A 288,358-nucleotide genomic window follows, 5' to 3' on the forward strand; every position below is an offset into this window, starting at 1 on the left:
GTACTGCATATTTCTTTGTTGTTTTGGCAGTAGCGGAATATACAAGATGCCGGTAGAAATGCACATTGCTTGTACAGGTGTTTCTGTTGTCGTTCTGAAAGGGCATACCTTCAGGTAACAAGCAGCACCCGGACAGAAAGTTGAGGAATTGGAACATAACAAGGATCAGGCAGACGTACTGTGTGGCGGGAAGCAAGCAGACGCACCTTCATAGCCAACACAGAGGCAAGAGAAGGAAAAGGAGGCTTGGTGGATATAAAACGTGAATGGGCTAATGCAGCAATAGTGCAAGCTGTCATTGTGATGGGCAGAAATTACAGCTCAAACGTGTTCGTCTAAGAATAGACAAGGCGAACAGATATCAGAAATCGAAACTTGTGCAAGTTCCTCCAAGGACTCGCGTTGTGGAAATAATGGTGGTGAGCAATGTAGAAGTGTCAATATCTTGCGAAAATGTGGAGTCTTAAGTATATGAAATGCCGAACGAAGTAAATGTGTACTGTACGGAAGTAAATCAGTGTCTCAGTAACAACATGAGTGATGTTGATTTAGATGGAGTAGTATCTACGCCATTAAATAATGATATTTGTTGAGGTCGTGTAGCCTGGTCAAGGAGTTCCCGGAAGTACATGTGCAAGTGATCTTCGGCTCGTGAAGAGTGGAACTGCAGAAGTTGGAATAGAATTTTTATAATACCATGGTGAATGTACAGCAAGCTACTGACGATGTTTGTTGTTTTCTGGATGTTGTGGATGATAGAAGTACACATACACTTATTTCCGAAGGACGCGGATCCGTCGACACTTGGCACCATCTTCAACAGGGAAAGGTAGGAGAGAGAAAGAAGGAGAAATGCTTGTAAGGTGAAAGATCGAGCCGTCGAGACTGAATCCTTTCCGAAATGTGTGCCTGAAGATGAGGGTTCCACCGACAATACTTGCAAAGTTACACGTAATGAGAGTAAGAAGAAACGTCGTGTATTTTCCCTTGAAAGCACCGTCAGACCTAGGGAGGCTTTGTTTCAGTTGAAGGAAACAGTTGTAATTGTTACCTAATTACAAAGGTCTTTAGCCATGAAAGTGGACCATCTAAATTGCGTACGGCGTCACTAAGACTCAATATACGTGGTGAAGTGTCGGAAACGACATAGGTTGCAAAAGGGAAAGGTATAAGAAAACAACTCATTCAAAGGTGTAGTCACACTGCAAACAACTGCAGGATAAGAGACGGCAGTAAAGCTACCGACCAAGTATATTTTATGTCTTAGTATTGCGAGTAGTTGTTGTGTATGCATAATTTTAGGGATATGTGTTTCTAGAAAAGGTAGGTGAAACTTTTGTTTCGAAGGTAAAGTTCGGATAGTACACAAAAAGCAGTGGGTTAAAAACCACTTGATAGAGTGAGAAAAATTGTACGTTTGTGATAACATCTCAGGAAAGAAATGTAGGCAGCATAGCCCTGTTATTAAAGCAACCTGGGTACTCTGGAAGTATAAAGCTGTCAATCGTATGGACCTAAATATGTAACAGGTCCCCGTAGAATGGCTTGACGTCATAACTAAGAAGCAGGAACTGAAAACAATTATACCAAGTCATGTAATTAATTTATAGGAAGTAGAACAAGAACGATCTCGACTGTGTTAGAGAGTACATTAGATTAAAGTGGGAACACTTTCCTGAAATATTAAACGGGACTGTAAATGTTATCTGTAAAAAATGACACTGTTCTAGGATGACAGGACAAATTGCTTAAAGAAGGGAGGAATTTGGCACAGTAGATTCAGCTCATAACTTTTTAAAGTTATTACTTTGTGTGGGCGACAGAGAACAAGATCTGGCTCATACCATGTGGTAAAGTCAGTATTTGGGGCACGCAAGGAACGTCAGTGTTGCAGAAGGCAGCCGACGCGCATTATAAATTTCCAAACCTAGTCTAGGACAGAAAATGGGGCAACAAGGCAGCACACAATATGTCATCCAGCAAGGCTTGCAAAACAGAGTATAACATTTAACCTCCGTGCTCAGTTACCCCATGACGTTCCCGCACAGGTGGAAAGTGCAATGGTAAGGTTAAATTACAGTCACTGAGGTACCAAGGTGGGGACAGGTCCACTGACACCTCCGGATAATGAGGGCAAATGACACCATCGCATGCTGCGATGACTCGATGACGAACCTAAGTGCGATAGTTTCGCAAGCCTCAGTCTAATTGCCTGGTCATCCCACCTGCATCTCATATTCTGCCAGAATGGCAGTCTCGCCAGTTACAAGATAACTTGGTTTGTGAATCGTGATGTGTTGTTGCAGCCGAGAGATGCCAGCAGCCAGGCATCTGTAATGGATCTAAACCTCTGCCGTCAGAAGCTACTGTACGCTATGTTGCTGATTTGAGTCCTAGGCTTCCACCATCACGACACCTGCTGTCCGAGATATGCTGCTGGCAACCCCACAAGCGAAGTCAGTCTTCAGTGAGGCAGGCCACCAGGAATTATTGGTGAGTCCCAGAACCTGCATGGCATCGCCGCTGGCTCCTGACGTACAGGACGGCCACAGACGACAATGTTCTGTGACATTCCTTGTCTCACTCGAATCTACGAATCAGCATGTCTTTCGCCGTGCTGGGAAAGACTATCCATCTTGTAAAAATCACAGTTGACCGTCGTCCACTATTTCACCTTACCTACTCAGCCGGCACGCCTATTACAAATCCGTGGATGGATGCTACACTCGTCTTAATGGCAGACGATTTGATAGCTAATTTGTCCAAACCGTTTACTCTCATTTGAAAATTGTCATTTTACTACCATGAGCTGCTGGTGAAATTATTTATGCGACCTGCTCCAGTCGTCTGACCATCATAAAAGTATTCACAGCATCATGTTAGGTGAAATATAAAATCATTATCGTCAGGCGATAAAACAATGAATAATACACTGTTACCATAACGAAATATAAATTACGTTGTCAGTCTATAAAAACTGTGCTAAAGAGTGTACACACACATGTCAAAAAATGGTTCAAATGGCTCTGAGCACTATGGGACTTAACATCTGTGGTCATCAGTCCCCTAGAACTTAGAACTACTTAAACCTATCTAACCTAAGGACATCACACACATCCATGCCCGAGGCAGGATTCGAACCTGCGACGTAGCAGTCGCGCGGTTCCGGACTGAGCACCTAGAACCGCTAGACCACCGCGGCCGGCCACATGTCAAAACTGTGAACACATTCATACCACACACTCACTCTTAGCCACCTGCAGAATCCATCAATTCTGAATCCATCCTTCTCCCGCCGACTATGTCCTCATTAACTATATAAATCCATAGGTAATCGAAGTCCTGGGTAGAAGTTTGTGTATACCTGTTATCGAAAATAAATGGTAAGAGTACTGGATCTTGCAAATGAATTCTTTCTTGGTCTTACGGGACCCATCCGTTTCTCTTGAAGCTTAGAAATAAGAGTGTGTCCTCGCACAGTGTGGTGCGTGGAGGTTAGCTATTAAAGCTCCAAGTTCCAGGTGCATTCATAAAAAAGCTATATTTTACCATCCCATTAATCGTTTATGTGGCACACGATAAAGACCTCGCAGACCTGAATAGAGGTGTTTTTTCAAGTTTTATTTTTGGTATAGCATTTGCTTATTTCCTTTTGAAGCGTACTAAGTGACTGGGAGGTACGTGTAATATTTCCCTTCAAAGCACATTACACTTTTATTTCAAAAAACTACAATGAAAACAAAACAATATCCAAAATTGTCATTCAGTGAATTTAAGGTAACAATTTTAAATAGTAAACTGGATTTACCTCCAGAGTTTCCTCAGCAGGTACAAAATTCAACTGCAATAATTTATGAAAAGGCACCATAATAAAATAGATTAAGTGAAAATAACTGATAAATCCACGTTTCGATGCATGGAAAATACTGCTATGATATGAATGGCATTAAGCCTAAATAAAGTAAAAAAATACTTTTTAAATACACAACAACTGCCAAAACTTGCCTTAGCCATGCTCATCAACGGTTTTCTGAATAAAGATCATGGCCTTTCTGGACAAAAATTGACGCCGCCCAGCATTTCTGCAAATACAAAGAGGTACACCAGCGTTCACTACCCCAAACAAGTGACCATTTGAGCACTGGGTCACTCGATGGTACATGCCACTGTTGACAAAAAAAAGGCAGAAAATCAAACTGCTGTGAACTCATAGTTTGTTGGGGGGCGATCACTCTGTTGTAGAAATAATTCAAAAGCCAAGATAGCTTAAATATTCGTACTTAAGAGATCTTGGCTTTTGAATTATTTCTAGAAAATCATACGTCCAGTGGTCTATCAGGGTGCAGCCCGTTGGTGATCACTATAGGTTCAAAGATAGTGGGGGAAGAGAACTGCAGGCAGTTTTGTTTAGGGGGCGCCACAGTGCCACCGATAGTGGTGCCCGACACTGTGTGTGGGATTCCTACTGCGTCACAACACTAACGACTTTCGAGTCTTAATGGTTAAAGATACCATGGACGATCGACGGATAATTTACAATGTTATGCTGATACCGCTTTGAATATTTTATCATATAGACACAATCGTGTATGTGAAGGTTTCATGAATATCGGCTGCAGTATGAAATCTGGAATCCTACGAATTCTTAACCAAAAGTAGGAAGAAGGTGAAGATAATAGTGATTCATACTGTTTTGTGCTTTAGAAAATGTAAAATTACTACTAAGTTGGTTGAGAAAATAATTTTGCATGTATTACTGTTACTATTTTTCATGTTTATCGGCTGTACCTAGACTCCTACAGATGCGTAACCAGAAGTAGGAAGAAGATGAAGAAAAAGTGATAGATTTTTTTGTGGGATGGCATGTCACCGTGTTCGTATAGTGTGTTCATTGGTAGGATTCTGGGAAAATGCAGTCAATCCAAAAGTTAAATTGCTTCCAGAATACTCATATACGGAAACTTGTAATGCGGGCAGCGACAGCAGTTGAACTTCATAATGAATGGAATTAAAATGAACCGTAGGACAGCGGGTCATCTACCCGTGTTATTACACACCTGACCGCCTCTGGTGCTGTACCCACCACAGGTGCGCAAACTCATTAGTAGCCCCAGTGTCCAACTTATTTTTTGACGAATCCCCTTCTTCAGGGGATCGTTGAGGGCGTCTTCATGCGCTAATGTGACGCTGTCGAAATTCACCCAAGGACACTGTTTTAATGCAGCGAAACCGGTTCAGACAGTATATAAATCTCATTTTCAGCTGTTTTGCGTTCATTTTACTTTCATTCGCTGGTGTATGGGAGCTATCAGCAGGTATTGTACTTATTGATATACGAGCAGCACCAGAAGTCAAATGTTTGTCTCATTCACAGGTGAGAGTCACAGAAATACAGAAACAACTGAGCTGGGATATACTTGAGGCAGGCACAAACTATCTATCGACTTGTTTCATAGCCTCAAGTGTCAGTATTAAAGCGAGACCCCTATATATGCCTTTTACATTGACTGCGAAGGCGTGACGAAGCCAATTACAACCAAGCAAGAATTATTACTGCTTTTTTCTATACGCAAGCGCAATGGAAGTCCTCTTAACATCGGCGTTGCTAGAGTGACCTGAAGCAGCCTCTCACAGCTCTCATTTCAGCTGGTCACCAAACACAAGCCAGCTTGCTATCCTTGCGAGGTTACACCACAAACGCACCGTAACTCTAAGGAGGGCAAATTTACGTGTGTTATGCAAGTGGCTAGTAACATTGTTACCACAATACATGATAATTTATGCTTATGTTTCTAGCCTCAATGGAAACTGTTGTGTTAGTGTTAGTCCAAATCGTATGTACATTACTTTCTAGCGGTGCTGTTACTTGTCGAACATGGTATTTTACGGACTATAAGAAGGACTTTTTTTCTAAAGATTGCCTACAAAATTCAAGCGGATCTTATCCTCGACATTAATATGAAAATGTTCTGTGTTTGATTTAAAATTCCCGCCAGTCTCAGAAATGGCCATGTATTCGATGCCGTGGGAAACCCTTTTCCATCTGGCAACGTCGGACTCAACTGACAGCAGCAGTGCAGCCATGTGACGAACATGAGTTGTGGGGATTCCCAAGCTTGCTAACACCGTCTGCCTCCCACCTCGCCATCACAAAACCAGAACACTTCCTACCCTACGATGCGTCATTGCGGTCTACGGTGCTAGTGATGTTGAACTGCAAGTGATTTGTGCTATCGCTAAGAATACAATATTTTGGTTAGTAGCCAGTTTCGGATAAAAGGGTATTCATATGATATGGGCTATCAATTCAAAGTAACAGCACACGCAGAAGAACGTGTAAACAGAGGAGCTGAGCGCCGTTTCGGCCCTTCATCCACAGAAGAAGCCATTCGCGGTGAGGGAGGCTAAATGTCGAAATGGTCTAAAGAAGAAGATGATGTATTGAAATGGAATCAAGGACACCGTCAAAATAGCATTGGAATTTATACAAAAATGATTCAGATACACGCTTGTAAGCTAGCGGCTACAGTGGAACTTAACAGACTATAAGGATGTAGTTGGTTAGTGCCACAGGTTTATGAAGTGTCGTGTACTTAGCACGCGGTCCAAAAACAAAATTCCTCAGAAAATGCCACAAGAGTGTGAGAAGAAAATATTATCTTTCCATCGCTTTATTGTTCGACAGCGAAAGAAAACCAGTGTAGAAATACGCCAAATAGCGAATAAGACGAAACTCCTCTGACATTTGACGTGACTAGCAACAGAACTATTGCCATTCAAGGTGGTAAAACTGTAACAATAAAAACAAGTGTCCTTTCACGTTGTGCTGACGGTACTGAACTTAATTAATGGCCCTTTTCAAACGCAAAATAATGCAAAAATCTTGTGAAGTATCACCGTGTCGGATGGACAGGGCTGGTGAGAAATTATGAATTAACAGAGTATGGAAGAAAAGGAAACGTGCTTTATTGAAGAAGAGTTTTCTTCTTGTGCTAGATCAGTTTAGTAGTCATTGAAAAATTCTGTCAAAGGGAAACTGAGACAGGGAAATACAGTTAGCTGTTATTTCGAGAGGACTTTTCAACTGCAGCTCTTGATTTCTCGATAAATAAATCTTCTAAGGTGTGTATGAAGAGGAATGGAACAAATGGATGAGGAATGAAATCCAACATGAACTGACGCCGAGGAGAGCTTTGAAACAATCTACAATCAAGTATGACAGCGGATAAAACAGTCGAGGTCTCTAGTGAGAGAAGATATTATTGTTAATCTCTCAAGGAGTGCGGCATAAGTAACGCTATCGATGGCAGTGAGACGATCTTATACATGAACAGCTCAACTATGGCGACGAAGAGAAGGAGAAAGAAAGGAGAAGAAAGTTGACATACGAATTTCAGGGATTTTAAAGGTCAGTCCTGTTTTATGAACTACGACATTTTTTCCCGAATTCCCTTGTTTTTGTGCTTAAACTGTTACCCGCACTCCAGGCTATTGGAATTTTTCGTTTGGTCAACAGATATGTGAATGACTTCACTTGGTGTCAGACAAACTCAGTCTTTATTATATTTTCGAATGTCCTCCACATAAGGAAACGCGCAAACAGACGTAATCCACACATTGCAATAGCATAACTTCATTGTACTATACCTTCCCTTATCTTCTGTAGAGCCTGCAATAATAAACAAACTTCAAAAAATTGCTCTTGTGGTATATCTGGAGGGACAATTACGTTCTGAAGCGTCTCTATATAATTTCAGATGCCAGGGACGATTTAAGTTGATGAATTAGGCCCGCAGAGCATTCCGGAAAGATCTTCAGTTCGAAGTAATCATGGTGATTGGAGATTGTTAAATCCTAGGAAATATCAAGGTATTATGTTGGTAGTACATTGCCCCTACGAAAAATGACTTTAAGTATTCATTCTTCTTTTCCTGCTGGAAGGCCAAACTGTGTGTGAGGAAGACGTTACTTCGTGCTCATGAGCAGCTCTTCGTTCTGGTGGAATACGATCTTCGTTTCGTTTTCCCTTCCTTTTTATGTATCCTCGCAAGTGTATTTTCCGAGATTTGAAAAGCTCTACCTCTCATCTGCCTAAATTCCTACAATTAACAATTGTACAGTAATTTAATACCCAACCTGTGCCACACGCACAATTTCGAAGATGTCGAAAGAAACAAAATTAAAGTTCCACATTACTTTGTTATGGATTCTGAAAGTTGGTGACAAAAACTATGGTTACTTAGGTTTTCTCACATAAGCAAACAATATATTACGGAAATTTTTAGAAGCACAGATCTTTTTCTTTGTAAACAAATAATTTTTGTGGAAGTGTAAAACGGGTTCAATGTGTAAAATTACGTTCCACGCATTGCATAAACTTGGAATGTTTATAAAAGCGTGTTGGTTTATGTAATTAGTACAGCCTATGTATCCGCAGTAGAAACAAATATATCCCCTGAAAACTGAAATAAAAGATATAAACACACAGGACGTACAGAAAAATCCCTCGGAGGAGCAAAGAAAATATGAAGTATTTAAAAATGAGGTGATTACGCTAGGTACAAAGAAAACAAAAGCAATCAACTGGCGGTAGCAGAGCAGTCGCCTCCTTTCGTCTCAGTGCAGTTCCATCCGAAACGTGAAGACCTCCCTTCTCAGAGCTGTCTCTATCTCTTCTGAAAAGCTTCTTTCTGAGAACGTCATATGTTCGGTGTCTACCGCAAATACACAGAACGTAACTTGAACCAAAAACGTATCACTAACGGAAACGCGTATTATGGTAACGAAAGTTGTTACCTCGTCACTACAACCGAAAAGACCAAACCGCAAATCATTCTTTGCGAAATACTTTTCACTTGGCCTCCTCTCTTTGCTTACCGCTGATTTCTGAAAGAAAAATCAATTTCTTTTCACGCCCTGCCTAAGATCGCGTGATACGGCAGAGCTTCGTTTCTCTGCATTAAGTAGCTTAAATTTTAATATGAACTTCGATCAGCAGAATATTTTTTACTTGAATGCCAGAATTTTATATTACATTGTAGAACGAAGCCTGTCTTCGAACAAGTAGTCAGATGCGTCATAAATATTAATTAGGCGTACATCCTTTGATGTGCTGTGCATTTTATTCTCTCAATGTAAGTACTCAACTGCGGATGAACCGCTTTCACATGTTGCAAATTTTTTAAAAATCATGTCGTTTAATGAAGGGAATGTTATTTGCTCGTTGTTAACTTGCGAGTATATTGTCTATCAGAAGGTTTCCATCTGACGCTTGTTCTAAGTACAATTTTATCGAAAGTAATAGAGTTTTATGGCTTAACTTGCATAATAAAAGGAGACACAATGATAGGATCCATTTTGAAGCATAAAGCTTTAATTAATCGCCGGCCGTGGCGGACGAGCTGTCCTAGGCGCTTCAGTCCGGAACCGCGTGACTGCTACGGTCGCAGGTTGGAATCCTACAACAAAAGTTGTAGTATCTGTACCAAGTTTAGATGAAACTGATCAATGAGCTTAGGACACGTTGAGCATATTCCCACGTGACTTGTGTAGCACACTTGTATGTCAGGCTCTCTACTTTTTTACATCGTTGGCGGCATCGGTCGAATATGACGGTCCATTACGTATGTCGTGATACAGATACGAACGTACTGCATTATTGGCAGTACTTGCAGGATGAGCATACAAAACAGCTACGCAAATACAAGGATTGATATGCAAATTTCCTAGGAATGATTTTTGCGGGCACGCCAGATTGTTGGGGAATTCAGGGTGCGCAGAGATGAGCAGCTAGATGACGTCGAAGCGACTACGTAAAGCGAACAGTTAAGGAAACAAGAGGGCGTAAAAGAGCCGAGAACACAGAACAGATATGAGGCTCACAATAGAACTTTTTATTTTTACTTTACTTTTTACTTTATTGAGTTATGTTTGCGAATTGTTGAAGTGTGCGAGAGGTGTTTGTTGTAAAAGAAAGTCGGTAGAGTAATTGTCCCCGAGAGGCAAAGGTTCTAGTACACAGTTTTAATCTGCCAGGAAGCTACACGTTTTCGTCTACCCTTCTCATTAACAACCCCCACATCTAGTGCACTGGGAATTCTTACTGCTACAGTATTTTTATTCAGATAATGTGTCAGTTACCTAAGCAATTTGATTTCAGTTTCTCCTGATGTTCCCGAGTTATGCTCTTGACTCCCACCACTATGGGATGTAGGTGATTCTTCGCACAGCTGCTTCTTTCCATGTAGTACGTAAGCAGGAAACACCCGATTCTTTAAAGAATGGAACACCCCCATGTAAAATAGCTTCAGATTTCTGTCTGTGAGTTAATGAGATAAATATTTGAGATTACGCATGTAGGCGAGAAAAAGGTAGAAATAGGTTTGAAAATTATGTTCAGTGTTTGTTGAGGTCGCCAACTGCTCTCATTATCATATTTGAGTACCTCAGGGTAATTTGAACTCTCTCAAATAAATTTAAAAGGAAAAAAATAAAGAAGAAATAAAAAAAAATTCTAGTGTTTCACGCACATTAGTGTTTACGACATTATATCTCCCGATCTGTGTTTCACACTGCTATAATTTTGCAGGTACATTCCGTGGTAGGTGTGAATAATGTTTGCGAAGTGTGATGGGAATAGATTATTTCCATTGGTTTCCAGGCCTCGTAAATCTTCTCATAGAGTGAACATTGCGCAGAATATAATTTCATGCAACAGTACGTAGTGACACAATAAACTGAAGGAGCTGACACGGAAATTTTCTCTCTCCTCTTTATCAGTCTATTACATAATTGAATTTCGAACACCTCGCTATGTGATATGATGTGCTATAAAAGCAACAAGTGCCACCTCTATGGCGTGACGCATGGAAATACTTCAGTTTTTGTATTATCTGTGCGAAATTATATATTTTTCTCTAATATACTTCCGATTTAGGCGAAATGCAAATAACTGAATGCGTAGCATGAAAAACAATATTCCTTGTGAACATCTTGGTAACACTGTAGAAAGAGCTGAACGGCGCTAGATAAAGACATTATTTGCTTTACAGCAAGGCGACAAATAGTATCAGTGGCTGGCAGGGTTTGTTATCAGCAGTGCTATGTGATGGCGGAGTTCTGCGGAAGAAATGTGAATCGCCGTAAGTAATGAAGTAATTTCTTGAGTCAGTTCAGGAGACTTTTTTTTTTTACTCTTTCCCTTCTCCACTATAAGTTATTGAAGGGTCTGTCTGAGATCCGGTCTGTCTGAGATGCGGTTGTATTCAGGCACTTATCTCACTACCAAGTGAGGCATGTAGGGGATCTCAAACAGGAATAAATGGCAAAGTAGGTATGGATTGGTATTTGCCTCTGTCTGTCTCTCTCATATACATACATGTCGCAGTGGCTGAAGTGTAATGTGACTAAAACTCATTCCACGTCATTAAACATTGATTAGGAAGCCAATTAATGTCATGGACTGAGTTTTCGTCCCTACATTATACTACAGCCACGACGAGAGAGAGGGCATTACGTCTGCCCCAGGCATTACGATACGTCCTTCGACAACGCGCACGTTCAGCATCACAGATAAATGGTATATACTTTGTAAAGAGCAGTCCACGACATTTCTTGTACGATTTTAATTTTCATCATGAGCTGTTGTGAGTGATAAAAGCATAAATCAGAGTTTCAGTGATATTTTACCCGTGACAATGAAATTTGATCTGTGGTGAAATCGTTTATATTATCAATTCTACTTGATAGTAAAAATTCATTTTTAGAGGAATGGGCTATATTTGCCCTTCACGATACGATTTGGTAGTATTATGGTTTTAAAAGTCAACTCATTTATTTCACGGTATTGTATCTGCTGCTCAATTTCAATATTATGCTGCTTTCAGTATCTGCGTTCGTAAGAATAACGAAGAGTGCACGATCGTGTGTGTGTGTGTGTGTGTGTGTGTGTGTGTGTGTGTGTTTGCTATTTTTAGGGACTCCGTTCCTCAGTCGCTCAGTCAGTAAACACAGAATCATTACTGGATCATCTTGTTGTCGGTCTGTTTGTCTGTTCGACTGTTAAGGAACCGTTTTCCTCAGATATGGGTATACGTATCAAGTTAAAATTTATGACACGTTCATGGTCTCTCGGCGATGTGAAACACTTAAGGTTGTCAGCTAACGCTATCAAAACATACGGCCACTTATGTCGCTTACTTTGATGTCTTGCAAGTTCCTGAGACGGGTGAACTGTCCATGTAAGATAACTAAGTTCGTACGCCACTCTCGGCGCCTGAGTCATACTCACACTTATTCGGATTTCTTTACGTATACGCAGTGCTCAATCGACTTATTACGAATCACCAATCACTCCTCCGTCAACCAAGCACAAATCATACCATTTCATTTCACTTATCTCAGTTCAAAAATATACAAGTTACAGTTCTTGTACTGCTTTTACCTTACAAGGATAAGTGTTTACACAGCCGAGTGCGTTACAAACATAAAGTGCACATACAGATGATAGGCAAAAAATGTGAACACCTGTACATACTTGGGAATGGTTTATTAATAAGGGTTTGAGCACAGCTGGGATTCTTCTTGGAATACTGGGGTAAAATGACTGTATAGTCTCCAGTGGAATGTTACGCCACTCTTCGATCAGAACCTCTTCTACCTGATGTAGTGACGAGGGAGGCGGAATTCTGCTCCGGAGTTTGCTCTCTAATACCGTCTACAAGGGTTCGATAATATTAAAGTCCGTGGACTGTGCTGGCCAGGGAAGACGCTGCAGTACAGTTGCTTGCTCCTCATACCACGACTCTTCTGTCCTGGCTGTGCTGATGGCTTCATTATCGCCCTGAAATATGACATCATTGTTGGGGAACAACATTTGAACCATATGGTACGCCTGATCACCTAAGATGTTCACGCAATCGTTGGCTGTAACACGGCCCTCGTAATAATGGGACCGGCAGAATACCATGATACGGCTGCCCACAACACCACACTTCCATCCCCATGCTTAAACGTTCGAATCAAGTAATCAGGAGTGTAGGCTTCTTTTGGCGTTCTCCAACTGGAAATAACGAAAACGTTGACTCGTTGGACCATATGACCTATTTCCAATGATCAACCATCCAGGAGTTGTTCTCCTGACACCATATTGCACGCTTCTTCGCGTTGGTTGTCGTCACTAATAGTTTCGGTATAGTAGTTCGTTCATGAATACTCGCTTTATGTAGTTCTAGGTTGACTTTGTCGATAGATACGGGATTCAAAGATGGCTATTGAGCTCTGCAGTCACATTAGTCACCGTAGCTTTGTATTGTTTTGACACAATTCGTGCTAGCGTACGACAGTCTCTGTCATTTACTTTTGATTTGCGCCCACTATTAGGTTTACACGAAGATGTCTTTCCATGTTTTGTGTAGGCTGTCGTGACTGTTGAAACAGTTGGTCTTGAAATATTCAATTAGTTGGCTGTCTTGGTTACTGATGCTCCAGTTAATCGGGACCACACAATCTGCCCTCTTTGGAAATCTGTTATTTTTATTGGATATCGACCTCGGCCTCTGAACACAAATACGAAGTGTGCGCTACTAGTAAACAACCTACACTGATGCCTAGTCCGTACTGAATACGCACAGTCCAGTGCGACACGTGTCATACCTGCGTTGTTGTCCGTCAAACGCAACAATCCCATTACCACCATTGTTCACACTATTTTGCCTGTCCTCTGTAAAAGTCTGCGAAATAGGGTGTGGGTGGGGGTGGCGTGGGATTTGACTGGAACTTACAGCAAATGACTACTTCATATCCCCTCACTTTAAAAACGTCTCTCGGGGGATGATGAATATGATGAATGTTTGTTACTATGGTTTAGAAATTTGTGAGGTTCTTAACAAAGGAATTTTGATAGTCAGCGACATTACAGGTTTCATGTCAAAGGATTTTTGGTTGCTTATTGAAAATAAGCATCGCGTTCCAATACAGGCGACTGAGTGGAGACTGATTCATTTGGATAGTAGGATTTTTGTTTGAGTTCTGTAAAAGAACTTTGAAGTGACTTGGATATGAGTGCATTGATTTTAGATGTGGAGTGCGTGGGTCATGAAACCTTAACGTGGATGGGAAGATCGTACACAGTAGAATCGGTAGGTGATTAAGAGAGGGTGAGAGGTGTATGGTCGTGAGGATAAGGAGCAACCGAGATTGATGACTATGGTATCGATGAGATTTGGCAGATTAACTTTACGAGATGTAGAAAATATCCGGCGGTATTCTAGGAATTGATACGGATTTTAGAAATTACTTCTCTGTGTGTAGGGGCGAGCGTAAATGGAATTCAAGACAGAGCGGATCAATTTTAGAACCATTGGAAAGGGATAGAGCAAAGTTCTTGCTTAGGTGACACTGTCCGCATTTCTTGGACCTGTCCTTTTCAGGAAATTCTCCATTTCCTTATCTGACGTCAACGGGGCATCTGATGCAAGTCATGTGACTTGTTCCAGAAATATCAACTATGGCTTCATCTAAGCAATATGAATGCCAGCTGATGCATAATAGTTGTTATCAGCATCAAGAATACATATCCACAGTTTATTTATTTAGTTTTTGGGTATTCAGAGGCTCGCAAGGTTTTGGATAAAACTCTTGTGGCTACCACTAGTGGACAAACGTCATTGGTTAGAAAGGCAATATTCCGAAATGATGCTGGAGAGAAGTTACTGGTTAAAATTCCTCCTGCTGCTGTTGGTGGGCCATGCCTTTCTAACTAATGACGTTGGCCCGCTAATGGTAACCGGAAGAGATTTAGCCAATAACCCCCTTCTTCAGTATTAGCGCGGGAATACTTCACTTATTATCTAATGACGATGACTCACAAACGCTAGCCCCAAGAATTTTACCCAGTAACCCCACTTCCCCAGCACAAGCCCTAGAAAATGCCCTTTGTAAGAAAACATAATAGTGGTCTCTGACAGTCAGCTCCGCAACTACGATATTTCCAAACCTAAGTATAAACTTGATATTGGCGCCCCAACCCTCTCCCCATCCCTGACTCGAGCGTTTGACGACGTAAAAAAATCGATTTTTCAAAAACACAAATCATTTTGTAGCGCACATCATTCTGAAGAGTTTGATGTATAAAACATATATGTTCGAGGAAATGTGAGACCTATTATTTGCTCTTGAGTGTGCTAAAGAGCAGTGCCACGCCTCTTCACACAGCAGTCTTTTATTGGACGTCACTGTATTGCGCTCTGCGGAATTCAAATGCGTATATTTTGTAATGAAAGCCATCAAACCTATATTCAGGAGACTGGAGATTAAAATGTCCTGTGTTGCTCATTCTGTTTCCAGTGGGATAGTCTGACATCCCATCCTTCTTAACGAAACTCACAATTAATACTGGGTGGGATTATTTATGGCTGGGAGAATAAAAGCTCTTCAGAAAATTTGCGCTTTTTATTGCCTATAACTTATTAACTTTTTATTTCGTGGGACATGAAATTAAATGTAGGGAAAATCTGTTGATACGAATAGTATTAAAGACTGGTGTGCTTTCTCGATTTGATTATATCTATTTTGTCATTGTCTGTAGATAAAATGGAACAGACCTTTCTAATGTTTCAGCAGTAGTAACACACTCCAAAAAATAAGCGAGACAAATGGGCAAAAAAAAAAAAAAAAAAAGAAAAAAAAGAATGGTTCAAGTGGTTCTGATCACTATGGGACTTAATATCTGAGGTCATCAATCCCCTAGAACTTACAACTACTTAAACCTAACAAGCCTAAGGGAATCGCACAAATCCATGCTCGGGGCAGGATTCGAACCTGCAACCGTAGCGGTCGCGTGATTCCAGACTGAAGCGCCTAGAACCGCTCAGCCACACCGGCCAGCTAAATGGGCACAAATGGATCTTTCTTATCTACCTGATTTATGTAAATAACACGACAGAACGTAACTGACGAAGTACAAATATCAAATGGCTATTAGGCCTACTACAGGGAAAAAGTTTTATATTAGGAAATGGTTTCAAATTTCATTCATCTGCTCCAGTTTCTCAAGCACGAGATCGAAAAATAGTACGGTAGTACGAAATTTTTATTAAATTTGGAATCATCATATTCTCCATATAATTTTTGGGATGTTCCTTTTCTTCTCCTTCCTCGTTCTAACAAACAATGTTGTGATCACTAATTCTGTAAATGTTCCTGTTATTGTCAAAACTTATTGTCCGCTTGACTTCGCCAAGTCAGCCAGAATTATCGTTTCAGTTATCCTGCGTTTATCTCCTGTTGGGCGTTATTACGTGCTCGCACAACGAGATTTCTCCGCTATTCCGAGAACAGAAATTAAGCGGAGGCTAACCGGGGCAGTAAAGCTGGGCCTTAGTAATATAGCGACCTGGCAAAAATGTTGTATCAAAATTTCATTTTCTTGGATACACTGAGAAGATAATACGTAAATTTTCTTACCTGTTACTCTTGTTAGTCGTTTATTTCCACTCTTGTAGTCGGACTCTATGGATTTCGCTAGTAATTATGACAACGCATTTCATTCGGACACCGAATTAGTCACATAAACAAACAGCGTTTGGGATTTACCCATTCGGGTTTATACGGCTGAGCTCGTATAGTCCCTCCCCTTTTGTTTTCGGGAAGGTTTATATATATATATATATATATATATATATATATATACCTCCCCTTTTGTTTTCGGGAAGGTTTATATATATATATACCTCCCCTTTTGTTTTTGGGAAGGTATATATATATATATATATATATATATATATATATATATATATATATATATATATATATATATATATATAGGGGTGACAGGGATTCCCCTGGCACAGACATCTCATACATTATGTATGCATTTGAAAATCAACTTATAATTTGTTCCGAAATAGAATGTATTCAAAAATGTCCAAAAAACAACAGTGATGCGTTTCAAAATCGTATAAGGAATCGATAGATCAACGTGCACTGGATGCTAGGCGCTTTGTGAAACAAGGTTTTATTCTTCAAAAATATGCTTCTGTCGCCCCCTGAAATTGCCACCCAGGCAGATATCCCGGTTTGTCCCCTCCCCCCTTCCCCCTCTCCTCACATCCCTAGATTCAGGCCTCATCACATCCTCAACACAGTCAAGAAGTGCTCTAATCTCTGACAGACGGAGCACATACTTGATTTCATTTTTGTTCGAAGCCCTGCCTATCTTGACAAATACGTTCCCGGCATAGGAGAGGGAACCCACAGAACTAAGTGTCTTCAGCCGGTTTAGACAATGGTCCAAACTCAAAGGCACGTCGACACTGTCTGTTCGTATAGTCGTTATTATTAAACAAGTCCTTAAGATGTTGCAGGTCTTGTAGTAAATTCTCAGCATCAAAGATAACTAATGCTCTTTCAGCCGAGGTCCGTAAGACTCCTATACTTTGAAACGGTGTATGACAACTGGTAGCATGTAAATACCTATCAGCATGTGTCGGGTTCCTATAAACGGTGTGTCCAAGAGCTCCGTCATCCTTCTTATAAATAAGTATATCCATAAACCAGTACAGGAGGTTCCTCACCTTTTGCATCGAACTCGGCCTCCAAAGAGTAACATTTCCTCGGCCTAACGGACAGCTACTCGGTCCTTTAGAGAGGACTCTGAAACATTAATTTCACCAGCAGACTAAGGCAACGCTACCGTTTCAATTTCCAAGGCCGGTTACGTGAAAAAGTTGTATGATTTACTCAGAGGTCGGAAGAATTACAAATCAGAAGAATTCCACCGATCGCATATTAACGGACGACGACTTCACTCCTGAAGAAGATTTCGTTACCTGAGGACATTATTAAAAGACTTCGTTCTGGTGCGGCCGTTCCACCTGGATTATACGGGTTGGCAAAAGTACATAAAACTGGTGCCCCCCCCCCCCCCGCCCCCTTATTTAGTAATTTGGATGTGCCGACTTACAACTTGGCAAAATAATTAGCGTCGCTCCTCAGCCCTTATGAGGGTAAATATGAACACCATATTTCCAATTCCATGGATTTCCTTCAGCGTTAAAAGTTGCTTCGTCTTGGTCCGTCCGATTACATGTCAGTATCGATGTAGTGTCTCTTTTTACTCGGGTCCATCATGAAGAGTCATTGACTTTAATTAATGAAAAGCTAGGTATGGAAACGACGAAGCTCTTCCGTCATGTACTGACGTCCACCTATTTTTTATTCAGTGACAAATATTTTGAACAGACTGACGGTGTGGCTTTGGGGTATCCATTATCCCCCAGAGTCGCTAATCTAGTTATGGAAGACTTTGCGGATATGGCCCTGAAAAGATCTATTTTGAAGCCTACTTCTTTTTTGAGATATGTTGACGATATGTTTCTTGTTTGACAACATGGAATATATTATTTGTACCGGTTATTGGACCATTTTAATTGTTTTCATCCCCCATCAATTTCACGCTGGAGATTGAAAAGGAGGGGAAGATGTACAGGTTTATGAAAAATATAACGGAACTCTAGGATCCAGACTTTATAAGAAACCGACAGAGGGCGATAGGTATTTACATGCTACCAGCTGTCATGCAACATTTGAAACTACAGATGTCTTACGGACCTTGATCAAAGGTCATATGCTATCTCTGATGCTGGGAATTTACCATAAGAGCTGTAACATCTTAAGGGCGTGTTTAATCATAACGGATAAACAAATTCGACTTGCATTTGAGTTTGGACCATTACCTAAATCAGCTGAAGACACTATTAGTTCTGTGGCTTTCCTTCCATATACTGAGGACGTGTCTGTCAAGATAGGCAGGCTTTTGAAGATACATGAAATCAGATGTGTACTCCGTCTGTCAGCTATCAGAGCACTTTTTGGCTATGTCAAGAATGATTTTGGTTTGAGAAAGCCAGGCGTTTATAAAATATCGTTGAGTGCAATAAAATATGTATTGGCCAAATTATTCGTGTCATCAATGACAAAAGTGTTGAACATAATCGCCATACGCGATTATTACGGCTTGAAAAATCTGCAATGCCTGAGCACTGTCTTACAGAGGGACTTAGGATGCTATACAATGAGACACAATTGCTTGCGAACGCCTCGCGTCACCAGCATTGTGTTTTAAAAGAATCTGTTGAAATCAGACTAACAGATAATATCGTTAATCGTGATAATGCATACCCGCTAAGTAAAACTTGGAATCCGGTTTCATCAGAGCTGAAGAATTAATGGCATTTGATTCGGCCTGCTATGAGTATTAGTTTTTAACGATATTTCGTTTTTCGACAGTATTGAGCACTAGAGGCGCTGCAACTCTTATTGCGTCAGGCAGCAGCAGCAACGTTTGAGCGCATGGCATTGTCTCAGTGCAGGCGCTTTCGTATTTTCATTGCATATAGAGATTAAATCGTTCAAGGTTTTAATCAGTTATCGGCGAGAGCGGCTTAAGTTTCCTCACCTGAGGATAGCGGCCAGATGGACCGCGGAAATATAGTGTACAGATGACAGTGTGATCCGGCTTTAGATCCGTCAAGAATCTGATTATCAGGAAGTCCTTCCCCCACCGGTTCGATAGCAGTAGACTTCCCTTCACCAGGAACGGCTTCTTGGACTGTGCCAGTTAGCTTTTCATATCTTGCTTGCATCGCCTGTCACGCGTAATATAACTTCCAAGGTATCAAGGTAGCAGAATTCCTTAACTTCATCTACTTCGTAATCACCAATTTTGATGTTAAGCTTCTTGCTATTCTGATTTCTGCTAAATCACATTCCGTTTGCATTTTTCCGGTCCGTCACCAATCAATATTCTGTACTCATTAGAATGTTCACTAGATTCAAAAATTCCTGTAATTCTTCTTCACTCTCACTAAGGAGAAAAGTGTCATCAGCGAATTTTACCATTGGTATCCCTACGCCCTGGGTTCTAATCTCGTCTTTGAATTTTTCTTTTCTTTCTGTTATGCTTCTTCGATTCTAGACTGAACAGCAGCAGCGAAAGCCGGCATACTGTCTTACACCCTGTTTAATCCAAGCACTTCCTTCTCTGTCTTCCAGTCTTATTGATCCCTCTTGTTCATATTGTACCTTAACCATCTTTCTCTATAGCTTACACCTATTCCTCTCAGAACTTCGAACATGAACGTTTCTTGGATTTTATTCAAGTGCAATGCGACAACTTCCTCTCTGTTGCCTTTACCTTTCCTAAAACCAAACTGATCGTCAAGAAAATGATGTTCACCTTGATAACAAGCCTTTGAAGGAAGCACTTAGCATGCTGATTAGAATTCTCGGCATCAAGGAACATATGGGCCAGCAGGCCAGTACCGTTTATTTTTTCGATTGCTACACCAAGAAGAAATGCAGATGATAAACGGGTATTCATTGGACAAATATATTATACTAGAACTGACATGTGATTACATTTTCACGCAATTGGGTGCATAGATCCCGAGAAATCAGTACCGAGAACAACCACCTCTGGCCGTAATAACGGCCTTGATGCGCCTGGACATTGAGTCAAACAGAGCTTGGATGGCGTGCACAGGTACAGCTGCCTATGCAGCTTCAACACGATACCACAGTTCATCAAGAATACTGACTGGCGTATTGTGACGAGCCAGTTGCTCGGCCACCATTGACCAGACGTTTTCATTTGGTGAGAGATCTGGTGAATATGCCGGCCAGGGCAGCAGTCGAACGTTTTCTGTATCCAGAAAGGCCCGCACAGGACTTGCAACATGCCGTCGTGCATTATCCTGCTGAAATCCAGGGTAGCGCAGGAATCGAATGAAGTGTAGAGCCACGGGTCGTAACACATCTGAAATGTATTGTCCATTGTTCAAAGTGCCGTCACTGCGAACAAGAGGTGACCGAGACGCTTAACCAATGGCACCGCATACCATCACGCCGGGTGATACGCCAGTATGACGCTGACGAATACACGCTTCCAATGTGCGTTCACCGCGATGTCGCCAAACATTGATGCGACCATCATGATGCTGTAAACAGAACCTGGATTCATCTGAAAAAAATGACGTTTTGCCATTCGTGCACCCAGATTCGTCGCTGAGTACACCATCGCAGGCACTCCTGTCTGTGATGCAGCGACTAGGGTAACCGCAGCCATGGTCTCCGAGCTCATAGTCCATGCTGTTCGAACTGTTCGTGCAGATGGTTGCTGTCTTGCAAACGTCCCCATCTGTTGACTCAGGGATCGAGACGTGGCTCCACGATCCGTTACAGCCATGCGGATAACATGCCTCTCATCTCGACTGCTAGTGATACGAGGCCGTTGGGATCCAGCATGGCGTTCCGTATTACCCTCCTGGACCCACCGATTCCATATTCTGCTAACAGTCATTCGATCTCGACCAACGCTAGCAGCATGTCGCGACACGATAAACCGCAATCGCGATAGGCTACAATTCCACTTTTATCAACGTCGGAAACGTGATGGTACGCATTTCTCCTCCTTATACGAGGCATCTCAACAACGTTTCACAAGGCAACGCCGGTCATCTGATGTTTGTGTATGAGAAATCGGTTGGAAACTTTCCTCATGCCACCACGTTGTAGGTGTCGCCACCGACGCCAACATTGTGTGAATGCTCTGAAAAGCTAATCATTTGCTTATCGCTGCATCTTCTTCCTGTCGGTTAAATTTCGCGTCTGTAGCACGTCATCTTCATGGTGCAGCAATTTTAATGGCCAGTAGTGTAAAGGAAATAATTTCAAGTTCACATCTGTTGACGAGTTTCATTGTTAAATATTTGACCAGCCGGTGTCCCATGTCCACAATGCACCGAAGAGTAAATGGTTGCGGAAACATACGTGACCTCTTAGCAACAAATAATCCTGGCCAAATAAGGAGCATCGTGTCAGATGCAGGGATTAGTGACCACAAGATCCTTCCAATATGAATATGCAGGCTTAGACTATATATCTTTTAAATTCAAAGAAGCTGTATCGAGGGCATTTGAGAGATAAATATCTAATAAACTGATAAGAGATAGTACTGATCCCCATGGTATAGAAAGCCGACCAGAAAACTATTGCAGAAGCAACGAATAAGGCATGCCAAATTTAAAAGAAAGCAACATTCCCTAGATTGGCTAACTCACGCCGAAGGTCAATATTTAGCGCAAACTTCAATGCGAGATAGTTTCCACAACGAAAATTGTCTCGTAATCTGGCTAAGAACAAATATATATAAATACACTCCTGGAAATTGAAATAAGAACACCGTGAATTCATTGTCCCAGGAAGGGGAAACTTTATTGACGCATTCCTGGGGTCAGATACATCACATGATCACACTGACAGAACCACAGGAACATAGACACAGGCAACAGAGCATGCACAATGTCGGCACTAGTACAGTGTATATCCACCTTTCGCAGCAATGCAGGCTGCTATTCTCCCATGGAGACGATCGTAGAGATGCTGGATGTAGTCCTGTGGAACGGCTTGCCATGCCATTTCCAACTGGCGCCTCAGTTGGACCAGCGTTCGTGCTGGACGTGCAGACCGCGTGAGACGACGCTTCATCCAGTCCCAAACATGCTCAATGGGGGACAGATCCGGAGATCTTGCTGGCCAGGGTAGTTGACTTACACCTTCTAGAGCACGTTGGGTGGCACGGGATACATGCGGACGTGCATTGTCCTGTTGGAACAGCAAGTTCCCTTGCCGGTCTAGGAATGGTAGAACGATGGGTTCGATGACGGTTTGGATGTACCGTGCACTATTCAGTGTCCCCTCGACGATCACCAGTAGTGTACGGCCAGTGTAGGAGATCGCTCCCCACACCATGATGCCGGGTGTTGGCCCTGTGTGCCTCGGTCGTATGCAGTCCTGATTGTGGCGCTCACCTGCACGGCGCCAAACACGCATACGACCATCATTGGCACCAAGGCAGAAGCGACTCTCATCGCTGAAGACGACACGTCTCCATTCGTCCCTCCATTCACGCCTGTCGCGACACCACTGGAGGCGGGCTGCACAATGTTGGGGCGTGAGCGGAAGACGGCCTAACGGTGTGCGGGGCCGTAGCCCAGCTTCATGGAGACGGTTGCGAATGGTCCTCGCCGATACCCCAGGAGCAACAGTGTCCCTAATTTGCTGGGATGTGGCGGTGCGGTCCCCTACGGCACTGCGTAGGATCCTACGGTCTTGGCGTGCATCCGTGCGTCGCTGCGGTCCGGTCCCAGGTCGACGGGCACGTGCACCTTCCGCTGACCACTGGCGACAACATCGATGTACTGTGGAGACCTCACGCCCCACGTGTTGAGCAATTCGGCGGTACGTCCACCCGGCCTCCCGCATGCCCACTATACGCCCTCGCTCAAAGTACGTCAACTGCACGTACGGTTCACGTCCACGCTGTCGCGGCATGCTACCAGTGTTAAAGACTGCGATGGAGCTCCGTATGCCACGGCAAACTGGCTGACACTGACGGCGGCGGTGCACAAATGCTGCGCAGCTAGCGCCATTCGACGGCCAACACCGCGGTTCCTGGTGTGTCCGCTGTGCTGTGCGTGTGATCATTGCTTGTACAGCCCTCTCGCAGTGTCCGGAGCAAGTATGGTGGGTCTGACACACCAGTGTCAATGTGTTCTTTTTTCCATTTCCAGGAGTGTATATATATATCAAGACAGCCAAGCCACTGCGAGGTAGCCGAAAGGCACGCTTTTAAGCTCACGCAGGATGGTATAAGGTCTGGAACAGTTAAAGGAGTTGAGTCTAGTAGAAAAAGTACGTAGCTTCTGGAATACTTAACTTTAATCCATAATTGGTAAACATCGGTCTGACGGTACATGCATCACAAGATAAATAGCAAATGATAATGGCGCCTTGCTAGGTCGTAGCAAATGACGTAGCTGAAGGCTACGCTAACTATCGTCTCGGCAAATGAGAGCGTAATTTGTCAGTGAACTATCGCTAGCAAAGTCGGCTGTACAACTGGGGCGAGTGCTAGGAAGTCTCTCTAGACCAGCCGTGTGGCGGCGCTCGGTCTGCAATCACTGATAGTGGCGACACGCGGGTCCGACGTTTACTAACGGACGGCGGCCGATTTACCGATTTAAAGGCTACCACCTAGCAAGTGTGGTGTCTGGCGGTGACACCACATTTTATATATATATATATATATATATATATATATATATATATATATATATATATAGATTATTCTGGTCATATATGACAAACACCAGTGGCAAAACGCAATCCATACCTCCACTGCGCGATAATAATGATGACAGAGCCACTTAAGTTGAGTTACTAACCATGGCTTTCCTAAATTCCTTCACAAAAGAAGGCGAAGTAAATATTCCAGAGCTCCAGTCAAGAACAGGTATCAATATGATTAACTTACAAGTAGGTATCCTCGGTGTACCGAATCAACTTAAAATATTTAAGAAAGACAAGGCTTGTATTGTATATTAGTCAGTTTCCTTCCAGGGTGTGCTAATACAATAGCTCCTTATCAACCACATAAAATCGCTCGCTCGTCGAAAAATCTGTTCCCAGAGAGTGGAAAGTTTCTCAAGTCAAAGGAAGTAGGGGTAATCTGCTGAATTACAGACCTCTATCATTAAAGTCGAATTGTGGTATGATTTTTGAACATATACCGTGCTGGAACATTATGAATCACCTACAAGAAAACGTTTTATTGACAAATAGCCAGCACGGATTCAGAAAATGTCGGTCTTTTGAAACACAACTAGTTCTGTATTCTCTCGAAATAATGAGTCCTATCGACAAGGAATGTCAAATTGGTTCCATATATTTAGATTTCCAGAAGGCTTTTGATACAGTTCCTCACAAGCTATTTCTAATCAAATAATTTTGTACGGAATGTCGTCTCAGTTACGAGACTGTAATCATGACTGCCGGTCAGAAAGGTCACCGTAATAATAGACGGAAAGTCGTCGAGTAAACCAGAAGTAATATCAGGCGCTCTGTTGTTCCTCATCTACAATCTGAGCAGTCCTCTTAGACTGGTAGCAGATGATGGTGTCTTTTATCGTCATGTATTGTCGTCAGATGATAAAAACGAATTTCAAAATAATTTAGGAAGACATCTGTAAGGTGGAAAATTTGGCAATTAACTTAAAGTTATGAAAAGTGTGAAGTCTTTCATATGAACACTAAAAGGTATCTGCTAAATTTCATTTACACGATAAGTCACACAAATCTAAAGGCTGTAAACTGAACTAAATGTTTAGTGAATAATTTAAATTGGAGCGATCTCACAGATAAAAGTGCGGAGAAAGCAAACCAAAGACTGCGATTTATTGACAGAACATTTACAGAATGTAACAGGTCTACTAAAGAGACTGCTTACACTATGTTTGGCGGCCCTTCTCTGGAGTAATGCTGTGCTGCGTTGGATCCGCATCAGAAAGGATCGACGGAGGACACTGAAAAAGTTCAGAGAAGGTTAGCTCGCTTTGTATTATCGCGAAACAAGGGGGAGTGCACCACGGATATGTTACACGAATTGGGATTCCAGTCATGAAAACAAAAGCGTTTTTCGCTGCGGCAGCACATTCTCGTGAAATTTCAATCACCAAATTTCTCCACAAAGTGTGGAAATATTTTCGAACCTCCAGCATGCTGGAATAAATGTGGGTCAGCAACTTCTGTTAATCAGTACAACGAGAAACCTGTTCCAAGTTGCCAATTTCACCTTTTTTTTTATATACGCTCGATGTCTAGTTTCGGGCACGGACCCATTTTCAGATCATCGTAACATAGTCAAAAAAAGGTATTTCCGAAAATCCAAATACATGTCACAAATGTGCAAACAAACATTTCCAGCGAATACAGATTAATTATCTGCATGTACTCGCGGCCCGAAACTAACCATCGATTGCATAAAAAAAAGTGAAATTTGCAGCTTTGGACTGGTTTCTCGTTGTATTGAAAGTATTACAATAAAGTGAGAGAAATCGAAGCTCGCACAGACAGATTTAAGTTTTCGTTTTTTTTGCATGCTCTTCAAGAGCGGAGCGGTATAAAAGTAACTTAAAGATGGTTCGATGAACCCTCTTCCACGCACTTAATTGTGAATTGCAGTGTAATCATGTAGATGTATAGATGTACAAATTATATCCACTGTACGTGAATTTTTACATTTTAGCAGTGTTCTTAAATTTTTAGCAACGAGAAAAAAACACGGAAAATATTTGTGAATGTAATTAATGATTTTGGTCACTGAACCAGATGGCAACATCATGCAACAACGTATGAGTTTTGTACTAATGAAGTGAAGGTTTTAAGGAACTTCAACGTGTATTAATCAATGTGCAAGTTCTTGCAGTATCTGCATCAACATCTGCATGGATACTGTGCCAATCACATTTAAGTGCCTGGCTTAGGGTTCACGGAACCAACTTCACAATTCTCTATTATTCCAATCTCGTATAGAGCGCGGATAGAACGAACACCTACGTCTTTCCCTAATTTTATCGTGGTGATCGTTTCTCCCTCCCGTGTGGAGCTGCTAGTCTCCCCTTGGGCACCTCCCCAGGTGGCGGATTGACGAATGTTCACCAGATATGGTGGACACCGTAGAAATAAAATACCCGTGGCGTACAAAAAACTAGCAAAACCGCAATTGCTGCCTAGCAGCTGGGAGTTGGCTCTCCAAAGGCTAAAGAAGAAAATCCTGATTAAAAATCATCCGTCCCCCGGTAGGGGTTGGACGCAGAGTTGCCAGCCCGCTCTATAAGAAACAATTGTTGCGAAACTTCTACAAAGTAAAGTCTGATGGATGAAGGAAGACAAACCTGGCAGGGAAAAGGTCATAGAGGATGGAATACAAGTAAATGAAGGAGGGAAAGTAAGAAAGAACAGAAATATAAGGCGTAGATCACATCTATATATTGGTACTTGGAATGTGAGATCCCTATATCGACCAGGAGCACCGAAAATAATGCTGGATCAAATAATGAATCTGAAGCAAAGTATAAAAGCACTATAAGAAATTAGATGGACAGGGAGTGGAGTTTTAGAAAAGAAAGAGGCAAATATATTTTATACCTGCAGTGAAAGAAATCGTGAGCTGGGGACAGGATTTGCTGTACACCACCAATTAAAGCATTTGGTAACGGGGTTTACACCCATTAGTCCAAGATTATCAACACTCAGGATAAAGGGAAAATTCTTTAACTACTTCATAATTAATGCCCATGCACCAACAGAAGAATCCGAGGAAGAAGAGAAAGAAGTGTTTTAAACATAGCTGCACAACAGCAACGATTCCACGCAATAAAATTATAACCAGTCGACCAGTTGCAGTGGATAAAGAAATTCTTTACCTAGGTTTCGACAAATATAAATTTGTCTTCTTCAGAAGATAGCCTAAGGACAATGATCATCATAGCTTACATTAGAAAAGTATGAAACTTAAGCCAAGAATAAATTTTAACACAAATAAGAAGACTCTTGCATTACAGAAATATGATAACAACGACTGGTACTTTCAATTTTGCATTAATAAGGACTAATGTACCATCTCCGTTTTTACAATTGTCGGCATAGATCCATTTGTCAAAAATGAAATATACTGAACGACCAGTTGAACTTCGCTTGTAGACAATTTTTCGAAGGTTTTAAACCTGTACTGTTTATGGGATAACATTAATGCTGGTAACCTTAATGGTTTATTTCCTTAGGAAGCTATGATGCACTTTCAGTACTTCAAGCTCATTACCCCTTATGTAATGGTGGTTTTCTCACGTTGTATGTTTGCTACTACATCGGCCCTTATGTGATTTTGCCTGGCTCTAGAAAGTTTTTGTTTTCTCTGTGAATGTGTATTAACAGGATCGTGTACCAGTGTTTTTAATTCTTTCTTGATAAGAGCCATTATTGTCAATTTTAAAGTTCTGGCATATAGACCGTTTGTGGGCTTACCTAATTTAGTAATGTAATTATTTTATTTTGGCTGTATATGCCACTGGGCGTAAGTTTCTCGGCGTAAGCGCCACCTGCTTTTTTGATGTGTAACTACATTATTTGTATCGAAGCTCCCATACTGTTATAATGGGAGTGTTAATTTCCTTCCTTTTTATCGTTACTTTACCTAAGGACGTTATTAATACTGATAATTTACACGTTCTCTTTGTACGCCAATTGGCACGTGTTTCTCGGCACGAGCGCCACCTGCCCTTGTTTCAGAGTAACTACGCTCGCCGATTACACTCGGTCGGTTGTGAGCTCTGCAAGACCCATGAACTATTTTATATTTACGTGACAAACCCTAATTCTAGGGCTATATCTCATTTTTGACAAACAGATCTATGCCGACAATTGTAAAAACGGCGATGGTACATTAGTCCTTATTAATGTAAAATTGTAAGTACCAGTCGTCGTTATCATATTTCTGTAATGCAAGAGTCTTCTTATTTGTGTTAAAATTTATTCTTGGCTTAAATTTCATACTCTTCTAATGTAAGCTATGATGTTCATTGTCCATAGACTACCTTCTGAAGAAGACAAATTTATATTTGTCGAAAGCTAGGTAAAGAATTTATTTATCCATTGCAAGTGGTTGTCTGGTTATAATTTTATTATTAGAAAGAAGTATTCTAGGAATCTTTGGAAACAGTATATGATGAGTGCCCAGGGCATGATATTAAAACAAAAGCCAGAGTCCTAAACGCTCAGGTGGGGAAAGAACAGATTTATAGACCATTAATTGGCTCCCACAGCAAACACGCATCAAGTAATGAGAACAGAACAAGGCTTATGCTGTTCGCAGCATCTAGAAATATGGTAATAAGATGAACACTGTTCCCACATAAAGAAATACATAAGGGAACATGGAACTCACCGGATGGAAACACAGTAAACCAGATCAACTACGTGTTGATAGATTTGAGACACAAACTGGACCTATTGGACGTGAGGAGTCGCAGAGGCCCAAACATATATACCGATCACTTTCTGGTATGAGCACGGGTGTGGGCAAGGATATCTAACGCAGCGAAAGGAAACCGAGCCAGGGCACAGAAATATAATATTACAACTTAAGATTCAGTGGAACTTAGAGCAATATTAGGAGAAGATAACTCGGATTCTGGAAAACGCTGAAGAATATAACAATATCGAAAATCAGTGGGAAGAGATAAAAAAGACGGTGGAAACGTCGGCAAGAGAGATACTTTGAATTAGGACAAGACCAGTAAGACCATCATGGTTTGATACTGAATGCGGAATAGTAACTGAAGAAAAGAACAAGCATATACAGGGTGGTCCATTGGTCGTGACCGGGCCAAATATCTCACTAAAAAACTACAAAGAACGAAACTTGTCTAGCTTGAAGGGGGAAACCAGATGGCGATATGGTTGGCCTACTAGATGGCGATGCCATAGGTCAAACGGATATCAACTGCGTTTTTTTAAAACAGAAACCCCCATTTTTTTGTTACATATTCGTGTAGTACGTAAAGAAATATGAATGCTTTAGTTGTATCACTTTTTTCGCTTTGTGATAGATGGCGCTGTAATATTCACAAACGTATAAGTACGTGGTATCACGTAACATTCCGTGAGTGCGGACGGTATTTGCTTCGTGATATATTACCCGTGTTAAAATTTACCGTTTACCAATTGCGGAAAAGGTAGATATCCTCTTGATGTATGGCTGTTGTGATTAAAATGCCCAATGGGCGTGTGCTATGTAGGCTGCTCGGTATCCTGGACGATATCATCCAAGTGTCCGGACCGTTCGCCGGATTGTTACGTTATTTAAGGAAACAGTAAGTGTTCAGCCACAAGTGAAACGTCAACCACGACCTGAAACAAATGATGCCCAAGTAGGTGTTTTAACTGCTGTCGCGGCTAATCCGCACATCAGTAGCAGACAAACAGCACGAGAATCGGGAATCTCAAAAACGTCGGTGTTGAGAATGCTGCATCAACATAGATTGCACCCGTACCGTATTTCTATGCACCAGGAATTGCATGGCGACGACTTTGAACGTCGTGTACAGTTCTGCCACTGGGCACAAGAGAAATTAAGGGACGATGACAGATTTTTTTGCACGCGTTCTATTTAGCGACGAAGCGTCATTCACCAACAGCGGTAACGTAAACTGGCATAATATGCGCTATTGGGCAACGGAAAATCCACGAAGGCTGCGACTAGTGGAACATCAGCGACCTTGGAGGGTTAATGTATGGTGCGGCATTATGGGAGGAAGGGTAATTGGCCCCCATTTTTTCGATGGCAATCTAAATGGTGCAGTGTATGCTAATATCCTACGTAATGTCCTACCGATGTTACTACAAGATGTTTCACAGCATGACAGAATGGCGATGTACTTCCAACATGATGGATGTCCGGCACATAGCTCGCGTGCGGTTGAAGCAGTATTGAATAGCATATTTCATGACAGGTGGATTGGTCGTCGAAGCACCGTACCATGGCCCACACGTTCACCGGATCTGACATCCCCAGACTTCTTTCTGTGGGGAAAGTTGAAGGATATTTGCTATCGTGATCCACCGACAACGCCTGACAACATGTGTCAGCGCATTGTCAATGCATGTGCGAACATTACGGAAGGCAAACTACTCGCTGTTGAGAGGAATGTCGTTACACGTATTGCCTAATGCATTGAGGTTGACGGACATCATTTTGAGCATTTATTGCATTAATGTGGTATTTACAGGTAATCACGCTGTGGCCGGCCGGGGTGGCCAAACGGTTCTAGGCGCTACAGTCTAGACCCGCGCGACCGATACGGTCGCAGGTTCGAATCCTGCCTCAGGCATGGATGTGTGTGATGTCCTTAGGTTTAAGAAGTTCTAAGTTCTAGGGGACTGATGACCTCAGAAGTTAAGTCCCATAGTGCTCAGAGCCATTTGAACCATTAATCATGCTGTAACAGCATGCGTTATCAGAAATGATAAGTTCACAGAGGTACGTTTGTCACATTCGAACAACCGAAATAAAATGTTGAAACGTACCTACGTTTTGTATTTTAATCTAAAAAACCTACCTGTTACCAACTGTTCGTCTAAAATTGTGAGCCATATGTTTGTGCCTATTACAGCGGCATCTATCACAAAGCGAAAAATGTGGTCCAACCAAAACATTCATATTTCTTTACGTACTAAACGAATATGCACTAAAAATGGAGATTCCTATTAAAAAAAACGCAATTGATATCCGTTTGACCTATGGAAGCGCCATCTAGCGGGCCAACCACAGCGCCATCTGGTTTCCCCCTTCAAGGTTAACAAGTTTTGTTCTTTGTAGTTTTTTCGTTTGATGCTTATTTCGTGAGATATTTGGCCCGGTCACGATCAATGGACGACCCTGTAGAAGGACACTGCGATCGCACTGTACGAGGAGGATAGAAGAAGAATACAAAGAAAAACGGAGGATTGAAAAGAGGACTCACCAAAGAAAAAGGAGAAATGGATGAAGGCAAGTGTCAAAAAAATGGAGTTCATGAGAAGCAAAAATGAAATAAGAAAATTCTATAGATAGGTGAATGCGGCACGGAATCCTTTTGGTAGTAAAACAAGCTTTACAAAAGATAAGACAGGGAATATAATAAGAGTAGAGAAGGGAATATGAGAAAGATGGCGCAGGTATTTTGATAGTCTCCTCAAACCTAGAATATCTATACTAGAGCTTCCAACAGACATGAATGGGGAAGAGGACCCAGACAAACACACTACCCCACCAGATATAGAAGAAGTGGAAACTGCCATGACGAAACTGAAAAACAACAAGGCGGCAGGGACAGATGGTATTCCAGCAGAACTGTTTAAGCAAGGAGGCAGAGAACTGGAACGAAGCCTTCTGAAAATGGTCACCAGAATATGAGAAGAGAAGAAAATGGAAAGACGGTATCATATGTCCCACATATAAGAAAGGAGATAAGATAGAGTGCGGCAATTACAGAGGGATAGCAGTACTTAATTTGGGATATAATATATTCTCTAATATACTGTTCGACAGAATACTCCCGATCATACAGAGGGAGACGGGGCCGTACCAATGCGGATTCCTTCCCGGGAAGTCAGCTGTATATTAAATATTCACCTTAAGACAAATCCTGGAATAAACAAACGAATACGCGGTTGGCACGTATCACCTCTTTATAGATTTGAGAGCAGCTTATGACAACATAAAAAGAGAGCAGTTATATCAAGTTCTAGATGAACTGGGAATTTCGAGAAAGTTGGTAAGGCTGGTGAGAATGACAATGAGCGAAACAGAAGGTAGTGTAAGAATAGGAGGAATGATGTCCAATACAATGAGTATTAAAAACGGAGTGCGACAAGGGGATGCATTGGCATGTCTTCTCTTTAATGCCGGCCAGGAGAAGGTGATGAGAAACGCAAACCTTCTGATTAGGGGAACTACCTTCTATGAATCAGTGCAGATACTGACCTACGCAGATGACATAGATATAACAGCAAGAACCCAAAAAGCAATGGAATAGCCATTTACAGCTCTTGAACAGGATTGAACAAAGAACAAAATATATGGCAGTTGGAAAAGCACATAGAGAAAATATGCCAAATGCAATAGCAATGGGCATTTATACGTTTGAGAGAGTTGAACGTTTCAAGTACATGGATTCGACAGTTATGCTTCTAAATGATACCTTCTACGAAATTAAGCAGAGATTAATACTAGCCAATAGAGCCTATTTTTGCCCTAGCAAGACTTCTACCCTCAAGGCACCTGGCTCGTACCACGAAATTAACTATGTATAAATCACTTATACGACCAATGCTTACATATGCCCCTGAAGCCTGCACAATAACAACTAAAGATATTGAAATACGCGATGTATTTGAAAGAAAAGTACTTAGACGAATCATCAGCCCAATCTGTGAAAGAGGAAGATGGAGGAGAAGATACAACCATAAGTTGTGTATCATATAGAAAGACCAACCCATCAGAAGGATAGTGAAATCATCCAGACGGAGGTGGGTGGGAAATGTGGCTCGCATGAATGATGCAGAAGTACCAAAAAGAATATTACAACGAAAGCAAGGAGGGCAGAGAGGACATGCTCGACCAAGAGTCAGATGGGAAGATGGAGTAGTCACAGATCTTAGGGAGATGGCCTGTAGAAACTGGAGAGTATAGGCAAAGGACCGAGAGAAATGGAAGGAAATTGTAGAACAGGCAAAGGCTCATCATGAGCTGTAGAACCAAGACAGAAGGAGAAGATCGTTTCTCCCTATGTAGGTCGGTGTCAATAAAATATATTCGCATTCGAAGGAGAAACTTGGTAATTGGAATTTCGTGAGAAGATTACGTCGCAACGAAAAACGCCTTTCCTTTAATGATGTCCAGCCCAAATCCTGTATCATTTCTGTGACACTCTCTCCCATATTTCGCGATAATACAAAACGTGCTGTCCTTCTTTTCGATGCACTCCGTCAGTCCTATCTGGTAAGGATCCCACACGGCGCAGCAGTATGCTAAAAGAGGACAGACAAGCGTAGTGCAGGCAGTCTCCTTAGAAGATCAATTTATTTGTGGAAATACATTTTACAATCTCCTACAAATTTAACACATTCACAGGTACCTTTTCCTTTAATCCATATAAATACAGTTTCATTAACAGATATCTTACGTCTACTACGTGTATACAAGGAGAAAGGTGAGGGTGACATGTATGTTGACTTGCCGAAGTCTTTATTTGCATTTTCTGTAACATGATATGTGCGATAGGCTATGATATCACGATCGACGAAGCTTTCCAGTCCAGATACATTAGGTACGCCTGTACCACCACGTACACTTGCAACTGTTAACCATCCGTTCCCATGGGTAAAGGAATCATTGATGTCGATGCTGAAGTTGAGTCTGCAACCACAGAAGACAGCGGGTCCATCCAATAGCGAATGTGCAGCGACAGATTTGATGACATTCCTTTTCTTGTCGGCAGCTGATGTAGTCATTTTGACGTCCTCAATTGTTTTATATATTGTCTGTCTTGATCTGTTACGTTTTCCAAGTGTTGTACCAATAACATGCAAACTTTGGTTAGGCTTGCCCCCAACATTTTGTATGTGTTCCTTCCAATATATAGTTTGTTAATAAATAATCTTATTCATGTTTTACTGAAAGAACGAATACATCACGTCTCACTCACACTTAAAAAATTCTTTGGAGGTTGGTACTTTATTCTGTCTCACAAGAGGAGTGCGTAAACACTAATACTTTTCTTTTTGCTTCGGTAGAACGACAGACAATGACGGGAAAAGGGAAGGCGGAGTGCGGAATCACTGTTTCGGTGATCTTATGTTTGTTATATAGTTTTTTGTCTTCTGAAGTTGTTGTTCCGTCAGAGCTACGATGTTTGTAGGCTTTTGTTTTTTGCCTGAGTTGTGAGAAAGTGCTGTATTGATGTAGAAATGATATGTAATCCGGTATACATGGATTATATGAACTTAAGAGTTAATTTCATATTTCGGTAACTTTTCCGAGAGAGTAACTTACGTTGGCTAAGCCTTTTTTGCGTGAATGCGTGTACATTCAACATCCAGTTTAATGCCAAGAATTCATTGCATATTCTCAGGTCATATCGGTGGCAGTAAACTTGAAGCTTTGTTTAGTGCCACATCTATCTTAGGTCCTCTTGCCCACCTCCCTCCCATCGATCAAAGGCGCAATATCACAGGGAGGGGAACGGAGCAGACGGATCCAATCTGAGAAATGCCCCGTGGGGACAACACAGGACTTCCCCCTGGTGCGATTTCCCCCTAGGCGGGACTTCCCCCATTGCGGTACTTCCCCCATAGTAAGATTTCTCGGCTCACGGCTCTCTGCTCGTTATTTCCGCTGTTCCGCCTGTCTGGCTCCCGCTGACCACTCCGGACAGATTCTCTGCACGGCACCGCATAGCTGCCAGTTTGTTGCCCTGTTGGCCGCAGAAGCCTGGCTTAATTAGAAGACGTCGCAGTGTCGTACCAGAAAAGAATCCCCTTGGCAGTACAGATGTTTAGGTCACCCGCAAACAGATAAGCTTACTCCTGCAGTGTTACTTTGTCTGTAACAACAACGAAAATTGTACTTGCTTTTCTGTACAATCAAGTTAGAATAACGGCACAATCTTTATATTTAACTCATTTTACGTGTTCCGTGCTATATCTCCCTTTATTCTGCACATTTCGTTCCCTATCCCACATTCAGTGGGCATCTGGTTTTGCAATGAAACGTTTTCGCCAAACTTGCATTGTAAAAAATGTGGTAGCGTGGTAGTAGCCACTGCTGAATAATGTGTTTCATCCAGTTGCATCTATGCCTTATTGAAAGAAAAAATAGGGACCAAACTGCTGAGGTCATCGATCCCTAGACCTAAACTCTCTTTAATCTAACCTATTCTAAGAACAATACACACACCCATGCCCGGGGGAGGACTCGAACTTTCGGCGGGAGAGCCAGTGAGAAAGGCATGCGGCATAATTACATTAGCCGGTGGTAGGGGAAGTTGCCAACACTTACACACTACTTAAACTAACTTATGCTAAGAACAACACACACCCCCATGCACGAGCGAGGACTCGAACCTCCGGCAGGAGGGGCCGCGCAATCCGTGACATGGTGCTTCAAATAGCACGGCCACTACGCGCGGCTATACATAATTGCGTATGTCAAAACACAAGGCAATTTGAAATTTTATTTCTTGAGTAATTTCTACGTTCATAAACGATTGTGTGTCAAGGTTACATATGCAAATGTTAGATGCTCACTCGCAGGCATATAGCATATGTTTACGTTACATTTTCTTAATTTGTACGTTCTACATCAATCACATCGGCCGCCGATAGTGCAATTTCTAGCTTCTAAGTTACAGTGATAGGATACGTTAGGTTACTTGTAACAGTTTTTTTTTCCTGAAACCACCTAATTTTGTATTATCGTATTATCAAGAACATATCTGATAAGACAGTTTGGTGAGTAAGTGCTGACACTGTCGTCTCCAGCGCCTTCACCATCATCGTTCCTTTTCTGTTATCTCCATGTCGTCATCAGAGACGGATTTCCAACCTCCTCAATATCAATCAAAATGGTTCAAATGGCTCTGAGCACTATAGGACTTAACTTCTGAGGTCATCAGTCCCTTAGAACTTAGAACTACATATACGTAACTAACCTAAGGACATCACACACACCCATGCCCGAGGCAGGATTCGAACCTGCGACCGTAGCGTCAATATCAATCATCAGCTACATTCACTATTATCTGGTGATCAGTGAATGCTTTTAAACGAACCGTACGGGGTTTCTGTATGGTTTTCATGCGCAAAGCTATTAATTGTGTGACGTTAAGTGACGATCAAACGTGTGTTGATGTGATGGAGAAAAAAGTCATGATTAATTAGTTTTTCGAAACGTTTTTGTTCTGGTAGACTTCAGTTGGAAGATTGGTTTGATGCAGCTCTCCACACTAGGCATTTTCTCCTCGATCCAACGACCCCCCTCAACCCCCCCCCCCCCCCCCACGCCCCCAATACAAACACAATCATACTTCATTCCATCACCAAACTCACGATTTCTGGATGCTGTAGGGCATACCTTATCAAGTGATCTATTCTTTTACTTAAGGTCTGCTACAAATTTCTTTTTTCAGCAGTTTCGTTCAGAACCATTAATTTTTCCATTCGCTCTACTTAACTGTCCTTCTGAAATCTTCTGTACCACCACGTTTCAAAATCCACTATGCTGTTGTCTGTACAAGATGTACGCAAGTGCTCCACCAACTGACCCACCCGTAAAAACTCAAGATTCGTCCTCATAGGTATACGTCTGCCAGTACTTCACTCCTGTGAAGTTTGGAAAGTGGGAGATGAGCTAGTGGCAGTAAAGTTCTCAGGAAATGTCGTGAGTCGTGCTCAGGTAGCTCAGTTTGTAGAGCATGCATGAACAGAAAAGGTTCGGGTCAGACGCCCGGTCCAGGACACAATTTGTAAATCGACCACTATATATACAGGGTGGAGAAAAATTACGTCACGAAATTTAAGCCCTCGATAGCTGATGCCAGTAGCAACCAAATTGGCTAATGTTATGTAGGTCGACAAAACACAATTTTTAAACTACGGAAACTTGACGCCACTCGCTCCGATTGGCTGCGGGATTTCCCTGTTGCTAGATGCTCTGGACAACGCATGGCTGCGATGCTTTGCCTGCCGGAGATCGCGATGTATCCAAGCTGGCCCGCAAGCTCGGTGGTAGCGCGCCAGCCTTCCACTCTGGGGGCGGATCCGCCAGGGTCCCGACACATCCATTGTAGTTTCATGATAAGACGTGCCAGGAACAAACCCGTCAACAACTGTTAGTTCGCGTACAGAAACTCTATTACAAACTGTGTCGGCACTGAAAAGGGCAATTTTTTGCAGCTAGGACATTGTTTACTGAAAGCAGGTGTTCGAACTCGCGACCCTCTGACGCGACACAAGCTTGGTAATGTCGAACGGTGTTTTGCCGAACTCTTTCAAGGATTCTTGTCATTGATCTGAGGTGATTGGCGGCATGTTCAAAGCGATCCATTAATTTCTCTTCGTTTCTAGGTGGTTTCCGTCCGAGTGGGTGAACTAGAAACTTGAAGCATCCTCACAGGAAAAAGTCCGATGGCGTGAGGTCTGGTGACGATGGGGGCCATGTCCTAGGAGCACCTCTGCCAATTACCCAGCCATCCAAGTTTCATTTAAATATCCGTGCACACCACGACTGTTATGTGCGGGAGCCCCATCATGTTGCAACCTCATGCGCAGCTGGGTGTACAGCGGAACATCTTCCAGCAGGCCGGGTAGAGTTTCTTGCAAAAATTGAAGGTAATTTGCGCAGTAAGTCGAGGAGGTAGATGGACCATCACAATCAGATGGTCAACCCCCAAAGCTTGCCTAAATGTTGAGGGAAAATCGTTCCTGCTGTCCGTGGACGTACGTGACGTGAGAATTTCCCCCTTCCCGTTAATGGCTCTGAGCACTGTGCGACTTAACTTCTGAGGTCATCAGTCGCCTAGAACTTAGAACTAATTAAACCTAACTAACCTAAGGACATCACACACATCCATGCCCGAGGCAGGATTCGAACCTGCGACCGTAGCGGTCGCTCGGCTTCAGACTGTAGCGTGTAGAACCGCACGGCCATTCCGGCCGGCTTCCCGTTAATGAACGTTTCGAGTGTTGCAAAGGCCACCCAGAATGGAACGTCCACTCGTTGGTAAACAACAAAATGGGGGGAAAATCGGGATCTCGTGCAACAGAACGCAGAAGCCACCGGCAAAACCATAGCCTGTATTCATAGTCCGTCACAGAATTTAGGTCCTGGACAGGGTGCACACTAAACGGATGCTGGCCTTCACCCTCAAAACCACTCAGACTAACTGATGAATCAGCCCCATGCCGTGTCCAACCACTCTAGTACTTGTCGTAAGTGCTTCCTCGAAGCGCTAAAGAACGGTCTCTTCAAATGCACCATCCTGTCGTGTTCGAGATCTTCCAACATCACTGTCATATTCCGCTAACGAGCCTGTTTCACCAAGTCGCCGCTAAATTGCTGTAAACGTTTTCGGGTGTGGGTGGCGTCTTGCTGGGTACCGTTCCTCATACAACCGTTGAGCTTCATGCGCTAGTCCATAAACAAAAACCATATCTCGTTGTTCTTCAAACGAACATTGTGCCTCCATGCTTACTGTATGACTAAATCTCAGGTGACGGTTGTATGCCCCAAAGGGAAGCTTACGTGTGAATGCCTCTGACGTGAGGTGGAGACAAACAGCAAGACCAATTCGACATGTGTGCGTATCACGTTAGGGCAGTTACGGGGCGACGGTATGTGTGAACCGACAACCATATCACTGCCCGTCAACCGATAAACGACAACAGGGCAATCCCACGGCCAGTGGGAGCCCGTAGAGCCCAGTTTCCGTAGTTTAAAAATGGTGCGGTGCCGACCTACACAATATTAGTAATTTTGGTTCCTACTGGCATCCACTATCCGAGGTTAAAATTTCGTGACACAATTTTTCTCCGCCCTATATACATATATACTTTTTTTTCCTTGTCTTAAATTTAGCCCAACTTCACCTCCCACTCTATATAAGTATGTACTACCAAAACTATGTATTCACTAACTGTTATCCAACTTACTCTCGTATGTTAACCTTTGGCTAGTTTGAATTGAAGCGTAACTAATCTGAATGCAGCTTGTCTTTGTATCTGGTCCTAATCAAAATTTTGACTTACCTCGCTTCTTGACAACATTGTTGCAGATTTCTTGAAAGCACAACAGCAAGCAGCCATTGGGTAAACTAGCTTTTTTTTATATACAAACTGTTGCACGTGGTAAAGCGTAATGTTGAACAGTGGGGAGGAGAGAGTAACTATTCCTATGAAATGATGTACCAAGACAACGATATTTGAATGAAGTACATTTTCCAAAGACAGAGGGTAACTTCGTTTGATCTTCACATATAACATTGGTCTGAACAATACCGTACTTAACAAAGCGAACAATGATTTAAAACGGGTACAATGTTGACAGAGAATTTCTATAAAAATAATGCAGTTTAATCAGTTAATATGTTAATCCATCATTCAAGCTAGTAGGGTGGTCTTTTTCTCATATATGAGCAAATTAACTAGCTGACGATAATGATTCCGACAAATTAAGTGGGCAGTGCGGCAGTCTTACCTCAAACTTCTTCTCTTCAGAAACAGTTACTTCATTTAAAATTTATACTCCTTTCACCATTCATTGTGCACATAATACTCATGCTTGCTGTCCCTTCTCCTTCTAATAGTTACCATCACAAGTCAACACAGCACTACTAAATACGTACGTCACCTAACACTATTCAACTGAGAATATACCAGACTACGCAGAGGTAAATACTGCGCCACGACAAGACCAAAGATTGCTTAACAGTAACGTAACTTGCGATCTGTCGGACATGCATATCGATGACATACAAAAATCAAAATTACATGATCTACTTACAAGTTCTAATCCGCCAGGAACTCACATATCTGCATAGAGTCCGCTGCAGAGTGAAAAATTAATTTCTTAATATATATGTGTTAGTAACGGTTATAAATTATACTCTGTGTATAATTTTGCCATGAAGCTTCCCCTTTAAATACATTCTCCAGTGCATGTTCAACTATTTTGTGTTCTCTTCCATTTCGTACTTCCAGTCGTCCACCAAGTTAAATTTTCGCCTCCTATACACAGTTTATATTTGTGTGTAAGAGATAATTTCTATTGATGCTTTAAATATACATACGTATGTATATGCATTGAAAGCATCAATACAAATAAACTCTTATAGACAAATACAGTCAAATTTGACCAAAGCGGTACGTGTATAAAGCGGAAATTTGCCCAAGCCGTACGCATTCCATACACCTACAAATGCTAAATTTTGTCTAAACAGAACGCACCTAACGCGGAAATAGAATGCACATTTTAAGACTAATTTAATAGTTCATTGTATAATGCAGAAACGACCTTATACATTCCTACCATAGTCTAACATAGCAGTCATGACACTCAGCCTCCTTTTTGTTGTCCCACTGCGACAGCAGCACGACAAGTGGCCAGAAAGTTAAACTGTTAAGTTCGGCATGATCTTCTGAAAGTAAAGGAGAATCTTAATTGTTTATATTTGTATGGATGATGGTTTTTACAAACGGGAGCGTCTGAGGCGCAATAAATTGCAGCAGCAACAAGAAGAAGAAGAGTTTTGTGACTTTTTTAGCTTTCCTCAGGACACTGAGAGTTCTAAACTGCTACGTTACAGGACAGTTTTCTTGTAATCTACACGTATTTACTGAACGGTATGGTGTTCCTTTAAGCACAAAGAAAAAAAACTCCTAGTAAACTGCGGAAAACATGACTTTTTACAGAAACACGTCGTATTGTATTCCTGCTCAGTAACTTGAAGCTTTTTTACACTCTTCTTGTCAAATCACTCTTCTTGTCAAATCAATGAATTTGGAACATAGCTGAAGGAAAAACCACACAGACATGATAACAAAATAGCATAAGCACTAACACAGTTTCTCAACACATAAGAAACCTGTTCCACAACTGTTGCTATACGTAAGCCACAAACAGCAAGAATCTTCAACACATTCGAAACTAAAGTAAAAATATTAACATTTTCAAAAATACTCCAGTCATTTGAAAGTTGAGCGAAGTGTAAGAATGTGCCAGTCACTGGACTCTATACAAAATTTTTGCATCATAAAAACAGGCTAGAAAATAAATATTTTTTCCATGCATGAAATACGTGCTTATATTCTCTAGCTTTCAGGTTATTAAGTTGTAATTATGCACATATTAGAAAGTATTTATTTCACGATCATTCATGTCTATTGATAGTTTACAAACGCTTGGAACGGAAAAATGTAATAACTATTTCGTCAATTAAGCAGAAAAATAATAACAACCATTCATTTTACGGCTGCTTTCTCGCCTCTTGGGGCGCTAGCGTCGTACAGACTGTCGGAAAATAAGAGTTTTCACAGCAGTGATTGTCGTAGCTGTATATGTTACACTGTGGTACTACTGTATTACAGTATACTTAGTTTTTTCACGAATCTGCAATGACGCTAATTTTAACACAAAGGCCGTACATCCCTGACACAACTAAGAGAAGAGGTTCGGTGCAGCCCGGCGCGTCGAGTGTGGGTATCAGACCGTGCCGCTCTGTGCAACAAGGGACAGTTTAAGCAGAGTGTTGGTACACCAAAGGAAATTATTCATTGTGAGCGCCCTCTTTCTCTGCTATTTTTCCCCATTATTACTGGCTCGAAGACTTCTTAAGTAAGAGAACCCAGCACGTTGTCCACGATGGTGAGTGTTCATCGAAGGTGAGGGTATCATCTGGAGTGCCCCAGGGAAGTGTGGTAGGTCCGCTGTTGTTTTCTATCTACATAAATGATCTTTTGGATAGGGTGGATAGCAATGTGTGGCTGCATGCTGATGATGCTGTGGTGTACGGGAAGGTGTCGTCGTTGAGTGACTGTAGGAGGATACAAGATGACTTGGACAGGATTTGTGATCGGTGTAAAGAATGGCAGCTAACTCTAAATATATGTAAATGTAAATTAATGCAGATGAATAGGAAAAAGAATCCTGTAATGTTTGAATACTCCATTAGTAGTGTAGCGCTTGACACAGTCACGTCGATTAAATATTTGGGCGTACCATTGCAGAGCGATATGAAGTGGGACAAGCATGTAATGGCAGTTGTGGGGAAGGCGGATAGTCGTCTTCGGTTCATTGGTAGAATTTTGGGAAGATGTGGTTCATCTGTAAAGGTGACCGCTTATAAAGCACTAATACGACCTATTCTTGAGTACTGCTCGAGCGTTTGGGATCCCTATCAGGTCGGATTGAGGGAGGACATAGAAGTAATTCAGAGGCGGGCTGCTAGATTTGTTACTGGTAGGTTTGATCATCACGTGAGTGTTACGGAAATGCTTCAGAAACTCGGGTGGGAGTCTCTAGAGAAAAGGAGGCGTTCTTTTCGTGAATCGCTACTGAGGAAATTTAGAGAACCAGCATTTGAGGCTGACTGCAGTACAATTTTACTGCCGCCAACTTACATTTCGCGGAAAGACCACAAAGATAAGATAAGAGAGATTAGGGCTCGTACAGAGGCATATAGGCAGTTATTTTTCCCTCGTTCTGTTTGTGGGTGGAACAGAGAGAGAAGATACTAGTTGTGGTACGAGGTACCCTTCGCCTCGCACCTTATGGTGGATTGCGGAGTACGTATGTAGACGTAGATGTAGACTCGCGCCGAAGCACACAGGAACATTGTTGCACATCTACGAACACTCTGCTTTGAAAAAGTCAGGTGTTGTTCCTCCAAGAAATTGTTGTATCTGGCGAGGTCAAGCATGTCAAACAAATGCATTACCTGCGTTATTTCCTGTCGGTTACTGTCGACTAGTACCACTTCAAGTAGTAACATTATATCGAAGAAAAGTGTATGATTATGGAAATACGGAGTTTAAAGTATCCACAAGATGGCTGGACAGTTTGAAAGCTGGGCACAACGCCGTGTAGGATGAAATGCGTGGGAAGGTTTTGGATGTGCAGGAAAGTGTAGAAACAGGTTGGAAAACAACACTGCACAACACAGTTGCGATTTATGACCCGAAAAGGTTTTAATTACCGATGTCACTGGACTGTTTTATCGTGCACTGCCTTCAAAGTGACTAGCAATTGGATGTTAACAGTGCACCAGCGGCAAAATGTCCACGGAAAGACTCACTGTACTGCTGTGTGGTCTAAGGCGCTGCAGTCATGGACTGTGTGACTGATCCCGGTGGAGGTTCGAGTCCTCCATCGGGCATGGGTGTGTGTGTTTGTCCTTAGGATAATTTAGGTTAAGTAGTGTGTAAGCGTCGGAACTGTTGACCTTAGTAGTTAAGTCTCGTAAGATTTCACACACATTTTTATATTTTTTGAACTGTTGTGTGGAAACATGTTAGATCAAATGGAGAAGCTGCAGGTGACTGGACATTGGGTGAAACTGCGGTGTTTCAAAAACACAGCCGTCACTAACCTTTCCAACCACATGACGAAGCAATAAAAAGGCGTAGATGGTGAATGGGCTTACGGAGGCATGGTTCGGTTCTTCCAGTGCCAAAATAATAAGCGGAAATTGCCAAGTTCCCCACTGCCTAGACAACGCAATCTGCTACCCGTCAGGTTATCAAACGTGAAGTAGGCTTGGTTCCCGCCAGGTTCAACCAGCATCACGGGTGTTATTTAAACATCCAAATCCCATTACATGCGGTTAGTGATGTAGTCTCTTATTTATAGTGTTGAAGCAGCGGATAATGTATTTGCACTTGCACGGACATTTTCTGTCCAGTACGCAGTAATTTGGTTTGATTTGACAGTAAGGAAAATAAAGCCCGAAACTATTACAAATGCTTGAACAAACTGGGATTTCGTGTCAGGAACAAGACTCTTCCATAGCCATCGAATCGGAAGGAAATCCAGCAGCATCATACAAAAATTCCATCCGGGCCCTAGTGGTTCTCAGATTTCTTTCTTACATGCCAAAGTTGTGACTTACATTTTATTTTCATTTTCTGTAATAAGTTTTTTTCTCCCGATCACCGTTTCAGTTCCACAGGATACTGTATTCCAAACATAAGCATTACATGTGTACTGGTGATAAAATGTACATTATGTTGTTATCAAACTGTGAAACAGATGAAAATAGTTTATGAAATTTAACGATATAACAGACACAACTAAAACATGTAACTTCCACTAAATTGCTCTTGAAGAAATCACAGTCGTGGAAATTCCGCAGTCGTCGAAATGCGTTGTGCATAAAAAGTATACTATACTGAAGGAAAGTTTCCTAACTGAAATATTCTTGCCAGCAAGTCACGGCAGAAGCGCCGAAAATGTTCAAATTGAAAACTTGCCAGTTCTACAGTTCCGTGTCGTCAACGCATAAATCACTAAGTACGTCATAAAAACTCCAAAATCACTTCGTCAACTGCATTTCAGCAAGAAAAATGCTTCCGAGTTGGGTAGGCTATCTACTGTACCTTGAAAAGCTACACTGCTCTCTATGAGTAAGAAACGTAGGCTTCAGCATGTCTAACACTCGTGTGTAATAAATACGTTCTGTGGCCAAGAAATTACATTTTCATCGTGATAAGCAGCGCCACGTCGCAGTCACGACAAGTGCTCTACGCGCCAACTTGTTACCATACTTCAGATGAAAAGTTTTCCATTGCTTTCTTTCCCTTCCTTTCTCTTCTCCCATTTCCTTCACGCTCGATTTATTAGCGCGGAAAAGTCAATAGCGTGTCCGCGCTCAACTTTTCGACCCCTCCCCCCCTCCCCCCCGTAATTATGGCCGCCGTAAGACACGACTTGGCTTATTGCGAGGGAACTTCTCGAGGGCCCTTAATGAAACTCGTCGTGGCCGCTGTCTGATGGCGGACAATACGGCGACGCTGGAGAGGTAAGAAGCGTGTAAGTTGGATAATTAGCACGCCCTTCACCGAAAACTGCTAATTAATCTACAGCTTCGACCCGGTCGACGACGGTGTATCGGTTTCATTGGCTCACTTTACAGCGAACAGTATGTCACGTGTTTTTCGTCAACCCGCGTACTCCAACTGCCGGAAGTGTACTGGTCGTCCTCCTAACGTTACGGGCACACCACAGGAAAACATCCTGTGTAAACCACTACCGTCGATGAGTGAAAATGAAATTAGGAGAGTATTTGAGTGAAGTGAAAATATCGGAAATTCAAAATTCGTTGGCTTCGCGGTTTTAATCTTCCATGTTTACAGTTCAGCGAATTGTAGTTAACGCATGGGTGATTTCGTATTAGCTCCGTCAAATTCAGTTAAACCATATTTCAGTGAGCAGATTTTTATTTTGTGTTTCTTTATGAAAACAAACTCTGTTTTTGTTGTGCAGTATACTTTTTAACTATAATGCGTTCTGATATTTGTTGTAAAGAGATGAACGTGGTCAGATGTTGCATTTTTTTCATATATTTGTATCAGCTTCTCTCGTTGTTTTTATATGAACAGATATTTACTTTTTTCTGTTTTTTAAGTTGCTATGCAGTTTGAAATGTTTCAACAGAGAAGATAATATACAAAATTAATTTTGAGAGATTCATGAAACGTTACGGAACAGTCTTATACGTCACCAGCCAGACAACCAAAGATTCGTGGATGGCCGGTTCTTCATTAGGCGACCGCATCACAGAAGAAAATAACCTTGCATCACGCAAGAAAATAGACTTAGGGTAATGTCGCCCAGTCATCTCACATCCAGTCCACAATATAAGTGTGGAAAAACTAGAACGTGTGTAAAATATGCGCGTGATCCAGTGGGAATTTACCACTCCTGACCTTGATGAATCATGATGTTTTACAGTAACATTTCTATACTATCATTCAACATGCTTGTTAGGTGCCATTTGCATCAACATGAATGAACTATAAAGCAGCATGAATAGATACTAAATACACTTTAATGTTAAAGAACTCTTCTGGATTTTGCAGGTAAAGTTACTTCAGTATAATCTATGTCAAATATTCAATTTATGGTACATGACATGAGTTATTGTTACTAGATGAAGGCAGTACAGCACCCTACATTGAACTCAGGATCTTTTTGGCTGAGTAGGTTAATTTTGTTCGAACTACGCAGTTAACATAGTTTTAGTCATTTTTATAGCTTATCGGTAGTGTATAACAATATATATTCACTAAAGTAGTATCCCTTGTACCCTTGACCTAAGATACATAATGGAAAAGTAGGAAAAGTAAAAAAGTAAAAATCAAGTGTTTTATGTATATCATGCATAATTAATAATCCAAACGTCCTGGGTCCTGGGTCAAACCCAGCTCCAGTCATCAATGGCGGCAGAAGACTCCCACTATAAATAGTCACCATTGTTGTGCTAACAGAGTTGTCACAGATGGCTGAGGGGTGGCCGGTTTCAGTGCAATTTCCTGCCTTCGGGTCGGAAACTGCTACTAAAAATATTATACGAAGTAAGTAATATTAACGGAACACAAAGTGCAAATCTAACCCCAATCCCAAAGAAGTAGCATCCATCATAAACTCCTTAAAATCTAAGTATTACAGAGGGTATGATAACATATCAACGAAATTAATCAAAGAGTGTTCATGCGAGTTGAGTTCTATCTTAAGTTATTTGTGTAACCAATCTCTTATCAGTGGAACATTTCCAGATTGGCTAAAATATGCTGAAGCTGAGTCTCTTTACAAGAGATACCATCAAGAAAAAGAGATACCATCAAACTATCGACCAATTTCGCTTTTGCTGGCTTTCTCAAAAATATTTGGAAAGGTTGTGTTCAAGCGTCTCCTTAAGCAACTGACTGCAAATAATATACTGTCCAAGTCACAGTCTTAATTTCTAAAGGGTTCTGATGTAGAGAAAGCTATTTACGCTTAACAGTGAGAATGTACTTAATTCATTATATAATAAATTAGAGGCTACTGGCATTTTCTGTAATGTGTCAAAAGCCTTTGACTGTGTGAACCACAGCATTCTCTTAACTGAATTAAAATATTATGGTGTCACCGGGAATGCTGCGAAATGGTTTGAGTCTTTTCCATCTAACAGGAAAAAAAGCTGTGTAATTGCAAAATACCTGTTCAGTAAGCAGTCAGTCTTCATCTGACTGGGAATTAATTACACGTGGTGTTCCATAAGGTTCAACCTTGGGTCCATTGCATTTTCTTGTGTACATTAATGACGTCTGAACTGTTATATTGCCAGATGCTAAGTTTGTTTTGTTTGCAGATGATACAAACTTTGCAATAAGTACCAAACCAACTACAGGTTTATAAATGGCTGCTAATCAAATTATCACTGACATTAATAAGAGGTTTAAAGCTAATTCACTGTCATGAAACATTGAGAGTACCCACTATATGCAGTTCAGAATCTGCAAGAGATTTTCTTCCAGCAAGTGTATATCACATGAAGACATGCAGATCGAAGAGGTTGACAGTGTTAAATATCTGTAATTACAACTGGATAATAAATTCAGTTGGGAATGGTATACCACAGAACTGCTTATGCTCCTAAACAAGCCTGTATTTGCCTTGAGAATAATGTCAGATGTAGGAGATATAAATATAGAAAACTTGCATACTTTGCTTACGTTCATTCTATAGTGTCATATGGGATCACATTCTGTGGCAACTCATTAAACTGAGCAAAAGTTTTTAGGTTGCAAAAGCGTGTGATAAGAATCATTTGTGGTGTAAATTCAAGAACATCATATAGAAATCTGTTCAAGGAAATTTGTATTGTATCCACTACGCCTCAGTATATTTACTCCTTAATAAAATTTGTTCCATGTAATACATCTCTATTTCCAGTAATAGCTCAATACATAGTATCATTACTAGTAATAAGAACAATCTACATTAAGATCGAAAATCACTTACCTTGGTCCAAAAAGGGGTCCAATATTTAGGAACACGCATTTTTCAATAAATTGCATCAACCACTGAAAACTTGGTTTCAGATGAAGCACATTTTAAACAGAGTTTGAAAGACATTTTGACAGGCAACTCTTTCTACTCCATAGATGAATGCCTTAACAGATACTGTTGAGCCAGCTTATGTAAAAATATCTATTAGATTTCAGTTTTGACAGTACTTGGTCACAACAGTCAAGGTTATGTATTTTGTGTATAATAAATTTATTAGTAATACATAACAATGTTTCATTCTGACTGTGTGTTAATTCTGTAAATCTTTTTGGTTCCAGTTTAACGCATTGTATTCACCTATCTCGACAATCTCCTGACAAATGATCAGGCAAGTAAGTATTAAAATCAAATGTTTTATGTTTTTATGTTATACTTTCTGAAATTTTCCACGCCCCAGAGAATCGTCTCATTTCTAGGGTCTGTGGAACGAAAACTGAATCTAATGTAATCTAATCTAATCAAATCTGATCCACGAGTTTTCTGTGTGTCTCTTCGTTATGATTTTTACTTCAGACGGCAAGTTTCTTGTCATACTCCAGTTTGAAATTACATAAAAAGTAATTTTATAGATCTATAATACCTTCTAGGATGATAATTTTTCTTCAGTCGTTGTTCTTGTGACTTGTTTGAAGCGGCCCGCCACGAATTCCTCCTTTTTCCAAGTCCTTTCAGTGCGGCCTAGCTCTTTTACGCTACGTCCTCAATTATATTTTGGATGTATTCCAATTTATGTTTTTCCCTACAGATTTTACCCTTCACAGCTCCGTCGAGTACCATGGAAGTTACACCCAAGATGTCTTATCACATGCCCCATCGTATTGCCACCCCTTCAACTCGTTATTTTCTATATATTCTTTTCTTCCCCTATTATACGGAGATATTCCTCATTTTCTACATTATTAGCCGTATGGTTATCACTTCCCTCCATATTTCAAAAATTCGGTTATAAACTGATTTATCCCTTCTCTCTTATTAGATGGTAAGTCTTCTAAATCTCTTAATCTAACACTGGGTTCACTATGTCTTCTAAAGTGACTCCCATTTATGCCTCAATGTCCTTCTCCTCAGAGGGGCCTCCAGTGCACTCTTTCCACCTATCCGTTCTCTCCTGTGCGCTTAACAGTAGGATTCTCATTACATTCTTAATTACGAGCTTTTGCTTTTAATTTCATCGATGTTTATTTTGACTTTCCCATACGCGCAATGAGTCCTTTCGACGATCATTTATTTCTCGATTCACGTTTTTTCTGCAGCCATTTCACCTTAACTTCCCTTCACATCCTACTTATTTCAATCCTAAGTGGCTAATACTTCTATAATCTTGTATGTCGCTGAAGATTTTGTATTTCCCTCTTTCGTCGATTAATTGAAGTATTATTTAGTTATATAGCTTTCTTGGAAGTTACCTTCGTTGTAACCATGTGTGTCTTTCCAACTTCTGTGATTTCGTTTTTTAGGGACGTACGTTCCTCTTCAGCCGAACTGCATACTCTCATATTCATTATCGCTGTGTAAATGACCTTAGATAATTTCAAACGCACCATTTATAAGTACCATGGCATTGTATTTCTCTGCGGAATGATTTTTCCGGATGAGTATCTTAAATTTAAACCTTTTTTTTCATCAGTACGAAATTGTGAACCGGGTCTGAATGTGCTCCAGTATATGCTTTAGAATGCGACTTCTGACTCTCTGTCTGACCATGATACAACACAGCTAAAGTTTTCCCTTATCTCTAGATGTGTTGCTAGTATACCTTCTCCTCGGGCGATTCGAAAAATGTGTATTCGCTGTTACCATCTGAAATTTTTTGCTGAATTCCGTGTCTTCCTCCTCTGCCATTTGTGGTCTTGTGACTCTTTCTGCTACGATTTTCCCTGCCTGCCATCGCCTTCCAACAACTCATGATTACTATGATCTCCTTTTATACACTGGATTACCATTCTAGTATCTTTATATACTTACTCTGTCTTTTCATCACTGCTTATGATGTCGGCATGTATACCTGAATTATCGTTGTTCGCGTCGGTTCGCTGTCGATTCTGATGAGAACTGCTCTATCATTGAACTCTTCCCAGTAGCGCAGTCTCTACCCTACTTTCCTATTCATGACGAATCATACTCCCGTTGTACCATTTTCCGCTGCTGTATATTTTAGCCTAAACTCGTTGTGCAGAAGTCCTTTTCTTCTTTCATTTTCACTTCACTGATCCCCGTCATAGACTAAACCTTTGCATTTCCCTTTTCAGATTTTCTAGCTTCGTCTCGACGTTCAAACTTCTGACATTCTGTTCATCGTCTATAACTATGTTACCCTTCCGTTTGTTACACAGACATTTTGTCATGGTTACCTCCCGCACCGCATTCCCGTCCCAAAGGTTGGAAAGAGCGTCTAGTCGGGAATCTTTTCGCCAATAGAGATATCATCATGACACTTTTTTCACTTACAGGCCACATTTCTTGTTGATACATAATGCATGTCTTTAATGTAGTGGTTTTTCATGCCGTTGGTCAATGGTGATCTCTCCAACCTTCAGGGGCAGTTTCCGACCGAAGGGCAAAAAGTTCCACTGAGTCCGACCACTCCTCAGCCCTCGGTGACAACGCCGTTGGCACAATAATAGCGACTATCGATACTGGGGAGGGTTCGAGACAAGGCCCCAGGACGTTTAGATTATTAATCATACACGCTACCCCTAGAAGAGTTATTTTTTACTTTTTTTATTTTTTTCTGCTTTTTCTTTATATATTATAGGTCAAGAATCCATGGGCTACTAATTTAGTGAATGTATATTGTTATACACTAGAGATAATCAATATGAAAATGATTAAGACTATCCCTCCTAGAGTTAACTATTTCTAAAAAAATTAATCTATTTATCTAGTAAAAATGGAAATGCCGTGCGGCTAGGACCTCTCGTCTGGTAGACCATTCGCCTGGTGCAAGTCTTTCGAGTTCACGCCACTTCGGCAACTTGGGTGTCGATGGGGATGAAATGATGATAAGGACAGCACAACACCCAGTCCCTGAGCGGAGAAAATCTCCGACCCAGCCGGGAATCGAACCCGGGCCGTTAGGTCACGCTGACCACTCAGCTACCAAGAGCGGACATTTAGCTAGTGACTCACGTCGAATACTTCGGCTATGAACATGTACATACTGAATACACGTACATACCAGGCCACCTGTGGAACGATCTAGGACAATGATAAAAGAAACAAGAGAAAATTTTTATAAAATGAAGGCTTTGTCAGCTTTGCAGAAGTGTACTGAACAACGGGGTAGATTACAGTGATAATAAGTGGGAGTCCTGTGACCCATGAAAAGCTGCACGAGTCTGGTCCGATGTAAAAGTGACATTGTAGAGAAGAAACCGAATATTTTTAAAACGAAAATGTTCAAATGTGTGTGAATTCCTACGGGACGAAACTGTTTAGGTCATCGGTCGCTAGACTTAGACACTACTTGAGCTAACTTTAACCTATACTAAAAACAACACACACACCCATGCCCGAGGGAGGACTCGAACCTCCGTCGGGAGGGGCCGCGCAATCCGCGACATGACGCCTCAAACCGCTCGGCCACTCCGCGCGGCTTTAAAACGAAAAGAATCAACGAAAATAAAGAAAGATTTATCTCAAATCGACGCAGAACCAAAGAAGGGATAATACTAAAGGGAGTTCTGTCATGCGGAAGGAATGGTTAAGAAGGCATTCCAAGTCCAAAGAAAGGTTAGCAACAATTTCCTCTGCGACGTGCTAATAGCCCCCTTCTTGAAAGGAGAAGAGGAAGATCAATGACATGACATGTTAAAAAATGTAACCAAGAAAACTAGGTTAAAAAAGTGATGGGCTTCAAATACACTGACTTGAAATGAAATGACTTCCAACTGCTTACCCTACTGCGAATAACATACTGCTCTGTAAAAACAGATAGGTAAATGACGTATAATATTAAGAACTCGATGGAAATGAAGGAAATTGCGGGAACATTTTTCCAGATTTTTACCAGTCTTCCACAAGAAGTAGGACAGCACATGGCGTGGGGTCAGCGTGACTATAGCACCAAATAAGACTGGCCCCGCAGCACGAGGTAGTTGAGGGAAAGGGGAAAAGCAAAGTACGTCAATCAGCGAGCAGTTGCGGTGCACTGTGGTGGTGTTCTTCATTACAACATGGCTCGGAGACGACATATGGATGGCTTCAAACGGGGAACAACAATTGGGAAACTGGACATAGGACAAAGTATGGTGAGTGTAGCCCAAGAGTTTGATGTTTCTCGCATCATTCTTTGACGTGCATAGGGAGCGCTACGAGCCAGAATTGCTTCGAAAAAAAAAACTGGAGACAGTAATATTAGTTGTTTTCTTGGATTACGTGTCGTCTGGAATGGATAATGTTTGCAAGAATCTGAACTGTACTTAATTATTGGTAGTCAAGAGTTGCGATTATTGATTCCGCTATTTAGCCGTGTTAGGGAAATTATTCATGAGTACTGAAATCAAGCCAGCAGCTTAAGTACAACATTTGTATCAAAAATATAGAGACGAAAGGAAACGAAAAATAAGATTACCTGATGGAAAAAATGGAGAAGAGCTGAGTGGGGGTAATAAATTTCGTGTGGCACTTATTGCAGTTGTTGGTAAACTACAACAGGAACTAAAAAAGCGAGAAGAAAGTATTGCGAAGTAGTCGATCTTTCGCTACCTTAAACAAGCAGTATAATAAAGCAAGAAGCTAATGAACTCTTAGCAGAAATGTCAAAGCCCTGTGAAAAATTCCTAGGTGATTTCGATGAAGAAAGTTTTCGTTGTTGAATTATTCATTTTATCGTGTATTTGAAGTATTCTCTCAGAGAAAGTCTGCTAAACATTTCACCAGTCGAATTATATGAATTAATGGTTGAAAATAGTCTTGATGTTTTTCCAAGTGTGATGATTGCCTTCCGAATTTTCCCTTCAACACTAATTGCGAATTGTAAAGCTGACAGGGGATTCTGCAAACAAGTCCTTATCAAGAATAAATAATACGTGTTACAATGCAAGAAGAACGAATTTCCCCTCTCGTTTTGTTATCAACAGAAGTTTAGTTGATTAATTTTCTTGATTTTCAGGATGCAATATAGGATTTCTCTAGGACGAAAGTGAAGAAAGGGAATTTTTGAGGTACTCTTTTTTGTTTGTTGCCTTAACGTAACAGGATAAGTTTACTGACGTCGTAGAAGTACGTATATTCCATTACCTTGTGTACTGTACTTTCATATAAATGGACTAGGCTTGGGTGAAGTAAGCAGGTGCCACACATTCTTTCTAGCCTCGGGCCTCCTCGAGGGTTAACCTTGACCTGGCCCTAGCACAAGAACTCCTTACTAAGTCATGGAGGTCTGCCGAAGGCACGCGCTGTCGTTCGTGGTGATCATAGTCCCAAGAACCATGTCTCGCATTTTGCAATCTCCAGGGAACCATCATAAATTCCGATGACTACATTCTAATTATTGTTCGCGAAAGGTAGTGTCACTTCCACTCGTCCCAATGCATATTGCTTTCAGTTACCTACTGTACTAAACTGTAGCAATTCTTTGTGTGTATGGTTCAAGTAACTTCGAGTTATGTTTTTTTGATAGTGAGACGGACGTCATGTGCAAGTTATTTTCGTCCTTAAGTATGCACATCAGCGTATGTACTTCGTTTCGCGTGCCACTTCACCTGAAAGCTGATCCTGTCCCTGTGTAATCCCGATATTAATTATACACTCCTGGAAATGGAAAAAAGAACACATTGACACCGGTGTGTCAGACCCACCATACTTGCTCCGGACACTGCGAGAGGGCTGTACAAGCAATGATCACACGCACGGCACAGCCGACACACCAGGAACCGCGGTGTTGGCCGTCGAATGGCGCTAGCTGCGCAGCATTTGTGCACCGCCGCCGTCAGTGTCAGCCAGTTTGCCGTGGCATACGGAGCTCAATCGCAGTCTTTAACACTGGTAGCATGCCGCGACAGCGTGGACGTGAACCGTATGTGCAGTTGACGGACTTTGAGCGAGGGCGTATAGTGGGCATGCGGGAGGCCGGGTGGACGTACCGCCGAATTGCTCAACACGTGGGGCGTGAGGTCTCCACAGTACATCGATGTTGTCGCCAGTGGTCGGCGGAACGTGCACGTGCCCGTCGACCTGGGACCGGACCGCAGCGACGCACGGATGCACGCCAAGACCGTAGAATCCTACGCAGTGCCGTAGGGGACCCCACCGCCACTTCCCAGCAAATTAGGGACACTGTTGCTCCTGGGGTATCGGCGAGGACCATTCGCAACCGTCTCCATGAAGCTGGGCTACGGTCCCGCACACCGTTAGGCCGTCTTCCGCTCACGCACCAACATCGTGCAGCCCGCCTCCAGTGGTGTCGCGACAGGCGTGAATGGAGGGACGAATGGAGACGTGTCGTCTTCAGCGATGAGAGTCGCTTCTGCCTTGGTGCCAATGATGGTCGTATGCGTGTTTGGCGCCGTGCAGGTGAGCGCCACAATCAGGACTGCATACGACCAAGGCACACAGGGCCAACACCCGGCATCATGGTGTGGGGAGCGATCTCCTACACTGGCCGTACACCACTGGTGATCGTCGAGGGGACACTGAATAGTGCACGGTACATCCAAACCGTCATCGAACCCATCGTTCTACCATTCCTAGACCGGCAAGGGAACTTGCTGTTCCAACAGGACAATGCACGTCCACATGTATCCCGTGCCACCCAACGTGCTCTAGAAGGTGTAAGTCAACTACCCTGGCCAGCAAGATCTCTGGATCTGTCCCCCATTGAGCATGTTTGGGACTGGATGAAGCGTCGTCTCACGCGGTCTGCACGTCCAGCACGAACGCTGGTCCAACTGAGGCGCCAGGTGGAAATGGCATGGAAAGCCGTTCCACAGGACTACATCCAGCATCTCTACGATCGTCTCCATGGGAGAATAGCAGCCTGCATTGCTGCGAAAGGTGGATATACACTGTACTAGTGCCGACATTCTGCATGCTCTGTCGCCTGTGTCTATTTGCCTGTGGTTCTGTCAGTGTGATCATGTGATGTATCTGACCCCAGGAATGTGTCAATAAAGTTTCCCCTTCCTGGGACAATGAATTCACGGTGTTCTTATTTCAATTTCCAGGAGTGTATGTCTTCTTGGGCCAAACACGATATGAAACGTTTAGTTCATTTTCTGAATTCGGCAGATACGATTCGTCACACTACGCGTCGCTATTTACTGCGGATTGAAAGTAGTGACTGAATCTTCTTTTTCCTGGCGTTCTCCCACATCTGTGTCCATTCCATTGTTAAGTCGGCTATATACTGCTTTGATTACTGCATGGGCAGTTTGTATGCATGAGCTAATGGGCTATCGCCTGTATTTGCCACGCAGAACGGATGGTTTGCAATTGGACACAGGTGTTGGAAACTAATCAGTATCAAGAAATAAATGATAGACACTTCGCAGTGCAAGTTATGACGCAGCCACAATCAGGTATTTCAGTTGTAAGACAATCTGCGGATCTATTTTTACTTGCAGAATGCTGCAAGTTCGTAAATATTAATATTGATTTGACAAAGTTACTGGCAGAGGATGGCCGCATTCCCTCCCTGTTGCCACCCCCTTCCCCCCCCCCCCCACCCCCACAATCCCCGCCACCCCTCGTCTGTCTACGTCTAGTGACTAGTATGGAAGGTGTTAGCAAACCAACCTAGTTGGAAGTGGGTAACTGCCTAAAAGCCACATCTATGCTCCTCTTCGCATCGGCCAAGTCGATAATCCACCGGGCCGATCCGAACCGGCTCTGGCACGTCTCCCCTAGTCCTGGAAGTGGCGTTGCAATTCGGGACGCCTATTGAACAGAAGAGATTAGGTATTAACGGTCACCTTTCGTATCATGATACCATCATACTAATGGCTTTACTGAGCAAGGTGGTGCAGTGTTTAGCGCACTGCACTAGCATTCGTAAGGACGACGATTCAAATCCGCTTCCAGCCATCCTGATTGAGGTTTTTCGTGATTTCCCTAAATTGGTTCAAGCATATTCCGGGATAGTTCCTCCGAAAGGGCACAGCCGACTTCTTTCCCCATCCTTCCCTACTCCGACGGGACTGATGAGCTCTCTGCTTTCCGGCCGCTGTGGCCGAGCAGTTCTAGGCCCTTCATTCCGGAACGGCGCTGTTGCAGGTTCGTATCCTGCCTCGGGCATGGTTGTGTGTGATGTCCTTAGGTTAGCTAGGTTTACGTAACTCTAAGACTAGTGGACTGATGACCTCAGTTGTTAAGTCCCATAGTGCTTAGAGCCATTTTTGAACCTCTCTGTTTGGTCCCCTACCCACAAATCAACCAACCAGCCAGCCACCTAATAGCTTTAGTAATAAAGAGTGAGTGTTAAATTAGATATGTGTCCATACTGACATGGTAATAAAGATTTGTGTTTACGACCGTTGGTGAGTTTGCGGGGAAAAATTCGTTGTAGTTATAATTCACCAGCAGGAAGATGTAGAAGTAGGTGGCTGGCGAAAGCGATAGATCTTAACCATAGAATAGCCAAACTATTTTATCAGGATTGACACCTGACGTATTTCTTCATAAAGTTATTGTTTCATTAATACAACAATGGAAATATGAATAAATACTATTTCAGCAAGGTGTTATTAATATCAATATCAATACTTAATATGGATACTGTTAAGTAACAACACTTTTATTCATTTTTCTAAAATTCACTGTACCATAAATCCTGAAAAGAAGAGTCCCATAATAAAATAAATTTTAATATTATGTAGATATAATATAAAAATGCTGATCCGAAATTAGCTCATCGCACAACTAAATAAACATCGCATTACGGCTTACTAAGGACCATGTTTACGTTTATATTGTAAAAAAATGGTTCAAATGGCTCTGAGCACTATGGGACTTAACTTCTGTGGTCATCAGTCCACTAGAACTTAGAACTACTTAAACCTAACTAACCTAAGAACAGCACACACATCCATGCCCGAGGCAGGATTCGAACCTGCGATCGTAGCGGTCACGCGGTTCCAGACTGAAGCGCCTTTAACCACACGGCCACACCGGCTGGCGTTTATATTGTAATACGGTGTTTATTCCTTACAGAGTTCTGTTTTCGTTTCTTGTATTCACCGAGGGGAGTTGCTGCCCACCACATACGTCTCTTCTGCAGTTACTACAAACAATTTACTGCAGAGTTCATCTAATAAAGCCTTTTCTTTGCTGGAGTTTTTTTCTTTTATAAGTACACTACTGGCCATTAAAATTGCTACACCACGAATATGACGTGCTACAGTAATTTAACCGACAGGATGAAGATGCTGTGATATGCAAATGATTAGCTTTTCAGAGCATTCACACAAGGTTGGCGCCGGTGACGACATCTACAACGTGCTAACATGAGGAAAGTTTCCAACCGATTTCTCATACACAAACAGCAGTTGACCGGCGTTGCCTGGTGAAACGTTGTTGTGATGCCTCGTGTAAGGAGGAGAAATGCGTACCATCACGTTACCGACTTTCATAAAGGTCGCATTGTAGCCTATCGCGATTGCGGTTTATCGTATCGCGACATTGCTGCTCGCGTTGGTCGAGATCCAATGATTGTTAGCAGAATTTGGAATCGGTGGGTTCAGGAGGGTAATACGGAACGCCTTGCTGGATCCCAGGGGCCTCGTATCACTAGCGGTCGAGATGACAGGCACCTTATCCGCATGGCTGTAACGGATCGTGCAGCCACGTCTCGATCCCTGAGTCAACAGATGGGGACGTACGCAAGACAACCATCTGCACGAACAGTTCGACGACGTTTGCAGCAGCATGGACTGTCAGCTCGGAGACCATGGCTGCGGTTACCCTTGACGCTGCATCACAGACAGCAGTGCCTGCGATGGTGTACTCAACGACGAACCTGGGAGCACGAATGGCATAACCTAATTTTTTCGGATGAATCCAGGTTCTGTTTACAGCATCATGATGGTCGCATCCGTGTTTGGCGACATCGCGGTGAACGCACATTGGAAGCGTGTATTCGTCATCGCCATACTGGCGTACCACCCGGCGTGATCGTATGGGGTGCCATTGGATACACGTCTCGGTCACCTCTTGTTCGCATTGACGGCACTTTGAACAGTGGACGTTACATTTCAGATGTGTTACGACCCTTGGCTCTACCCTTCATTCGATCCCTGCGAAACCCTACATTTGACCAGGATAATGCACGACTGCATGTTACAGGTCCTGCACCGGCCTTTCTTCATACGGAAAATGTTCGACTGCTGCCGTGGCCATCACATTCTCCAGATATCTCACCAATTGGAAACGTCTGGTCAATGGTGGCCGAGCAAATGGCTCGTCACAATACGCCAGTCACTACCCTTGATGAACTGTGGTATCTTTCTGAAGCTGCATGGGCAGCTGTACCTGTACACGCCATCCAAACTCTGTTGGACTTAATGCCATTGCGTATCAAGGCCGTTATTACGGCCAGAAGTGGTTGTTCTGGGTACTGATTTCTCAGGGTCTATGCACCCAAATTGCGTGAAAATATAATCATATGTCAGTTCTAGTATAATATATTTGTCCAATGAATATCCGTTTATCATCTGCATTTCTTCTTGGTGTAGCAATTTTAATGGCCTGTATTGTACAATGGGGCCTTGATGTTCATACACAACTCTTTCCATACAATGAAGAAAATGCTCGAGAAGTCCTTGTTTGGCTTTTGTTGGATATAGGGTTGAATCAAAGCTTCAGCAAGTTCGGCAAGAAAGATCTGATGGGTGGATTTCATCTTTTTGACGTGATTTTCTAGGCTTCTAACATGTGCTGCAACTCTACGTAAATCGACTGAGTTTATAAATAATGTCAGTGGCCATCTTCTTGTTTTTTTCTTGTGCAGTAATAAGTATGAACGACCTGATCTTAGTCCATCCCACCCTTCGTCTCATTATAATACTTTAGTACGTCAGGCTCAGACGAATCTTCAGTAACTACATTAGATGTATGATGCACTATAGAAACTAACACTACACTTTTGTCCTTTTGTTGGAACGTATGGCAGTAGAGTATGACCGCAAGTGAGACAAAATTCTGTAGTATATTCCTTCCGACTTTTCTCTGGCAAAAATTCTCTAAGTAGAAACATTTTATTTTGCCGAACTGTGTCTACAAGTGTCGGCTTTCGTTGCAGTAGGAAAACTGCCAGATCCATAGATGCGAATAAATTATCCATTCTGGTATTTCGACAACTACCGAAGCTGTCTGTTGCAAGATAAGTGACGATATTCAGATCAACTTTTTTACCCCTTTCCTTCTTCCCCGAGATATGGTAACTATTTCAGCAAAGTCACATATACAGAAAAATTTCATTCCCTACTTATTTGAACTCATATATTGCCTAAATACTCACCGTCTACGGAAAGGAACTAACTCTTCATCGAAAGTAAAATTTTTGGTTGGTAGATATTTCCAAAGATTATGACTTATGTCCACTCCCCCCCCCCCCCCCCCCCCCCTCCAAACGTATGTGAATGCACAAAGTTTAAATTTCTCTCTTAGAACATTTGTTGTAGTTTTGTCATCGAGCAGCAGAACCAATAACAAGTCTTCAAATCTCTGAGGACCCATTGTAGTTCTAAATATTGGTGGACCGTACGTTTTGCTCCACAGTACTCTTACATTGGACACGCTGCTCTTTAGATGACCGCCGGTTAGCAAACTATCAATCACAGCTTTTGGTTCTACAATATCACATTTTCACCAATTTATTTCAATATTCTTTTCAGTAAACACCATTTCCACTTCGTTGTTAGTAAACTGTACAATTTTCTCAATAATAGTTGAAGAAATGTACAGTTAAATTAGTCTGTCGGTGTTACAATAGTTTTGCTTCAGTTTATCAACTTGAGATTTTATTATATTTCGTCCCCTTACTTATATTTGCTCAAGTGGAATTTTATTCCATCCAAATCCACTCAGTACTTTCAATATTATTAATATCATCTTTACTTTCGCGGTTCAAAATATCAGCTAAGGCATGTGCATCACTCACTTCATTGTCAACACTTACATGATCGTCCCAGCATCTTTATCATTTGGCGTTTAGTCTGAAACGTCATAAATGAAATCTCTGATTTCATCAGACGCTTACAGTACTTGAAGAATTTCTTCATCGCCAAATTTTCTCTCAGACATGTTTTAAGTTGATATGTTTTGTAGCTAACAGATATCATTCAACAATGCAGCATTACATTGCGGTCAAAAATGGGCTATAAATGAAGCAAAGAGATAAAAATATATGAAATGAGTCTGAGAGACTCGGCACACGTGTTAATACATGAATATTTTCAAATGTCAGTTTACTAATTAAAAACAATACCAAATCTTAGTACTTATCATTTATAGCACTAAATCATGAATTTAAGGAAACAAACAATGGTGAAATTGCAGTACAATATATTAACGGCTAATAAAAAGGGAAATGTAACGTAATGAGTCTCGGAGACTCACCTTAGGTGTTCTGGGGTTAAATCTTTCAGTAGAGTTGAAGATAGCGAGAGAGTAAGCTATGTTTTCTTGTTATTATTTAACAGAGTATTGCCGTATTTTATATGCCGATTAGACGTTGTGAGTCATTTCACATTGTCTAGCACGGTATTTTATGCATCGTGCTAGTGCTTACGTTTGATAACTTGTTACAGTTACACGCATTCAGTTCGTACAGACTGTACTCTTTATTTCTCAGCGTTTCAGTGTAAGCGTTTCAAATAATCTGCCAATAAAGCTACCTGGCAGCAGTCATAGATCAGCACGCACTGTTGTGACGCGAAAAGGAAGTTGATAAATTTTTGGCAATTACGTATGATATTTGTTCAACAAGTAATACTGCATGGATGGTATTTTCATCTTTCGTGTGTTTATACTCTATGGTTAAAGGTATTAATCTGGAGTGTACCTACTATCGGAACACTGCGCCTAACTAACAGTGGAAATTTTATGCGCTCTCTTCACTCTTATGGCAGCTGGTTCTCTCAGTTTATGTGGTGCTGAGTACCAACAATAAGTGTGCACAGTTAATTTTGCTGATAAGTTTACGATGCCATTCATGGACGCTATTCTCTATATTGTGTAAACTGAAGGTGGAGGGGCAAGAGAGGAAAGGAAAGGATCTGCATTTATCGCACGTGCACCGACTACGAGTATCTCGCCAAGCTTCCCGGTCGGCCAACATTCCCACATAGCACCACCTATCCGCCGTCTCCGTCCATGTCCTGCATGCTAGCTAAGTTTAGATTTCACTGAATGTTGTGTATTCATTGCCCATTGAGGTGATTCACTTATAACTGCGTCGTCCAAAATAACAGACACCACGCACTCATGTAATTAAAGCTGTTGTTCACAGGGAGCTAAGGTTTATTCTTGCAGTGATATGTAAAATTATAGTGGAGCGCCCCTATGAGGATTCAAATTAGGTTTATTTTAAACACGATTTGTCACAATCATGGTTCTTCGTTATCTTTGAGATTGGAGGTAGTGAGTTTGGTGAAGAATACCTTTAAGACGACGAAGAAGCTACCGACAAATCATCGAGTTTTAACAAGGTCATGTAATAGGTCTACGAGGAGCTAGATGTTCCTACCACGGTATTGGAGAAAGACTTGGCAGGAATGTAGCCACTGTAAATGGCTGCTGGCAGCGGTGTTCACGGGAAGGTGTAGTCCCAAGAAGATGGTCTCCGGACCGTCGTGTCGACGTATGGCTGTAGCGTCTGCAGCAGCAGTTCTTATAGAAGTTGGAACTACAATGATACAACTACCTGTTACAAATCGCCAAAATCAGTGTGCATTTCAGTGACCCAAAAACACCGCCGTTTGTGACTTCAATTGTGGCAAGCGAGAGCTCATTGGAGGACGGAATGGAGATCTGTTGTGTTTCCTGATGAAAGGAGGTTCTCAGTGCAACGAAAAACCTGTGGAAATTTGCAAGTTTTTATTTCCCTTTTCCTTAGGTTTTGCCTCGGTGCCAGTGATCGCCGTGTGTTGGTTGGAAGGAGGCTAGGTGAGGAACTGAAACCAATCTGTCAGCGGCCCTGACACACTGCACCTACATCTTGCGCTATGCTCGGGGGTGCGATTTCGTATGTCAGCAGGAGCACTCTCGAGGTTATTCCACGTATCCAGAGGGCAAGTAATACTGCGTGGATGGTATTTTCATCTTTCGTGTGTTTATACTCTATGGTTAAAGGTATTAAACTGGAGTGTACCTACTATCGGAACACTGCGCCTAACTAACAGTGGAAATTTTATGCGCTCTCTTCACTCTTATGGCAGCTGATTCTCTACAGTTAGTGTCAATTATTCTCTAAGAGTAGACGATAGCGCACGAGATTGCGCCGCCTTTGATTCGGGTTCGATTCTTGTTACCGTCCCATGTCCAGTTTTTGAATAGCTCTCTAAATCGGTTTCAGGAAATCAAAGGAAGAACGCATTCGGCAATACTGTCTCTGGTGGGCCGCTTGAATTTGCGTGCGTAGCGTCGTGATCGGCTGACTTCAATTCTAATTAACTTGGAAATCACGATAGGTGTCGATTTTTTTCCTTAATAAATATTTGACATCATAACCTACCCTGTAACATCCTTACAAGCTTCTCAGACTGTTTGTGACCACGCTGACTTACTTCAAGGACGTCTAGAGTCGACGTCGAATGTCAGCCAACATTTTGTCTCCAACAAGAGTTGTTTCATATGACGCCATCTATCATCTCTAGGCATTTCATGCAGTCTGTCAAGTGTCCATGTCGCATGTTATTAATTTTAATTTTAAAAACCAGCAGCCTCAGTTGCACCGTTTTCCTAGAATTTACCTAGGTTTCAGTCGGGATAACCCAACCTTATTCAGAATAAAAGTAACTACCGTTTGTCCATAATGGACATCGTCAAGCTATAACTACAAATCCACAAATTACCGTCAGAATGTAAAACCTTACCTGAAACTGCCTCGGCCCCACTTTGCGACCGCGATGGGGCAGCCACGAGTGCTGTACTCTGACGGTAATTTATGGATTTGTAGCTTTAGCTTGACAATGTCCACTATGGACAAACGGTAGTTACTTTTATTCTGAACAAGATTGAGTTATCCGGACTGATACCTAGGTAAATTCTAGGTAAACGGTGCAAATGAGGCTGTTGGTTATTAAAATTAAAATTAATATTTATACAGTTGCTGACAGGGCCGCGAAATGCTGAAAATATTCGCATGTTATTTGTTTGTGTGTGTGTGTGAGTGTGTGTGTGTGTGTGTGTGTGCCCGGCCGGAGTGGTCGAGCGCCGAGCGGTTCTTGGCGCTACAGTCTGGAACCGCACGACTGCTACGGTCACAGGTTCGAATCCTGCCTTGGGCATGGATGTGTGTGACGTTAGGTTTAAGTAGTTCTAAGTTCTGGGGTACTGATGACCTCACATGTTAAGTCCCATAGTGCTCAGAGCCATTTGAACCATTTGTGTGTGTGTGTGTGTGTGTGCATCTGTGTGCATCACCATACGATTTAATAGTACACTGTAATTTTTTATATGTAACATTTTGCGTAAAACGTAACCTCTTTTACTTCGAGAGCGGTTCTAGATATCGAAGCATGGTTTTCAGCAAATGATGGCACACCGAAGATAATGCCATTTTGCTCTATGTCTAATTCTCTAAACGTTTTTGTGAATCAAGATGGTAAAACCGGTAGGGTTTCTTTCGGCAGAATGATATAGTTTCAACGGCATTAGGGAACTGTTAAAAATATGAGTACAGTGCCTTAACTCTTGTTAACATTGGCGTTGAAACTTCACGCAAGAAGATCCGAGTAATGTACTATAGTTGAAATGCAAGGCAGTCGGAATCTACTATTGCTATTTAAACGGCACCGAGTGCGTTTTACATGCCAGGAGCCATCATAATATGCAACAAGAAGACAGGTTTGCTCTACTAAGATATGTGGTGTTCCCTGCTGCCCTTGTCTAACACGCAGTAAGTACACCGTCAGCCACGCTTATTGTCAATAGAATTATAGTCTTGATTCTAGCCTATCAAAAGTCGCGTAGGGGCAATAGTTTACAAGCGTGGATATAGTCGTGTTTAAGTAAATAGCGTTTGTGGTAACAAGTAAACAACCGAAAGGCCTAACACCAGGACGGAGCCTTTTATGAGAGCCCTATTCGGCGGTGTTGTTAACGAAAACACAGAGACCGGCTGCCTTGGTTCAAATGGCTCTGAGCACTATGGGACTTAACATCGGAGGTCATCAGTCTCCTAGAACATAGAACTACTTAAACCTAACTAACCTAAGGACATCACACTCATCCATGTCCGAGGCAGGATTCGAGCCTGCAACTGTAGCGGTCGCGTGCTTCCAGACGGAGGGGCCTAGAACTGCTCTGTCACAACAGCCGGCCCGGCTGCCTTGCCTTTCAGTTTAAGCACATTACTTGCATAGTTTCATGAAAAGCTTCAACATCAACGTTAATGAAATTTATCATTCTAAAAAATAATTACGCACGTCTCTGAACACTTTCGTTTACCGAAAGTCTCTTTTCCGATATTTTCAAAAAAATGGTTCAAATGGCTCTGAGCACTATGGGACTCAACTGCTGTGGTCATAAGTCCCCTAGAACTTATAACTACTTAAATCTAGCTAACCTAAGGACATCACACGCATCCATGCCCGAGGCAGGATTCGAACCTGCGACCGTAGCGGTCGTGCTGTTCCAGACTGTAGCGCCTTTAACCGCTCGACCACTCCGGCCGGCGATATTTTCAATTGTTCACGAAATGAAGTGCGTGGTATCTCTTACACAAATCACTTTATATAAGAAAATGAATTTATGTATTAACAGACAGTCCGTTAATATCAAAACTCCACGTATTGACAACTACTCAACTTCATTTTCCATTTAACAACATAGTCACGAATAAAGGCATCGGCGCTGCTTTGCATCTACACAGCGGTGACACAACCCGCCGCTGTGCAGATCGGTTCTTTGTGCGTGACGTGTTGCGAGCTGGTGACGTATTTTCGACCGACTGCCTACCCTTAATGGCTTACCTCGACGACAGGCCGCGGGCGTCCGTTAATTACTTCTCCACGAGCAGGTTTCCGTCCGCGTCTCCCACCCCCGTGTAGCAATATTTTACGATGCGATCCATTAGCGTCACAGCCACTGTGATCCGGGGGTGTCTGCCGCCTCCGAACAAAAGGACACTGCGAGGCCCGCGTGCGGTTTTTATTAAAAATGGGCGCCGTCATTCGCCGAAGCGCGCCGCAGCGCTCGCCGACAAACACGAATCGATGGCTGCTGACACAGCGATATGCGACGTCGCGCAAACTCGATTTCATATTCTCTTTTCTCTTTCAGCACGTCTGTCAGACCGGCGATGAATATAGAATACGGGCTATTTGACAACAGCTTCCGACATCGTAGTGTTTATTGCGGATGGGATGCGGAGAATCTTTTGCGTTCTCTGGCGTCTATCGACGTCCTCTGGCTTCTATTTTTCTAATTTCTTTTTTTCGAAAACACTGGCGAATAAACAGCTGGCTGATAGCGATCTATAGAGGCGTCGTACCCCATCAAAAAGAAAAGAAAACAAGCTGAGTGACTTGATGCCAGTGCCTCTAGCTAGTGCGTAAAAGCAAAAGTCTCTTGTAGTGTGGTAAGAACACGAGAAACAAGATGTCCATTACAGAGAGTGCGCTTTCAGGTACGCGTCACAGTGTATACGTCTTGACTAGCCGAATTAACATCCCACTATGCAGTAGATTTTGCGGTGAAATGAAAACAAAGAATGATTGTTTCGTACTTAGGTCACGAGACGGCTTGACCATTAGCATGCAGTATTCTTACCACGAGACGACATTAAAGTAGCTGTCTTACCTAAAATATATATGTGGATGAAGTCAACAGTGAAAAACCATCACCCATACAAGTTATGTAAGGGAACGTTGAAATATTATGCCATAGTGTTTGAGTTGCGGTACCGACAATATGCTGCGCGAGTAGACACAGTGCATAACACATTGGTATTCTGGAGGCACTGGCTTCAAATCCTTGCCTTAGTCAATACACGGCTAATTTCCCTTCAAAAACTTTCAAATCCGATCTTATGTGATGCTATTTTTCTACGGGATACTAAGCAATATTCCTCTATCTATCATTTCTTTCATATTTTAAGTAACCATTGTGACCGTCCCTAGCAGCAGCCGAGGGAGCAGGCAATGCAAGCAAGTGTAGCGCATCAGTTAGATGTGGAGTTACTCAGAAACTCGAAGCAAAGGGTACAACGACCAGAAGCGAAGACGATAAGCTAATCACAAAAGATGACTAACTTACCTGTAGGTTTGTTCTAGGTTTTTGATCCGTTTACCTTGCTAAGCTACACTGTGCATGAGCAATAAAGATTCACCTTTTCGAAAAACCGACATTTTCGTCCATTGCGACCTGGAAATTTAAAATTTGGCTCAGACATTCTTCCCCTGTAATGATGCAAAACCGTGGTACCCTGAAACATCATCCTTAGGCTGTGCGATGCTTCAAACAGCAAGGTGTCGACAGATGCGGAAGAAAGGCCGGAGCTCAGAAGCTCATGTGAGCTTTAAAGTGTCACTAGAACCAAATTTCACCACACTTTGTAACACCACAGCTCTTATGCTGTATGGATTTATTTTGTTTTTTTGCTTTATTTAATGTTACATTGTTGATCGTCTGTAAATGTGTTTGAATCGATAACATAAAATTGTGTTCTCCTTTCTTTGTCAAGCCTTTGATGTCGTGATTTGATTCTATGCAAAGTAGTGTATCTGCAATTTATATTCTTTGTCCCATTTGTAGGGAACAAAACTTACTGTATATAATTGTAATTTTGTGTGAATAATTTTTTTGTAGGAGTGTCAATATGTGAAAATGTTCTGTTTTATTCAATGTGTTTGTTTGCTCTTATGTAAACTGCTGACCTTCACTTAGGGCTCTTAGTTATTCTGTATGTAAAAGGTGTAGTGGTTCCCCTCGGGAACGGAACTGTGTAGCGCGCGCAAATTGTGGTTGGCCTAGGTGGAAAAGGTGGAACTGATAGTCAGTCGGGGACGAGCCACCAGTCGGAGATGAGCTACCAAACTGTGCACTGCTATGCAAAGTGTGCATATTGTGCTGACTCCGAGAGAGGCTTTTCTTGCTTCTTTCTAAGGCCTCGGATGGATGGATAATTAGCTGGAACTATTCTGGAATTTGTATCTATCGTCGCCACCAACAAATAACAGAGTCCAGCAATTCAGTCTGCGAATCTACCTACCAACATGCAGTTGCCACCACGTTGCGCAATCACTGTAAAGCAATACTATAATGATGTACCGTGAAGGATCAGCTTAATGGATGTGTTATTGTGCTCAAATATAAGGTAATTTATATCTATATTTATGTACCAACCTTGATTTTCTCCTCATCATAACACCTCTCAGGTTCCTCTCCGTTTGAGCTAAAGTGATATCCGAGTGTCCTTACTAAAAGAAGTTAAAGCCTAGAGTTTGCTAATTAATGCCTCTTGAACATAGTGAAGAGAAAGTTAAAGTTAATGTGGCAAGAGAGTGAGTTAATAACTTTCCCAGTAAAACTGCTTATTTAAAGTGTTGTTGCTAACTTCAATATTAAAAGTTCTTAAGACTGAGGCTTATAAGGCAAACGATCACATTATTGTCTGCAGTAAATTCTTAAAGGTGAGTCAGTTCTTGCAATTCGGTCAGTATTGTGTTTCGCTGTAGTAAAAGTGAGAAAGCTGCAGTTGTTGATCATTATATATTCAAGTTTGCTAAGTGTTTGTGTATCTTTTGTATTATAAGTGCATGTTAATAGTAATGTTATAAAGACCATTCACTTTATGTAAGCCTGAAAGTAATAGGGTGTTTCGGTATCTCTTATAATTTTTGCAAATAGTTTGTGCTGCTCCAGTTGTTAGCTTCAATCTTGAAACATATGTGTGTCAGAGTTCATTGCACTCGCGTGTGGCTAAGTCTAGGTTGTGTTTGTTCATTATAGTTACTTATACCTACTTTCATAAACGAGAACATTAATCTTTCTCTTGCCTAATTAGGCTGGCGACCGTTTCCCTTGTTCTGTAAACAATATAGCTAGGCAAAATTTTGTTTGTTACTATTCCAATATGTACGTAATTTTGACTTTCATTTCCGATAAGCCACTTCCGTTAGGAACAACACGGTCAACATAACAAAATTCCTCTCAGAGGGTAACACTGCTCTGTTGCTTTATACCATAATTGCTATAGCAAAATAATTCTGTTTTGCGAACTGCCTCCAGTTTTGAGGTTAAGGTATAGCAGTAGCAGACGAGAGTGTTATACGTGGCGCCGCGTGACAGGACGTTGTTCAATTTGCACCTACAGATGAAAAAAAAATTATAAGTAGTTAGCATTTTACAAACATAGAGTGAACATAAAACGTCCAGCGGCACGAACCTGTACATTATTTGACAGAACGGATAGTGAAAGTTCAGTTGAAATTGCAAATAAAAGGTATCAGTACTTAATAATAGCTAAAATGGACAGGAAACTAGAAATAAATGTAGACACGCGAGAACAGAATGCAACCGAGAGCAGTTCAGGCAGCACACCAACAGATGGCCTTACACGCGAGTTAAATTACGTACGGTACCACGCCGATGTCAATAAACAGATAGAAGCTATGAATGTCGCTCGTACTAAGCAAGACAATATGAACGATGTTGTGGAAGACAGTGGCTATGTTAATGAATCGCGGGATATGTTCGAATCACCGGAAACTGAGAGGGAAGTAGGACTTGAACCTGAAAATGCGGTAGAAACCAAAAGTGAAAAGACACTAGATCTGACTGACTTGCTTAGAATACTGTCTGCGCAAAATGACAATATTAAGGCACAAATTGCAGCTCAAAAAGACAACATAAATGACAATATTAAGGCACAAATTACTGCACATAGTGACAATATTAATGCACAAATCGAAATGAGGGGTACCAGACTTAGTAAACAAATTGAAGAAGTTAACTCAAGGGTAGGAACAGTGAGTAATGAAATCAAAAGTATTAAAAGCGAAATTACTGTCATCAATGGTAATATTGCTAATGTACAAAGACAAACTGATGACATTAACGAAAGATTTGATACTGAAGTAATTAAAATTCAAGATCAAATAGAACCCTTAGTCTGTACTAAAGTGGACGAAAAGGTATTCGGTATTAAATCCGAAATACAAACAGAATGTAACGTGGAATTTGCACAGATCAAACAATCTGTAACAGAAGCAAGTAGAGAATTAACCAAACAGATTGTTACTTGCGAAAAGAAGTGTGAACATAACACTTCACAAATCCAAGGCAAAGTGTATGACTTGGAAAGAAAAATACAATCAGGACCTACACATTTTACTGAAAAAATTCCTTTCAGTAAAATCTTAGAGGGCGAGGAAAAATTCGACCCTGCAAAGAGACATAACGGATGGCACCCCCTTGATTTTGTAAAGAATTGCGAAAGAAATTTTCCTGAATATTTGTCTGACCAGGAAAAAATTAATGTGGTAATCAGTGCCTTAACGGGAGAAGCAAAAAGGTGGGGGTTGAATCTGGATACTAACCAGATGTCTTTTGAAAACTTTAAACAAAAATTTATTGACAAGTACTGGTCAGATCGAAAACAAGACCAGTTGTGGCGTGAGTTCCTAATGGCCAGGCTGTATGATACCAGGGGTAGACAAACCATGAAAGAGTTTTGCGAATCGTGGTATAGAAAACTGATACACTTAAAAGCAAGAAGGACTGAAGCCGAGATCGTTTGGGTTCTTTGGCGGAAACTGCCTGAGGATTCTAAACGGTATGTTGGGAGTACCCACAGTAGTTTTTCTGCGTTCTTGGAAAGGGTAGAGGATGAAGATCACTGGCGAAGAAATCGCGAGTCCCGTCCCCATAATAACAACAATTATTCGCGAGAAAGTAATGACCAAGCTGAACGACACGAAAATGATAGATTTCGTGTAAATACGATTCAAAGAGGTCGCGCGAGAGGTAGAGGAAATTATACGACGTGCGGCAGAGGATACATGGCACGGGATTTCCAAAATAGAGAAGAAATGGAAAACTGAAAACCGCGTGTGTTACGGGCCGGATTCACGCGGAAACCGGTTTTGGGTCCAAAGAAAAGATGTCAAATATTAGATTCGAAAAGGAAAGATGTAAACTATGGGGCAGGAAGGGCGCGCCTATAGCTGACGGGCGCGGAGTGATACATAGTGACGTTCCCAGTGAGAAGTCACGTGACCGTTCGTGCTCGGGCCAGCGGTTGCCGGAGCAGCGTACATTGCACTTGGCAGCAGACACAAATGGCAGACGTCAGAACAAGATGGCTGCCGTAGAGAGAAACAGGAGAGGCGGGATCGGACACTTTCGATGGCCGGTTTCAGTAGTAGATGAATGTAGAAATGAAAATAAAGTTAATATGTCATATGATAAAGATAACTCAGTTTCGGAATCGTGCGAAAAGACTTTATTAAAGAATGAAAGGGAGACAGAAAAGGCGAGTGAAAAGGGAAATATTGGCACTGTTAATGATGTGTATGAGGTAAAAGACGTAGATGTGGGGGAGGTTATGATGAATAAAGAGGAAAGGGAGGTAGAATATGCCACGCAAAAGACGTGTGCACAATTAAAAATAGGTGAAAATGATGTAAAGGAGGACGTTAGTGAACATGACAGTATAAGCAGTGCAGACAAAATTGTCGTTGATGGAAACGTGTTTTATGATTCTAATGCAGAAGGGTCTAGTATGTATTTCGCACGATTACCTGAGAATGATAACAAAGGGCAAAAAGAAATGAAAGTTAGCGAAGTATATGACGATTATACTAAATACGAAGTTAAGGCTGAAATCGTTCAAAGTGATATAACAGAAGTGTCTGACTGTCCAAACGATGTACATTGTGTAAAAAATGAGTCGAAAAACGAAGTGGCTCAAACATCTAGTGATAATCTGCCTCACTGTTTAAAAGTTGCCTTACTGCTCGAATCTGATAACGAAATAGAGCTTAGTGATAGCTCAGACGAAGGAGAGACGACAGATTCAGATACAGATGAGTTTTCGGAGGTAGACAAACATACTTATACCTTTACAGAAAGAGGTTACGAAAAAATTAACGACACCTTTTCGAAACAAAATCCGGAATGTGTAACTGAAACAAAACCGAAAGAGCCGCCGGATGACACTATATTAGGGCAGGCTTTACTTAATGTAATGACAGAAATGGATTTACAGAAACCTAAAAAATGTACAGAGATAAATATAGTAGAACATGAACTGTTAAAGATCTGTAAAGATATAAAGGTCAACAAACCCAAATTGCCACCTGATATACAACTGAAATCAGTAGGTAATATTTCTTGGAAGGACATTATGGTTGAGCAGGATTTGTTATGGGAAGAACAAGAGGAAAAGGAACAGAGATTTATTAAACAAACTATAATACCTGTAAATGTTTGTAACACTGAACTGCAGGTACTTTTAGACACAGGATCCCAAATCAGTGCCATATCAGAATCATTCTTTGATCATATTTCATGTAAACCATGGTTAGTAATAATGTCTGTTAGTGGAGTGAAAATTATAGGAGCTACTGGTAGGTCCAGCAAGCCCATTCAAAAACAAGTATTGATGGACTTTGAAATAGGAAGCCAAAAATTTGAACATGATTTTTTAGTGGTCGCTGAACTAAGTGCTGAAATGATTCTAGGTATTGATTGGCTAGACAAGGAAAAAGTAATTTTAGATTGTGGTAATGGAATTGTTAAGATTAATAGGGAAACCGAAACAATAAAAATTAAATTTGAAGGTGACAACCAGGTCCAAGCTGTGAATGTAGAACCCATTTTGTTAAAAATAGAATCTGAAAATGATGGTTTGTCCCAACTATATGAAATATACCATGTGAAAGGTCTACTGCAGGATGATCAAAAAACTGACAGTTTTAGGGAAATTGTTGATGTTATCCAAGAAATATCATGTGAACAGAAAGATGATTTATTTGATATCTTGAATAGTAATAAGAAAGTGTTCTCTGATAAACCAGGTGTCGTAAACAACTTTGAATACCGTATGGATATCCTGGAACATGAACCATTCTTTGTCAGACCATACCCAATACCTATAGCTAAGAAAGAAGCAGTACAAGCGGAAATTGATAAAATGTTGGAATGGGGGGTAATAGAGAGGAGCAATAGTGAATACAATAGTCCACTTATTATAGTCAATAAAAAGGATGGAGGAGTAAGAGTAGTCATTGATGCACGGACACTGAATAAAATTGTCAGGAGAGAAGTAGACAGACCTGAAAATTTAGACGATTTATTACAGAAGTTCCATAATGTAAAATATTTAACTAGTTTAGACCTCACTGCTGGATATTGGCAAATCCCATTACACAAAGATTCTAGGAAATATACAGCTTTTTTGTTTGCAGGAAAATGTTACCAATACAAAGTTGTACCATTTGGTTTGAATACTTCTGTTTCTGTTTTCATTAGGGCTTTGGATTCTGTATTAAGAAAAGAACTTTGTGCCAGATTGACTGTATATGTAGATGACCTATTGATTGCTACTGATAACTGGAAGGAGCATTGTGACCTGTTAAACAAAACCCTTATTGCTCTTCAAACAGGGGGCATGACTTTAAAGTTAAAAAAGTGTGAATTTGTGAGACAAGAAATTAAGTTTTTAGGGCACATAATAACCACATCTGGGATTGGCAAGGACCCAGAAAAGCTTAGTGCTATTGAAAAGTGCCCTCCTCCAAAGAACAGGAAACAGTTGAAAGCGTTTTTAGGTCTTTGTGGGTTTTACAGCAAATTTGTGAAGGGGCAAGCTTTTAACAGTCCACATTTGAATAGCTTGTTAAAGAAAAATAGTGTATATATTTGGACACCTGAATGTCAGAAAGATTTTGAAAATTTGAAAACTGAGTTAGTAAGGGAAAACATTTTACATCACCCAGTTTTAAGTAAGCCATTCCACATGATTACAGACAGTAGTGCTTATGGTATTGGTGTTGAAATATTTCAGGAAAACACAGAATTTGGGGAAACAGAACATAATACCATTGCTTTTGCTAGTAGGACTTTAACTAAATATGAGAAAAACTATACTATTTCAGAGAAAGAGGCCTTAGCAATCATTTGGGGATTAAAGAAATTTAGGAATTATTTATGGGGACATAAAACTATAATTCATACTGATCACAAGGCATTAACCTTTTTAAAAAAACTGTCGACTGTTTACTGGCAGATTGAGTCGATGGGCCCTGTATTTACAACAGTTTGATTATGAGATATTATATATTAAAGGTAGTGACAATTATGTAGCTGACGCTTTATCACCAAGGGAATGTAATGAAGAAGGCAAATTTCATATAAGATATATTAAGGAGGTTCCAGGTAGGAAAAGAATAGAGCAAATTTGTAAAAGCATGAGGTTCCACCAGAATGAGGATGAAATATGGAAGTCAGTGAAGGTTAATTTTAGTAACCCTAATTACCCACAAATCTGCAGATTTTATAAGATATTTAATGGAATTTTATATAGAAGAAAGAATACCAGCACTGAAGAATGGAAGGTGTGTTGGCCTAGGCAATTTGAGACTGAAGTGATTGATTATTTTCATCTTGCCTTAGGGCATTGTGGTCCCAAGAAGTGTATTGAAAAGTTAACTGATGTGGTTGTGATTAATGTAGGTGCTGCTAAGAAAATTACTGAGAGAATAAGATCTTGTGATGTATGTCAGAGGGCAAAAGTAACAAACAGAGTAAATCAAGGTTTCATGCAGAATACAGTACCAGAGGATACATTAGAATTACTGTCAGTGGATTTGTATGGTCTTTTACCTAAAACCTCAGGTAATTGGTCTTACATTGTTGTAGTGTTGGAAGTGTTCTCTAAATTTATTAAATTATATCCAATCAGGAAAGCCACTGCTAAAGCAGTCTTTAGCAAGATGACTGAGTATTTTCACACCATTGGTAAACCTAAAGCAGTTTTGTCTGATAATGGACCACAGTTTATCTCAAAATCTGGAAGGAAGGCATGAAGCAACATGGTGTTCGAGTTAAATATATTTCAGCTTACCACCCGGCTAGTAACCCTGTCGAAAGATATATGCGAGAATTAGGAAGGTTAGGTAGAACCTACTGTCACCATAACCATAAGGCATGGGGCAGATTTGTAAATGACTTTGAAAAGACCATGAACACCCTATACCATGAAACCACCGGTTTTACCCCTGAAGAAATTCTGTTGGACCGTAAAAGTAAAAGTATTATTGAAGAGATCTTGTAATTCCCCCTATTGTAGGAATTAACCTGCATGAGAAAAAAGAGTTAGTTAAGGAAAGAATGAAAGAGAAAGCGGCCTACCACCCGGCTAGTAACCCTGTCGAAAGATATATGCGAGAATTAGGAAGATTAGGTAGAACCTACTGTCACCATAACCATAAGGCTTGGGGCAGATTTGTAAATGACTTTGAAAAGACCATGAACACCCTATACCATGAAACCACCGGTTTTACCCCTGAGGAAATTCTGTTGGACCGTAAAAGTAAAAGTATTATTGAAGAGATCTTGTAATTCCCCCCTATTGTAGGAATTAACCTGCATGAGAAAAAAGAGTTAGTTAAGGAAAGAATGAAAGAGAAAGCGGCCGCTAGATCGAAAAGGAATGATAATAACCTTAAAACAACTAAATTTAAGCTTGGAGATTATGTCTTAGTAAAGACCCATGAAAAATCAAGTGAAATTAATTATGAAATTTCTAAATTCAAATACATTTACAATGAGCCTTTTGAAGTGCAAGGAACTCCACATGCAAATGCTTATTTTCTTGTGTACCCTAGGTCAAGGAAGCCTTTAGGAGTTAGAAATATAGTCGACTGGAAATTATATGTCCACAGAAACCAATAATGAATAAAATGTAGTAAGCCTCAGGGGACATGCACTCTTTGCATTGTTAGGTGCCTGACGAGCACCAGGAACCCGAGTCGTTGCCAGCACTACTTCCATTTCTTTTCGTGCTGCCAACCTTCTTCTTCATCATTCAGAACTTTTACTGTCTTCTTTCCTTCTTCTCTATCAGAATAAACTGAAAAGCGTAGAAATAATGTAACATACTGTGTATTGTTTGAGAAAAGTAAATGGATAAATAATATGGGTACACTAGAAAATGGCCAGGAATAATGAAAGTATAGTGGGTATAGTAAAAAGGAATAGGAACATGCTGTTAAAGTAAATGAATAAATGGTTCTATGCAGAAAGATGCAAGTGTGAATAAAGGTAACGTTTAAAGTGAATACTCTAATATGATTAATGTCTAAAGATGGTTGTACAGAAATGGGTAAGAACGATGATGAAAAATGTTGTGTGTTAAAAACTGTGGAGATGAACCTGACTAATATATGTGAAATAGATATGAGATATATGTGTCTAGTGCCACAAAAGTGGGCAGAAATCACTTATAGTAGGATGTAAAATTATTATTCTGAGTTTGACATACCTGATGACCTAAATGTGTAGCTAAACTTGATACTGACTTTAAAAGAAATATTACTAAGTAAGAAAGTGGGGAGAAAAACCACAAATCAGGGATTCAAATAACCCCTGAACATTGTCATTATGCCAAAAATGTCACTTAAAATTTTCTTGATTAATGTATATGTTTCCTGATGTTGTCATTTGAAAAGAAATGGTTTTGTTGCCAGTGTCTAATTACTGTTTCAAAGTTGCAGGTTTTATGTTTTGTACCATTAAAGCAAAAATTACCTAAGATTTGACATAAGGATGAAAAAACCTGGAGATGATGACAATAAACTGCTCAAAGATATGTTGTTGGGCAGCAAAACAAAAAACAAAACAAGAATAAAAATGCTGTGGTTCTGAAGTTGGGGGCTACCAAAAATGCTGTGTGAGCAGTAGCCAAAGGACTTGCCATGGTGGGGCACAAAAAAAAAAAAAAAAAAAAAAAAAAAAAAAAAAAAAAAAAAAAAAAAAAAAAAAAGTTGATAAGTGGTCATGAACTGCCAAACCTAGAGGATCGGGCAGTGTGTCAATTTAAAAATGTGTTTTCTCTAGTGTTTTTCATCTAAATTGTGTTTTTGTGCCTAAATGTTTATAAAGACTTTCAAACCAATAGTGGGCAGAATGTGTAACATGGACTGCTAGCACTGAGGCAAGCAGTGAAGTAACTTAGGTTTTTTTTTGATCCGTGTGTTATGAACTGACTATTCTTTCTGAAGTCAGTGAAAATTTATTAAGAAATATATATGCATTCTCATTCAAATGGATGTAGATGTTTTGATGCTAGGTTTTTTGGAATAACTTAAAGTTTTGGACTGTCTATTTTAAAACACGGCAGTGATGATTAAAGATAGATTCTGAATAGGTTAATGTGTTTATGTGCAACAAACATTTTGGACTGCTATTAATGAAGAGCAGCTTTAAAGTTAATTGTTTTGAGAAAACCTTGAAAAGTTACTTTTGTATTTAAATAATCAGTTGGAAAAGGTTCTCATACCTGTTTTGTGTAAATATTAGTACATATGTGGATGCAAACTGGATTTTTCAATATTTCATTAATTGCTGAACCTTGCCAAATGTACTGTCATCTTGAGTATACTTGTGTGTCTCTGAGAGTTACATTCTTTAAAAACATTGAAAGACAAATTTCTGTTTTGCTGAGTTAGAATGTTCTGTGCTATTCTATTTGTGTTTAAATTTTTTATTTTATTTGAAGGCTATACCTATTCTACTAATATGAAGCTTATTTTGTGTACTGTTTTGTCTTTTATTTGAACTGTGTGTGTATGAATGAACGTGTTTAAAGGTATCTTGTGTAACGATGCAAAATTAGTTTCCTTAAACCAGTGTGGAAATGAAAATTAGTGTAAATGTCTCAATTTTGAAAATGTTTTTGGAAAAAAGTATAAAATTTCTTAGTGTATATGCTGTATGTCTGTAATATGTATTTTTTTATGTCCCAAATAAAGTTGGATGGAATAAATTTTTTTTTTTTTTGCAGCCAACACCACTTAGGTGTTATAGATGTTTCCTTGAAGTATCCCTTACAGGAAACTTCAACGAAACATGGGGCATGTGTAACACCACAGCTCTTATGCTGTATGGATTTATTTTGTTTTTTTGCTTTATTTAATGTTACATTGTTGATCGTCTGTAAATGTGTTTGAATCGATAGCATAAAATTGTGTACTCTTTTCTTTGTCAAGCCTTTGATGTCGTGATTTGATTCTATGCAAAGTAGTGTATCTGCAATTTATATTCTTTGTCCCATTTGGAGGGAACAAAACTTACTGTATATAATTGTAATTTTGTGTGAATAATTTTTTTTGTAGGAGTGTCAATATGTGAAAATGTTCTGTTTTATTCAATGTGTTTGTTTGCTCTTATGTAAACTGCTGACCTTCACTTAGGGCTCTTAGTTATTCTGTATGTAAAAGGTGTAGTGGTTCCCCTCGGGAACGGAACTGTGTAGCGCGCGCAAATTGTGGTTGGCCTAGGTGGAAAAGGTGGAACTGATAGTCAGTCGGGGACGAGCCACCAGTCGGAGATGAGCTACCAAACTGTGCACTGCTATGCAAAGTGTGCATATTGTGCTGATTCCGAGAGAGACTTTTCTTGCTTCTTTCTAAGGCCTCGGATGGATGAATAATTAGCTGGAACTATTCTGGAATTTGTATCTGTCGTCGCCACCAAGAAATAACAGAGTCCAGCAATTCAGTCTGCGAATCTACCTACCAACATGCAGTTGCCACCACGTTGTGCAATCACTGTAAAGCAATACTATAATGATGTACCGTGAAGGATCAGCTTAATGGATGTGTTATTGTGCTCAAATATATGGTAATTTATATCTAAATTTATGTAGCAACCTTGATTTTTTCCTCATCATAACACCTCTCAGGTTCCTCTCCGTTTGAGCTAAAGTGATATCCGAGTGTCCTTACTAAAAGAAGTTAAAGCCTAGAGTTTGCTAATTAATGCCTCTTGAACATAGTGAAGAGAAAGTTAAAGTTAATGTGGCAAGAGAGTGAGTTAAAGTTATTGATGCTTGCTAAAATAATTTTTCCAGTAAAACTGCTTATTTAAAGTGTTGTTGCTAACCGAGTAGTTCATGGGAAGATAAGCAACGTCAAGGACAGTAGGAACGCCGTGGTCTCATGGTATTAAGCAGCTGCGGAACGAAAGGTCCTTGGTTCAAATCTTCCATCGAGTGAAAAGTTTAATTTTTTATTTTCAGTTTATGTGACAAACTCTTATGTTTTCATCACTTTTTTTGGGAGTGATTATCACATCCACAAGAAAACCTAAATCGGGCAAGGTAGAAGAATCTTTTTACCCCTTCGCCAAGTGTACAAGTTAGGTGTGTCGACAACATATTCCTGTCATGTGACGCACATGCCGTCACCAGTGTCGTATAGAATTCATCAGATGTGTTTTCCTGTGGAGGAATCGGTTGACCTATGACCTTGCGATCAAATGTTTTCGGTTCCAATTGGAGAGGCACGTCCTTTCGTCTACTAATCGCACGGTTTTGCGATGCGGTCGCAAAACACAGACACTAAACTTATTACAGTGAATAAAGACGTCAATCAACGAACGGACAGATAATAACTATGCAAAAATAAAGAAAATAAACTTTTCACTCGAGGGTAGCTTTGAACCAAGGACCTCTAGCTCAGCAGCTGCTCACGCTACCACGAGACCACTACGCTCCTCAGCTTCTTTTCTCCATGATGTTGCCTATGCGGCACGTGGACTACTCAGTTTGTATATTGTGCTTATTTTTTCACAGTTCCACACAACTTCTTCCTGTTTTCTCAATTGATCTGTGTTCAGTCTATCAAGGCCTATCCACTGTGCCAACTTATAACTGAATCTGAGGGGGGTGCGATGGGGAGGTTCCCTTGTCAGAGCCATTTGAACCATTTTCATGTTCAATGGGCTTGTAGCCTGCGACGTTCTTAAAGAAGATGTCAGTCGTCCGGAGGGTGTCAGCAGTGTCAAAAGTCGTTATGAACGTCGTTCTGTTGCATGTAGCACGAAATATGTATTTATAACCACCCAAAAGGAAGCGGTGGGTTCATTGACGCCCATTATGATACTTCCTGAGACGTTTTTCGTGTGATGTCTGAGAGGCAGCGTGTTTGTTTTCCTCAGCCACCCATAAGAAAGCCGGCCGGGGCGCTACAGTCTGGAACCGCGCGACTGCTACGGTCGCAGGTTCGAATCCTGCCTCGAGCATGGATGTGTGTGATGTTAGTTATGTTTAAGTAGTTCTAAGTTCTAGGGGACTGATGACCTCAGAAGATAAGTCCCATAGTGCTCAGAGCTATTTGAATCAACCCATAAGAAAAACGAGTGATTTCAACGCTGAGTGTCGTGGCAAGAAAAGGGTTGTGATGCGGCTGGAGAAGGTGGGAGCGTGACAACCTTCCTATCGTGTGACACGTGTACGATGACTCTGGGCAGAATTGTGGCGGGATATGGTGCCAATGTGATTTTATTAATCGATCTTACACCACACAAGAATTTCTAAACTCTGGTTTTTTTTTTTTTTTTCACCTGTGTCGTCACCTTGCTGTACAAAGTGTCACCATACCCAAGGTGACGTCGCAGGACGCCACTCCCAGCCCCCTTTTAGACAAATTCGACTATTCTCCATAGTAAATGGGGGAAATTTCCACAGTTGAAAAGTGACCATTTAACTGTTTAGTGCTGTATATAAACACATCAAAAAAAGGTTTGCATCACACCGATTTCCAGAACTCTTGAATATAGACGTTGACTGTAGATATTGTATCACATACACAGTTCCTGTGACTGTACACAGATGTCACTAAACCCGCCCAAGGATGTAAACAACCACCCACGAGCAGCGCCTATTGGACAGATGGGGGGCCGACTGTCGATCAGTTCCAGTCATTCCACCAGAAAGGAGGTACACAGCTCGTGTTGTCTGTAGTTCACATTGTTACTTTGTGCCAGGAAGGGCTCTCAACAAGGGAAGTACCCAGGCGTTTCGAACCAAAGCGATGTTGTTCGGACATGGAGGAGACAGGAACTGTCCATGACATGCCTCGCTCAGGCCGCCCGAGGGCTACTACTGCAGTGGATGAGCACTACCTATGGATTATCATCTGTGGAACCCTGACAGCAACGCCACCATGTTGAATAATGCTTTTCGTACAGCCACAGGACTTCGTGTTACGACTAAAACTGTGCGCAATAGGCTGCATGATGTGCAACTTCACTCCCGACGCCCATGGCCAGGTCCATCTTTGCAATCACGACACCATGCACCGGGGTATAGATCGGCCCAACAACATGCCGAATGCACCGCTCAGGATTGGCATCACGTTCTCTTCACCGATGAGTGTCGCATATGCCTTCAACAAGACAATTGTCAGGCTGAACGCCTTAGACACACTGTCCAGCGAGTGCAGCCAGTTGGAGGTTTCCAGATCTTTTGGGGTGGCATTATGGGGGGCCGACGTACACCGCTGGTGGTCACGAAAGGCGCCGTAACGACTTTACGATACGTGAATGCCATCCTCCGACTGATAGTGCAACCATAACTGCAGCATATTGGCGAGGCATTCGTCTTCATGGACTACAATTCGCGCCCCCATTGTGCACATCTTGCGAATGATTTCCTTCAGGATAACCACATCGCTCGACTAGAGTGGCCAGCATGTTGTTCAGATATGAGCCCTATCGAACATGCCTAGGACAGATTGGAAAGGGCTGTTTATGGACGACGTTACCCACCAAGCTGTCTGAGGGAGCCGGCCGGTGTGGCCGAGCGGTTCTAGGTGCTTCAGTCTGGAACCGCGCGACCGCTACGATCGCAGTCCTGCCTCGGGCATGGATGTGTGTGATGTCCTTAGGTTAGTTAGGTTTAAGTAGTTCTAAGTGCTATGGGACTGATGAGCTCAGATGTTAAGTCCCATAGTGCTCAGATCCATTTGAACCATTTGTCTGAGGGATCTACGCCGAATAGCCGTTGAGGAGTGGGACAATCTGGACCAACAGTGCCTTGATGAACTTGTGGATATTATGCCACGACGAATATAGGCATGTATCAATGCAAGAGGACGTTCTACTGGGTATTAGAGATATCCGTGTGTACAGAAATCTTTACTACCACCTCTGAAGGTCTCGTTGTATGGTGGAACAACATAAATCGTGTGGTTCTCATGAGCAATAAAAAGGGCAGATATGACGCTTATGTTGATCTCTATTCCAATTTTCTGTACAGGTTCCGGAACTCTCGGAACCGAGGTGATGCAAAACTCTTTTTTATGTGTGTATAAACATTTGACAAACAGGTATTCATAAAACTTGAATAAAATGATATTTTACGTACGCATGGTTGTCATAACTTTTATGTTAGCATGGCAGATGCTGATGTGTCATGATGCGTGACAAGATAGTTGTTACGTGTCCAGCATACTGGTAAACCGACTTGAGTAATTTTGACAGAGTTGTATGTCAGTATTGTCCATTCCTTGCACTTACTACTGTGATATTATATCCAAAACGGTCATTAACGTATACTCGACGCTCACAGTCGGCAGCGGAAAAGGCGATGTTCCAGGAATTTTCTAGGACTGTGATCCTAGCAGAAATAAAGCAACTGTCATCTCAGTTTGACGTCCGAAATACTTTTCTAATGATCAAGTCTCTTAAATTGTTACCAAATGAGAAGTTGTCATAATATTTTGATTATCTCATAGAAAAAATAAGCGAAAATAATTATTTAACCTTTAGTTTGCTTGCAGGTTCACGTCCATGTTCCTGATAGACCGTAACTAGAAGAGCCAAAAAAATATGGCGTAGCCCTCTGACAGAGTGGAGCATGGCGTGTTAATTCATTACAGCAATAGAGGAAATGTTGCAACTGTGTCACATCAATTCTGATGACTTCTTTAGTCGTTTACATTGGCCTCATCCACTTGCAAGATTTCCGCTGCCGTTGAAAATGAGTTACTGCACGATACATAAATCAGTGCACTGCACTATTTTGGTTTGCCTCTTGTAGTGGCGTCCTACGTTATCTTTATTGGAGTAGCTCGCACCCGACAGCTGAAAAGGCTCCCGTCATCGTCCAGTGGAAAGTAGCGACGTACCCCTGTTGGAGAGCACGGTCTTACACGTGTTGGTCGTTCGCTATGATGCCGACGGAGCGGTGAAGAATGACTTGCGAGCTGAGGTCGCAACACCACAAAAAGAAAATAAACTAAAATGTGCTGACAAATGATGGCCAAGTCGGAAGGGAATCGTACTTCTCGTCCGGAACAACTTTCTGTTGTGACTGGATGCTGATGGGCTTTTGCTATTCCGAGGTGGCTACTTCATCTCAGTGGGCGGCGGCCGGTATGTTTCCAGGTGGAAGGCACTGCTCTGGATGACACTGCGTCAGGTAATGACCTGCATGTAGGTAGGCTGGCTTGCAGCGCTTACTAGACAGAACTGCGTCTATCCCTGTAACACAGAATACTGGTGTCCTGTCATTTCGTCCCGTGCCACGTGGTAGAGCCGGATTGTCGATTAAAAAACTATCCTGAAAAGCTTCACCATATACCTACCAGCTCCACTGCGGAGTTCTGCAGGTCTGCGTTCAATGCACTGCTTAATCTCAGCAGCACTAATGCGGTGGCGTCAATCCACGAAACCGTTACGTGCCATGTTACAGTGGTCTTCAAGGAGCTGCATCGACGCTCCACAAGGCTATTTGCGGTTGCATCATATGGTAAAACGTGCATCCGATACAATCGGGACATTGCAAGAAGTATGTCTGCCTACACTGGTGATCGTCATCGGAAGTTACTTGCTGGGGACAGCGAAAACCTGAATCCAACCACAGTCGAACGAAAGCGACTCATTCTGTCCAGCTTGTGTTTCCTGTTAGAATACCTCGTGTGCGTGTCGGAAACTCGACAGGCACACACGACCGCTGTGAGAATGCTGATTCGTCGCAACGAATCAGCTCCTCAGTGTCCGTCCATGGGCAGAGCCATATTGTCTTTCAGCAAGTCCTTTAACACCTCGTCTTCATTGCGCGGTTACAGTAGTTCGCCAAATACAGAGGTGTAGAAATGCTTTTTGCTACGCGAACAGCTGTCATTGGTTGCTTGGGGGATGAAAGGGTCGGGCAATGGAAAACTGAACTTCATTCGTAGCAATAACAGATCATTAAACCTCCCAGTGTTACGGTAAACTGACGAAAGAGATACCAACTTGACATCGCAATAATAAAGACTGTCTGTTTCAGCAGAACACAATTCGTCCGCTGCCCAGAGACACAGCGCGTGACAGGATTCAAACCCCGGCATCGCCCACTACTGTGCGCTTCAAATTAGTTGTGGCTTTAGACGTCTGGCTCACTGGAAGAACGCGACGCCGTTGCTCAGGTAACACCAATGGCGAGCCGGCTTATCCTACCACGCCGCCAGCGGTTCGGCTGCTGGTAAGCCGCCCCTGTTGCTACGCTGTGGATTGTACAACGTGTATTAGCGCATTAAATGCTTCTGTGTCTGTCAGCCCTCTTTGTGAAGTGGTACGTTTTGTAGTTTAAATGTTCTCCAATGTTCAGAACGAGTTTTTGTGTTGGCGTTGTGTTAACAACAACAGGGCAGGATCAATAAAATCTTCTCGGTTCACAAACCGCGTCGTTTCGAATGAAACACTTGCCCTTGCGACACCTGTAATCCCCATAAAAATAGTTGTTGATTGTACAAAATATGTAGATAATATTTATAATGAAAGAACCGAATTCAAGAACTCAAAATTCGTCAGTAGTCTTCAGCCAGTTCTAATGGAATAGATTTAAGATATGCCAACGTGAAACAAACGGCTACCAGACCGACGGGTATCGTAAACATAGATGTAAAAAAATGCTGTAGTCGATGCTCATTCACACACTGCAAAGCCCTCATATCGTATTAAGTGTATAGTGTTTATATGTATATGGAAAAATTTGTCAATGAATTAAGTCGAAAACCAGTGCGGAAATAAATAGTGCCTAGTGTAATGTCTCACAACTCCGTCACCTGTAAAAATGGCTCTGAGCACTATGGGACTCAGATCAGACTACCATTCTGTGATATTCACCACAATTAAAGCATCGCACCGAATAGCGGCGCTCTCCACTATGCGCGGCCGAGAAACGCATCGTTGGCCGCACTTCTCCGTGAGCGGACCGCTGCTTAACATCGCAGGCTGCCTTCGGGTGCTCGCGGGCTACAAAACACAGTGATTTCCCGCCCATAACCCTCAGCGATTGGCCACCCTGAGTGTACAGTGACCACAGTCGCCGGCTCTATTAACTATGGAGCATCATTTAACGTCGCTATTGACAACTACAAGCCGGTTCTCATCGTCTACTTCAGACTTGGGAATGCTACGCTGCGGTGAACCTGCTTTTCGATGTTGATTTGGCAGCGCTCTGGACTTACAATCCGAATGCTGTGCTGGAACGTTGACTTCAACGCTTGCTAGGCTTAGTACGTCAACGAACTTGTGATTCTGGTGGAATTCTGCATTTCACTAGCACTTTCTGGACATTGGTACAACCACTATCAGTTTACATAATTTACCATGAAGAGTTCATCTACAACTTGAAGCTTGTAGTAGAATTATTATCAGTTTTGTGTCAATGAACCGTAGAGCGGGCTATGGCACAGTAAAATGGCGACGACCCTGCAACCATCTACATTGGCAGCTCTTCTTATTCATCACCAGGACGAGAACCAGAAGCTGCTACTGAACACCCTCCAACCACTTCTTTAAAGCTTACTGTAGACACAAGCAACACAGCAAGTGGCGGCTTTTTTCCTTTTATGAGGCTTTAGAAGACTGGAAGCATACGAACCTAGATTACTGGAGAATTTGCACACATTCATGGTAACTGTCGCCAACCCTATGAAATGTTTGTTTTAGTCTTGGTCAGAACCTTAGATTTACCGGCTACTGTGCAAATTAGACCCCTTTGCTTACCCTATTCAAATATTCGTTCGTTGCTGATTACATATTGCCTGTGGCATATCCATGCTATTTTCTCACAGGCAGCATTTTACCAATGTAAGAAACAGTCAAACCAGACTCATAGAGAATGGACTCCGGTGTTGCAAGGTTTACGGTGAAAAGATCATTCCATTCCCCCTAAAAATAAGGAGTCCTATTCAGCAGACATGATGAGGGACGTAATCATCTGGGGTTAATCCAAACAAGGATTTCCAGCACGAGTCACTTCTAATCGAAGACTCGTCATTAGACAAAGTTTTGGATTTAGCACAAAGCTCTGAAGTGACCCGAGCAGCAGGCAAAGAAATAGAGCTGTGGATCGACATAGCAGCCGTTAATGTAAACATATTCTAGCGATTTGGATATAGCAACAGTACAGGCGGGACGCTGTACCATTAACCTACCTCCTCCACCCTGCTTGAACCAATCAAACCAGTCTTGGGTATCGAAATGAATGCTGTAAGTCGTGTGACAAGGGCGGCACCAACCCAGCTTGCATTGTTGCCAAATTTATTCAAGATGGCGGATCCAAGATGGCAGAGATATACACTCCTGGAAATTGAAATAAGAACACCGTGAATTCATTGTCCCAGGAAGGGGAAACTTTATTGACACATTCCTGGGTTCAGATACATCACATGATCACACTGACAGAACCACGGGCACATAGACACAGGCAACAGAGCATGCACAATGTCGGCACTAGTACAGTGTATATCCACCTTTCGCAGCAATGCAGGCTGTTATTCTCCCATGGAGACGATCGTAGAGATGCTGGATGTAGTCCTGTGGAACGGCTTGCCATGCCATTTCCACCTGGCGCCTCAGTTGGTCCAGCGTTCGTGCTGGACGTGCAGACCGCGTGAGACGACGCTTCATCCAGTCCCAAACATGCTCAATGGGGGACAGATCCGGAGATCTTGCTGGCCAGGGTAGTTGACTTACACCTTCTAGAGCACGTTGGGTGGCACGGGATACATGTGGACGTGCATTGTCCTGTTGGAACAGCAAGTTCCCTTGCCGGTCTAGGGATGGTAGAACGATGGGTTCGATGACGGTTTGGATGTACCGTGCACTATTCAGGGTCCCCTCGACGATCACCAGTGGTGTACGGCCAGTGTAGGAGATCGCTCCCCACACCATGATGCCGGGTGTTGGCCCTGTGTGCCTCGGTCGTATGCAGTCCTGATTGTGGCGCTCACCTGCACGGCGTCAAACACGCATACGACCATCATTGGCACCAAGGCAGAAGCGACTCTCATCGCTGAAGACGACACGTCTCCATTCGTCCCTCCATTCACGCCTGTCGCAACACCACTGGAGGCGGGCTGCACGATGTTGGGGCGTGAGCGGAAGACGGCCTAACGGTGTGCGGGACCGTAGCCCAGCTTCATGGAGACGGTTGCGAATGGTCCTCGCCGATACCCCAGGAGCAACAGTGTCCCTAATTTGCTGGGAAGTGGCGGTGCGGTCCCCTACGGCACTGCGTAGGATCCTACGGTCTTGGCGTGCATCCGTGCGTCGCTGCGGTCCGGTCCCAGGTCGACGGGCACGTGCACCTTCCGCTGACCACTGGCGACAACATCGATGTACTGTGGAGACCTCACGCCCCACGTGTTGAGCAATTCGGCGGTACGTCCACCCGGCCTCCCGCATGCCCACTATACGCCCTCGCTCAAAGTCCGTCAACTGCACATACGGTTCACGTCGACGCTGTCGCGGCATGCTACCAGTGTTAAAGACTGCGATGGAGCTCCGTATGCCACGGCAAACTGGCTGACACTGACGGCGGCGGTGCACAAATGCTGCGCAGCTAGCGCCATTCGACGGCCAACACCGCGGTTCCTGGTGTGTCCGCTGTGCCGTGCGTGTGATCATTGCTTGTACAGCCCTCTCGCAGTGTCCGGAGCAAGTATGGTGGGTCTGACACACCGGTGTCAATGTGTTCTTTTTTCCATTTCCAGGAGTGTATATAGCAACATCATTATGACCTCATGGTGGGAAGTTCAAATCTTGGTGGTAAGATGGGTCAATTGGGCTACCTCCACTAATCTAACCTCCTCCCCTCCCCTCCCCATCCCCTCCCCCAGAAAATGCTAGGAAGTTCAAATTCCATCATGACAATTCAACACACCATGGCTGCCACCACTAACCCAAGAAAATGGCGGGAAAAAAGGTCACTTGGGCTACCTTCACTAACCTAAGCCATCCGACCGGCACCTCTTCCTAGGAACTGGCCAGAAAAGGACTTAGTCTGTGCTGGATAGGATGGATGTAAGTCTTTATTTTGCAGGCAATCTTTAATTAAACAGTTAGAGGCAGTACCTCCATCCTGTGTGTTCACTATGAGGTCTGGACTCCAGCTACACAGTACGGCCACCATAGGGCGCCATCATCCCTCCTGTGATGTAATCCAGGATGGCAGTCTGGAGGTAAATATTAGCGGGAAAAGGACTCAGCCGGTTCTGGGCTGCTGGAGAGAGGAAGGAGTGTATTTATTTTGGAACAGTTTATTTAGGGGCGGATTTTCCATAGTTTATTTTTTACACTGAACAAAACACTCATCCTAAAATGCTTGGGGTTACTATATATAGTCTGCAAACTACTCGTGAATAATGTAGTACACTGGTATACAAACACGCAAACGACTCGTAAACTGTCTAAATAATGCATTTCACAGCATACAGACTGGCAACCTACTCATGAACTGTCGAAATAACGTATTGCTCAGCCTAGAGAGACGCTCACAACGCTTAAACAGCCGAAAATAATGTAGTGCACAAACACTCGGTGCACGTAAAAAACGCAACCAATCAGTGAACTGTTCCAGCATGCGCACACACCGATGCCACTGACTCCACAAACACCCCCAGGATTCAGGGTGCACCAGTGGCCCCCATGAAGTGACGACATTACTGTCAGCTGCCAAGCCACACACAGGTGTCCATTCACCTCCCGCAAGCATGAGACAGTGGCATCCCATTCATACACCTGACAAATTCCTGTCAAAATATTTGTTCACCTAGGGACCATTGCTGGTGCAATGTCGAATAGCTGCAGTGTGGGTAAAGTGCCAAGAGAGATGTTTGCATAGCAGCTAAAAAGGTTCTCAATGTTATATTGACATCACATGTCTATATAAATGAGAGTTAAATCACCCTCTGGGCTGCTGGTGCAGAACCTCTCTACCTGTGGATACTGACATTACAGGTCGCGCTATAGATATCTGTTCCAATGCGTCCCAGAATAGCACAGGGTGCATTGTTCGTAGCGATCCTAACAGGACATGGGAGCTGTGTCTAGCCATGCATGCATGCTTACCTGCTCAGCATGGCTGATGCGTTGCTGTGAAATGTTCATCCTGCTATCAACATTCGTCTCAGAAACGTTAAACGTTCTCACCGATAAAAGTCTTCTTCATGTCTGTGCACAGTCAGAAAACAACGTTAATCATAAAAGCATTCTTGTTGTTTGGAAAGAGAGCACTGTGTAAGCACAGACGAGGGGGGGGGGGGGGGAATCAGAACAATTATGGAAACAGAATTCGAAGCACTGCCCTACAGAAGAAAAAAATGCCGGGAATTTTCGGTATCCTACAGCTACTGGTCTGGAGATGTCCTAACGCCACAGTGGTGGATGAGTTACAGCATCCCTGCCAGTGATGGCTGTCTGCTTAAACGACTTTGAACACTTGCTTTCTCAGAACTTTTCATAGTTGCTTCCATCTTGTTCGAATCAGTTTGAAGATGCTCCCACATCCTGGCACAAGGATCTCTTGTGAATGAATGGAGCATTACGATTGGCTTTTATTGAACTTACCGACCGAATTACTGATACCACCGATGTGGAAGCACTGTCTGACTTTTTCTTTCTTTCTGCAGACAAGACTTTCAGCAGTAAAAAACTATTTTGTATAGATCACCATATTGCACTGACAATTAAATCCTGCAAAGTGGCCTACAGATCGTCAGATACAGAAAGACGCTTACTCAATTACACTGCTCTGCCACTGAGGACAGGAGCTAGAATATTAGAGCGTGAAACCCATCTCCAACCAAGCAATATATCACTGCATACCGTATCGATGTAGTAAACATGCAATTCGTATCCTGCACCATGCAAAATCACCCCTTTTACATAATTCATATAGCTATCAACTGCCAGACACTTGTACATACACCACAAAGACAGTACATGCACCGTAAGTATACTCCTCGCTACACTAGATATTTTCCCACGAGGTCAGGGGGTCAACCACTCCTGACGCATGACCAGAGCGCCCTCAATGGACCGAAGTCACTGTTGTACAAGGGCTGGGTTGGTTCCCCTTGGCACAAAGACGTTACTGTTTCTGGTCCAGACCTGCTTGCTTGCTTTTCTACACCCATCTCCAGACTCTGGGATTACAAGTATATACGCAATTTCTAATGGTTTGTCAGAATATCATACCATTTTGCTGATACTTCTCCACTATAGTTTGCATAGCTGTACCACTTGCGCAATGTAATTCCAAAGATATAGACTGGATATTATTTCTCTATAAACCCGAAACTTTAGTGGGATGAAGTGTGCTGTAAATCATTGAGTAACTAGAAACTTATCCCTTTTGCGAAGACCCTTACGTCAAAACCCGAAAAAAACAGAGGAAACTGATATTTCCACCTGGGATTAACGATGTCGGTGATATAACAGATTCCACATCATCCCTATAATTTACAACGTCAACTAAGGTGTTTCTCACCTCTTGCGATCCAAAAAACCCGACTTTCAATTTTCACCTGCTAGATGCACACACCACAATCGATGTTCCCTCAACTAAAAAAGGCGCGAATTTAATGATTCTAAAGAATCCACCTCGATTGCAAATAGAAAAGGGATGTTGACCTAGGTTTCGGCGCGGATAACCACACCGTCTTCAGAACAGTCGAAGCGGATTCCTTATAATCATTAAATTATTCACAATTGCTGACGCACTGCAATGTTAAAAGTTCTCAGAGGCGCGAGTTGTGCAGAAGCAGTCAACCAAACAGTTCACATGGGAGGGAATAATGGTCCAGCGCAAACACACATCTGTATTGAATCTTCTCAAATTTCCACGCGATCACGAAAGACGTCCAACACGTATTAAGTATTAGTTCGCTATTCTGCCGTGTAGAGGACGACACGTTTAAGTCAGCTACATTCCTACACCCCAACAGGTCTTTCCTTTCGGGCAGCTCTTCCCATTGGCTAGAAACGTGAATCATTCCCGCCACAGGTTACCGGCGCTTCACGCTAAAAAATTGGAAATGGGTGTATGGCATCGTTGGCTGGGAGGCCCCTATACGGGGAAGTTCGGCCGCCAAGTGCAAGTGTTATTTCATTCTACGCCACATTGGGCGACTTGCGCGCCGGTGATGAGGATGAATCGATGATGAGGACAATACAACAGCCAGTTCCCGAGTGGAGAAAATCGCCAACCCACCCGGGAATCGAACCTGAGCTCGCTGGCATGGGAGGCGAACATGTTACCATCCAGCTAAGCAGGCGGACGCTTCACACTAGGAAAACCGGCCACATATATATTTTATCCATGTACTTACAGTGTAATATTACAGTCATGGTCTCAATTGGAAGATATTCGACAATGAGTGAAGTATCGAAAATACACCCTGCTGACGGCCGTGGCTCTGGAAATAGAAATATCTGTACCATTCTTATGACTTGACATTATCTTCCCTTTACTGTCACAGTATTCCACGCTGAATCCATACCTTCATTACGGCTGGACATAGTCATTTCCCTTGCACATGTCGGAACACAAACACATACTATACAAGCCTGATGCTCAATGTGACATTATCACGCATACTCTATTGCTACGTGTAATACTCTGCCAATAACTGATTGCTATCGATACGAAATAATAGTGAGAGAAAATCAGCGATGAGTGGACATGTCTCATAAGTTTTTCCTGCAAGTGCGACCACTGTGTCTTAGAAAGAGAGGCGTAATCGTCGTACAAACTGCCAGATGTTAAAAAACACTATCGCAACCACCACAAGCGGTCTTGATTCTACAGGTGCACACAGATATCCATGATAAAAGCTATACCGGCCTTTTATCGACTTATGGCATTACCTCCAAATGAATCGGTTTTTCCAGACAAATACCATACACCGAATATAGACGATGATCACTGGAGTTTATATTATCAGACCAACAGTGCAGTTACGCAGTAACATGTAGCCCACGATGTAACCTCGTGATAAAATCACTGAATTTTGAATGCGATTTGGCTAAGGAACGTGGTACGAAATCAGCATTTTCATCTCCATCATGCCGCCGCTAGATATTTCTCCAGTATTTGTAACGTATTCTGTCTCGATGCTATGTCAGAGGTTCTGCGATATATCCAGTTGGTTACAGGCGAAGGTTGATTGAGAAGGATCACAAACCATAGATGGAGTGCTGTTTGACGTGGCAAGAAATGTACACAGGCTTTTCAGATCTCCAGTGTTACACTCTCCAGTAGAAATGCTGTCTGGGATTAGGAATCAAGTCTTTCCATTCAACCACTTACATGCGCTCGATCGCACGGAGAAGTCCTTTAATGATTACTGCCACTAGTGAATAATATTTCTGGCGCTCTCATATCTCGAAATGAGTCACCTTTTCCTAGCCTGTCAGCTACAGTAAAATTTTAGATAGTACCTATGCCTCGTACAACTGCTGCCATTTCTGGAGCTTTGCGCATGTGATTGTTCCAATTTAAGTCGGAGCTGAGCAGAAGTCAGAGAGAACCCGTGCAGAAACAGAGTGACCTGAGTTAGTGTGACAGGGCCGTGTTTTGACCGTTCGGTGGAAATGAGAACATCTTGTCGTAGCTCTGCCAACAGTGTTCGATGTGTAAGGTCAGCGCCAAAGGAATCCTGCTCCTGCAACATGAGGTAGTATAAAAGATAGTATGGGAATTGAGGGAAGATGAGGATTGTGCTGCTGTATTGTGGTGTGCCTCCAAACTACAAACCAATACTGCTGTCCGAAGCAGATCCATATCCCTTAGGGCCCATTCACGTCTATCAGCCCAACATGCTATCTTCGTTATTCTGTACCATCCAACAGAGAAAAACTACGAACCATAAAAGCTCCACTAACTTCATCCGATAGAGAACTCGATAAGATTTTTACCACATAGCTCTCCTCCATTATATCGAAAACAAATACCATCTGCGTTCTGGCATCAAACAAATGTGACAGTCCTGTTAAATATACAGCTATTGATCCATTGCAAGGGCCAGTGTGAAGTTGCATATCCTGTACAGCAGGAGGATGACCATATCCCACAAACTATACTATAAGTCGAAGAGACCCTCCCTATGACCCTGTGTCATTGTTTGAAACATTTTTTTTCTGCTGTAACATGCTTTGTACACTGCCATACATTTTGTTTTTTTCTGCCATAACTTACAGGTCTGTGTCAGGTTCTAATCTGACTTTAACACGGCCTGATCCATTTCTTCTCACAGAATACTAGACGTCACATGGTATAAATCAGCTTGTTACTGCTGCTACCATAACACACCTCACACACTGCATGATTTTAATAAAAGACAGTTACAACATAAGGAAACTGTTAGAGTTTGCCGGCGTTCTGGAGAGTTTTCTAACTGCTGTCTAAAGGTGATTGACGACCTCTACATTGAAACTCATTTTTCACAGTACGGAATAGTTGATGGCTCTGCATTCCATTCCGACTCATTCCTCGTACTGTAGTCATGTATGCAATCACTGTTTCAGTGATAGACATCCCCAGAAGGTGTGGCCCCTCCACTAAAACTGTTAATCCAACTCAAACAATCGATGTCAGTCAATCATTATGTGGTAACCAATAGTGTACCAGTGGACAGATGGGATGCAAAAGACACCGTCGATTTACTCTAAATATAAGTATCACAGTTGATAGTACGAACAATTTTAGCAATTTTACAGTAATTTCAACACCGACCAATGATGCGACAGCGTCTTTCCCAATTTCAGTGTCATAGCTAAACCACCCTTTCCCTAATTGGCGAGTATCATTGCGAATGTAGACAGATTACTGTGCAGTACGTCCATTCATTGTAAATTCTCAAAGACATACATCATCAAAGTATACCAGACAGTGCTCTACATATTTCTAGCACCTCGAGCATGGTGCTTAATTTACGATCTACCTTTATGCGGATGGGAGTCACTGAGCATTCTTATAGTCTTAGGATAAAATTAGAGATTGAGAGACCCCTCGCACTGTGTGTGACCAACCCACCCTGCATCACCGTTACCGATTCAATCTGCAATCGACTAGAAGTAGACCGTTACATTCCACGTCTCGTAAATAAATGGAAATTGCCGAGTCCTCGCCCATCCAAGTGCACAAGATTTCTACAGATGCGCCCAGTTCGAGGAGGTTAGCACTCCTTATCGATGTATAGTAACAGATCGGAAAGTGTTGTGATGTAATAGCAGACGGTTAAGAAGAACAAGGAACGGGTGATTTTTACACATGATGGAGCTCCAGACGGATGGATTTTGAAGCATTGTACGTGAATCAACTGCGCTATCCTTTCTAAGGTATTGTTCTAGTGTCTGGGATCAGTACCAGGAGGGTATTGGCAAGAGAGAACATAAACACATGCACTCCTAAGGCTACAACGTTCTGCACTTGAAACAGGGTATAATGTTAGATCGCTTGAGTCTGCAACCTATCAGTCGTGTGGATTTCAGCGTTGTTAATATTCCTATGTAAGAAATATATTTCTAGCGCATGATATACATCCTTCTTGCCGGTTCCTCTACGATAAACTATGATAACAAACTGTAAAACGAAAAATACTTTCTTAAAACAACGGCTCTGTGTGATACATGCATAATATAGCTTTTCAGAGATGTATAGCGTCCACTGTTAATATCCGACCACGGTTCAGAAATTACATTATGCCCACATCAGTCCTATATAAAATGATTGTTAGTAACGGAGAATACCTCTTACAAGAAACAGATAAATGCATAACAGCAGCGCCCGACATGCGAAATCACAAGTAATGCCGCCACTAATTCTATAAACAGCACATCTGTCAAGCATATGTATGCACGGGGATTTCAATGCCTCACAAACACCTATCGCTAGCTAAGTTATGAGACTGAAGTATCGATTTTACACCCAAGATGCGACAGGGGAATGGAGTACATCGCATAAATCTTCGTTCGTTTAGAGGAATCTGTCACGTTTCATCGCACATGACATGGAAGTCCAGTTATGACCGAGAGGTTTACTGGTAACGATCGCAAATAGACCCTCACAGAACACGCTGTTGTGTACGAGCCGAACACAGGCTATGTCACACAACTCATGCATCCTGACAGAACATGAGGAAAAAATGGTCAAATGACCTGCAGCAACTTCTCCCTCTCTCTCTCCAGAATGCATCATCAGTCTACCATGAAATCATACAAGTTATAACTCAATCTCAACAGACCACTTTATGTCATCCTTTATCGCAGATGCAAGTAAGTTTAGAGGCAGATGGTTCTCTGTCTTCCTGAAAAGCGTCAAATACAGTAGTCAACTCGCGTGTATCACTGTTATCTCACTAGATATACTGTAGAATGCTGCCTCGACGCAAAAACGTGACTGTTTTCCTGGTTCCCTCTGCTTCCATGTCGACGTTTTCTCGGATTCCTCTTGCTATCGCATACTTGTTCAAAATGGTTCAAATGGCCCTGAGCACTATGGGACTTAACATCTGAGGTCATCAGTCCCCTAGAACTTAGAACTAGTTAAACCTAACTAACCTAAGGACATAACACACATCCATACCCGAGGCTGGATTCGAACCTGCGACCGTAGCGGTCGCGCGGCTCCAGACTGAAGCGCCTAGAACCGCTCGGCCACAACTTTATATTTCTTCCCATGTACAAATTGTTCTGCGCCAGCCAGAAGACACGCAAGTACTTCCTCAATTTCTCTGCATTTCGGAGTATTTTTCCTCAATTTATACGTATTTTTCGCAATTCTACCGATTTCATGTCAGTTCTACCAATGCGAACATGACATAACCTATTGTTCCATGTTCTAAAATTGCTTGTAATTGTAATACAGCTGCCAACACTTAGCGGAAATGCACTGAACTGGAGGCATGCTATAGCACTGTACTCCATTGTATCCAGTCTTCTCCACCCCACATATTCCACATTTTCGTAGCGTGTGCTCTGTTTTCTGTATGTATGTGTATGTGCATGTGTCGCGGACCTGTTCACCCCCAAACTTGGCAGCGTAAAGGATTTTGAGGCGCACCTCGCACTGAAACATAATGCACGGCCTCGATACTTTAGAGCCCGCGACGTTCCGTTAGCTTTCAGAGATCAAGCAAAGGAAGAAATGGATCGCCTAACTGCAATTACAGTTCTAGAACCTATTCCTTCGAGTCAATGGGCTACCTCATTTGTCTTAGTGCAAAAGCCATCGGGAAAGACCCGTCTGTGCGGCGATTTTAATGTAACTGTGAATGCCCATTCAGACATGGAGACAAGATTTATTTTAAAGCCGGAAGAATTACAGTCAAAATTGAAAGGTGGAAACTTCTTGTCTAGAATAGACCTAGCGGATGCATACCTCCAACTTGCCCTAGATACAGAATCTCAGCAGTTTCTTACACTTAACACGCTGCATGGAGTTTATCATTTGAAATACCTAATGTTTGTTATAGCAAGAGCACAGGCCATTTGTCAACGGTTTTTGGAACAATTAGCAAGTGGATGGATGCATTAACTGTTTATACGACATGATTGTTACAGGGAGAACCACGGAGGAACCTCTTCGCAATCTGAAAACTTTATTCAGTATCTTAAGGAAGGCTGGCCTATAAGGCAGAAAAGAAAAATGTTTTTTTTTTTCTTTTCCCAACTGGTATTGAGAACCTCGGCCACATCTTTTCCAGCTCAGGCATTCGTTCTCTGTCGAAGCAGTAATCAAACACACCAGACCAACAACGTTTAAGCAACTTCGTTCTTTTCTGGGGAAGATATATTACCGAAAGTTCTTACTTGCAGCAGCAACGGAAACCGCCCCCTCATCCCAGTTATGCAAAAAAAAAGGTATCTTTCCACCGGACACAAGCTTGCGAGAGCGTCTTTCACAGGTTGAAATCCCAGTTGTTGTAATGGCCCCGTGCCCCGCACGTTCTGCTCTAACAAGCAGATAATTTTTGCAATAGATGCGTATGACACAGGCGTCGAAGCCGTCCTGGCACACAGGCAGTCGGATTGATCTTAGCACCCTGTGGCCTATGCACTGAAAACATTGATACCCAACGCAGGTACTCCCAGATGGAAAGAGAAGCGCTGCCCATTATCTTCGCATTAAAGAAATTACACATTTTTGTTTGTGGCACGAAGTTTCATCTCATCACAGACCATAAGCTACTGATCAACTTATTCAGTCTAGCTTCGAAGATTCCAGACAGGACTGCTCACCGCCCCCAGCTCTGAGCTTTATTTTTGGCACGCTACCAGAATAAGATTTACTTTCGCAACTCGACTCAGCATGCCATCGCTGATGCCCACTCCCGCCTTCCAAGGGGACCCGATCCAGATTTCAAAATCGATAAAGAAGTAGAAGATTCTTTTCCCATTACCAGCTCCCGGGACGTAGACGCAATCGATAATGACGAGGTACCCCAACAATTCCGGAGTCACATAGTTCATGCATGACCGGAACGACAACCTCCCGAGACTGCGGCGGCATTCCGTCAGTACTTTAACGCCCACCATCAGATCATGATGATCGACGGAGTAATTCTACTCGTTTTCGACGAGGGACACCCACGTCATCCCTTATTCTTTACGCCTGCACGTCCTGCAACTATTGCTCAAAGGTCACTGAGAGATATCCCGAAATAATTCATGGCTCGCAGGTTCATATTGTGGCCAGGCATGAACCAGGAGATTGTACGACTAACCAATGACCGTCCTGCCAAAGCCAGCACGCAGCCCCATGACATTTATTTGCTTCTTGGCCACCATGTGCTCGCGGATACTGACTGATTTTGCCGGCCTGTGTTTAACACCATGTTATTGATAGTCGTTAATGCGTACTCCCGATTTCCATACAATGTCCGCTGCAAAGACACGTCAACTACCGACACCATCACAACTTATGAATTTCTTTGCGGGGAGTTTCGTGGTTTCTGTGCCCAGTATGGCATTTTCTACGTTCCAACACTCCCGTTCCATCCACAATCTAATGGGGAAGCCTAGAGGATGGTCCGCATTTTCAAAACTCAGGTGAAGATATATCTCCAGGATCACTCCACCGATGCATCACTAACATTTTGTGAGCAATTACAGATCCGTGTCCATCGAAGACAAAAGTCCTGTGGAACTTCTCAACAGACGGAAGCCCTGGACCCTCTTGAGCCTGCTCACGTCGACTCCACGGCCAGCACCATCATTACCTGCTTTCAAGTTCCGCCCTGCGACCTTCGTGTGGGCGAAAGGATTTGGCCGGCAACCAGTCTAGATTCATGAAACAAACATCCAGCAGGGGTGCCGGAAGGTTTTCTAGGTGCAGCTTCTGGGCCAAGCTGGTTCTGCGACAGTCCAATGAACTACATCCCTGTCTAGCTTCCTAACAGTTTTATCCATCCCCCTCTCCGCACCACAGTTGCTAGTCACCAAAATCCCATCCTACCCCAAGACAGCCACTCAATGTATCACAAGACATAATCATATCTTTGACCACAGTCAGCTTATCAACAAGTGCGGCTTACCCGAGACGTCACAAACCACGAATAAGTCCGGGTGAAGATGAAGGCATGTCGCTGAGTCCTGTGTTTTGTTTTGGCAGAAGGGGGGGGGGGGGAGTCATCAGTCTTCTGACTGGTTTGATGCACCCGCCACGAATTCCTCTCCTGTGCTAATGTCTTCATCTCAGAGTAGCACTTGCAACCTTCGTGCTCTATTATTTGCTGGATGTATTCCAATTCCTGTCTTCCGCTACAGTTTTTGCCTTCTACGGCTCCCTCTACTACAATGGAAGTCATTCATCTTAACAGATGTCCTGTCATCCTGCCCCTTCTCCTTACCTGTGTTTTCCACATATTCTTTCCTTCGCGATTCTGCTTAGAATCTCCTCATTACTTACCTTATCAGTCCACGTAATTTTCAACACTCGTCTGTAGCATCACACCTCAAATGCTTCGATTCTCTTCTGTTCCGGTTTTCCCATAGTCCATGTTTCACAACCATACAATGCTGTACTCCAGGCGTACATTCTCTGCAATTTCTTCCTCAAATAAGGCCGATATTTGATATTAGTAGACTTCTCTTGGAAAGGACTGCCCACTTTGCCACTGATAGTCTGCTTTTGATGTCCTCTTTGCTCCGTCCGTCACTCGTTATTTTACTGCATAGGCAGCAGAATTCCTTAACTTCATCCACTTTGTGACCATCGATCCTGATATTAAGTTTCTAGCTGTTCTCAGTTCTACTACTTCTCATTACCTTCGTCTTTCTTCAATTTACTCTCAATCCATATCCTGTACTCATCAGACTGTTCATTCCATTCAGCAAATCATGTAAACCTTCTTCACTTTCACTCAGGATATCAGTGTCATCAACGAACCGTACCATTGAAATCCTTTCACCTTGAATTTTAATTCCACTACTGAACCTTTCTTTTATTTCCATCATTGCTTCCTCCATGTACAGATAGAACTGTAGGGGAGAAAGACTACATCCTTGTCTTACGCCCTTTTTAATACGAGCACTTCTTTCTTGGTCGTCCACTCTTATTATTCCTTCTTGGCTGTTGTACATATTGTATATCACCCGTCTCTCCCTGTAGTTTACCTCTATTTTCCTCAAACTTTCGAACATCTTGCACCATTTTATATTGTCGAACGCTTTTCCCAGGTCTTAGCGCTTCCTAATTTTTTTTCCATTATTCTGTTTATTATTCTTGTCAGCAACTTAGATGCATGGGCTGTTAAGCTGATTGGGCAATAATTCTCGCACGTGTCAGCTCTTGCCGTCTTCGGTATTGTGTCGATGATGTTTTTCCGAAAATCAGATGGTATGTCGCCAGACTCACACATTCTACGCACCAACATGAATGTTCGTTTGCTTGCCACTTCCCTCAACGATTTTAGAAATTCTGATGGAATGATATCCATCCCTTCTACCTTATTTGGTCTTAAGTCTTCCAAAGATCTTTTAAATTCTGATTGTAATATCGGGTCCGATGTCTCTTCTAAATCGACTCCTGTTTCTTCTTCTATCACATCAGACAAATCCTCTCCCTCAAAGAGGCTTTCAATGTGCTGTTGCCATCCATCCGCTCTCTCGTCTGCATTTAACAGTGGAATTCCCGTTGCACTCTTAATGTGAACACCCTTGCTTTTAATGTCACCGAATGTTGTTTTGATTTTCCGGTATGCTGAGTCTGTCCTTCCGACAATCATTTCTTTTTCGATTTGTTCACATTTTTCCTGGAGCCATTTCGTCTTCGCTTCCTTGAACTTCCTATTTATTTCGATCCTCGGCGACTTGTATTTCTGTATTCCTGAGGCTCCCGGAACATTTTTGTACTTCCTCCTTTCATCGATCAATTAAATTATTTCTTCTTTTAGCCATGGTTTCTTCGCAGTTACCTTCTTTGTACCTATGTTTTCCTTCCCAACTTCGGTTGTCGCCCGTTTTAGGGATGTCCATTCGTCTTCAACTGTACTGCCTACTGAGCTATTCCCTATTGCTGCATCTATAGCCTTAGAGAACTTCAAGAGAATCTCATCTTTCCTTTGTACTTCCATATCCCACTTCTTTGCGTATTGATTGTTCCTGACTAAAGTCTTAAACTTCAGTCTACTCTTCATCACTACTCTGTTGTGATCTGAGTCTGTATCAGCTAGTGAGTATGCCTAACAATCGATTATCTGATTTCATAACGAATCCTACTCCCGTTATACCATTTTCTGCTGCTGTTGATATTACCCTCTACTCATCTGACCAGAAATCCTTGTCTTCTTTCCACTTCACTGACCCCTACTATATCTAGATTGAGCCTTTGCATTTCCCTTTTCAGATATTCTAGTTTCCCTACCATGTTCAAGATTCTGACATTCCACGCCCCGACTCGTAGAACGTTATTATTTCGTTGACTATTTTTCTCATGGTAACCTCCCACTTGGCAGTCCCCTCCCGGAGATCCGAACGGGGGACTATTCAGGAATCTTTTGCTAAAGGATAGATCATCCTGTCAATTCTTCACTTACGGGCCACGTGTCCTGTGGATTTATGTCACGTGTCTTTAATGCAATGGTTTCCATTGCCTTCTGCATCCTCATGCCGTTGATCTTTGTTGATTCTTCCGCCATCTGCGGCAGTTTCCCACCCCTAGGAGAAGAGAGTACCCTGAAACTCTGTTCACTCCTCCACCTTTCCACCTTCTTTGGCAAGGCCATTGGCAGAATGAGGGTGACTTCTTATGTCCAAGTCTACACCATACCATGTTCGCCCCCAGCCGGGGCGTTTTCGTCCATATGCTTCTGTGTCCCGAGTCATTAACGCCGCTGACAATTTGGAGGAGGAACCTATGGATGTGGCTTTCTTTTGCAGCAAATGCTTTCGCAAGGGGGAAGGTGTGTGCTATCCACCGCACTAAAGCTCTGCAGTGGCATGTTCCATTACGAGCTCCCGAGAAACGCACCTTGGCTACACTTCTCCGTGACCGGACCGGTGCTAACATCGCAAGCCGCCTTCGCGCCCGCGTTCTTCAAACCACAGCGATTGTCGACCAATAACACTCAGCGATGGGCCATCCAGAATATACAGCGACCACAGCCGTCGGCTCCATTAACTATGGGGCATTATTTAACGCCACCATTGGCTTCTAGAAGTCAGTTCTCACCGTGCCATGCTCTTGAAACTTCCTGGCAGATTAAAACTGTATGCCGGACCGAGACTCGAACTTGCCCTCGGAAGGCATAGGTCCTGGGTTCGAGTCTCGGTCCGGCACACAGTTTTAATCTGCCAGGAAATTTCATATCAGCGCACACCCCACTGCCGAGTGAAAATCTCATTCTGGTGCTATGCTCTTCTCCACACTCGGGAGTGCTACGTTGCGGTAAACATAATTTTCGATGTTGATTCGGCTGCGGTGTGGACTTAGAATCCGAATGCTATGCTGGAACTTTGACTGCAATGTTCACTATGCTTAGTATGTCAACGAATTTGTGATTCTATCGGAATTCTGCAATTCACTTGCACTTCCTTGTCGTTGGCATAACCACCATCAGTTTACATAATTTTCCATAAAGAGTTCATCTACTACTTGGCGCTTGTAATAGAATCATTTGTATCAGTGTTGTGTCAATAAACCGTAGAACGGTGATATATTTATTGTGGCATCCCTGGTTATTGTTCTACATCGCAACCCGGAAGTTCTGTTTTCTGTGCTGCACTGTGTAGCTGGTATCGGAGATTCCAGGTGAACATTTTGTTGCCCGCTAATGCCTGTATTTAAACATCGATTTGCAGGAGGATTTCAGTAAAGTACGGTCCAGTGCGAGTGCTGTAATTAGGGGATCAGGCCGGCGCGAGCCCAAAGCCCTCATCGGCAGCGGCGTTAGCGCTGCTTCCGGCCGCAAATCTGCAGCCGCCGAGAAAGCGCCCAGAGCGCGCAGCGGATTGGGCGATGCAAAGCGACGTTTAAATGTATCGGTAGGCCGCGGCCAAGATTCACAAGCTCTGGAAGAATTTAGAGGCCAGGGGAGTCGGTTAAAGACACGGGCGACCTAATTGGACGCACTCGTAACATCAACTGCGATGTGCAGGGATTTGAGAAGCGCAGTGAGCGAGAGGGCGGGGGGGGGGGGGGGGAGGGGGGGGAGGCAGTACTGGCTGGGAGAGTGAGCAACCGCGCAGCCGGAGGCGGCGGCCGGTGTAAAGCATTTGTCTGGCGCACGCCGAAGTCGCGCTTTGGGGAAGCGCGCTCTCAATTTCCTCCGGCCGCGTTAGGTAATTCCGCGATCGATCTAGCAAGGTCCAATCAGCCCGCCGACCGCCGCCGCCGAGCCGCGGCGGCTGCAACAAATATTGCATGCTTCACCGATTGCTGTATCGTGGCCAATACTCTGTCGGTCGGTTACAACCCTGTAGCTCTCCTCCGGCGCGCATTCCGCAGCTAACTAGTTAGCGAAGCTTTATAGTTTATCAGGAACAAAGAAAAATCCGGCGCTCCATTGTGAAACAATTTACGGCCATACTTAACGTTTCAAGAACGCTATTTCTGACTCATTTGTAACACTGCAGCTACCTACTACTTCACCCTTTAGTAAACACGTTCCCTTGCTGTTTCAACTGTCATAATCTAATCAGAGAAAAAAAGTAGTTGAAATGAAAATCAAAACACCTGCAGCCGCCTGTTTGCTTTTAATTTCTTTACGCAACCAGTTTCGGCGTTCCATTGAACCGTCTTCAGGGCGATTGGCGAACGTGAACTGGGAGGAATCTGATATTGTGTGCTGACATAGTAGGAGCCTATTTCAAAAAACCTATGTTCATATATCCCTGATTTACAAGACACTATCCCTTCTTTCTGTTGATGGACGAGGGGATAGTCCCATGTAAATCTTAAATCCACGGACGAGGTTATTTACACTGAAGATCCAAAAAGCTGGTACACCTGCCTAATATCTTGTAGAGCCCCAGCGAGCACGCATAAGTCCCACAACACGACGTGGTATGGACTCGACTAGTGTCTGAAGTAGTGATGGAGAGAACTGACACCATGAATACCGCAGAGCTATTCACAAATTCGTAAGAGTACGAGGCGGTGGTGATCTCTTCTGAACAGCACGTTGCAAAGCATCCCATATATGCTCAATAATGTTCTTGTCTGGGGAGTCTGGTGGCCAGTGGAAGTGTTTAAATTGAGAATATTGTTCCTGGAGTCATTCTGTAACAATTCTGAACGTGTGGGATGTCGCATTGTCCTGCTGGAATTGCCCAAGTCCGTCGGAATGCACAATGGCCATGAACTGTTGCAGGTGAACAGACAAGATGCTTACGTAGGAGCCACCTATCAGAGTCGTATCTAGACGTACCAAGGGCCCCATAGCACTCCAATAGCACACGCCCCACACCATTATAGAGCCGCCACCACCATGAACAATCCCATGCTCTCACGCAGGTCCATGGTTTCGTGAGGTTGTCTCCTTCCCCGTACACGTCCATCCGCTCGATATAATTTGAAACGAGACTCTCCCGACCAGACAACATGTTTCCAGTCCTCAACAGTCCAATTTCGGCGTTTATGGGCCGAGGCGAGGCGTAAAGCCATGGGTCATGCAGTCATCAAGGGTATACGAGTGGGGCTTCGGCTCCGAAATCCTACATCGATGATATTTTGCTGAATGGGCCGCACGCTGACAATTGTTGATAGCCCAGCACTGAAATCTGTAACAATTTGCGGAAGGGTTTTACTTCTGTCACGCTGAATGATTCTCTTCAGTCGTCGTTGGTCCCGTTCTGCAGGGTCGTTTTGCGGCCTCAGAGATGTCGGAGATTTGATGTTTTACCGGGCATCTGATATTCAAGGTACACTCGCGAAATGGTCGTACGGGAACATCTCCACTTGACCACTACCTCGGAGATGCTGTGTCCCATCATTCGTGCCTATCGGTTACATGTCCCGTAAGATGGATCTGCTTGGTGACGTGGCATAGTGACAGAAAAGAGCTTTGGTGTTTGGCTTTGCCCATAGGCACTCCGTAGATAAGAGGAATGGTACACCACTGAAAACCAGGTACCACGATGTAAGAAAGGCATTAGTAAAAATATCCTGCCGCACGCCTTCTCAATTGCGATCGCTAAAAAGTCTGAACAGGAATTGAAGCTGTCTGTGACTGGAAATTAGTGTCAATCGGTTTCCGAGCTAACACTGCGACGGAGACGGCATCCAAAGGGCACTTGGAGTGGTGCACCTTGCAAGCAAGTCCGTCTCCGTAACTTAGAGGTCAGAGGTCAGCGCGGTTGTGGAGGACCCAGGTGCGATTCCCGTACTCCAGCGATTTTTCCTTGCTGGCATGACCGACAGGGGACGCACTAAGCACCGTAAGAACAACTGAGGAGCTACTCGACCGATCAGTAGCGGTTCTAAGATCCACCATACAGCAGCCGATGACGTTGCCGGACGAAGAGACGGCGGTCACTCGAGCCAGTTCACCCTCTCTAGGGCCAAACGCAATAAAGTGGCTTTTACTTCACTTGTTACAAGAGATAAAAGGAAACGAGCCACTTACATACGATTCGTTGACCTAGGAAAAGCATTTGAATATGTGAAATTCTGAATAAAATGGATGTAAGCTATAGGTAAGGACGAATTCCTCCTTGGTTCTGAAGAATAAGGAACAATAAGAATGGAAGAAGAGCTCGTACTAGAAAGGTATAAATCTGGAATGAGTATTTCTCCCCTACTGGCCAATCTCTAAATCTAAGAAGAAATTACGGATACGAAAGTTTGACGACTGGAATTAAAAGTCATGGTGAAAGAATAACAGGGGTAAGATTCGCTGATGACGTTGCTGTCGGTGGAAGTGAGAAATAATTACAAGACATACTGAGTAAAATGTACAGTGTACTGACCCTAGAATATGGACTGAGAATAAGTCGATGAAAGACGAAAATAATGAGTTGTAGCAGAAATGAGATTGGTGAGATGCTTACCATCAAACCTGAGGAAGTGAAGAATTTCTGCTATCTCGTAAGCAAAACAACTATGGCGGACGAAGCTAGGAGTACGGCCACAGGCGAAGAGGGCATTCATGTCCAAAAGATGTTTACTAATATAAAATAGGGGCTCGAGTTCGAGAAGAAAGGTCTGAGAATGTGCACATGGGGTACAGCGCTTTAGGCTACTGAGCCACAGATTGTGAGGAAAGAGGAAAAGAAAGTGGAAACATTTAAGATGTGATGCTATAGAAAGATAATGAAAATTTGGCGAACGGTAAGATAATAAATGAGGAGATTCTCCACAAAATCGGCGGGAAATGAGCTATGTGGAAACTCTGACAAGAAGATGGGACAGGATGATAGGGACTTACATTGAGACAACAGGGGTTTGACTCCCATGGCAGTACAGGGAGCCCTAGAGTTCACAAACGGCGACACGGTCGCACTGTGTTTAAGTCCTACTGTAAAATGAAGTGAAATCAAGAGGTTAGCTCTTGAGAGTAAGTCGTAGCGAACTGCATCAATGCCATTCAGAGGAACTTTGACCGTCCCCTCCCCTTCCCCCCCCCCCCCCCCCCGAAAAAATACAAATAGAGAAACCTTGCAAAAGAGCAAGATGATAACATGCTTGGTGACCAAATGTATCCTGGCGTTCTACATAATCTGTCTGTATCTTAAACTTCGGTTTACGAAGATTATAACAACAGAATTGCAAGCATACGTTCCTAGTTTCACAAACCCTCACCTATCGCAGCTTGAATGGCCTGATAAATCAATCAATCAATCAAATCGGTGATCGAGGACCCTGTAGATCATGCACCGACCTCACATTGCTCCTCCATAGACGGCAATCTTGTGCACTTTGGATCCAATTGACACGGACTCCTAGTTGGCAGAGGTCTTACTGCAGCTCGTCCTCCCATCGCTTCCTGGGTCTTCAGTCTGGACGGGTACCATCAGGTCTTCCCATAAGTACGGCTTTTGCCCGAGAGGTGTCTGCTCTCCTAGCAGTGAAGCCTGCCAAGCTTATTCTCCGCGCTTTCAGTTTTTGAACAATGTTCGGTTGCCTCATCAGCTCATAAAATTCTTGGTTTTTTCTAAGTCTCCGCGAGATCCCTTTCTGGACAGGTCCCAAGATCCTCTTCATAATTTCTCTTTCGAAGACCAACCAGTTTTCTTCATCCTTCTTTGTTGTACTTAGGGTTTCTGTCCCATACAATAATACTGGCACTATCACGGCACTTTATGCTTTAAGTCTGGTTTTAATTGACAAATTGTTGGATACGTTATCTGCTTCAGACTGAAATACGTTTTAGACCCGTTCACAATACGATGGTTTATTTCCAGTTTTATATTATTTTGCCTATTGATCCATGTACCAAGGTATTTTAAATTTTCCGCTTTAGCAAATTTCCATATCCCTACCCGTAATGGGACGTCATTAGGGGCTTCTCTTGATACCTCCATTACTTCGGTCTTTTCCGCATTAATCCGTAACCCGATCTTACTTGCATTTTGCGCTATGTCCTCAGTTTCTGCCATTTCTTCCTCTGATTCTGCTAGAACAGCGATGTCATCACATAACCCAATAAATCTGTCCTACCATTTAGCGTCACCCCTTTTCCTGATAAATCACCATGTTTCGTATTACCTGCAACAGTGGATTGAACGTAGCAGTCAGGAACTCCATAGTGCGCAAGCTCTACGTGACTTCACCTTCAATGAGCTCCGTCAGCTTCATACTGCATAGCTGAGGAAGGTTGTGGACATCTTCTTCGCCGACCTGAAGCCACTATACATGATTCGGACGGTGTTAATGGTCATGTTTCCTGCGGGTGACCAATTTGCTATCCTGTGTGCTTAGCTGAAAATATATGGTATCTAGTTTCTTTCTTAGTAAAGAGCTGTCGGAGCAGGAAATACTGTTTCAGACAAAAAGAGAGCTGTTGGGCCACGTAGAAGTGATGCAAATTAGTCTCAAATTCATATTCGAGCAGGTATCATAGGACTATGGACAGTGCGAAGCTGTAAGCTGTGGCGGCCGATGTATGAACGTGTGACACTGCAGTGCAATTTCACCGCGCAGTTGGTAAGGGTGGTAACAAGAGGACATGTCTCTACCGGGGCATGAAGTCTTCGTCAATTCATTCCATGTACTCCGTTTGATAAGAACTATGCCTCCCAGACAGGCGCTTGAACAATATGCGCAGTTGTCAGCATTTGATAGAGGACGTGTAGTTGGGTTCAAAGAAGCTGCTCGGAGTAATCAGCGCATCTCACGACAACTGAACAGAAGCGACGCCATTATTCGGCGATGTTGGCAGGAATGGGCGAACAATGGCTGTACACAGCGTCAAGAGAGAAGCGGTCGAACTAGAGAGACGACAGAACGTGATGACCGAGCAATGGTCAGAGAGGCACTCAGAGCCCCGGATTCATTATAATCGATGGTGTTTCAGTGACCGCAAGGACCATTAGTAGGCAGCTAACTAAAAGGGGGCTGAGCTCAAGGTGCCTCTTTGCGCAGACTTCCGTTGACCTTTGTGTACCACACAGCCCGTTTTCAGTGATGTCGGGCATATTTGTCCTGGGATCTCTTTGGCTGGAGTCGAATTGCCTTTAGTGAAGCTTGACCTCCGATGACCAGCGAGCATATATCTGGAGGAGCTGTAGAATACAACTTGACTGTTGCACTCCATATGGCCCGACAGCTATAAGTGATGGTGTGAAGTGCCATTTAATTTCGTAGCAGGAACCTTTTTCGTTGTTACCACCGCTCCCTAACAGCACAGCAGTACTTTGATAATATTCTACGCCCTGTTTTGTTACCCTTCATCTCAAGCCATTCCGGGTCTAAATTTCAGAATGATAATGCGCGCCCTTACACATGGAGAAATTCTGCTGCTTGTCTTCGTGCTTGTGTAACCCTGACTTGGCCAGCAAGGTAGCCCTATATCTCCACAACTGAGAAAGTTTAAATCATTATAAGCAGGGCTCTCGATCGCACTCAAACACTGGGGTTGAAAAAATGCGGAACAGCTTCTGTAACCACTACTTTTCGCTTGTAATTATCTTTCACAGAAAAAGCGTGGAGTTACAGAAGACCGTAGGTAAAAGAATATAACAAGCAAACTGCTTGATCTGCTTACTTGTAGCGCTATGCTCACTCAGTCATAAGCAATCTGTGACTGCTCCTGACACACCTCTGATTACTTGCTCGAGGAATAGATTACCTGCTCCCGCGCCGCCATCCCTGTGCTGCATGTGTTCATGCCCTTTATTGCTCGGCATCTTGTCATTACAGTTACTGCATCTCGTTTCTTACTCGAATTACTAGCGTCACTAAGTTGCTGGCTTGCCTGTCCGTGAGTGGCAGCAGCAGTACTTATCGATACGAGTACTGTGGTACTATCTTCGGAGGGACCGCTAGTATTTCCGGGTCATGTTGTGTGGAGTGGGCAGTTGTGAACGGACATCAGGTCGGTTGGGGGCGCAGCAGCGAGCAGGTCCGTGCAGCGCGAGGGCAACCTGGGGCCACTGGCGGAGTTCTGCCACTGCTGGATCGAGGAGGGGTAGCTGCGAGAGCGACGACTTCGTTGCACACCGTACTCTGGACGTTTAAGTTGACTGAATAGTTAACTGCTAATGCAACCTCGACAATTCTGAGATCTCTCCTTTGGTCGGCGGGTTGTTGCTCCCAGGGCCGCTCAGCCTGGTGGCAACGAGTGAAGTGTTTCGAGGCGGTGAAATATTGCAGCCGTCTTTTTCTATTTGTTATTCATCATTGAATTTAGTGTTATTCTTATTAGTGAAGTGCAACCAGCGGTATTTTCTGCCTTGTGGCCGCTAACGCCCCAGTTACCTGCTCTGGAGGTTAGCGTACTTTTCTGGCACTGTACCTTTCCTCGTTCTGTTTATGCTGGCCGACACAGCGTGTAGTTCGACAGCCTCTTGTATTGTACTGTAATTTTTTTCTTTTTTTTGGGACGTCTACCTTGGTTCTAGTGTTTCCTTCGGCCTTGGGTGTTTTCTGAAGACGTACTGCTGTCTGACTCTTCGTCCTTGCCTAAAAACATTCCATCGTTGTACCAGTGATCAGAAGTTAGGCAGATTGATCAGTCGGTCGGCCGGTGCTTAAGCTGCCCCTAGTTTGAGTTTCCATCCTGTTACGTGAGTGTAACTCTTGGCTGCCTGTCTCACCTTATCTTATGTTTGAGTTACCCTTCCAGGCCGACCCTTGGAACACTTGCTGAGAACCGCTTGTCCTGATTCCTTAGATTGTCAAGTTCGTTTTAAGGGTATTTGTAATTTTCTAATTGTTGTTGGTGTGGCTTTCACCGAGCAATAATGTCACTTCTTTGGTGATACGGCCTTCAGACACGTTACAGTAAGTTTTTTTTTTTTTTTTTTAAAGCTAACTAGTTTTAAAAGCAAGGTATTGATTTTGAAGGTGCTATTTGGAATTGTTCTTCTAACTTCTAATTGAGGCCTTCAGAAGTTTGTGATTTGAAGTTGTATATGGCCTTCAGCCGAGTAATAATTTCACTTCTTTCATAATAAGGCCTTCAGCCGTGTTACAATATTTTTTAAGCAAACTTGTTTTAAATGCAAGGTATTTGTTGAGATGTGTGCTATTTGGAATTGTTTTCCTGAGTTCTAATTCAGGCCTTCAGCCGTTTGTTATTTGAAATTGTTTGTGGCCTTCAGCCGAGTGATAATTTCACTTCTTTTATAATAATGTTTCAGACATGTTACAGTTTGTTTAAAACGAAGTATTTATCCTAACATATGCTATTTGTAATTGTTCATTTGACTTCTAATTCAGGCCTTCAGCCTTTTGTTGTTTGAGGTTATTTTTTTCTGTAATAAGGCCTTCAACCGTCATATAGTCAATTGTGTTTTTTAAGCGATTGCTTTAAAATTTTAATTTCTTTAAATAAAGTTTACGTATTTGTTGTGCAACCGAGAATAGTTGATTACGGTACCATCCACAATCGTAACCTTGTCCTGCCCAATCCTGAGAAACCAGCTCTCAACGCCCACACACACAGTTCTCGCAGTGCTTTGTTTTGCAGTATTATGTGTCAATTTGAAAGACCGTGAGGCAAGGAGACTGTAATTGCATCACGTGAAAGTGGGCCTGTCGGCTGACTTCACAAAAGTCTCGCCTCAGTTCTTTTTGACACGAGATAAGTTTTTCGTAACAGAAATTACGTTCAATTAACAGTTCCACTTCCTAAGGTGTACATAATTATTGTCAACACCCTCGTTGAGTCCCATCGTAAGTTGATCAACACATCAACACACTCAGGTGTCACCACCCTTTTACGTAGCTACACTGTAATAACAGTGCCTGAAGTCATATTTGCCCCCTCAGTGATCAAACTGTGTTGAAGGAAATTATAAGTGTTACAACATCAACACGTTGACTGAAAGCTCCCTGACGAATACAGCAGCATTTCTATACCTTCTGATCAAAATTTAATTATCATGTGATGTTATTTTCAGTACTTTTAGTACAGCTGAAGATAAATGTGATTACATGATATCTCAAGGTGTGCCTAACGTTACTGGAACTATTGAAGTGGAGATCACAACGTTGAGTGCCCACAGGACTTGACGAATGGCCGAAATTATTGCGTAGGATATGAGTGGAGCGAGGTACGAGCTGGGTGTTAAGAAAACATGGGATCAATTTAACAATTAATGTACTAAACATTTGAAAAGTAATAACAGAACAGAAACAGAATTTCAGTAAAACAATAAAGCCTCCTGTAGACCGTAAATGTCTTTAAGAAGAGCTCAAAACAATCTGTAGAATAAAATGTCTTCTACAAAGTAAACTGGACTGAAATCTATCATCTGGCCTAAGATGCGGTACACAGATGGACAAAAACATTAACAATCTACAAGACATGACCCTCGACCATAACCAGAGGGAGGCAACTGCTGCAGTTAGACGTAAGATACACAGACAACTCCTAGCTAGAGTCAGTTGAATACTACACATTTGCCTGCCACTACAACCGTCACTAGATACCCACCACAACGCTCAGCCAAACTGCTAATAAGTATACCGTAATAAAATCTTATATAATAACACATACAGTGGACAATTCACATGGAATAAGTGACAAAATGAATTCTTAGTACAATCTGAATAAAAAACGGAGTTAAGCTCACGACACAGTTCATACAAAATCACTCGTTGCCTATTTGATTACAGTCACAATGTGTGAGTTGAGTTGCAATTTAACTTGATCTCGCTCACAGCACGCACACCTGCTCGCCCCATGTCCCATCAACAAATGACCACAAACTGTCACTCAGCAACTGCAGACTTTCGTGCTGCGTATACATGCAATGCACGACTCCTACACAACACAATGCAACTTACCAGCCATGCATCAACCGTTGCCGCTAAATCAGTCAGGTAATGCCCTACTGGAATACGAAGCCCCTTTCCCGCCTACACTGGCGACGCTACTCTCCTGGCAGGGAAGAGAATGGCTCAAATGGCTCTGAGCACTATGCGACTCAACATCTGAGGTCATCAGTCCCCTAGAACTTAGAACTAATTAAACCTAACTAACCTAAGGACATCGGACACATCCGTGCCCGAGGCAGGGTTCGAACCTGCGACCGTAGCGGTCGCTCGGTTCCAGACGGTAACGCCTAGAACCGCACGGCCACTCCGACCGGCCAGGAAAGAGACTCCAGCCGCTCCTCCAGGCTGTAGTGTCGACACTGCGGCCACGCTCCGCGCTGACCGCGGTGACTTCCAGCTGACCATACCGCAACGCACTAGGTTCTCGAGGTCCTCACTCTTGTTCCTCCCATAATTCTCTCGCTCCTGTGCCTTCAGCAACTCTCTTTACCCAAACAGCTTGAGGTCCAGCCTGCAGTTACGGACGCCTCGGTTGCTACGCCTATCCGGCCCCACACAGCGGGCGTATCCATCTCTTCCACGGCAGCGAGGGCTCTAGCATCCAGAAGACGTTGCTGGGTCCTCTTGTTGCAGCTCATAACCTTCCAACTGTTTTCCTTGCCATTCTCTCGACCGCGACAGAGCGCTATTGGCGATCACGTGCCCGTGTCATCCGCCCTCTGGTATCTCCGGCGCGACATAGCACTCAGAATGACTCTCTGGCGCGAGTGGCACGGAAACATCAACCGGATAGATTGCACAGGCAGTTTGATGCTGTGCAGAAATTGTGGTGACGATATGAATAGAGAAGAATCGTGAATAGAGAACAATAGTGTGACAAAAGGAGTGGAAAGGTCCATCCGGAACAACACCAAGCGAAGATCTTAACTGGCTATGATGAAAGACAGCATCCGATATCTAGGTGTAGACTGCAGGGAGAGTGTCAACACGGAAGCTGCTATTAGTCGTTTACTGCCGATGCCAGGAAACAAATAAAATCATGGTGTAGACCCAAAATGGGACATTAAGTGGCACACGACGGTGTTCGGTGATGAGTCTCGCTTCGGTGTGTGGCGGACAGGTCGATGTCAGTGCGTCGGTAGCCGAGCTGTTGAAAAAGGTCAGTGTATACGATGATTTTCGAGACCTATATTTGTCCAACACTTGGACTCACGCTGATGAGACCTACTGGATATGACAACACTAATTTGCTAATTGTTGAAGGTGTGCTGAATGCTCACCAGAACGGTCAACTCTATTCTCATAGTTTCGTTATCCGGTTACCATGTGAAATATTTCATCAGAATAATGCATAATACATTTTATATATATCTGTGTGTGCATGTGTCTGTGTGTGTGTGTGTGTCTGTGTGTGTGTGTGTGTGTATGTGTGTGTGTGTGTGTGTGTGTGTGTGTAATTTTTTTTCATCTCAGTTTTGATCCAGCAGTCTCCATGAAATGACGTATGAAGTGTTGAGGGATGTCAACAATTTCTTCAAGATGACATATTGAGTTTGTTTACTTCCATGCTGTGTGAAGATATTCGGCCGCGCGGGATTAGCCGAGCGGTCAAAGGCGCTGCAGTCATGGACTGCGCGGCTGGTCCCGGCGGAGGTTCGAGTCCTCCCTCGGGCATGGGTGTGTGTGTTTGTCCTTACGATAATTTAGGTTAAGTAGTGTGTAAACTTAGGGACTAATGACCTTAGCAGTTAAGTCCCATAAGACACCTCATACTGGTGGTTCAAAGTGAATCAAAGTTTAATCATTCAAAACCAATGATCCGGTACATATCCCTACAACGTCTGATGGAAATCGAGCAGATGCTTTATGGTGTAGAATTCTCCATTTCCGTTAGCGTATATTCATTCTATAAAAATCCCTCGTCCTGGGACACTTGTCGTCAACCCTAAAATAGATATAGTTGCGGTATGCTGTATGAAGTCACCAATCTATCCAGAGCTCTGCCCGCTTTCGATTTAGCTCCGCGAACTTTCCGCATTTTGTGTTCATTCTCCAGAAATCAGTATGTCCTTCGATTGACCGCCACTGATTGCCACAGATCATTGGCGAATTGGCTTTCCAACCTCTTGCGGTTCTTGCTCTGTCCAATTAGGTCAGAGGTACCGCACTCGTAAAGAATTCCTTAAGGGAGCTGTAATCCAAACTGCTTGTTTGCATTAGCTCTTGCGGAGGCTCTTCGCATTTCAGCTGATGTATGGCCCCTCTAATGAGCCGCTACAAGAGGATCCTTACCAGTAGAAGGGACAGACGTCTTGGACCCGCCCTGTACTTGTGTCCGACGTTACGGAAATGTCCCTGGGGAACAAACTTTTTTGTCGCTTTCAGGGTGGAAGTATTCAGCGCCTGGGAATATAAATAAACTATTATTTTAAATGTTGAGAACTGTATTATGCAGTATACATCTGTAATAGTATGTTTTATTACATGCGATCGATATCGATCTCGGATCAGATCATCACTGGGTCCAAAAACCACGTCATCTATGCGTTTTCGTATGTCCAGTTGACATAATTTTAAGTATATACAACTATTTTCACTGATGTATCCAATAACCGTTATTCTAATTATGCAAATGATGGCTGAGATGGTTACTGGACCCGATGATGGTCTGATTCTAGACCAAAATCAACTGTTTCAGTTATGTATTTCCCAACACAGTTCTTAATACTTATTAAACCTCCATAAAATATTACTATTTTTTTTTGTAGGTCAGTTTGAACACTATAGCCGTATTGGAAGGAGTATGCCTTCGTCCCCATGTGGCCTTTTAAATGATCCAAATGGTCTTCCGTAATGGGATAGTAGTTTAACGTTTATTCCTAATACGATGCAGCTCGACATTTTCCACATCAACAAATTATTGAGACTAAATTACAGGAACATTAAGGTATAGAAAAGGTGCTAGCAACGATATAACACGGAAACCCTGACATTTTGATTTTTAAGTTGGCTCCCATTGAGCCGTGTTGCTATTATTACTGTGCACACTTGATCAATAGTATGCGAACGCCCCTATGTAACGCAGAATTGACCGCTAGATGTCACGAGAAGTGGTCCTGCCGGTACAAATAGACACGAGGTGTGTTGTGTTGTCGGCAATGAAGCAGCAACAGCAGAGTGGGTCGGCCAGAAGTGCTCAATGACTTAGAACGTGGACTAGTCATTGGATGTCTCCTGAATAACAAATTCGCCTTGGTTACTTCAACCCTTCTAAAAGTTCCCATGGCGACTGTTGATGATGTGACTGTGAAGTGAAAACGTGAAGTAACAGTCACAGCCAGACAACAACCAGGCAGGCCTCAAGCCCTGACGGACAGGGATAAGCGAGCGTTGCGGAGAGTAGTTCTAAAAAATCCCGTGAGATCAGCCTGTCTTACAAACTGTTGGTGGTAGACCAGCTAGCACAGCTCTTGTGGGTAGGGAGCGAAACTGAATGTAGTAAAGTGGTCGAGCAGCGCCTTGTAAGAAACACATTTCTGTAGTCAATCCTTAGCGACGCTCGAGACGGCGTGAAGAGCGACCAGACACTTAATGACTAGAGTGATTTGGCCTGCCGCTGTGGCCGAGCGGTTCTAGGCGCTTCAGTTTGGAACCGCGCTGCTGTTACGGTCGTAGGCTCGAATCCTGCCTCGGGCATGGATGTGTGTGTGCTGTCCTTAGGTTAGTTAGGTTTAGGTAGTTCTAGGGGCTGATGACCTCAGATGTTAAGTCCCATAGAGCTCAGAGCCATTTGAATCATTTGAACTACAGTAATCTGGAGTGATGAATCCCACTATATGTCAATCAGATGGAAGGGGTAGGGTTCGGCGAGTGCCTGGGGAACCTTGCCTGGGGTCATTCATCGTACTAAAAGTAAAGCACGGAGAAGGTGGCGCTATGCTATGGGCACGTTTCTCGTGTTTAGCTTGTTGGCCGCTTATTGCGCTTAAGCAAACGCTAAATGTGGATGGATATGAACGTATTTTAAATATTTGTGAACAACAGCATTCCTGAAATGGACTAGCCTGCGAAGAATCCCGAGCTGAAGATATTTGGGATGAGTTAGAACTTCACTCCAGACCTCAGCGTCCAAACATCACTGCTTTCTCTGAGTTCGGCTCTTCAGGAACAATGGGCTGCCATTCCTCCATACACACTCAGACTGCTCATTCAGTGTGTCCCCAGCGGAGTTCACGTTGTTATAAAAGCGAAGGGTGGACCCATCCCAAATTGACGTCCACTATGAATCTCTGGAAACTTCTGATCAGATCTTTCAATAGAGAATTGTGTTTGAAGAGTGTTGTAGGACTTGGTTCCTTGCTGTGAACGCTATCGATCCGATGTAGCGACTCAAATATGTTGATATAAGAACAAATAAGCCCTCGGTCACAAATATTAAGTCAAAATTGACCAAGTTTCGACGCTACTATGAGCGTCATCTTCAGAAAGCCAGAGTTTTGTTGCATCCCGTGTTCACTCACGTACGAGCAGCCCTTAGAGGCTCGCCATCTTATGTTATTCACAACTTTTTATGGCGTCGCCTTTCCGGCTTAGATTTTTTTAGAATGTGACTTGTAAGTACTGCATCTCTTTCCAGTCAATACACACTTTAGTTTATTAATGTCTTATATACCTATTATGTTTTAGAACAGGTAGTTTAATTTTGAAGACGACGCTCATAGTAGCGTCGAAACCTGGTCAATTTTGACTTAATATTTGTGACTGAGGGCTTATTTATTCTAATATAATTCTGACACGATCACTGAACCTCAGCAGCTATGTTCAAAGTTTCAAATATGTTTAATGGAGCGACGGTTTTAATCTCAGCTGGCAGTTGTTTTCATTTCACTTCCATACAGTAATTTATGTGCTGTTAAGGCGAGTCATGCTGTACAAACTGCTGAGTGCGACAGAAGGTTGCTAGTGGTCTCCAGTAACTGCCGCCTGTTACCTGGATACCGTTGCCTTCACCGAAACAGGCTTCTTCATGCAAAGTATATGATGCACGTCTGTTGTGTCTTTGGTTGTCTTCAATTTCATTCATTCGTCGTCAAGTTTGGAAAATATAACACCTCATTTCAGGAAAACTGTAAGCTTCTCTAGGAAGCATTCCGTCCCGCTCGCGTCTTTTTCGATTCGCTTTGGGGAGAAGGACGGCTCATATAAGCGTCCAACCAAGCTGGTTGAGGTTTCCCGTGATCTCCTTAAATCGCTCGAGGCCAATACTGGGTTGGCTCTTTTGAAAGCACACAGCCGATTTCCTTCCCCATTCTTGAAACAATCCGAGCTTGTGCTCTGTCTCTAATACCCTACTTGTCAATGTGTCGTCCTAATCTTCCTTCTCTCGTTTTCGCGTCTTTTGCTGATAACGGTGAGTCGACACAGAGTTTTGGGTGCAGTAACGGTAAATAGGAGCTTCCCAAGAAGTAAGAACCTTTTGTATCGGTCAGTGGATTTTTATCCCTTTGTGACTAGCGGTAGACAAACAGCGGAAAAATACTCCTCTCGGAGCGCAAGTAATGGAATATCTTCATTTTTAAACGACTGACAGAAAGATGACAAACCAACTGTCTCAATCTTTATTACGCATTCCTCACCAAAAATTTGGTATGCCAACATTTCGCGCTCCCTGTAGTTCAGCCTTCCTATCTCCTCTCAGCAACTCCCTCTCACTGCACTGTCTACGTATATCTGTCCTTCTATATCTCTATTTCCTCACTTTGATTTACAGTACATCCCACTTCTACTGTCTCCTATCGCACTTAAATTGTCTCCTTTTCTCTTTCTTTCCCATTGCCACTGTCTCCACCATACATCGGTAGCTTAAAAATCGTGCAGGTTCCACCTTATTTCTTTCTCCTACACCCACGTGTTTAAAATTTCGGTCCAAAATGAGCCCTCCCTTATACCTACTTGTCGCACACCAGACTGGGAGAATCCATATTCTCCAGGCCTCTTGTTGGTCTCCATTCACTTACATTTTTCATTTTCAGAATCTCCTCTCGCCTCTGCTCCCAGTGCTTCTATCTCCATCCATCTCAGATTCTCTTTTACTGTCACAGTACATCGCTAGCCATGAGTACCTCCTCTTTCTCTAGCTTCCACTACTATTGTCATCATCCATATCTCTTTGCTTTCACTACCACTTTGTCTCTCCCACCATCACTATTGCCTATCTCTTTCCCTCCCACTGGCATTGTCTTCTCTCTTCCACCGCCGCTGTCTCTTTCGCTGCCTCTCCCCCTACTCTCTTTCAGCAAAAAGAAGCGCGAATATTTTCGCGTGCCAAAATTTTTCGTCAGAAAAGCGGAAAGAGGATTGAAGCAGCTGGATCTCCACTTTTATGCTATTTTTTTGGGGAGGGGCGGGGGGGGGGGGGGCGGAAGAGACATATTCGCCCCTCCCTTGTTTTTTTCGCTCATTTTTCCACTGGTTCCCTTCTCTTCCCTGCAACAGCTGACCTGTTATATAATACGATTTCTATAGGTCAACGAAGTTTTGAAAGTTTAGTTATATACTTAGACACATTTGTATATTTTCACATCCGAACAAAATACGTACACATCATAGAAGGTTAACAAAAAATCGTATGCCTTACATACTTTGCTCATCGATCGCAGTTCATCCAAAACGCCCGGATCATAATTTATATCTTGAAAGAGTAAAAACGTTATTAGAAATATTACTAAAATTGCAGTCTTTCCAATTTTACATAATTTTTGGCAGTTATTTTAAGTTCATTCCAGGTAGTTTGAAACCCTTTTTCGCCCATATTCGTCACAGAGGTACCACTTCTGGGACATCTGTATAGGCGTGAAATAAAGAGACAGCACATCACAAAGTTTAATTGGTGACAAAATGTTGACTAAAATATAGGTTGCGGCTTCAATACCTTAGCGACGATCCCAGATCCCTTACCATGTGTTGAATACGTCAGTTAAAACTACATGTACTGCTCAGAGCGGATAGTGTGTGCATTTTTCGCGTGTATAGATGTGATAACTTCGAACCTATGAATCCCGGTAACGGAAAAGCACAAAAAAAAAGTATCAAGGTTTCCCGAGAACTTCATCTCCCGAGAACTTCATCTTAAGAAAATACGGCAAAAATTTAGACGGTTCTCCACGAAAAGAAATCACGAAAGTACCGATGGCAGCGGCAGTGGCAGAGGCCAAGGCGAGTGGACGAGCTTGTAGCATTTGCAGCAGCAGCAGGATTTGTCTGATGCACAATTCCTGATTTTTTTCACTTAGTTCTGTGAAGAAGTGAACTTTCTCTGTATACATTACTGTGTAGACTAGTGTTTAGCCAATTACTGTAACTTTTTGTTTTCGCGTAAATCTTGCTCGTGTGAACTGGATTCCTCGGGTAAATTTCCGCTGTCGGAAGAGCCACGTCTCGTCTCTGCATTTAAATCTCATGTTAGTACACAGCATATAACTTAGATCAGTTCTCTGGAGTATGCATATTTATTTCCTGCAGTATCTTTTGGGTAAATGCAGTTTGTAGCAAAAAGTAACTGTTGATGCATCAATTTTCAGTAGAGAAATTTATATTTGTTTTAACTGCTTGAGGATTTGCGTTCTCAGGTTATACTGAGAACGTTGCGGAGCAGAATGTTGTGTTTATTCTCCTCGTTAGACGTTGCGTAAATTCCTACCTCAGTAGAGCCACAGTCGGGTAATTTTCTCTTTTTCTAGTACTTTCCAGTTAATCTTGACTGATTTGTACGTATTTTTCGAGACCTTATAACTATTTTGTGCTTAGTATGATGTGGCTAGGAACTGGGTTTGTTGTGAGCGGAAACAAGGAGAATTTTCGGCTGCCTATAAACGACCAGAAGCTATGTTGGCCATAATCATAACGTTTAGGCTTTCACGGCCGGCGTCTTCATTAGTTAAAACTTCCGGGCTGAGAGGCCGTGGTCGATTTGTAAAACTTCTTCTACCTGACATTTGGTTGCCAACTGCGGGCAACATCTCCCGACGTGAGTCAACATCTAGCTGCCATGGCGTGGAGGTACCGTGTTTATATAGCGCATAGAGGGCACCACCATACATCACCTGTGGCCGACTGTAAGTCTATCTCTGATTAAGGTCATTACTCTCCATTGAAGGCAATCGATTGTCATATCGTTGGTGCAAAGTCGGCCCCATATCTTATCTAAGATTAAGCCTTCCTCTTTTCTGTTAAAATTATTGTGGTGTTTCTGAATCTCGGCACAATAATGCAATGTCCTGGTTAGCACGCTCGACCCACTAAATTTTATTTCATAATCACCGTCTTTCAAAAAATGCTCTGCTATAGCTGATTTGTTGGTATGTCCCAGTCGACAGTTCCTTTTGTGTTCCGTTAACCAGTATTGACATTTTTCTTCGTTGTTCCAATATAAACCTTCCCACAGCTGCACGGAATTTTATACAACACAGGAGTTGCTGTGTAGTGTCAAGTGTCTTTCGCCCATCTTAAACACTCACTAGTCTTGTTGGTGGGTCTAAAGGTTGTTTCAGCTTGAAACTTGGCCAGAACTTCCCTAATACGGTCCACAATATTGCGAATACATGGAAGAAAAACTTTTCCAGCTGAGAGTTGCTGTTGCTGAATGTTGTCAGAAGCTTTTCTACTGGGATGGAGTGCTTGATCTATCTCATTGTCATTTCTTAAAAGCCGTTCGCAAACGATTTAGTTCACTTGCAAAGAAATTCGCTCACAGCTATTATTAGCTGTGACAACCAATGTTTTAATGACACCTCTCTTCTGCCTGGGATGATGATTCGAATTCTTATGGAGGTAACGGTCAGTGTACGTATCTTTTCTATACACTTTATGCCCTAGACTTCTTTCTGCCCGTTTAATTACTGATAAAGTTGTCACTTACTCTCTTTCTCCATAGCAAACTGTATCTTTGGATTAATACTGTTTAGGTGCACCAAGAAACCATAAAATTCCTCTTCACCGTGATTACGTACCACAGAAGTGACATCCACATACCGATACTACTTCAAAGGGCATTTAATGGCAGACTGCAGCGCCTGCTGTTCAAAAAAATCCGTGAATAGGTTAGCAATAGCTGGACTCAGAGGGCTGCCCATGGCCACTCCCTCGGTTTGTTCGCAAACTCATTATCATACTGGAAATAAATCGTGGACAGGAAATGTCGAAACAGAGCAACTAGTGGGAAACATATTAGCTTTGTATGAAAGAGCTTCGTCAACGGTAGCCATGGTAAACAGCGAGATCACATCAAAACTGACAAGGATATCACCTGGACTGACAGTAATCCCCTTAAATTTTTTGATAAAGTGCAGTGGTCAGGGGCACTATGTTTGTCGGTTAAAGGTATATGATGTGAACAGCCCCATCAGGAAGTCCAACAGATCCTCGATTGAGATTCTACCGGGGTAGTTCGGTGGTGAGAGGATTACAGTAAATCATTCTAGTGCTCTTCAAATCAATCATGTACACTGCAAGCTATGTGACACGTTGAATTGTCCTACTGGTAGATGGACATCGTTCTGAGGAGAAGAAAAAACTGTATGTAGAGGTGGACATCGTCCCCAAGGATGTGTGTGTGCTTTTGCCGATCCACGGACTGCTACGAGTAAGAGCCAAGGCCATAACTCTCCGTCCTCCAGCCTGGAACCTCCAAACGAATGTGGCAGTCTGTACATGCCAACGGCCGTCTGTCCAACAAACCGTGAAACGTGATTCATCTCAGAAGGCCATCAGTCTCCACTCTGTAGACGTCCACCCTCGGTACTGGCCTTCAAATTGCAGCCATTGTGGCCAATGCACAGCAGTCAGCACGGGTGCATGAACCATACGCTTGCTGCTTAGTACCATATGCAGCAACGTTCGCTCAACGGTCTTTGGATGGGTGCTGTTGGTACCCCCCTTAGTTCATCTTGACGCCCAATTACCTAGCACATTAAATGAATTCGTAAATGCGAATAAGGACTGCCATCGACTGTAGAATGGAATGACGACACTGAAAATTTGTGTCGGACCGGGACACGAACCCGGATTTCCCGCTTATTACGAGCGGTCGCCTTACCATTCGGCTATCGGTGCACGCCTCACGGTCAGACCCAAACTTCCACATGTCGTGAACCATGAGTTTACGACCGGAACTCGTACATTCATTATGTATATTACCGTACAGGTCAGACGTTGGACTTAAAAGTCGCGTGCCCGGTAACGGCAGATAAATACGATATTGCGGTGCTTGCATTATGCTGTTTACGATGCAAAGTTCCTTTGGACATGAATACCTTTCTTAGATTTATTCTCAGTCCATATTCTTTACTCACTGGACTATACATTACATTCAGCAGATCATGTAATTCTTCTTCAATTTCACTCAGGATAGCAATGCAATCAGCGAATCTCATCGTTGATATCCGTTCATCTTGAAATTTGACTGCACTCTTCAAACTTTTTCTTACTTCCATCATTGCTTGTTCGATGTACAGATTGAACAGTAGGGGCAAAGGACTACATTCCTGTCTTACATCCTTGATATTCCGAGCACGTCGTTCTTGGTCTCCACTCTTATTATTTCCTCTTGACTCTTCTATATACTGTATACTGCGCGTCTGTCCCCATAGCTTACCTCTATTTTTCTCAGAATTTCGAGCATCTTGCACCATTTTACATTGTCGAATGCTTTTTCCAAGTCAACAAATCCAGTGAACAAGCTTTGATTTTGTTTTTAGTCTTGTTTCAGTTATCAACCGCAAAGTCAGAATTGCCTCTCTGGTGCCTTTACCCTTCCTGAATCCCAATATATCACCACTCATCCTCAATTTCCTTTTCCAATCTTCTGTACATTATTCTTGTAAGCAACTTGGATGCACGAGCTGTGAAGCTGATTGTGTGATTATTCTCGCGCTCGTAAGCTCTTGCAGTCTTCGGAATCGTGTTGATGATATTTTCGCGAAAGTCAGATGGTATTCTGCATATCAAGGTGCGTAGTCGTTTTGTTACCAGTTGCCTCTGTGTTTTTAGAACTTCTGATGGAATGTTATCTATCCCTTCCGCCTTATTTGAACTGAAGTCCTCCAAAGCTCTCTTAAATACTGGATCCCCTCTCTCTTCTAAATCTGCTCCTGTCTGTTCTTCTATCATATCAGAAAAATCTTGCCCCACATAGAGGTCTTGAGGGTACTCTTTCCACCTAACCGCTCTTTCCTTTGCATTTAACAGTGGAATTCCTGTTGCTCTTTTAATGTTACCACCACTGCTTTTCATTTCACTGAAGGTTGTTTTGACTTCCTTATATGCTGAATTAGTCCCTCCGACAATCATTTCTTTTTCGATTTTTCACATTTTTCGTGCATACATTTCGTCTTAGCTTCCCTGGACTACCTATTTATTTCATTCTTCAGTGGCTTGTATTTGTGTATTCCTGAATTTCGCTGAACTTTATTGTACTGCCGGCCGCTGTGGCCCAACGGTTCTAGGTGCTTCAGTCCGGAACTGCGCTGCTGCTGCGGTCGCAGGTTCGAATCCTGCCTCGGGCATTCATGTGTGTGATGTACTTAGGTTAGTCAGGTTTAAGTAGTTCTAAGTCTAGGGGACTGATGACCTCAGATGTTAAGTCCCATAGTGCTTGGAGCCATTTGAATTGCTGTACTTCTTCCTTTAATCGATCAAAAGAAGTATTTCTTCCGTTACCCATGGTTACTTTGCAGTTACCTTCTTCGTAGCTATGTTTTTATTTCCAACTTCTGTTATTGCCCTTTTTGGAGGTATCCATTCGTCTTCAGCTGTACTGCCTACTGAGCTATTCCTTGTTGCCGTATCTAAATCCCTAGTGAACTTCTAGCATGACTCGTTATTCCTTAGTACTTCGTATCCCACTTCTTTGCATATTGTTTCTTCCTGACTAATCTCTCAAAATTCCAATCTACTTTTCATCACCACTACATTGTGATCTGGGTCCATATATGCTTCTGGTTAAGCCTTATAATCGAGTATCTAGTTTCGGAATCTCTGTCTGACCATGATGTAATATAACTGAAACTTTCTGCATCACCCGGCCTTTTCGACGTACACCTCCTCCTATTGCAGTTCTTGAGCAGAGTATTGCTGCTACTGCCTGAAATTTGTTACAGAACGTAGTTAATCTTTCTCTTCTCTTATTCCTTGTCCCAAGCCCATATTCCCCTGTAATCTGTTCTTCTCCCTCAACAATCACATTCCAGCCCCCTATGTCTATTAGATTGTCATCGATGACACTTTTCCAGTTACAGGCCACATGTCCTGTACACACGCGTTATGTGTCTTTGATGCAGTGGTTTCCGTTGTCTACTGCATCTTCATGCCGTTTATAATTGCTGATTCTTCCGCCTTTAGGAGCATTTTCGCAGCCCAAAGACAAGGAGTGCACTGAACCTGTGTCTGCTTCTCTGCCCTCATTGACAAGGCCGTTGGCAGAATGAGGGTGATTTCATACGCCGGATGTCTTCTGCGGCCATTGCTGATTATTAATCAAAATTTAATGGGTGGTGGGTTTCGAACCCGGGACCAATGACCTTTTGATTGGTAATGAAAGACGCTACCCCGACACCATAGCTAATGAGACGTATAAAATGGCTGCTCTTGACACTAACCTATATTGTTAATTATTGCACTACAGTAAAAGTGTAAAAGAATATGACTTAAAAATGAACATAAACAGTCACAATCACAGGAAACTTTTTTTTATGTTCTATGAGGTTTTAGACGATATTCAGACCTACCACCATGATGGTAGACGGTGGCGGTGAACTGCTCATACTCAGCGTTCGTGGAGTCGTAGCACCTGCTTCGTTCACCGCCACCGTCTACCATCATAGTGGTAGATCTGAAAATGGTCTAAAAAAAGTCCGAAATCTCATAAAAAAGTTCCTTGCGGTTCTGACTGTTAATGTTCATTTTTAACTTATATAAAAAGCCACTGGTCTCCAAGAGAAATGTTCTAAAATTATTTAAAAGAATACATTTTACAGTGGCATAGTATTCCTCATTACATTTATCAACGACGCACTGTGTTAAATTAAGCGGGATGCAAGATAGTACGTGACGTGGGTGGTACACAAGTTCTCCCATTGTGTCTACCTGTACCGGAGACAGCGGGGGTCGTGCGGGTGGCAATTAGCGCTAAGTAATTGCCGTATAAACCGCTTCCGGCTTTATCGTGTGCCATTAAACGGTTAGCGGGCCGGCCGCGTATCAGCCGTTAGGCGTCGATGGGCAGCAGCGGCGACCACTGTGACTGGACGCGTGCCACGGTTTGCCGACCACGCCAGGGGCCAGGTCCGATACGACGTCACGATGCGGCGTCACAGCCGGCACGTCACGGGAGGCGGACTGCCCTGTTGCCAGTTACTGACTGCTGTTCCCACAACTGCGTGAATCACGGCGTATGAGAGACGCTCTGTCTGCGCGCTTTGATCAGCGGGCGATCTTCTGATTACCTCAAGCAGATGTGAAATTCTGGCAGTAGCAGCTATTAACGAAATGCACGGTTTATTTACTATAAATGAGTTGGAAAATACACTTACTTTTGTCTCATCTCAACATCCTCGAAGATATCCCTGAATCGCCAATAAAAAGAAGAGGTCCTTACTATATACTAGATACGCAGGAGCTGATTTTTTATGCGATATTATTAGATACGGTTTCCGTCTTTTTTCTTCCATTTTTGGATAGTGTGATAGTAACAGTATCGTATTTTGTGACACATTAAATCTGAAAGCAGGAACTTATTGAAGTTTTCTCATTCACAGCTTGTCGTTTCAGGCTCTTTAAACTAAAATGCAAGCCAGTGATTCTTGCATACTGCTCATTAAAGGCGAAGCGACTCACAGTTTTAAACTGAATGGGAGTTTCTTTACAGCGTACACAGTAAAAGCTTCATTTTGGAATCAACGATTAGAACAACTAGGATGTGACTAATTCCTTCATCACTAGGTAATTATCCAAAAGCCTCATAGGGAGTGGGAGACTACGCAGCAGAATAACTGTGCAACCAGCAGACTGTTGAAAATGTAATGAGAAACAGAAATTAAGACTGGCAGCGCTCAGTTCTCTGATAGGCAGCGCATTTAACCATGAAAATCAAATATGGCCCGAAGAAGAACACAAGAGAAAGAAAACTGGCGTTCTACAGATCGGAGCGTGGAATATTAGGTCGCTTAATCCGCCAGGTAGGTTAGAAAATTTAAAAAAGAAAACGGATAGGTTAAAGTTAGATATAGTGGGAATTAGTGAAGTTCGGTCACAGGAGGAACAAGACTTTTGGTCAGATGAATAGAGGGTCATAAACACAGAATCAAGTAAGGGTAATATAGGAGTAGATTTAATAATGAAAAATAAAATTAGGAACGCTGATAAGCTACTACGAACATCATAGTGAACGCATTGTAGTAGCCAAAATAGATACGCCTACCACAGTAGTACAAGTTTATATACCGACTGGCTCCGCAGATGAAGAGATTGAAGAAATGTATGGTGCGATAAAAGAAATTATTCAGGTAGTTCAGGGAGACGAAAATTTAATAGTTGTGGAGGACTGGAATACGGTACTAGGGAAAGGAAGAGAAGAAAAAGTAGCAGGTGAATATGGATTTTGGCTAGGATTGAAAGAGGAAGGCACCTGGTAGAATTTTGCACAGAGCATACATGCCTGACACACGGCTTAAGAAACATGTATACGTGGAAGTGGCCTGGAGATACTGGAAGGTGTAAGATTATATAATGGTAAGACAGAGGTTTAGGGACCAGGTTTTAAATTGTTAAATATTTCCAGTGGCAGATGTGAACTCTGACCACAATTTATTGGTTATGAACTGTAGATTACAACTGAAGAAGCTGCAATATGGTCAAATGTGTGTGAAATCTTATGGGACTTAACTGCTAAGGTCATCAGTCCTTAAGCTTACACACTACTTAACCTAAATTATCCTAAGGACAAACACACTCACCCATGCCCGAGGGAGGACTCGAACCTCCACTGGGACCAGCCACACAGTCCATGACTGCAACGCCTTAGACCGAAGAAGCTGCAAAAGGGTAGGAATTTAAGGCGATGGTACCTGAATAAACTGAAAGAACTAGAGGTTTTAGAGAGTTCAGAGAGAGCATTATGGAACGATTGATTAGAACAAGGGAAAGAAACACACTAGAAGAAGAATGGGTAGCTTTGAAACATGAAATAGTAAAGGCAGCAGAGGATCAAGTAGGTAAAAAAACGAGAGCTAGTAGAAAGCCTTGGGTAACAGAAGATATACTGAATTTAACTGATGATAGGAGAAAATATTATAAATGCAGCAATTGAAGCAGGCGAAAATAAATACAAACGTCTCAAAAATGAGATCGAAAGGAAGTACAAAATGCAAGAACGGCTAGAGGGCAAATGCAAGAATGTAGAGGCATATATGACTAGGGGTAAGATAGATATTGTTATAAAAAATTAGACATACACTATATGACCAAAGTATCCGGACACCCACAGAAACATATGTCTTTCACATCAGGTGCCTTATGCTGGCACCTACTGTCTGGTACTCCATATCAGCGACCTAATAGTCATTAGACGTCGTGAGAGAACAGAATGTGGCCCTTCGCAGAACTCACGGACTTCGTACGTGGTCAGATGATCGGGTGTCACTTGTGTCAAACGTCTGTACGCGAGATTTCCACTCTCCTAAACATCCCTACGTCCACTGCTTCCGATGTTATAGTGAAGTGGAAACGTGAAGAGACACGTATAGCACAAAAAAAGTACAGCCTGATCTCGTCTGTTGGCTGACAGAGACCGACGACAGTTGAAGAGGGTCGTAATGTGTAATAGGCACACATCTCTCCACACCATCACACAGCAATTCCAAACTGCGTATGATTCACTGCAAGTACTATGAAAGTTTCTCGGGAGCTGAGATGTCTTGGATTTCATGGTCGAGCGGCTGCTCCTCAGCCACATATCACGCCGGTAAATGACAAACGACGCCTCGATCGATGTAAGGAGCGTAAATATTGGACGATTGAACAATGGAAAAACGTTGTGTGGAGTGACGAATTACGATATACAATGTGGTGATCCGGTTGCAGGGCGTGGGTATGGCGAATGCCTGGTGAATGTCATCTGCCAGCGTGTGTTGTGCCACCAGTAAATTTCGGAGGCGGTGGTGTTATGGTCTGGTTGTGTTTTTCATGGAGGGGGTTTGCACGCCTTGTTGTTTTGAGTGGCACTATCACAGCACAGGCCTACATTGGTGTTTTAAGCACCTTCTTGCTTACCACGGTTGAAGAGCTATTCAGGGATGGCGATTGCATCTTCCAAAACGATCGAGCACCTGTTCATAATGCACGGCCTGTGATGGAGTGGTTACACGACAAAAACATCCCTGTAATGGACTAACCTGCCCAGAGTCCTGATCTGAATCCTATAGAACATTCGTGGGATGTTGTAGAACGCCGACTTCGTCCCAGGCCTCACCAACATACATCGTAACCTCTCCTCCGTGCAGCACTCTGTGAAGAATGGGCTGCTACTCCTCAAGAAACCTTCCTACACCTTATTAAACGTATTCCTGCGAGAATGGAAGCTGTCATCCATTCAAACGCTGGGCCAACATCATACTGAAATTCAGCTTTACCGATGGAGGGCGCCACGAACTTGTAAGTCATTTTTAGCCAGGTGTCCGAATACTTTTGATCACATAGTGTACCTTTGGAGAAAAGAGAACCATCTGTATGAATATCAAGACGTCAGATGGAAAACCAGTCCTAAGCAAAGAAGAGATAGCACAAAGGTGGTAGGAGCATATAGAGGGAGATTTACTTGAGGGCAGTATTATGGAGACGGAAGAGGACTAGATGAAGATGAAATGGGAGATATGATACTGCCTGAAGAATTTGACAGAACACTGAAAGACCTGTGTCGAAACAAGGCACCGGGAGCGGACAACATTCCATTCGAACTACTGATAGCTTCGGAAGAGCCAGCCTTGACAAAACTCTACAATCTGGTGAGCAAGATGTATGGGACAGGCAAAATAACCTCAGTCTTCAAGAAGAATATAGTAATTCCAATCCTAAGGAAAGCAGGTGTCGACAGGTGGAAAATTACCGAACTATAAGTTTAATAAGTCACGGCAGCAAAATACTAACACGAATTCTTTCAGACGAATGGAAAAACTGGTAGACGCCGACCTAGGGGAAGATCAGATTGGGTTCCGTAGAAGCGTTGGAACACACGAGGCAGAACTGGCCCTACGACTTATCTTAGAAGATAGATTAAGGAAAGGCAAACCTACGTTTCTTGTAGCAGCGAGGAGAGCTCCGTCTACCATCCTAATGGAGCCATGGGTCTGATGATGGTTTTGTAGAAACAACCGAAACCGGTTACCTATATTATTAAAACATACATGATGTGATCAAGACTGAACTTTAGTCAAAATATAACAATTAATTGATCACTGCTTTCCAAAAATGTTTACCAAAACTGTGCTACGTTTCTTGCATTTGTACGAGGGCTGTTTTTTAAGTAAGGGCCGTTCGCTCGTATAGTCCCGTAGTTCGCGCAGACGCCTAACAAGCCACCGCGCCACTTGCCGGCATCCTTCCCGTTCACACTGATGGAAGTTGCAGCTCTGTAGCTGACGTGTGCGCATCGCTGTGCTACTTTATAATGTTTACGATTATTGAATCGCCTGCCGCGTGTGAGATACGGTCAGTGATACGTTTTTTGACCGCGAGAAGCCTATCAGCTGCAGAAATTCATCGTCAGTTAACAGAAGTTTATGGCTTGAATGCAATGAGAGAAGGTAAAGTGCGTCAATGGGTTAGAGAGTTTACAAATGGCCGTCAAAACGTCCATGACGAAGAACGCTCAGGCCGGCCCTCTTGATCACTGATGATTTGGTGGCTGCAGTCGAAACATAGATTCGTGAGGACGGAAGATTCACAATTTCCACTCTTTCTTTGGAATTTCCACAAGTTTCAAGATCGGTTTTGTACAAAATTGTGTCTGAAAACCTAAACTTTAAGAAACTGTGTTCTCGGTGGGTACCCAGACTCCTCACAGAGGACCACAAAGGTAAGACATTTGCCACTTCATTGGACTTTTTGATTCGTTACGAGGAAGAAGGGGATGACATGTTGAGTCAAATTGTCACTGGAGATGAAACATGGGTATCCCATATCACTCCCGAAAGCAAGCGACAATCGATGGAATGGCGACACACAACCTCACCCGTCAAGGTCAAAGCCATACAGACGCTGTCAAAGCGCAAGATTATGGCAACTGTGTTCTGGGACCGGCGCGGTGTTTTGCTAGTGGACTTCATGCCACGAGGAACGACAATCAACTCAGATGCCTACTGTGCAACTCTAAAGAAGCTCCGCAGAGCAATTCAAACAAAAGGCGCGGCATGCTGACAAAACCGAGCGAGGTGGCGCAGTGGTTAGACACTGGACTCGCATTCGGAAGGACGACGGTTCAATCCCGCGTCCGCCCATCCTGATTTAGGTTTTCCGTGATTTCCCTAAATCAGTCCAGGTAAATGCCGGGATGGTTCCTCTGAAAGGGCACGGCCGACTTCCTTCCCCATCCTTCCCTAATCCGATGAGACCGATGACCACGCTGTCTGGTCTCCTTTCCCCAAACCAACCAACCAACCATGCTGACAAAAGGAGTTTTGCTCCTGCACGATAACACTAGGCCTCACACCTCTCAAAAGACTCCGGATTTGATTGATTCTTTTGGCTGGGAAGTTTAGGACTATGCACCACACAGACCCGACCTTGCTCCTAGCGATTTTCTACTTTTCCGCTACCTGAAACACCATCTTGGCGGGCAGCGCTTCAATGACGACGATGAAGTGAAAGCGGCCGTGAAATCTTGGCTGTCGGAGGAGGCGGCCGAATTCTTTGAAAGGGAATTAAAAACTTAGTTGTACGGTATGACAAGTGCTTAAATAAACAAGGCAACTATGTAGGAAAATAGGTAAAAGTGTGTAGAATCAGAAAATAGAAGTTTTTTTACAAAAGTATTTGTATCTTTTTTAAAAAATAAAAAGGGCCCTTACTTAAAAAACAACCCTCGTAGATTTAGAGAAAGTTTCTCACTATTTTGACTGGCATAATCTCTTTCAAATTCTGAAGGTGGCAGGGGTAAACTACAAGGATTGAAAGGCTATTTACAATTTGAACAGAAACCAAAATGCAGTTATGAGAGCTTAGGGGCATGAAAGTGAAGCAGGGGTTGAGGAGGGGATGAGATAGATTTGTAATGTATTCCCGATGTTATTCAACCGGTATATAAAGCAGGCAGTAAAGGAAACAAAAGAAAAATTTGGAGTAGGGATTAAAATCCATAGAGAAAAAATAAAACCTTTGAGATTTTACCACGACATTGTTATTCAGAGACAGGAAAGGACCTGGAAGAGCAGTTGAACGGAATGGACAGTGTTTTGAAAGGAAGATATACGATGAACATCAAAACAAGCAAAACGAGGATAATGGAATGTAGTCGAATTAAATTCCGTAATGCTGAGAGAATTAGATTATGAAATGGGACAATTAAATTAGTAGATGATTTTTGGGGAAGCAAAATAACTGATGACGGCCAAGGTAGAGAGGACATAAAAGGTAGACTGGTTATGACAAGGAAAGCCTTCATGAAGAAGAGAAGTAACATCGTGTGTAGATTTAAGAGTTAGGAAGTCTGTTCTGAAAGTATTTGTATAGAGTGTAGCCATGTGTGGAAGTGAAACATGGACGATAAATAGTTATGACAGGAAGAAAATAGAAACCTTCAAAATATGGTGCTACAGAAGTAGGTTAAATAGGTATATCACGTAACTAATGAGGAGCTATTGAACGGAACTGGGGAGAAGAGGAATTTGTGGCACAACTTTACTAGAAGAAGGAATCGGTTAGCAGGTCACATTCTGAGGCATCAAGGGATGACCAATTTAGTATTGGAGGGAAGCGTAGAGAGTAAAAATTATAGAGGGAGCCCAAGCGGTCAATACACTAAGCATATTCAGAGGATGTAGATTGCAGTAGTTACTCGGAGATGAAGTAGCTTGCACAGGACAGAGTAGCATGGAGAGCTACATCAAATTAGCGTCTGGACTCAAGACCACAAAAACAACACTAGCACACAAAAACAATTACAGTGTTCCATTTCAAAACTCGCTGCTCTGCTTGTGTTTTACTGTGTTTTATAGTTGAGACCCGTTAAGAGGCCAAAGGGCCTTGCAGATTAAGCTTCGACAATGGCACATAACTACTGCTCTCGGCGTACGATATTTCAACTTATTAAAACGCCATTAGAACTAATTTGTACGAAACTAATGGAGGAAGTGGTTGATTGTCACGTTCGTGGCACTGTACGTCTAAAGGGGAATACATATGCTACAGTTACAGCCACATCTGTGCAACTGTGTCAACATGCGGCACAGTGACACTAATTCACTAAACAGCTTGTCTCTGTTATAAAGTCATAACACTGCCAATAATCTTCGAGCAAAAGGTGAATTTCCTTGAAGAAATAGAATACGTTCCAGCTATGGATACATTGACTCGAAGCACGTAGTATTCAAAAAGTAATTATTTTTAATACGGGTTACGTCAGTTACGTTATGTGCCATTTGGTCTATCATAAAGAGTTGAGAGGTAGTCCACAAAATACCTGTACAAATTCAGACCAGATTAACGATTGCTGGTGTGTCACATCAGCTAGTTTCCTAAACCAGTTCGTACAGCTAAGAAATGACAACACAATCGGCCAAAACACAAAAAGGATCCACCTCTTTCGAAAATATGCGTCATATATTATTTTTCGATTTAATAGTAAAAACTAACAAGACTAAAAGCATATTATAATACAGGCATAACAATTCCAGTAAACAGGAGTGAGCAAATAAGCTGTTTCCGAAATAGATGCGAATGCCTGACTTTCGCCGCTAACTACAGTGGTATGTTTTATCCTAGTCAGTATAAATTTCGAGATAGTACCACCATGTCGTACCTCATCAAGAAATACAGTTCGACCAGTGTCAGAATAAAATTCAGTCGTCAATTGCAAATATATTTTTATTTTTCATCGCCGGTTTTGACAAATTAATTTGTCGTCTTGAGAAACCTGGGTATTTATAATATCCCTAATTTTGTAGGCTTCTGAAGGTGACAAGTTAATATGTGGAAGCTGGTAAAGCGAAATAAAAATTATATTCAAAACTGACGAATGAATATTATTCTGAAATATACACTACAGTTGCCGAAAATTACAACCACGAATAAAATATTATACTAGTGTGTGTTACATGTTACAATTTCATGAACCCTCGTATCTCTTAAAGGAGATGTGTCACGTGTCGCCCTCGCATATTGGTGCTACACTTCACTCTCTTGAATGAGTTGGGAATTATTTCAGATATTCCTGGATCACCTCGTAAATACTCACAAAACAGTACCACAAGTATCCACAAAAGTGTACAATTCGCTGCTCCATTCATCCTTATCAACGGGAGTAGCGTACACTTCTCTTTAGGAATGAAAGCTGACATAAAAATAAATAGAATTGAAATCGGGTAATCTTTGATGCCAAATGTAGGCCGTAACAGACCTATCTATCTTGGACCACTTTGGCATGTAGATGTCTTACATCAGCAACGTAATGTGCCAGTGCCTCATCTTTTACGTATCCCTTGAGAGAGAGAGAGAGAGAGAGAGAGAGAGAGAGAGAGAGAGAGAGAGAGGTGAGAGGGATGGTGAGCGTATGTCCAAAACCTTAAGACATCAACACATTTCTTTTAAAGCCTCTTAAGCTGTTTGATGCCTTCCTCCATCACCATCTTCCTCCACCACTTTCATTTGAGAGTGCTTCCTACAGCCAACAACATCTTGCAATATTTTCAGCATATCTCCTACAAAGTCTCCCAACTCCGCACCTTTCAGTATCAAACTAACAACTTGCGGAAATCTTAGTGCATGTCTCACTAACCTGCTGCTTCTTTTCGTTCAGGTTTTCCACACATTTAATTTCTCATCTAATCTTTCTAGTGCCTTTCTATTTCCTAATAAATCAGTTTTTTCTACTTTCTTCTCGCACGGTACATCCTTGAACACAGCGCCTAATTCTTCTATGATTTTCTTCAATCCTCTTATCACTCAACGATGTTTCTTGTCCTGGAGAATATAGCCACATGTCGAACTTGATACACGTATTTTTGTAATAAATGGTTATGTATTATTAAGGCACATGTGTGATTTAATGTTGGTGTGCCTTTGCTACGCAGTGTTCTCAACGAACAGTGAACAATAATCGCGAATTACGTAGAAACGTTGGCAATGAAGATGGAAAGATCACTGTCTTTTTGCTACAGTCAGAAGTTGCAGTGGGCGAAGAACATTATTAGCTGGCGATCCCGTGGAAGCTCAAACATAAACTAGAGATTTCATGTATAAAATAAACGCTAACCGCCTACATGCACATCAGCGGAATCTCCGAACCAACAGACAGTATCAGTGAGCTTAAAGGATAGAACGGATGTAACAATACCGAGCGCTGGGGCCAGCGACAAGTCAGGCAATCAAAGTACTCACGTCCACCTAAATGCACGAAAAATTATCATCTAGATAACAGCTCAATTTAATTGCAACACCGTACACGTTTTGCAATTCTATTTGAAGCGAATGGAGCAGAACACTTGTTATTCCGCTCTTTCGCTGCATGTTTCCAATTACATTCGCAAATACATGAAAGCGGAAATGGCTTCATATGTGTACTCGTGAAATTCATACCACCTTTACATTTTCATCGTAATGGAAATTTATGTGACGAATAAGAAATATTTTCACTCTCTTCGTAAACTAAAACTCGTTCAATAGCCGAGTAGTTCCGTCTACAGAATCAGTCTTTCACCTTAAAATTGTGTTTCACTGTCCTTCATTGAGATGACGTTACTTTAACTTGATTTCGAATAATATAAGTAACTAGTGTATTGCGGATTTTTAATTATTTGTTTTACGGTAATATTCAGTATGTAGTTTCTAGCCTGTTTCAGCCTTTTCATGCCCATCACAAAATCTCTGCGCTGGTTTTGCTACGAATAAAATTCAATGTGATACGTCTGTATGCTTCTTACGCCAGTAGTTCAATACCTTTATCGTTCAATAAGTTTTTCTAGCATGGGAAGCACCCTACTTCGAATGAGCAAAACCGAATAAACTTGATTTTTAAATAATGTTTTTCATACGAGCAGCGTGGCGAGCCATTACATCATATTTGGTGTGGTTGTACTTAAGTAGTACTGTACCAAAAACCACAGCGATCACATTATCTGCATACATTTACCAGTCCACGTTCCATTCAAATCTCTTTTCATCTCTTCCTTGAAAAACGGTGCTTGCATTTTGATGAAGAATATGTTAGCAACGTACGGTACCAGAGAAAATTCTATTTGCGTAAATATGTCTGTGTGCCAACAGATATTGTTTCAAATTCATATGAAATATTTTGCCTATCTCAATGAAAAAAAAGAAAAGGGATAAGATAACGGGATACGGGTGTGGAAAATCACTGGACCGGACTCAGCATAGAACATTAAACCATTTTATTTATTAACAACAATACCACATAAAACACACGTTTGTAGTCTGAGCACAGAATAAAACAATGTATCCTGATATTTTGTAATTAAAAATTCAAGATAGCAACGGCCACTGGCCTTCAGAATTGTACCGCAAATTAAAACCCAGCCGTAAAGGTACAGTTTAAACAACGACTGGCTACTCTTACACATTCGTTGAGTCATAAATCAAAGGGATTTGAACGACAGCCAAAGACTCGTAAAAACTTATTTACCCAGAAGGAAAAAAAACACTAATTAGTTAATCAACTTCAGCATCGCTGGCCGCCATAGAACTCCGCAAGGAAGGATAGTTCATTTAATTAAAAAACTTGAATATGGCAAAAGGTCAATGGAAATTTATAGCAAACAAAAGAAATCTTCACGTATTCGTTAATTAAACCCGGCCGTACTTTACTCAACTCTATAACACTTGACAGTTTAACTACGACCAAGATATTAATGCAAGTGTCATATCAAAAGTTCTGCACACTGTAGGATAAAATTGATTAAAATAATTTCTTTTACAAAACGCCTCTACAAGAATTCTATACAATCTCCGTTCTCGGTTATGGCAGCTTCTCAACGTTTTGGCAACTTCTGCATTCTCGATAGTGCATCTTCACTCTTGTGCTGTCTCATTAATCTGGTCAGCTCGCTGGGATCTTCATTAATTGTATCAACTGAGTTATTCCTTAAATTTGAGAAACAAATCAAAGTCTGGTGGGCCCATATTAGAACTGAATGGTGCGTCGGGAAGTATTTACATCTATATTTGTAGTGCGTTTCTATCGCTGGTAGGGCAATATGCGATCTTGCATTACCGTGCAAAATGCGGACACCATCTGCAAATATGTCAGACTTTCTTTGACGAATTTTGGTGCACAAAACATTCTGCAGAAAGACCTTGTAATAAGCGACTGCCACAGACGTCCCCTGGGGCAATCTGTTTGTACCTACGATTGCAGTCATGCTATACGCGAAGATCATCATCAGTTTCATATTTGATTGTTGGCGTCGGAACTTTAACGAACGTGGAAAGTCATAACTGCTCTGTTGTAACGACTGAGACTTCAGTTGTTGCTCAAAATCTCGTATCCAAGTCTCATCAAGTGTAGCAATTCTTTTCAGAAACTGTTCTCCTTCTGTTCGATAACACTGAAGCATCTGCCCCGTCATTCTTTGGCGACCTGCATTTTGCTCTTCACTCAGAGCTCTTCCAATAGCTTTGGAAGGCTTACAATCAAATAAGGTAGAAGGGATAACTTTCACTCGGAATTTCTAAAATCAACAAAACGACTATTCACGTTTGTGTGTAGAATGTATGGGCCTGCCGATATACCACCTGACTTTCAGAAAAATGTCATCCACACAATTATGAATACCGTAAGAGCTAATAAGTGAGAGCACAGTCAGCTTAATAGCTCGTACGTAATAATGCCCTGACAATAATAATGCTGATAATAATAATGCCCTGAAAAATGGAATAGAGAACACAGGACTTGTTAAATGACGATCCGTTTGGCTTCGGGAAAGGTAAAGGCACCATCGAGGCAATTCTGACACTGCGGTTGATAATGGAAGCAAGACGAGAAAAAAGTGAGGCGCGCCCATGAGATTTGTCGACCTGGAAAAACCGTCCGAAAATGTGAAATGGTTCTAGATGTTCGTAATTATGAGAAAAATATGGGTAAGCCATAGGGAGAGACGGGTGTATATAAAACATTTACAAGAGTCAAGAGGAAATAATAAGAGTGAGCGACCAAGAACGTAGTGCTCGGTTGAAAAAGGGTGTAAGACATGGATGTAGTCTTTCGTCCTACTGGTCAATCAATCAATACGAACCAATGTTGGAAATAAAATAAAAGTTCTAGAGTGGAGTTAAAATTCAAGGTGGAAGGATATCAATGTTAAGATTCGACGATGACATTGCTATCCTCAGTGAAAGTGAAGAAGAAATACTCGATCTGCTGAATGGAATGAAGAGCCTACTGAGTAAAGAATAACGATTGACCGTAAATAGAAGAAAGACGAAAGTAATTAGAAGCAGCAAAAATGAGAACAGCGAGAAACTTAAATCAAGGCTTAACGTCATGAAGTAGAAGAAGTTAAGGAATTCTGCTACCTATGCAGCAAAATAGCCCATGATGGAGGGAGGAAGAAGCTCATGAAAAACAGACTAGCGGTGGCAAAAAGGCCCTTCCTGTCCAAGAGAAGTCTACTAGAATAAGAAATTGCCCTTAACTGAAGGAATAAAATTCTGAGAATGTGCGTTTGAAGCACAGCTTTGTATAGTAGTGCGCAGAATTGGAGAGGAAAAGACTATATTCGAAAACACTGGCAAGACGAATGGACAGGATGATGAGGTATCTGTTACGACATCAAGGAATAACTTCTATGGAAGTAGAGGGAGCTGCAGGCGGTAAAAATACTGGACTGGAATATATCCAGCAGATAATTGGGGATTTAAGTCGCATATTTTGCTCTGAGGGGAAGACGTTGGCACAGAAATTGATAGCTGAAAAAGAGAAGCAGTTGCCTCACATGTTTTTCGTGGAAACTCTCTCAAAATCTCATTCACAATAACTTGAGAGGTGTAGTCCGTTGCTGTTCTACATCTACATCTACGTGGATACTCTGCAAATCACATTTATGCACCTGGCAGAGGTTTCATGCCTAGCAGAGGGTTCATCGAATCACCTTCACAATTCTCTACTATTCCAATCACGTATAGCGCGCAAAATGAATGAACACCTATCTCTTTCTTGTACGAGCTCTGATTTCTCTTATTTTTTCATGGTGATCGTATCTCCCTATGTATGTCGGTGTCAAAAAAATATTTTTTCATTCCGAGGAGAAAACTGGTGATTGTAATTTCGTGAGAAGATCCCGTCGCAACGAAACACTCATTTCTTTTAATCAGAGCTCGCAAGTTTTCGTATTTTTCGCATGCTCTTCGAGAGCGGAGCGGTAGAAAAGTAGCTTAAAGATGGTTCAATGAACCCTCTTCCAGGCACTTAATTGTGAATTGCAGAGTAATCATGTAGATGTATTGATGTACAAATTATACCCACTGTTCGTGAAATTTTACATTTTATCAGTGTTCTTCAATTTTTAGCAACGAGAAAAAAACATAGGAAATGTTTGTGAGTTTAATTAATGATTTTGGTCACTGAACCAGATGGCAACATCATGTAACAACGTATGAGTTTTGTACTAATGAAGTGAAGGTTGTAAGTAACTTCAACGTATATTAATCAATGTGCAAGTTCTTGCAGTATCTATATCTACATGGATACTCTGCAGATCACTTTTAAGTGCCTGGCAGAGGGTTCACAGAACCTCCTTCACAATTCTCTATTATTCCAATCTTGTATAGCGCGCAGAAAGAACGAACGCCTATATCTTTCCGTACGAGCTCTGATTTCCCTTATTTTATCGTGGTGACCATTTCTCCCTATGTACGTCGGTGTCAACAAAATGTTTTCGCGTTAAAGTTGGTGAGTGGAATTTCGTGAGAAGATTCCATCACAACGAAAAACGCCTTTCATTTAATGATGTCCAGCCCAAGTCCTGTATCATTGCTGTGACCCATATTTTGCGATAATACAAAACGTGCTGCCCTTCTTTGAACTTTTTCGATGTACTCTGTCAGTCCTATCTGGTAAGGATCCCACACCACGCAGCAGTATTCTAAAAGAGGAGTGTAAGTAGTCTCCTTAGTAGATCTGTTACATTTTCTAAGTGTCCTGGCAATAAAACGCGGTCTTTGGTTAACCTTCCCCACAACATTGTCTATGTGTTCCTTCCAATTTAAGTTGTTCGCACTGTAATACCTAGGTATTGTGTAACCGAAGTCTAACGAATTCCCTTTAGAACTCATGTGGATGACCTTATACTTTTCGTTCTTCCAGGAATTTTGAAACGAATGCTGTTGTCCAGGACCATGTGCCTCGAACAGCGCAGATCCGTCACGAGATGGGGAAATTAACAGGCGTCGGTTGTGCTGAGAGAGGCCTAAGCTCTGTAGTGTGCGAGTGATACAGACGAGAACCTACGTCATAGGGGAAACCCGTAGGAGCTGTTTGTGACCAGTGAGGCGTAGCAGTGTTAAATATAGCAGACCTAAGATCGGCCACAACGGGAAGCAACTGTGAAAAATATTTAATTCTGTAATAATCCTGGGAATGAAGCCACAGTAATCATAATGTACCATATTTCATAAATGTTCATGGTGATCCCAATAAAACTTGAATACTGATCATATATATAATAGTTTAGGATTCATTGTTAAAGTGAAATTAACAAGTTTTGTAACAAAGACCTGAATGCTTTGGTGGATCTCAGCGATCGACATTTCATACAAAAGCGCACCATTAAAATTTCAAATGTTGTAAATATCAACTATGTAACTTTATTTGTTTAAAATATATAGTAAATTTAAATTAGCAGTATTTTCAGTTAAGCATCACATCATCATTTCCTCCACACAAAACACAACGAACGATGACAGCATGACACCTTATTGAATCATTAGGTAATATAATATTTGTTATGAAGTTTAGTGCATAATACTTACTTTTGTACTTTGTTTATTTATCAGAAAGCACATTGGTGCGAGGCTAATGTCCGTGACATTTAAATTTAAGAAAGAAATTGTATTACTTTTATGTAAAAGAATTTAACGTTTGTTATGTAATGGATATTATTCTTAATTTATTTAGAATGTGAAAGTGGTCAAGCTTTGATTATTTAAATATGTCAAAATGTAAAATAACGCAGAATAAGCTGTAGCCAATAACATGGACGGCTTCAGGGAAGGGAACTGCACTAGTCAGTTGAGCGACGATGTTCTGTACGTGGGAGTGCTGGTGCAGACGCGAAAGCGAACAGGTGGTCTGGAGACACCAAAGTGGACAGTTCTGGTTTAGATACCAAAGGGTACTGTTCGGATTGAGACGAGAAAGTGGACAGTCAGTCTTTAGGAAGTGCAAAAACATAGAAAATTTCGCGTTGTGTGGTATTGCGTGACTTAGTCTCTGAGCGGTGAGCAGCCGCACGCCTGGTGTGTACTCTAACTTTTCGCACAGATATAAAGGTGGAGTATTGGACTTGTATTTCGAGATGAGATTGTGAACGTTCGAACTGTGTCAAATGGATATGGGCTCAACTGTGAAAGTAACTCTAAATACGACTACTTTCTCTATTAGTTTGCTTTCTGAATAAACATTATTCTAACTAAATCGCAACTATGTCGTCTGCATTATTTATGTGTCGTTAATTTAGTTCACTACATTATTATTACTGTTCTTATGTGTTATATTAATTTTATATTTCACAAGCTGTTATCAGCCAGACAATTTAACTAAACGGTCATAAGTGTCTAATTTAAGACGTGTAATGCGACACGTGCGGTACAACCCCTAGACTAGTTTGAGCCAAGACATTTCGACGAAAAGGAACCGCATGTGAGCCCGAACATATTTGGGATGTTGACTCGGAGTCGGGGGCTTGTCCGGGATAGGAATTTGGAAAGTGTTAGTTGAGGGATAAGAATCCTGTAAAGTGTTTGGAACAGAATTGGATCCTGAAAGGTGTTAGTTGCGGAATATAAATTCTGGATAGTTTTAGAAATAGATTTTAATTCTACAAAGCGTTTCCAATATACTATCTGAACTTCGATTGGCAGGACCTCTCACAAAAGTTAAATGTGAGATCGGTTCAGGACTGCATATTAGGTTTCTTTAATAGTTGTGAAATTACAATTGTGATTCTCACGGTTAACGGCATTCTGTGATCTAGGTTTTAAGTCTGTGGCAGTTTAGGCAGTTTGCGTGGGGTCTCTGAGCTACGAACTTTGTAACAGTTGTGGGCACCGAGTTTTAGCAGTTGCTAGGAGTCATAAAACAATAACACGGAAGAAGAGGCGACATCTAAAGCACGTGGTTCCAGCCAGCATTGGCATCCTCAGCAGGAGTACCACAGCAGAAGCTACGAGATCTTCAGCGTCGGCTTCAACTGCAACATCGGCAGCAATACCATGGCAGAAGGATCCAATACGACAAAGATAAGTACCTGCGCTGATAGCGAGATTATGTATGGTTCTGTAGTTCAATCGCCATTAGTGGACATCCCTAATTTTAAGCAGTCGGTCCATCTGTGTGGGTCCGAAAATACTATCGAGCCGCTTAATCCGAAGTCGGAGCGGGAGAGCGTGATTGGCGGTGAATTTAGTAGGGCAAATAGTCAGAAACCAGGCGAGGGAGATGAATTTTGGGGAGACATGATGTCGTAATTACTGCAAATGATAAGAGGATTGAGATCTAAAATTCTGTTAAAACAGATATAGGATCCAAAATCAATTCTGTTAAAACTGATACGGGTGACGTAAATTTAAAAATCGATTCGGTTCAGTCCGAAATTGCTTGGGTTGTGAAAGAGGAAGTAGGTCAAATTGCTAATGGAATCGAGGAATTGTTAGACGGAAAATAAAAACCATTTGGGAAGAAATGGGCGAAATTTCATATGAAGTTAGGATACTTGACTCTAGGGTAGATCAAGCGGAGAAAAATTTCAGTGATAAGGTGGACAAGTTGTAGGTAGATCTGGGAGACAACGTAAAACATTATGTGAGTAGGCAAGTTGCTCTAATGGCTGAGACAACAGAGACTATTAGCAACTTATCCGTTCAGATAGTAAAGGGTAGAAAGATATAGATAAAATAAAGGTACAAGTAGAATCTGGCATTAAAATAGAAAATGGTGAAGTTAAAAAGAAAATCAATGAAATAGAAAACGAACTGAATTCTTTAGCTACGCATCAAAGCTCTACAGTGATCAGTGTTCCGTGATGAACTCGGGAACTGTCAAATGTTTTGGAGACGACGTGAAATGTCACCCAGCAAATTTTCTAGAAGCATGCAGGGATGGTTTTATAAGGGGAATGTCCTACGAGGCGAAGATAAAATACTTGAAAAGACTTTTGGAAGACGAGCCGCAATCGTGGGCAAATATACACAATGATACGTTCATTGCATATGAAATATTTGAAAGCAGTTTCTCGAATAAGTTCTGGAGAGAAGCGAAGGAAACGTAATTCCAAAATGAGTTTCTGAACGGGCCAACATTTAAATACGGGAACGGGTGGATGCGAGAATTTTGTAAACGTGAACCTGCCAGATTAATGCATGTGAAACGTCCATTGGGAATGCTTACTGAAATTACGACGTTGAAAAGACGGTTACCGGAAAATTTGCAGTGGGATGTAGTGCATAGTCCTAGCAACTCAATAGACGAGTTTTAGGACTTTCTAGAAAAAATAGAATGGGCGTTGAAATTTAAACCGCAAAGTTAGCAGACAAATAGTTTTCAGACTGTAAATCATAACTACAGCCCGAGTAACTACTACGAAGGATATCGGGGAAGTTATCAAAGAAACGCAACCAGCAGTTTTGATAAGGGAAACGGTAACAGGAACACATCCAATGATAAGTTTCAAACGGGTAATGGGAACGGGTATTTTCGTGACAGGGACCGACACCAAGAACGTATATTTGATGGACCGGCACCTGGCGAAATGAACCAGTCTAATGAGAGATCGGGAAACTAAGTATCGCCGCGTCTCAGGTCTGGAGATGGCAAAATAAACCGACGATGAATAGGACGCGAGTAAAAGGATATGTGATAGGTGTCAATAAATCGGCAGAAAGGCGTCAGAATTTTGAAATGATATTAGTAAGAGATGAGAATAAAATAGATAAATTTTCGAATCAGATCGTACATAAAAGACGTAATCCCAAGATAATGAAGGATAACGATAAAGGCGGTGACGACGATTTAGAACTAAGTGATTTGTTTTATGAATATGAGATGAAAGAGTGTGTGAATGTTAACACAATGAAAGATTCTATGTGCGAAAAGGAGGCTGAGGTGGGGCTCAATTTGGTAGAGATAGTATGTCTAAAGAGGTACTAACCAGCGGTAACAACTATAATGATGAAGGTGATGATGTTCCAGGTGATATTGCGACGGCGATAGTTATCAACTAGCTTAATAAGGGCAGCATAGCATTAGTCTCGTGAGCTGTTGATGAATTTATGCGTGTATCGGCGGATATTGGTGAATTGGTTTGAAGGAAGGCAGTAATGATGTTTTATGTGGTGAAGTTACGAAAGTTGAAGCTGCCGGTATTGATACTTCAGAGGAAGAAATCTGTGCATATATTTCTACTAATGGAGGTGAACCCAAAATTCTGGATGGATCTGTGGATCTTGAATATTTGTTTGAGAATGAATGTTGATATGAATTTGGCGCAGGAGCATGTAAGAGAGGAAAAGTAATTATGCTTAGATTCAAATCAAAACGCAACGGATTTTAATGGTACTGTTGATTCTGAAGTTGCACGACGCTGTAGCTACAATGTATGTGATGTAACAGCAGAGGATGGTGAAACTATGAACGGTTCTTATATTGGTGATTTTTCGACAGAGGTAAATGAGGTTTTATGTAGCGAGTTGTATGATGTATCAGTGGCTGTTGAAAGTGCTGTTTGTGAAGGTTTTTGCAGTAACGTGGAAGTAAAAAGTAATACTTTCGTTCATGATAATGATGCTGTAGTTACTAATGTCGATAATTTTAAAGAAGAATACAGTGTGTTTGAGTGTAATATAGAAAGTGATATTTGGACAGACTGCTATCCTAAGAAGGAATGTGATTTTACTGTAACTGATTGGCGATGGTCCGGTATAACATTACGATCGTTATTGCCTCATTTGTGGACCCGAGAGAAGTTTAAAATAGCGAGAGGTCTAGATGGGAGAAAAAATGAAATTGGGGCGAATTAGTTTGGGATCGCTACGAAACTGAGGGGTGGATCGAACTATGTGTACTCTAGAAATGGAAGAGAAGGGACGAGCCATAGAGAATGATTTATTGAGGGAACAGTGTTTAGAGCGAAAGAAATGAGTAATTTTCAGGCTATCATTTAAATTAAAGTAAATGACTGAAAGAAGATGCACTCCTCTATTCGGGAAGTAGTGTGTCAGCAGTGTCGAAAGGTTTTGTACATAGTGTAGAGAATAAGAAGTTAGTATTACTACCTGTAAATAGTGTAAAAATTAAAATGGCAGTTTGCGGTGTAAGTAAGCCGATAAGGCAAGAAGTGCTCTAGGAATTCAAGTGAGGGGTGAATTATTTCAGTATAGGATGCTTTGTAGTGAATGGACTTGTAAAATATGTGGTGCTGTGAACAGATTTCTTATGTAAATATTAAACTTCGCTTCATTGCGTGGGAAGAAGCTTTGATTTTGAAATTGGGGGTGAAAAAAGAAAAGTTAAATTTAAAAATCTTTCGATGACGGACAACCAGATTGCGTACACCATAATTACACATGGTTGGGATGAAGAGAACAATATGTGTGACAAGATAAAGAAAACGGTAGAAGTAGCCGAGGGTATATCGGAAGTAGGGAAAAGGAGTTATGTGAACTGTTGTGCCGTTATGAGGACATATTTTCTGATCGACCCGAAAAAGTAACAGACTTCTAATGCTCCATTAAAGTGCAGATGCACGAGCCGATTAAGTGCAAGCCTTATGAAACTCCTATTACTGATTTGGAAGCCGTCAGGGTCAGGTAAAGACAAATGCTAGAATGGGATATTATAGAGCAGTGTAAGAGCGATTATTGTAATCCCATTGTAATTGCAAAGAAAAAAGACAAATCGGTTAGAATCGTGTTAGACGAGCGTAAGATAACTAAGGTAATCGTGAGACAACTCGACCAGCGTGGTAATATGGACTGCTGCAAAACTTTAGGAACATAATATTGACGTCTAGTGTTGACCTGACCTCAGGATTTTGACAAATCCCATTGGCAGAAGAAAGCAAACGTTACATAGCTTTCTAATTCGAAGGACGAAACTACTTGTTTAAGGTTGTACCGTTCGGCCTCACGATTTCAGCGGCAGTATTTGTGAGAGCGCTGGGCCATGTCTTAGGACAATGTTTGGTGAGTAAGGTGGTGATCTATGTGGACGACATTTTACTAGCGACGGTATCCTAGTATGAACACTGTAAATTGCTGTAGGAAGTGCTTGTGACCTTAAGCCGAGGTAAGATAACGTTAAAGATTTGCAAATGTAAATTTTTCCAAGCGGAAATTCAGTTTCTAGGACACACTCTTACATCTGAGGGAATTTTTGCCAAGTACCGAGAAAGTGAAATCAATCGCGGGTTGTAAAAGGCCGACCAACAGAAAGCAGTTAAAATCGTATCTCAGAATACGTGGGTTTTATCGAAAATTGTTGGGGGTTGGAGGAATGAATAGCCCAAATTTATGTAAAGTACTAAAGAAAAACGTATCCTTGAAATGGAGCGAGGAATGTGGAAATCAATTTCAGGACATAAAGGATAAACTGGGTGCAAGCACGATGCTCTATTATCCCAACATGACACTACCGTTCTGTTTGTCGTCGGACAGTTCAGATTATGAGATAGGCTGCGAAATATTTTAAGAAAAACAAATCGACGGGGAGGAAGAACACTGGAGTGTTGGGATAATAGAGCATCTTGCTTGCACCCAGTTTATCCTTTATGTCCTGAAATTCATTTCCACATTCCTCGCTCCATTTCTAGGATACGTTTTTATTTAGTACTTTACATAAATTTGGGCTATTCATTCCTCCAACCCCCAACAATTTTCGATAAAACACACGTATTCTGAGTTACGATTTTAACTGCTTTCTGTTGGTCGGCCTTTTACAACATACTCAACAAACATGAACGCGGTTACAGCATATCAGAGAAGGAGCTGCTTTCAATCGTGTATGAATTCAAAAAGTTTCCTATGTATTTGGCAGGTAGAGAGGTAACAGTGTTATGCGACAATAAGGCCCTTAGCTTTCTGTAAGATTGTAGAATACTAAAGGACCGTTTGATGCGCTGGGCAATGTTCCTGCAGCAATTTAGTTACCAGATACGCTACATTAAAGGGACCGAGAATTGTATTGCCGATGCTCTGTCGCGGCTACCCGTTGGAGAGGAAGACGATGAAGGGGAGGAGACAAAGAACGAATTTCACCTGCTGTACGTGAAAGGAGTACCAGGAGGGAAAAGGAAATTCGTGCGATCAGCATGGGTATGACGAAAGCGCAAAATGATGACCCTCAATCGAAGAACATCAAAATGAACTTTGACAGCAAGGGCTACGAAAAAATATCCCGCTATTTCAAGATACATAAGGGTGTGCTGTTTCGCAGAAAAGACGAGACGACGGATCACTAGAAACTGTGCTTCCCAGACAAATATGTGGAACAGCTAATAGATTACGTCCATGTAAGTCACGGTCATTACGGGGCCCAGAAATGCACGGAACTTATAGAGTAACACATCCACATTAGTAACCTCGCCAGATGAGTACTCACACAACTGGCTGCCTGTGATCGATGTCAGCGAGTAAAAATATTGCACTACAACTCAACAAAGGAAATGCAAAGTATAATACCGACCAAGGTAGGAGAGTTACTGCCGGTTGACAATTTTGGCCCACTGTCCACAGGATGTGGCGGTATGAAGTACACATGTGTTGTTGTGGACCTCTTTTCAAAATTTATTAAACTTTGTCCGATTCGGAAACCAAACAGCAAGACATTGATAGCCAAATTAGAAAAGGATTTCTTTAAAAACTTAATCAAGCCAGAAAAGCTGTTATCTGACAACGGATCTCAGTTTATATCAAACGTTTGGAACGACCATGGTATAAAACACATTAAAATATCCGTGTACCACCCGGGAAGTAACCCTTGCGAGCGGTATATGCGAGAAGTTGGACGACTCTGTCGGACTTACGAGAGTAATAGGACATTCAAAGTGGGTGGAATACGTAAGTTCATTTGAGGACGATCTAAACAGCGTGAAATGTAACGCAGCCGGATATTCACCCTTGGAAGTGATGAAACTATGGAGTTCCCGCAGCGCCAAGCTGAGTCGGCCGCTGAGAGGGGGCAGGCGGTAAAATCCCGTATTGAGAAGTTGACAGCGGAAAGGAAAAAACGGCATGATGGGTGGTACAAACCAATTCAATAAAAAATAGGAGTCAAAGTACTAGTATGTACGAAAGAAAAGTCCAGCGAAGTAGATGGAGAAATAAAGAAGTTGTTTGAGCTGTACTATGGGCTGTTTGTAGTGGCAGAATGTCCGCACACTAATGCCTACCGACTTAAAAACCTTGTGTCAAGGAAACTTGTAGCATTAAGAAACGTGACAGAATTGAGACTGTACACTGAGGAGGGGAAAGTGGGGCAAGGAAGAATTGCATCTGTCTTTTGTGTTTGGATTATAAGATTATTAGGAGGGATAATTTGCAATGTTTTATTACACGGTTTATTACAGCTTGTTTGTTATTTCGTCGCATAAGGATTTTTTCTGGCACAAAGTCTGTGCAAATATAAAGAGGTAATTTAGACGCACATTTGGGTGCGAGAAGGTCGAAGAACTTTATTATTTGCTGAACGGTATCAAGTCAAAAATCAGTTCACAGTATGCATACTTAGGTTTTTGCGGGTATGTAAGGGGTTTAATTATGTGTATGTATATGTTAGGCTTCAGTTTTTAGATGGTTCCATGTTTGTTGTAATTTCCAAATTATAAGTTATGGTCATGCAAATTTGGGTGAATGGAGGCTGAAGAACTTTGGAAAATGAAAATTAATAATGCCTACCTAGGAAGAGAGATGTATATTTATCTACTTATCTGAGAATATTTTGGGGGAATAATTTATTGTTGTATGGAGTAACGATTTGTGTACGCAGCTTCACTGCACGGAATTAAAAGAGGGGTGAGGTTTGTTTACCTTTGTTGTTAGTTTTGAGTCCAAGGGAGGTATTTAAATTAAAAGAAAATATTAATTTGAAGATGTATTCGATTGGTAATATGTCACGAAGCGCATGTCTCTAGTGGGACTTGAATAACGTGTCAGAATCATTGAATAATTAACGCGCATCTTGCAAACGCTGTAAATCAATTGTTTACTGTGTAGTTTCGATCTGTTACTGTCGATTCCACTGGCGGAAGTGTTCAGTGCAGATCCTGGGTGGTTTCGGAAAGTGTTTGATTTCTGGTATCTACACCCGATTCGAATTTCAACAGATTTGTAATCGAAAAACGTTGGCAATGGAATGCAGAGTCATATAGAATTTCGTCGGGGTACTCTGCTCTGAATCTGTGGAGCGACGCTGGAGACTTCGTTGTGACAAAAGGTTCTGTGAAAGTGAGAGCAGCGGCGCTGATTTTTCTGTGGCATTTCAATAGACAGTCGATTCTGATAAATGCATAGTTTTATTTGGCATTTAATTAATATGCCACAATTCATAATTTATGTTAGGTAAAAGTGTCTTTAAATTTAAAGCGTGTTGCATCAACACCACTACAAATAATTACACTGTTGATCTGGCGGTAGGAATATTTATGTCACTGCTTTATGAATTTGTGTTTGTATATTTGGGTGCTACTTCACAACATATGGCACGCCAAGATGTTATGAAGTGGAAGTGTGTGACTTAACGAACATTTCGCTCTCATTTAAATATATGGGCGAAAGAGACAGCCTTCCAGGAATTAAGAAACGAATCCTGTCATCCAGGATCGTGTGCCACAAAGAGCGCAGATTCGCCAAGACATGGAGAAATTCACAGGTATCTATTGTGCTGAATGAGGCCAAGCTGATCAAGCCTAAGCGTTGTAGTGTGCGAGTGAGACAAACAAGAACCTACGTCATAGGAAAACCGCGTAGGAGCTATTTGTGACCACGGAGGCGTAGCAGTGTTAAATATGGTGGACCTAAGCTCGGCCATAATTGGAAGCATCTATAAAAACTATTTAACTCTGTAGTAATCCAGGGAATGAAGTAACAGTAATTTTAATCTACCATCTTCCTTAAATTTCATGGTAATCCCAATAAAAGTTGAATATTCGCTATAAATATAATACTTTAGGATTTACTGTTAAAGCGAAATTAACAAGTTTTGTAACAGAGACCAGAATGCTTAAATATGAACGCTTTGGTCTATTTTAACGATCGATATTTCATAAAAAAGCGCACGCATCATTTAAATTTGAAATGTTGTAAATATCAAATCTGTAACTTTATTTGTTTTTAAGATATAGTAAATTTAAATTAGCAGTATTTTCAGTTAAGCATCAGATCAAAGTTTCCTCCACACAAAACACAATGAACGATGACTGAATGACACCGTATTGAGTCATTAGGCAATAGAATACTTGTTATAAAGTTTAGTGCATAATACTTACTTTTGTGCTTTGTTTATTTATCAGAAAGCACATTGGTGCAAGGCTAATGGCCGTGACATTCAAAGTGAAGAAGGAAATTGTATTACTTTTATGTAAAATAATTTAACGTTTGTTATGTAATGGGTATTATTTTTACTATATTTAGAATGTGAAAGTCGTCAAGCTTTGATTATTTAAATATGTTAAAATGTAAAATAATGTACAATAAGCTGTAGCCAATAAGATGGACGGCTTCAGGGAAGGGAACTGGACTAGTCAGTTGAGCGACGATGTTCTGTACGTGGGAGACGCGTCCGGAGACGGGCAGAGGGACAGTGCTGGTGCAGACGCGAAAGCGAACAGGTGGTCTGGAGACACCAAAGCGGACAGTTCTGGTTTAGACACCAAAGTGTACAGTTCAGATTGAGACGAGAAAGTGGACAGTCAGTCTTTAGATCGCTAGGAAGTGCAAAAACATAGAAAATTTCGCGTTGTGTGGTATTGCGTGACTTAGTCTCTGAGCGGTGAGCATCCGCGCGCCTGGTGTGTACTCTAACTTTTCGCACAGATATAGAGGTGGAGTATTGGACTTGTATTTCGAGATGAGATTGTGAACGTTCGAACTGTGTCAAATGGATATGGGCTCAACTGTGAAAGTAACTCTAAATACGACTACTTTCTCTATTAGTTTGCTTTCTAAATAAACATTATTCTTACCAAATCGCAACTGTGTGGCCTACATCGTAGGGGCCATTAATTTAGTTTCTGGTATTATTATTACTGTTATTAAATGTTATATTAACTTCGTATGTTTCATACGATTTCGCAGACGTGCCATTAGCCAGACAATTTAATCAAAGGGTCACAAGTGTCTAATTCAGGGAGTCTAATGCGACATGTGCGGTACAACCTCTAGACGAGTTTGAGCCAAGACATTTCGACGAAGAGGAACCGCATCTGAGACCGAACATCTGTGGGATGTTACCTCGCAGCCTACTAATGGGTTCCTGAATGAAGTGGCTAATGTTCCTGCTTGGAGTGCGACAACTTGAACAACTGGTAGATATAGCGGATGAGTGGTAATTGTTGTTACCTTCTAGAGCCTTTTTTGTGGAAACATAACATTTGTTTTTGATGGCCAGGAAATTCTATCACCTTCTTCACTTTCAGATGTGGATTTGTTAGATTTCTCAGGTTCGAGCTGCTTCCGTTTCCGTCCACTTTGTCCAAGCACAAGATTGTCTTCGGGACTGCTTCGAATCATTTCAGTGTTTAGCCTTGGGATATCTTCACGATCTGATTCAGTCATTACTATTTCATCAGTCTCTATATTATCAATTTCTTCGCTGGAATCAGAATCACTGTCATATCCGTTTCCATCTATATCTTCTTGAAGCATTTTCGTATGATTTTCTTCGAAATTTGCGTCGTCTCCACGCAGAATACTCATCTAAAATAATACAAAATAAAAATTCAAATACTTGCCGGATATATTATGCACGTTATACTACCGCATATACTTATTCAATCAACATTATTGCTTGAATTAGTTCCTGCTGTTACACTTACCTTATGTAATTCTGTATACGTAGACACAACCCATCATGAAATTTACGTCCCAGCACTCAGTACCACTAAGTGAAACAAACGAATTCCGACAATGCATACCCACTGAACAACCTCTATGAAAGCTAGAAAGTTGCAGTGAACTATAGCAATGTGGTGCGAAAACGGAATAGATAAAGCAATGTTACCGATACTGCGTCGTCTAAATAACGAGGATTTATGATCTAGGGTTAAGCAAGTTAAGGTGAAATATCTTCTGAATTATTAAAATGAAACATCGTCCTCATCTGAGGATTAAAGTTTAACACCAAACGTAATAATAGTTACTACATCCCGAATTTGTGTACACCTTCTGAATTATCAGAGTCCGTAGAGTCCATGGATGATGCCTCAGAGTGTTGGACACGACTGTTGAGGATGTAGGACCCGGCTCACGTGAACTGTATTCTGACGAATATAGCTCTGATTCTGTGACCTGTTGTGCCGTCAGCTCTTTGTCCAGAGAACCCTAGCCATGAATCCCTGGTGTCGACTGAAGAGAGCGGCAGGTCGGGGTTCTATAAAGCTGTTCAGAGGGGAAATACTGTGGCGCCTTCCAGGTACCACAATAGCTGCTGCAGGAGTGATGTGCTGTGTTCGAGTTGCTTGCGCCTGGGAGGTGCGGCAACCGCGGTACAGTGAAGTGTGGCTGGTTACTGGACGTCACGTTCTTCTCCCTACTGTGGAGAAGGTGGAGCCATCCCACTGTAGAGCCGCAGTTGTGATGTAGGGAACAGCCGAAGACACAGTATGTCCTCGTTCCGAAGCGGGTAGCTTCATCGAGAAGAAGAGAGCCTGACAAAACAAGAACCATATATTTCAAGAAAATGGCGACCATGCCGACAAAGGCGGGGAAACCTGGTAAGGCCAGGCTTGTGGCGCATTTCCATGACGCGGAGCCGGAGCACCGGGGTCGTCCATCCGATATCCTGCGCAGGGTGCCCTAAAGAGAAGGTGGGGGCACTCTGTGCAGGTTAGAAAGTGCTGGAAGTCGCATGAGGCAGCCACAACCGGAGACCTCTATGAATTGCGAGCAGGTTGGTGTGCCTCAGTACATGGTCTAGGCGCACAGCTAAAGTGTCTGTCAGTGAAAAAACCACGTACATGACGCAACCGGGCTCCATACTCCTAAGGGAAGATGCCTGGGAGATGAATCGGGGTCTGAAGAAGTGTGCTGAAAGTTGGAACGAAGCAGAAAGGTTGACTGAACCAAGGGTCATATCCGCTATGGACGAAGTGCGCACAGCAGAATCGGCAGAGCATGGAACGACACCAGCAGCGAACAAAGAAAGGGACAGTTCATGGAGGGAACAGGAGCTAAGGGCACACGTGTCCCAAGAGATGTTCTAGTGGAGGGATATATCAAGTGAGCTGCCAGCATGATGGCGTTGCTGTCCCTTATGGAGACACTGATACTTGATGAGGATGTACTGGAGCCTGAAAAGTCGTCAGAACTACAGGAGGTGCTGGGGCTGGGGCTGCTCACGGCCTGTAGGATCACTGGGGCCCGTGGAAGTACTGGAACCAAGGAGGCAGTGTAGTGACAGAACTGTCGATGGCGGCAGGAGAGAATCACTGAGGAATGCAGACCTGGAGGAAGAGTATCAGTCATGTGAGGAAGGTGAGCCATGAATCGAAGACTATTTCTGAAGGAGTTGTAGCCTGTGTTGATCACGCCAGGACCGAGACAGCACCGGGACGGGTATGCTGCCAGAGGAAAAGCTCAGAATTGTACTGCAAGACCTGTACTTGAGGCCGGCCGCGGTGGTCTAGCGGTTCTAGGCGCGCAGTCCGGAACCGCGCGACTGCTACGGTCGCAGGTTCGAATCCTGCCTCGGGCATGGATGTGTGTGATGTCCTTAGGTTAGTTCGGTTTAAGTAGTTCTAAGTTCTAGGGGACTGATGACCACAGTAGTTGTCCCATAGTGCTCAGAGCCATTTGAACCATTATGAACCTGTACTTGAGGATGAAGCCGAGATAACACGTCCCACAATTGAAGTGGGGTCGCACAAGTGAGTAACGGTATCGATTGCCTCATAACTCCCAAGTCGAGAGAAAAAATTCTAGTGATGGATCAGCACTGATAAAAGAGCAAAAGATACCAGTTAATTTGACCGACATTGCTCTTCACGCGCAACACTCTGACACTTGATGGCCGAGAATTACTATGGCTCGACTGAAAATCGATGTACAGACTATTTTTACACACACACACACAGACACACGCAAGCACGCACGTACTCAGACACACACACACACACACACACACACACACATAAGCACGAGTACGTGCGCAATGTAAAAACCTCCAAAAAGAGAATAGTGAAGAGAAACACACGGTATTGCAAGGCCATGCAGCCCCCAAAAATGTAAAAATGTACACATGGCATCACGTCAACACTCACACGAAATAATTGCCAACGTGTACATTAAAACTAGCGTTAACGGAACAGGCACAGGTAATTGCATAAGCGTCTAACATAGCAGAGCACCGTAATACACTACTAGCCATTAAAATTGCTACACCACGAAGATGACGTGCCACAGACGCGAAGTTTAACCAACAAGAATAAGATGTTGTGATATGCAAATGATTAGCTTCTCAGAGCATTCACACAGGGCTGGAGCCGGTGGCGACACCTACAACGTGCTGACACTAGGAAATTTTCCAAACGATTTCTCATACACAAACAGCAGTTGACCGGCGTTGCCTGGTGAAACGTTGTTGTGATGCCTCGTGTAAGGAGGAGAAATGCGTACCATCACGTTTCCCACTTTGATAAAGGTCGGATTGTAGCCCATCGCGATTGCGGTTTATCGTATCGCGACATTGCTGCTCGCGTTGGTCGATATCCAATGACTGTTAGCAGAATATGGAATCGGTGGGTTCAGGAGGGTAATATGGAACGCCGTGCTGAATCACAGCGGCCTCGTATCACTAGCAGTCGAGATGACAGGCATCTTATCGACATGGCTGTAACGGATGGTGCAGCCACGTCTCGATCCCTGAGTCAACAGATAGGGACGTTTGCAAGACAATAACCATCTGCACGAACAGTTCGACGACGTTTGCAGCAGCTTGGAGTATCAGCTGCGGTTACCCTTGACGCTGCATCACAGACAACGACGAACCTGGGTGCACGGATGGCAAAACATTTTTTCGGATGAATCCAGGTTCTGTTTACAGCATCATGATGGTCGCATCCGTGTTTGGCGACATCGCGGTGAACGCACATTCGAAGCGTGTATTCGTCATCGCCATACTGGCGTATCACCCGGCGTGATGGTATGGGGTGCCATTGGTTACACTTCTCGGTCACCTCTTGTTCGCATTGACGGCACTCTGAACAGTGGACGCTACATTTCAGGTGTGTGATACGACCCCTGCGAAACCCTACATTTCAGCAGGATAATGCACGACCGCATGTTGCAGGTCCTGTACAGGCCTTTCTGGATACAGAAAATGTTCGACTGCTCCCCTGGCCAGCACATTCTCCAGATCTCTCACCAATTGAAAAAGTCTGGTGAATGGTGGCCGAGCAACTGGCTCGTCACAATACGCCAGTCACTTCTCTTGAGAAACTGTGGTATCGTGTTGTAGCTGCATGGGCAGCTGTACCTGTACACGCCATCCAAGCTCTGTTTGACTCAATGCCCAGGCGTATCAAGGCCGTTATTACGGCCAGAAGTGTTTGTTCTGATTGATTTCTCAGGATCTATGTACCCAAACGGCGTGAAAATGTAATCACATATCAGTTCTAGTATAATATATTTGTCCAATGAATACCCGTTTATCATCTGCATTTCTTCTTGGTGTAGCAATTTTAATGGACAGTAGTGTAAATATAATTATGTGCATTGTCAGGAGATAGAAGGGAGAGAAAATAAGTAATAATAATATAATCGCGGAATATGACAGAACACACATAAAAAAAGCTTAGTACTCTAGCCTAAGAATTTTAAATAACAGATGATTCACACAAGGCACTGCCTCACATAGAAATGCCAAAGGAGGAATTTGAAAGCACAAAACAAGCAGTGACCACTGGTAGTACAGCAGCAACACACACTGAGACCAACAAGCCGCAACGTCTCAGAACGTAGGGAAGATACAAACGCAAGAAAGCCAACATAAACAGTCAGCAACAATTGGTGGCCGTCAAAATATGTACCAGGATTACGAAAAATACTCTACGGCAGACACATGAACACAGAGGGGGAAACGCTATTTCTTTGACCATAAGACACAGATAACAAAATCCGGAAACCAAAAGAGCCTTAAAAACGCTTACCATCGACGCTCTTGTCAAGCGGAGAGCATAGCAGGACACGCGTTTCTATCTCTTCGCCACTATTATGTGTGGTGCAAGCTACAATCAAAAGATGTGTCCAGATAGTCAAAAGCTAGGTAGAACTTAATTACAGGCTACCTCAACCAAGTAGGCAGCTTCTGAATTTATACAACTTAAGAGGGATATAAAATGTATACTGGCAATCCCAAGGAAAGCGTTTCTGAAGAAGAGGAATTTGTTAACATCGAGTATAGATTTAAGAGTTAGGAAGTCGTTTCTGAAAGTATTTGTATGGAGTGTAGCCATGTATGGAAGTGAAACATGGACGGTAACTAGTTTGGACAAGAAGAGAATAGAAGCTTTCGAAATGTGGTGCTAAGAAGAACGCTGAAGATTACACGGGTAGATCACGTAACTAATGAGGAGGTATTGAATAGAATTGGGGAGAAGAGGAGTTTGTGGCACAACTTTACTACAAGAAGAGATCGGTTGGTAGGACATGTTCTGAGGCATCAAGGGATCACCAATTTAGTATTGGAGGGCAGCGTGGAGGGTAAAAATCGTGGAGGGAGACCAAGAGATGAATACACTAAACAGATACGGAAGGATGTATGTTGCAGTAGGTACTGAGAGATGAAGAAGCTCGCACAGGATAGAGTAGCAGGGAGAGCTGCATCAAACCAGTCTCAGGACTGAAGACCACAACAACAACAAGAGGGTCCTGATCTGTTTAATACATATATAAGAACTGTTTCTACATGCTAGAGCTAAGCAAACTGCCAAACGGTCTGCTCAACTAAAGTAACATGAATGTAACCCAAAGTCTGTATAGTCCTTGGATGATGCAGTATCGAAGCCTGGGAGCGTTGCGTACAGTATGGGAGAACGCAGAGTCTTTCTCAAGCGCGCTGCACTGCGACGACTGTAAGTCTGACTGTGGGACCGACTGCGCGGTCAGCTGTTGACCCAGAGAATCCTAGCTGTAAACCCCCAATGTCCATCGACTGAAAAGCGGCAGGTCTCCTTCTCATAAAGCTTTCCTGCGGAGGCATATCAAGAACCAGTGCCAATGTCATGTGGCTCACGCAGGCTAGCTAGTGTCAGCGGTAACAGTGATGTGTCCAGAGGTTTTTGCGACCCTAGATTATGCAACGTCTGTTGCACGGGTAGTGTCCTACGATGGAGCTACGAGGGCCTAGGTATCACTGTTGCACGGTTAGTGGCTAGATCGAAAGTCGACAGCCACGGATACCACAACTACATACTGTATCACATGCCATCAGAATAGGTGAATAAATGACCATAACCATCAATTTTCATCTTACTAGATCCTTCCAGAAATATCTAAACATTTTAACACCACATATTATTATAAGGTGCGAGTTACAACTATTAGAAAAAATTGCAGCAAGTAAATCAAATCTACTTAATTTTTTGCTTTGGTTTTGGTACTAACTTACATTTCACCTGCTATAATATGTTTATACGTGTGTATATAACACTTCTGTTCTTTATCTTGTGCAATGTATACATGTTTACTAGAAAAAATTCGAATACATGTACAATATAATAACAACAAGAATGCTAAAATACACACTCTAAATGAAAGGTGCAGTGTGCTGAAATTAAGATGTCTGAGCCTTTTAAACAGTTTCTTTGCTGTAATAAGACCTTAAATCTCAGGAGAGTAGCATTTGTTACCTGACTTTCGTATTTATGTGGTTTATATCCGGTTCTTATTCATTCTCGTGATCGCACACGGGTAGTCTAATATTCATTTTTGGAAACGACTGGGGTAATTACATGTCCTAACCTCATTCGTATTACTGAGCAAATGGAAATGTTTACTTATAATTACCCAGTCGAACGACGATTTCTTCTTGCTTTTTTATGTCATCCTTTCCCGTTCTGATTGTCGATATGTTTCCGTACCTTATTCGAGTTTAGTTCATTGTAATTTGCGTTGTACAGTATTTCATGTAATAATTACGTCGATTACTTCGTTCCCTGTGACACCCCTACGACGTTCTACACATTCAAATTTTACGTAAGTTTCGAGATTTCATTCGGAAGGAATCGAAACTAATGTAGAATTTACAAAGTGGAAGCAAGAAACATTCATAGGATTTGTCGACCTAGAAAAAGCGTTCGACAATGTAAAATGGTGAAAGAAGTTCGAAATTCTGAGAAAAATATAGGGAGAGACGGGTAATAGGTGATATCTACAACGGCCAAAAGGGAATAATGGGAGTGGACGACCAAGAACGATGTAAAATGGTTCAAGACTGGATATAGTCCTTCGCCCCTACTGTTCTATCTGTACATCGAAGAAACAATGATGGAAATAAAACAAACGCTCAGGATTAACTTAAAATTCAAGGCGAAAGGATATCAATAATACGATTCACTGATGACGTTGCTATCCTGAGTGAAAGTGAAGAAGAATTACATGATCTGCTGAATGGAATGAACAGTATAATGAGAAGACAATATGGATTGAGAGTAAATCAAATAAAAACGAAAGTAATGATTAGTAGCGGGAATGAGGACAGCGAGAAACTTAAAATCAGCATTGACGGTCAGTAAGCAGTTGAAGTTAAGGAATTATGGTACCTAGGCAGCAAAATAACCAATGACGAATGGAGCAATATGGACATCAAAAGCAGGCTAGCACTGGCAAAAAGTGGATTCCTGGACAAGACAAGTCTACTAGTATCAAACATTGCCCTTAATTAGAGGAAGAAATTTCTGAAAATGTGCGGTTGGAGCACAACATTGTGTGCTAGTGAAACATGGACAGTGGGAAAAACGGAACGGAGAGGAATGGAAGCATTTGAGATGAAGTGCTACAGACGAATGTTGAAAATTAGTTGGACTGGTAAGGAATGAGGATTTTCTGCGCAGAATCGCAGAGGAAAGGAATGTGGTGAAAGCACTGACAAGGAGAAGGGACAGGATGGCAGGACATCTGTTAAGACATCAGTAAATGACTTCCATGGCATCAGGGGCAGCTGTAGAAGGCAGAAACTGTAGAGGAAGACAGCGATTGGAATAGATACAGCAAATAATTGAGGACATAGTCGCAAGTGCTACTCTGAGACAAAGAGATGGGCACAAGGGAGGAATTCATGGTGGACTGCATCAGACCAGACTGATGACTTATAAAACAAGAAAATATATAATGACGAGTGATAAGCTTTCCAGTTTACCTGTGCCTTAAACGGTAACACTAAACCTTGTGCGGTTTTTGTATGGTGGACGTAAACATACAACACACGCGGATATCAAGCACAATGCCTTGAGTTTTGCTCTTTGACACATAATTTTAAAGTTTAAAAAGCAAGCTGTGAACAGCGGGCGGGCTGTCTGGAAATCCAGTTCCGAAATCAGTGGACCGCATTGGTGAGCCACTCGTCAGCGATATGGCGACCGCGTTGCGCTCGGTGTGGAGTTCAGCGTTCGGTGCGGCCGCGCGGCCGGCCCGAGTGACGGCTGCGACAAAGTGCTTACGCTTTACCTACCCCCCTCTCTGATTAACACAGGCCTGCACTCGGCGCGCTTTCTCCCGTCTCTGTCCTAATTACACGCTGATTGAGTCCACACAATCGCATACACAAGCGGGCCTGCATTTTACGCAGCCCTCAAAATATGCCACTCGTGCGCTCCAGTATGCAATTAGCAGCTCGTTGTGCATAATTCACAGCGACAGCACACGTACGGTTGGCCACAGCCAGCTCGCCCCATGTGTTCCTGAAAATACCGGCTGTTATGTCCATAGCCATAAATACCTTGCCTACCACAGTAAACTCAAATGCAGTTACTAAAGCAAATACGCATGTAAATGGATGATTTCGGATTTCTCGTCCCTTGATTCCACATTAGTATAGAAAGCAATTGCTTCCCTTATTTGCGTAATGATGTTTATATCTTTTAATTAAAAGTATCATGTTGGCAAAAACAGTTTACCAAAAAAAAATAATGAATTACCGGCCGACTGGAAAGAGAGAATTAGGTCCACGTCGTAGGAGATGGATGGATGGTTGATAGAGACCGGAACAGGTGACAAAAATACCTAATTCTTGAATGGAGATGATATTGATAGTGGATTTAGCGCTGATTCCATGCATAAATGCTCTAAGGAAACATAGGAAATACACAATAGTGTGTACAGATTACAATCTCAACCGTCCATCTCGAAACATTTTCTGATGAACGGATTGTGTATTAGCAAAAAATTGGGAATTTATCGTTACTGCATTGTGATGAGTTGATCACTAAATCATTCACTTGAAAATATTGTGTTACTGTAGGTGTTTAACGGGGAGAACAGCTTGGACAGGCTAACAAGGCGACCAAATGTGTCCGTGTAGGATGGGCATCCTTACGGAAGACGTTACATTCCGAGTACTACATGCTCTGTCCATAAAAGACGGCCAAAAGCAAGTGTTCGTTGTGTGTGGTTTTGTCTGCGAGAATATCCAAGTGCTCATTTCTTTGCGTGTCTTGTTGTGCTGGTATCCAGAGTAAGTAACTCGGCAGCCGTGTGGTTTATATTCTTAAGATGAATGCTGTTGTTGCTCCGCATTGCTGGGATGGTCTTGTTCGGATCATGCGGTCTGACGATCTGGAGAAGGTTCAGGATGGTCATTCTAAACACTAAACTATTCTAACGGGGGAAGTTTGACTATTCCTCATGCAGCTCAGCAAAAAAACAGAGGGTGCAAAACACACACACACACACACACACACACATACACACACACAGAGAGAGAGAGAGAGTAAGTGGATAGTTGCTTTCGACACGTCATGAATATTTTTATTGGATGCAGCTGACTGTCTTAAGTATCACTATGTGGACGATGTGGCCTATTCTACTCCATATTTTAAATCTATGTGACGATGCTGTGCTGATAATATTTATTTGTTTTGACGATGCCATTATGGCCGTATCACTTTAGCACATGGTGTAAAAAAGATCTGAGGATGGTCATTACAGACTGAAACCGCGCATCGTCTAAAGAATTCATTTGTGATCAGAGACTGGAATAAAAAAGCATTTCCATACATTACTGTTTGGTTGTCACTGAGGCGTACCGTCCGATGCTATCGGTACAAAATCCATCGGCATCATGAACTGTGTGAAGCGGACGGCATTTGCGGTGTGGGCGTTTCAAATGATGACGGAAGATGACGATTGGTTGAGTAACTTGTTGTGGACCGACGAAGCTCATTTCACGCTCCGAGGGACTGTCAACGCCCACAACTGCAGAATTTGGGCTACCGAAAATCCTAGAACTGTCGTGGAAACTCCATTGCACGACGAGAAAGTCACGGTATGGGTTGGATTTACCACATCTACCGTTATCGGGCCTTTTTTCTTCGAGGAAATGCGTGATTCTGGTTTTGTAACTGCTACCGTGACGGGTGAGAGGTACGCCGATATGTTACAGAATCGCATCATCCCCAGCCCGGCTGATAAATACCTGCTGGAACTTACGATGTTTATGCAGGATCGTGCTCCACCCCATATTGCTAGACGCGTGAAAGATCTCTAGCGAGCGTCGTTTGGTGATGATCGTGTGCTCAGCCGCCACTTTCGTCTTGCTTGGCCTCCTAGGTCCCCAGACCTCAGTCCGTGCGATTATTGGCTTTGGGGTTACCTGAAGTCGCAAGTGTATCGTGATGGACCGACATCTCTAGGAATGCTGAAAGACAACATCCGACGCCAATGCCTCACCATATCTCCGGACATGCTTTACAGTGCTGTTCACAACATTATTCCTAGACTACAGCTATTGTTGAGGAATGATGGTAGACATATTGAGCATTTCCTGTAAAGAACGTCATCTTTGCTTTGTCTTACTTTGTTATGCTACTTATTGGTATTCTGACCTGATGAAGCGCCATCTGTCGGGCATTTTTTGAACTTTTGTATTTTTTTGGTCCTAATAAAACCCCATGTCATTCCAAGCATGTGCGGCAATCTGTACCTCTCTATCTACATTATTCCGTGGTTTATACAGTTTTCAAATTTATACTGACTTTTTGATCACCCGGTATATCAAACTATCCTGTAACATACGAACCACTAATTAACAATTCGCATTTGTAACACAAATATATAATGTAAATACACTAGAAAAACGCAACATTGCGCGTTAAGTAAATGATACCCACACAAATTGTGTGTGAATTCCTAAGGGACCAAACTGCTGAGGTCATCGGTCCCTAGACTTACTTACACAGTACTTAAAGCAACTTATCCTAAGAACAACACACCCATGCCCGAGGGAGGACTCGAACCTCCGGCGGGAAGGGCAAAGCAATCTGTGACATGGCGCCTCAAACCGCGCGGCTGCACCGTGAGGCTATACCCAAACAAACAACTCAGTCAAACAGCTCAAGCACCACTAGCTTAGTCACATACAGTCACAGAAACGTAATTTGAGTGAGATCATGTAAAGTATTCGTGAATGAAAATGTTTAAACGTCACGATTAATAACCAGAAAGACGATTTAGAACAGCCGCTGTTGGACACAACGTATTCATGCATACGGAAATCGGAGGCTCACCATAATTTCTTGCAGATCGAAGCGTAAGATGAGAACCGCTCGACTAACGGCTGCCATCAAGTAGGTGTCATGACGATTTCCTAAGAATCGGGAACCACCGGATACTATTCACCAGATGTTCCCTGCACCCAGTTCTTGAAACTGGCAGGCAGGAACTTAACCTTGCACCACAGTGGACACAGGCTTCTTGCAAACTCAAACGCCCAGAACAATAAGGATTCAGTGCAGCGCGCAGTATTTTCAACGAGCATTCTTCACGACCACAGCCAATGCTCGATCCCACCGAACCTGCAGTAACCGAAAACGCAACTCTTGGCAGCGGACCAAAGTACTGTCGGCCACGATGTCATGGTGTTTCCTCCAGCCTCTGTCAAACACACCTTTCAACCGTCCGTCACTTCGAGAGCACCCCCTGGACGCGACAACGTTTAAATGCTGGCTGGCAGACCTGCACTCTGCAGGCCAGAAACCGCTTGGGAAGCGGTTGCGCCCAGAGAGACTAATTACGAGCGGGAACTGTAGATATCAAAATTTGCTTGCACAGCACACATTAGAAAATTAAAACTTTGCGCCAATATATAGAACGTCTTGCAGGCGAGGATTGCTTAGCAACAGATAGCCAAACTGACTTCATACCAACGTTAAGTCGTTTCACGGAGGTGTGACTTCCAAAATCAAATGTGAGGACCTAGAATCTGGGACGGTCACCTGTCAATCATTTATGATATAAAGAAAAGACGGAAATTCCCTTCCTCCTTCCCCAAAATGAAGCACTAAAATTTATCAACCCAAAAGTCCTGCATTCGAGCGGAATACTCCTCGTACTTCACTTAAAGCGGGATACGGGAACCACCCTGAAAGAAACCACATTGTTATGAGAATCTTTTTCTATCCAAATAGACTTGATGTTGACTACAGATTACATCCTCAAAAACAGCCCTTGGGCAGTCACTCGAAAAAGAAAAGTGTATCGTAAAGTTGAAAACAAATGTTGATATTACTAACATTAAGCTTCGTCTCGGGAAACGGTATACCCTTTATTGGATGTATGACACTTGCAAATAGTGCTTTTACTGGAATTAGTTTCTTCTGTCTGCCACATGTGCTCAGCTTTTAGGCACTGGATTTCTTTGGATATCGCTAATTGTTTTTGTTTCATGTACGTCAACAGTTTTTCTCTGTGGAGCTCTGGAGCTGACTCGCAAATAGGTGCCTCCTACCAAAGTTGAAGATGGTAAAGAGCTGCCCAGAATGCCAGGCATACACTTTGTCTGGATGAGAAACTGTGTGCACGTTACTTAATCCTGTTTGGAATCTGTATACTGAACCCTTGCGCGATCGACAGCTCATGCTGCGTCTCTTGGAATACGATCTTTGACGTAGATGGGGCGTGGCGTGTGTGCAGCGACTGCCACTGAGACCATTTTGTCCGTGTAGCGGCAGCACGGACAGCGCGTGTCTGCTGGGCAACCGGGTCGGCTGTTTTTTCTAGCGCCCACGTGACTTCCTAGTTGGTCTGACTGAGCATCATTCGGACAATGGGAATGTGCACAGGAAACCGGGGTGGACACATATTCCTTTGGCCGATCAGGTCTGGAGTTGAGCCGTGGGTCTTCGTCATCCACATATTTCGTAACGGCTCCAAGTTTTCCCGTTGTTTGTCGTCCCACAGCGGCTTTGTATGTTCGATGGGCAGTGCTTAGTTCGTTGCTTCGGAGCCCAGACCAATCGGCATTCGTAAAAAGTGATCTTCCTCCCCGCTGTGATGTTGATCACTGTGACTAGTTCGCTTCCAGTGCGTTTTCCAGTCCTGCTGCTTACTCACTCTTGATGGAGCCACTGTGTTCTTTCGTGGGTTCTTGGCCATATCCGTCTGACAGTAAACGCTGCTAAAGCTGTTGCCAAGGCTGCAGTCCTCGTACCTCAGCCCACTAGTTCTTATAGTTCCTCCGACGATATCTATGTTGCCGTCTGTCAGGAGGTCGTGCAACTTCGGAATCGCCATTGGTCTCCCTTCACGGGAATAAGCTCCAGGTTATTAAGCCTCTCCCAGCGCCCTGGACGACCTTGGCCTTCCCACTGCGAGAAAGTCATTTTAATTACGCTGTGTATTGGGCACTGCCATTTTATCCATCGCCTTTGTTAAGTGGCGCTGCCTCACTTCATCGTGGACATTGAGCCCAACTGTCCGCCATTTCTTGACGGAATGTCCATTTTTCAACGGTTTATGTTCTCGTTTGGGTTGGCCTTTTGAGTTATCGGCCGTCTTAGGAAACAACGCCCAGGCTGTCGGCCGCGTTTTAATTTATATCCGTCTTAGCAATTTGGCGAATGCCATTTAACTTTTAGTTCTGGACATCCGTTTCTCTATGACGTATTTTATAGACCTTTCTCCGCGTCTCTGTTTTTAACTGTCTTCTTTTACGTCGACTGGGACTGACGTCTAGTCGTGTTTGACTCACTTCTTTTCTTCATGTTTTACAGTTTTGACATGGTAGCATATGACCCTATTTGTTTTTGCGCCCGAAAAGAAAAACAAACAAATCTGCTGCTTCTATAGGACTTGATTCAGCCTCCTGTTGTTGTTGTTCCCTGTTCCTGTGTCTGGCTAGCCGCTTTGAGGAGCATGTCGCTCGCATCGAGATATAATAGTTTCGGTTTGGTAGTTGTCACAGTTATAATGTGATTGTGAGTTTTCAATTTTTGGGGTTTTCTAAGGTCCTTTTATGACCAGTGTCATTCAAGACATCCAAAATATTTTTCTTGTCTAGTATATTGTGTACTAAATAGCCAAGTGGTTTTCTTTACTTATGCGCTTCACTGGGACAAATCTTGTTGCTTGTATTTTGGCGGGTTTTACTTCCTTGTGTTTACATAGGTGAGGATGATCAGCCAGTCACCCGGGTCCTCCTTCCATCTGTGTTTTTCGTCCCATACGACGGTTAGGTATTTACCGTGTCCGCCTCCTGGCGTCATTTGTAGCTGAATCAGTGGTTTGCCACTGGACTATTAGGTATATGTAGGGGTGGTGGGCCAGTTACCTTATTATCTTTTAGCGACTTTTCACAAATTTTACGTCTACGTTGCCAGCGTGTAATCTTATGACTTAGGTTTTATCTTTTCACTTATAAATTACTTCCCTATTCATCAGCATGTCATTCTATGTTTGTGCCCAGGGCGTGTTCCCAATGTTTCGGTAGAAAAGTAAGAGTGTGGTGACCAGCGTATCGGACTTGCCCTAAGTAATTTCGGATCCATCAGTCCAGACAACATTGCCTGAGGCGTGGTGGTTACATATTATGGGGATTTATTTGAGTTTGGTTCCTTTTAATGAACTCTTTTTTAGGTAAACCAGAATTATTTGTTAGTATTTTAGTCAAAGACATTCTACAGGTGTTTGTGGTCTGCCTATTTGAACAATGTTTTCTTAGAACCATTGAAGACATTATTATGTAACTTCAAACGGTTAAATATTATCTTCCGCCTTTTATTAAAATTTGCTGTAAATATTTCAACAATAGTAACCAGTGGCACACAAGATTTGTATATTTTTGGAGAGAGAATAATATTAATTCAAATTTAAGTTTCTTTACTTTATATTCCCATGAATGACTTTTGGAGAGTTCAGATATTTCAATTAACAATGTAACCTTTTGTCGCTGATCTCAATGACGTATTTCATAACATCGTTGACGGATTATCAGTAATAGTTATTAAATAATTTTTGAACTATTTTGCCTTAACATGTCAACGTCCGGTTTGCCTAATTGATAAAGTTATTTTGCTTAGAAGTGTTAATAAAAACCTTGATACGAGTGATGTTCAGCCCTTATTTGGCCTGGTCCTTCCACTCTCAGGCAACCTTACGCCAGTAGTGCGTACGAATGACACTTATCATTCAGTGGATTTTCAGGTTAATACGAGAAAGAAAAACCTTTAAGTGCAAGTGTTCCATGAGCACCGAATCAGGTGAAGGTTCGGGAGGGGACATGGTAGGTCTTCCCAGGCCCGCCATCCCTTCTTGCTTGGCAAAGCACCACATGGCGTCGTTCCCTTATGCTCTGCCCCGTCCCCTTACGTATCGCCCGCCTCCGGTTGTTTCCGAGTCGCTGGTCGCGCCGTGTTGCTGCAGTTTCCGGAAGGATGTGCCCCTTTCACGGAGACGCTTCCACAGCCGGCTGCCTGACTACCTGTTAGTGAAATCTGACTGCACAGCACTCAACACAGCGGGGGGGGCGAACTTCTAGGAGCGAGGGTAGGAGGGAGGGGGGGTCTTTCGCTTTGTGCCCTCTTATGTGAAAAGTGACGTAGTTTAGATCTTACAGACTAATCGTCAGATACAAAAACATCAACCCACTAAACATACATATGTTCACAGCATGATTTCCAAACATCTGCATAAAAAAAAAACCTTAAAACTCCATTTGAACAGGTTTGTGTTAGCCGCGTTCTTACCTCGACTTCTAAAGAGTGTTCAAGCAATGATATGAAGACACTTTATACCATGAATTTTACCAACTAGAAAGTGACCCAATAAAACTTGACACGACGCTTTTCTAACGATGAGAGGGAACGTGATCATGCAACGAACAAGGGGAAAGTTACCCGGAACAGAACTGAATATGCATTGTGCATGAATTTGTTAACCACATGCAACACAACGCGTAAGTATAAATCGTGTTGAATAGATCTGATTTGTGCACACAAACGTTTTTGTCGTCTGCTACATACTTCACCTAATGACATAAACATTTAGTCTATCTGGTGAATGTAGTGGCTCCAGTCACGTAGTCCCAGCAGCAGAAGCTCTCAGAGTAACTTACCTTGTTCGTTTATAGAACAACAATGCTTTTTTAATGAAACCCTGTATTCAAGCAAAAGAAGGAAGCACACGGCTCCATGAGAGTGCATGAGAAATCAAATGTGGAGAGAGACGCAAGTGGCTGAAATTGATAATACCAAGAATAGCTGTGCGTTAGCAAATTTGCGAAATCTAAATGTAATAGATACAAGTGCATTTATCAGTAGGTTAGTTATGCAGCCTTGCCGTGGTGTCAATGAATAAACATCGACTAAGAATACCTAACTTTTCGTCAGAACAACATCATGGATTCACAAAATAAATAATATTACACATCTTCTCAAATTTGATCTAGACTGTGGAAAGCTACTTATAACTCACTTATAGGTGAGTAATACTGAGATGGATTTAGATTATTATGTGTTCTGAATCAAGTAAAATGTGACCAAAAATGCGGTAGTCTGCATATGAAATCTGCTCAAAAAAAAAAAAAGATAGGATACGACTTCATCTATCTGACTTCTATCATAGTTCCCTATAACATAAAGGGTATTGGAAGGCATGCAGCTTGCTTCGCTATCTATTTGCTGGTTGGATGCGTTTATATTGATACTAAACAAAAGCCTGCAAAATTGGTTGCTTCAATTTGCTGTCGCGGAGACGAACAAGAAAGTGGTGTCTTTGTCCGCAACAGAATCGAGTTCTGCTGCGTAGAGTTCCCATTGTCAGAAGCCTGTTAAAGGTCTCCACTCGCGACAATATAGGCTTACACTTTATGCCTTTCGCAGACATTCCTCGTTCTAGCAGAAAAAGACGACTAGTGACTGAATGTCTGTGACCAAACGAACATCTCACGCCGACTGTGGAGTAGTTCTGCGTATACCAAATGCGCCCACCAAAGCGACCCTCCGCCGTTTTGAACATGGCTCAGATATGATCATTAGGGATTTTGGACACAGTTTGATTTGATGAACATGACTGACAATAGCATCCTCCTCTTATTTTGTGCGCGTACAGTGAAATCTAAGATTTGAAAGCGATCCGGCCTTCAAACTCTATTTTATTTTCAAACGGTACATTTCCAGACAGGCGTTTCTTATCAAAGCACTAAGTCCCCCATACAGCTCCTGGAAACCTGTAATTAGAATTGTTAAACGCCCTATATATATGATGTCCCAGAAAGAATGGTCAGTATCCAGGGTCATAACAGGAACGATCATTAGAAGCAAAAACAGTGCATTAAACAAGGACTCTAAAATGCATGCTTAAGAGCTATGAACAATTCTTCGACACTGTCAAACAAATCACTTCTGCAGCAAGCTATTTCCATACTATGAGAGGTGGTAATAAGGGAGTTCACTAGTTGTCTAGAGTAGCGTGATTAACTTGTAATCAAAACGGCCAAAGACGCGGCTTCTAACCTTCCCATTGCTTACATTTTTAACAAAAATGATCAGCAATAGCGGCCGAAGACTTCCGGCATAAGAGGTCATCCTTGTTCTGCAAACATCTTTGTCAAAGTGGGAGGAAGGGCAGCCGGAGGTTTCATGGTACTCAGTTGCCCTTGGGCTGCGAAATTGCTACGAAAAGGCGGAAGAATCGGCAATGATCAACGGCATTAGGTCGCAGGAGGTAGTGGAGACCCCTGCAATAAAGACACATAACATGTAGTCAGCGTTGGTTAGCTGGGTGATTGGGGGGAAAGGGAACTAAACAGTGAGCTCATTAGTCCCATCGGATTAGGGAACGAGGAACCATCTCGGCGTTTGCCTGAAGCGATTTAGGGAAACCACGAAAACCTAATCAGGATGGCCGGACGCGAGTTTAGACCGTCGTCCTCCCGAATGCGAGTCCATTGTGGTAACCACTGCGCCACCTCGCTCGGTTGGATTCAAGGGACATGTGACCTGTAATTGGAAGAGTGTCATGATGATATCTCCACTGGCAAAAATTCCCAGTTAGCCCCAGATTCGCACCTCCGGAACGGAGCTGCCAAGGTGTCGGTGACCATGAGAAAAAGATGGAATAACCAACGATGGGATAACATTCTGCGAGACGGTGGAATCTCAGAAGTTTAACGACCTGTTAGGGGCAGGTTTTCTTTCTTAAAATAGCTATGAATATTGCGCATTCCTCCTGGGACACCCTGTGAGTGTCAAAGGAAAATATCTGCAAATACCTAAATCACTGGAAATAATGATTTCCACACGGGTAAGTAAAAATTTAAGAATATAACACATATGCAGTTCCCAGATGCATGTCATAGACGAGGCATGGTATGTAACAATACTGATAATGATCAATCGAAATAGGAGTATTAGCTCACCTCCTTTCGCCCTATTCGAGAGGAAGTGACTGCGTTTCAGCACGTGATTTGATCTTGATACACTTTTAGAGGAAAAAGTTTTCACAACACTTATGAGAAAATACTCTACGAAATATCAGACAACTCTTCAGTCTCTATAAAATTGTAGGTTAAATTTGTAACATCTCAGTCTGTGTTCAGTGGGGACGGGATAACAGAGACAGTTCTCTAAGGCTCACAAGGTCTCAGCTTCGAGCCAATCATCAACGTTAATGGAAGTTACATGTGACCAGTTATATTTCTAGAAATTTTATAGCGACGTGAAAACTTCAAGGAAGCATAAAAGTCCCTCGTCGCTCTCCTGGACACAAGACGTTAGCTCACTGGGAACAGCGAACACTATACTGTGCTGTATGTAGGAGGTGTAAGGCATCTTTGTAGCGGGACAGAACTTTTGCAACTCAGTACAGAAGTCAGGAAGGCCGAGGTGCAATGAACTTTCTTATCCATGCGCTTGCTACTGCCTGTAAGAGAGTGAACATCGAATTTGCGATTCGCTGAGATCGGTGTATATATCATACTGGTTTGTGCAGCAGTGAATGAACCATTAATAGAGGAATGCATCACGAGTCACTTACACATGACGTGCTAACTTAGACACACGTATGTTGTACTGGAAGACTTAATTACCGTAGGATGTAGTGTAGACATTTCCTTGTGTTTTACGATATCTGTTGCTGGCATTTTAGCAACCTTTTCACACCAAGTGGTGTATCAAGAGGATATAATACATTTAACAAAACTTTGTACCTACCAGTATTATGACCTCTGTAATCAGGACCGCTATCCCTCAATTCAGAGCGCACCAGAAAATTGTTTCCTGTATGTGACAGGAAGGTATTGGAGAGACGGTGGGGTACAGCTCTCATCTGCATGTCATATACAAGGCATCGTATGTGACAATACTGATAATGATCAGTTGGATTAGGAGGATTAGCTCATCTCCGTTCACCCTATTCGAGAGGAAGTGAATGCATTTCAGCACGTGATTTGATCTTTTCATTTTCGCAAAACCCCAGGAGCCTTTGCAACTGAGAAAGTTTATTAGCTCTTCATAGTCATCATTTTGCTTGCGTTAGCTTTATTACGTAACAGATCCGGCGAAAGGAAAGACTCGAAGAATTAAACACGTTTTCGAGACTACATGATTTACTTCTCTTTCACCCACACCCGTTGAAAATTGTACATTAAAGGACACTTCCAATTTTTCAGTAGCTTTCTTCCATTAAATCACTTGTTGATCTCTGCTTATAGGTTGAAAGATGGTCTGCAACCTGCATCGACAGATACAATGTCGATTTTTTAAGTTACATCTCTCTTTCAAACCTTCCAGGCGCTTTCAGCCAATCACCACACCAGCGGTTGAAAGTACATGTTCGTAGACAGCTGTGAAACGCATTTTTTGCGAGAGGGCTGTTGTGGACGGTCGAAGGTCAGATGCAGTGCCACGTCTTTGCAGTTATTGGTGAAACATTTCGGTTATTCAAAGTGATTGTTCATAGGCAAGGTTTTGCAGTCAATTTATTTGTTTGGTGTTTGTATTCCACTACATATTTTCGCTATTATTACGTGTTAAACTTGTTATGAATCGAAAAGTTGAGTTCGTATACATGTGTTGGTCTCCATCTACGATTTTTGCCCTCCGCGCTTCGCTCCAATTATAAATTGATGATCCCTTGATGCCTCAGAACGTGTTCCACCAAGCGATCCCATTTTATAGTTAACTTGGGCCACATATTCCTCTTCTCCGTCATTCTATTCAGTACCTCTTCATTAGTTACGTTATCTACCCATCTAATTTCAGCATTCTTCTCTTGCACCACATTTCGAAAGCTTCTATTCTCTTCTTGTCTAAACTATTTATCGTTCATGTTTCACTTCCGTACATGGCTACACTCCATACAAATACTTTCGGAAATGACTTCCTGACACTTAAATCTATACTTGATGTTAACAAATTTCTCTTCTTCAGAAACGCTTTCCTGGCCATTGCCAGTCTACATTTTATATCCTCTCTACTTCGACCATCATCAGTTATTTTGCTCCCCAAATAGCAAAACTCCTTTACTACTTTAAGTGTCTCATTTCCTAATCTAAATCCCTCGGCATCAACTGATTTAATTCGACTACATTCCATTATCCTCGTATTGCTTTTGTTGCTGTTCGTATTATATCCTCCATCCAAAACACTGTCCATTCCGTTAAACTGCTCTTCCAGGTCCTTTTTTGTCTCCGGCAGAATTACAGTGTCATCGGCAAACCCCAAACTCTTTTTTTAATTCTTTTCCTTGGGTTTTACTTCCTACTCCAATTTGTTTTGTTTTTGTCTACAACCCCTACTCACTTCCTTCTCAACCACTGCTTCACTTTCGTGACCTTCGACTCTTGTAACTGCCAACTGGTTTCTGTACAAGTTGTAAATAGCCTTCTGAACCCTGTATTTGACCCCTGCCACCTTCAGAATTTCAAAGAGAGTATTCCAGTCAACATTGTCAAAAGCTTTAACTAAGTATACAAATGCTACAAACGTAGGTTTGCCTTTCCTTAATATATCTTCTAAGATAAGTCGTAGCGTCAGTATTGCTTCACGTGTTCTCACATTTCTACTGAATCTAAACTGATCTTCCCCGAAGTCGGCTTCTACTAATTTTTCCATTCGTCTGTAAGGAATTCGTGTTGGTATTTTGCAGCCATGACTTATTCGGTAATTTTCACAAGTGTCAACACTTGATTTCTTTCAGATTAGAATTATTGTATTCCTCTTGAAGTCTGAGGATATTTCGCCTGTCTCATACATCTCGCTCACCAGATGGTAGAGATTTGTGATGGCTGGCTCTACTGAGGCTACCAGTAGTTCTAATGGAACGTTGTCTACTCCATGGTTAAAAATTCAATTTACAATCGTATTTACTGGGGCAACTTTAACCTTTTTCCCCACGACACTTAGGACCTTGTTTTGATTTAGGTCTTTCTGTGCTCTGTCAGGCTCTTCACATTGAATCATATCTCTCATTTGACCTTCATTGACATCCTCTTCTATTTCCATAATATTGCCTCAAGTACATCTCTCTTGTATAGACCCTCTATATACTCCTTCCACCTTTCTGCCTTCCCTTCTTTGCTTAGAACTGGTTTTCCATCTGAGCTCCTGATGGTCATAAGACTGGTTCCATTTTCTCCAAAAGTATCTTTAATTTTTCTGTAGGCAGTATCTATCTTACCCTAGTGATATATGCCTCTACATCCTTACATTTGTCCAATAGCCATCCTTGCTTAGCCATTTTGCCCTCCCTGTCGATCTAATTTTTGAGACGTTTCTGTTCCTTTCTGCATGCATCAGATAGTGCATTGTTATATTTTCTTTTGTCATCAATTACATTGAATATCTCTTCTTTCATCCAAGGATTTCTACTAGCCCTTGTCTTTTTACTACTTGATCCTCTTCTGCCTTCACTGTTTCATCTCTCAAAGCTATCCACTCCTCTTCTACTGTATATCTTTCCCTCACTCCTGTCAATGGTTCCCTACTGCTCTCTCTGAAGGTCTCTACAGACTCTGGTTCTTTCAGTTTATCCATGTCCCTTCTCCTTAAATTCCCACTTTTTGCAGTTTCTTCAGTTTTAACCTACAGTACATAACCAGTAGATTTTGGCCAGAGTCCACACGTGCCCCTGGAAATGTCAACAATTTACAACCTGGTTCTTAAATCTCTGTCTTACCATTTTATAACCTATTTGAAACCTTCCAGTGCCTGCAGGCCTCTTCCACATATACAACCTTTTTTCATGAATTATTAACCTACTGTTAGCTATGATTAAGTTATGCTCTGTGTAAAATTCTACCAGGCATCTTCTTCTTTCATTAATTACTCCCATTCCACATTAACCTTCTTTCTTTTCCTACTGTTGCATTCCAGTCACCCATGACTATTAAATTTTCCTCTATCGTCACTAGCTGAATAATTTCTTTTATCTCATCATACATTCTTCAGTCTCTTCTCATCTGCGGAGCTGGTTGGCATATAAACATGTACTACTGTGGTAGGCGTGGTCTTCGTGTCTATCCTGGCCACAATAATGCGTTCACTATGTTGTTCGTAGTAGCTTACCCGTACTCCAGTTTTTTTTTATTTATTATGAAACCAACTCCTGCATTACCCCTATTTGATTTTGTATTTATAATCCTGTATTCATCTGGCCGGAAGTCTTGTTTCTCCTGACACCGAACTTCACTATATTTAGCTTTAACCTATCTATTTCCCTTTTTAAATTTTCTAACCTACCTATCCGGTTAAGGGATCTTACGTTCCACGTTCCGGTACGTAGAACGCCAGTTTTCTTTCTCCTGATAACGACGTCCTCCTGAGTAATCCCCACCCGGAGATCCAAATGGGGAACTATTTTACGTCCGGAATATTTTACCAAGGGGACGCCATCATTGTTTAACCATATAGTAAAGCTCCATGCCTTCGGGAAAAATTATGGCTGTAGTTTCCCCTTGCTTTCAGCCGTTCGCAGTACCAGCAAAGCAAGGTCGTTTTGGTTAATGTTACAAGGCCGGATCAGTCAATCATCCAGAGTGCTGTTCCTGCGACTACTGAAAAGGCTGCTGCCCTTCTTCAGGAACCACACGTTTGTCTGGCCTCTCAACAGGTACCCCTCCGTTGTGGTTGCAACTATGGTACGGCTATCTGTATCGTTGAGGCACGCAACCCTCCCACCAACGGCAAGGTGCATGGTTCATGGGAGGAAGCCATAGTAATAAGACATTTCATGAATGACTTTGCGAAAATAGCGCGACCTTTGAACATGCTACTGAAGAAGGGGAGAAAATCCCATTGGTGGTAGGACTGTCAGAATTCATTTGAAATATTGAAGGATATACTAGTTTCAGATCCAGTACTGGTTTTCCCAGATTTCGAGAAAGAATTTATCCTTTTGTGTGATGCTTCAAGTGAGGCAGTCGGTTGTGTTTTGGGACAGTTGGTAGATGGTCAGGAACATCCGGTAGCTTAGGGTTCAGGGCAATTAAAACAGGCGGAGTGTAACTCCTAAATCATGGAGAAAGATATGTTGGCAGTCAAATATGGTATTAATAATTTTCGGTGTCATCTATATGGTAGGAAGTTTAAGATGTTGAAACACTACGTCTCATTGAAACCATTGCTTGGTTTTAAAGAGGCATCTAGTGGATTAACTGAGTGGGCACTTGTACTTAGTGAATTGGAGTACAAGATAATCCATAAGCCAATGAGATCCATGCTGATGCAGATTTGTTAAGCTGTGGAGTAGCAGTGTTGAGTACACTATGGAACAGCATTGAAGATTGGCACTGAGCACAGGCAAGGAGAATGGCAGGCACTTAAGTCACAGCCGGATTTCATTATGCACAATGGTTTGTCGTGTGGAACGACGATGGGCGGACCACGTGTGGTGGTTCCAGAGGATTTTCAGAAGGAAGTTTTGCAATAAGCTCACACCCATATGTCGTCAGCTCGTGGTGAGCAATGTGCAATGCACAGATGTGTAGCAGAGCAATTGTGGTGGAGGATCAAAAACCGTGACGTGGAGCAGCAGGTTAAGGACTGTGTGCCATGTGCATAGGTGGCAGACACTGTGCATCAGAAAGTTCCATTCAGAGTTTACCAGAGGGTCTGGTCCACTTTCCACGGTAGGGTTGGATGTACTTGGACCATTTAATAAACACCTATTTTTGGCAGTGGTACCAACGCCAGACCAGCGGGCTAGTACTGTGGAGCACGTATTAGTAAACAACTGGATGTTAAAGTTTGGGATGCAGGAGACCTTAATAACAAACCAAGGTATGAAATTTTGTCTCAGATTTAATGAAACAATTATGACGTTTGTTATGTATATGGAAGTTACGGACGAGTGTGTTTCGCCTGCAGAGCAGTGGGAGAACAGAACATGTACACAAGATGACTGCAAAGTTGTTGAGCTATTAGTAGACTCTAGGTATGACGATTTGGACGCCTATTGACCATATCCACAATATGTCTGTAATTTGAAGGTTCATACTACAATGGGCTTGTCGCCATTTGAGGTTGTGTATGGCAGAAAAATGCCATCTGGCTTTGATGTTTAGATTCCTGAATTAGGACTGGATGGTGAGACGGTGAGGAAGTTTGCGAAGAGGATTAGGGAGGTTTGGAGGAATGTGCAAAAGACAAACACAAAGGCTCTAGAAAGCCAGGAACAACCGAACAGACACGTGGGCAAATTGCAGCAATACTGCGTGGGGCAGAGGGTAATGGCTACTAGTGCCCGTACGTCAAAGGGGTAAACGAAAAAATTTTTAAAGAATACCAGGGACCATACATTAGACATTACCGATCAATGCGAAGATAAATTTCCCCATAACAAGTCTGCTATACATGTCAATCGCGCAAAACTGCTTAAATGAATAGTAGAGGAAATACCACAGATATTAACCAACGAGGAGATGAAAGTTACAAAGGATAAACAGAAGGAACCTGAAATTGGTGAGTAACGTGAGGTTTGGAAATTTGTGGCGAGTTCCTGTAGGATCATACTGCTGAGGTCATCGGTCCCTAGGCTTACACACTACTTAATCTAACTTACACTAACACGTTAAGGACTACACACACACCCATGTCCGTGGGAGGACTCGAACCTCCGACGGGGGCAGCCGCGCGAACCGTGGCAAGGCGCCTGAGACCGCGTGGCTACCACACGTGGCACCGTGAATAATGTGACGTATAGATTATGGCCATTTAAATAAGTAAACTCGTGTTCTTTTTATATTGGGTATTATATCAGGGAGTATGGATTTTCTTTTTCGTGGATTGTGTGTTCTGGAAACAGAGGGGGAGGGGGGGGGGGGCGAGGGTTGATAGATAAATTTTTGATCGATCCAGTTGGCCAAGTATGGACTAATATGCAGATATGTGAAGTGAATTTGTTTCTTGGGGAAGGAAATGGGAAGATTTGATGGTTATGATGTTGTTGCGGAATGTGTTGTATTGGCCAGAAGGATCTCTGAGGGTATTACAAATTCAAAATTTAACTTATTTAAATCCACAGCTTTTGTAGCCATTGGGCAGATAATAGACTCCCGCTAAGGGGAATTTCGATGAAACAAATGTGGCAGGACGTACACCATTTCCGGGAAGAACAGGGGCACAAAGTATTTCCAGTGGGTGTATCGACCACCATTTATGATGTGTTTCTAGCAGGCTTTGCGTACCGTATTTCTGAGTAGAACCCAAGAGGGCTTAGGCTGTGGACATGCAAAACCAATTACCAGTAGAATGGACAACAGGCATTGCTCAGGAAAGCGATTAGTTTTATGGTCTTAATTGTGGTACAAGTGTATGATATGGGCTAAATGGTAGTAGTAAAATGTGAATGTAAGTCCTATATGGTTCATTCAAGAGATTTTCCTCATCTTGTAAATTATTAGAGCTTTCGTAGTTGAGTCGAAGCATGACGTTAGAGATTCAGAATAAATATTCTCTAGTTGAGGAGGTATGTTGCACCACGAATAAGTATAGGTGTGGGTTTGGGGAATTCTTGTAAATGACGTGCAGCTATGACTGGAAGGTAGTAGTTATGAATCCGATAGGCACATCAAATGGCTGGCACAGGCAGTGTTGATACTCGTATTTCGCAAACGATTCTGCAAGGCAAGTTTACTACACCACTAGCAGGTGTGAAGGAATCAGGGATGCACATGACACTGACATGCTGTGAAGAACACCTACGCTGTAGTTATAACGGCACCTAGCGACCTGTGTGTATGGGCCAAAGTGGGCTGAGGGAAGCAGGTATTGCAGTTACTGTAGAGTACTTCAGCTGTCCCATCCAGTGGGGCTACGTCACAGAGATAGGGAGAAGACATATAAATAAGCGAGCCCAAAGGCTCGTATCAGGCTGTCATGCTGCCATTCTGTCCATGCCTAGAAACAGAGGGAAAGATGATTGTTTAAGATGCAGGCCACCCATGACAATCTTTTGTGACGGATATCGGCGGCAAACCGGCCCACTCAAGCCATCTTCAACCTGTGTGGCATGGACGCGTCATAGTTGTGGCAGAGCATGCCACACCTTGGAGGTAACATCATCCGGCGGATTGCAAGCTGCCCTCCGCAGGCGTGGTTCCAGGGAGTGGACTTGCGGCCTCCCGGGTGCAGAGCTATCGGTCGTCACTGATCGAGCTGACCTGGGTAGATGGGTGGAACTGCTAAGGTTCGTTACAACAATGGCGGCTGGTTGTTTCCCCTTGGCACTCCACATGGAAGTCATGCGTGAGCGAGCAGTCAGCTGGGTTCCTGCTACAGACGCAGATAAGGCACGTGGCAGCCACTTAATGGTGACATGAGCAGCAGCAACACGTCTGCAAGATTGGGTGACTGGATACCGACGCTACAGATTCCAGCATTGGCATTGGCGCTGACCTACGCATGCACAGAGCGTGGTGCGATCGCTGTGTTATGCAGAAGGCCCGCAGTGTGTCTTCGAGGTAATAAAGTTAGTGACACACTTGCTTGTGTTTCTCTGCGTGCGTCAGCGTAAGTCACCCCTCTCTCCCAAATCATACCTGCGGCTGATCACATTGGACACCCGATTATCAGCTGAACCCCTGATATGGCGAACCTTGAAACGAAAGGCATATGTGTGGATCTCCCATCTCACAATCCTACTAGTCTTTCTTGGGCAAGCCAGAACCCAACCTGAGATCTGGTTGTCAATCTGTAGGGCAAATACTTTGGGTTCAAGATAAAATTTAAACTTTTCAAGAGAGAACCGATCGGACAGAGCCTCACGCTCATACATCAAATACTTAAGTCAAGTCTTACCAATCTGCGGGATGCAAAGGCTACAAGTAGTCTCTCACCTGCGTCTTCCTGTAAAAGGACTGTGACCACCCCAGCATTACATGTGTCAGTCTGGAGAATGAATCTCTTTTCAGTATTAGGAATCACTAATACTTGCGCCTTACTTAGAGCTGTCTTAATCGACTCAAATGCGGCCTGTGGGCCTCCCCCCAAGCAAATTCCCGTCCCTTCTTACGAACATCGTTAAAAGGTGTAGCTAAGGGAGCACAGGGACAAACTTCCAAAAGTAGTTGGCCATGCTGGTAAATCGGGAGAATCCCTTTTGTTCTTAGGGCGAGGAAACTTCTTAAGATCGCAACAGCGTTCTTGATCGACTCTGATTCCATCTTTGGAAACCAGATGTACCAAAAAGGAAATTTTCCGCTTGGCGTGAGTGACCTTAGAAGGTTTGACCATCAAACCAGCAGACCAAAAGCCTCAATAAGACAAGCTGAAGATATTCGGCAAAGTACTGACTATACACAACATCACCAAGATAGTTTTAAATGCAGTTGTGCTCAGGTCCCCCAAAACATGCTCTAAAAGCGGCGATAGCATGGTAGCTCCAGCGCCTAGGCCAAAGGGTACACAGTTGAATTAATACAAATTCCAGTCCATACTGAAGGCTGTAACAGACCTGGAATCCTAACTCACGGATATTTGATGATAAGCCTGATTTAAATCAAGCCCAGACAAGTAGGAAGCTTTAGCAAACAAAGTAAAACAGTTATGGAGATCAGGTAGGGAACTGATTCAAAATTAACTTTTTCATTAAGGGTCCTGTAATCAACAATCGGTTTAAAATCTCCCCCCTTTGCCTTAAGCACTAAAAATATGGGTGAGGCATACGAAGAAGTTGAAGGCTTAATTATTCCATCGCAAAGCATGGTCTCAATATTTTGCCTTAGAATCTTCGTTTTAGGTGGTGACAGACGATGAGAAGCCCGGTGAGCGGGAAGATCATCCACTAAATGGATTTTATGGGTACACTGAATCTTGTTGGCCACCCCAACCGATCAGTTACCACATCGGGAAACTCCCTCAAAAGATCCCTTGAATGAATAGCCTCAGGGTCACTAAGGTGACCAAGATCCTCCTGCACCCGAACAGTTAACACTACTAATGGAACAGGAACAAAAGGCTCTCTTCTCTGAAGGACAAAACGCAAAGAAAATGTTATTACTGTCAAAATCGAGCACTAATTCAGTACACTGGATAAAATAACACCCGAGCAATAAGGTGACAAATAATTTCTTCACAACTAACAATTTAACTGGCCAGAAAAAGTCACAAGCGACAGGCTCACTCGAACCTCACCTACGAAGGACAACTGTTGCCCACTGGCAACACGACATCTCTCGGGGGAACATCTGAGAGGGGCCAACTTACGCAAATATCGAAACTCTCGTTACCAATCACACAAATATAGAAACATAAGTTCGGAATCAAGCACACTGCAGACTGGTTCTGTATTAAAGAAAGAAGCGGTTTATCACAAGCGAGATTATGTGCACGAAACCCGGGGGCTCTTAACTCAAGTGAACATCGCTTACGATGGCGTCAGCTGTTGGCCCTAGGCTTGCACTCAGTGGGAGGCTCCCACAGTAAGTGACTCCGAGAGCCAGCCTGAAAACAGGATTTACTGGATCATAATGTAACGGTTACAATAAAAAGGGCATGTGGCTCACCCTCACTTCATCAGCGCTGCTCATTAGCAAAAATGAAGGCTTCCATGAAGGTTACCAAGTCACTGAGTTGTGCAAAGGTGGTCTGCTCCCCAGGTGAAGACAAGCCATGACCGATCCTCAGACCTCATGCCCTCTAACACGTTAGCAATACTATCCTATTTGGTGACAATCATACTCAAAGGCGAGACAGCAATAGAGCACGCTCAATGTACTGAAACAAGATTTCATCAAAAGCCTTGTCTTGCCAATCATAGAACCGCTCTAGTTCGCTGAAAATACGTGCTGGCAAGTTCCTTTCAATTATATGGGCTCTAAGCTGCCCCAGATCTACTCTCTCTCTCTGAGTACACCTGACACCAATTCGCTTATGAAACCCTTGGATAAAGGATAAAGAAGAGAAAGAATGACTAAATGGGAGATCTGCAAGTCATTTGCATGTAATTCAAACTGTGCAATCATCTATAACACTTCACGAACGTGGTTCAATTGGTAAACCCCTAACTTAATAAATACAAAATAGAATGCGGCAGTTTAGCAAAAGATTCCGACAAGGATCCCCAAAGAGCTTGGATTTTGACCTTTCTAATTAGGAATGATTTAATAAAATACGCTCTTCCCCACCTAACTTGCCCCTGCTAATCTGCAATTCTTTAATCCTGGTGCTTAGCTGTTTTACAACGCCCTTCTGCTGATCACTGAGTTGAAGGTGGGATAGATTGGCAAGACGATTATTGAAATGGCACAACTGGGACTGAACCCTACACACTTGCTTACAGATTGGTTGGTTAGTGTATAAGAATTGAACGTTTTGAAACAATTCATCTGAAGCTAAAGAAATGGTGGAGATAATGGCTCGTACCCCACCAATCGTTTCAGATGAAATGTGGAGAAATTCACCCAATGCTGCACGTATCCCTGATACTAGTTCTGAAACACAGCCCACGAGAGGCGTGCGACGAATGCACAATTCATACTGAAGATGATCGCATTTGAAGATCAGGAAAGTGACATGGAAGGGCTAGGTTCCTTTAACTAACATCATTTATCCTTCAACAATAAAATTGATTTTTGTATATTTTTGGGTATCAAAAGGTCTCCCTTTAAAAAAAAGGCAGGAAAATTGATGTTAATTTGCTGTTACAGACGTGAAGGTGTTCAAATGATGAATGAGATAGCTGTTGAATTACAGTAACAATAACCTCAACAAATTCAAGATAAATGACATTAACAATATTGGCCTTTTTAAAATTTGTAGATAAACGATTTTGAATAAACTAATCAATTCAAATAATTAAAACAGTCTAGATAAATTTCTTCAAGCAAATTCAAATCCAAGGCTTTAGGCAAACCCCCAAAAGATAAATATTAAAGAAGATAACACTTGGCCTATAGGGATTACCCAAAAGGCTTACAACAAAAAATTTACAATAAACTTAGAACAAGGATACAATATGAATTAAACATTAAAGGGAAAATTTCTTGTGTAATTCCAGTTAAACAAAGGCCTCTTGGCCGACAGCAAAGTTTCGTTTACGGTCAAGCCAGATAACCGAAGATATTCAGCTTCAGCACAGACAGCCAGAACGCGCAACGAAAAAAAGAGGAAAAAAGAAGAAAGAACGAAAGGAAACCGGCCCGCTAAGAAATGCTCGGGAGCCATGTACAGAGACGCAAGTAAGCCAAACCCATGTGACGAGAAGCCGCCAGCACGCAAGACTCTCCCAGCAACTTAGTAAGTGCTGTTAACAAACAAGGAAGATAAGTGTCTGACAGGATTGTACTGCAAGTATAGTCACAGTTTAACCATGATTGCACTTACAGAGCCTTTCCAGTAAGTTGATATTCCTTGGGACATAAGTTTCACTGACAGAGAACTACTGAAAAAAGTGTGTGTGAGTTCCTAAGGGACCAAACTGTTCAGGTCATGGGTCCCAAGACTTACACACTACTTAAACTAACATATGCTAGGAACAACACGGACACCCATGCCCAAGGGAGGACTCGAACCTCCGGCGGGAGCGGCCGCGCGAGCCGTGAAATGGCGCCAACAAACGTGTGAATTCCTAAGGAACCAAACTGCTGAGGTCAGTGGTCCCTAGACTTACAGACGACATAAACTAACTCATGCTAAGAACAGCACACACACCCATTCCCGAGGGAGGACTCGAACCTCCGGGGGGAGTGGCCACGCAATTCGTGAAATGGCGCCTCTAACCGCGTGGCCACTCTGCGCGGCGAGAACTACTGAAAGGGTGCTGTAACTTCTTCAGGTAGGAATATAAATAACAAATCTCTGGGATCTTACTACGAGCTGGCGCTCACAATATGCTTAAACGGCTCGACAATAATGGTACCAGAAAGCCCACCAACTTCTAAAACATCATGAAAACAGTTGTTAACATTTAGAAAACTCTGGTTCTCTTGCATAAGAGTGTTTTAAAAAAGATTTGATTAGATCACGCGTAGCCCCTGATATAGCTATGCGTGATAACTGGACACATTAATCATATCTACACTAATCATGGCAATTTTTTTGAGAGAGAACGCTAGACAGCAGATCAACGCAAGTTACTTCTAAGTCATACAGGACAACAAACTAGTCCTAGAATCACAGTACCAGCTAATAAGGCATGTAGGATGGCTAAATGAACATAAAACACGAACATTTGCTAGAACAGCTTTCGGAGTGGAAAACAGGTGCACAGAGCAGAATAAACAGCCGCGAACCAGACCTTTTTCTTCTTTCCAGTCCTGGAGAAGAAGATTGAATGACGATATGGAAAAGACGTCGTGCCGATCTGCACATGTCCGTTGCTCTACGCCCTGCTCCTGCACCCAACTCCACACTGTGGGAAAGCTACCAGTCAAGTGACCGAACCGCGCTCTTCGAAGGCCTCTCTCTAGACGCGACTTTAGCGGCCGCTTTTGAAGACTAGGCGAGGCAGCGATAACTGCACAAGTGAGTAATCCGTGCCACCTGGTGAGGCGTCAACTAAAAGTTATCGATAATCGGAAGGTGAAATGAGCCGCCACGGTTCAGTGCCTTTAAGAACATAAAGAGAAGCCACTCATGACGATGGGACACCAAAAAGTCATGTACGGTAGAAAAAAGAAGGAAGTTGTGTTCTTTAAAAAAAATGGTTCAAATGGCTCTGAGCACTATGGGACTTAACATCTGTGGTCATCAGTCCCCTAGAACTTAGAACTACTTAAACCTAACTAACCTAAGGACACCACACACATCAATGCCCGAGGCAGGATTCGAACCTGCGACCGTAGCAGTCGCGCGGTTCCGGACTGAGCGCCTAGAACCACTAGACCACCGCGGCCGGCTGTTCTTTAAAGCTGAATGCTTTTTTCAAGCTATATTTATGCTTACTTGTTTTAAAAAGAGTCAGTGGAGTACCGAATCTACAGCGATGTACTCGTATGATCTGTATGTTACCCCAACCTTCCTTCTTTTGCACTGTAAGAATTATTACAGGTAGGAATACGAAGGATAGTAACCTGTCTCACCGAGTTCTTCATGGCAGCCAGATCTTTTGTCCTGTCCAGCCGCCACAGTGTCCACAGAAGCCCATGACGTCCTGACTTTCAGAACTCACTGAACTAACGAAATAGTCGCCTTTTCTTCAAAATACACTCCTGGAAATGGAAAAAAGAACACATTGACACCGGTGTGTCAGACCCACCATACTTGCTCCGGACACTGCGAGAGGGCTGTACAAGCAATGATCACACGCGCGGCACAGCGGACACACCAGGAACCGCGGTGTTGGCCGTCGAATGGCGCTAGCTGCGCAGCATTTGTGCACCGCCGCCGTCAGTGTCAGCCAGTTTGCCGTGACATACGGAGCTCCATCGCAGTCTTTAACACTGGTAGCATGCCGCGACAGCGTGGACGTGAACCGTATGTGCAGTTGACGGACTTTGAGCGAGGGCGTATAGTGGGCATGCGGGAGGCCGGGTGGACGTACCGCCGAATTGCTCAACACGTGGGGCGTGAGGTCTCCACAGTACATCGATGTTGTCGCCAGTGGTCGGCGGAAGGTGCACGTGCCCGTCGACCTGGGACCGGACCGCAGCGACGCACGGATGCACGCCAAGACCGTAGGATCCTACGCAGTGCCGTAGGGGACCGCACCGCCACTTCCCAGCAAATTAGGGACACTGTTGCTCCTGGGGTATCGGCGAGGACCATTCGCAACCGTCTCCATGAAGCTGGGCTACGGTCCCGCACACCGTTAGGCCGTCTTCCGCTCACGCCCCAACATCGTGCAGCCCGCCTCCAGTGGTGTCGCGACAGGCGTGAATGGAGGGACGAATGGAGAAGTGTCGTCTTCAGCGATGAGAGTCGCTTCTGCCTTGGTGCCAATGATGGTTGTATGCGTGTTTGGCGCCGTGCAGGTGAGCGCCACAATCAGGACTGCATACGACCGAGGCACACAGGGCCAACACCCGGCATCATGGTGTGGGGAGCGATCTCCTACACTGGCCGTACACCACTGGTGATCGTCGAGGGGACACTGAATAGTGCACGGTACATCCAAACCGTCATCGAACCCATCGTTCTACCATCCCTAGACCGGCAAGGGAACTTGCTGTTCCAACAGGACAATGCACGTCCGCATGTATCCCGTGCCACCCAACGTGCTCTAGAAGGTGTAAGTCAACTACCCTGGCCAGCAAGATCTCCGGATCTGTCCCCCATTGAGCATGTTTGGGACTGGATGAAGCGTCGTCTCACGCGGTCTGCACGTCCAGCACGAACGCTGGTCCAACTGAGGCGCCAGGTGGAAATGGCATGGCAAGCCGTTCCACAGGACTACATCCAGCATCTCTACGATCGTCTCCATGGGAGAATAGCAGCCTGCATTGCTGCGAAAGGTGGATATACACTGTACTAGTGCCGACATTGTGCATGCTCTGTTGCCTGTGTCTATGTGCCTGTGGTTCTGTCAGTGTGATCATGTGATGTATCTGACCCAAGGAATGTGTCAATAAAGTTTCCCCTTCCTGGGACAATGAATTCACGGTGTTCTTATTTCAATTTCCAGGAGTGTATTTCTTTCTTTGAAATTCTATTTAATTGCTCGAAGGATTTATCTCCGGTCAATATGGCAGCTTCACAACACAAATATGGATCAATGTGAAATCTACGACTGTACCGGATTCAGAGTTCACTTCCGCTTGATGTCATTGCACCTCCCAATCTATGTATGTACACACAACTGAGTCGACCAAAGTTGTTTGGGAGAAAGATAGAGAGAGAGAGAGAGAGAGAGAGAGGGCGAGGGGAGAGAGAGCTAATGAGCTAATGGAAATATAGTAGTAATATGAAATTTTATTGGTAGATATTAGTCTTAATCTGTTAAGCAACATAAATGTGTAATAAACACATTGGGAGCAGTAATAGCCTTGAAAAAACTTATCGGCTGAAGAGGTAAAAAGTATTTACCTTTTACAATTAAAACTGATACAGAATAATTTATCCTGAAACTTCTTTTATCATATATGCAAGGCTATCTCTCTGAACTTCCGAGGGAGGTAGCCGCCCATCGCTAACAGACACAACTAGACCTGTTCTCACCACTTTAAAACCTCATTCTAATTACCATTTCCTATACATTGTTTCGCGAATATTCATGTCACCTGTTACTAGGTATAACTAGGATTTCGTTTTTTTAGCTGAAAGAAGTAAGTAACGACTTTTAGCTTTTAGGCCCTGGATCTTTCTCTCTCTCTTTCTTTCTTTTGCTTACGCCATAGTCCCGCAGCGATCGCAGGATCGGCGTGGTTAGAACGGATTTGCAAGGTTAGTTTTAAGGGTGGCCGGATGCCCTTCCTGCCGCCACCCCATACCCCCAGGGATGGTTTCAGTGTACCCCAGCTGTCTGCATCTAGTGTAAATCGTGAAATAGTGCGAACGTGTTTCAAATGTCTGTGACACGTGTAAACAGAGGCGGAACGTGGGGTTCAAATGGTTCAAATGGCTCTGAGCACTATGGGACTTAACTGCTAAGGTCATCAGTCCCCTAGATCTTAGAACTACTTAAACCTAACCAGTCTAAGGACATCACACACATCCATGCCCGAGGCAGGATTCGAACCTGCGACCGTAGCGGTCTCGCGGTTCCAGACTATAGAGCCTAGAACCGCTTGGCCACACCGCCCGGCGGAACGTGGGGACCAGCCCGGTATTCACCTAGCGGGATTTGGAAAGCCGCCTAAAAACCACATCCAGGCTGGCCGGCACATCGGTCTTCGTCGTTAATCCGCTGGGCGGATTTCATCCGAGGCCGGCGCGCCTACCCGAGTCCTGGAAGCAGCGCGTTAACGCGCTCGGCTACCCTGGCGGGTCTTTTAGGTCCTGGAGTCTTATGTAGCAAATAGTGCGATGATTTCTTTACAAATTAGTCTTGTAGAGAGATATATTAAGACTGTTTGTTTTCTCATTACAGCACACACACGCAGTGAACAACTTACTTTGCTTGTTCTCTACTTGGCTACGAGCGATTCACTCCAGCTTCTTCTTTTGCTGTGCTCACAAACTTCTACTTAGAGTACTGGCAGTGCGCCCCATGCAGGTCGTTCTCGCTAGTTTCAATTTTGAAAATCAGATCTTGTCACGCTGGAAATGTTCATTCTTTGAACGCATTGTATAAAGTTTTCGAATAACATCCAAAAGTGCTTGAATGACTCTAATATTATTAACGTTTTATCTCCTCTCCTCGGAACCGCTGCTCCCTGAAGCTTCCCGGTATTTACATTTTTGACCACACTTTGGCGTCAGTCGGATCGTTTTATTGTGTTCGGCGGTTTAACAGAGTGGCCGGCTTCCCACTCCGCTCGTCGGTCCGGCTAGTCCGTTTGGCGGCGGCCGTGGGCGGACCGCTGGCCAGTCGGTGGGCCTTCCACAGCTCCATTGTCCCCGCAGCAGCAGACGGCACGCGTGCCCGTAATTGCCCCCCCCCCCCCCCTTGCCCTGACGTCCTGCGTCTCCCGCGCCGTAATTGGGTTACCGCGGCCCGCACAGGCCCCGTCACTTTGGCAGCTCGCACCGCCACGCAGCACGGCGCTCCCCTAATTGCCTTCGCGTCGCCTCCGCCGTTATTGAATCCGAAATTTACGTCGTAATCACGATTCTGAGGATGACCGTGCCGAGTTCCGCTTTCTCGCTTTTCTCTCTCCCGCTATTTCTCTTTCTCCCTTTGCGTCTCAAATTCGTAACCACTGGAGCGAAATTCTAGGAAAGAAACTCCTCTTGTGAAAGTTCTGCTGCCAAAACTGACAGACCCGCAAGACTGCATCGAGCATGAGAGGCAGAGAGAACGTGTTGCAGCAACAGTCAGTAGTAAGAAGTGTTACCACGTGTATCTCACTACAGAACGAGACGTAGCTTGTAAATTTGCGACGTTTACTGTCAGTAAAAATGGTTATGTCAGTCACCGTTTACCACGAAGAACGTCTGTTACGTAGTATGGACAACTTCATTGAAAGGAGAACCATAACTTTCAATGGAACTTCAATTTGGAACGTGATTAGTGCCAATTTCCATCTCTCAAATATAAACAGTCGAATTACGGAGAGTCGAAAGGATGTCCACTAATGGCCATTAAAAGTGCTACACCAAGAAGAAATGCAGATCATAAACAGGTATTCATTGGACAAATATACTAGAACTGACATGTGATTACATTTTCACGCAATTTGGGTGTATAGATCCTGAGAAATCAGTACCCAGAACAACCATCCCTGGCCATAATAACGGCCTTGATACGCCTTGGCGTTGAGTCAAATAGAGCTTGGATGGCGTGTACAGGTACAGCTGCCCATGCAGCTTCAACACGATACCACAGTTCATCAAGAGCAGTGACTGGGGGAATTGTGACGAGCCAGTTGCTCGGCTACCATTGACGAAACGTTTTCAATTGGTGAGAGATCTGGAGAATGTGCTGGCCAGGGCAGCAGTTGAACATTTCCTGTATCCAGAAAGGCCCGTACAAGACCTGCAACATTCGGTCGTGCATTATCCTGCTGAAATGTAGGGTTTCGCAGGGATCGAATGAAGGGTAGAGCCACGGGTCGTAACACACCTGAAATGTAACGTCCACTGTTCAAAGTGCCGTCAATGCGAGCAAGAGGTGACTGAGACGTGTATCCAATGGCACCCCATACCGTCACGCCGGATGATACGCCAGTATGCTGATGACGAATACATGTTTCCAATGTGCGTTCACCGCGATGTCGCCAAACACGGATGCGACCATCATGATGCTGTAAACAGAACCTGGATTCATCGGAAAAAATGACGTTTGGCCATTCGTGCACAGGTTCGTCCTTGAGTACACCATCGCAGGCGCTCCTCTCTGTGATGCAGCGTCAAGGGTAACCGCAGCCATGGTCTCCGAGCTGATACTCCAAGCTGCTGCAAACGTCGTCGAACTGTTCGTGCAGATGGTTATTGTCTTGCAAACGTCCCTATCTGTTGACTCAGGGATCGAGACGTGGCTGCACGATCCGTTACAGCTATGCGGATAAGATGCCTGTCATCTCGACTGCTAGTGATACGAGGCCGTTGGGATCCAGCACGGCGTTCCGTATTACCCTCCTGAACCCACCGATTCCATATTCTGCTAACAGTCATTGGATCTCGACCAACGCGAGCAGCAATGTCGCAATACGATAAACCGCAATCGCGATGGGCTACAATCCGACCTTTATCAAAGTCGGAAACGTGATGGTACGCATTTCTCCTCCTTACACGAGGCATCACAACAACGTTTCACCAGGCCACGCAGGTCGACTGCTGTTTGTGTATGAGAAATAGGTTGGAAACTTTCCTCATGTCAGCACGTTGTAGGGGTCGCCACCGGCGCCAGCCTTGTGTGTATGCTCTGAAAAGCTGATCATTTGCATATCACAGCATCTTCTTCCTGTCGGTTAAATTTCGCGTCTGTAGCACGTCATCTTCGTGGTGTAGCAATTTAATGGCCAGTAGTGTATTTAATATTTTCTCACAAAGAATAATTTCGATCGAGTAAGCTTCTCACGACTGTCTAGTCCTTTTTATATCCGTAACACATGATAAAGCTACCACATTTTATTAAAGTAAGAAGGGGCAGGCTACGAGTCACGGAGAGAAACTTTATTAATACTAACATAGTGCACAAGTATGGGGTCGGAAAGACCTTATGCGAGTGCATATGACCAGCAGAAAGTAGAGCACGCGTAACTGTCAACACAGATATGAGACTGGCTCGATACAATCACAGCCACTGCCCTAAAATAAGCCTGTATGTAACAGGAGGCATCTGGCCGAGGCGAAACACAATCTTGCTAGCACACCAAAGTATAGTGTTTGCAGACTGATCGAGAACCTCCTGAAAAGATTTTAGTCATTAGAAACACCTTAGACCGCAGCCAGAGAAAATACCACTGTTACAGAAGTTCATCAGGAGTTTACTGAAAAGGCAGTATACAAACGACAAGCACAGTCGTAGTCACAACCATACTTGGAGTCACATTCCGTGCTGGGGACCAATCGATTAATCAGGCGCATTCGCTGTAGAGTGACACGTCGATAGTGCTGCAGTAACAACTACGAGCATTCTGTACAGGTTTGAGTGTAGACAACTTATTTTCTGATAAGTACCAGCAACAGTTATTATCCTAGGATCTTCAGTTGTTAGTAAAGAACAAGCGTTGTAGATTTTGTTCCTGGTAATAGCAATGAATAACAGTACTTTCTGTGTGTTGGGATGTACAGAGGAACAAATGCTGACTTACACTTGTCTCCTAGTGCGAATAGGGTATCTAACTGCTTGACTACCAATGATTAGTATTAGCATTTTTGCCTAACAGAATGTAGCAAGGAACGAACACCGCCTCACACTATCTATCTTATTTCTAGCATTTGATTGTGTACTATGAGAACGAGTTGCAAGCGGAGCATTCCCCCCTGGCAGTGAAAGGTAGAACTTGGGGAATGGTAGTTGCTGGGAAGGTGTGGCGATACGCCACATAACGGGATGAAAATGATATTAAAGAACTTCGCAAATATACCAAAACTGACGACGTAACGACATATGTTATCGTGTGAACTTTCAAAGATATAAACATTATCTCTTCTGAGAAAAATAACGAAGACTCTGTAATCACTTGATATGATATGCGAATGTAATTGTGATCTCTGTTTTTTTCATTTTTTTGCAAAAAAATTCCTTCTCTTCCATTTTGTTTTTCCGTAGCGTAAGAAGCCATTTTGTGACGAGGCACGAAAACGTCTAAGTTTCATGTAATATTTTGCCTAAGTATAATCAAGTATTAGTTAAAAGTGTTGGCCACTTTTATATGCACCAGCTCCTATATTCATGAGGTGATAAAATTGATTTTGTATGCAACTTTTGTAGGGGAACATTGGTGCAGGAGTCAGCACCATTGTTCTTAATGATAACGGTCCAGAGTCGTAGTTACTATCGTAATATTCTCTAATTTTGACAAGTGAAAATAAATGTAAATGTAGGAAATTGTCTTGATTAGCGGTTCTTCCTTTGCAACAATAAAAGTAATCAATATTTCCAATATTAAATCATATTTGAGTAAATTGAGTTTACCAAATTTTTTCGATACTCGCTTAGCGAAATCGCGAGAATGTCCTTAGCCTTGTATTTTCATAATTCACAAAAGTCAGTTTTATTAACAACTACTGTCATAAATCTGGGAACTAATTAGCATAATGGACCACAAGTTTAAAGACCTCAGATGGCAAAAGGTCGAATGCATAATTTAATACAGCATTAATTTGAGTATTGAATTGCAATATCCAATACTTTTGTGGTGGCGTCTTTTAATATAAAAATCATCGTGTCAGTCTAATTAACTGATAGAAGCACCACAACTGAGTCACTGACGCAAATATTTTTCCAGTTGTGAAGCAGGTATAATAACATTAACTTCAACTTTTCATAATATATAAAAATCAATACATAAAGCACCACCACAAAGGCCCCCAATGTGGGGCACGAGCCACCGATTTACATAAATATACCAGTTGTCGAGGTACATAAAGCACTACCACAACTGGAGCACAAAGCGTGCAACTCGAACCACTTAGATAAATGTACACGAACAGGTATGCAAACTTTATTTAGTTTTTGGTTAGACACAGAATCCCAAACTAAAACTTATATGTAAAGATAAATTTTGTGTATGTAGAAATTCCATGTTGTACATACTTTAGTAGTGTAAAAATAAACTGTTTCATGTACCACTCCATTCAAAATCCTATAAGCAACCTATTCATGTGTGAGAAGTGGTTACCGTAACTGACCCTTGGGCTGCAGATCTGAGAAAAATACAAATAATCAGAACAATACAACTACAAAAGGTAAGTGTGCAGAAGCAAGTGCTGCTGGCTGGTGGATGACAAGACATAAATAAGCAGGGAGCCAGGCACTCTGCACAGTGAAAAATTTTAAACTGTCTACATATTTTAGTGAATTTACATTTGCATATTTTTGCAGTGAAGTGAAAACGATTCATTTACTAAAAGCAGTGAAAGATAGTGTTCAGCTTGAGTGTGTGACATAGTTTAGTGCAGTGCATATTTCATACGAATTTGCTAGCCAGATTTGATGAAAAGTAATTTAAAGTAAAGTGTGCACTAAGGTAACTTCAGAGCACAGATCATAAGATAACTTTGCAGTTTTTTCATTAATCAACAGTTCAGTGTAGATAAAACCTTCACTGCAGTTACAGGAAGTTCTGTATAGGTTTACTAGCCAGTTCATGTACAGTTTTCATTCAATTTAAAAGAATTTTTGTTAATGATAGCCTTACAGAACTAAAAGAAAGTGAATGTAAGTAGAAATTTCTAATTTTTTTTATAACACAATTTCACTTAAGGTGGGTGTTATATTTCTTGTGTTTTTATATGTGTTTTGTGTATATTGTCACTGAATAACCGTGGCTGGACCTCGTAAAGAGGAACGTACCGAGAGTGAGGCTATATCTGACATGGAAATGGACGATAATGTCCACGAGATCCAAATAGCTGACCCATCGGAGAATACCCGTTCGCAAATTCCTCAAAAGGAACCAGAAATGCGACCAACGATTTTACTGAATATACTAAACAAGCTCAAGTGAGCACACATGTTCATGAGATTAGGTCAAAAACGAAGACTAATGTCACAGTATCAGCTGATGGTCCATCAGTAGCAGAGTTCCTAGTCTTGATTTTCTTGCGATGTTGTTAGCACAATTAGATAGCGAGGAGAAAGACAGAAAACAATGAATAGAACGCGAAAAAGCACTTTTACATCAGGTAAAACACGTGTTACAATCAGAATGGAACGAACTTGAGAAATGCTAAAAAGAGCTTGATGCCTTCCTTGTTCAGAAATTAAACGACCTTTTAGATGAACAAGATAAGGCTATCATCTCACATCTGTCGCAAGAGATGAATGGAATAAAACAACAAGTTTCGTAACTTGTCGAACAAAACAAAGATGTTCCGAAAACATCGGTGAACTTGACGATAGTGTAAATAAGATAGACAATACATATGCCGTGCTCGAATGTCAAGTAAAAGTTATCAGGCGTACAATTGAAGATATCACACAGAACTTAGACCAACACATTGACGATCGTATCCCTGAGGCTGTGAGTCGATCACAAATCTACCCACCCATCACATCACCGATATACCGCCGGAGAAGACATTACAGTGAAGCTACATTTCAGTATATACATGCCGTCATGACGATAAATGACAAATTTGTCTGCGAGAGTCAGCCAAGCCAGTCCCCACCGACTTTCCCGGGAATTGTTGGTGCCGCGGATTCAGGCGTTTTACCAACCCTTGCCCAACTAAAACTTGAGGAAGAATTGATAAAACGTAGACAGTTTAAGATATACAACGATGAGAAAATGGTTGTGCATCCTGTCACCTTTATAAAAAGTTTTAAAAACATTTTGCCTCACTATGGACAGAGAGGCAAAAGATTCATTTTGTCACGTCCTTTATAACGGGAGATGCAGCGCTGTGGGCACTGGAAATGGCCGAACATTGCGCATCGTTCCCTGATTTTGAAAACAAATTTCTTGCAAGGTATAGGTCCCGGTCTACACAAGAACGTTTGAGAAAACAGTTCTACATCCCCGAACTGTTCAACACCGTCATGGGAATTTAAGAAACTATTTTGAGAAATATCTCAATAAGACGCGCTATTGGGATGAACCGATGTTGGCAAGATTTGTAATAGAATTCTTAAAGGAAAACTCCCCACTGTCATTCGAGAAAAACTCGTGCATGTCCCAGACACGGACTTAGAACAATTTGTGTCAACATTAGATTCTTTGGATTTAATCCAAGAAGATGGACATCAAAACGAATTTGGCAATGCAGGGAGCAATCAAAACAACAATAAATCACGACAGTCGAATAGTAGCAGCCTCAGGAAGAACGGGTTCGTGAAGAATAAAGACTTTTCAAAAGGCGAAGCGTACAATAAAGGACAGGTGGGGCATAACCAGCAACCGAGTAACAGTAACTGGCATCCTAACCCAGCAGGAGGAAACCGAGTAAAAACGGCAATGAACTTTACAACCGAACAATTAGAGGTGAAGGGGGGTAACCCCAACTTCTCACAGATAAACATGTGCACGGCCAACGACCACGGGCGATGCCCAGGGCTGCCAAACTGGCAGGCACAAATGTCAAATAATAATTTACCGATCTATCACATAAACGTTATACCTATTCCAGCGCCACCGCCGCATCCACCTAAGCCTAATACTCAAGTCTAGTACCACAGAGTCAGTCTTGCGCTCAAAACGAGGGCGTGAGGATTGTGGACGTCACAGATGAGACACCTGCAGCGGGGGACAGGCCGTCAAAAACCGGCCGACCGCTGTAGGCGCCGACCAGTCTGTCGGCAGCAGGAAGAGTGGGGAGGGAGCGCAGTGTAAACGTGTGACTGCCGAGTTACAATGATGGCCAGAATTTAAGGAACTAATTAATATCTGAACCGCGACAGCGAAGTATGGATGATACGGAATTAATTCAAGCCGCCTTTCCGGCAAAAATTAACAATATTTTAATGACAGTGACAAATGAACAATTGTTCCGTGTCTGGACAAGATCAGGAAGTGTTAAAATTGTATATATATATATATATATATATATATATATATATATATATATATATATATATATATATATATATAATCAGGTGAATTTTTCTTTTGTTAGAGCATGATTCTTTCTCTCAGGGATATTATCTTTTCTTATCACTTTTACTTACGTGCATAAGTAAATGTGAAACGGGTTCTTGAAGGGCCGCTGTTATGCATTTACAACTTTACATTTTGAACGTGATGACTAAAATATAGGTGAATTGAATGTAATTTTGTTAATGTCTATTTATTGATTACAAAGGAAGGCTCGAGAGAATTTCGATTGTTGCCGCCGAGCGGCCAAGATAAAACTTACTGAACTCATGGAATCTGTATAATTTAAAAAAATAACTTGAACGTAAATTAATTATCTGTTGTAATTTCGAAACGTTCTTACAACGAAATCTCTCGCATTTACAGTTACTGTTAACACTTTGAAAAATAAATCAATACTTCGGCGCGTAATGGCCGACCAGAGGCTGCATCGAAAGATGAGCTTCCCGTAGCGCAAATTACTGAAAAAATGCTTATTAAACGTAACTAGCCACTGCGACCATTTGAGGTGACAACTATTACAAAGAAATTCATTTTGTGAAAACAATAATTAGTTTATTTTAGCAGAATACCTAATAACTTACATAAAATATGTGTAGCCGCTCAGTGGCTGCCTTCCGTATCGCGAAACAAAACAGTGTGAGTACCATAAAGTACGTCCTTCCTCCTCGGCCGTACAACCGCGTCTCTTTCCGATCCTTTTTTTGTTCATAGATATGTTTTAAAACGGCCTTGCTGTGCTGGTACTGCGAACGGCTGAAAGCAAGGGGAAACTACAGCCGTAATTTTTCCCGAGGGCATGCAGCTTTACTGTATGATTACATGATGATGGCGTCCTCTTGGGTAAAATATTCCGGAGGTAAAATAGTCCCCCATTCGGATCTCCGGGCGGGGACTACTCAAGAGGATGTCGTTATCAGGAGAAAGAAAACTGGCGTTCTCCGGATCGGAGCGTGGAATGTCAGATCCCTTAATCGGGCAGGTAGGTTAGAAAATTTAAAAAGGGAAATGGATAGGTTGAAGTTAGATATAGTGGGAATTAGTGAAGTTCGGTGGCAGGAGGAACAAGACTTCTGGTCAGGTGACTACAGGGTTATAAACACAAAATCAAATAGGGGTAATGCAGGAGTAGGTTTAATAATGAATAGGAAAATAGGAATGCGGGTAAGCTACTACAAACAGCATAGTGAACGCATTATTGTGGCCAAGATAGATACGAAGCCCATGCCTACTACAGTAGTACAAGTTTATATGCCAACTAGCTCTGCAGATGACGAAGAAATTGAAGAAATGTATGATGAAATAAAAGAAATTATTCAGATTGTGAAGGGAGACGAAAATTTAATAGTCATGGGTGACTGGAATTCGAGTGTAGGAAAAGGGAGAGAAGGAAACATAGTAGGTGAATATGGATTGGGGGACAGAAATGAAAGAGGAAGCCGGCTGGTAGAATTTTGCACAGAGCACAACATAATCATAACTAACACTTGGTTTAAGAATCATGAAAGAAGGTTGTATACATGGAAGAACCCTGGAGATACTAAAAGGTATCAGATAGATTATATAATGGTAAGACTGAGATTTAGGAACCAGGTTTTAAATTGTAAGACATTTCCAGGGGCAGATGTGGACTCTGACCACAATCTATTGGTTATGACCTGTAGATTAAAACTGAAGAAACTGCAAAAAGGTGGGAATTTAAGGAGATGGGACCTGGATAAACTAAAAGAACCAGAGGTTGTACAGAGATTCAGGGAGAGCATAAGGGAGCAATTGACAGGAATGGGGGAAATAAATACAGTAGAAGAAGAATGGGTAGCTTTGAGGGATGAAGTAGTGAAGGCAGCAGAGGATCAAGTAGGTAAAAAGACGAGGGCTAGTAGAAATCCTTGGGTAACAGAAGAAATATTGAATTTAATTGATGAAAGGAGAAAATATAAAAATGCAGTAAGTGAAACAGGCAAAAAGGAATACAAACGTCTCAAAAATGAGATCGACAGGAAGTGCAAAATGGCTAAGCAGGGATGGCTAGAGGACAAATGTAAGGATGTAGAGGCTTGTCTCACTAGGGGTAAGATAGATACTGCCTACAGGAAAATTAAAGAGACCTTTGGAGATAAGAGAACGACTTGTATGAAAATCAAGAGCTCGGATGGAAACCCAGTTCTAAGCAAAGAAGGGAAAGCAGAAAGGTGGAAGGAGTATATAGCGGGTCTATACAAGGGCGATGCACTTGAGGACAATATTATGGAAATGGAAGAGGATGTAGATGAAGATGAAATGGGAGATACGATACTGCGTGAAGAGTTTGACAGAGCACTGAAAGACCTGAGTCGAAACAAGGCCCCCGGAGTAGACAATATTCCATTGGAACTACTGACGGCCGTGGGAGAGCCAGTCCTGACAAAACTCTACCAGCTGGTGAGCAAGATGTATGAAACAGGCGAAATACCCTCAGACTTCAAGAAGAATATAATAATTCCAATCCCAAAGAAAGCAGGTGTTGACAGATGTGAAAATTACCGAACTATCAGCTTAATAAGTCACAGCTGCAAAATACTAACACGAATTCTCTACAGACGAATGGAAAAACTAGTAGAAGCCAACCTCGGGGAAGATCAGTTTGGATTCCGTAGAAACACTGGAACACGTGAGGCAATACTGACCTTACGACTTATCTTAGAAGAAAGATTAAGGAAAGGCAAACCTACGTTTCTAGCATTTGTAGACTTAGAGAAAGCTTTTGACAATGTTGACTGGAATACTCTCTTTCAAATTCTAAAGGTGCCAGGGGTAAAATACAGGGAGCGAAAGGCTATTTACAATTTGTACAGAAACCAGATGGCAGTTATAAGAGTCGAGGGACATGAAAGGGAAGCAGTGGTTGGGAAGGGAGTAAGACAGGGTTGTAGCCTCTCCCCGATATTGTTCAATCTGTATATTGAGCAAGCAGTAAAGGAAACAAAAGAAAAATTCGGAGTAGGTATTAAAATTCATGGAGAAGAAATAAAAACTTTGAGGTTCGCCGATGACATTGTAATTCTGTCAGACACAGCAAAGGACTTGGAAGAGCAGTTGAATGGAATGGGCAGTGTCTTGAAAGGAGGATATAAGATGAACGTCAACAAAAGCAAAACAAGGATAATGGAATGTAGTCTAATTAAGTCGGGTGATGCTGAGGGAATTAGATTAGGAAATGAGGCACTTAAAGTAGTTAAGGAGTTTTGCTATTTGGGGAGCAAAATAACTGATGATGGTCGAAGTAGAGAGGATATAAAATGTAGGCTGGCAATGGCAAGGAAAGCGTTCCTGAAGAAGAGAAATTTGTTAACATCCAGTATTGATTTAAGTGTCAGGAAGTCATTTCTGAAAGTATCCGTATGGAGTGTAGCCATGTATGGAAGTGAAACATGGACGATAAATAGTTTGGACAAGAAGAGAATAGAAGCTTTCGAAATGTGGTGCTATAGAAGAATGCTGAAGATTAGATGGGTAGATCACATAACTAATGAGGAAGTATTGAATAGGATTGGGGAGAAGAGAAGTTTGTGGCACAACTTGACCAGAAGAAGGGATCGGTTGGTAGGACATGTTCTGAGGCATCAAGGGATCACCAATTTAGTATTGGAGGGCAGCGTGGAGGGTAAAAATCGTAGAGGGACACCAAGAGATGAATACACCAAGCAGATTCAGAAGGATGTAGGTTGCAGTAGGTACTGGGAGATGAAAAAGCTTGCACAGGATAGAGTAGCATGGAGAGCTGCATCAAACCAGTCTCAGGACTGAAGACCACAACAACAACAACAATGTTTTAAACAAAGATGCTACTTTAACATTATCACTGCATATCAGTTGTTTCAAGAACATTAACTGTATCTTTTATACTCATTATGTTCATAAAATATTTAAGGCTTTACAAATAATTTTTAGTTCACCCTTAACACTTCACAATATTGTTCACTGCTTACAACCGATAAAAATGTCAATATTTATGTGACGTACCGTCACAGAAGTTGCCGATTTTACCAGTGGAAAACTGTAGCTTTACATAATAATAAAAGAAAAAATACATAAAGTACCACCACAAAGGGTCTAAAACATACAGTGGTTGTGCGTAGTGTTAATGTGTAATGATGGAAAGCTACTGTAAGATACCTCTCCAAGTAAGGCTGAATTATTAAGAAATTAAGAGTTCTTAAATTGTTTTCATAAGTGTTTGAACCATCGTTCACTTCCTACAAAGCCAACAAACGTTTTCTCTAATCCAAGATCGCCTCCGCTAAGTGTCCGAGAAGACATTCGGCTTCTCATTCCACTGAAGGTAAATTAGCAGACGTCTGCCAACACTGTCATCAACATCCTGGCTGCGCCACGCAGCCTTGCAGTTGATCGTAGGATCTGTGCCGAGGCCCAACAGGTGTCTTCAAGCCATGGATTAACCCACATCAACTTCAAGGAATGTTCCTAAACATCCAATACAGAATTCTTCCTTAACACTACATTGCAGTCTCGATTCTTTTGCACTTGAAAACTGACGAGTAATGTATATGACGACACACACTGATAGTTGTCTGTCATATTCACAACTTTCAGGAACTGATTTTCCTCTGCATATTCTAAATTGCAGACAAGATTACAAAGATATTACTGAGTGACTCAATCGATCACTAAAAACATTATAGTCTTTGATGAACTTATTAGGTACTCCTCAGTTGAAACACCTTTGCAAGCCGTAATTCCGACTAATGAGAGAGGTTTCATTGAGACGTGGCGGTTTAATCCGGACAACGCGTATCTATTCTGCCTGGAACTTCCTGTAAGCATGTCTGAAAGAGCAGAGGCGCTGCTAAGGCTGAGTAATGTATGAAGTAGAAATGAAGTCACTTTCTGTTGATCATTCTCAGATTTCATATTACAAATGCTTCCCACGGTTCTGCTTGGTTCATGTAGCGCGGCACAAGAGCATTTGCATCATTTCCAGATGTTTTGCGTGCATTTGTCCAAGTACTAATTTAATGTTCGTTGTCGAATGACGTACGGCATATGACGACATACGAGGTCAAGAAGTTTCACAAGTGCTTCATTCGAAGACATGGTGTCTACCAAGTCTGGGAATGAAGCACTTGAAACAGCTTGACGTCGTATGTCGTCGTACGTCGTACCGTAAAGGGGGCTACTTGAGCCCTGGAGGCTAACTTGAGACCAAATCAACAAAATGTTGTTTGGTTCTCTGAGCACTCTCAAAATCAGTATAACGACGTAGTTTACTGCTTCGCTGGTAGGCGGCAGCACTAAGCAGACAATAGCGTGAGTCTAGGAGGTTTGGGAAGTCGCCAATAGTAGCAGCACTTGTTAAGCTACCTACACACATGTTTATTGTTTATTTCACTCTGCAAACTTTCGTCTGTAGAGACATCAGGAAGAGACTAAAACTGGAGGTAAGTGCATATATTTCATATTTAGTTTATCATCAAAGCCAACTGAGGGTTGTTCATGTCCTGAATAACTCATTAATTGTACAATATGTGGTTAAGTACTACTGGTACACGTTAGCTTCAAATACAAGTTACTTGAGCCCATGGGCTCAAGTAACCCGTAACGACATTTCTTGCTGTTCAGTGTATTAATTCGTTTTGGCTCAAGTTGCCCAGAAGAATTAAAGTTCCGCACTGGAAATCCTATTTTTGTGGTTGGTTTCTTTCAATATTATCTGACGCAATGCCTTATAAATATATAAGACCACCTGGAAACCGGACATACGCTGACTTTACTCCAGAAAAATTGGAAGAATGCCTGGAAGCTGTGAGGAGCAGGAGGATGACACAGCGCGAAGCGCAGAGTTTTTATAATATTTGCAGAGCCACTATCAAGATGAAGCTAAAAAATCAACATCCATGGAAACTGGGGCACCCGAAAGTTTATACGGATGAAGAGGAGCTTACATTTGCTACCCACCTCCACATGCTGTGTGACTTTGGGTTTCCTTGCGACGAACTTGATTTTAGATTTGTCGAAAACCCTTACTTAGGTCGACAGGGCGTACCACTTATTGTTTTAAGACTAACTTGCCTGGAAGAGATTGGGTTAAGTCCTTCCTACAGAGGCATCCCACTCTTTTAGTTCGATTTGCATCTAACATAAAAAGAACAAGAGCGGCTGTAAATGAAAAGATCATCACTGAATACATTCAAAATGTGGGAAAACTGCTCAAGGACGCCCCCACCCCCTGAAAATGTCTACAACTATGACGAAACCAATATGAGTGATGATCCAGGTAGGAAAAAAGTAATTTGCCGAAAGTGTACTAAATACCCCGAGCGTATTATGAACACAACAAAATCCAGCGTAAGTGTGGCAATGCAGCCAGATAGTCCATTCCACCTCATATCATATATAAGGCCGAAAATCTGTGGTCACCTTGGATGGAAGGTGGCCCAACTGGGGCTAAATATAACCGCAGTAAGCATGGGTGGATCGACCTAGCAATTTTTAAGGACTGGTTTACTAGTCATCTGCTTCCAATTCTTAAGAAACAAGAAGGTAAGACGGTTGTAATTGGTGGCAATCTTACTTCACACCTCAGCATCAAGGTGATTTAGCTCTGTGAAGAAAACAATGTGCACTTTGTTTGTCTTCCACCTCACTCAGCCACTGCATGTGGCATATTTTTAGGCCTCTCAAAATGAGGTGGAAGGATGTTCTTGACCGTTGGAAGCAATCAGATGCAGGTAAAAGAATTGGTGTGCCTCCAATGGATCAGTTCCCAATGCTGTTGCGAAGTGTTTTAGAAGAAATTGGTCCAAACATGGAAAGCAACCTAAAGGCAGGTTTCAAGAAAGCTGGATTGGTGCCTCTAGATGAAAATCAGATCATACGCCGTTTTCCAAATCAAGACAAATCCAAGGCAAATGTAGACTTATCTATGACTGGGGATGCATTTCTTCAACGACTTCAAGAGAAGAGGGACGAATTTTTTTACACCTCGCTCTACTAAGAGGAAAAAACTCTAAGTGCCACCTGGACAGAGTGTAAGTGTGTCCGATTTCTGCTCTACCAGTAAAACCAGCGCCTTCGTGGAAAGCACCCAACACCATGAAGAAAGTCCGCAAATGAAAGCATCTTCAAAAACAACCAAGACCACCATACCAAAAAGAAAACAAAAATTGGAAGACTCCACGTGAGAGGAAGATGACGCATCAGGAGGTGACAGCGACATCAGACTCCACAATAGTGATGAGGAACGTATAGGACACTTGTGTATGACTTCTTGCCAAACCAGAGGCAAATCAACACCACCACCGGCGTCTGTAACGAAAGATGACCTAAAATAGGCAAGTTTGTTCTGGTAGAATGGAACGAGAATGAATACCCAGGAGCCATCCCTGCTGTAGAAGCAGAAGGTGTCAGAGTCGACTGCATGGAGCCTGCACTAAAGGCCTGGAGATGGCCCAGAAATAAGGACGTCTTGTAGTATAAATTTGAAGATATGGTAATGACAATAGAACCCCCAAAATTTATAAAAAGAGGTTTGTTTTCTTTAACTGCACTCTAAACATTGTTATAGCCCTACATTATATTATTTGTACAATATCTAAAAAGTGTTGTTCAAAATTAATGTTCAAAATTAATATTTGTCCTTAAAATAAACGTTTGGAAGTTTACTGGATGTTGAGAAATTATGTTATTCAAATAACCATCAACCCACTTGGACCCAAACGGCCTTCAAATGGTAGTATCTATGGGAATTACTGTTTGGATTCAAGTAACCCAACCGTAAGGTTAGCTTGAGCCCAAATAGAATAGAAAAATAAAAATATGTACTACATCACAAACAATGGGTACTGCACTTTAAAGTAACCATAACAAACGATTGTTTAGTAATATAATGTGAGTATGTAGGTGAAAAAATCAGTTGTGCCCATTTTTAAATATAATGTCAGAAGTTTCGAAATCTGGGTTCAAGTAGCCCGGGTTTACAGTGCGTCACTGGATACTTGTGAAACGGTTTGAACTCACGAAATCCAGGGATATATGGCACTGTACGGCATTATCGTTTATTTTGAGAGATGCATGTGGGGCCTGAAGATGGCATAGTGGAATGCCAAAACTGGTTGTCGTCAAAATTGAATAAAATAACATCTTAGTTACACAGGTGTTGGAGAATTTCATTGATATTGACAAGAACTGGAAACAGGTCTATATGAAGGTATATCCTTGTAATTAATAATCTATATTGCTTGTCATGCGTTTATGTACTCATTTCATTCCTGTCTTTAGTCCACATTCCTGTCATTATTGTAGTCATTCCAACTGTTCCTTCACTTTCCCGTCGAATTACTTCACCTTCCATGCTTCAGTTGACAAGATCTGAAATGTGCACTACCATTGGACTGTGGATAATTAATTCTCTCTTTCTGGTGCCGTGTCCTGTTAAAGATCTGTCCCTGGACTGCTCGCTTATTCGATATACGATCATCATGATGTTCCAATTCAATTTCCTGCAGCAATCGCTTGAACGTGTCTTTGTAATTATTGCACTGTCCAATCAGAATATGTCGGTACTGCCAATGTAACGTTTTTAAACAAAATCTAACCATCACTTCCGCATTATTCAGTACACCCAAGAACTGATTGTTTTTCAGCATCTCTTTGATTAATTTCACTGAACTCCTTAGTACTGATACTTCAAATCACAGCTTACAATATGGTCCCGGCGGAGGTTCGAGCCCCACTCGGGCATGGGTATGTGTCTTTGTCCTTAGGAGAATTTAGGTTAAGTAGTGTGTAAACATAGGGACCTTAGCAGTTAAGTCCCATAAGATTTCACACACATATGAACATTTTTGAACACCTCACAAAACTCAGGTTTGTGCCTATTTAGACCAGTAGTTGTCCAAATATGCCTCCTTGAACTCCCAATATCATGTGCAGTTAATTGATATTCTCCAAATATTCACAGCAGGTGAAACAGCTAAACCGCACATGTGTTCAAGTTTGTGTATCAATTATCTTGACGGTGGATTTGGTTCAGTAAGTTGCTAAATCCAAGCCTTGGAGTGAGGCATCTTCCCATTCTCCTTGAACACATGGTACCTATGTACCGAATATTAATCGAACTGTTCAAGCTTACATCTCTCTGTCTGGCTCAGTGAGTCCATTCTGTACGCTTCACCGTTCCTTCTCCATGTCGATGCAGTCACTCTTTACAAAATTTCTTACCCTCTGTTGCAGATCTCTTCATAATTGGTAACTTTCCTAGTTCTAACCAATTACCAATCTGCTCCATACCATTGCTCGCAGCTGTAGTGCCCACCTCCCATTCTTTCAGACTATCATACGCTACCGACTCCATCCGTAACTTGTTCATACTTTCACACTCCACTTTAAATTGTAATAGCAAATGCACTTCCCGTGTTTCACTTATTGGTACTTGGGCTGTACCATCCAAATCTGCATGCTCATTCTCCATTTCTTCCTGAATAGTCTTTATATTTTCCATTCATAAATCGTCTGTGGCATTACACGACTGTAGATCAATACATTCTTCGATTTGGTGTACTCAGTCTCCTACCACACTTATACATCTTTTCACCTCTTCCACCTTCTTGTCCTGTTCTTCTTGCTTTTCCTCTACCGCATTATCGATTAAACTGGTTATGAAAAGTTGCATCAACAGTTGTCCCACCTCCTCCTACAATTTCTTCACCATCTTGCCCTTGTGGTTTCCTCTTTCCTTCTCCCACTTCTGTTTTCCTCTCCCACTCAGCTGCTTCGTCTTATAAAGCTTGGCTGTTTCTTCTTCCCTTCTCCTTTCCTGCTGATTTAAGTTCTTTCTGATTAATTCATTGTGGGTTTCTTAACTCACAGTTTCCATTTTTCCAGTCATGAATTACTGCATGGGACGTCCGTAACCATCTTCTTCTTTTCAGTTGATGCAGTTGGTTCACTCAGTTGATTTGTTGTTATTTCGTTTATCCTTGCCTCCATTCATCTTTGTATCATGAACTTGTAAATTAAACTCTAGTTTTGTGAAAATTAATTGAATCTTGACCCACATCGACTCATAGAAAATATCAGTTCTCTATTTACCTTAGTGTCTCAGTATCCTTTCTTTTCCTACGTTCTCTAGGTTCCCTGCAACCTGAAATTCACGTTCTCTATCCCTATTACTGCACTTGCAACTCCTGCAACATCTACCTTTTCTTCTGAGCCACCCATAGCTATGCTCTTGAACATACACACCTGACTGCTTGTACATATTTGAAATGACACTTGTCACAAGAACCTTATTAAATATTTCTCAGTACCACTGTCACATTATTTTGATATTCCCTTTAGATTATCCTGTACAGTGCACAGTCTATTAGTATATCCTTTCCAAAATAGTGACAGTGGTGGTCAATGTTGTATTAATATTGGAAGATAGTGTTGCCACCACAACATAAGATAAACATGTACACATGGTGGAACTCAAGTTGAAACAAAAGCGCAGGTATATTGTAATTTTGGTGATTGCTTTCTTATAACTCTATAAAAAGCTCTGATTCTCTACTGTCCAAAATATTCATGAATCAAACCCTTACACCTCTATCCATATTACTTTTCTAAATTTCTGAGTATGATTGGGGCACTGCGTAGTACGGAACCCTCAGCAGGTTATACCAGTTCAAAACTTCCACTCCTCCCAGGCTTGCCACCTAGCTTATATGATCGTTATAATTACGGGAATAGAAAATTACTTTGGAGCCATTATTGGTTATACACGCTGGAGTTCAATAAAAGAATAGTTTGTAGCAGGGGCCTAAAAGATTGTATCCAGAGTGGTTCTCACAGAACTTTGATTCTCCTATTTGTAGACATGGAATAAACTAACAATGAAAATAAAATCATAGTCTACAATAAATTCAGAATTTATTTCATATACAACATATTATTTTTGCACAGATTGAACATTCCTTATTAACAATTTCAATTCAAACAGTGCATTGATCGTTACATTAATTATTCTATCTACTTGTTGATAATCTTTGGCGATGGTCAGAGATAATATTTTGGTTATGACGGTTCGCTTCCATGGTTATTGAGTCACGAAGTCGTGTGGTAGGCATGCAGTGATCGCAAAGCATGAGGTTGACAGTCAATGAAGACAAATACCTTACTGGCGGATAGTGGCCATTAGAGAGGGCACCGCTTCTATCCAGATTAATATATTACCTGCTTATTCGTCCCTGTCATGCTTTACTGAAATGTAACCTTATTATTAGCTTCGATGGTCTCCATTAAACCATTGTGGCATTTCTCGGAGAGGCCCTCTGACTTTTCTGGTCCTGAGTGTCCTCGTCTGAGTCCATACGTCTAGCGACGTAACTCTCTCTTTCGCACATCGACGGCGGTTCTGCAACATAAATTGTCCACCTACCTCGATAATGCTGCAGATTTGCACACGTAACTCCTGACTGCAACTACTTAAGAGATCTCAGAAAAGCAGTGTTGAAGAAACTGAGATTTCATAATTACACGTCGGAAACCGCTATAAGTACAAAAAACTGAAAATAGTCTTGTGAACTCTAAAGAATAAATCGGAAATGGGGTGCTGTTCAAATTTCTAGGTTCAAAGGTCCTTTCAAACTTGCATTAGGATTTTTTTTTACTGCTATTAAGCAAGATCATCAGCCCACATATGTTCAAATCATTTAAGATCCTGTTCACAGTACTCGTCACACTCAAACAGGTTACCCAATTCCGAAATCATTTACAAGAGTAACACAGCCAATAAACTGCTATTTACTTTTGCACTCAGCATTCAGCGGTTTCCTTTAAATAACGTTTTTGCTCTCCATAAATACTCAGAAAAAAAATTTACTTAGTACCGCCAATCTTTTAGTTCAAAGTTTACACAGGCGATTTTCTCCAGAACAAAATATCTCTCGACTCTTAAAATTTCACAAGTAGATAATGGTAAACACAAGCTACCTTTATGACTGTACTGAAGCGCGTAAGTCACAATATCACTTCATTTTAAACATAATGTGTTCGGACACTTTCAGCATGACCGGCTCCTTCGAAAGCTAGTCCACCACCTCCTTCATCTCTCTGCCTCTCCAAGCACCTCTATCTCATGCGTTAGGTGGCAAACCGTCTCACTTCTTATTGGCTGTACAGAATTACGGCCAATCAGAACTGATTTTCAGGGTGGAGCTCGCCCCAAAATCTAGCAAGAACCAACCACTGCTCTCAGCTCATTGACGTCATTAAAATAAGCAACTCAAAACTCTTGTTAAAGTAATAAAATGAAATAAACCGTAAGCTGTACTTTACATCTGGAATTTAACTATATAGTCGATAACGCTGTGGCTGTCTTTTACATATTCAAACATGCTTGGACATACGTCATCCACTAGTAGGGGAACCATTAGTGGATTCGTTCCCACGATACAAATCTGGAACACTTGCAAGTTCCTATAGAGAATTACAAACTGAAAATTTAATATTGGCGAATGTCGCATATACATTCACACAAGTACTCTCTTTCACACTCACCCTAACACAAAATATAAATATCTACTTGAAATTCTTAAAGTTTTACTACAGCAAAATCACGAAAGATTTTCTAAAACGAGAACTTCCCAAATTTGAATCTAAACACTGAAGGTGTTATATTTTTTCAAATAGTCACAGTTGATGAACTATTAAGATATATATATATATATATATATATATATATATATATATATATATATTAATTTAGTTTTTTAAGTGTCGGATAATTACGTTTTTTACTGACTTTCCTTTTTTTTGTAACTTCCAAATTATGACAGTTATTGACTTCAGATTTTGACAGATTGTTCCTTTACACAACAAAAGGTTATGTACCTAATATGAATTTCCTCAGGATATTTCTAGATCAGTTATTAATTTTTATATTTCCACAGAATGTAACTACTCTGTAAGCGCTTCTCCGCTACTTTCACACACTGCAGTCACGCCATATGGTCATGACGCACGTCTGCAGGACACAGCTCGCCCGTTGCAGATCGTATAAGATTCTGACTACTTACACTGGAGCCCACATACATTCATACAAGAAAGCTTTGATAAATAAATTGGCGATCGCGCCCTAGCTGCGATGCCTCAATCTCGCGTTTCCAAGTCCGCAAGCAGATCCCAAAAAATGTTCAGAGTGTACGCCGAAATGTGAATCTTCTCTCTCGAAAGTCGGAACGCTAAATATCTTACTGAAAAGCGATAAAAGTAAGTATCTAAAGAAGCACACTAAACTGCGCTAGTTGACAGTTTTTCACTTGACTAAAGCTTCCCAGCTTATCACAGAATTTCCTGCCATCATTGACCAGTGGTACCATTTTGAAAAGTCTTTCTTTTTCCATTCATCAGATCCATAAGTATCACTCTTCCAATAATTTCTTTACCACCTTTCTGCGATCAAAAAGTGGAACTCAAGGCTAAAGAACAGGCCTGTTATGTTACACAGCTTTTCTAAGTTTATTTCCAACTGGAGCTAGAAAACATTTGCCGTGGGCAAAATTATCGTTTGTAAGCCAGCATAGCAGGTCAAGACCACGACTCACTAAGAAGTACATTACCTCTCATGGCCGGACAAACGACATTTCTCAAAGTATCGGGAACCGATTGTGGCGTGCACAATAATCGAGCTCGCAGCCAACGGACTTTGTCAAGGAATGTAAAATCTCCTTCCTAACATGTAGTGTAATTGGCATAGAGAGATAGTCATATCTCGTTGATAAAGTAAGATTGCATCATTAAATTTGTAACGTCCCCTTAGAAAAATTTATGAATGACTGTGATGATAAACCTCTTACATTATTTGCTTTTCAAACAGCTGAGCAAAACTGAACGTGCACAGACATTTCTCTCTTTACTTATTCAGATCATCAATAAACTGACACACAATATTTTTAGCACAACGCAATCTGACTTTTAATAATCCCTACAAAAGAATGGCCCTGACTAAGAATAACCTATACCTTTCATGAATCACTTACCTCACAAAAATCTACGTTACTCAAACTACTGTAATACAGCGAGCGCCAGTACTGCCAGCTAAATAAAAGATTCTAACCACTGAAGTCACTAACTACTAATAGGCATAATTAGCAAATGAAAGTTTCTGATAGAGAACAAACAATGTATTTACCTTAATAGTGTTCAAAAGTCATAATATATATATCAGTTCATGACATCCATTCTTACAAATGTACTGTTTCTGATGGACATACGTCCAGATCATCCGCTCTCAAAACTCCGCCATCTCTCTCCCCACATCCACCACTGCTGGCGGCTCACCTCCAACTGCGCAACGCTACGCGCTGTTCACATACAACTGCCCAACACTACAATAGCGAATATTACAACAATGCTAACCAGCCACAGACTGCACACAGCACAGCCAGTGATTTTCATACAGAGCGCTACGTGGCGTTACCAATATAAAAACCTAAACAGCCTACCTACAAATTTTTCGTTGTTTGCAGGCAGGTGACTGCAGTACTATTAATGCTGCGCCACAGTACCGTAGTAAGCCGCTAGAGGAGACAGCAGTCTGTCTCGACTTTATGAGATGTGTCATTTTATTTTAGGCCTTTTGGCGGCACGCTCGTTAAATGAACTTGTGTACGATCTTTGTAGACGTCACATTTAGTTCAGATGGACTATGGTCGTAGGATGACTCGTTTCTGAGACATGAAGAGGGGAGTGATTCGAGCCGTGATGCGGTACTCCCGGCGGCCGACCGGAACACGGCCGGGAAGCGTCCCCGCAGGAAGCGGCGCTCCGGTGTATGGTTTACGCGGCCGCGGGGACCGGCCTGACTGTGGGGCCGGGGCCGGGGCCAGGGGACCTGTTAGCCGCCTCCGCCGCCGCCGCCGCCCGCCGCCTCCGCTCGCCGCGCACGCCGGGCTTAATTATCGCGGCGCGTGACCAGCCTGCGTACTGCGCAGGGGGGCGCTAAACGGCGTAGCTGGCCAATTTGCGCAAACGGCGCTGCACGAGGTGCGGCTGTGCGGATTAACTTCTGCCTCTCTGCGTCTACATCCCGCAGCCTAGCGCCATGCAGCGACCGCAGCCGTCACACGGGTACCCCAGGGCAGCGCGCCAATGTATGTGATCTAGTTACTGCGCAACGAAATGAGTGCGATATACAGGGGCAATTGGGAACTCCCAAACTACTCCGTTACTAAAACTATCAATCTGGCACTAGGCTTCAAAGCCAGGATTTTTTTTAATGTTTTCAAACTTTTCTTTAAATTTTCTTGGGAATACCCCTGGCAATGAGGAGTTCACTAGAATAATTGTATACATTAACTCAATAGATTCATTCAACCCCAAACCTTGAGTTTCAAGCCTTTTAATACTTGCAGGTATGTGGGAAAAATGAGTGCTAATCACAGCAATGTCATAAGCTTTTGAGTGGGTGACCATTCGGTCTCTCGAGCGCTGCTGGCAAGCGGGATGCACTCAGCCCTTGGGAGGCAAGCTGAGGAGCTACTTGATTGAGGAGTAGCGGCTCCGGTCTCGTAAACTGACATACGGCCGGGAGAGCGGTGTGCTGACCACATGCCCCTCCTTATCCACATCCAGTGACGCCTGTGGGCTGAGGATGACACGGCGCCGGCTGGCACCGTTGGGCCTTCCTAGGCCTCTTCGGACGGAGTTTAGTTTTAAAAGCTTCCTTGCACTGGCGAACTGCCGGAGCCTCTGCAATATCGAAGTCATTTACTACCCCTCTAATGGCCTCGAAATGTTCATTGTAAAACAACATGGCTTCGACCCACGTACCCCAACGAGTTACCACTGGTTCGGGGTGTAAAGGCACATTTGGTAGTTTTTCTTTGTAGGTATTGATGCGAGCAGGCGCCTTTAGAAACACTTTCTTTGTGGATGAAATCAGTTTATTTACATTTACAAACGTGAACGTACTTCTTCAAGAAGGCGATCTACTCCATGAGCAAAGCACGTCACATGAATACAATTGGGATAAAATACTAGGAGGGCTTTTCGTACTTTGATCAATTAGGTAGCACCATCCGAAATAAACACAAACAACCTTCAACCTGCAAAAGATTCTGGAAATATTTTTGTAATACCCCCATTCAAAACTCTGGTGATCTTAGAATGATTTACTTTTTCAAGTTCTTTGCAGGCCGCTAAATAGGAAAAAGAAGGCTCTTCTTTTAAAGCACCAACAAGTAATTTTGCAATGTAACGGCCACTAGTGTCTGTAGCTTCGTCAACTGAAATCCAGATAATGCTGTCCTTGAGTTCATTGGGTATTTCTTCCAGAACATTTACGTAAATTGTCGGTATGAAACTTTTACGCAATGTTGATTCGTATGGTATATTTTGTTTTAAGAAACATTTACGCAGGAAGCCATTGAGGATAGGGTTTGTAAGTTCGTGAAGAACAATGAACGCTTCACGTAGGTCCATATTAAACCGACTTGTTTGGTTACCTTTGGACAAATCCCTGCTACTGCAACTTGCTGTTGTCAGAAGTTGTTGTCGTGGTCCTTTCTTCTGCATTCCTGCAGTATGAAGACTTTCCTTGACATGCTGGTCTATTTGAACCCTATTTTTGCACCAAAAGTTGTTCTCGCAAACTCGACAATATAAAACAATTCCGTTATATGTAAACGTTCCATGATGATCAGTTATCCATGAAACGACTTTTCTCTTTTCGGGCGGCATGACGCTCAACACGTTACACACTACATAAAGTAAACACGTTCAACTGTGTACAGGTAAATAGAAAGTTAAACTGAAACAATGGACGTGCGACTAGAAGCTTGTGTTGTTTAATTTAATTGTTGCTGACGTGTACGGTATGACAGCGAAGGGGAATAACCGAGTGCTCGGGCGCAGGAGCATTGATTCTGTCTGCCTGTTCCTCTTCTGTAATGATTTCGCTGGGCTATGGCGTCTCGGTTAGCGATTGCACGCAATTCTAGGTCGCTGTCAATCTGTGAAACATCAAAACTAGATCGAGCAAGAGACCGCCCGTTCAATTTTTTAAAATATTTTAAACGTAGAGCGAAAGTATGTATTGTCACTAGCTTGTAGCTAAAATATGCAATAACAGGTGAAAAGAAGCCAATTATGCAAGTGCATAAGCAGCATTCAAATGCATATAATCCGGTCTCTGATCATAAGATATACTGAACATGTCTTGAGTAATGGAATGATCCTCGTATGAAACCTGTGTCCTGACAGACTGACTCATCATTGCCCAGACCAGACCGCTAAAGATAGCTGCCTGAACGTTGGTGATTGTAGGCGTTAGATACGAAGGGGTTTTCCGAAATTACACCTGTAAGGAGGTGAAATGAGGAATGAAAGGTATTCTGAAAAAGTCGCTATTAATGCAATTTTGAAGCTAGAACAACAAACATCGGTATTTGGTTTCTCGACCAGAAATAAAGGAACACTTGTGTCAATACTTCAGGAAATTTATCCACTAACGGGATACAATAGTGAGTGAAATTTTTCTGAAAATAAATCTTTACTACAAATATTACTACAGCATTTTAAAGCTACATCTATGAAAAAAGGTATTTGACTTCTCAGTTGGACATTAAAAAAATACGTGTTTCAGTATTTTTTTTAATTCAAGCCCTTAGAGAGGCAAATAATGGATTAAAGTTATTAAAATATCTCACTGTGAAAGCAAATTTGAAGCTAAACCTAAGAATACTTGGATTAGGATTCTCGGCCTAAAATAAAATATATATATATGTTTCCGTATTTTTGGAAATTCAGACCCCTCAAGAAGTGAAATAGGGGATGAAAAGTTTTATAAAATTATTTCAGTTTTAAGCCATTTTCTAAATTAAATCTATAACAAAATTTGTATTTGGCTTTCACTGTTTCTGGTGATTCAACCCCTAAAGGGTGTGAAACATGGGATGAAAATTTTTATTAAAATATTTCGATATATTTAAAAAGTGTACACCTAAAGCTATGAAATTTGGTATTTCACTTCTCGGTTAAATGAAGAGAAATATGTGTTATGGAATGAAAGACTGGATGGAAATATCATGACAAGTAGATAGAAGGCCCGAATAACAAAACCGTTAGACTCCACCTACCAAAATTGCTTTTTGATAATTAGTACATTCGGAAAAGACCTTGCGTCTATGGTCTTAATTAGCGTGATAAGTTAAGAAGGTGTTTCAATTTATGAATAACACAAAAATTCGGTTAAAGAAAAACAAATAAATGTCTGTGGATATCACACAGGCTATGTGGGGGAAGTAGCGGACACTATGCTAGTAACATCTAAAGACATTTGACTGTGGCGACCAAAATTGTTTCCGAAGTCAAAAAGAACCAAAAACGTGCATGGTGAAACGAGACCTTGGAATTAGTCACGAGAAAATGCTCGCAGCACGTAAACGGGATTAATTGATGTAATTGGTAACTGACTGGCTTCAAATGGCTCTGAGCACTATGGGACTTAACATCTGAGGTCATCAGTCCCCTAGAACGTAGAACTACTTAAACCTAACTAACCTAAGGACATCACAGACGTCCATGCCCGAGGCTGGATTCGAACCTGCGACCGTAGTGGTCGCGCGGTTCCAGACTGTTGCCCCTAGAACCGCTAGGCCACACCAGCCGGCTACTGACTGGGAAACCTAAAAATTCAACTGGCCGAAATAACTGGAGTTACCGTAACTGAGTAACGAAAATAAGAATAAGCACTTATTGAAAAGACAGAACAAACTTTGAGAGAAATGAAACCAGAGGGTATTACAGGAGTTTTATGAGGAACCTCATGAAAATGAAAATTTGTGGTAAGAACTATGGGACTAAACTGCTGAGGTCATCGGTCCCTAGGCTTACGCAATACTTAATCTAACTTAAACTAACTTACGCTAAGGACAACACACACACCCATGCCCGAGGGAGGACGCGAACCTCCGACGGTGGGGGAGCCGCGCGAACGGTGGCAAGGCAAGGCGCTCTAGACCTCACGGCTGCCCCGCGCGAAACTCATGAGGTACAAACCGCTATCGTTATGTTTATAACGAAAGGAAATTAGACTGTCGACTTCAAATGAGTAAAATTGTGACATTCTAGCAGATTGCTTTAAGAATCTTATAAATTCTGACGAACCCATTCTCTGGTTCACAGATACCAGACACAGATACAAGACAAATACGAAATCAAACGCCACATTGCCCATCTTAAAACAGCAAAGCACCTGGAGAAAGTAGTTGCGAAACTATGGAAAAATGTCTCTCAGGGATCAATTGAAATTTTGAAACAGCAAATAAAAGGAAATTGGATTGATACGGCACTATTCAAAGGCTAGGAAGCAGCCCTAATCCATCCATTAAACAAAAAATAATCCTCTTGTTAGTTCCAGAATGCATGACTGCTGATACGCTTGATCTAGCTGACAGAGATCTAAGCTTATTACTTACAATTTTTGCTTCTTCGCTATCTTTCACATTTTGATAACATCTGGTTCCTGGTCAATGGGTTCATCTCCGTGACCCTGTTTTAGAGACCTTTCGACTTCCGTTTTGCGCTAAAAGTAATTTTCAAAAAAGCTACGGTACCTCGAATCCCAAAGGACTGTAATCAGTGGGTAGCTCCTAGTCGAAGTTAAGAAATGTTGGAGAACAAAATTTACGTCGATCCTTTTGGGCGACCAAACGTCGTGCTCTGCTTTACGGATTTTCTTCTGTACGTCGATTTGCTTCTGTCTGGAGTATTACGCGGACGCCCGACGGCACTAAGAAGTATAATTTAGAGCTCCCTGCAGGATTTGGCTGGCAGGAAATGCGCTCAGGATGCAACGGAAGCGGCGAGGCTGCCGGCGGGGGAAGCGGCCGCACACCGGCCTCGGCGTCCAAGGGCCATTCCGCAGCCGTCATCAACTATTTAGGTTTAATCCACTTCGGAAGCTGGCTCCGCAAATTCCCACCAAGGGCGCCCGTGTTTTGTGTTAGTGCTGCCCGCTGAAACTGGCATGGAATATGTCAGCTGGTCTGAAAGTTGCTAGCTTTGTGGGCCAGCTCTTAGGTAGCTGTCCACTAAAACAAATTTCACCTGTTTTGAAATTGCAAGTAGCACTATTTTCTACATCTGTCATGAATCACCAGAAATGAGTTACTGAAACTGGTTTCCAGAAGATGGCACTGCTGGGGGCAATAGACGTAGTAATGAGAGACATGCTTTGTTATCTAAAGTGATTACTTGGCTTGAAAGAGGAAAGTATATTATGAGTGAATTTCTGGGTCAGTGATGATTACAAACATGAAAGGCCTGTTAATTTTATAATAATAATTATTATTATTAACATTGGCCACGAGAAACGTTTTGTAGAAAATACAAAGATCTGGCTGCTTAGTAGCACTTCATTTCTCACACATATTAGGGCTCTGGTTATTCATCATATCCTGAATCTACCTCGTACATTCTTTATGTTCTCAGCTAGATTTTATTTAAAGCATCGTTCATCAGTTTCTTACAATTAAACAGTTTCCTGTGAATTGAAATCTCTTGTAGGTAGATGTGATTACAGAGAACATACGTTCTGAGGACAGTAGAGACGAATCATTGCAGCTCAACTACGCTTTCTAGCAAATAGACACCGCAAAACAAAATATATATGAATGCTATTTAATGACATTTCTACTTAAGTGTATTACGAAATGCTACAGACTACAAAAGCATAGCTTACAAATCAAAAAGTGATATTACAAAAACGGTTCAAATGGCTCTAAGCACTATGGGACTTAACATCTGAGGTCATCAGTCCCCTAGACTCAGAACTACTTAAACCTAACAAACCTAAGGACATCACACACATCCATGCCCGAGGCAGGATTCGAACCTGCGACAGTAACAGTAGCGCGGTCGCGGACTGAAGCGCCTAGAATCGCTCGGCCACAGCGGCCGGCAGTGATATTACAAAATAAGATTGATGAACAATGGCACAACCAACCAATTTTATTCTTACTCGGTTCTGAAATTAATCTTTTCCTATGAATAATGATTCCATGATACTTAAGGTTTACGAAAAAAAATCCTCAGATGCTTACTCAACAAACTGAAATTCTTCTCTCAGTTTTATTTATAGGCATTACTCTTTAAGAGGATATCCGATCGTCATCCATTTCTTCCTGTCATATAGCAACGTCTCATACACTAAATATTCCCAAAAATATTTAGTACTTGTTAAAGTCTCTTCGTTCCTTCGTACCGCTGTAGCTATACAGATAGATTCATTTAGAAAATAGCTAATAGCACATGCTTTACAGCTCGACCTGGGAAAGAGCCTATTATTCTCATATTATCAATTTATTGTATATACTTAATCTTCCTGTGTCATTTTTACAACAAAGCCACGTCTTTAAAATTTATTCTTTGCTTTCTTGCAAATTGCGTGCACTGTAGGCTGGTACAGTTCTGTTCTCTATGCGTACGATGACAGTAAAGGTCTTCTTAGTTGTAGATCAATAATCGACAACAACAGGTTTAACTTCTTTTTCCACATGTTTCACAATACGATCATACCGTAACCGGTTTCTACCACCTAATGACTGTCTTGTTACTACCAATACACGCAAAGTGGTAGTAAAAACTAATTCTACAAACTATAAAATCTGTCAAATAACTGTGTACTGGATGATAAAAATATCAACCTCTCCTGACGGTATTGTATGTGGCGGAACTTGTCCTCCCGTAGGCATAGACGTTTTTATTTCTGCTCAAGAATTCATAGGATTCTTTGCCTTCCCTTGGGCCACTCAGGTATAACGAAGGAGCTTGGCGTTCCGCTACAAATCACCTACAGTTTTGAAAAAATCCGAAAATAGTCGACTCCAGAGACAATAAAACAGCGAAAACGAACAACACTTCTTTAACTCTGGCTCCACAGAAGAATGCAAAGTTTACCACCAGGTAGGATGCCTGGCAAAATCGAGCACATGTATTGAAGTAATAATATAAAAATCGCCTTCACAACGCCACCTGTGATGAAAACAAATATGACATGAATTAACAAAGAATGAGAATAATTACGAACACTCGGTGGATGCATGTCACGAGCGTGTCATGAAATATCTAGGCCACAAAATAGAACATTCAACATACGATATAAAGAACTGTACTACCCAAGCAACAGAAGTGTTACAGACGCCCATCTCTACGTGGAATTAACACAAAACTAGCAGATTCATGTGTGCACTAAAACTTGTAGAGAGTTTCTTTGACATGGACTTGATCTGGGATGGTTCGCAGCTCGTGGTCTTGCGGTAGCGTATTCGCTTTCTGCGCACTGGGTCCCGGGTTCGATTCCCGGCGGGGTCTGGGATTTTCTCTGCCTCGTGATGACTGGGTGTTGTGTGCGTTTCATTATCGTTGACTCGCAAGTCACCTAAGTGGCGTCAACTAAAAAGGACTTGCAATACGGCGGCCGAACTTACCCCCATGGGGCCTCCCGGTCAACAATGTCATACGATCATTTCATTTCATTTCATGATGTGGGATAAAATGTATATTCATACCTTGTACTTTCTCCATATAGGTTGTATGGTTACTAGCTTATTTTTGGTATTCAGCGAAAGTGATGTGAACTCTATTTTTATTAAATGTGTCATTCTTCATAGTTGCACACCGGATATTTATATAACGGAAGTCTTCAGTAGTCAATGTGCTGCGCCACAGAGGTTCCGAGTACAAGCAATTAGAACTTTGTTTATTAGGTGCATTTTCGTTCCCAGTAGTTTCAGTGTGAAGTAAGTTAGGGAGTCGGGTGCTGGTTAGGCTGCTGAGTAATCTGCAAATAACAAGCAGACCACAGAGCTGTAAACGCAAAGAATGTTGAATTGTGGAAATATGGTTTTGTAAAGATTGGTTTGGGAAGTGTGAAGATGATAATGCAGGTAATATTGTCCCCGTTCTCCTTGCTCGCGCCATAAAGCAAATTTTCGGTGATTTATCTGTATTGATCTGGATTAGTTACATTGATTGTTCAGATGTGATTGAACAATGTTATCTACTCACATAACTTGCACTCAGACTTACAGATGTACCACTCCGTAACTACTCAGGTGGTGGAGTAGTTTACTCCCGTATAAGCAGTTTTTGTAGAGATGGTTGTAATTGTTAAGGAATTAGAGTTTCGTATTATAGTTTTGGAACTCCAGTCTCTTTCAATCATTTGATAAGTCAAGTTTCTATCACCACCTTCTCACGAAAATTTTGTTTTGTGAGTGTGTGTTGCCGCATTGCACTGAGCGAAACAGTTATCCCAAAGTAAAGAGTGGTATGCTTAACACAGCTGCTTGTCCTTGCATTGCACTTGCAAAGTTTTCCTTTCTATAGCTGGTTTGCTGGTATGTGGTATTTTCATTTTCATCACTTTTGGCAGTATCTAGTTTCTGTTGCCAAAGATAAGTTATGAAGATTTTTTACGGTCAGATTAACATTTCAGTCGTGGAACAATAAGAGCATTTCCAGTTGAGTTTAGGATTTCAAAATTATTGTCAGGCTCAATTTACGTAATGTTCAGTTCAGATTTCGTTCCTCATGGAGAAATTCTTACTCTTACACTGTAGTGTTACATTAGAGTGTGCATCATTTAACGTTTGGAATTTTATTTAGTTAGTTTCCATTCGTAAATTTACAGGGCATTTTAAGAAGCATTTTGGATATTTATTCTCTCAAGTCCGGTTTGAAATTTTAGATATCACTTTTAATCTGTTAGCTTTCTGTATTGGAACTACAAGGCAGATGCTGCACCGTCATGCATTGTAGTGGTGTTCAGTGCACTGCATGATACAGAATTTTACAGCATCGTTTATTTAGATTAAAGCTCATGGATATGTAGTTTTATTGCTAAAAGTTAATTGCAATACAGTCATACATTTTTAGCAGGATTTGATTTTTTTTTGTCTGATAACGTTTACGCAATCACACCACCTACATTGTTAACGATTAGAACACAGAAATATACGAAAGTTTAAGAACAAGAAACTAGTCCTATTTAGTTTAACATACAACAGCAACAACAAAAACAACATATAAAATTGTGGTGTGCGTACTGTAAGACCTTCGGTACACACACCATCAGATTATTTGACTTGTCGCTCTAATGAAGTAGGCGAGTGTCAGCAATATGTCTCGTGGTCTTATTGTGGCGTATTTATCTTCTGCCGTTAGGTCAGACGATAGAAATGCCACTTGCAAGCTTAGAGTAGCAGACTGACGGTGACCAACTTTAAACAGAACTTGATTAATTTTCACACACATTTATTAAACTAATAAAAAGGCATAGACATTATGTAACTTGATTCTGGATGCTGTTTACAATTGACAATCTGAAGTTCCTTTGGTCTTGGTATGTTAATCTTATTCTCACATGTCTCTGATACTTGACAAAGTGTCTATTCATTTCTCTTCATGGCTATGCACAGGAATATGATAATCTTATTAGGCGCGGACTGAAACTTGACTATAGACTAATGCAGACTGATTAATCGGAGGTCTGTACACTCGTTATAATACCTCACGCGTTCAAGTATCACTGCGCGAGTATGATCTGCGAGGAGAAAAGGTTCTATGTTAGCAGCAATCTCATTGGCTGCGTTACATATTAATACGTGGATCGGCGGAAGCAGAATTTGGTCCGTCTCTTACGCAGCGCCATCTCGTAGTGCGGAGACGGACGAGCGCTGCGCCTGCGCTGTTGTGCTTAGATGGGCGCGCTCTATTGGGAAAGTTGTGTACGCGCTGACTACGCGGAACTATGTACACAACAAAAATGTAAAACAGTTACAAATTATAGCATTAGACACATCACTTAACCACCAAATAATAACACATCTGCATTCTTTCCTGTCTTAGTAAATGATACTTCCCATTCTTCATCCTTTCTTTGACTGCATCTGCGCTTTTCTTTTTTCCCTCCATGCTCCTATGTTCCGCTTGTTCGTCTTTCGCGATCCATCTCTTGAAAGTATTTTCATACTTTTTAATACGTACTGTAACACTGTATATTTTGTATCAATGGTCGTCAAACTGCGGCCAGAATCAAGTATTCATGTATTCAGTGGTTCTCAGCCATACTATATAATAATATACATCAAACAAGTAACATCCGAATTAAAAAATGTCAGCTAACGCTGAGAGCTTCTTGCGCATTAACAACCAAAAATTATTACAGACACTGTAATATTTTAAGATGTACTTGTTTTTAATTAACGTTGGTGAATTCGGTCGTGAGCTAAGTGAAGTTTGTCGACTGGTCAGGGTCAGAATGATACGTATGTAGCGCGGCCACTGCAGGGTTGTTAGAAATGAGAGGGGGAATATTTTACAGTCATACAATAACGACAAAATACGAACTTACACAACTGGCACCGATCAGCTACTATGGCGTCAATGTAAAACAGAAGCAACATGGATTCGTCAATAGACATAACAGAGACTATAATCTTTAATCCTTTATCTACCATCTGGCCTCAGAAGTCCGTCCGTGATGTTACTAACTGCACATTTTACTTTAATGTAGTTTTATGACTTTTCCAAATTTGTCAAGTTAGTCATAATTTTGGATTTCTTTTTTAAACTTACCTACGGTTTTGTGTTAAAGTGTTGGTTTACGTTTCCTCCCATATGGGGCTAGCAGGCCCGTAAGGTTCGAAGCAATTTTTCAGCAACCCGTTGTCTATCTGTGCAGTGTCTGTTACTTCGTTTGTCATTGTTGATTCGAACTTTTATTCTTTCAGTGTTCAACAGTCCTCCTTGTAATAAGCACATCTTTTTTTGGTGCGTTATTTCATGACAGTTGTGTGTTCTATAAACTAAAAACGTTACGGAGAAGAGGACTGTCAGATAAGGAGTTATGGGAATTGTTGGAGCACTCTTCTGATTCTGAAAATCCATCTAGTGAACGTGAATCTTTTAGTGATGATAATGAAGTAGATGTCGCTGAAATCTCAGAACTACACGAAGGTGCTGATCATGAAGAACCTCTTTACAAGTCAAGAAATCAGCTTTAGAGTTTTGAAAATGGCCGACCACTGAAATTATGACTCCCGACGACTTCTGTGCTGTTCTGACGGTGTTCAGCTTTGATAATGCAGCAGTCTGACGTGAATTTGGTCAAGTGAAACCTTGGAACCAGTCAGAGAAGTTTTTGAGATGTGAGAAATTAACCTTAGGGATGCATATATTGAAGGGTGGTGCATGACTGCGGACGACCGTTGGCCACATTTCCAGGTCGCTGTACATTTCAGTACTACATCCTAACAAAAGATGGAAGTTACGAGTGAAGTTCTGAGCAATTTGTGACAGTACAACAAGCTATTGCTGGAAAATGAAAATGTATTTGCGGCTTGGAGAGAATGTTAGGAAAACACTGGTGATTGAACTTGAAAAGTCGGACCGTTGTATCACCAGTGATAATTTTTTTACATCTCTCGATTTGGGTCATTACTTGTTGTCAAAATATCTGACAGTTTATGACTAACCAACGGTGTCATCATCACAAGTAAAGAAGCCGCAGGCTATAATAACATACAATGGCAAAAGGAGGCATGACACATGGACAAATTGACCAGAAGAATCAATGTTACAGCGTGAAGAGATAAACAAGACGCTGGCCTTCAACATGATCGATGTAAGTGTAAGAAATGCATATGTAATTTGGATTATACTGGCTACCAATAAAGAAATGAGATGTCGGACTTCCAGCATCAGCTTGGGAAAGAAACTAGCAGCGTAAAGAAGCCAGTGAATTCATTAATAGCACCGTATCCAGGAAGAGCAACGAAACCACCAGGTAGGTAAAGGATAATATGTGCATATTGTGTAGAGAAGAAATCAGAAAAAAATATGACATGTTACAAACGCACCAAACATGCATGCACAGAGCATCCTGCTACTGTCTCTAGACACTGCGTAAGTTGGCAATAAGAATAAAAGCCACGAATAAAAGTATACAAATTGAGTTTATAAAATGTAAACTTTAAACAAATAAAATTATTTTAAAAGTATTTATACCTCAAAAGTCGCTCACATCATAAGTAGTCAAAATAGTGTCAATTTATTTCAATTTAAACAAACCTACTGGTGGGAATTGCTATACAAATTTTCTGGTAAGCGGAGGGTTAAATGTGTTATACATTCGTAGAAAGTAGTCTGTAATCAGATTAAGTCTGTTGTAATACAATGCAATGAGTAAAAGAAAAATGACGTTCAAAACCTATTGTAAACATTTGTGATCTTGTCCCTTATTGCAACTACTGTTATTAATTAATATAATGTACTAATTTATGTAGCTTACCACTCAATAATAAGGTCGGTAGCAGAAGGTGTGGTAAAGAGCCCATTGCATATTTCTCGTCCTGAACAGCGTTGCTGGCGGCAGTACAAGTGTTCACACTGGTCCTAATACATTTTTTTAGTAAAAGCTTTTCTCGTGTGTAAGAAAGGTCATTTATATTGATCATGTTTCTTCACTTGTATTGAGAATAATGCTATATCACTGTTTAAACAACGTATTTTAGTCTAAAATGTAGTTCAGTCCAGTTTATTTCAGTTTCATACTTTCTTCTGTGGATAACTAATGCTGACATGGCGTCCGAACGGGAAAAGTGGCTACACTCCAGGCCAGGTAAAGTGGCCAAGGCGGTTGCCCTAATAAGAGTTGGTTTCAAAAAATGGCCAAAATACAACAGATCAAACTCTGTACTTCTTTTGTACTTCTTGATCAGCTGAAGTATTTCTTCTGTCACTCATGGTTTCTTCGCAGTTACCTTCTTTGAATCAATGTTTTTTCTTTCTAACTTCTGTGATGGCCCTTTTTAGAGATGTCCATTCCTCTTCAACTGTACTGCCTACTGAGCTATTCCTCATCGTTGTATCTACAGTCTTAGAGAACTTCAAACGTGTCTCGTCATTCGTTAGTACTTCTGTATCCCACCTCTTTGCGTATTGATCCTTCCTGACTAATGCCTTAAATTTCTGCCTACTCTTCATCACTACTGTATTGTGCTCTGAGTCTATATCTGCTTCAGGATACACCTTACAATCCAGTATCTGGTTTCGGAATCTCTGTCTGGCCACGATCTAATCTAACTAAAATCTTCCCGTATCACTCGGCCTTTTTCAAGTATAACTCCTCCTCTTGTGATTCTAGAACACAGTATTCGCTATTACTGGCTGAAATTACACTTACATTCATAATATTTTTGTTACTATTACAGTTTTGTCTCTTGACCTATTTCCCTTACAATTGCGCAACAGCTGATTACTTACAATTACAGACATTCGTCATATGTTATTTTTAGGACACAGTTTATAACAAATGGGTGCCTAGTGAAGATTTTAACACTAAGATGGATGTTTTTGGCAAATTTATTTCACGGAGGTGATTATCGTGCGTGCACCTGTTTTCTTTGAATACATTTAATAAGGGCTTGTGCGGTGTAGTTTCGTATGTGTATTGTTGGCGATCCTTAAGGAAGTATAATTAAGGGAGAAGGTAAAATTCTATGAGAGCACGATGAAACCATGATCAGCGATATTTTCCCTCAGTCATGAGACACTGCGAAGGAGTCTGCAATTTCTCAGGACATGCATACATTGCGTGTAGCACATGAACTACGTGTCACCGAGCTCCCCCCCCCCCCCCCCCACCCCCCATTTTCGTCCATATAATGGTGACGGAAGTCTTTGTCGTTATCTGAACTAGAAAATGTTACATTTGTTTGGGCCCCAGCTGACTCGCTACCATCTGTACATCCACATCAGTACTCCACAGGCCGATTTAAAGTATGAGGTGGTGAGTACTTCTCGTACCACTAACCGTGCCCCATTTCCAAGTCCCACTCCCAAATGTCATTGTATTAACTATAATTTGTCGAGTTTTCTCATTGTGGTCGTTTCACGAGATGTATGTGGGAGGAAGCAATATATTGCCCAACGCTTCTAGAAAACTAATCTCTCGAGACTCCTCTTTTAGCGTCTGCCAACAGACCTGCCTGGTAATGGCCGCAAATTGTTGAATAATACTCAAGGAAAGTGCGAACAGCAACCTTGTAAGTAACTTCTTTCGCGGATGATTTATATGTCCTCAAGGTTCTTCCTCAAAAATCGCAGCTCCTCGTACTATAGGTATTTTGTAGTCTTTCAACTTAAGGTAGCTCTTGATAGTTACCCCTAGATATTTTAGGATAAGTGCTATTTCCAGCACCTTTGGTCTCTGATGTAGTTGTGGAGGGGTGGACTCCTGTTCCTATGTACGCGCAATGTGTTACATGTATTTACGTTCATTCCGGAAATGATACTGTCTTCTGGCGTTGCTACTTTATTATAGACAACTGTCTCATCTGCGAACAGTCTTGTAAAGCTTCCGATGCTTTCTGCTAGGCCACGTATATGCGCTGTAAACAACAGTTGTCCGTCACGCTTTCCTGGTGTACCACGACAATTACGTTTACATCTGTTGAATTTCTTCCGTTAAGGGGAACATGTTTGGATCTAACTGTTGAGGACTCTTGTATCCAGTAGCAAATCTGGTCCGATACTCGGTAAGCTCGTATTATTTTCACCAACTGGCACTGCAGGACGGAGTCAAAAGACTTCCTGAAATAACGAAACACGGCATCAACCCGGGCGCCACTGTGTATACTGTTATGCATCTCACGGAGGAACCGGGCGAGCTTAGTCTCGCAAGATCTCTTTTTGCAGAATCCGTGCTGATTTTCAGAGACGAAATTTTCGTTCTCCAGAAATGTCATATATTTTTGGCATAGAAATTATTCCACACTTCTAAAACAGACTATCTTCAACGATATAGACCTATAATTATGGGTATCTGTCCTACGATCGTTCTTGAAAACAGGAATGACCTACTTTTTTTCCTGTCGGTATGTACTCTTCATTTCTTCAGCGACGTACGAAAAACTGCCGTTAGAGAGGGTGCAAGTTCTTTCGCATAGTTTTTGTAGACTCTTACAGGTATCTCATCTGGTACTGATGCCTTTCCACTACTAAGCGAGTGCAGTTGCTTTTCTATTCTGGTTATCTCAATAGCTACAATTTTGTGTTCACACGATCATTGGAAGGAGGATCTTTCGCGGCGACACAATTTCAGGAGGCCGAAATCAGTACTTCGGCCTCATCTCCACGATCTTCCGTTTCGGTGCCTGTATGATCACTGAGTGACTGAATAGATTATGTCAAATCGCTTACTGATTTTATGTAAGACCCAAACGTCTTACGAGTTTTTAGTCAGATCTGTTAACAAAATTTTTCTTTCAGAGTCACTGAATGCTTCTCTCGTTGTTCTCCGTAAGCTTTTCGGTTTGTTCAACTTTTGTTTGTTTGCTACGTTTGGCTTCTCTTTAATTTGTGATGAAGATCTTTTTGTCCACGTTTCAGTTTTCTGTGAAGGCTGTTAAGCCGCAGTGGGTCTTTGCCAATGCTTAATATCATTCTCGGAGCATACTTGACTAAGGTGTATTGAACTACGCTTCCGAATTTTCTCTATTTGTGCTCGACATTTTTGTCCTCAGCACTGAATATTTTATGTTAACTACTCAGATACATTGCAATTTGTATCCCGTGTCCTAGCTAAACAAAAATATTTTCTTACAGTTCTATTTCTTCTAATGCCTGTAGCCACAGTCGATATCGCAGTCTTATGCTCTATTAATCCGTGGTCTAGGACAGTCTGGCTTTAGAAGTCAAGCGGTGCGGACGCACTGTGAGTTTCCACCTATGATGGGCACAGCCTGACTCGTTTACTTTTGCTGACCTTGACTCCGCTTGGCAACGCATGACCGCGAATGCTTTGCCTGCCCGAGATCGCGATGTATCCAAGGCATATCACGTTGGAGCAGTGACGGGGCAAATAACGTTTGTATGTGTGAACCGACAACGATACACTGTTCGTCAACCAACGAACGGCAACAGGGCAATCCCACGGGCAATCGGAGCCCGTGGCGCCAAGTTTTCGTAGTTTAAGAATGGTGGGATGTCGACCTCAGTACGTTAGTAATTTCGGTTCCTACTACTGGCATAAGCTATCCAGGATTAAAATTTCGTGACACAATTTTTCTTCACCCTATACATATACAGGGTGTTACAAAAAGGTACGGCCAAACTTTCAGGAAACATTCCTCACACACAAATAAATAAAAGATGTAATGTGAACATGTGTCCGGAAACGCTTAATTTCCATGTTAGAGCTCATTTTAGTTTGTTCTTCCACCTACGCTCAATGGAGCACGTTATCTTGATTTCATACGGGATACTCTACCTGTGCTGCTAGAACATGTGCCTTTGCAAGTACGACACAACATATGGTTCATGCACGATGGAGCTCCTGCACATTTCAGTCGAAGTGTTCGTACGCTTCTCAGCAACAGATTCGGTGACCGATGAATTGGTAGAGGCGGACCAATGTCATGGGCTCCACGCTTTCCTGACCTCAACCCTCTTGACTTTCATTAATGGGGGCATTTGAAAGCTCTTGTCTACGCAACCCCGGTACCAAATGTAGAGACTCTTTGTGCTCGTATTGTGGGCGGCTGTGATACGATAAGCCATTCTCCAGGGCTGCATCAGCGCATCAGGGATTCCATGCGACGGAGCGTGGATGCATGTAGACTCGCTAACGGAGGACATTTTGAACGTTTCATGTAACAAAGTGTTTGAAGTCACGGTGGTACGTTCTGTTGCTGTGTGATTCCATTCCATGATTAATGTGATTTGAAGAGAAGTAATAAAATGAGCTCTAACATGGAAAGTAAGCGTTTCCGGACACATGTCCACATAACATATTTTCTTTCTTTGTGTGTGAGGAATGTTTCCTGAAAGTTTGGCAGTACCTTTTTGTAACACCCTGTATAAAAGAGGAGAAGGTATACTGGGAGAAGGCGGGGAAACAATGGACGATTTCAGTAAGATTACATCAGGTTAGACGAAGATTTCGAAATTAAATATTGGATTTTCATTCGTGCCTAGGAGCAGATATGGACTCAGATCACAATTTAATGGTGATGAAGAGTAGGCAAAACCTTAACAGAGTAGCCAAAAGACACCATGCGCCAAGAATTGGGATATGGGAGAGTTAAGGAATGAAAAGATACTCTAGAAGTTCACTGCGGCTACAGTTTCTGCGGTAATGTGTAGCTCAGTAGTCAGTTGATTTTAAGATGAATGGACATCTCTAAAAATGACCAACATAAAAGTTTGAAAGAGAAACACGGCCAGAGGTATGGAACCTGATACGAAACTGTGGATAACAAAGGAAATAGTTCCGCTTATCGACGAAAGAAAGAAGTACAAAAATGTTCAATTAAAATCAAGAATACTGGAATATAAATCATTTAAGAATTAAATAAACAGGAAGTGCAGGGAAGTTAACGCGAAATGGCTGTTTGATTAATGCGAAGAAATCTAAAAAGAAATGATTGTTGACTTAGCATACAAAAAAGTCAAAACAGCCCTCGGCAAAATTAAAACAAAGGTGTTAACATCGAACGCAGTGGGCATTCCGTTGTTAAATGCAGAGGTTAGAGCAGACGAGTGCAATGAGTACACTGAAGCTTCTAGGAGCTGGAGCACTTGTCCGATGACGTGATAAGGAAAGAATCAGAAATTGACCCGGAGGAGGTAGGGGAAGGAGTATTAGAGTACACAAGCGTTTTAGACGACTTAAGGTGAAATAAGGCAGAAGGAATGCATGACATTCCATGAGAGATTCTAAGGTCATAAGCGGAAGTGGCAACAATACGACTAATCGCGGTGATACACTATCATACTTGGGGGAAAACATCATCCACACAATTCCAAAGATTGCAAGATCCAAGAAGCACAAGAATTATCACTCAATCAGCTTAACAGCTCGTACATCCATGTTGCCGACAAGATTAATATACAGAAGAATGATAGAGAAAATTGAGGATATTTTAGAAGACTATCAGTTTGACTTCAGGAAAGGTGAAGATACCATAGAGGCTGGTATGACGTGTCAGTTGAAAATGGAAGCAAATTGAAGAAAAAGAAAGATGCTTGCACTGGAAAAAGTGTTCAACAATGTAAAATTCTCCACAGAATCGGCGAGGAAAGGTATAGAGCTATGCGAAACACTGACAATTAAAACGGACTGGACATTTCTTAAGACATCAGAGAATAGCTTCCGTTGTACTAGAGGGAGCTGTAGAGCGTAAAAATTGTAGAGGAAGACAGACACTGGATATATCCGCTGATGATTGAGAAAGTGGCTTGCAAGTGCTACTTTGGGACGAAAAATTTGGCAGGGAGAGGAACTAGAGGCGGGCCGCATCAAACGAGTCAGAAGACTAATGACTCAAAAAAAAAAAATCTCACTAATACCTTCCTCTCTCTTAATTCATTCAGTAAATTTGTTGCTAATAGGTCGAAGACGTTTCTTTCTCGAGTTGGTTCTCTGGTTACCTGGTCGAAATAACTTTCGGGCAATACATTGAGGATAATCTAACACGAATTCCTGTCTCTAACATCAGTTTGTATTGTACGACTCCTCTCCCAATCCATGCCTGATAAGTCACCCCCAGTTACAAAGTCGTCATCAGAAAAGTTATTAACAACATTCTACAAGTTCTGTCTGAAGCGCTCTGACCCAGACGTCCACAGAAGCATCCGATTGCCTCTTTCAACCGACCTTTGATGCTTTACTTCATCCAGATTAATTCACAGTTGGAATGCTTGATAATCACGTTACAAATTATCCAATTCTGTAGTGCGCCACCTCCATCTGCAACTAACCTATCCTTACGATAAATATTCCAGGCCGAACTTAAGATTTCTTTGTTATTCACTTCCGGTTTAAAACCACATTCTCTTCCTAATGTTGGGATCTTTCCTTGGAAACTCCTGCAGTTTGCTAATATCATACAAATGTTTTCTATACTCGATCTGCGAGGGCGAGCATCCTCTGGGAAGATTGTAGTTGACGTTCCTTGGATTCTGTTAGGCAGTCGTCTGTGATGAGGTTTCTCTAACCTTAAACAAAAAGGAAAAAATAATATCCGCTTATTGCGTGTGGAGCACATCTGACGTATTAAGGGTAACCCTGAAATTATCCACTTGATAACACAGGTCGAAAAATTCGCATCGCTTCAAAGTCCAAGGTCGCTAGTGAAGCATTTACTTCGATAACCGGCTTCTGTAAGACTACGTTACTAACTTCGGATCATAGTACAGATGGTCAGCCCCTGGCAGCTGAGTGGTCAGCGCGACGGAATGTCATACCTAATGGCCCGGGTTCGATTTCCGGCTGGATCGGAGATTTTCTCCGCTCAGGGAGTGGGTGTTGTGTTGTCCTTATCAACATCATTTCATCCCCATCGACACCCAAGTCGCTGAAGTGGCGTCATCTCGAAAGACTTGCCAGGCGAACAGTCTACCCGACGGGAGGCCCTAGCCTTACGGCATTCTACGAGTATTTCCATAGTACAGATGGAGCTTCTGTGAATTTATAATGTATAAGATCCGAAGATAGCAAAAACGTCTTACAGAAACCGGTTATTGAAACAAATTCTTACCAGGGATCTTGGCTTTTTTTTTAGTTATTCTTGTGAGTTTATCGCTCTTTTACCTTCTACAAAGTAATGTGTGAACCCACCACTGTCCGCCCCTCACTCTCGAGTGGAAATGGACGGGTCATACGTTGCGTATCTGAAGACACAAAACAACGAGGTCACCAGAGATGTCGCAGTTCTTGACAATGGCGCCTCGATGTCGCCACAGCTTTGAGCAGGACCCAGTGCCTGCCAACTGTGGCCAATGCAGCCTCCATCTATTTACGAACAGCAGTCAATCCTCCTTGTGTCCGCTCTCAACAAGCACAGTTCTAAAAATATTGTACTCTGTAAAAAAAAAAAACTGAATAAGAACTCAAAAATACAAAGAGGGCAGGTGTAATTGGGAAACCCACAAAAGAAAAAATTACATGACTATGGCGGTACTGACGTTGGTACGTACTCAAAACATAAAGGTTAGGGTAAAAAAAAAAAAAGAAAAAATTCTCTGCAGAGTTCTCAAGGTATCCTAAAATCGAAAGATCAGCAAGCTCTTGAAACAGAAATAAAGTTCCCTACTGAAAATAGATTTGTCAACAGTAACTTTTTAGTGGAAACTCACCTTGTAAAAAAGCTACTGCACAAAATAAATAGGGAAACTGTAAAGCACTGATCTAAACTCTACATTGAATACCAACATGAGATTTAAACGCAGTCATGTGATATGGAGCTTCTGGCGGCAAGAAACTACCCATGGAAATTGCTTCACACAGTGATGTGCTCTAAAAATTACGCAAAAAAATTAGAATAAGTTAGTAAACACAAGATTAGTCAGAAGTAAGAATATCACTAAACTAAACGATGTACCGATATGCCAATGCGTACTACCCTACAAAGTAAACTCACTCAACACAAATGATCAAAGAGTACTATAACTCTTACAAAAAAATAAATAGCATATTAAGAGCAGCTAAATAATCAGATGCTGATGGCATCTACTAAGAGATACGTTTAAAAAATCACTAAACTAAACGATGTACACAAGCTTTGTACTACACAACAAAGTAAACTCACTCAACACAAACGATCGAAAAATACGCTATGTTTTACAAGCAGAATAAATAGCATTATTAAAAATAGCTTAATAAACAGGTACTGTTAATTTCTACTCGGAAGTAAGTTTGGATAAGACCAATATAAACGATGTACACAAACTGTATACAGCAGATAAGCTGCTCCTGGAGCTCATGCTGCTGCTGCTGATCTCTGCTCTGCTAGCAGGCTGTAAGCTTACTGTTTAGTGAGGCCATTACTACTTAGCTGCACAAAGATCTAATGTAGACACATATGGCTCATGCGTGTACAGAACTATTGAAAAACTTTTCTTGTGGAGGGGGAAGAGGAGTTGGTCACTAGAGTGTAACGACATCCTTCCATCTTTAATACTTGAGTATATGCACACATTTAGATAATATGTTGGTATGTAACGTGTAGTAACTAGATATATTTATCTACATATGAAATAGTTTCTAAATTGCAATATTAACTGGAAGCCTTACAACAAAATATATTAAGTGCTTATTGTGAGGACAATGTAGACACATTATTATATACAGGGTGTTACAAAATGGTACTGCCAAACTTTCAGGAAACATTCCTCACATACAAATAAAGAAAAGATATTATGTGGACATGTGTCCGGAAACGCTTAATTTCCATGTTAGAGCTAATTTTAGTATCGTCAGTATGTACTGTACTTCCTCGATTCACCGCCATGATTTCATACGGGGAACTCTACCTGTGCTGCTAGAACATGTGCCTTTACAAGTACGACACAACATGTGGTTCACGCACGATGGAGCTCCTGCACATTTCAGTCGAAGTGTTCGTACGCTTCTCAGCAACAGATTCGGTGACCGATGGATTGGTAGAGGCGGACCAATTCCATGGCCTCCAGGCTCTCCTGACCTCAACCCTCTTGACTTTCGTTTATGGGGGCATTTGAAAGCTCTTGTCTACGCAACCCCGGTACCAAATGCAGAGACTCTTCGTGTTCGTATTGTGGACGGCTGTGATACAATACGCCATTCTCCAGGGCTGCATCAGCGCATCAGGGATTCCATGCGACGGAGGGTGGATGCATGTATCCTCGCTAACGGAGGACATTTTGAACATTTCCTGTAACAAAGTGTTTGAAGTCACGCTGGTACGGTCTGTTGCTGTGTGTTTCCATTCCATGATTAATGTGATTTGAAGAGAAGTAATAAAATGAGCTCTAACATGGAAAGTAAGCGTTTCCGGACACATGTCCACATAACATATTTTCTTTCTTTGTGTGTGAGGAATGTTTCCTGAAAGTTTGGCAGTACCTTTTTGTAACACCCTGTATATAAAAATCAGATTATGTATGTCACTGCAACTGCACCAAAATTTAGCTGCAGATCTGTTGTTTGAAATGTTTCTTATTACATTGCACGATCGTTCTTTAAGTAATAGCCTAGATGCCTCTGCAGGAAACAAACCAGTAAGTGGCGATAACATGGGTTCATTTAAGGTAGAACAACATACGTATATGAAACCCGTTTTCAGTTGTTTCAGAGATACAGAAATTACACTCATGGAAACGGCGCAGAGAACGCTAAATTGCAATATATAATTTGTTATTATGTCTTATTGTGTTATCTGTACAGTTCACATAGAGAATTGACACAACATGCCCAACGTAGTATTGAAAACTGTAAAAGAGGAAATCGACAATGGAATCTTCTCTGGGGCGTGCATATATATTTCAAACGCTGGCAAGCATTTTGTACCTTCTTTCCACTTCTTCCACACAGACTTCTATTTCTAAGCAGATCGACAACCAGTAGTTCAATAGCGAAACAAAAAAATGCCCTAGAAGAACATGCAACAAAAAATTGACGATCAGAAAAAGTTTCAATAAGACAGGTTGCCACAACGACGAAGGGACAGTTAGCTAAAATATTTGACTAACAAGGAGGCGGCTATGAAGGACATTTTACCACAAGGTAGGTGAGAAAATAAACAAATTCACGGTTACTCTATACGACTATTAGAATTTTGCGAGAATTTCGATTTGTCATAGTCTAAGTTTCAAGTGATAACTGTGAATAGCGCAAATGACAATTTCTCTCGAAGTGACTGATACTGTTACCGTTTGAACTTAGTAATTTACTTTATGAAACATCAAGTGTACAGGATACTGTTATAGAAAACGTGGAAATGAAATATAAATTCTAAGAAATATTGAGAGTGCAACACAAGCGACATTTTGCTTTTGAGTTTCACGTTATAACACGTGATTTAGGTACAAAGACGAGTAATGGTACAATAAATGTGAAGAACTTTGAAGTGCCCTAACGTAAAACTTTAATAACACTTATTAAGTTGCGACCCCGTAGCAGTCAACGTTAATAATGGACAGTTATTGCGGACGCTGGGACGAAATTCACTGACTAGACTCTCAGTAAAACCCCTGCGAACAAACAATTGGTTAAACTTGCGTCACAGAGCGGAGAATATAGCGGGACCTCAGAAGTTTTAACAACAGCTGCCGCAAAACCGCAGCATGTAACTCGTTACTGTACGCGTTTGTGTGTGTATGTGTGTCGGGCGCAAAACATTCTTACCTGCGCGCGGGACCGACGGCACAAAAGCCTGGGACGCAGGAATATGAATGCGGTTCGGCCAGATAGCACGCCGGCCGCCTGTTTTGCCGGCGGGAGTCGCTAAATCGGTTGAGGCAGAAGGGGAATGGCCACCAAAACACCCCCACCTCCCCCAGCCCTCGCGGCAAACCTATTGTTCCGGGCACAATGCAGTCGGTCCAGTGCGCGGCTGTAGGCGGCGGCGACGACGGCGACGCCACTCGCCGCCTCCCCCACCCCACGCCCACCCCCGCTGCCCCACACCACCCCTCCGAGTTCCACGCCACCTCCTCCTTAATGCACGGAATAAAAACGAACGCAACAGTGGCCGTTGCTGCTTATGAAAACTGCCTCGCTCTCCCTGGCGCTCCGCTACTGTTCTCCGCGCTTGGACGACGGTGGTACGAGCAGCGAACGGCTCTCTTGCACCTGCATTTGCATTTACATCCACGTGTAGAAACTACCGCGTGGCGCAGCGTTGTAAGCACCGGCTGCTGGACGGCTAGCACCACCGTCGATTCCCATTTCTTCTTCAGAGCTAGCAGCTCAAACCGAAACGCGAATTCTAGACGGTACCTGCAAGAGATGGCTGCTCCACTGTCACATACATATTACTTTCTTTTCTTGCTATTCTATTCTTTTTTATTTTCAGACTGAACAAGTAAACTCTTGCGATAGGCGCGCATTCCAGCTTCGCGCCTTTTCCCGCAACAATGCATGTGAGCGTACAGTGTTTTCCTTCCACATGACGTGACATTTCAAATTTGGATGATGGTGAAATTTGCCTGTGCAAATTTTCTCATTATGGGTGCCACAGTCAAAGCAATGTTTTTATTCTCTCCAATATAATCTTTTGTTTTCTTTTCTGTTTCGAAATATCAACAACTGTTGTTCGCACCGACCTTTGAGAGGAGTTTGGTCCTTAGGTACCTCAACTTCGGTGTCAGGAGGCTCTGTTTCGTTATTCGTTACTTGGTCTTTTGATGATTATTATGCGTCGGTATGTTTTCTTCAGTGTTAATAATTACGTTAGGAAAAAAATGTATAGTTGGGCAGAGTGTTGTTCCTTGGAACAATTTTGAGATTTTCTATTCTAGTTTTACTAGATGCCTCGGGCAGATTTCTGAACGTAAGCTGATGACGCCGCGCTGAACGTAAGTTGCTGTTAGAGAGGCGGTATTCACCTTTATAAAGGGTCCAGTTCCCGGGAACAGGAATCAGTCTGTGCGAGGGTGCTGCACAGGTAACTGCACTGAACGGAGCTACTGAGCCATGCCGTGCTACAGGCGTTTTCGGCGTGCGCGTCACCGCGCAATTATATTCATGCTGATTTAAGATCATTTATCTAAGTCAATGAGAATTAATAATCAAACACTGGAAGGAACAGCCCAAATCTCACTCCTTTCTGGTCCATGCGTGTTTGTTCAAATGGCTCTGATCACTTTGCGACTTAACTTCTCAGGTCATCAGTCGCCTAGAACTTAGAACTAATTAAACCTAACTAACCTAAGGACATCACACACATCCATGAACGAGGCAGGATTCGAACCTGCGACCGTAGCGGTCACTCGTTTCCACACTGTAGCGCCTAGAACCGCACGGCCACTACGGCCGGCGTGTTTGTTCGGTGTAATACTTTTAGTATTGAAAGGTGACTTTGGTGGGACTATTTAATGATTCAGGATGTAAGCAAAATTTAGTGTGCTAACACCAAATGGTTCAAATAGCTCTGAGCACTATAGGACTTAACACCTTTGGTCACCAGTCCCCTAGACTTAGAACTACTTAAACCTAACTCACCTAACGACATAACACACATCCATGCCCGAGGCAGGATTCGAACCTGACGCGCCTGAACCGCTCGGCCACAGCAGCCTGCGTACTAACAACATTTTTTTTATCAGACATAGATTATACTAGACAACTTATAGATTGAACAGTCTAAACAACTAACATGTAATTTAATTCTTCACTGGGTGGATCGTGGTTGGCAAAGGTAGTTTCACTAGGTGAAACTGGCCCTAAAAATGTGGATAACGCAAGCTGAATTGATCTGACGCTGAGCAGACTTTGATTGATCAATTCTGCTGAAGTTTCTTTACATAGATGCAGCTGAGACCAACTGGCGATTAAGATCTGTAGGCCCTGACAATGCCGGAGCGGCAGTACGTTATCCTGTTTACTTCGTGCGGCGATATAGCTTGCAGCTGGCGAGATGTGTGAGGTGGAGTTGAGACTTGGCGACGGCACCTGTGAATCGATCGCAGCCACGAAAGAAATGCAAAAACCTCATGGTCTGGTGATCAGCCACACGGATGGCAATTTACTCTCTACCGGAGCCCTGAAATCACGGTAGATTTCAGTGTGTGACACATCCGTTTGCTGGTCGTACCAGGGACCAATTGGCTCACTTATACGACAGAGCACCCAAGGATACCAAATTTTAAGACTGTTAAACCAAAAACGAATAAGTGTGCCCTTGGCAAACGAGTAGTCTGGTCTTGAGAGTTCTAATGAAAGACATGTGACCATAACACACTGTCCTGTGACAAGGGTGTGACAACCTTTCAAAAGCCGGAACAACCACCTTTTGCAGCGCAGACCACTACGAGGCCTAGTGGAAGAGTGTCAGTGAGGTTCTTGAAGGTGCTGAGAGCTATGTGAAGCCATGCTGACTCTAATGTCTTCGCCAACTGCAGTAGGTTTCTGGGTAGAGAATCCATGGTGTGAACAGCCCTATCAAGTGGGCCCCACATATTCTAGATTGCACTGAAATCCGACGAGTTCGTTGACCAGGGATTGTGATAAACTCATCCTGATGCTCTTCGAACCACACACGTACACTGCAAGCTGTGTGATGCATTATATTTTCCTGTTGGTAGATACGATGTTATCGGCAAAAGCGAAAACTGCATGTGAGGTTAGACATGGTCCCCAAGGACAAGTGGTACTTGCGTTGATCCATCGCTCATCGGTCCCTAGACTTACACACTACTTAAACTAATTTACGCTAAGAACAACGCACACACCCATGCCAAAGGGATGACTCGAATCTCTGGCTGGAGGGGCCGCGCGTTGATCTACTGTACCTTCCAGAATCATAATGCTCCCTTCTCCAAACACTTTCAACGATTGTTGCGCGGTGTTGGGTTTCAGACGTTTCATTGCGTACACGCTAACAGTCATCTCGCCGGGCCAGTTGTAGCCAGTGGACATCCTCTTGCGCTATTAGCGAGCAAATTCCCATCTTCGTCGCCGGTGAGCAGCAGTCAGCATGGGTGCATGAACGAGGCACCTTCTGCAACGGCCTATACACGGGAACGTTCGGCGAACGGTCGTTGAGGGGACGCTCTTGGTAGCCCCTTGATTCATCTAGGCGGGCAGTTGCTCAACAGCTACAACAACATCACATCTATACCGTGTAGTGGTTTAACATATTTTCTTACGTATTTTCTTATTCTACTTTAAAGTGATATCATTCATTTTAATATGTGTGCAGTATGTAGAGTCAGGAGCGGTAAGTAGTATTTAAACGTCGGAAGCTGTATCACAATGTGTTCGTAGCTTAGAGTTTGTATAGTATAATAAGCTTCGTGTTTTTTTTATTTATTTTTTTTATTTTTCTAAATCACGACGTTAATAGAATGAACGGCTCATGATTCTTATTACGGCATTACGTCGCTTTCTTACCACTTAGTATCCCATCGAAAGAGAGTCTATGAGACAGGTAACAAATATATTATTTTCTGCTACTGACGTTGCTAAGATCACCATGGGTACTTGGCGCAGGTTCATGTCAGTTTTCTCACACGTTCCATTTCGTCTCTATCTCTCAGTTTTGAATAAAGTATACGTCTAGCGCAGAAGGAGGTCAGTCGAGAAGAGAAACATCACTCTATTTTGCAAAACAACCTGCATCATCGCTGACTTTGTAGGATAATGGTTCTGTTGAAAACAGACTAGTCCTTCAGGATGTAACTGCCGCATTATTGGGACCATAGCACAGGGTGTCCCCACAGAACTGGTATGTATAATCAGTAAGCCTCCCGTACTGGTTAATCATCTGCAGTCGACTTGCTTGTGAAGTGTCAACACTGTCTCGAAAGTTGGCTGCATTGAATTTTATCGGCAAGTTGAGTGCAGCTCCGTGTTCGTGGGTCAGTTTTTGTGAGAAGGTCATATTGTAGAGCTTTTACAGAAATGGGGCAGTTCGCAGTAAAACAGTGAATTGATACTGTGAAGTGTTATATAAAGACAGTCCGCCCCGATAGCTGAGTGGGCAGCGTGACGGATTGCCGTCCTACGGACCCGGGTTCGATTCCCGGCTAGGTCGGGGATTTTCTCCGCTGAGGGACTGGGTGTTGTCTTGTCTTCATCATCATTTCATCCCCACCCGGCGCACAGGTCACCCAATGTGGCGTTGAATGTAATAAGACCTGCACCAAGGCGGCCGGACCAGCCCCGCAAGGGGCCTCCCGGCCAATGACTCCAAACGCTCTTTTACATATAAAGACAGGCTCCATCAAGAAATGAAGTGTTTCAGGCGAAGTATTCCGCTGGTGAACTCCCCACCACCAGATCTGTACAAGATATGGACGGCTATAGGATCCATTCATGATGTGCAGAGGAATAGTCGACCGATAGTGAGGACCTGTGAAACTACACACAGAATTCACATTGACAGTACGAGGAATAACCGCAAATCGGGAAGGAGGTTATTGCAGCAGGCTAGTGCATCTAGTGCCCGTGCCATGATGTACTAAAATATATGAAATTAAAAACCTATTGCGTGGGTGTGGTGCAGCGCTGAAATTTGAGAATCAGGAAATAAAGATTTCATTACTGTAACTGTTAACTTCAGATCCTAGCTCCTACTTGGACTCCTTGCTTTACTACATATCAGATGAGCCCTGGTATCATTTGTCAGGTTATGTAAACACCCAGTATTGCAGGGCAACCCATATATTCCCCATGAAGAACCGCTCCACTCTGAGAAGATAGGTGTTTGGTCTGCATTGTCTGACGTGCATATTATTAGCCCCAAAATTGAAAATTACCAGACATATAGAGATCTTTTACTCTTGCTATGCACAACTAGCAGATTCACAAAAACTGTATGCATTATTCCTACAAGATGGAGCAATCGCTCACACATCCAAACGAAGTGTGGTCTACATCACAACGTGTTCCCCGAAGACAGACTTGTCATTAAAGACCTCTGGTCGCGAGGTCCCCGGTCTTAACATCGTGTGATTTCGCATTTATGGGGCACACTAAACAGCTACGTGTACGCTGACGATCCTCGCAAAACACGATCTTAAACGAAAAATACTAGAGAAATTAACATCACGCCTGTAGCATTACAGTGTGTTGCTGGTAACGTCATCACACAAAGCAAATGATGCCTGGATGCCTATGGCCACTGCTTCCATCATCTCATATGATCAGGTAATTACATGCTTTTAAGGTTACTATTATCTGTTCTTTTTTAGCTGGTTCATTGCTCCTTGAGTCTCGGGCGTGAGGCTTACCAGCTTTATCTGGGACACCTTGAATTACTCAGAATGTGAGTATACTGGACAATATCAATTCAACCACCTATCTTGTGAATCAAGTTCGCTGAAATGCATCCAGCCCCACACACACAACCACTACAAGATGATGCATGTATTTGGTGTCTAAATGGGCCCCTTGTGGCCTTTGTATTCGTAATGGGCCATCATTCACTGAGGACAGTACAGACTTGGTGGAAAAGGTCGAGTTCCGCCAGTCTCGATTGATATTATCCTCAGCAGACGCTGATCAGTTGAGTCAGAGATAAACAAGTGGGCTCTTCTCGATGGCAGCGCGTTTGTTAAACAATCCAGAGTCCCTAAGTATCCACCAACCAGAGAAATGCAGTGCTATATTTCAACGCACCGCATTTAAAAGAGGATTCCGCTGTGTTGACAAGTTCGTTATCTGGGACAGGTGTTGTTCCACTCCAATGTCCCAAGCACCTGCAGGATTCTGTAGTACCTCGATAACGTTCTATACACCGTCGCGCAGTGCGCTCAGGAAAGCTGTACCGTTCCCCAGCCGCCGACGTCGTCAGAGTCTCTTCTTCCACAAGGGCAATGCGCTGACACGTTTTTACGATGAGGCACAGCTTACGAATTATGTAACTCTAATGGAAGCGATGTGGTGCAGGTATTGGTCCTCGCTCGTGTACTGTCATTGGCTATTACAGAATGAATGGTGTATTTGCAGACCTATCTCGAGACGGATGCCTGTTAATCAGTCCGTTACTGCGTAATATCAGTGAAACTCTGTGAATAATTCTCACGAATCATGTCAAATAGAGGTAGTACATTTAAGTTTCCGATTCCAGGGTGGTGCTTCTCCACCAGAAGTGACTCTCGCTGATTTATCGGCAAAATATCGTCGTATCTTCTGTGAGAAATTAACTGTACCTCACAGAAATGTTTTTTACATACTTTAAAGGAGTCCTCCACACATAACAAATTGTTGAACCAGAAGAATGTGTCTCTTTTGTGGAAAAAAAAGAAATTCACAGGAATTTAAACATGAGACACTCTATATGAAGCCTGCACGTTGTTTATTTAGCTATAGGTACCATTTACGAACTTATACTTCTTCAGTTAACAAATACTGTAAGTATAGCTAATGGAGACTTATTCTGTTTTTAGAAAAGATTTTTTGGCTTCATGGGACAGATCTGGAATAGTAGCAAGACCAGTTTCTTGTAATTTTTGAAGTTTGCATGTCCCAAGGTAAAACGAAAAATATGACATTTTGTATTTCAACTCAGGCTGCGATTTGGGGCGACTAATTTTTGTGCTGTCAAGTATGTATCTCACGTAAGGACCGTGAATACAAGAGAAGTCAGGGCTTGTGCGGAAGCTACAGACAGTCGCTTTCCCCTCGCTCCACTTGCGAGTAGAACAAACAAGGGAATGGCTAGCGGTGGTACAAGGTACCATCCGCCAGGGACTGAATGGTGCTTTACGGACTACGCATGTAGCTATAGATGTAGCTTTAGATATTCAGTAGCAGTTGATAATGTCCCCATCAACTCTTCTAATAGTACATGTTCTTTGTTGGAAATTTCGGAAATTTGTGATAAGTTACTAGGAGACCAAACCGCTGAGGTCATCGGTCCCTAGGCTTACACACTACTTAATCTAACTTCAACTAACTTACGCTAAGGCCAACACACACACACACACCCATGCTCGAGGGAGGACTCGATCCTCCGACGGAGGGAGTCGCCCAAGCTGTGGCAAGACGCCGTAGACAGCGCATCTACCCCGCGCGGCATGTTCTTTGTTCAGTCAGTCACAAAATATTTCATGTTCATGATTTACATTTAGACACCACTTATTACTCGTATATTCTGATACACATTTTTTTAGTTGCATCGCTCATGTCCTTCCTTACAGTACTGGGGTAGTCAGTTCGTTTGCATATTGTAAGAGGTATTTTTGAATATTGGGATCCACCTATTCCTACAATTTTTCTTCCATTTAGTGTAACAGGAGTGAAATGCAACATATTTTACATAATCCATTGGTAGTTTGAAATCCAAGTGACAAATACCAGACAATTTTAATTTTTGACGTTATAAATCATTGCTTATCGTATCTGTATAGTTTTAGTAACTTATTCTTTCAGCTAGCATATAGCTTAAGTGTACCACATTTCTCTAAAATCAGAACAAAAGTGTCTTCCATCTCCAGTAAAAACAGATAAGTATGTGAAATGCAATAAATACAGTTAACCTCCCACTCTGACAAACATTATTCACATTCTTTGGACTCATGTCTGCTACATTTATTTCGTGTAACTTCCTATTCGGACATGTATATGTGCAAGAGATGAGTGAAATCGACATCTACAATACTGCTGACAAAATACATGTTCTAATACTGGAACTTTTGTATTTCATCTTGTTTTATGCCACGGAGAAAGATATAAAACTAAATTGTCCACACGCTGTTCCACGAGGCATTTATCAGGACAGTTTGCCACGGACAGTTTCAGCATTCGGCAAAATGAATGTGAAATAATAAATATCTAAGGCTACCAGAAAAGGACGATATCTCCCTACCTCCCCTCTAAAAATCCATAAATTCTCGTTGGCACCTTTATAGAGTTCAAATAATTGTGCCTAACAATAATGATTTCGTATACTATAGGCATTTACTCCTTACACGATTTCGTTTAAACTGAATATTAAGAAAGTGTTTGACTAGTTAAGCTGAAAACGTGAACAAATTTGTAAAAAGGGATTCTGCAGACGTCTGTACCTAGACACAGTAAATTTTGGGTTTGTACTGCCTGGAAGAACTGAGAAAATTTTCCAAATCGTACACTATAACAGTAGGTGTTAAAAAGGATAGGTTTTGCAGTGTGACGTGTATTGTTTTTTTGTGGTCTTCAGTCAGAAGACTGATTTTATGCAGCTCTTCTAGCTACTCTATCCGGTCCAAGCCTCTTCATCACCGAATAATTATTTCAAGCTACATCCTTCTGAATCTGTTTACTGTATTCATCTCTTGATCTCCCTCTTTGATTTTAGCCCCCATACTTCCCTCCACTACTAAGTTGGTGATAGCTTGATGTCTCAGGAAGTGTCTCAACAACTGATCCCTTCTCTAGCCAGGTTGTACCACAAATTTCTCTTCTCCTCCAATCCTGTTCAGTACTTCCTAATTAGTTATGCGATCCAACGATCTCATCTTAATCATTCTTGTGTGGCAACGCACTTCAAGAGATTGTATTCTCTCGGTGTCTGAGCTGTTTATGGTCCATGTTTCATTTTTATACATGGCTGCAATCCATACAGATACTTCCTCACGTGACAGAACTTAATTCGGTATCACTGCTGTAATTTTTAGTCAATTTTAGATATGACGATATAGTCTGAAAAAATTAATAAGGAGCAGTCAGGGAGAAACAGAGTCACTGCGCGTAAAACTTGGCAAATGATCTGTCTTCTACATATTAGTTGATAATTCCACGATAGACCAAGATACGGAATCCGCATCTCGCCCACGGTATCCATATCAGGATGTGTGCAAGTAAACAGTGGTAAGCGCCAAAAAAATGGATGCCGTGTTCGTCCAAGAAAATATTTGTCAGCGACGATTTGCATGAGAATGAGTATGTTATGGATAACTGAGTATGTTCCTGACCGTAAATACGCGTCAAAAGTTGTTGCTTATGAGGTAAATGTAAATAATTTATTTAAGCAAGTAAACAATGTTACCATTTGTCCCCTATCACAGTGTCCTGAATTTACGTCGCATTGTAATGGCAGAAATGTTAACTTTGTTTGTGTACTGCAGTAGGGCAGCAATAAAATTAATCTTACTATGTGAAGCACCATTGCTTAATTTCTGAGGTTGTTATCCTCTATTATTGCAAACATTGGCGATAGAAAGCTTAGTGCCATAAACGAAAACATTTCGGAGCTTTGCATTTTTGTGAGGTTGCACAGTACCGTTTCGTTAACTCGCCCAGCAATTAAACAGAGGTAAGTCAACGCTAACCTACGTTAAGTCCGCTCAGATCGCGAGTAAACCATGTTAAATATACAATGACATATTTTTAGGAATAAAACGTAGAATCGAGTCTACGATTTTAAAAATACATCGTTATTCTAGAAACATTTGTTAAAAATGACTTACCTCAATAAAAAAATCGCAATGGATGTACTTGAAAAGTTTGTTTAGGAGATTTTATTGAAACGTTTGTGTGATGTTTCTCAGAACACCGAACTTGTCCCACACCATTGTCCACTGCGGAGGTCATCACCTCTTCCAAAATGAAATTTTCAATCTGCAGCTGAGTGTGCGCTGTAGGAAGGTTGGTAAGTAGAACAGAGATTCTACCATCAGCAAAGCTGTGGGGGAGACTCAAAAACAGTGTCTGCATTACTCAATCAGCACAAAAAAGCGCATTTCCAGAGCAAGGTTCTGTGTTCAAGTTGCAGTCCGGCATTAGTTTTAATCAAGCAGTGAGTTTCAGATATTGTTCATGCTATTCTAATGCGAAGAATATTACATTTTTATGTTATTTACGTAAACAGCCGCGCTAATGGGAGGCTCAGGTCAGCGTCTTTTACCTTTTCAGATCACAATGACGTAAGGTCTATTGTTAGTAGGTCTATAGTCAGTCCGTCTGGTAAGTGATACTGCACGATACTTTGGCCTGTTAACGAGAACGTGTTTCAGAGCCGTATTTCTATTAATTTTATTACAGTATCTGAAAATCTGTCGTAAAATGTAACAAAAAAATCACTTTATCGATCTTCACAGGACACGTTCATTAGGATATGTATTTTTTATTACTACCAAATTCCAGTACATTTCTTAGTTTTATCGCTCGCTAACGTTGTCATAAATGTTTCTGCTACATGTCTATTCGATTCTTTTCATGCTTCTCTTGTTAGTGGTCCATTGGCAGTGTTCGTGGTCTTTTCTTCTTTAGTGCAGCGTGTTCCTGTCCTACCATTTTCCTTTAGTTCGTTTGTCACCAGGCGGATTACCAAAATACACGCCTGTTTTGCTCTTTCGGCGCGTTTATCGACGTTCCATAAAACCTAGTTTCTAGATGCCTTCAGCGTATGTCTTTGTTTAGTGCTTCTTTTGCTATCAAAGTCACTCCTTCTACCTGGAAGTTCCCTGCAGAGCAGCGCACGCAGCAGCAGCGGCGGCGGCGGGGTTGGGAGCAGTGGAGCGTGGGTGGTGTGCTGGCAGAACGTGGCATTCATAAGGCTTCCGTGAACGGAGGGGTGTTAGGGAACGGAAGGGGTGCAAAGTGAATGCGAGTGACGTTGCGATAACTGGGAACTGTCGTGCATGAAACACGACTGGGTGTTCGGGACGGCGTTTCACGCTCCAAGTGTATCACAGCCAACGAACAGCTAACCAATTTGTAAGCTACACGTCTCTCTAATAGGCACTTGCTGCTAACAGCCAGTATACTGCCTAGCTTTACACTTGGCGCTGGTTTACACGCCTGTCAGCTACGAATGAGTATTGGGAAGTAACTCATCTGCATAGATGCGAGCCGATAAACAGACTCCTTCGTTCTTCCAAACTCCATGCAACGTATTTTTCCTTCACCTTCACCCAAGCATTCTTCTCTCTCTCTCTCTATCTCTATATCTCTCTATCTCTCTATCTATCTCTCTATCTATCTCTTTATCTATCTCTCTCTCTCTCTCTCTCTCTCTCTCTCTTCCTCACTGTTTATGCTGCTGCCGCGTGTGTTCCCTCCTGATGCATTAAAACACTGACGGAAGAAATTCGTTATACCAGGAAGAATTTGTGCAACATGAAAGTTGCTAGGGGTGCTCCTACACCTGAAAGATGATGTCTAGGCAAATTTCGCCCCAGTCACATAAGAGTAGCGCTAGTGGCGCCACTATGAAAATGCAAATGAGATTTAATTTAAATAAACTAACGGTCCTAATTTTTAGTTACCTTTGAGATTGATCGTGGCGAGATGATGTAGGTCAAGAATGCCTTCAACGCGACAGTGACGCCGTAATCAACACCACACTGACTTTGAACAAGGTCGTGTAATAGTGCTTCGACGAACTGGATGTTCCCCCTGCGACACTGCAGAAGGACCTGTCAGGAATGTACCCACTGACTCAGCGGTGGTCACGAGAATGTACGACTGCAAAAGGACAGGAATCCAGACGGCCATGTGGCACTCCCAGGAGGGAAGACAATCATGTTCAGAGTGTGTCTCTTGCTTATCGTACTGCATCTTCAGCAGCAATTTGAGCACCAGTTTGCAGCACAGTGACACAACGAACTGTTACAAATTGGCCCTGCACTGACCACAAACCACCGCTGTTTGAATTTTAGTGGTGGCCAGCGAGAGCTTTTTGGAGGACGAAGTGGAGGTTGAGCCGTGGTAGGGAAACAAGGGGGAAACAAATGGTAGCACCAAAATTTTTCTTTTAACAGGGTGGCTTTATTGGAATGAACAGTTACACTAATTCTCAATGTTTCTAAATCAGCTTTAGTTCTTTCAGGCAAGCAGCTGCGATTAATCAAAACAACAAACACTTTTAATACAGCAGCAAAGGGCAAGCTGGGAAGACAATGGAATTTAAATAACAAGTCTCCACAAATATATCTTCACAGGTAAGATTAAATTAATGTTTGTTAAAATTTTTTCTGACATCGCAGCAGTAGGCAAGATAAAATTAGCTCAGTTAACAAAATACAATTACACCAAAATTCAAATACAAGTTAAAATTTAACACACACGACGACAACCGCCAACTTACAATAGTTCAAAACATTATTCAGTCTCATAGGTGCGCAGATGTCATTAACAAGGGGAGGGTGCGAATCAACTCGAAGTAATTATAACATGGCATAGACCAAATTACAGATTCGGCAGTCTATGCAGAGAAGTCGGAAAGAAACGGTAAACAAGTCAGGAAACGGTCACCGTCGCCCACATACACACTCGCACACGGGCACAGAGGATCCAACCTTAAGCCAGGGAGATAGGACAGGCAGGGTGCGGAAAAAAAAAAATATATTCGTTACGGGGCCCACCGAACCACTGGACGGGAACTAGCAAAATTAACTCACTTTAAACTTTACGTACGACGCCCGGGTGAGGAAGCGGGAAATCGTACTGGCACAGGCCAGCCAAAAACCCCAGACAAACACACAGAATCCCATAATTTCCAAAACATAATTTAATCAATTATCCTCCAAAACCCCGGAACTCGGCACAAGCGAAATTACAGGCCACAGGATTCAAAGGCACTATGCAGAAGAGTAAGGAGGGAAAAGGTTAAACAAAGTTCCGCAACGGCGCAATAGAACGCCAAGAAAAACACACTAAGGTAAATCACCCCACAGAACGCCGAGAAACACGAACACTGGGGTTTGCCCACGTTTCCGACACAATCATAACAACGAAGATAACCTTCTTAGCCATAGCACGCTGAAACACACAAACAGCACCGAACTTCCGAGAACGGAAAAGTACTCCCCTGTAAACTATATCCGGGAGCAGCACAGCCACAAGCTCTTACCAAGGCGCGGTCCAGGTAAATCGCCGCGAGAAAGATGATCCAGCACGAGTATCGTCACCCAGGCCTCAGCAAGGCCAGTCAACGAGGGCAGGAAAGCTGGCAATCAAGCGACGACTCCAACCACCGTCCTGGGGAGCAGCAAGTAACACCAGCCCCGGCCAGCGACAGCGGGGAGGGACCCAGCGTCTGACGCAAAAGGCAATGCTCGCGCCCAAACTTGACTGCCAGCGAACACGCCACCGTGCAGAGACGGCGCTACCCGCCGCCAGGAGGCGCCCCGCAACGGAGAAAGAAACACCACTCGGAGGCCCAACGATCGAGATTCGATCGAGAATACCGCCGCCACGGCACAGAGGTCTGTTGTGTTTTCTGATGAATCCTAGTTCTGCCTCGGCGTCGGTGAAGGCAGTGTGTTGGTTAGCCTGTTTGTGTGCTGGACACACTGAACTTACACCTAGAGTTATGGTCTGGGATGTTATTTCGTATTACAGCAGAAGCAATCTCCTGGTTATGCCACGCACCTTGACGGCTAGTTTAACGTCAGTCTGGTGATTCGGCCTGTTGTGCAGCCACTCGTGAACAGCATTCCAGGGAGTGTTTTCTAACAGGACAGCGCTCGCCCACGAACCTCTTGTGAAACCCCACATAATCTACAGAATGTCGACATGTTGTCTTGGCGTGCTCGGACAGCAGATCTGTCTCCAGTCTGTTACATAAGGGACACCTTCGGACGACAACTCCAGCATCGTCAACAACCAACATTAACTGTCTCTCTACTGACCGACCTAGTGTAACAGGCACGGAACTCGACGCCACAAACTGACTTCTGGCAACTGTACAACGCAGTGCATGCAACATTCTAGTGGTTACACCGGTTACTAATGTACCAGTATTTTACATTTTCAGTGGCTCATCTCGTGCTTACATTAACCAGTGATTTTGCAATGTTAATCAGTTAAATACATTGACAAGTGTTTTACAGAAATTTCATTACTCTACGTTGATTATCTTTTGGTCCTGCCATTTTTCCCGTCAGTGTGTATCGTGAATTAATTTACGGATATTTCATACGCCAGAGATTATATAATCAGTGCTGCAGCAATCTTGTGCAGTAACCACACAGAGGGTACTCTCCCCTGTTATTCGTTGTGCAACGTTCGACGTGAAACGAAGGTATTTCATAATTTATTACGGAGAGCATAAAGAAGAATGAACTGCCTACCTCGTACAGCGTGAAGCAATGTGAAGTACTTTCAGTTTTCCGAGTTTTAATTTTATTTTTGGGAATCTGTTTTACATGATTTCGTAATTATTGGTGGCCCTTGCTCAGTCGTTGCAGAATGTGACTTCAGAGACGATCTGATATATTCCACCAATTACGGTCTAACATGCAAGCTCGCCACTGGCTATACAATACAGGGAATATGTCACAGAGTTGCTAATTACAAACAAGGATGAGACTGTTCAAACAAATTTCGGGCTTGCAGCCGGTCGTCGTTCAATACATCGCACTATATTTCAACTGGGCACCTGCCAGTCATCTTCAGGTGAGCCGTCGCAGACTGGCGAAAACGTCTTTTTTTGTTTTCCTTTATTGAGTTTCGATTCCCCCTAAAGGGGGCGGGCTGGCAGCAGCTTATTACGCCGCTCTTCAGCCTACAGAATTTGTTTTAAAAAGATGAAGATAAGAAAAAATAATAACAGTTGGCGATAAAATCGGTGACTTACAGGTAAAATGGCAGAAAATGCTGGAGTTTAAAACATAAAACACAGGGTTGATGATGCTAATTAAATACACAGGAAGCAGAAAAACACGGCGACAGTCTGGGTTCCGTTCGCAAGAGATATAAAAGGCACACCCAGCGACAGCATGATTTCCGTTCGCAACACTGTGGAAAGACGCACAACACTGAACACTCACTTAAACACTGTACTAAAAAGTTGGTACAAATATGACATACCACACCCGAGAGCAGGTGGGGGAAACTGGTCAGATGACGGGTAAAAAAGGGGAGGGGGGAAGGAGAGGAAAAGTGAAGTGAGAGGGGGGGAAAGGAGCCAATGGAAGAGGAGGATCCAGAAGAGGGGTGGGGGGTGCTGAGCTGACATGCCGGGGAATGGGGAAGGCAGAGGAGGGGAGTACAAAAGGACTTGGGGGGGGGGGGGGGGGAGAAAGGAGATAGGGAGAGGGTAGGCAGGGAGAAAACACAGGATGGAAGGAGGGAGGAAGAGGGAGCCCAGGGAAAGGACGGAGGAAAGGAGTGGGGTGAGGATCAGAGTTGATAGGAAGGATAAATGGAAGGAGAGAGGGCACCATCCGGAGGGGGAGTTGATGGAAGCCACCTTGGGAAAGGAGATGTAGGGTGTAGACATGGAGGGTAGGGGGATACAACAGTGAAGATGTGGCAGGGGGCGGGGATGGGAGAGGAGAGGAGCAACCAGGGGGTGAAGGGGTTTCAGGCGGCGGGAGGTGTAGAGGATTCAGATATGTTCGAGGACGAGGAGCAGATGGGGGAAAGGAATGAGATCATAGAGGATCCGCGTGTGGGACAGGAGGCGTATATGGAAGACGAGGCGGAGTGCATGACGCTCAAGGATCTGGACGGACTTATAGAATTTGGGGGGGGGGGGGCAGATATCCAGGCAGGACTAGCATAACAGAGGATGGGACGGATTAAGGATTTGTAGGTGTGGAGGATGGTAGAGGGGTGCAACCCCCATGTCCGGCCAGAGAGGAGTTTGAGGAGTCGGAGGCGGTTGTGGGCTTTGGATTGGATGGAGCGGAGATGAGGGATCCAGGTGAGGTGACGGTCAATGGTGAGGCCAAGGTAGGTGAGGGTGGGGGTGAGACGGACAGGACGGGCGCAGACATTAAGGGAGAAATCCAGGAGCCGGAAGGAGCGAGTGGTACGACCGACGATGATTGCCTGGGTCTAGGAAGGATTGATTTTCAGGAGCCACTGGTTACACCATGCAGCAAAAAGGCCAAGGTGTTTCTGGAGAAGGACGAAAACGTCCTCCGTTCCGCAATATATAGCGTACTGTAACTATTCTGCGCATGCGTCGAAAACTTGATAGTTGAACCACACTGCCCGCCGGCAGCGCCCTCGCTGGTGGAATAGCGGAACTCAGTCGCCCTCTGCGTTGCTGTTTGCCACGGCCGTCGACGCACTCTGTCGTCTTCGATTTGAGCAAATCGTGGAGATGATGGGATTCCATGCACTGTCCAGCTGGTTGCCGCTGTCACGGTTTAACAGATTTTCCGCCAGTCGTATTTCTACGGATTATTTAATAATGGAGTCCCAGAAAGACTTTGCTGTGGACAAAATCATTGTTTTCTCATACTCCATTGAATGTCCAGTAGAAATACAATGTTCAGCAATGGCGGACTTGCTTTGCTGCAAAAGGCGGGTGTAACGTTGATGTTCAGTGCAGCGTTCTTTCACGGTGCGTGTGGTTTGACCTATGTAAGCCATACCACACTGGCACGGTATCTTGTAAATTCCGGCCTTTCGTAGTAACAGATTGTCCTTAACTGATCCCACAAGGTCCGCAATCTTCGATGGAAGGCGGAAAACCACTTTTATCTGAAATTTTCGGAGGATTCTTGCTATTTTAAACGAAGTGTTGCCAACGAAAGGAAGAAAAGCTAAAGATTTTTCCGGCATGTTCTCCTCTTTATTCACTGCCTGCTTCTTAGTTTTAACTGTTAGTGCACTGTTAATCTGACGGATGGAATACCCATTTTCGTTGAATACTGTCTTTAGATGGGCGAGTTCTTGAGGTAAGCTATCCAGATCTGAGAGAGTATGAGCTCTATGAACAAGTGGTGTAAGCAAACTCATGGTTTGCGATGGGTGATGGCAACTCGATGCTTGCAGGTACAAATCAGTATGAGTGGGTTTCCGGTAAACTGAATGCCCTAGAGAATCATCATTCTTCCTTCGAACCAGGACATCAAAGAAAGGCAAACAACCATCTTTCTCTATTTCCATGGTGAACCGGATGTTGCTATGAATGGAGTTGAGGTGTTGTAGAAACTCCATTAATTTATCTTCTCCATGAGGCCACACTATGAAAGTGTCATCCACATGCCGCCAAAAAACTGTTGGCTTCAGGGCAGCTGATTCAAGCGCTCTCTCTTCAAAATCCTCCATAAAAAGAATGGCCACCAAAGGAGACATGGGGCTACCCATGGCGACACCGTCAGTCTGTTCAAAATATTCTTGATTATACATAAAATACGTTGAGGAAAGAGCGTGCCTGAACAAAGTAGTGATATCAACAGGAAACATGTTACCAATCAGTGTCAAAGAATCTGCAAGAGGAACTTTTGTAAAAAGTGAGACCACATCAAAACTTACTAGAAGGTCTACACTGCTAAGAAGAAGAGCCCCCAGTCTATTGATAAAATCAGCTGAGTTTCGTATGTGATGTGAGCACTTGCCTACGAAAGGTCTCAGTAAGGAAGCGAGATGTTTAGCTAAATCATATGTAGGAGCACCAATGTTGCTCACTATTGGACGCAGAGGAAGACCCGATTTGTGAATCTTTGGAAGGCCATACAGTCTTGGAGGTACACAACCATGTGGTCTTAACCTCTTGATGGTCTCTTGCGGTAAGGAGGAGGAATTTAATAGTGCTGTAGTTTTCCGTTGCACACGTCCTGCAGGATCGTAATCAATCGTCCTATAGGTAGTGTCACTTAGCAGACCATACATCTTATCTTTATATACACCACGAGGTAACAAAACAGTTGCATTACCTTTGTCAGCTTTCAATACCACTACGTCAGGGTCCTCTCTCAGATTTCGTAATGCAGCCCTTTCTGCAGAGGTTAAATTACTTCGTTGAGTAGGAGCCTTCAACAGAGCACGGCAAGTTTCCCTTCTTATTTCATCTGCAGCATCCAAAGGAAGACGTCGTACAGCTTCTTCAACACCACTCAAAATACTTATTAATGGCGGTGCTGTAGGCGTGGGTGCAAAATTGAGTCCCTTGCTTAATACAGACAGCGTAGCGTCGTCCAAATTCTTCTCCGTGAGATTGACAACGGAGCGTCGTACCATTATCCCTTCTGGCGACGGCTTCTGTGGCAACAGTCGATCAAATTTTGATATCTGCCGACAATTAGCATCATTGTGGATCCACTCGAACTTGGCCGAAGTCACTCCATCAACCCAGTCCCATGATACAGGAGAAAGATACCTTGCAACCTTCAGATGTAAATGGTAAAAGTTCTGCTGAAATAGCATCTAACCTTCGTCTTGTATAGCAGATCCTCTCTTTGACAATAGCATGACTAGCCTTCTCAGTAATCTTCCGTGCAGCAGCGGTCTTAATGAAATGAGTCACTCTAGCAAATTTTGGTATAATGCCATGGTCCCGACATCTTAATAAAAAGGATAATGAACTTAAAAGCTTCATCAGACGCCTTTACGGGGAGGAGATGGCCTCACATATCCGAAGTTTCGAGAAGCTACGTGGTAAAAGAGCAAAGCTTTGGCTTGCATAGGTCAAACCACACGCGCCGTGAAAGAACGCTGCACTGTACATCAACGTTACACCCGCCTTTTGCAGCCAAGCAAGTCCGCTATTGCTGAACATTGTATTTCTACTGGACATTCAATGGAGTATGAGAAAACATTGATTTCGTCCACAGCAACGTCTTTCTGGGACTCCATTATTAAAGAATCCGTAGAAATACGACTGGCGGAAAGTCTGTTAAACCGTGACAGCTGGACAGTACATGGAATCCCATCATCTCCACGATTTGCTCAAATCGAACACGACAGAGTGCGTCGAAGGCCGTGGCAAACAGCAACGCAGAGGGCGACTGAGTTCCGCTATTCCACCAGCGAGGGCGCTGCCGGCGGGCAGTGTGGTTCAACTATCAAGTTTTCGATGCATGCGCAGAAAAGTTACAGTACGCTATATATTGCGGAACGGAGGACGTTTTCGCCAGTCTGCGACGGCTCACCTGAAGATGACTGGCAGGTGCCCAGTTGAAATATCGTGCGAAGTATTGAACGACGAGCGGCTGCAAGCTCGAAATTTGTTTGAACAGTCAATTCGCCGGGAAAATTTTAAAATTCACAAGGAGGAGGAGGATATTAGTGTTTAACGTCCCGTCGACAACGAGGTCATTAGAGACGGAGCGCAAGCTCGGGTGAGGGAAGGATGGGGAAGGAAATCGGCCGTGCCCTTTCAAACGAACCATCCCGGCATTTGCCTGAAGCGATTTAGGGAAATCACGGAAAACCTAAATCAGGATGGCCGGAGACGGGATTGAACCGTCGTCCACAATGAAGAGACTGATTATCAACCTTCCGAACTGATTATTAAAATTCGTCTTAGAATCTACTTGATTTATTAAAAGGACTGCTGACTTTCATTAATTGATAAATACAGAATATGGCAGAGAATTATTGTAGTAGCTGTTACCATGCAGATTAGAATGGTCACTGTCTATACGATTATTGGTTAGGTTAACATTACGTAGAAGAGGGAAATTTTAAGGGACTTAGATAGGGATTTAATCAAAGCAAGTTCTCCTTGTTTTTCATATCACATATTAATGCCTTATGTGCTTGGATATTTCATGTCTCGCATATGAGTGGAAGACCAGGAAAGCAGCAAGCAACGAGTCGACTGATCAACGAGGGCTCCATTGCTGTCATATATGCAAGCGGAGTCCAATTTCTTATCCTGTTTCTTACTTTACTTTTATCATGCACAGCGAATTTATTCACACTTCAGTGTAGGTTTGGCAGTCTCATTCCCAAGTATATTAAAGTCATCTTGCGGGTTTTGTTTTTACCAGTAATTGTGATTGTGACATAGCTGACTGGTTAGTCGCATTAACCGGGATCTATTGTTGAATTATTAACTCGAATAAGAGTGAAGGCTATTGACAAGTTTGTTCTTATGAAGAGTGAAACGGATTTTCTTTATTTGGTCATTTATTGGATTGTGGTAGAAACCAGACAGTATTCCAGGACGTACTCTAAAGACGAAGCCCATGTTCAACCAGTTGTAAACGTATTGTGCCATCTGATCAGGAAAAAGCAACTTTTCTACAAGATAGAGAAGGTAGATGCGACATAAACGCAGTGTTCAATAAAATTACACTACTCTCCAAAAAAAGGAGGACATAAATTAACTGACAAAAAATTTATTAGTCTGATTGACGAAAGTCTGGCCGTTTTGCGAAAAGAAGCTGCTGGATCACGTGCTACATTAGATGACAAAATATCACATTTACATCAGACTGACCAACATATACCACAAGCTATTGGAACTTGAACCAATGAGGTATTGGAGATACGACTAAATCAGTAATTGTTAGATGAAACAGTAAAGCAATTATCGGAGGCGTTTTTCTAATTTATCCTTAAAGCAAGACAAAAGTACAGCGGAACAATTTGGCCTGCAGAGAGGACAATTTACAACGGATTTAGAATCACGGATGTCAGCTACAAAGGTGCAGCTGACGGAAAAGATGGAACATTAAGTGCAGGCCGTTATAGGAAATATCACATCTAGGAAAGATGCCCTAAGTGATGAACTGACGAGTGGGATAGATGATATTAAAGCCAAACTAGGCGACGACCTTTCGCACTGGTGGACTGCTATGACCAAAGAACTCGCTGAGGCGATGAGTGACACCCAGTCCGTAATCCATGATCTATCATTTGCTGTTTCACTCACAGCTATCAGGAAACCCACAAGTTACTCGCTCACAAATTTATGCAAACTGTTCATCTCACATACGATGTTCGGAAGAGGTGATGTTCGATTATACGAGGAAGACTATGAAAGGAAAGCTTGTTAAGCACAACCATAGGTGTTTGCTCCCCATCAAATAAGTAGTCACCTGTGTTCATTCGTTCATTTAGAGGAGTACAATTGTAAGATGATCATGTCATTTTTAAATTTTGTAAGCTGTCAATGTGCACGTCAGGGAGATAGCAAGTTAGATGCTGTTAGACAAACTTTGGTCTAGTGCTACAACTTTGGCTCTGTATATTGAAAGACGAAAGGAATATACATTTTGAATTAAGTTATTTTATGACGAGTAGATGTTTGAGGTAACACTGCAACACTGCGCACTTAATTTGTAGAAACGATTATTGGCGGCTAGTTAACTTTGGTCACTTGCTCACAGCTGAGAGAAAGACCACCCCACTTCCATGAGTTATGGTGTCATGCATTAACATATTAACTGATTTAGCTGTTTGATTTTTATAGAAATTCTCTGTTAACATTGCACCTTTTCAAATCATTGTTCACTTTGTGAAGCATACTATTGGTCAGACCAATATTATGTGTGAAGACGACGCGGAGCTTTACTCTGTATTTTTGAATACGTGCTTTGTTCTAAAATCGTTGTCTTGGAATTCATTTCTTAGAAATAGTCACTCTCCCCGCCCCACTGTTTATCGTTACGCATTACGACTTTGCACCGTGTGGTATACAACAGTTTGAATGTAGAGTGGCAATTTTAATTAGGAATAGAAGTCTAGCTTAGCCGCTGCCTGACTGTTGTTTGCTGTTGTGCATTCGAGAAATGTGCAAGATGCGAGGTAAGTGGAAAGTTTGATTAGGGTCAGATAATTGTTTTACTTCAGCTGCACATTAAATATAAACTCAAGTTGTATTCAGATCAGTTACAGTCCAGTTCAAATTAGGTTGTGTTTAGTCAACGATTAGCGTACGAGTTTAAGTTGGATAACAATTTGTGGGGACATAGTTTTGGTAGTATGTAAATTTTTCTTATAGAATGGGAGGTAAAGTTGGGCTAAATTTCATACCCGTACAGAAACAAAAATATAGTGGGGAGGCTACCCGATCGTGGAAGATAGGGCACCTGGGCGAATGTATTGACGGGGATGTAGCCCTCTGTGCAGTGGAAGCTGTTAAGCAATTTACTACCTAGGATGAATTTGGAAATAATGAAGTATTGTGTCTTCGTTTGATGACGAACTACAGTTTCAAATACTGACATTTATTCCTATAATTCAACTGTGATAGGTATAGATGTCCTACCTAAAGTGACATACCAAAATTTGTGCCAGATCCAAACTCGAAACCGGTTTTTCCTCTTATCGCAAGCAGTCACCTTACCTCTTAGGCTATATGAGCACGTTCTTTGGACCGACCCAAACTTCCATATGTCTCACACCTCTCTATTTCTTCTCATAGATCTTGAATCATTTACCCACATTCGTACGTCTCTTGATTCACATGGAAGTTTTTAGAATCAAGGCAACGAGAAGTCATGAACTATTGCTGTCATTTCTGTTACAAGTCGGTCTATGCCGGGTAATGCGTTAACGTGTTTGATGGATTCATTTTGAGGCATAATATGAGTGATAGTGTCGTTGTTTTTAAGTGTTAACGCTGTAGTTAGTTTATTTTTTGTTTGAATTGTGTATTTAAGGGCATTTGTGATATTGTTGTGAATTTTGAGTAGTAAGGACGCTAGTATTCTTAAACATTTCGAATATGTTTTGGACCTTATCAACGCGCTTTTTGAAAGATGAAGGAGAGATGATACAAATTCCTTTCTCTAAGATAGTGCACCTCCGAAGACGTGCAGAATGAGTGTTCCTCTGGCGATTCCTAGTAGGAAGTATGAATGTAGGTTATCAGTGCTCTCCAATTCGTCGACACCCGGTGATTGGGAGTGTGACAGGAAAATGGGTGCGATTGATGACACCGTAAGTATTATTAATATCAGAATGTAGAGAGACCAATTTGCTAATTTCAACGGAGGAATTACCAGATTATGAGAGGGAGAGCGTTGTGTTCTGTCCGAGTAAAATGGTTGAAACTGGTGAGAAGGTATGTGAGGTAAAACTGTTCTTGGTAAAGACGTGAACACGGAAACAGCTGAAAGTAATAGTTCAGTGCTGTCGCCACACTCTTATTTTCAGGAAGTGGGTGTGCATCGGATCTGCTCGGTTTTTTCTCTCGCAGTAGTAATAACAGACTGTTATGTACAACACAAGCCGAAAGGCATGTAGTATGTGAATGTAGGATCTGTATCATACATTGGCAACATACAGGAATGTGGGGTTAAACTCGGCTACACAGTTTCTAATGTTAGTCACAAATGCAAGCAACGTAGAGGCTCTACCTCCGAGTTGTGCAATGCGCCTTTACTGATTAAAGACTTATAGGATGGAGGATGAATGACATTTTAAAACGGAATGTGTGTTGGATTTGGACATACAATGGCGACATGCAGGATTGTCGGATCAAGCTATGCTACACAGTTTCTAATGTGAGTCACAAATGCAAGCAACGTAGAGGCTCTACCTCCGAGTTGTGCAATCTGCTTTTACTGATTAAAGACTTATAGGGTGGAGGATGAATAGCATTGTAAAACGGAATGTGTGTTGGATTTGTTGTCAGAAAACATAGTGCTAGTAAGAACGTAGCGACTTAGAAAATGCAAATAATAACAGGATATGTTGCTTAGCGAGCCTTATTCAGAGTAGTGATTTTGTGACAACGAGGAGGAAACTCGGGTTCGAGCTCGAATGGAACAAAAACGTACATGTAGATTTTTTGTAAATGTGTGTTAAGACTGTTCTGTGAACACCCCAAGTCAAATCCGAGGCGGAGTTGTTGAAGGAGCGGAGAGTGAAGTCACGAGAACATCAAGCTTGGCAGCTGAATAGGATTTGAGAAGTCTTCAACTGGTAATGCAAGAGGGGAGCAAAGAAGCTCAGTACGCAATAGGTCGCCAGAAAGTCAACAAGGAAAGATGGGCCGCTAATTTGCTTGCGATATGGCTACAAGAACAGTGATTGCCACATGTCATCAGAGCTCAGTGCCCAAGACGCAAATGCAGCAGAATCACATCATTTGGAGAGTACGACCACTTAGGGTGGAGCAAGAAGGCGTAAGTCAAATCTAAGAACAGTTCTTTAGATTACTCATGCTGCAGAATACGGCCACCACTGCTTCCGAGAAACAATGTTGAGACACCTTTCAGCTACAGCCAGAGCACCCAGAAGGCTGACCAGTCAAGGAAAGCAAGGACGAGTGAAGTCATCGCTACATACGCGAAACAGTTCCTATGTAAATATTACGCCTCTCCTGTGAGTTGACCTACTTGAGCTCAGTTTGTCGCACGACTGTATGTTGAGCTGAGGTATTGTCTACTTGTCGAGACGGTTTCCAGTCTCTGATGGAAAAGCGAGTCCTACGTCACGGACTTTGCCACTGCAAGTAGCAGTGATGCCTTCCGAGTCAAGACTGATGGGATCTGTGAGTGGCCGTAAGTTAACACGCCTTCGGTCAGCTAACCAGTTGGTCCAGGGAGCAGTGAACCACTTTCAAAGCGAGGGTTGTGTTGTGGCCTCTGCCTGCCTTCCCTTCCTGTTGTTGTATGTCGACGCTATGGGCCTTACTCTCTTCGAAGGCTGCAATGTGACTGTGCAGAGCCAGTGGCTGTTTACGAGGGTGCCGTCTACGATGTCAACGAGAGTGTCCTGGTGACCCACTCCCATGAGCTGTGGTGTCTGAGGCAACGCACAGAACACTGGCCAAGCTGCCGCCCATGACCTGTGACGTCGCTAAACGCTGAGGTCAAGCTTCCCCCGCTGCGGCGGCCGTGGCACTGTAATGCTTGTGGTCATCAGCACATACTGACGTCGCGAACGCCACTTCTGCCCGTGGTAGCAACTGGCATGTGTCTTCATACACAGTGTATGAAGACGCCTATGTATTCTGCAACAAAAAATGTATGTTTGGTTAATCATGTCTTATTAGCGCCTCTGGAAGTCTAACCGGAAAACTCCCACGTTGCCACTGCTCGCACATCCCCAAGGGATGTTAGTCTAGCCTGATTCTGCATGTAGGTTTCAGTCCGATGTCGAGGCGTAGCGTCTTTGATAAGTAATCAAAAGTTCCTCGGTTGCGGGTTCGAAACCTGCCACCGCTTACATTTTCATTCATTATCAGCATTGGTGACCAAAGACTGCCGGCATAAGAAAGCACACTCACACTGCCAACGGCTTTGTTCAAGATTGCGGAGGAGCGGAAAGAGATTCGGGACACTCTATTGCCTCTGGGGTGGCAAACTCCCCTAAAGGTAGAAGTATCAGCAAAGATCAACGGCATGAGAATCCACAAGGTAATGGAAACCACTGCACTGAAGATAAGTAACGTGTATCCACGGGACATGTGCCTTGTAACTGAAAAAGTGTCATGATGAATTCTCCATTAGCAAAAGTTTCCGAAATAGTCCCCCATTCGGAGGAATGCCAAGGGTGAGCTAACCATGAAAAAAAAAGATTGAATAATCAATGAAATGATAACGTTCCACGGGTCGGGGCGTGGAATGTCAGAAGCTTGAAGGCGGTAAGGATGCTATAAAAATTTCAAAAGTGGAAATACACTACTGGCCATTAAAATTGCTACACCACGGAGATAACGTGCTATAGACGCGAAATTTAACCGACAGGAAGAATACGCTATGATATGCAAATGATTAGCTGTTCAGAGCATTCACACAAGGTTGGCGCCGGTGGCGACACCTACAACATGCTGACATGAGGAAAGTTTCCAACCGATTTCTCATACGCAGATAGCAGTTGACCGGCGTTGCCTGGTGAAACGTTGTTGTGATGCCTCGTGTAAGGAGCAGAAATGCGTATCATCACGATTCCGACTTTGTTAAAGGTCGGATTGTAGCCTACCGCGATTGCTGTTTATCGTATTGCGACATTGCTGCTCGCGTTGGTCGACTGTTAGCAGAATATGGAATCAGTCGGTTCAGGAGGGTAATACGGAACGCCGTGCTGGATCCCAACGGCTTCGTATCACTAGCAGTCGAGACGACAGGCATCTTATCCGCATGGCTATAACGGATCGTGCAGCCACGACCCGATCCCTGAGTCAACAGATCGGGACGTTTGCAAGACAACAACCATCTGCACGAACAGTTCGACGACGTTTGCAGCAGCATGGACTATCAGCTCGGAGACCATGGCTGCGGTTACTCTTGACGCGGCATCACAGACAGGAGCGCCGGCGATGGTGTACTCAACGACGAACCTGGGTGCACGAATGGCAAAATGTCATTTTTTCGGATGAATCCAGGTTCTGTTTATAGCAACATGATGGTTGCATCCGTGTTTGGCGACATCGCGGTGAACGCACATTGGAAGCATGTATTCGTCATCGCCATACTGGACTATCACCCGGCGTGATGGTATGGGATGCCATTGGTTACACGTCTCGGTTACTTCTTGTTCGCATTGACGGCACTTTGAACAGTGGACGTTACATTTCAGATGTGTTACGACCCGTGGGTCTACCCTTCATTCGATCCCTGTGAAACCCTACAATTCAGCAGGGTAATGCACGACCGCATTCTGCAGGTCCTGTACAGGCCTTTCTGGATACAGAAAATGTTCGACTGCTGCCCTGGCCAGCACATTCTCCAGATCTCTCACCAATTGAAAAGGTCTGGTCAATGGTGGCCGAGCAACCGGCTCGTCACAATACGCCAGTCACTACTCTTGATGAATTGTGGTATCGTGTTGAAGCTGCATGGGCAGCTGTACCTGTACACGCCATCCAATTCTGTTTGACTCAATGCCCAGGCGTATCAAGGCCGTTATTACGGCCAGAGGTGGTTGTTCTGGCTACTGATTTCTTAGGATCTATGCACCCAAATTGTGTGAAAATGTAATAACATGACAGTTCTAGTATAATAAATTTGTCCAATGAATACCCGTTTATCATCTGCATTTCTTCTTGGTGTAACAATTTTAATGGCCAGTAGTGTATTATAATCATAATTTAAGAGAGCTTTGGAGGACTTCAGATGAAGTAAGGTACAAGGGAGGGATAACATTCCATCAGAATTTCTAAGATCATTGGGGGAAACGGCAACAAAACGACTATTCACGTTGGTGTATAGAATTTATGATTCTGGCAACATACCTTCTGACTTTCTGAAAAATATCATCCACGCAATTCCCAAGACTGCAAGAGGTGACACGTGCAAGAATTTTCGCACTATCAGCTTAACTCCTCATGCATCAAAGTTACTGTCAAAAATAATATAGTGAAGACTAGAAAATAAAACTGAGGATGCGTTAACTATATAGCTTTACGAGAGGTAGAAGAAAAATCAAGACACATTCATAGGATTTTTCGCCCTGGAAAACCGCTCGACAATGTAAAATGGAGCTTGATGATCGAAATTCTGAGAAAAATAGGGGTAACCTGTAGGGATAGACGGGTATGTACAGTATATACAAGAGCGAAGATGGAATAATAAGAGTGGACGACGAAGAACAAAGTGCTCGGATTAAAACGACCCTGACGTAGTATTTCGTCCCTGCGGTTCAATCTGTACGTCGAAGAATCAATGATGGAAATACAAAAAAGAATAAGGAAGGCTATTAAAATTCAAGGTGAAAGGTATTAATGATACGATTCGCTGATGACACTGCTAATTTGAGTGAAAGAAGACTCATATGATCTCCTTAATGGAATGAACGTCCTGATGGGTACAGAATATGGACTGAGAGTAAATCGAAGAAAGGCGTAAGTAATGAGAAGTGTCAGAAATGCTAACAGCGAGAAACTTTATATCAGGAAATCTGCTACGTAAGCACCAAAATAACAAGTAACGGATGGAGCAAGGAGGACATCAAAAGCAGAGTAGCACTGTCGGAAACCGCATTCCTGGTCAAAGGAAGTCTGCTAGTATCAAGCACAGGCCTTAAATTGCGGAAGAAATTTCTGAGAAGCACAGCTTTGTATGGTAGTGAAACATGGACTGTGGGAAAACCGGTACAGAAGAGAATCGAGGAATTTGCGATGTGGTGCTACAGACGAAAGTTGAAAGTTAGGTGGACTGATAAGGTAAGGAATGGAGAGGTACTGCACAGAATCGGAGAGGAAAGGAATATTTGGAAAACACTGACAAGGCGAAGGGACAGGATGGTAGTACATTTGTTAAGATATCGGGGAATGATTTCCATGGCACTAGAGGGAGCTGCAGAGGGCAAAAACTGTGAAGGAGAGCAGAGATTGGAATACATCCAGCAAATAACTGAAGACATAGGTTGCAAGTGCTACTTCGTGATGAAGAGGTTGGCAGAGGAGAGGAATTTGTGGCGGGCCGCATCAGACCAACCAGAAGACTGATGACTCAAGAATAAAGTTAATTAGAGCCTATGTCATCGTATCTATTGAAATGTCACTGCCTTCAACAAATCTCTCGAAAAGAAAAGAACATCCTAATGTTGGGTTTTCGCGTACTTTGGCGTAGGTTTTCATACAAATTTAAGACATTTGGGTAAGTATTACGCGACGAAATTAGGTTGTTTTTGTTACACATATATTTAGCAGTGACTTATATGCTCGGGGAGTTAAAGATTTTAACTTCGATCTTTTATTTCTTTTCAAGACGCTAAAATTCCACATCGTGCACACGCAGTCCAAGGCCTAATTTTTGGGGTACAAAAGTTTTAACGTTATTTTAATAGTATACACGTTTATTAGTTTTCCCCTGTCTGGAGTTGCTAGTCTCCCATCGGGTGCCTCTCCAGGTAGCGGACAGGGGAATGCTCACCAGATATGGTGGTTATCGGGGAAATAAAACACAAGAGGTGGACCAAAACTAGCGGGTGCTACCGTGTAGCGTGATATTGGCTTATCAAAGGCTACATGAAAAGAACCTTGAGAATAAATTACCCGGTCCCCAGGGCTGGGGTTGTGCAGGGGGCCAGCCCCTCATGTGAAAAAATTAAAATGCTGAAAATCCTAATAATACTCCTCTGGAAAGCTGGAATCTTGGACGACGAACTGACGAAGAAAAAAGGAAAATGACATTTTGATGCTGTAATGTGGAAGATATCTCCACAAGACTGAATATATTGCGCAACAGAACCTAACTGCTTCAAACTGAGTAGCGATGGAAGATGTATGGACCAGATTTTGCCGGGAAAATAAGGTGACAGGAACAACGTGACAAGTTATTTAAGCCCTGTGCATGTGCTAGGCAAGTGACAGAGAATTAGGATCATAGTGCAAGTGTTTTACAAAGCAGGACCATGCTGTGAGAGTGGGAGGAGCAGGAAAGAGTATTGATAGGGATCAGGGCAATAATATTGACTGTGACCCAGTAAAGGTGGCATGTGTGATGGACCACAAAATTGTTCTTTTTGATCCTGCTTTCACGTGGTATAATCGGCCCCAACTGAACAACTGACAGGACTATCAATATGCAATTAGCTGCTTCTGGCACTTAATTTGTCAGTCATAGATTTGGTACCTGTTGACGCTATTGATAGTTGGGATTTCACAAGGCATGGCCTAAATCTCAATAGAAACAGGAAGGGTAAATTGGCTGGGAAGGTAGCAAAATCTCTAAGGGCATGTCGAGGCACAGAAATTCATGAGAGTACAATTTTTTAGGCTATGATCAGTTTCCAGTGTTTCAACATTGAATGAAATAAATGAGAAGCTCAGACAGGCAGGAACAGATATGTTAAAATATCGCAAGGTTCCCATAAAACACAGTGAAAAATAATGTTAGTTGTATACCACAAGATGCTCATAAAAGTGCAGTGAAATATAATTTAAGTATATTGCACCAGAATATCATGGGATTAAACAACGCCTGCCGGAGTGGCCGAGCGGTTCTAGGTGCTACAGTTTGGAACCGCGCGACCGCTACGGTCGCTGGTTCGAATCCTGCCTCGGGCATGGATGTGTGTGATGTCCTTAGGTTAGTTAGGTTTAAGTAGTTCTAAGTTGTATGGGACTGATGACCTCAGAAGTTAAGTCCCATAGTGCTCAGAGCCATTTGAACCATTTTTGATTAAAAAACAAAGTAGATGAGCTTCTTGTTTGCTTAGAAGACTTAGAAACTCAGGGTGGAGTGGATGTACTATGCCTGTCTGAACATCGTACAGTCACAGATATGGAAAAGGTAAATGTAGGTGGGTATACGATTCCAGCATATGCAGGAAGAGACTCTATGGAGAGAGGAGGAGTTGTCATGTATGTTTAAATACATCATAGTGTGAAAAATTTAGAAAGTCAAAAAGTTTGTGTAGAGCAACATATGGAAGCATGTACCTGTGAGCATAAACTAAATAATGGTACATCTGTAATTGTAGCTGTGTGTAGATCGCCATTGGGAAATTTTCGGCTACATCTCAGAAACTTGGATTGTTTTTGTGCTGTCGATGAAACAGACGGATGAAAATTTTTATTTGTAGGATTTCAATACAGATTTTCTGAAAGTAATGTTAGAAAGCATGAACTTGAAACATTAGTTGGTTCTTCCAATCTGACATCAGTCATTGGTTTTCCTATTCAGGAAGGCAGTACATCCATAGATAATGTTTTTATAGACCAAGATAAATTTAATCAAATTAAAACTTCTCCTGATAAGCTAATTACAGTATCTGAAATGGCTCCATACAATAATGCAAAACAGTCCTCCAAAACAGTGCATTCTGTTAACGATTTAACAGCTGCAAATTTTAGAGGAACTTGCAACAGTTAGATTGGGATGAGATGTACAGGAAACTTGATCTTAATTTAAAATTTAATTTCATTACACATTAAGAAAACAGCGAAACATAATTGTAAGAAACTATCTAAAAATCCATGGCTTACTAAAGGGATAAAAGTATCTTGTGAACAGAAGAAGGATAAGCTTGAAGTAGTAATGATCCAGATCATTCAACCATTATAAAAAGTGCTGCAGTGTATGACGAAATGTTATTAAAATGTCTAGAAGTATGGGTATTATGTCTGAGATTAGCACCTCTGATAATAAAATTAAAACAATTTAGAATATTGTTAAAAGGGAAGCAGGGCAACCAAGAGCACAGGAAGACTGGATTTCTATCAAACTAAATGAAAAATTTTCTAGCGAAACGTCGGAAGTGGAAAGTATTTTTGACAATCTTTTGAAGTATTATATTGAAAATGGAATCCAGCTGTTCATTCGGAAATGCAAGGCTGTATATGGAAGCAATTTGATAAAACCGAAATTCAACACAGAAGGTTGAAATTAACAGTGCAGATAGTCTCCAAAACTCAACAGAGCCCTCTGCCTGAGGAGGTGTCAAGAATGATGTCCCACATGATTCAGTCTTGAGTCCCTCACTAATCTTGATTTACACACATCAAAAAATGTTCTGCATCACATCGGTTCCGAGGAAACCACACATTGCATGTTGTACCATCATACAGCAAGACCTTCAGAGATGGTGGTCCAGACGGCTATTCACACCGGTACCTCTAATACACAGTATCACGTCCTCTTGCATTGATGCATGCCTGTATTCGTCGTGACCTACTATTGACAAGTTCATCAAGGCACTGTTGGTCTAGATTGTCCCACTCGTCAACGGCGATTCGGAGTAGATTCCTCGTCCATAAAGAGCCCTTTTTAATGTATCACAGACACGTTCGATAGCGTTTATGTCTGGAGAACATGCTGGCCACTCTAGTCGAGCGATGTCATTATCCTGGAGGAAGTCATTCACAAGATGTGTACGATGCGGGCGTGAATTGTCGTCCATGAAGACGAATGCTTCCCCAATATGCTGCTGATATGGTTGTACTATCGGTCCGAGGATTGCATTCACGTATGTACAGTCGTTACGGCGCCTTCCATGACCACCAGCGGCGTACGTCGGCCCCATGTAATGCCACCCCAAAACAGCAGGAAACCTTCACCTTGCTGTACTCGCTGGACAGTGCGTCTAAGGCGATCAGCATAACCGGGTTGCCTCCAGACACGTCTCCGACGATTGTCTGCTTGAAGACATGTGCGACACACTCATCGGTGAAGAGAAAGTGATGCCAATTCTGAGCGGTCCATTCGGCATGTTGTTGGACCAATCTGTACCACGCTGCATGGTGTCGTGGTTGCAAAGATGGGCCTCGCCATGACCGTCGGGAGTGAAGTTGCGCACCATGCAGCCTATTGCGCACAGTTCGAGTCGTAACACGACGTCTTTTGGCTGCACGAAAAGGATTATTCAACATGGTGGCGTTGTTGACAGGGTTCCTCCAAGCCCTAACCCGTACGTAGCGGTTATCCACCGCAGTAGTAGCAACTGTGCGGCCTGAGCGAGGCATGTCACAGACAGTTCCTGCCTCTCTGTATCTATTCCATGTCCGGACAACCTCACTTTGGTTCACTCCGAGACGCCTGGACACTTTCCTTGTTAAGAACCCTTCCTGGCCCAAAGTAACAATGCTGACGCGATTGAACCGCGGTATTGACCGTCTGGGCATGGTTCAATTGCAGTCAACACAAGCCATGTACCTTTTACCTGGTGGAATGACTGGAACTGATCGGCTGTCGGACCCCCTCCGGCTAAATGGCCCTACTCATGCATGGTTCTTTACATCTTTTGGCTACTTTAGAGACAACTCTGAACAGTAAAAGAAACTGTAATACAATATCTACAGTCTACGTCTACCTTCAGTGGTTCTGGGAACAGGGGTGATGCCAAACTGTTTTTGATGTGTGTTCGTTTATGATTTGGCTCTCTATATTCATGAGGATGCAAAGCTAGTTCTTTTCCTGATTATACAAGTATAGTAATCACGCCTGACAGACAAGAATTTTCTCAGGAAATTGCAAATAATGTGTTTCAGAAAACAGTTAAGTGGTTCTCAGCAAATGGACTCTCACTACATTTTGTGAAAACACAGTATATACAGTTATATAAGTAAATGGCATAACACCGTTGATAAATGTAGACTCTCAAAGGAAGTCTGTTGCTAAAGCAGAATATTCGAAATTTGTGGATGCGTGCGTTGGTGAGAAATTAAACTGGAAGAAACTCGTTGGTGATTGCTGAAATGTTTGGGTTCAGCTACCTATGCTGTTAGGGTTATTGGAAATTTTGGTGACAAACCTACTACGACAATTTTTATTCACTGCTTTTTATATGGGGTAATTCATGATTAAGAGAAAAAGTATTCATTACACAAAAGTGTGTAATCAGAATAATAACTGGAGCCCAGCCAGGATCACCTTCAGACATTTATTTAAGGAACTCAGGATATTCACTAGTATCTTTGCAATACATACATTCACTTACGAAATTTGACATTAATAACCCATCCCAATTCGAAAACAGTAGCAAAATGCATAGGTAGAACACTAGAAGAAGGGATGATCTTCACTATTCAGGGTTAAATCTGACATTGGCACAGAAAGAGGTGAATTATGCTGCCAGAAAAGTCTTTGGCCATTTGCCAAATAGCATTAAAAGTGTGAGAACTCCTTCTTCCCAACATATAATTTTTTAGATATAAAATGGTAATTGTAAAAAGAAAAAAGGACACTGTCAACGTAATTATGAAATTTCGTATTCGTGATCTATGAAACAATTTTTAATGTAATGTCCACAATGTAGAACCGTCACCTAACGCAGTGACTGACGCTGCCAGGTTGCAGCATCATTATAACTACAGCTCTACTCCCTTAAGATACTTCAGCTCTGTTGATTTAGGTCCGAATTAAAACCAAAACATTTAATACTTTCAAGGTAAAAGCAATATTTGCTTGACGTCCTACCACGACCAATGACATTATTGGCTCCCTTAACAGTGCTCAAGGTGTAACCTTTCCTAATAAATTACTGCCCCTCATTGGTTGCTCGTTAATAATTAATATCGTGAATTCCATAACACGACTCGAGTTTATGATTTTTAATGACGTTACGATACCCTGTACCATAAGCAAAAACATTGATAGACTCATTCAAGACTCATTAGATATTCCGTGCCTTCAACGGTATCGATGACGAATTCCCCCGTAACATGCGCTATGTAAACAATGACGAAATTTGCATGAGGATTCCAATTTCTTCCTCACATAAAGTCATTGTCATTTAGATAGTTACAACTGACCGTAAATATGTAACGGAAGGAAGATTTTCGGACTGAGTTTAAGTTGTCTGTTACTGAGGGAGTCTCTCTTTCACCATTTTGGTAGTAGCTATCTTACTGCCGAAGACTTGCGCTAATGCTGCTGCAGATACCTTTCAGACCATCGGAAAAGTCACGAAGTCCCCATCCGCAATCCAGTTTTCGTCGAACATAAACTTCATTTCATCTACATGTGTTACGATAACTAAGAAATTGAAGAGCTCTGTTGATCAGATTCGTCTTTGTTTTCTGGAAACTGAAATTTCTGATCTGCACTTCACAATACGCGGACTTAAGTTTAATGTGATTTAACTCAGGTGAGACGAAACTCTAGAGTCTGTAGTAACTTACTATATCATCATTTACAGAAATGTTTCGACGTTGTTGCAGATGGTAAGTGAATAGAAACAACTGCATGGGAAGCAGTCAAAGCTTAACTTACAGAAGCTATACTATACGGCATTGATATGTCACAGCCTAGCATACATAAACGAGACTACATGGCGAACGGATCTGTGATGGTTGGCTGCGATATTGAGAGTTTTCAGGCGCGATGTGCTAAAACCTGTGTCATTAATCCGAAATGTTCCTTGACTGTAGTGCCGCAGAACGTCTTCCGTTTGAAGCGACCAACAATGTCAGTACAGAGAGAATCAATTGTGTAGCGTTTTTTCTCTTGGCCCTGAAAATTTATACAAACAGTTAAGAACTTCCTCAAGGCTACACAGTTTCTTGAAATTCATTCACACAAACATAACATGGCAACAACGATAACATTGTTGTGTTTGTAGCTCAAGTTGTAACACTATCTTTATGAGTCATCAACTTCATAAGAAACCATTGAAATTTCAGCTCAGTGATCTGAACACATTAAAAAAAGATGTTCAGTTAATTTCTGTTATTCACTTAGGTAGGCTATTTGTAATACGTGGAGTTTTTTCGTAGTAACTGCTACTTTTTGGGTCCGCATATCCATGTTTAGACTTCTATTCCTTTATGGTAAAGATCCTGTTGTACTTGAAAGAAATGCAACCAATCGGTAATCAATATGGCATTCCCAATCCCAAGCTAAGAACGGATCTCTTGGCTAATTCTTCTGTAGAGTGTTAGCATGCCTCAATTCCATTTCACTGTGATTTTTGTGCCTTAATGAAATGAACAAAAGGTGGAATGTCAAATGGGATTTAATCGAATATACTGTGCTGTTTTACATTGAATCGATTACAGAAACATTAAGAGTACAGTTGAGACATTCTAAGGGCCTTAGTAGGTAATTATGTCTCTTAATTAACATCAGTAGATATAGGCTGTGTTTAATTGCTTGAACATAATGTGTACATTTTTCCCGTTCATCAGTATGTCTTTGTTTTGCAGCATAGAAGACCAGCCTCATATCGACCAACTACAACTGCAGACAGAAGAGTAAGACCACTTCATAGAGTAGAACATCACGATTAAAACCACATTTTATTTGAATTTTGACAGTCTTTACTTGGTCTGATCATCTTACTGACAACGAAAAAGGATTTGCAAACAGCCAAGTTTAAGGAATGGCAATTACTAAACGACAAGGCCACCAGGGTAAATATCCAGTATAATTAAAATTTGTGCTTGAAGATACTGAATAACTTGGATACAGTTCTTGTGTGAATGGAGACACCGACGACATGAAGTGAGTAAACCAATAATTTTAGTCGGATACTTCTAACGATACAAAAATTCATGACTATCAAATGCGAAGAGGAAACTAGGATAATATAACGCATTTCATTTGCTATCACTTCAAACATTGCTATAGAAAATTGGAAGTTTAGTACATAATGAGAAAGACAGGCTTATATGAGACTTATATTGCTACGAGTAAACCCTGATTCTTAAAATAATTGAATTCCGTGGTAAAAACACTACAAATTTCTAACTACGTTACAAATAAGTTCATGTGTTAAATATTTAACGTTATGGCGTTCAGCGGGAAAAAACTTAGAAAATATTTGAAATTATGTTTAAAGTTTGATGAAAGTCTCTAACTAACCTTATTATTAAAGAGTGGTCTAGGTAATTTGAGCTCTGTTCTAACGAAAAGTAGCTTTTCACGCATCGCAATGTTTATGACGCTATATCTCCTGAACTCTGTGTCATCAAATGATATAATTTTGCAGGTACGTTCATTGCTATACGAGGATAGTGTCTGAAAAATATGTTGCAAGTGTACGAGTGGAGTTCGTACTAAAGAAGTAATCCCGTCATGCCTGATGCAGCAGTTTTACTGCATGTCCAGCGAAAGTGTAGTAAGCGATAAACTCTTTGCCTTTTATCGTTTTGTGGAAGTTTCAGTGGGAAGAAGTTTGGCTGTGCTATAACTTAAGCTTGTAGGTAGTCGTTAAGCGCTCATATTCTCAGTTTTATATAATTCGGGTGTTTTGGCGCTGTGAGTTACGTTACTTCAAGAGATATACACGGTTCCAAAATTTAATTCTTATCTTCTACTATTAAACTAATATAAGTGTACCTCTTAATGAGTAGATTATGACGCATTTTAGATTTTTAAGTTCAGTCGTTAATTTTGCGCAATATTGATAGTCAAATTTTTGTTGTTCCTGGAGGCTCTTATGTAGGCCACCTGCAATTGAGAACATGAATCATGAACGTGGATATCAGTTTAATAATACAGAAGTTGCACGCTCTGACATGTACACGACTATGGGGAGTAAGTATGTAAATGTAGATGCATTGAGGCAAAAAGACGCATTACCCAGAACGAGTTGTAGGACATAAACGAAGGCTGGTAGGCATGTGTGCTTCTACATCTGAAACATGATGTCTATTCAAATTTCGCGCTAGTAGCATAAGAGCGGATGCTCACACATTCCCCGAACTCTTACGGGACTTGGTAAGAATGTTTTCCACGAGTAATGAATGTGTTGAGGTGGGACACTACGAATGTAGTGTGTGGACATACAAGTTGAGAATGGGGTCTCGCGGGAGGCGTGCGCAAGATAGCCCCTGCAGTCGGCTATTCTCTGTGCCTTCGGTGGCTCAGATGTGTAGAGCGTCTGCGGTGTAAGCAGGAGATCCCGGGTTCGAGTCCCGGTCGGGGCACACATTTTCACCTGGCCCCATTGATATACATCAACGCCCTTCAGCAGCTGAAGGTGTTAATATAATTCCAATTTCTTTCTAGACCGCTGCAGGTCATGCCCGGACATGCCCGAAAGAACAGACGCCATATCCACATGAAAAATATATAGTTTGAATGAGGTCGTGTAATAGCACTACGAAAAGTAGTATGTTCCTTATGCGATATTGCAGAAAGACTTAGCAGAATTGTAGCCGCTGTACATGATTGCAGGCAGCGGTGGTCACGAAAATGTACGGTAACAAGAAGACCGGGCTCTGGACAATCACGTGCCACTACCGAGAGGGAAGATCATTCAGTGTGTCGTATGGGTCTGGCACATAGTTGTCTGGCACGTAGTGTTGCATCTGCAACATGAATCCGACCAGCATTTGGCCCTACAGCGACACAGCGAACTGTTACAAATCAGTTACTTCAAGGGCAGCTCTGAGCCAGACGTCCTGTACCACACATTCCACAGGCCCTAATCGATAGCTGTTTGCGACATCAGTGGCGTCTAACGAGAGCTCGTTGGCAGGCAGGGTGGAAGTCTTTTGTGTTTTGTGATAAAAGCTGGTTCTGCTTCGGTCGTAGTGACGGCCGTCTGTTGGGTAGAAGGAGGCCAGGTAAGGGTCTACAAGCAACCTTACTGCGTACTGGACTGACTGGCCTTACCACCCGGACTTTTGGCCCAGGGTGCGATTTCGTACAGCAGCAGGAGCACTCCCGTGGTTATCCCACGCACCTTAACTGCAAGTTTGTACGTCTGTCTGATGATCCGACCTGTTGTGCTGCTATTCATTCGGTGACTCCATTCACGAACAGCATCCCACACATTGTTTTCCAACAGGATAACGCTAGCGCACATACACAACAAACTCTACAGAGTGTCGACATGTTGCCTGGAACCAAATCTGTCTCCAATACAGTACATGTGGGACGAAAACTCCAGTGTCATCCACATGCAGCATTAGCTGTACTTCCATTGATAGACCAAGTGCATCAGACATCAAATACGATCCCACAAAATGACATCCGGCACCGTTACAAGACAATGCATGAATATTTGCATGATTTTATTCAACATTCTAGTGCTACATTATTAATGTAAAATTACGTCACATTTGCTATGGCTTATCTTGCGCTTAAATAACCTGTGATCTTTCTTATCTTTCTTTCTTTTGCTTGTACCTTTTTCTCGCAATGATGCAGGGTCGGCATGGTTAATTGGATTTGGCAAGGTGAATTTAAGGGGTGGCCGGATGCCCTTCCTGCCGTCACCCCCCCCCCCCCCCCCCGGGATGGAATTAGTGTACACCAACTGTCTGCGTCTAGTATAATCCATGGAATAGTCCAAATGTGTTCAGATGTCTAGGAGCTGTGTAACTGAGACGGGACCAACCCAGTATTCACCTATTGGGATGTGGAAAACCGCCTAAAAACCACATCTGGGCTGGACGTCACACCAGCCTCCGTCGTTAAGCCACCTGGTGGATTCGATCCGGGGCCGGCGCGCCTACTCGAGTCCAGGAAGCTGCGTATTAGCGCTCTCGGCTAACCTGGCGGGTTGAATAACCTGTGATCATGCAATGTAAATCACTTAAATGTGATGCCCAGACAAATGTAATCCAAAAATTTTATCACTCAAAATTAGTTATTTCTTGGTGTTGCGATTTCTTTCCCGTCCGTGGATGTGCATATTCCTATCTTTTTTTTACTGTGTACCTTTTGTCATATGCATCGCTGTTCCATCATCACCCTCTTTCAGTTGCACAAAGGCCGATCCAAATCTTTCCATATATTTTAATGGTCCGTTAAAAAAACTTGTTTTCCCCCTCCTTTCATGCTAGTGGTCGCAAACAGTTCTTGTCACGTATGCACCCACTTAAAATTCTGTGGTACTATTGTTCGCTGACTGTAAACCGATACAAATTGTTCAGCTCTAATTGGATCTGTAGCCAGAGAAAAAAAAAGGCATAAAGCAAAGTGCAGATTATAAGGTATAAAAGGCAACAAAGCGCTATCGGCACCACGGTGCAAAAGGGGGACTAATTGTCTAGAAAATAACAATGTAATTGCTCGCTTGTGTGAGTAGATTACTGACGTCACCTCGGCTGAATGTTACAAAGCCGACACGCAATAATGGAATGCGTTAATCCACAAGCAACTGCTGACGCATCGGTCGCGCCTTCCTCCTCATTAGGTAGCTGCTGAAACATGAAACGGCCAAATGTAGCAAACGCACGCCGTGATACACACGCGCCAGTTTACGAGCGGCGAGCTCCGCCCACGGCTGTTGCGGTGCGCGGCTAGTATAGGGCGCCGTTATCAAAGTGCCCGCCTCGCTTTATTACTTTTTAAGATCCATTTAAAACCTGCAGCTTTATTAACTCCGGTATTCGGAAGCGAATGGAGAATGTCGCGAGAGCTTCATATTACTTTGGGTTCCAGCGAATTCTGAAAGGGAAACCATTAGGCAACTACATAGGGTACCTTTCTCCAGTACACAGATGCCCTAATGAAAAGAAAGTGTTTCTGTGAACCCACACAGACGACAGGGACGCGCGTTTAAATCTCCTGAACAGCTCCGCCATTAGCAGACTGTCAGCACAGAACCATGGTGATTAATTTACTCACTTCAACATATTGCGAAAACTAACGAATTAAAGTCTCATATAAACTCAGATAGTTGGTAATTTTGTTTGACCATCAAACTCACTTGTCATCCTGTACTTTCACTATTTTTGTCGTCCTAAAAGAAGTTTGGTAGGGCTTAGTGGTTATATACACTCCTGGAAATGGAAAAAAGAACACATTGACACCGGTGTGTCAGACCCACCATACTTGCTCCGGACACTGCGAGAGGGCTGTACAAGCAATGATCACACGCACGGCACAGCGGACACACCAGGAACCGTGGTGTTGGCCGTCGAATGGCGCTAGCTGCGCAGCATTTGTGCACCGCCGCCGTCAGTGTCAGCCAGTTTGCCGTGGCATACGGAGCTCCATCGCCGTCTTTAACACTGGTAGCATGCCGCGACAGCGTGGACGTGAACCGTATGTGCAGTTGACGGACTGTCGTGACACCACTGGAGGCGGGCTGCACGATGTTGGGGCATGAGCGGAAGACGGCCTAACGGTGTGCGGGACCGTAGCCCAGCTTCATGGAGACGGTTGCGAATGGTCCTCGCCGATACCCCAGGAGCAACAGTGTCCCTAATTTGCTGGGAAGTGGCGGTGCGGTCCCCTACGGCATAGCGTAGGATCCTACGGTCTTGGTGTGCATCCGTGCGTCGCTGCGGTCCGGTCCCAGGTCGACGGGCACGTACACCTTCCGCCGACCACTGGCGACAACATCGATGTACTGTGGAGACCTCACGCCCCACGTGTTGAGCAATTCGGCGGTACGTCCACCCGGCCTCCCGCATGCCCACTACACGCCCTCGCTCAAAGTCCGTCAACTGCACATACGGTTCACGTCCACGCTGTCGCGGCATGCTACCAGTGTTAAAGACTGCGATGGAGCTCCGTATGCCACGGCAAACTGGCTGACACTGACGGCGGCGGTGCACAAATGCTGCGCAGCTAGCGCCATTCGACGGCCAACACCGCGGTTCCTGGTGTGTCCGCTGTGCCGTGCGTGTGATCATTGCTTGTACAGCCCTCTCGCAGTGTCCGGAGCAAGTATGGTGGGTCTAACACACCGGTGTCAATGTGTTCTTTTTTCCATTTCCAGGAGTGTATATTCAATGTACTAGTTGTTTTCCTCTTTTTCTAACAGTCTACCCGCAAAACACGTCACATAATTTACGACCTGATGTGTTCTGCATGGTCGTAGCAGCACTGCAAGGTGGACTTCTCGTGTCAGTGTTGACTTTCTGGTTTGCGTCCACATGTCCACACTACCATTGTAAGACGTGTATATTTCTATTGTCTATTGTCAACCCACAATTTATGAAAGATGTTTATATTTTATTCATAGGATTAAGTAGGATTAATTAGTATTTGTCATGTTGGAAATAATTGTGGTGGCAGGGAATGTCTGCACCAAAGTATTGTTGGCAAGAGAGACCGCACATTGATATAATTTTAAAAAGGGCGGGAGAGACAGCGTATGGATACATTTTAGGAAAAGAGCGGGAAAGACGGCGCATTGATACATTTTCTAATGGTAGCAGGGATTGTCTGCACCAGAAAACATTGTTGGCATGAGAGACCGCACTTTAGCGTTCGTAGGAAGTCAGTAGTAAGCCACATGTGAAGCGAGTCAGTAGCAGAGGTTGAGAGGAGCGGTTGCCTGCCAACCACTAGCTATGATTTACAAGAGATTATAAACGGATGTACAGAGACATCAGATAACTATTATCATATGAGGAACTAATATTATTGAATTACTTTTTTGAGAAACTCAAGACTACTGAAGGTATGTTTGCGCATTGCTAGTTGTAAGATTATTGTAAAAAGCAAGTCCCATTTGAACGTTTGTAAAATCATTTCATTCTGAATATAATTAATTTTTGCCAGCAATATTGAATTTCTGATTATAATCCATCTCAAAAACCATCAACGTAAATCTTTGAAAAATTTTATTGTTGTCAAGAAAAAGTTTAACTATGAATTACGTAACTTCAGTCAAATTAATTAAAGAATAACGTCAGCTTTTCTATTAAAGAATAACGTCAGCTTTGCTATTAAAGAATAACGTCAGCTTTGGTAATAAATACAGCCACTTATTATGACACCCCACCAGCAGCTAATAGAGTATAGTAAAACAGAGTAAGTATATTCATGTTGCAGTTCGGTGTAGCAGTCAAATGTCGATCCAGTAACAGTAAAAACTGAGTGTTGTGTGATATCCTTAGGTTAGTTAGGTTTAAGTAGTTCTAAGTTCTAGGGGACTGATGACCATAGATGTTAAGTCGCATAGTGCTCAGAGCCATTTGAACCATTTGAACAGTGAAAAATGTAAGGAACAATTTTGGGTTATTGCAGGTAACGACTGACTGAGGGCCACGACGACGCCACAATCTATGTTTCGTCGAAATAATCAGAAAATAACTTTTAATAAGCAGCATTTAAATTTGTATGCGAATATTGAGAAAGAGACTTATTGTCAAAGAGAAGATTTCATTTGTTATTATTAAGCAAGAGGTAGAATCCTAAGGTTATTGTAGAAGGGTAGGTTGCGTAACAAAAGAAAACAGATATACACGAGACGGGAAGGTTTCAATGTTCCTTCCTTGCTGCCCAGGGGAAAATAAACATTAATGGCCTACTTGTACCATGCGTACTTGGAGGTACTAACCAACCTAAAATCATACTACTCGTAATAGCTAATGAAGTAAATACACCGATGAGCCAAAACATTATGACAGCCTGCTTAATATCTTGTTTCTCTAACTTTGGAAAGAAGTACATTATTGATTCTGCGTATCAGGGACCCAGAAATTTGTTAGTAGGTTGGTGAAGGTATGTGGCATTGGATCTCGACGCAGTTGTCGTGTAATTCGCTTAAATAACGGGCCTCTGATTTGCGTACGCAGTGCTGCCGCCCGATATCGACACAGATGGATCCATAGGGTTTACATAAGACGTATCTGGTCGCGAGACATATGTGTGAGTTCACTATAACGACCTCAAACCACTATAGCACGGTTCTGGCTCCGAGACATGAACAATCATACTGCTGAAAGATGACATCGACGTCTGGGGAGACATCAAGCATGAAGGGATGTAGGTGGTTCGCAGCTGTCAGTGTGTCATCCATAATACCACAGGTCCCAGGCAAGTGCTGCACATTTCGAGCCTTCGTCTCGATGAGAGTGTTTGTGGAGATGACCATAGACTTAGTGTATCAAAAATGTGATTCACCCGAAGAACCGACACCTTTCTATTGACCGACGGTCAAACCCTAATGATCCCGTGCCCACTGCACTAGTAACTGACGATGTCGTTGGGTCAACACGTGAACACGTGGGGGTGATCCGCTGCGGATCTCCCTGTTCAACAAAGTACGGTGAACGGTGTGCTCCGAAACGCTTGTGTGTGCACCAACATTATGCTCTTTCGCCAGAGATGCCACAGGTCACTATCTATCCCTCTTTACAGAGCAGAGAGGCTGCCGTACCCCACGTTCTCTGAAGAGTCGTCGACGTCCAACCATTCAGTGCCAAGTGGTAGTTTCATTGTCCTTCTACCTCTTTCCATAGATGCCACGACAGTAACACGTGAGAGTTCTTCCAACTTTGCTGTTTTGGAGATAGTCGTTCACATGCTCTGACAAATAATAATCTGCCCTTTGTCAAAGTCGCTTATCTCAAATGATCTCCCGATTTTCAGCCCATATCTTCGATAAGGTGATCCCCTGTTGGTGTCTGCTGCGCTTACATACTTTTGTTACTGCGTCGCGTGACGGCAAAGCGACCAGGCGGCATCCAACGTCGCAGAGGGCAGTAGTCATAATGTTTTGGTTTGTCAGGATATTGATGTAATTCAGTACTCTGTCCTCAGTCACCAATAAGGAAATAATCTGCTCTTGAATCCCACACACCTTACGTAACTACATTAGATAGTCTCATCAGGAAAGAATTATATGCCGCTAGTAGACTCTTATTTACGACTTGAGTGAAAACCACAGGTGAAACATATATGAAAATAATTCATTGTAGTAGGCAACTCCGGTGTGTTGCTAACTGTAATTTAATCGTAACTGTTCTCGAGTACGTAATCAAGATCTTGTCAAGGTGGTGGTTAAAGAGGACCTTTAAAAGACTCATGTCCTTCATTTATGCTGAAAATGTTTCATGAAGGACGATAAATCATTTTATTCGACAGTGATCTCGGAGTTTTCACCAGCTAGTGATATAATCGCGTTATTTAGGAGTGCTGTATTTTGGTAAACCGCTAAGAAACAATCATTCTCCAATCTCCCTTCACCGCCTTACTTGATTTTGGTCTCTTCTTCTTCCAGTCGGATTTGACCTGAGGAAGCGATCTTTTCTCTACCTCGTGATGACTGGGCGTTGTGTGATGTCCTTAGGTTAGTTAGGTTTAAGTAGTTCTAAGTTCTAGGGGACTGATGACCATAGATGTTAAGTCCCATAGTCCTCAGAGCCATTTTTGGAATAAAGAGATCTCTGTTCGGCAGAGAAGCTAGAAAAAACTTTGGTGGCTAAAATGGTATGATCTGGAATTATTCGAGCTTAAACTTTCCCAAATTTCTTTACTTAAGTAGGTATCTGTCACTCCTTGCAGTTTAAGATAGATCGTTTTGTGTGTTAGAAAATGTAGTGCCAGACAAATGCATAAGCCTATATCAGGAAAATTTCTATATCAATATTTATTTATTGTATGGCTTTTAGTGCCGGGAGTCTCAAAAGAGATTCTCTGCTCGTCTTCGTTGTAGCTCTTTTCATTTAAGCACATGGCCTGCATATTTAGCGGATTTGGAATCTGTCAGGAGGCAAAGCTATTTTCAAGGTTTCCGAATCCAGGTAGTGACTCATCAGAGCTACCCCGAGTTGGTGGAAAATTTGGAAAAACTGTATATTGTACATAGTTATAAAATAAAATAAAACATCATAGCGAGAGATTGAACTCTGACAATATATGTGTTTCCTTTCAATTGTACATGTTTAGTCATTTGATATTTCATGAATGCATGCACATTTTCAGATTTAATTGTTAATGAAATTGCTGGCTTCAGTTACAATAGCGTTACAAGAGCATAGATTTTGGGCGAAAGCATGAGGGAGAGATGCAGGACGCAGTCAGCCCTGACGAGTTCAAGCATCCCGCTAAAAAAATCTTTTAGAAGCGAACGAGCTTCATCACATACCCCTTCCGCTCTCCACAAACCCCTCCCCATCGTTCCGTATCCGAAGTGGTTTTCATAATTGAGTGCCACCTGGGTGACCATATTGGGCGATACTTTGCCATTTGGGCTACTAGTGATAGAATGGTGAGCAAATTTTTAAAAGAAGAGCAGCCACCGCCTGTTCGGCGATATCTTTGTTGATCAAAGCGATTTTTGGGCGACAATGACAAATTCGAGTGTATTTTTACGCATTGATTTTAATTTAATGTTATTTGTAGTAATATTTACTGTTCCGCTGCCTTGTGAAGTACTGAAATTTTGCAACCATCATGTTCTACCAGCCTCCAAATGACGACTCCTATGCTAACAATAAGCTGCTATAGATACGTAATTAGTGTGTTACAGTAATGCGTACATATTTATAACTTTCCATAAAGGAAGCGGACGAATCAGAATCGATTTTCCTCTTCTTTCTGTTTACAACCTTATCCAGAATTGGAAACTAGACACAGCACAAAAACAATAAATGGTACCACTTACATTAACTTCAAGTGGAAGTAAAAATTGAACAGATTAACAAACCAATAACTGAGCTCAAACAAAACTAACAACTTGTCTTGGCTATAAGAGGGATGGGCTGTAGCCTTTAGTACTATGGAAGTAAGGATAGTTTAAAGCTATCCTTGGCCTACTGACTACAGACAGCTCGTATCCCTTTTTCATCGCATGATTGAAATTCAAAATATCTTTCAATATCACTACATGGAATCTGTGTCACGTGCTTTTTCATTTAGATGATATAGAGGGTCAGGAACCCTTGGACTGCCCCCTCCCCCTTTTGTTTACATCTTTCCCACAGTCACGTATTTCTCGAATGAAGTCATGTAGCACCAGCAGCTCCATTACACAAGTATTAAACTCCACCAAGTTCATGTACACGGTGAACATTAATAAAACCGACAATCTACAGACACGGATTCCACTTGACTGGAAATTGAGGGAAAATGGTCCTACGAATGTGTGTCCCGAAATGCACCGTTGGCAAAGCAGATGGCGCTGACGAATGACACTTTCTCTGTCCGCATACCGTGTGTTCCTTGTGTGTTGCAGGCTGTGTGATTGACGCAGCGTACTGGTAAGCAGCAGAATGGGAAGGTGTTATGTCGGGAACAAGTCCAGACGGTTTTTGCGTATGGCCAAGCAGATGGAAACGTTCGAGAAGCAGCAGGGCTATAACAAACCAAGTATCTTCACAGACACCAACCATATCACACAACATTTCAAACCACTTTTAAGCTTTCGTGTGATCATGGCTTCTTTCAAACAGACAAACGTGCTGGTACAAAATTCTACGGATACTGAGACGAACCTTAGTAGAAGCTCCAGGCAATTGCCCCGCCAACATGTGTAAGCTAAAGTACGATTATGTGTAGCCTCCATGACAATTATTACTATTACTGTTACCTGCAAAAAGTACAAGGATTATAAGAAGCGGATTTTCCTCTCGTCATAATTATGAAGTTTCGCTCATCAGTCCTCTTTACAGTTCGCTGCGTCAGCCACACAGCGCGCAACACACATACGGCATGTGGTCAGGAGGAATAGTCATTCGTCAGCGTTCTCTACAGTTGGTAACGATGCATTTTCGGACTCATATTCATAATACCTTTTTTCTCCATTTTCTATCAGAGATCCGTCCCTGCAGTTTGTCGGTTTTATTAATGTTCACTCTGCATAGTAAGAGTAAGTCAGCCATACAGAAGTGAGCGTGTCACAGCAAGGAAAAGATAGTTGTCTAAAGACGTACGCTCCAGGAATTTCAACAATAAATCACGGTTCTCTAGTAGCATATGCCGCTGGACGCTCATCCAAATCCAGTGGTAGACACTACAAGAGAGGCGTTGGGCATCACAATGTGGTTTATTGTTGAAGTTACGAGCGTACGTTCCTAGATGTATCAACAAATACTGCTTCCGAATACGTAACTCCCGCGAAACTATCATCACTGAAAATTATTGGTACACGTCCTCACTTTGAGGCCTACCAACATTCCTTCTTCCGGCTCGAGACGGGAACAGAGAAGGAGAAAAGTCCTGTGTTGGATGCCGGGACATCTGTGATCCGGAACGCCTCTAGTTGGTTTGTGGGGCGCTCAACTGCGTGGTCACCAGTGCGCGTACAAAGACCCAATTTTTACACAATCCAAATTTTTACCCAATCCAATCTAGTTACTGTCACGAATGATGATGATGATGATGATGATGATGAAGAAATGATGACAACAACACAAACACCCAGTCCCCAGGCGGAGAAAATCCCCAACCCGCCTGGGAATCGAACCCGGGACCCTGTGATCCAGAGGCAGCAGTGCTCGCCACTAGACACACCTCTGGTTCCCTGATACTTTACATGCAATGGTGGTGACACCGAGAGTTCAAGCAAGGTACGCAGGAGCCATTGAGTGACAGTCGGGGCTTGAGCGCTAACGAGAGAGGGCGAGATTTCTTTGACACGAGATTTCTCTGGCGCCGACCTGGTAACGGAAGGTGTCGTGTTTAGTGCGAGTTTCAGTACTGCTGTTTGTAGGCAGAACCTTGTTGGTTGAGTACTGGCTTTGGCCTACTAATGTGGGCGGAGTGGGTAACAAGTACCAGGCGGTAGTCGACGAACTCGGCAGCTGAAACTCCTGGAAGAGGAGTGATATTTCTGTCTAGCTACATCTGGATTTCCAATTGAGTCTTATGATCCATTCTTCAGTGATAAAATTATGAGTGTGTGAAACTCCACCAGTTGTTATTCTTCTGTTGCGTCCGTGTTAATTGCGGAAACCCGAACATTATTTCTAATAACTTAGTAACAATGCTTGCGGATGGCGTCACTGCAGCAATTATATATATATATATATATATATATATAAAGCAACATATGAAACGTCATTCCCTAGGCAAATGGCGTCTCCAAAGGCAAAAAATTCTCTCAACTAGAAAGACAATAGATGTAAAATGTTTCTCATCATTTCATTAGGCATTTTAGTAAATATCATAAATTAAGAGCTCCACTGTGTAATCATATGTTTTCAAGTTCGACCATGTCGTTTTTGCGATGCTTTCTACAATGGAACGTCAATAGCGAGGGTGTTGGCCTCCCTTTTTTTTTTCTACCTGTGCCTCTGAAAGTGGCACATGCTAATGGCTTTTTTCCAGGCGACTGTCGCCCAGCTGGGTGCCCACGACGCATTACGTGCAGGTGGTCACTTAACTTTCTTACGGAAATATTTACAACAGCAGTTTCCACTACAGTGACAGTCTCATATACAAAATTTCACGGGTCGAGAATTTGCGTTGCAAATGTGTAGAAACAAAATCTTATCAATATAACAGTGTCCAAAAAGTTTTTGTCGGCATTGTGATACATTCCCGCATTTACACACATTTCATAACTCTTAAAGTACGATTCTTGGTTTCCAACATCCTTTTCCACAAACCAGCGTCCCTAACCACTACTCATTATTCCTTACCTTATTACACATATACATATTCATAGACATTCTTCAATATTTCAACATAATAAATATGTAGCATAATCAAATTCCTCATATAGCATCATCTCATTGATCATAAACATACCTCAACAGCATAATACACATCGTCGTCACAATAATAGCATCGTAACAGATCAATCACATCTCAAAATCGTCGTAGCTTTCTGAATATTTTAAACCTACATAAAATTCTCTGCTCATTTCAAAAGTGTCATCTACCTCAAATGTACTTTAAAAATCGTGATCCCATACCAAATATATCATTCAAAGCTCTCATAATATCACAATGGTTCCAAAAAATATGAGCATTTCACAAAGTACAGACAAAATACAATTTCATAAGTGTGAAGTTATCCAACTGTGCAATTACGTAAAGATCTGTCACTGATGTAGTAAAAAAAGTTTCTTTCTCTGTTAAATGATCATATAGCTGTGTAATTCTGTGTTAGAGAAATATGGTACCGATGTGTAAAGTTGTATAAGCAAATACCATATTAGCTAGGGCTCCTTGTGCTTGCCAAACACATGGTACACAAAGTAGGCGTGTACCCCCTGAGGATTAATGTAATTATACCCTCAGGTGTTACAGGTTACAGCAATGGAATGAAATATATCACAGAAAACTTTCTTTGTAATCCAAAAATCTTTAAAAATAAATGTTTTAAGAACAAAATTAATCACTCAAATACGTGTACTGTAGTGCTAAACTGTGCGTCTTGTTGTAAGATAATCTCTGTGTAAGTGTCGTAGTTATCGTCCTCCGAAAGCTAAGTTCTGCAGAAGTCAATGTACTTACCTCATGATAAACTAAAGTGAAATGCTTTGCGTATAGATATCTTAGTTATTACGCTTATTGCCGTGATGAAGAAATTACTGTGCTGTAATGTATTGTTGTGCTACGGAAAAGGCAGTCTCATTGCAGCTATACCACAAAAGTTACTACTAAAACATGTTTTACTTTCCAACAGAATTCAGAAAAACTGTGCCGATATAAAACAGATACACCGCAAAAGCAACATTGTAAATTGTCACTCATTAGTAGCGTCATGATAAAAATCGTGTAGCTGTCACATAACCTAATCACTGTGTCATCTGGTATCTCACAGAACGTACTTCAAATCCAGAATGTATTTTCAAGTAAACCAAAATGTTGCATTAAAATCTCATTAGCAGTATATGTTCTAAGTATGTAAGCCTTGTAGTAGTTACGTAATCGTGCAACTAACAAGCAGGAATGTACACACACAATAACACTGTGACGTCTGTTCACTATAACAATGTATTCGTAATTTCTGTTTAAATAAGTTCTCTTGGTTCTTGATTGGATATTTAACTTCAAAACATTGTTGCATTTTAACAGATTCTAAGTCTGACAAAGCCTACTAGCAATGTAAAGTGAAAAGTTTTATGGCAAAGACAAAGTTAAAAAGCAGATTATCTTTCAATAAACGGTTTTACATGTGAAATGTGGTGTAAACCTTTATTCTTCCTAGTACGCAGAGTTTCAACTTCAACGCAATTATCATGTGGTATACGTCGGATTCTGTATGGTCCATTGTAAACTAGAAAGAATTTGTGACTCAAGTGTTTCTTCTTATGTGACAATGAATGAGCGTTAATGAGAACTTTCTGACCAATGTATACTTTCTTTGCATTTGCTTTACCGTGTAGTTTTCTTCTTTTGTCTGCTGCAGATTTTATATTTTTAATAGCCAAATCAATTATGTCTTTGTGTCGAAGTTTACGTGTATTCGGGAAAGGTACAAGCTCTCTGATTCTGTTCGGTGGTTCTTCATTCTTTAGTACAAGAGTAGGTGGTAAAGCAGTGGAGTCGTGAGGCATTTCATTCAGCACGTTTTGAAATAAGTGTAAATATCTGTCCCAATGCTGATGCTTTCTGTGACAATAAAGTCTGCAAAGCTTATTGATTTCTTTCATAATCCGTTCAGACGGGTTACAATGTGGTGAGTACAATGAAATAAAAACAGGTTTGATTTTATGATTCCGAAGCGTGCGTGACCAAACAGCAGATCTGAATTGCAGTCCGTTATCTGAAATGACTTTACTAACGCGTCCAACTTCACATAAGAAATTTTTAACAAAGGTGTTGGATACAAACCGTCCAGTGGCTTTACGTAACAGAGTGAAAGAAACAAATTTTGAAGTAAGTTCAACAGCGACTAAAACGTACGAAAATCCATTAGATGTTCTGACAAGCGGTCCCAAGAGATCAACAGCAGCAAATTCTTTTAATTTAGAAGGAATAATAGGAAACAACGGAGCACGATGTGAGACAGTAGATGGTTTCGCCTTTTGACAAAATTTACAAATAGACAAGACTCTTCGAATTCTTTTTTCCATATTGTTAAAATAACAAGTCGTTCGAAGAATATGATAACATTTTCGTGGACCAAAATGTGCGTAGCCGAAATGAATGTACCAAATGAGCTTATTAACAAAATCGTCTGGAATGCAAAGTACCCATAGCTTGTCATCAACAGTGCAGCGTTTGAAGGGTATGTTGTTTGTAACCAGGTAATAATGCCGAATCTGTGTGTATGTCTTTCCATGCCATTTGCTCTTGATGTCTTACCAGATCGGATCTTTATCTTGTTCATGAGCAATGTCCTTTAAAGATGTGGTGATGAAGTTTTCAAAGGCGACTTTCTGAATGTAAAGTATACTGAAATTTTTCTCGAGGTTGCCTTCTGTGTTACTTTTCTCAAGCCCAGCCGGTGCGCGTGACAGTGCGTCCGCAACAATGTTCTCCTTGCCGGGAATGTAGACTATTGTGAAGCGGAATTCTTGCAGAAACAATGCCCAACGTTTTAACCTGGCATGATTTAATTTTGAAGACATAAGAAATTGTAATGCACGATGATCAGTGTATACTTTTACGTGCTTACCAGAAAGAAAGAAACGGAATTTGTTAAATGCCCAAACGATAGCTAAAGCTTCTAATTCAATAACGGAATAATTTTTTTCAGATTTTTTAGCACTCGGCTAGCAAAAGCAATGGTTTTCTGAACAGTAGTGTCATTTTCTATGGCTTCTTGAAATAAATGGGCCCCAAGACCGACTTTAGAAGAATCCGTGCTAAGGCAGAAATCTTGTGACAGGTCTGGATTAGCTGGTATTGGCGCGTTAAGTAACGCTTCCTTCAAAGAATTGAATTCCAACTGTGATTGTTCGTCCCAGTTTCAAATAGTATTTTTTCCAGTGAGAGAACAAAGTTTTGGTGTAACAAGGATTTGCATATTCAGAAAACGACGGTAAAAATTTACGAGACCTAGAAAACTGCGGACTTCTTTTTTTGTGGATGAAACTGGAATGGCTCTGATTCCTTCTAACTTTTCAGGATCCGGCTGAATGCCTTCAGAAGAAATAATATGTCCCAAAAACCTCACCTTTGACCTACCGAATTCAGACTTTTCCAAGTTAACTGTAATTCCAGATTCTGCAAAAACACGTAACAAACTGTTGAGGATGCGATTATGTTGTTCCCATGAAGCTTCCGCTATTTGAATATCGTCCACATATAAGGTGATGTGACGTTTTAAGAACTTAGGTAATATGGAATTTAGCCCGCAACTGAATGCTGCCGAAGAAATGTTCAAACCAAAAGGAAGTTTCCGAGACTGATAACAAACGCCGAAACAAAGGAAAGCTATGTATTTTCTACATTCTGGATGAAGTTCGATCTGATAAAAGCTGGATCTGAGATCAATAGAAGACAACACTTTTACGCCATCAAAATTTTGAAGAAGTTCTTCCAACGTTTGCGGCCTGTCTGTTTCAGGAATGATGATAGTATTGATTTGTCTCGAATCTAAGACAAGCCTGATCGATCCATTTTTCTTCTCGACAACATGTAATGGATTGTTGTATGAGCTTACTGCAGGATCAATAATGCCCTCATTAAGCATAGGTTGTATTTCTGTTCTAACATGGTCCCTATAATGTGCTGGAATTACGTATGGTCTAACACAAAATTTAGTATGCTCACGAACACGAAATTGGTATTGAAATCCCTTCATTGTTCCTGTTTTCTGAGTAAAAACTGTGGAATGTGCTTGTAAAATCTCAAAAAGGTCCTGCCTATCAATGTCATTACAGTTCTCAATTGTTTGAATTTTATTTTGAATTAACTCATTAGTATCAAATATGTCGTCGATATCATCCCTGTCAGTACTTGCAGAGTGATTATTAGTGTCTAGTTCTGTAGAAAACTCCGAACTGTTGTCTAACAGAAGGTAAAGCCGATTAATTTCCTCGTCATGGTTTGAGAGCCAATCTTCGAATTTCAAAGCTATTGACTTACCTTCTTTCTCTAAACTTATTTCAGCATCGTGAAAGTTTAAGATTGCTTTGTATTCATTCAAAAAGTCTACTCCCAATATAATTTCCGTCGACAATAATGGAACAATAAGAAAGCTCATAGAGAAGCTGTGGCTTTGACAAAAGAATTATAAGTTGGTTTGTTGGCGTACATCTACACTTTTTCCAAAGATTGCACCTTGTAATTTAATCTTACGTAACGGAAGTGTGGGGCAATCGTTCGATTTGTTACATTTGCTAAAGGCTGTTTCACTAATTACTGAAATGGGACTGCCAGAGTCAAGTACTGCCGTAAATTTTACGTCATTTACTGCAATGTGAATCACAGGATATGCAATGTTGATATGTTTTACGTCGTGTTCCTGGAGTAAGATGTCCCTAATGTCTTCCATTTTTACATAATTACCAGCTACGGTAGCTGCGTCGTCAGTTTCGAGAGGGCCCTGCTCTGTTTGAATCCCGCCAGTTCTGATGCAATTCAGGTCTGTCGTTACGATAATATCGTCTGTCGTCATGTCGGTAGATGCCATAGTTTCTTTCTTGTCGGTCACGTGGTGGAGAATTTCTCCCTGAATCGTAACTGCGCGCTGGACCGTTGCGTCTAAAGTTATTCTGTCTCCCTTGATAATAATTATTTTGGTTCCCATATTGTCTGTTTCTCTGATTGTCTCTGTGATAGTCACTACCGTGGAGAGGTGATCTTTCCCTGTAATTATTACTACTCTGCCAACGGTTCTCATACGGGTGGTGTCTGTTTTGGTCACGATATGTGTTGTGAGAATAGCCTTGTCGTGTCCAGTTATTATTTCTTTCATTGCGGAATTGTGACAGATGTGACCTGTAATTGTTGTGTTCCTGTTTTCGCGTTCCGCGATTGTCAGTGTCAATTTCTAATTCCTGTAAGAGTCCCTGAAAAGCTTCAATATCGTCTTTGCAACGTCCTGCCAAAATAATATGTCGTAAATGTTCAGGTAATTTGATTAAGCAAATGCGGATGAGTTCTGAGGGGCTGTATGGGTTTGACAGGTACTGATTCTTGTGCAGCATGTCTTCAAAATATTTCACAAGACTGGAGAATTCAGATTGTTCGAAATGTTTCGTCATTATGATGCTATGTTTTACTCGGTCTTGTGTAGCTTGAGACCAATACGCTGAGAGGAAGACATGATTCACTGTGACAATCGTGAATGACCGATCGCATTCTTACGGCTGGTTCATTCTCTAAGTAGCCACGCATAAATTCTAATCTGTGAGCTAACGACCAGTTGGGAGGAAAACAATGAGAGAATTGATGGAGCCACGCTTGTGGATGAATGTCGTTGCCAGAATTCTTAAATGTTTTGAATTTACGTGTAGTAATGAACAGCTTATAGTCAAAATCATCATGTCGGCGAGTCACATATCGGTCATTGTTAGGTCGTGTCGGCCGTTCCATCTCAAAATTCGGTGCACATTGCCAATTTCTTTCATAACTTCCGAAATGCCCTGTGTTATTATTTTGCGGCTTTTCCGTATTTCTAAGTCCCTCTTCCCGTGTTGGAGCGCGAGTGTCCTCTGAATTTTGTAATTTTTGTATTACTTGTGCCATCTGATCTTGTACTTCCCGGTTTTCTCTTTTATACTGTATATTGATTTTATTTTGATTGAATTTCCTAATTTGTTCGCACTCTTCTGTGTCATTAAAGACTACCGGTTTTATGTCGTTCAGATTATCATCTACCTTCGTAGATAAATTAGTGAACTGATCCGAAAGTTCGGCTACTTTCTCCGATAGTGTACTTATTTCCTCAGTGTGTTTTTCTGAACCAAGTTTCAGAGTATCTACTGTGTCCTTTAAGTTTTCCTGAGTTTTTGCAAGTTGCGTAACTGAATCGGTAGATGCAACTGAGTCAAATTTAGCTTGCAAGGTCTCATGATTTTCATGAACAATAGTTTGCAGTTCGTTTATGGCTGCTTCGTGATTCTGTAATGGATTTTCATGACGCGAAAAAATAGGTTGGAAATGCTCACAAATTTGTGTTTTTACGTCATTACAGACTTTTTGACATTTCGATTCGATTTTATGTAGCTCAGTAGTTAAATGATCACGTGTTTGTTCAAGCGTGGTGTGAAGATTTAGTTCCATTGCGTCTAACTGTTGCTGTGTTTGTCTCTGGTGTTGTTCCATTGTGTCTAACTTTTTAAGATTTTGTTCCACTCTGTTTAACTTTTTAAAATTTTGTTCCACTGTGTCTAACTTTTGAAGATTTTGTTCCATTGTGTCTAACTTTTGAAGATTTTGTCCCATTTGTCTCTGATTTTGTTCCATTTGTTGCATTAATTGCAATAATAATGTATTAGTGTCTGGAATCTGTTTCTCTATGCTTTTTGGCAGTGCATTTTCACCGGCAACATTCACATTTTGACAACCAGAAAATGTGTCTTGACTCAATTGAGAAAACGGTGAGGACCCAAAACCTGAATCTACAGTATTTCTGAGATTGTTTCCTGTCATTTCGGATTCCTGAGGCGAGCTGTTGCCGACCGATCGATCGATAATGCTTTCCTGTTCACTAATTGTTTCACAGTGTACACCATTATTTGCAACCCACTTCATTTCCCTATGCGCAATTACCAAATTACTACTTTGAACATTAGTTAATTCATTACTCTGCGGCGCTAACACAATGCTTTCGTCTTCACTGTCATTTCTCAGTTTACTTTGGAGCCTAGTATTACGTTTTTCACACGCCATTATTGTCACAATATTTCACACGACAACACAGAAAAACACAATGTGAAGAGCAAAAATAAGAGAACACATTAACATAGCACTGAAAATAATAGCTAGTTAATTGCAAGCGCAGCTGCGAAATACTTGGTGCAAATCTAAATGCATGCCACAACTGTGTACAACAATGAAAAACTACAACTACAAAGGAAATTCTCTCTATAATTACGCGCTAGCAATAAACAAAAGCTACACAAATTACACAAACTAAAAAGAATATCAGAAGATTCCAGTGAGGTATCCTCGGCTAAGGGTCGACATATGAAACGTCCCCTTAGAAAAATTATACATGACTGTGCTTAAACTGACATACAATATTTTTAGCGCAACGCAATCTGACTTTCAAAAATTCCTACAAAAGAATGGCCCTGACTAACATTAACCTATACGTTTCACAAATCACTTACCTCACAAAAAATCTTGGTTACTCGAAGTACTGCAATACAGCAAGCACCACTACTGCCAGCTAAATAAAAGATTCAAACTACGGAAGGCACTAACTACTGATAGGCATAGTTAGCAAATGAAAGATTTTAATAGAGAACAAACAACGTATTTACCTTAATAGTCATAATATATATATCAGTTCATGACAAATTTCAAAACTCCGCCATCTCTCTCCCTACATCCACCACTGCTGGCGGCTCACCTCCAACTGCGCAACGCTACGCGCTGTTCACATCCAGCTGCCTAACACTACAATGGCGAGTATTACAACAATGCAAAGCAGCCACAGACTGCACACAGCACAGCCAGTGATTTTCATACAGAGGTGGCGTTACCA

Source organism: Schistocerca piceifrons, chromosome 1 (assembly GCF_021461385.2).
Source record: "Schistocerca piceifrons isolate TAMUIC-IGC-003096 chromosome 1, iqSchPice1.1, whole genome shotgun sequence".
Classification (NCBI taxonomy): domain Eukaryota; kingdom Metazoa; phylum Arthropoda; class Insecta; order Orthoptera; family Acrididae; genus Schistocerca; species Schistocerca piceifrons.